The sequence below is a fragment of the Pinus tabuliformis genome, chromosome 8 (assembly GCF_031772625.1).
Source record: "Pinus tabuliformis cultivar Carrire ecotype Pingquan chromosome 8, CPIR1, whole genome shotgun sequence".
Taxonomy (NCBI): Eukaryota; Viridiplantae; Streptophyta; class Pinopsida; order Pinales; family Pinaceae; genus Pinus; species Pinus tabuliformis.
This window is the reverse complement of record NC_142294.1, coordinates 1792525846-1792814203: the sequence shown is the minus strand read 5'-3', so window position 1 is coordinate 1792814203 and position 288358 is coordinate 1792525846. Positions and strand designations below refer to the sequence as shown.

At 38.9% G+C, this 288358-nt stretch overlaps 1 protein-coding gene across 2 annotated transcripts; it reads left to right on the top strand.

Annotated features, from left to right (window-relative positions):
* Positions 1-46549: 46549 nt before the first annotated feature.
* On the top strand, positions 46550-178575 carry LOC149243390 (protein CNGC15b-like). Of its 2 annotated transcripts, none has more exons than XM_089374496.1 (8): positions 46550-47416; positions 47887-48764; positions 108856-109402; positions 123528-123740; positions 123948-124270; positions 127186-127297; positions 175229-175465; positions 177309-178575. In XM_089374496.1, exons 2-8 carry the CDS (start codon positions 48739-48741, stop codon positions 178095-178097), a joined length of 2247 nt encoding a protein of 748 aa, XP_089230622.1. In that variant the 5' UTR covers positions 46550-47416; positions 47887-48738; the 3' UTR covers positions 178098-178575. The 2 variants fall into 2 exon arrangements, with proteins under 2 accessions (XP_089230622.1, XP_089230623.1); XM_089374497.1 differs by having other exon boundaries at positions 47830-48764.
* Positions 178576-288358: the final 109783 nt, after the last annotated feature.

The window sequence follows — 288358 nt, the reverse complement described above, 5'->3', positions numbered from 1 at the left end:
AGCTCCTCTACGTTGATCAACAATATAGCAGCATCAATAACAATAAAACATCAAGAGCATTCACACATTAACACAGTATGTATCCCGGGGAAAGCATCTCGCTAAAAACCCCAACTATATGTATATTAATGATTGAGTCATGTAACATTACACAGCATAATACTTCTCACAAGTATCTCCACCTCTGTTACACACAATACAACTCAGATCTGATCTCCAAATCTCTTCCACTGTTTGCCTGCCTCCACTGCTCAATACCTGCTCAAGAACTAATGAGAATGACTTCCCAAACTCGTATTTCACCTGCAAAATAGTCACTCACACTTTGTTGGACGTGAGCACAAGCTATAATGTGGGCAAATACGTGAGCAAACTCATTGGCATACTCAATCCCTTGACTGTGCAAGATCTGGTGCACAACTATAGTCACAACTGATAGCAATCTGATTCTCTACCACCTGTCCCTGTTGAACTGAACATGCACTGACATGCAACTGAGTTAACTGATGTATTCATTAGTTGTATTATGAGTTAATAACTTGTGAATTAATTAATAACTAATTCACCCAACTCATCTCTAGTCTATTTGTCAGTTAGACTAAATACAACTAGTTTAACAAAGCTAAACTGAACACAACTCCATCAACTCCACAATCAACTCCACCAAACTCAACTGATTGAGTTCTAACTGATGTCATGCATGCAACAACTCAACTGACTCATAAGAAAAGCGTATTTCCTTCTGACAACTGCATGTGCCACCTCTGTAGCTCAAACTGAAGTGCTCCAAGAGAATAAGATTAAGTTTATAGTCCAAATATTATTGTGAGATAATAATATTTGACTTTTCTATTTTTGACAGCCAGTCTAAAAATAGACTTTGATCACTCACACTTTCATCAAAAATAGAAGTCCATCTATTTTTTCCCAACTTGATCAATCATCCATAAACAGCAACCTGCAATCCATAGACATGATCCATATGTCTAAAAATAGACATAGTCTAAAAATAGACTTGCGCCAAAAATAGCCTGCGGGCCCACTTAATGAAGGCGACTCTTTTCACTAAGCTCCATCATCTTGTTGCAATCTCAACATTTTTAGGGTATGTTTTGGTTAGGCTAGAGATTATTTTGATATGTAGTGAATTCTAACTATTGTTCTTGTAATAGAGCGATAAAAAAGACAACATGCTTTCATGAACAAGGGAAAAATGCTTATTGTCAGATATCAATCAATCTATACATGGTTATGTTTGGTGTGTTAAATCTTATATTGTCTCAGCTACCAAGCTTGGAGGAAATTTCATGGCTTTCAACCATTGTAGCCACCATGTATTTTGCATACTCTTCTACTGGGCTCGCTCTTAGCATAACAAAAATTGCAGGTTTGCCTTCTTTTCCATATCTCTCTTTGTATTTTCTCATCCAATTTAACTACAACTATAGACATGGTATTTTCTAATTCAACTATGAATGAGAAGTACATTGACTAACATAAACTCAATCTAAGGATCCCTACAGATAGAAAGCATATGTATGCAACCCTAACCGGAGTCCTTATTGCTAAATTTTCGTTAACAAAGAACATAGGGTATATCTTCCAATTATTTGGCAACATTCCATTTTCCTACTCATTTTCCACAATTATGATTGAAAAAGAGGCAAGTCTTAATAATGTTATTTCCTTTCATGTACTTGGTCAATTGATTTGAATGTGTAAACTTGAATATTTTTTAATAATTTGCAAGTGAAAAATTATATGTGTTTTGGGTAGAGGATCAGTTTACTAAACACATAAACAAGTAAATTTAAACCAGGTTTTACAGCCAAACAAAGACAAAACCAGCATATCTAAAACACATAACACAAGCATGATAAAGGAGTTCACACCTCTCTTGGCCTACATCTCCTAGTCCAGCTTCCACTGCAGGGCCTCTTTCATTAAAAATTATCAAAAGTGTGTTTACATGCTTTACACATCTCAAATAGCAGAACTTATGTCTCCAATGGATCCATCACTGTCAAAAACCCCTATTTTGGTTCTTTGTGCACCTCATTTGGCCAAAAACTAAGAAACTTATGCTTGTTTCTTCATTTTCCCAAATTCTACAGCGAACCATCCTATAATTCGGCCTCAACTTGGCTCGAACACCCCGAATGCAAAACCGAAACACTAGACCTGGCACAATTCCCACTCAACGTGTGAATTTGTAGGACCATTAAGGGTGCCATTAAACCCCCGGTCCCGAAAATCTTGGTCACATGGCATCATGCGACCGCATAAGGCGTCAAAGATTCTAGGCTTTATCTAGCCCCCATATTTGGCATGTTCCCTTAGTTCCATGCAATGCAGGTGACTGTGGGCTAGCCCCTCTTCTGCGTGCATTGTTGGTCACATGAGGCCCCATAGGGCTTGGGGATGGCCCCCGACTCCTTTTTGCACATAGTTTTTCGTTGTCGGTCTTCAGCTAGGCATACGGCTGTGTTAAGGCTATGAGGGCTGGGATAGGTCCTAGGCCTTGGGCCCCTTCCTGTGGTCTTGTGGCGCAGGGGTGGTTAGGGGCTATGGATTAGCCCAACCCCTCCCCATATTGCACGTTTAACCAACTTTTAAATACGTTTGTCAAACCATGTTTTAACAAGAAATATGGAAACGCATTAGTGTGGGCCTTGGTTGCTTGGTACGTGATCTTGGTTTCGAACCCTGCGGGTGTTGTTCGGCCTCCAAACAAATTTTGGTTGCCATGAGGAGGCCATGTGGCAGCCACTAGTTGGCCCACATGACACTCCCTCATTGGGCCACCACAACACAACCATTAACCAATAACAAATCACCATGCCATAACCATTCAAACGATGCCAAGTGTCAACCAACCAATGGTCGATGAAGAACCTAGTCACCTACCAAGTCATGGCCCAGTCAGTGTACGGACTGCTGACTAAGTGTACCTGCAACCCTTTTTCTAAGTTTTTTAGTTGTTTCCCAAATCGATCATAATGCAATTATGGGAGCATCCAATGTCGGATTTGAGTGAAATGAGTTGCGTTGGATTCATATCACAAAGATTTATCCAATCATACAAGTTTCGAGCTCTATCTCATACTTTCAATTTTGAGCATTTTTTTTATCCACCAAATCACTCCTCCCCATTGGAAGATTTTGGACCTCCAAAATCTCTTTATTAGTGAACAAATAGTTGAGGGTATAGTTCGCTCACCCTTCCTGTCTCAATCCACTAAAATTTGCTTGAATATTTCATTTTGAGATTTTCATGAAAATACATCATTTTCCCTTATTTTGGAGTCTTTGTCTTGCTTTCATAGATGACATCTTGTTGCAATTTCCCAGAATATGTAGAACAACAAACTTCCTTTGAAGGAATCAACACATTCCCTCCTCGGTCTCCAATCAAAGGAAATTTAAACAATCTCAAATTCTTCTCACCTTGAACATTGGCACCATGACGATGCTTACCATGTCTAGCCTTGTACTTGGCTTGACTCTTGACCAAATGTGATCGCCATTGCGATGCACAATCCCTTTTCAAAGCCAACACATTATGAAACCCACAAGAAGAATTTTTGGAACCAATGTCCTCTTTATCAATTTGCTTTTGCTTTTACATTTGCTCTTTGACCTTTTCACTCTCTAACATTGGGATCTTATTCACACCAATGTTCAACATTGATGCATGTTGTTGCAAATTTACTTCATTTTGTTTACCTCATTTAGAAGGAAACATGTTAGATTACTGAAAAATCTTATCACATGAATTAGAAACATTAATGAAATCAGATTTCAAACTTGTATCATATCCTTGAAAAGCTTTAGATTCCTCAACATCTTCATGTTTGATCATTAACAATGCAAGGCTTTGACTAGCATTAACAATCCTCTTCATTTGTCCCGCATTTACAAGAGATGCTCTCAACTTATTGATGTGTGCTCTAACAATGTACTCAATCCCATTCTTGAACAAATGATATTAGTTCTCATGGCGATGAAAAATATCTCTCCTATCATATAGATATGGGCTTCCCAAAACAATACCACATATATCAATTGAAATTACATCAAGCTCTACCTCATCTAGAAAGTTTGCAGTGATTGCAAATCTAAGTATGCGATTTTTTATCACCTGCAATTTTGCATTCTCACATACCCAACCTAAGGATATGGTTGAGGACAAGGAATGGTTTCTAAATTCAACTTCTTGACAATGTCTTCTGAGATAAGATTTTCTTGTGAACGACTATCAAACAATGTATCTAACTTGGTATGTTTTGAAATAATTTTAATATGGAAACGCTCTATTCTTGTTTTTTCATCGTGAGTTTCATTGACACAATTTGAAGAACTAGTACTTGCAATGTCCTTACCTTTCAAACCCATGGTTGTGATCTTTGTTTCATCTCCATAATCTAAACCTAAATCATGTTATGTAGTTGCAGATGTCTTCTCCTTCTCCTTGTTCTTAAACTTTTTGGGTCTCATTTCTGGATGAAGTTTCCAACAATGATCTTCATCATGGCCCTCTTTGGAACATTGTTTACATGTAAGTTTTTCTTTCTCCATCTTGATGGCAACATTCTTCTTCCCTTTTCCTTTGAACTTACCTTTTCCTTTTTCTCCAAACTCAAAGGAACTCTCACTAGTTTCTTGAGAAGAAGAAAACTTCCCTTACCTCTAAATGAGTTTCCTGAACACAAACTTCATCTAGTTTTGTAGGGTTAAACATGAGAATGGTATGTCTCAAAAAAATATGCAATCTTCCAATATATTTGAGCAGTGTATCTTGTGATGACAAATCTATACCCAAATCAAATCTCTTTTCCTAAATTCTTGAGTATGAGATTACACATTTTTCCCTTTAGCTTGCCTAAAGTTCTGCCGATCCATAATAGCTTTATGCATGTATGCTAATGGATAAAATTGCCTCTTATTGGAACAACAAAATCATTCCAAGAGGATAAAACCTTACCATGTTTCTTCATGTCCTCTTTAGTTTTAGCTTCCCACCAAATTAGTGTTGCACCTTCCAATCTAAGAGAAGCAAGTTGAATCTTGGTTTCGCCATATTTGATTCTTTGTATCCTGCAATACACTCAATCTGACGAATCCAATTGTCCAATCTTTCTGCATTTACCTCTCCATTGTACATGGGCAATTCAAACTTAATGTCAAGCTTAAGCAAAGGAGTTTTATCATGACCCTTTGGGGAATTTGGATGTGTTTGTGAAAGGGTAGAAGAAGTTGAAGATGAGGATGAAGATGAAGATGAGGATGATGATGGAGGTGAAGGTGGTGGTTTGTCACCATTCCCTTCATTCCTTTTTGGAAGTTTGTCTCCTTTTCCTCCATAAGGTTTTGAGCTTTCTCCATACAATATGGAATTTCTCTCCTCATACAAAACCTTAACCATCTCTGACATTTCAAAGAATGTTTTTTTTTTTCAAGTATTATCATCTTCAAACATCTCTTCAAGACCTTCTTCATGTGCCATGACTATTGAAGCTTGAGGTGTGTTTGTTCTCCTTGAAACAATTTGCGATCTTAGCTCCACAAGTTATCCTTCCCCTATTTTGAGCTTCAACCTTGTAAGAATCAGAAAAACACTTGAAAACAAATCAAATATTCACAATAAACTAGTTTCTCTGATACCAAAAATGATCTGGATGTGTAAACTTGAACATTTTTTTAACAATTTGCAAGTGAAAATTTATATGTGTTTTGGGTAGAGGATCAGTTTACTAAACACATAAAAAAGTAAATTTAAAACAAATTTTACAGCCAAACAGAGACAAAACTAACATATCTGAAACACATAACACAAGCATGATAAAGGAGTTCGCCCCTCTTGGGCTACATCTCCTAGTCCAGCTTCCAATGCAGGGCCTCTTTCATTAAAAATGCTCAAAATTATTTTTGCATGCTTTACAATGCTCAAATAGTAGAATTGGATGTCTCCAATGGATCCATCATTGTCAAAAACCCATATTTTGTTCTTTTTGCACCTCATTTGGCCAAAAACTAAGAAATTTATACTTGTTTCTTCATTTTCCCTAATTCTGGAGTTAACCATCCTATAATTTGGCCTCAACTTGGCTTGAGCACCCCAAATGCAGAACTAGCGCACTAAACTTGACACAATTCCCGCTCGGCGAGTGAATTTGTAGGACCATTAAGGGCGCCATTAGGCCCCCAAACCCGAAGATCCTGTTCATGTGGCGTCATGCGACAACATAGGGGGGCGAAGATTTTGTGGCTCTGTCAGACCCCCATCTCTGGCATGCGCCCTTGGTTCCTTGTAGCACAGGTGATCGTGGGCTAGATCCTCTTCCGCACATGCTATTGGTCACATGAGGCCCCATAGGCCTTAGGGTTGGCCCCCGACTCCTTTTTACGCTACGGTTTTCCGCTCTCAGTCTTCGACTGGGCATATGGCTATGTTAATTCCATGAGGGTTGGGCTCGGCCCTAACCCTTGGGCCCCTACCCATGGTCCTGTGGCGGAGGGTTAGCCAGGGGCTAGGGCTTATCCCCTCCCATATGGCGCGTTTAACCAACTTTTAAACACGTTTTTCAAACCTTGTTTTAACAAGAAATATGGAAGCGCATTGGTGTGAGCCTTGGTTGCTTGGTAGGTGGTCTTGGTTTCAAATCCCGGGCGTGTTTTTCAGCCTCCAAACAAATTTCGGCCACCATGAGGAGGCCACATTGCAATCATTAGTTGGCCCACGTGGCACTTCCTCATTGGGCCACCACAACACAACCATTATCCAATAACAAATCACCATGCCAATACTAATCAAATGATGCCAAGTGTCAACCAACCATTGGCCGATGAAGAACCCAGTCACCTGCCAAGTCATGGCCCAGTCAACATACAAACTATTGATTGGGTGCACCTGCAACCCTTTTTCCAAAAAAATTAGTTGTTTCCCAAATCGATTAGAATGTGATTCTGGGAGCATCCAATGTCGGATTTGAGTGAAATGAGTTGTGTTGGATTCAGATCATCGAGACCTATTCAATCATACAGGTTTCGAGCTCTATTGCACAATTTCAATTTTGAGCATTTTTTTTATCCACCGAATCATCAATGTTCATAAATTTCCTCTTGCTGACTTTGCAATTATGTATTATGCATGATACCCTCAAATCTCTGCCACCGGAGAGCAAAACAATGGAAAACGTGATAACTATGATATTTGTGGCAATCTTAGTTATACTATTCCTTATTCAAAGATCCAAAATCCAAAAATTTGGTTACTCATTTGCCCTTGTTGTTTTGATATGGTTCTTGTTTATTAGAATCTAGAATATCACCAAGCATGATACAAGTGTCTTCAAATATTTATATCCCAAAAAAATATTTGATTACTTCAAAAGACAATCAAAACAACATTGGATTTTACCTGGACTAATAGTTCTACACATAGCGAGTATGTAGTATGCTTCCAACTCCCTAAAGAATTTGTTTAGATATTATCAAAGGCAATCTTCATTGGTAACATTAACTATGTTACATGTAAACAATTATTTAGAAATTACCAAACCTAGTCTTCATTGCTAGCTTCAAGTAACTAGAATGCAAAAAAATATTTAGACATTAACAAATCTAGTCTTTATTGCTAATGTTAAGTAGGTAGCACGCAAGAACTGAAGCTATGATTGCATATCTGAGCCATTTTTCATTCTCATATGTACTTGAGACATTAGCATAAATTGATTGAGCCCAACTAGGATAGAATGAATCTGTGTTATTGCTAGTGTTGTTTCTGCTTCGAAATCAAAATCTAATGCTCGTTCATTCCATGACCCATGTTGTGGAATTTTTTGATATGAAACATTTAATTTAAAAATTCATGGAATAATTTGCATTCCTATTGTCAGGTTTACAAGAACCCTTTTTCCTTTTGTGCATCGCAAAGTCAATAAAAACAAAAGACCCTAAATATTTTTTTCTTTTTGAAGACTTAAGTTAGAGGTCAGATCCATAAAGATTTTGTAAATAAAATTATAACCTCCTGACTACCCAACCTTTTGAGCACCCGACTAGCAAGTCAGATTGACTACGAATATTTTATAAATAATTTGTCTGATTGCCTGACCGCACGATTGACTAACTATCCAACTACCCGAACTAATGACAACACCCGACTATGGTATAGTCAGGGTCGAGATAGAATAAGTCAATCATAAAATAAAAAAATGCTTGATTGCCCTGACCTCCTGATTTGTATGATCATCCCAATAAAATATTATTTTTCTTGATTTGCGTGCAGTGCGCTTTTTTATATAGATTTTCAAATTTTCCCATTTCACGTTCAATTGATTCTTTGTTAAATCAATAATATATTTCCTTGTGCTTTCTCGATTCACGAAAATAAAAACAGTTGGCCTGCTTACAAGAAATTAATGAACATGTTTAATTATGATTTTCTCATATTTTTAAACAAAATTTTAAGATTTTAGAGTGTTCTCCCTGCATGTTGTTTTCTTAAGTCTGGTTTGAAGAAACATTGAATTAAGGAAATATAGTACTAGTTTAAAAATGTAACTAGAATATCATTTTACAAATTCCTGAATTCAATTTCAAATTTTAAATAAGGAAAACACATATATACTTTGTTATTGTTCACAGACCATTAAATGCCAAAAAACAAAAAATCTCCAGCAACAAGGCAACAAATGGAGCAAATTAGGTAAAATATTAACGAGATGGGTGATTCGTTACTAGGGCAAGTCAACTTCAACTCATAAAGAATTTGTTGTTGGTAACTTAGTTCTCAAATGGGATAAAATTCATAAAGAGAAAGCTAAGCATTCTAAGTCTCAAAATCTTTAAGTTGGTCCTTTTCAAATGTTATCAAAGCTTGGTGCATCAACTTATATTCTTCAAACATTAGAAGGCCAAGTAGAAAATTTCGCAATAAATGGGCAAATCTTGAAAAGATAATTTTAATAAATGAAAATCTCCCAATAACACATGTAAATATTCCATTTTAACAAGGATGTTGGTATCCTTTAAAAACATTTTATTTTTTTTTTATTTTATTTTGTTTTTGTTTTCAGATTTTTATACATATTATTTCTTTAAATTTATTTGTTTAGTTGTAGAATTACAACTATAATTACATACTTGAAGAAGAATATTTTTACCATATATTATCTTATATTATAAAATAAGTTGAAGTTAAAGGACAAAGGATTCTTAAAATATCATAATTCCAAAAATACTTAATGTTATTTTAACTCTTGCTTAAATTTCCGATAGTATGGAAAATGATAGATTGGCTATTTTATGTTATAAAAGTTCCATCATCTTCAAATTATTTGAAGAAATAAACCAAATTGTCTCAAAAAAGATGAATAATATGATACATAATTTGAGTTTATTTTAATCCATCAAAGTATTTGTTATCAAAGCAAGTGTCTTAAAAAACCCTGCTTCTGTGACTTCGTTATATATGATAAATGTCAAAATCAATCATAAGCTAAAAAGTGAGAACATGAAGTTTTACCTTAAGAGAAAAATGAACAAACCCATTAGAGATATGAATGCTTGTTAGCAGTGGGTTGATGATTCTAATCCAACTAAAAGGGATATTTGCATTCACCAAAAGTGATACAATTTAAAGTCTCAGAGAGAGATTATTATAACGCAAAGTACATAAAACTTTGACCAGTATTAAAATTATAAACTTAGTGTTTATAATTTCATATGACCATTGAATTAGAAGATAATAAGAAATCCAAATAAATTCATTATTTGACTCTTACTGCATACAAGTTTCATTCTCTTCATTAGTACTTCTAGTCCAATTGTTGGTACCATTGGCACTTTATCAAGTATCTCGGTGATAGATCATAATTTAGAAGAAATTTCTAAAAACTTCATTTAATCTTAAATTATTAATTTAAACTTGACATACATAACTGCTTATTCGAGTGTGTCACCATTTATTTTCATATTACAACAACCCTCTTTTGTTCTGAACATAAGAAAATGAATAAAAACAAAAGGCCTTAAAAACAATTTTCTTTTTTTAAAGCTTAACTCGGAGGTCAAATTCATAAAGCTTTTGTAAATAAAATTATAACCTCTCGATTACCTGATGTTCTGACCACCCAACTAGCAAGTCCGACCGACTACCAAAAATTTTATAAATAGTCCACCTGACAATCCGACTGCCCGACCACTCGACCCCCCAACTGTATGATCATCCGAATAAGATACTATTTTTTCTTGATTTACGTGCAATCCGCTTTTTGATAAAGATTTTCATTTTTTCGTTTCACGTTCAATTGATTATTTGTTAAATCAATAATAAATTTTCTAATGCTTTCTCGATTCACGAAAAGAAAAATAGTTGGCCTACTTACATGGAAATTAATGAACACGTTCAATTGTGATTTTCTCATAATTCTAAACAAAATTTTAAGCTTTTAGGGTCTTATACCTGCATGCTCTTCTCTTAAGTCTTGTTCGAAGAAAAATTGAATTAAGAAAACACAGTACCAGTTTCAAAAAAATATGTGTAAGCATAATGTTATTTTAGAAATTCTTGAATTCAATTTCAAATTTTAAATAAGGAAAACTTATATATGCTCTGTTACTATTTACAAATCATAAAATGGGAAAAAAGGGAAAATCTCCAGAAGCAAAGCAACAAATGGAGAAAATTAGGGAAAAGATTAAGGAGATGGATGATCCACTACCAGAGCAAGTCAACTTCAATGCATTCCTCATCTCAGATTCAACTTACAAAACACAAAAAACAAGTACGATGAGCTGGGAGGAGATATTTGAATTCTTTGAGCAAAGAGAATGGTTAAAAAACACAAGAACTACTAAAACAAACAATAGTCGGTTTAAAGCAATTAGAGCAACAGAGTTACATAAATTAACAACTACAACCATAATTTTTCCCTATTATGACATGATTTCATGGATTTTCTCTCACGTTGATATTAAAACCCGAACAATATCAGACCATCAAGAAATTTTCATATCCTCCTGGAAAGTTGAAGTATTATCGGCCATATACAAGCTCAATCCCCCAGAAATCCACCTTAATGTTGACTTCCTTAATACGTTTCGAAGTACTATCTTGAAGAAATGTCAAGAGAATTATGATATAGTAATTGAAGATTGATTGAGAGAAGAAAAGCAATGTTTCAAGCTCAAAGCAAAAAAGGAATATCCCATAACTATTTTCAAGAAGCTTGTTAGATTTCTTATTAAAATGTTAACCAAATTATATGGGGAACAAGATCCTGAGCATTGCAAAATTAAACAGATCCCAATAATCCATAACATTTTGAATGAGGGGAAATGCATAAATTGGGTTGACATCTTCTCGCAGAATATCACAGATTCATTAAAACTGTCATTATCATCTCCCCCTAGGTTCAAACATATTTTTTGTATGTTTTTCTATTTGACAGATGTTGTTATTTCCTCATTTACATCCCCACTCATGAAATGGAAATACCCATGTGACCAGTAGTTGCCCATTCAAAATTATGCTCCTATTATATGGGAATCTAATTTTAAGTACCATTTTTATGATATTTTCCATTATGTTTTGATTCCTTTCCATGAAATCTTGTTTGGAAAAATACCTCCCAGAATAAGTCAAAGTTTGAAACAAGGCCTAGAATCAATAGGTCACTGGTTTGTTGAGGAATTATTTTCCTACGTCAGAGTTTTTGGAAGTGAAGTTGGTCCCCACCTTCTGCCCCAATATATCCTGGAAAGACTTGCTTTGAGAGAAGTGGCTAATCAAGTTGTTTTCTATGGGCAAGCCAAGAAGTTGAGTAGGCTACAAAAGAAAATCTGGCCTACTTTTCCAATCAAGTTTGGTGACATCAATATCCAAGACAAAGGGCATGGATTCAAAGAAGTCGAAGAGCTTCAGGAAGTTTGGTTATTTCCTTTGCCTCATTATGACTATGATCCTAGTGGAATCATTGGCATTCATTATATAACAGAAAATTATATAATAAATAAAAATATTCATCAGAAACCCCCTTTCGATGAGATTTTTATAAACATTGATGATTTTCAGCAGGCTGTTGAAAGAGGCAAACTCTTAAATAGTGAAACAAGACAACAATTGCAAGAGTTTAGGGAAAATTTGTTCGAAAATTTCCTAAAGGAAAAGGCTCTCCATCTCAACATTTCATTCAAACAATTAAAGTCTACTGAATTTTTCTAGTTTAATTTCTTTTCTTTTTTTTACAAGAACGGTTATAGGATTTCATTAACTGCTTGGCTAATGGCCACACAATCGGTTACAAAGAGAGGAGAAATTTTCAGCCTGCCTTTCTACCAAATGGGAATTGGCTCTTGCTCTTATCAGCTTCCTCTTTTTACAATTGATAAAGTGCATTTTGGCTGCTAATTGTCCAAGCAGAAAGATACAAACGAACTGCTGTAAAAGAAGGCAGTAAAACATGACTCTTTACGGGATGGGCGCCCACAGGATTTCCTTGTTTTTTAGAATAGTTCCAGCCTCTAAGTGAACTGCCTTGTTTGCCTGAATGTCTGCTGCTTTATTATTTGTTCTCAGAATGTGAAAATAATTCAAATGTAGAGACTTTGACATGCTTTTAATCCTTGTAATTAACCTTGCTAGCTACAGATCTGCTGGGTTGGAGTTGGCCACCACTGCTCTTATGATTACTTGGGAGTCTCCAAAGACATTTGCTTCCCGAATTCCCAGCTCTTTGAGGAAGTTTACACCTTGTAAGAGGGCCAACGCCTCGGCTTTTATGCTAGATGTATGGCCTAGACCCCAGGCGAAATTGTGAGGAGAAGTGTTGTCTGGCATATTAATGTGTCCTCCAGCACCGGCCTTCCCTGGATTCCCTTTTGCTGCCCCATCAAAGAATAGGGAAGGAATTGGTTGATTGGATGCGAATGTATTACCAAAGCAGACTTGGGAACGCATGGGCAGGCCCGCATTACAATGGTCTCCTATTCAATTACGGATGGCAAACCAAAAAAAGATCTTGGCCATGGGAAGATTGACAGGAGTAACAGTGGATATCGACGGTGCGAGCATGCAGATAGATTTCGAGGTAATAGAGATTGTAGATGACAGGAACCCTTACCCCGCATTACTAGGAATAGACTGGGCAATGGATATGAATGGAGTCATCAACCTAAAGAAGCGGAAAATGATTTTTGAGAAAAAGTCTCTACGTATAGTAGTTCCGCTGGATCCAACTGAAGGAGTGCGCTACACTGAACCTGTGCACGAAGATGACAGCGACGATGAGCTGGACTGCATTTACCAGATAACAGCGGAAGACCAGGATAGGGTAAACCCGACTGAAGATGGAAGAATATCATGGGAACATGACAGTTCCTGTACATCGAATTTCGATGAAGAAATAGAACGCTGGCAGAACTGGTTGCATGAAGTAACCACACTGATTGCAACCTGATGATTCGCTCACTACGGCACATGATGACCGAAGCAAGGGAAATGCTAACAGATGAGGGGGTAACAACACTGGATGAAGCCTTAGACAAAATCAAAAGTACCATACCAGAACGGACTGTTCAGGTGCGCGACAGTATTACAAGCGCAGGATCTCACAGGATGCAACGGTAGATCGTTGTACCAAGTGCGAAGGGAGGAGCGTTTGCCGAGGTACTCGAAGTCACGAATAAGGGTAGGTGGCCACAACATAAAAAGGGGGATCTGCGTGTCCCACGGGTCAGATGGGCACGTCCGGTGCTCTGCAAATACATGGCCTCAAAGTCGAGGCTATTGAATGGTACAAGAACTGAGGTCTCTGAAGCACCTCCGCAAAAGGCCGTGGATGTAGTAATATTGGAGAGAAGAATAGTGCGTGAAGTCTCAGTTGAAGGGCTCATACAACCAGGGGAAGAGGAGTATGAAGGGATTCAGGAAGCCATTCAGCAAGGAAATGTGCAATTTCGCGAATTGGAAAAAAATAGTGTACTACTCAGAAGGCAGAATATGATGCTGGACGTAGAGATTAAATAGTTGGCAAAAGAACTAAAGGAGGACTTTTTGAACGACAAACCTGGAAAATTGCAGTTGGATACACACAAACCTAAGGATGGACTGAAGGAATGTGACTGCAAGGTAATTAGTCGAATATTGTGGTTAAGGTCGCGCCTCACTCTTAAAAGAAATCAGAAGAGCGCGCCACATCCAACAACACACATAGCGATGACATCAGAAACCGTGTCGAGAGATGTTCGCCAGGATGCGCTAACAGTGCACCAAGAGGGTGTGACCACCTGACTAGTCGAAGAGGAGACAGTCTTAGTGCTCCAACAGTTGGAAGAGAGTGCGGGACTATAAAACAGTCTGTTAGGAAGTTGCACGACAACGAGGGTACGCGCAAGGTCGGTATGTCCCAAGGATCGCTGTCGCGCAAAATGGGCTATGCTACTACGCGGATAAACAAGGAAGTGACCATTGGTGCCACTGTCCATGACAAGACATATGAGTTAAGGCAAAAAGAAGTGGGTTGTGGACGCAAAAAGAAGTGGGTTGTGGACATGAAGTCAAAAATCGATTTGAAATGCTCTGCTACCAATATAGCATTAATGAGCCAAAAAATGAGGGGAGGATTGAGTTGGACTTACAACGGGCCTATAAATCACAGATGACCCCCTATCAAGAAACCCTTGGCATATAGTTATTGTGTTCTTAAGCAGGCATGCACCTGATGAATGAGGAGGTTGTAAGAGCGAGTCCGTGGTTTGAAGCCTTGCCGAAGGATACACAGGAGTACCTGATCAAACTCATGTCAACAACCAAGGGAGCCCCGCAGAGTCCTATGCCACTGGGAGGGGATGCACCAGAAATCCCTAAATCACCATGGATGTCGAGGCCCAAGAAGGACCCACAGGTAGCAGGATCGGTCTGTATGTCTCCACGAAACCCGCATTTCGGTGAATTATCGATGGAAGAAAAGGGAAAAATAGTTAATATTGAGAGTGACGATGAGGAGAATCCCCCAACCCTTGTCGAAGAGATGGAACCAGAAGAAGAGACAGACGAACAAATCCAGCCAATACAGGCCACAACAAAACTGCCCAAGTATGTCCCTCCCCGGAAAGGGAGGGTAAAGGTACCTAAATATTTGGATGCCATTAACAACATATTTAACACTCCATCCCTCCCTGAAGGGGTTCTGTTTGAAGGAACGGCTATGGGCCGCATTCCCTCTATGAAATTTGAAGACTGGGACCTCGCGGATAGCGAGAAGTTTCCCCATTTAGAAACTAGCGAGCTGATGGAACTAAGCACGGAAGGGGTCGTTACAACACTGCAGCCATGGACATGGCTGCGCGGGGTGGAGGAGGCCGGGCTACTCCACCTCCTATCGATTCCACACTTTCATCAGGCATCGATCACCATATTTTTCATCAGGCAACTACTTTGCTTGGTGCATGATGGGTACTTATGGCTGGAAGAGCCCATTCCTATCACGACAAAGCTCATTCATAGGATTTCTTGACTTCCTTGTGCAGGAAGGGACCCCGCGGAAATAGCTGGCACAAGTGGAGACTTGACGCTTGTAGAGGCCATGAAAAAGAAATATAAGTTGGAGAAAAAGCAGAGGGGGTACGTTATTACTATTATTCAGAAGAAAGGGGTCTGCATCGCCACCCAGTTGTTGGCAGGAAAGGTGATGAGAAAATGCAGGGGCAACAAGGTACCAGCAACGGTCATTACGCTAGCTGAGCAATGTGCAGATGGGGAACAGTTCAACTGGGCACAATTCCTTTGCGATGAGTTCCAGACAAACTGCAGGGAGGCCCAAGACAGGGTAAGACCTTCCACTACGCATGGTTGCTCTTATCCATACTATTGGTTACAGGTGAATTGTCGGAGGATAGTCAGTTTCCTCCCCTTGACCAGAACTGGCCAAAGGCAGCAAAATACGCATCACTATGGGCGACGAAGGATGCCATGCAAATCCGCGAAACCAAGATCTTCTGGATACTGATGGAGGCAAGTATACGGCTATGGATCACTACACGGCCACGCCTGTCCGCCGCGGTCTACGACAGTGTGAAGAGTTTCGCAAAATTTAAAGCATATATGCACCATGTGTATATCAGGGCATGGAAGGACCCAGAGCAGAAGTGGACCACACTCCCCTTCATCGTAATAGACGACGCTATGTTTTTAGTGCTCGATATGTGACCACCGGAATGGCGCGCACCAGATTTGGTGGCGTGCGATGAGACGGAGATCCAAAGACAGAAGGCTGCTATCAAGAGTCTGACACAACAAAAGCAGAACGAACAGCTAGCCGAGGAAGTACGGGCGTCTTGGGAGGCAACAAAGGCCATCGTGGAAAAGACAGCAGCAGTAGGGGGCGCTCTGACACGGGACAAAAGAGGCCCGAACTTGACTGCAGGGCAGAGGGCAGATAATACGACAGAAGGCGCGGACCTGAGAACCAACTCTACACCCTTAAAACGGCCGCGCGCGACAGAACAAATAGGGCCTCGAAAGAAGACCAAGGCGTCCAAGCTAGATAGGGAGCCTATCACACTAACCGAGGGTGAACTATGTGACATTGGTGATATAGTTCTCAAAGTCACCTGGGAGGTGCTCTAGGAGGCAATGAAGGAGCAACAGATTGTGTTGGGGGCACTCAAAACGCAACTGTAGGAACTTCAGGTATGACCTCCACAACAGGGAAGGGTTGTCGCTTATGGGGCTACAGGTACAGCAGCAACCGAGCAGTTGTTGCGGGCCAAAATGGCTAACACTGTTGCACTACCAGAAGGAGCACTGACGGCAGACAATGCAGAGGACAGAGCCGCAATAGGCCAGCTCAAGGTACTTGGATTAAACTTGGCTGCCCTCCCATGAGAAATACTATATCAGTTACAGGATGGAGCAATGACGGATCTTCGCGCTAGGGAAGGACATGTAGTATAGATGCTCAGCAAAAAACGAATCAACATCGAGCAACTGAGCTCCAATGCGACGAAGCAGTAGCATAGATTCAACAGTTGGAACAAACCATCGAGGAAGCATGTCGCCGCGCCCTTGAGCTCGAGATTACACCGGACTTACCAGTAGGCATACGGATCCACAAATTGGCCAGTGGATTCCGTGAGGCAAGGGAGGAAGCCACAAGGATCCAGTTGGACCTCGACTTACGGATCGCAGAACTAAGGTTGAAGGCACAGCCCTCTACACCGCCGAAGGTCTGCGAGCAACGGCACCAAGCCATTCATGCAGGGTTGGAAACAATAAAGCATGCCATACAAGAATGCACTGGCTTGCTAGACCAGTCACTTGTCACTCTTAGTTCACTACAGGAAGACCCGACACTCCAACAGATAGAGATAGAAGTGCGGGAGTTACAACAGGCTTATGACAACATCAGGGGGACAGCGCAGACGGTCACCCTTACTCAGCGGTTGGCTAAGATGAAGGAGGCCCAGGCTCTAAAAGCCCAGGTGGACGCCGTGTGCCAGAAGGAAGCAGTGCTTAAAGAACGCATCCAGCCTTGGCTCGAGGAAGCATTCACGGTCACCACCAAGATCGAGGGAAAGCTGGCACACATGCAGGTTGTATATGCACTTAGGCAAGGACTTTCCCTGCTGACGAAACGTCAGAGATACGCGTACAACGGATACAGCAGACAGCGAAGGAATGTGTTGCAGACGTAAGTGAAGCGCAGGGATTTCTAGATGAACTTCGCGGGAAAATTACTGCACCATCCAGGTGACTCAGGACGAGTCACGATGATTGTGTTGGGGGCCTGTTGGGCAATGGATCCCCCGCGTAACAGTTTTGGGGCTTAAAGCTCACATTTTTGGGTATTGTATTGTAAAAGCTTCGCGAAGTGTGCAAAGTGCGAATTGTAATGGGTCAAGTCTAAGGGTAGTCTGCCCTAAAATATTATAAATTAATCTAGAATGTGTCGGCCTACCCATGGTCCGCGGACCATGGGAATGTATAAATAAGAGCAAGGCTCTAAGTGTAAAAGACAGTTTTTTTGTAAGGAAGGAAGTATTAGGAGCTTCTGAAGGTGATAATAGATCTAAGTCTGTAAGTCGGAGTCAAGGGTTGTAATAGGAGATAGAGGCTCTGCAGCTATGTGCGTGGAGGCCTGGTAGAGTTCGCAGTTGTGTGCGCGGACCCTTGCAGCTGTGTGCGCGGACCCTTGCAGCTATGTGCGTAGGGCAAGAAGTGGATTGTAATCGGATAAAGTTGTTAATAAAGATAAGTTGATTTTGAATTATCGTGTATATGTTCTAGATTCTGGTTTATGCATCTGTTCATGATTTATGATTACGCACATGTCTGTTTATGTTAAACGATAACTGAAAGAACCATGCCTTCGCAAACAACAAAGGATCTATAATAATATTAAGCACAGAAAAGGGTAAATTGCATTCGCACTCGACTAAGGTAGTTTCTTTGAGAAGACAGTTGCGTGGAAGCAACGCAGTGCGTAGGATTGTTCCATGCAAACCCAGACCATATCAAGACATCCCTAGGGTGTGGAAACCTGGTTCCAGCACCCTCCCATACTACCTCGGGTGAGACTTCAGTCCGCACTCCGCGAACTGTTGCCGAAAGGGCCGGTAGTGTCGAGATTTGTTTGGATAAACATTTATGAACCTGGTTCAGGCCCCATTAAGCCAACAAAATGTTCAACCAAAACTTATTTGTTCAGTTTTCTGAATTCAATTGTAATTAGGATTTTAAATCTCATGATAGATCACGTGTTATTATGCTCATTTAAATGATTTAATTGTTTCTCTTTAGATTGGTTAAATCATTGTAGTGGATTGTGTCCATATTCTGTGAATTATTAGAATATATTACATATTTTTTCTTAAATTAATTATAATTTTCCTTAGTTTAACTTTAGTTTTAGATAGGAACCTGAGCCTTTGTTATAGGGGTATATGACCATACAAAAAAAAAGAAAAAAATCTAAATGGAACTTTGATTGGCCAAATACTCACTTGCTGTAGGAGGATTTTTTTCCACCTATCAAGAATTCCTTATGTAAATTGGATGCAAGCATAGTGGTTGTTGGAGTCATAATTGTCACTTGATCCTTGTTGACATTGATAATTCTTATAATATAGCAGACTCATCTATTTCTTGTTATAATGTTTGTCATTGTATATGGCCCAATGAAGTTACTATTCTTTTCAATAGTGTTCTACAAGTTTCCCCAAGAAGGTACATTCCATTAGTTTTTGCTGCAACATTGTTACTTGTAATGTATGTGTGTCATTATGTCCATGAAAAAAAGTATTCCTATCAAATGAAGTAGAACATGACACCTGATTTCATGTTCAACTTGGGTTCGACACTGGGTGTGCCCAAAGTTCCAGGAAAAGAGTTCTTATACACAAAACTAGCACAAGGAGTTGGGGCAATATTTGCACATTTCGTCAAAAACTTCCCTGTCATTCATTATGTTCTTATATTCATTTGTGTCAAGTATTTAGGTGTGAATACAACTACAACTAGAGAACTCTTCTAATTTAGCGACATTGATACCAAAGGGAAAAAATGTAGAAATGTATTGTTAAGTATGGCTATAGAGACAAACAAACAAGAAATGTGGGCTTTGAGAACCAGTTCCTGAAATTATAGAAAGACTTATAGTGTTAGATAGCATATACACTCATGATATCAATAATTAACCTGAGACTCAAGAAAATAATTGCCACTTAACACACAGTATCATATTTTGATAGCCTCTTGGACAAAGCCAAATCTAGTCTTCGTTATTTGTTCTTTATATTCAATCAGTTTATTATCAAGCTTCTTAATCTTCTCATTACTTGTGTCAAAACTCTTGTTAATATGCATGCATAGGAAACACAAATAAAACAATCGAACTCATATGCATTGTCTGCAAATTATCATCTAAAAGAGACTTGTCAACACATATTTATGTAATAACTTGTTTAATAGGATATCATTCAATTCTGATCTTAAACTACACATATATTGGTTTGAAATAAGTTAAATATGTAACAATAATATTTTCCATCTGCTACTGTGCATTTCGGTCCTTACCTTTCTCGCTCACAGAGGATGGCGATCACCAATTGCATGTTGCCACGTGGTGGTCCACCATGAGCATGACAATTCAACAGATGGGCGAATGGTCGGGGCATACGCGTCTCTTGCCTCACAACCTCATCTTGCTCTCGACTGCCAACTTCTTGATCTAGTCACGGTCGGTTCATCTTGAAGCTTGTAACTTGGGCTCCCTCTGACCACCCAACGCTCGACCTTCAACCGAGTCAGTTCAGCATATCACACACATGTCCTTCCACTATGCATACAACCCGACCCCCCGACCCCTAACTAAATCGCAGTCAACACCACTTTTCTTATGCTATTATCCAAGTATTACTTTGTCCTCCGATCTCTGGATTATCCGCCTGGCTATGTGGTCCCCACAGATAATCCACGTCCGATGTCCAATCATGCAAGAGGAGAATCCCGCTACTCCAATCGGAATCTTTCCCGCCTACGGTACTAACTGTAAGAGGTTAAGCCTTATCCAATCCTTTCTTTAAGTTCGGGGTTTTTCCCCTTTGCTCCACAATAAACACCCTTCCTTGTTATTCAAGAATGGTTGGGTCATGGGTCTTTGGCTCTGCACCACACAAAGCCTTTAATGGAGATTTTTGCGCTCTCCCCAGAGACCGGGTCTACTACTGCATGAACTGCCTTAAGTTAATCATCTTGACTGCGACCTGTTCTCAGGGATCCATCTAGCTTCTAGATCTACAACAGTACTTTTCCACTCCATCGAAGTCATACTAAGATGTTCCAAGGTGTTACCCGTTATGAGCTTGGGTGGTAGCTACATTGAGGGGTTACTATCCCGCGAGCCTTCCCTTCCTTCGTGTAGGGAATTCCTCACATGGCGGCGTAGGCACTCCTACATCTCTTATCTATCAGAATCCTGGCACCACCTTACAATGGGCTTCCACCTCACCTGCCACACACCAATTGTTCCAAAATCCTCACGAACTCTCTTAGCAACTTCTCAAGATTGCTCATGGGTAGCCAGAGCATTTGGCTATTAGCAGGGGCTCGTGGCCCTCATTGAAAAATTCCCTATGGTGGGAATGGAGGCTTGTGCACACGCAAGGCTAAAGCCTATGAAAGTACAACAACAGGTCATGATTAGCCCTGGGACACTCCCTTGGTCTTTCACATACTGTTCACCTGTTGACACAACACTTTGTAAACAAATACCCCGATGTAAACATTAACCGACTCTGGTCAACAAAGGGTAGCTCTTATAAATTTATACATTAATACAAATGGTATCAGAACCCACTTCTTCTAACTAATCATGGTTTGCAACTGCAATAGGTCATTGTGCTCCTAACTTCAGTTATTGAATTATTTATAATATCGTTAAGCATTTAGGCAACACTATTATGGGACTCTTCTCCACTTTGAACTTGAGACACTCTGTGATTACTATTGTTTAGGATATTAACTTATTTACTTTTTAATGTAAGCATAACACACATGTACCCATCCATAATCCTAGCCACAATCAATATACAAATAAGGGAAATATCCATTCACAATTGCGTCATAGATATATACACAACAACTCATTTTGCAGTCCCTATTTATCCATATCTATTACAATGATATTGCAACATACCCATTAATTGTAAAGAGTAATCATACAATATTTATGTTTTCGTTTGCAGTGAAACTGAGTCTGAACCTCTATCCATATCCTCTTTTCTGAATGCTTCCCTCTCTTTTGGGGCAAGATTTTTACCCCTCCATTACTGTTGCATCCTTACTCTTATGGTCCCTCAATAAATTATGTCCTCTTTTGCTTCTTGTATTATCTCAAGCAAGCATAAGCGTGAGTACTTTCCTTGGCCCGTTTAATTTCAAGACCCAATCCCTTTACTTCATGCACCAACCAACCTTTAATGCATGTCCTCAAGTTCAGGTTTCTTCTTTGCACAATAAACCACATCATCCCTAACAGTAATTCTCCATCCATAACTCTCGAATCCATGTCCCAAAACTCAGTGCCCTTTTTTTTGTTATTTCAAATATTGCAACATATTTACATCATTTTTACAATGTGGCTCATACCAAAACCTTGGGTGGGAATGTCCTACAGATAATAAAATTTTATTCAAATTCTAAAAACTAGCAGTCACCACAAACCCTTTTCTGTTGTTTATCCTTGCTCCCTGAATTAATGTAAAGTGCAGCAAATGTCAAAGTGCTCCAACTGTTTTCTTATTTGTTATAAGAAATAAGATTTCTATTAAAATCATAATGAGAGATAGATATCAGTGAACAACCAAGGAAAATAGTGCAATGTTTTTGCCTATTTAAATAAAAAAAAACAAAGAGACAAATGTCATTTTGGAAAAGGCTAGGTAAAAGTCAATTTTGCAAAAAAACTTGTTTTTCCATCCCATTTAAATAAATACCAACAAAAATAGGTTTAGCTAGGAGTAAAATATGATATTATTGAAAGCCCATGTTTTTCTTGAATTGAGAATAATCTATAAAATTACACTTAGAAATTAAAATTGAATATTTTGAAATTAAAAATTAAAATTGAATATTTTAGAATTAGTTTCAAAATACTTAGGTTTCTTTTATCTTTATTTTTAGGAATTGATTAGTGCTAAATTTTTCATATATTGTAACATATATTTTTCTGCAAATTTGGCATGAAAGCATAGGTGAAACATGTCTTTTCATTGAACACAACTTTTTATAATAATAATTTTTTTACTATTCCCAACAAAGTGATTACTTAAAAAAAATGAAAGATAAAAACACACTAACATATTTGAATATACAACACATAACGTGCAAGGATTTCATATATTGACCAATTACAATAACCGAGATTATTAGTGTAAACCGACATACAAAGAGGTCACTAACTATTTGAACCATAGATGATAAGAGGTTACTAATTTAGTGAACATACCAAAAAGACAATAAGCATTTCTGTCAACATCTCATAAATATCATATATTTTATATGAGAATATACGTATACTTCAGTACAGTCAACATTATCATATCATTTATGGAAATTGAATCCGGAAGAAAAGGATTTTTTTCCTTTCTCTTAATTATTTATGGAAATTGAATCGAGATGAAAAGGATTTTTTCCTTTTCTTTTAATAGCTTCACATAATTCGAATTGATAATTTATTTATTATTTATTATTATTAAAATTTAATTAAAAAATTTTGATAAAATTAAAAAATTTGTTATTTTTAATATAAAAATAAATTTCACATATTTAAATGAGTTATTTGTTTTTATTTTCTATTTTTAAGTTGGATTTTATGTTTTTTTTTTCCATTTAAAATATATTTTGAATAATGAAATGAAATGATATTTTAAGATTCACGAGACTAAAAATAGTTTATAAGATCATTAGTTTCTTATTTTTAGCTTTTTGCAATTTAATCTTTTTTCGATTCAAATCGATGATAAGTTGGCCCAACCTCCAACAATCTCCTCGCTAAAAAGACAATGTCAAGAAACTGAGACTAACATGTTCTCATAACTTTCTCTGATGTCTTTGAATGCATCACATTCCAAAATGAAATGTTTTTCGGTTTCCACAGCCCCAGACGTGCAAAATGTACACACTCGTTCTTCCCAAGCTTCTTTAGGCCTTTTGCACTGTCCTTCACATCGAAGATGATGTGAGTTGGTCCTTAATTGAGCAATAAGAACCTTTGCCCTCCACCAAATGCTAGCTCCAATGAACTCTTTTTGTTGTAGATCACACCTAGGGTTGAATTCCTCAATGTAATATCTCTTCTTTCTACCCAACGCTTTTCCCCATACCTTTTTACGAAACTTCTCCATAACAAAATCCTTTAGCTCCTTGTTATTTGTGGGACAAGCATTGAGGTAGATATTCCATTTTTGCATCCATGTATAGTTTGGTTTCATCCATGTTTTCTTCTTTCACTCATCCCTTCATTGAAGATAACATTAGGTCATCTACCTACTCGCATTTGCTCAAATTTTTTTAGATGTCTTATGAACCACACCATAGCAATTGCTTCAATGGGAGTTTCTCTTGTTTCACTCAACATTATCTCATAAGGTACTGAACTTTTTATTTTGAACTAGCTCATGATCAAGCGTTTTTTTTTATTTTCTCAATTTGTTTCCATTTTGAGACGGGAGTGCCACAATTCACACCCATATAGCATCATTGAACAAACTAGGAGTCCAAAAAGCACATAAATCGTTTTCCAATCCCACAACTCTGCCTCTCTACATCTGTTTTGAAGAGCATATAATGCTTTCCACCCTCCTAAAATTCTCTTCTTTTTGCAGTCCTCCCAATTGAGTTTGTTGTTGAAATCAATCTCGAGGTACTTGTACTCATTTACTTCTTCAAGAATGTTGTCTTCAAAGAAGAAAGTATGCTAGCTCTGCTTCCTTTTATTAGAGAAAATCAATATTTTGGTCTTGCTAGTATTGACTTGCATCCCTACTGCTCTACAAAAATGCTCAAGGGCATATAAGTGCATTTGCAATCCATGGGCCAATTTAGAATTCAATACAATATCATCAGCATATAAAAGAAGCTTTATCACAAACACCCCCAACCGAACACCATCCCCACCTTGCAGATTTAGCCACTCTTCCAATTTATCAATTTATAGACCAAAAAGAGTTGGGGATAGAGGGCAACCTTACTTGACTCCATTGTCACTTCTAAAGCTTTCTGAAATATTTACTGAGGTTCTAATTTTGACTTTCACTTCTTCATAAATTCTATGGACATCGGCTCTATAATGCACAGGAATTTCAAGTTCTTCCATTCTACGCCACAACTTATCCCTAGGGGCTGTGTCAAATGCTTTTTTGAAGTCAACAAATTAACAAAATACTTCTTCTTTGTCCTCCCAAACCTTTTCAACAATGTGTCTCAATGTGATACCATGATCCACTATAGAATGTTTCATCCTAAAACTTGCTTGTCCTCTTGCCCTCTTTTCTTTTACTTTTGCCCACTTACTAATTATGTCTCCTACCATGTTGCCGAAAAGCTTTGCAAACAAAGGATTGATCATAATTGTTCTATAGTTGGATGGATTATTAATGTCTCCACTTTTAAAAAGGGGTATTGCTAGGCTAGTTGTCCAGTCTCTTGGAAATCTTTGCCGAATGATGTTGTTGAGTATTTCCATGATGTGCGGTGCAAGAGCGTTCATTCTCCATTTTAGATACTCTGCTTGAAGTTCAACCAAGTCCTTTGCCTTTCCTGTTTTCAACTTCTTAATTCCATTCTCCACCTCCTGTACCGCGAAGAGCTTTGAATTTGTGTTGATCCTAGGGAGGGCTCCGCCTCAGATTCTTTCTTATAGAGTTGCCTTGCATATTCAAACCATTGATTGGCTGTAATATTATTTTCAATTTGCTTCTTCCTTGGTTGCAGTTCCTACCAGAAAAACTTTGGATTATTCTTGCTTAAATATATTAACTCTTCTCTCCTTGTTTGCATTAACTCATCTTTTTTCCTTTTTAGCATCTGCTTATATAACTTTACATTCAGCGTCTCTGTTCCTGCTTTTTTCAAGGTTCTCCTTGCCATTTTGCATTCCTCATCAAACGAAGCATTTACAGGAAAACAATTTGATTCTGATTTCCTATTTTTTTCTCTTTTGCACTTCTTAAGTGCACTTTGAATTATATTTGTTAACTCATGATTGTTGAAGCTTTTGAAACCAGTTTTCTCCTTCCAAATTAATCTCTCTAACATTGTCTTGAAGATAGTACAATTTTATTATGTTAGAAGAATTTTGCCTCTTGATAGTGATTGTCGAGAGCATTGGGTTTTCCTCCTATGTTGCCTTTCTTATAACAATGATAACCTTATGTAAATTGGGTTATGGTATGATTTTAAGTCCCAAATATGCTCTCCAATACTAACTTCGTCTATCTTTTCTATCAAGCTTTGTGAACACATCAGATAGTCAACGACATTTGCCACATTGTATGTGTTGCAAATGAAGTTCCCATACCCTTTCCATCTATCTAGACCATTGCAAATAATTAAGTTGAAAGCCCCACACAGTGTAAGCAACTCCTCTCCAAAATGATTGCTAACTTTGTCATCTTATGAACACCTCACCCTTTGGGGATTCTCCTCTTTAGTGAGCCAAATAGGATTGTTATCCCCTTTGCAACAAAGAATGCTAGCTTGATTATTTGTTGTTCTAGCATTCAAATCTCCCACTAAAACAACTTCTCCCTGCTGAGAGTACATGGCAATATCTTGTTTTAAAGTTGCATACGGATCCTTGATGTTCGATGTCCAATCATGCAAGAGGAGAATCCCACTACTCCAATCAGAAGCTTTCCCACCTAGGGTACTAACTGCAAGAGGATAAGCCTGATCCAATCCTTTATTTAAGTTCAGGGTTTTTCCCTTTTGCTTCACAATAAACACCCTTCCTTGTTATTTAAGAATGGTTGGGTCATGGGTCTTTGGCTCTGCACCACACAAAGCCTTTAATGGAGATTTTTGCGCTCTCCCCAAAGACTGGGTCTACTACTACATGAACTGCCTTAAGCTAATCCTCTTGACTGCGACCTGCTCTCAGGGATCCATTCAGCTTCTAGATCTACATCAGGACTTTGCCACTCCATCGAAGTCATACTAAGATGTTCCACGATGTTACCCCTTATGAGCTTGGGTGGTAGTTACATTGAGGGGTTACTATCCCGCAAGCCTTCCCTACCTTCGGGTAGGGAATTCCTCGCATGGCAGCGTAGGCACTCCTACATCTCTTATCTATCGGAATCCTAGCACCACCTTACGATGGGCTTCCACCTCACCTGCCACACACCAACTGTTCCAACATCCTCACGAACTCTCTTAGCAACTTCTCAAGATTTCTCATGGGTAGGCAGAGCATTTGGCTATTAGCAGGGGCTCGTGGCCCTCATTGCGAAATTCCCTGTGGCGGGAACGGAGGCTTATGCACTAGCGAGGCTAAAGCCTATGAAAGAACAACAACATGTCATGATCAGCCCATGGACAATCCCTTGATCTTTCACATACTATTCACCTGTCCACACAACACTTTCTAAACAAATACCCCGATGTAAACATTAACCCACTCTGGTCAACAAAGGGTCTCTCTTATAAATTTGTACATTAATACAAAGGGTCTCAGAACCCACTTCTTCTCACTGATAATGGTTTGCAACTGCAATAGGTTATTACGCTCCTAACTTCAGTTATTGAATTATTTATAATATCGTTAAGCATTTAGGCAACACTGTTATGGGACTCTTCTCCACTTTGAACTTGAGACACTATGTGATTACTATTGTTTAGGATATTAACTTATTTACTATTTTTAATGTAAGCATAACACACATGTACCCATCCATAATCATAGCCACAATAAATATACAAATAAGGGAAATATCTCTTCACAATTGTGTCACATATATATACACAACAACACATTTTGCAGTCCCTGTTTATCCATATCTATTACAATGACAATGCAACATAACCCATTAATTGCAAAGAGTAATCATACAATATTTATGTTTTCGTTTGTAGTGAAACTGAGTCTGACCCTCTATCCATATCCTCTTTTCTGAATGCCTCCCTTTCTTTTGGGGCAAGCTTCTTGCCCCTCCATTACTGTTGCATCCTTACTCTTATAGTCCCTCCATAAATTATGTCCTCTTTTGCTTCTTGTATTATCTCAAGCAAGCATGGGCCTGAGTACTTTCCTCGCCCCGTTTAATTTCAAGACCCAGTCCCTTTACTTCATGCACCAACCAACCTTTAATGTATGTCCTCAAGTTTAGGTTTCTTCTTTGCACAATAAACAACATCATCCCTAACAGTAATTCTCCATCCATAACTCTCGAATCCATGTCCAAAACTCAGTCCCCTTTTTTTTGTTATTTCAAATATTGCAACATATTTACATCATTTTTACAATGTGGCTCATACCAAAACCTTGGGTGAGACTGTCACATAGATAATAAAATTTTATTCAAATTCTAAAAACTAGCAATCACCACAACCCCTTTTCTGTTGTTTATCCTTGTTCCCTGATTTGATGTAAACTGGAGCAAATGTCAAAGTGCTCCAAGTGTTTTCTTATTTGTTATAAGAAATCAGATTTCTATTAAAATCATAAGGAGAGATAGATATCAATAAACAACCAAGGAAAATAGTGCAATGTTTTTGCCTATTTAAATAAAAAATCAAAGAGACAAATGTCATTTTGGAAAAGGCTAGGTAAAAGTCAATTTTGCAAAAAAACTTGTTTTTCCATCCCATGTAAATAAATACCAACAAAAATAGGTTTAGCTAGGAAAAAAATATGATTTCTTGAATTAAGAATAATATATAAAATTACACTTAGAAATTAAAATTGAATATTTTGAAATTAGAAATTAAAATTGAATATTTTGGAATGAGTTTCAAAATACTTGGGTTTCTTTTATCTTTGTTCCTAGGAATTAGTTAGGCCTAAATTTTCCATATATTGTAATTGGTTTCTTATTAAATTTAGTTATATGTGTTTTTCTGTAAATTTGGCATCAAAGCATAGGTGAAACAAAGTTGTGTAGCTTGTGCATGTGAGTTTGAGCTATATTTGATGTGTTAAATACTTTTGTTCTAATGATTTCATCTTCATACATATTATTTTAACTAAATAAACTAAAAACTATATGCACACAATTCATGTATACAAATAAGCAGTGACATGCCCCCAGGAGGCTCTTGTTTTTAAAAGTTGTAACAAAGCCAAGTTAGTTATTAACTTTGTTTATTCATGTGTTGCTTGTAAATTTCATTGAGACAAAGGGTTGCATAGTTAAATATGAAACTATTATTCAAATATCTGTGTAAGTCAATTTTTATGACATAGGATAAGAGGCCTATCACCTTCCTTGTCTATCACCAAATGCTTCTAAATCTAATAAAAACTTAAAAAAGAAGAAGTTAAAGTTCCACTCCATTGTTGAAAACTTTGCTCCATGAATTTTAATCCTTTTTAATATGATCTAGATTATGAAATTTCTCAAATATAAATAACATGAATAGCACGTTACCTTACCAAAAATCTATCCCTATTTAAAACAAGTGTTGCAGGGAAGATTAGTTCTTGCTATTCAAGTTAGAAGTTATGCTATAAAAAAAATTTACATAAAAAATTATCACTGACTTATCACTGACATTTGTCAATGCTAAATCATTAGTGATCTTATATCTTGCTTTGGCAGAAAGTAATAAATTGAGATGTGAAATGTGATAAGTCACCACTAAGATTTGCATAAATTTTGGTGAGCACTAGGAAGTAACTTCTAGTAAGTATATTTATTTACATCTCATTCTTATCCATTTTTCATGCAAAACAATGCTTAAATTTATGGTGGATAGTAACGAATGTGTAAAGATTTTATTTACCTATTATGGCTTATTTTCAAGGATTTTATTTTTAAATAATTTTAATGCAAAGCTTAAGAATAAAAAATCATTACACAAATATCTAAAAAATCATACATGAATATTGCAACCATATCAATAATAACATGAAATATGTGAATTTTTAAATTATTTACCAATCAAATATTTAAATTTTTTAATAAATTAAAATATATATATTTCAAACATATTTACCCTAATCAACCTGCAAATCCATTACTAAAATCTTACGTTCACAAAGACTAATAAAATAATTTAAATATTCTTTATGAAACACATCTTTATCTTTTTATTGAACATAACTTTTTAAGATAATAATTTTTTTCGAGAAAAAAACACATGCACGTGTAAGTCTCGTCACACTAACATATTTGAATATACAACACATACACGTGCAAGTTTCATCACACTAACATATTTGAATATACAACACATATATTGAATGGTTTTACCAATTACAATACAAAGAGGTGACTAGCTATTTAAACCATAGATGATAAGAGGTTACTAATTTAGTGAACCTACCAAAAAGACAATAAGCATTTCTGTCAACGTCATCTCATAAATATCATATATTTTATATGAGAATATACGTATATTTTATCATATCATTTATGGAAATTGAATCTGGATGAAAAAGATTTCTTTCCTTTTTCTTAATCATAAATTGAATCGGGATGAAAAGGATTTGTTTTTTCTTTATAATTTATGATAATTTGAATTAATAATTTATTTATTATTATTAAAATTAATTTAAATATTTTTGATAAAATTAAAAAAATTGTTATTTTTAATATAAAATTAAATTTCACACATTTTTTTTTTTCACCTAGGTGGAAAAACCTATCAACTCAGGTGTCAAAACCAACAGTGAGGACAGCCATCTCTGGCTGCTATCCGCGAATGTCGGTTTGACTCATCATAGTTAGATAGGAAAACCACGCCACCTGAAATAACCCGCTGGTGGTCCGTAAGGGAGCAAGCTCATCACTCCTGCCAGATGTCTCTGGGTCTTGGGTCGTTAACCTGTTTCCTTACGTCCGAGGAAGACGAACTCTTAGCCAAGCAGAAGCAGTTTAGTTTGATTTTTTTTTTTTTTTTTGAATTTTATGTTTTTTCTTATTTAAAATATATTTTGAATAATGAAATGAAATGATATTTTAAGGTTTACGAGATTAAAAATAGATTATAAAACTATTAGTTTCCTGTTTTTTGTTTTTTGCAATTTAATCTTTTTCTGATTCAAATTGATGATGAGCTGGCCCAACCTCCAACAATCTCCTCAATAAAAAGACAATGCCAAAAAACTGATGCTAACATGTTCTCATAACTTTCGCTAATGTCTTTGAATACATCACATTCCAAAATGAAATGTAGGAATTTACAAGGTAAGTTCCTCAGACAGAACACCAAAGGATATCGCTCACAAACAAATCATAGATCAATACACTAGTATTCTTGACGTGGTTAAAAACCTCAAAGAGGGAAACAGTCCATGGCTTGAGCCAACGCGGCCACTTCAAGAAATTTATTAATAAAAAAATGAAAATTTACATAAGCTTCTCTCATGAATGGTTACCCTCCAAATGACCCTCCATGCTCTTTAAAAGAGATCATGGACCAATAGGGTGTTAAACCACGGATCAAGTGTCGGTAATACCAAGGAGAGACTGAACCGTCGAATCACTACATATCGTGACCGTCGGATTGTAAGTTACAAAAGTACATAGTAAAGAAACACACTTTACTTTACTCTACACTAGACCAAGTTATACTTAACTATTTCCTATGTGTTGAAATATCCTAACATCCCCCCTTAAGAACAACTTGGGATAGGATTGAAGGATGTACAAATATGACATAATAGGAGAAGGAAGGAGGCACTAGAGCCTACCCCCCTAGTGACAACTTCCTGAACTCCAACCATAAATCGAAGTTTAGTAAACTTCACCTCTGTGGGAGCCTTTGTAAAGATGTCTGCAACTTGATCATCTGTTGAACAATATTTCACTTCAAGAACACGGTTGTGAATGAGCTTTCTGATGATGTGCATGTGTAGTTCAATGTGTTTGTTGCGCTGATATTGGACTGGACCTTTGCATAGTTGAATGGCACTTTGATTATCACACCAAAGTGTAGTCGGATGCTGCTGTTGAAAGCCAAACTCTGACAAGATCTGGCGAAGCCACAGGGCTTCCTTACAAGCTTTTACGGCACCACGATACGCTGCTTCTGCTGAAGAAAGAGAAATGGCACTTTGTTTCTTGCAAGCCCATGTAATAGGTCCTGAACCAAGAGTGAACACATAACCTGCAGTAGACTTTCGATCATCAGGGTCACTAGCCCAATCAGAATCAATGAAAACAACCAATAGAGGAGATGCTTCTGCACTGTAATGAATCCTAAACTGAATTGTACCTTGAACATAATGAAGTATTCTTTTAGCTGCTTTCCAATGACTTTCATGTGGGTTTTGCATAAACCGAGCAATAAGGCCAACAACAAAGGAAAGGTCAGGACGAGTATGGGTCAGATATAAAAGTTTTCCTACAAGTTGACGGTATAAGGTAGCATCAACTTCAGGGGAAGTACAAGTGACTGAAAGTTTGGCTCCAAACTGAAGAGAGAAGGGGTTGGCTTACAATCTTCCATGTAAAAATGGCGTAGAAGATCACATGCATACTTGGACTGGGAAAGGGAAATACCTTCCTTGGATTGCGAGACTTGAAGACCAAGAAAATAATGCAAGTGTCCTAAGTCTGTCATTTCAAACTTCTTTTTAAGGCTGGACTTCACATGGTTTATAAGGTTGGGATCACTACCAGTAAGGATAAGATCGTCAACATAAAGAACAAGAATGATAAGAGACTCACCCACTTTCTTGGTGTAGACAGTATTGTCAGAATGACACCTAGAAAATCCAGTTTCTAAAAGAAAGCTATCCATTTTGGCATACCAAGCCTGAGGGGCTTGCTTGAGACCATAAAGGGATTTCTGAAGCCGGCATACAAGGTTAGAGTCTGTTTGTATAAAGCCAATAGGTTGTTCCATATAGATTTCTTCATGCAAGTCCCCATGCAAGAAGGCAGATTTAACATCCATCTGATGGACTTCCCATTTGAAAAAGGCAGCTAGGGAAAGAACAAGGCGAATAGAGTTCATTTTGGCAATAGGGGAGAAGGTTTCAATATAGTCAATGCCTTCAACTTGTGAAAAACCCTTAGCAACAATACGAGCTTTATGTTTATCAACTTTTCCATCTCGTCCATACTTGGTTCTGTAAACCCATTTGCATCTAACAAGTTTTCATCCCTTTGGAAGGGGAATAAGATCCCATGTATCATTTGCCAATAATGAATGATATTCTTCATTCATAGCTGCGTCCCAATCTGGATGGCCTGAAGCTTCTGCAAAGGTGTCAGAATCATAATTAGCTAAAGCTTGAGCTAGTAAAGAAGAGGCTCTATCGAACTGAGAACGTGTACGTTGCTGATCTGTAGGATCACCGGCAAGAGCACCTACTGCATCCCGAGTAGCACAGACCCATTTTGGAAGCTGAGGAGCTGAAGGAGGATCCTAAGAAGGTGGGGGAGGATTGTCATCCTCGCTTTCATCATCTGAAGAAGAAATATTTTCAGAAGGAGAAGGGATAGAGAGAGGTGGCACATCCGTCGAACTAGGCTCGTAGGTCAATGTATTTTTAGCAAACTCTTTACATCTTTTCTAATGATAACATGTTTGGACTTAAGTGGATTAAGTCTGTATCCTTTGACATCTTCAGAATATCCAACAAAAATACATTTTTCACTGTTAGGTTCTAAAGCTTTATGTTTCTCATCTCGAATATGGGCCCATGCTTCACTTCCAAAAACACAAAAGTGACTTACATCTGGTTTAATTGAGCTCCATGCTTCTTCTGGAGTGATATTATTTAAAACCTTAGTAGGAGTGCGATTTATTATGTAATTTGCACAGTTAATTGCTTCTGCCCAAAAATTAAGACTAAGTCCTTTAGATTGAAGCATACAATTAGCCATTTCCTTTAAGGTGCAATTCTTCCTTTCAGCTACACCATTTTGTTGTGAAGTATATGGAATAGTATGTTGCATTTGAATTCCATTCTCAATGCAAAAGTTGATGAATTTGTTGTTAACATATTCTTCGCCATTATTAGAACTTAGCTTAAGAATTTGATGTCCAGATTGTTTTTCAACAAAGGCCTTAAAGGCCAAGAACATGTTAAATACTTCACTCTTGAGTTTTAAGAAGTATACCCAAGTGCGTATGGAGAAATCATTAATGAAAGTTAAGAAATGAAGTGGATCACATAAATCACTATGCACAAGCTGTAAAGGGGCTGAGGCGTGCCAAGAGGCACGTTTTTCAAAACTATCCCAATGATGTTTGCCGAGTACACATCCGGAACAAACACCATCTCTGCAAGATACCATTGGAAGACCTGTCACCATATTTTCTTTACATAGATTCTGAAGGGAGCGATAGTGTAAGTGACCAAATCGCTCATGCCAAAGTTTGCTCACTTCATCATTATGAGCAACAAATATCGAGAGAAGATTTGATGACCCAAAGTTGTTAAACTTATACAACCTTATAGAGTCATCAACAATGTTAGGAGCTAAAATCTATCTAGGATCTCTTAGGTCCTTAATTACAACATCGTGAGGTGAAAATTCAACGATTTTACCTTCACCTGAATGAGTTATCTGATATACAGATAGAAGGTTGCAGGATAAGGTTGAAACACATAATACATCATTGAATTGACCATTGTCTATATGAACAATTCCAGTCCCTACAACACTAAGAGATCTATCATCACCAACATACATATTTTTGGTGCTACAATCCATTAAATAAGAAAACATGGCTTTTTTTTGGGCATGTGATAAGAAGCTCTAGAATCAATGAGCCACTCATGAGAATGAGAAGAAGAAGATACATTTAGTGCATATCCAGACCGAGATGCTTGACAACCACATGCAGAAAGTGTTATTCCTGAAGATGAAGTTGAAGTTGTTGAGTGATCCAAATGGATGTTATGCTTCTTCATTGCTGCTTCCAAGGCTTCCATCTTCTTAAAGCATTTGGATTTTAAGTGGCCATCTCAATTACAATAGTGGCAATGTCTATCAGTCTTCTTCCCTTTGTTTTTATTTGCCTTATCATTTTGTTGAAACGATTTTTCATTTTGAGACTGAAATGGCTTAGGACCCTTGTTTAGTTTAGGACCATTCTTTTTAGGATATGGCTTCTTAGGATTCTTTGAATTTGGTTGTTGTTGGGCAGTTAAGGCTTTCTTAAAAGAGTTTCCAAGATTAAGAAGACCAAGATGTAAGAGTTTTTCTTGTTCTCCTATTAAATAATCACAAAAGGCATCAAAGGAAGGGGAATTGTAGTCTTGTCCTTGAGAAATGAAGGCTTCTCTTGTAGAATGGAAGGTGGAAACAAACATAGAGCAGGTTGGTCCCAACTTAGTAAGAATGGAATAGATAAGGTTACCATCTTCTTTCTTAACCTTAACACCTTCCAAGAGAAGTCTAAGGGTCTTGAACTTGGACAAAAAATCTTCAATGGAAGAAAAATTATTGGGGTCCAATGTAAGCAACTCATTTTCGAGCTGATGGGCTCTAAGTTCATTTTTAATTCCAAAAACTTTAGTGATCTGTTTCATTGCTTCATTAGGAGTTTCAAGTTCTGTGATATGGAATCTAAGGTCTAGAGAAATAGACATCCATATCAACCCACGTGCTTGATCTTGCCTATTTTCCCATTGGTTGACTTATCTTCATCTTTCGGTTTGGTTTCATGGCCTAAGGCTATTCTGTAAAGACCTTTACTTCGAAGTAAATCCACAATGTAGGACCACCATTGGAAGTAGTTGGTGCTGTCAAGAATAACTTAGCATGGACTTTCCATTTTAACAGAAACTGAAGCTATAGATGTTGAAACTAAGTGTTCCAATGGAAAGATCTCGAAAAATTAGGCTGATTAAAAAAAAACGGCTCTGAAAACGACTTTCGGATGAAGAAGTTATGGCTTTTTGAAGAAAAGTTGTTGAAGATGCCGACGAAGTGCGAGAATGTGCGGAAATGAATGATAATATTATATTTAAAAAAAATCCACCCCATTTCCAAACTTAATCTAATTAGCTAAAAAAAAAAGAGACTTGAACTCAAGACCTTTATTCTCATAAAGTAGCTTTGGACCAAGTGAGCTAGATTAAAAGGTTAGTAATTTTTGGAAAAGAGGGACTTTTTTTTTTTGGTTCACTGAAGCTTTGGGGTGTGTGCTTACTTGAGAAAGCTCTTTTTTGCCTACAAAACAAAAAACAAAAAACCCAACATGGACATACAAAAAAATAAATAAACCTTACGGCTTGAAATTGGCTTTAGCCGGAAACTAAATATTTTCCTCAATGTTTCTGATTTTCCAAGATCACATTAAGGCGCGGCGGAAAAGAGCATACGCATGAGAAAAATCCTTCCTTTCTATTTCTGATTTGCCCAGATCACACAGAGTCGCGGGGCAAAGAGCATACGTAGAAATTAAAGGCATAGATCCAGTAATAAAAAAACAAAGAGCTAAATAAACTGAAATAAACAGGGAGAAAATAATTAAAAAACTGCAAATAAACATTGTATACCTCCAGATCTAAAAAATGACGTAGCTAGGGCTACTGGAAACCTTTTCGTGTTAAACGAAAGGGGTTCCTCACTGGAACAGATGCTCCTAACACAATAGAGCAATCCTCTAGGCCCGAAAGCAGTCAGTAACTGTAGATCTAGGAAACGACAGTTGGATGCAGTTCTACCGACTTTAGATTTGGATCACCAACGGATGCGGCCTTCAAATAGCTCTGATACCATGTAGGAATTTACAGGGTAAGTTCCTCAGTCTGGACACCAAAGGATACCACTCACAAATAGATCACAGATCAATACACTAGTATTCTTGACATGGTTAAAACCCTCAAAGAGGGAAACAATCCACAGCCTAAGCCAACGCGGCCACTTCAGGCAATTTATTAATAAAAGAATGAAAATTTACATAAGCTTCTCTCATGAACGGTTACCCTCCAAATGACCCTCCATGCTCTTTAAATAGAGATCATGGACCAATCGGGTGTTAAGCCATGAATCAAGTGTCGGTAATACCGAGGAGAGAATGAACCATCAGATAACTACATATCGTGACCGTCGGATTGTAAGCTACAAAAGTACATAGTAAAGAAACACACTTTACCTAACTCTACACTGGACCAAGTTATACTTAACTATTTCCTATGTGTCAGAATATCCTAACATGAAATGTTTTTCCAATTCCACAGCCTCAGACGTGCAAAATGTACACACTCATTCTTCCCAAGCTTCTTTAGGCCTTTTCCACCGTCCTTCACACCGAAGATGATGTGAGTTGGTCCTTAATTGAGCAATAAGAACCTTTGCCCTCCACGAAATGCTAGCTCCAATGAACTCTTTTTGTTGCCTTTGCCCTCCACGAAATGCTAGCTCCAATGAACTCTTTTTGCTGCCTTTGCCCTCCACGAAATGCTAGCTCCAATGAACTCTTTTTGTTGAATTCCTCAATGTAATATTTCTTCTTTCTACCCAACTCTTTTCTCCATACCTTTTTACGAAACTTCTCCATAACAAAATCCTTTAGCTCCTTGCTATTTGTGGGACAAACATTGAGGTAGATATTCCATTTTTGCATCCATGTGTAGTTTGGTTTCATCCATGTTTTCTTCTTTCACTCATGCCTTCATTGAAGATAACATTAGGCCATCTACCTACTCTCATTTGCTCAATTTGTTTTAGATATCTTATGAATTGCACCATAGCAATTGCTTCAATGGGAGTTGCTCCTATTTCACTCAACATTATCTCATAAGGTACTAAACTTTTTATTTTGAACTTGCTCATGATCAAGCGTTTTTGGATTTTATCAATTTGTTTCCATTTTGAGACAGGAGTGTTGCTAGCCCACAATTCACACCCATATAGCATCACCGGACAAACTAGGAGTCCAAAAAGCACTTTAATCGTTTTCCAATCCCATAACTCTACCTCTCTACATTTGTTTCGAAGAGAATATAATGCTTTCCACCCTCCTAAAATTCTCTTCTTTCTGCAGTCCTCCCAATTGAGTTTGTTGTTGAAATCAATCTCGAGGTACTTGTACTCATTTACTTCTTCAAGAATGTTGTCTTCAAAGAAGAAATTATGCTAGCTTTGCTTCCTTTTATTAGAGAAAACCATTATTTTGGTCTTGCTAGTATTGACTTGCATCCCCACTGCTCTACAAAAATGCTCAAGGGCATATAAGTGCATTTGCAATCCATGGGCTAATTTAGAAATCAATACAATATCATCGGCATATAAAAGAAGCTTTATCACAAACTCCCCCAACCAAACACCATCCCCACCTTGCAGATTTAGCCACTCTTCCAATTTATCAATATATATACCAAAAAGAGTAGGGGATAGAGGACAACCTTGCTTGACTCCATTGTCACTTCTAAAGCTTTCTGAAATATCTGTTGAGGTTCTAATTTTGACTTTCACTTCTTCATAAAGTCTATGGACATCGACTCTATAATGTACAAGAATTTCAAGTTCTTCCATTCTATGCCACAACTTATCCCTAGGGGTTGTGTCAAATGCTTTTTTGAAGTCAACAAATTAGAAAAATACTTCTTCTTTGTTCTCCCAAACCTTTTCAACAATATGTCTCAACGTGAAACCATGATCCACTATAGAATGTTTCATCCTAAAACCTGCTTGTCCTCTTGCCCTCTTTTCTTTTACTTCTGCCCACTTACTAATTCTGTCTTCTACCATGCTGCCGAAAATCTTTGCAAATAAAGGATTGATCATAATTGTTCTATAGTTGGATGGATTATTAATGTCTCCACTTTTAAAAGAAGGGTATTGCTAGGCTAGTTGTCCAGTGTCTTGGAAATCTTTGTCGAATGATGTCGTTGAATATTTCCATGATCTGCAGTGCAAGAACGTTCATTCCCCATTTTAGATACTCTGCTTGAAGTTCAACCAAGTCCTTTGTCTTTCCTGTTTTCAGCTTCTTAATTCCATTCTCCACCTCTTGTAATGTGAAGAGCTTTGAATTTGTGTTGATCCTAGGTGGGGCTCCGCCTCAGATTCTTTCTCATAGAGTTGCCTTGCATATTCAAACCATTGATTGGCTGTAATATTATTTTCAATTTGCTTCTTCCTCAGTTGCAGTTCCTACCAGAAAAGCTTTGGATTATTCTTGCTTAAATATATTAACTCTTCTCTCCTTGTTTGCATTAACTCATCTTTTTTCCTTTTTAGTATCTACATATATAACTTTACATTCATCTTCTCTGTTCCTGCCTTTTTCAAGGTTCTCCTTGCCATTTTGCATTCCTCATCAAACCAAGCATTTATAGGAAAACAATTTGATTATGATTTCCTAATTTTTTTTCTCTTTTGCACTTCTCAAGTGCACTTTGAATTATATTTGTTAACTCATGATTGTTGAAGCTTTTGAAACCAGTTTTCTCCTTCCAAATTAATCTCTCTAACATTGTCTTGAAGATAGTACAATTTTCTTGTGTTAGAAGAATTTTGCCCCTTGATAGTGATTGTCGAGAGCATTGGGTTTTCCTCCTATGTTGCCTTTCTTCTAACCATGATAACCTTATATAAATTGGGTTATGACCTGATTTTAAGTCCCAAATATGCTCTCCAATACTAACTTTGTCTATCTTTTCTATCAAGCTTTGTGAACACATCACATAGTCAACGACACTTGCCCCATTGTATGTGTTGCGCGTGAAGTTCCCAGATCCTTTCCATCTATCTAGACCATTGCAAATAATTAAGTTGAAATCCCCACACAGTGTAAGCAACTCCTCTCCAAAATGATCGCTAACTTTGTCATTTTCTGAACACCTCACCCATTGGGGTTCTCCTCTTTAGTTAGCCAAATAGGATTGTTATCCTCTTTGTAACAACAAATGCTAGCTTGATTATTTATTGTTCTAGCATTGAAATCTCCCTGTAAAAGAATTTCTCCCTGCTGGGAGTACATGGCAATATCTTGTTTTAAAGTTGCATACGGATCCTTGGTGTCAAGCCCCTTATTTTTGTAAGTTTTTTAGACTTGAGAGGCAAAATAGCATGCTGCAATTCTTATGTGATTCTCATTCTCTGATATTTTCAACCATGAGTATTGTTTATTTGAATCTCCTTTAATTAACTGAATGCGATGACCTTCTTTTTCTTTCATTAAAACTAGTATTCCCCCATACCCTTTTCCATTTTCTGCTACCTTGTTCCAAACTGCCAACTTCAAATAATCGTCAAACACAAGAGTTTTGCAACCATCATGCTCATGAATTTCCGTGAGAAAAATTATGTCTCTACCTTCCGCAATAGGCCCTAACCCAGGTCCCCTCCTCCAAGGATAACCTCTACAATTCCAACAAACTAAACTTAGGTAGACCTGGGTAGGATTTGACTGCTACGTAGTTTGGCACATAAGACTCAAATTTGAGTCTTCACCCCTTTTCGTCCATGTTGCTCTTGTTGTTTTCGTCCCTATTATTGAATTCTCTGTTTTTTCTTTACTGCCAGCTTGCTGCCCTATTTTGCCCAGAGGCCCAAACACTGCAATAACAGCTTTACCATTGTACAACCATGCCCTTTTCCCTTCATTTCTTGTTGTTCTAATTTTCTCCACTTCATCCCTTCTCTCCTCTTGTTGTTTTTTGGTTAAATCTTCATTGAGGAAGAAGTGTGAGCCTTTCAAGAGTTTCTTTTAGCCCAAAGTTTGTCTTGTACGTTTGCCACGGTGACTTTTATGGGTCGAGGCCTCTCTTCACATATCCTCCCAACCCTCTTTGCTTGGCAAATTTTCCATTTACAATGTAGTTTCTCTTTCAGAAAGTCTCTTTTCAAATTGAGAGTACTTTCATTCTTCCCATAATCTCTTATTCCCCTGATAATAAAGTTTTTTTTCCTGTCCTGTATTTCTTTATGGTTTATTTCTTATGCTTTACGAGCACTTGCATCTTCTTCTTCCTTCGTCCTTATGTAACCATTAGCGTCCTCAGCTCTAAATTTGATTTCTTTTGGACAATCTTTCCCATTGTTCCTTTTTTCCTTCTCTTTGAAATGTCGGTTTGTTGAGATACTTGTGTATCTACGTGAGTTTCTTTAGAAATTATCACATCCTTGTTTGTTGTTATTAATTCTTTCATGCTTTGCCACACTATCTTCATGCTTTGTCATTCTTGTTTTCCTGTCTCTAGAGCCTCTTGTAACATTGTTACCTGTTCTTTTAAAATTCTATTACCTTCCATTAGACATTGGTTTGCAACTGTGATCTCTAAAATTTTGCGGTCCCTTTCCTATTCTTTGGCTTCCAAAATCTCTAGCCTTGTCCTGGCCTTCATCAGTTCTTGGACATATAGATCTGATGACCAAGTAAGAGGTGTAGATGTGGGACTGTAAATGATTGATTCTTCTTTATTTTTGTTTCTCTTATTTATTTTCTTTCTCTGGATTAGTTTTCTTCTCATTTGTCCCCATTTAAGGCGAGCAAGCCTACGCCTTAAAATGCCCTCATATTGCTTTGCATTTACCCAAATCCACTTTCCTGTTTTGTCTGTTGAAGCAATTTTGACTTGACCCAAATGATTTGTTTCCACAAAATCTGAGATTTCCTTGCCAGTTTTAACATTTTTAGCATTTTTAGTATTGACAACAGCTTCTTTCCCTTTCCCTTGCATCAATTTTCTGCAGAATTTTCTTCGGAAGTGTAGTTTATCTTAAGCTGTCCATTAAATTCGGATTCAACATAATTTAAATGTCTGCCAATCGTTTCCAAGCGGCACTGCGTAATTTCAAGGCTGTTGCTGCGGTCCATTTTCTCTACAGAAACCACGAAATACCAAACAATAACCAGTAATAAACATATTCAACATTTTAAAAAATCCTTAAAGTATTTGGATTATAAAAGTTTCATAATTTATAATTTATAATTCCAACAAATGTCTATAAAATTTCAAAAAAAATTGACCAAAAAACATAAGCGCAGTGAAATGAGATTTTTTTCATTAGAATTTAATCACAGAGTTTCAAGCAAGATCGTGATTTTTGCTGTTTAAAATGCATTTTTTAATGCACAAATATATTCAACCCCCTGAAAAACCCTTGGGACACTCAAATTATAAAGATTAAACAACTTAAACTCAAGTTTTTAACATTAACTAGGAAAGATGCCCTAACAAAGGACTGTTTCATATATTAGTTAGACTACATGAAAAATATATAAAAGAATCATAAAACATTAGGATTTAGACTGCATTTATTTTTTTGGAATTAGAAGAGTCTTTCATTAATTAGAGAAAAAAATACATGTAGCCTAACTTTTCAAAGTTCATAAACTATTGTTTACCATAAAAGGACTTGGTCTGTCAACCAAAGATACTAATAAATCCAATAATCAACAACAAACTATGAGAGAATAACAATAACAATATTTGCAACTAAGATCATAGTTATACTATGAAGATTTAGGATAAAAGCTTCATGGTTTTTTGAGTTGAGAAGGAGGAAATGCCTTCAATATTGGCATGACTCTCCCTGAGTTAACTAACTTTTCTCCATCTTCTTCGACTAAAGCCTTAATGCCCCTGGGCCTCTTTTTTTCTGTCCTCCTTGACCATTACGGGGGGGTCTTTGAAAGATTGTGTATAAAGTCCTAAATGGGGATTTGAAGAACTCGAACTAGAATGAGTATTATTTGTTTGATGTTATGGCATGGATTGTTGATCTTTATTGAGGTAGGCCTTTTCTAAGAGCAATCATGCGTGGAACATCCAGATATGTGTCTTCAGTCTCATTCTCTTCCATTACCAAGCTAATTGGCTCCTTTAACAAAGAATTTTGAAGATTACCTTTTGGATCTTTTTCCTTGACTTTTCTTAAGGGTGGCAAAGAACTGGGAATACTTCTAGTAGCTGACTAAGGGACAGTTTGATTAAACTATTGTGCTAGGGTCTTGTTCAAAGAGGAGAGAGACAAGCCTGTTTTCGGATCTAGGGTTCTGATTGAAATTTATGGTTCCCTGAGGTCTCAAATTCCTTGTCCTTTGGGGGAATTTTCAAAACTCTCTTACTCTTTATAAGTTGATTGATATGCTAATAAATCCTCTACAATCAAAAGACAACCTCTAAAAATATGTAACAACCCTGGGTTGATTTTCCATGTAAATGGAAGGACATTATAAAGGCAAAAATAATATCAAGGTCATGGGACAAGTATTCCAAGCTGAATGAGGGTGGTGGGTGGGGGGGGCATTAAAGTAGGTATCACTTGCAGTTAATTAATGACTATGGAAATTGGCATTGGCATTGCAAAGGCAGGAGATAATAAATGACAATTAATTCAAGAAATAAAGGAAAACAAGAGAAGAGGAAGGTGAAGAGACAAGAATATGCATGTCAGGGAATTTTGAGAGAAAATAAAGGAAAATGAAAAAAAGAAATAGGAAAAGGAAAGGAAGAGACAACAAATATCAATGATAAAAAGACTTCTCAGGGATAGTTCACAATTTTTGATTAGTTTCATAAATTGAACTCCAAGAGGAGATGAGAGCACTTGGACACAAGCAAGTAAGCAAGAAAAGGACAAGCAAAGGAAAGCAAGGGAGCGCAAGGAAAAGATTGGAAGAGCAGCTACAATAGGAAGATTTTGCAGGTAACAGGTTGCATGTGTGATTTTGTTATTGGGATTTCAATGCATGGTGCATGCATTTGGTTTACATGATTGCTTGTTGTCAATGGCATAAGATTTGCCTAGATTGGCAGTGGCTACAACCTTAACTTGCCATTTCCTGGATAGCCATGGTGTGATGGGATTCATTCTTGGTTGAGCTTTGGATTGCCTAAAGATTTTGGATCCGGGTGAGGTGGTCTTAGGAAAATCCCAAGGGTTGGGGGTGGAGATGGTTTTCTCTGGAAAACCCTTGACAAGAGGGTGGAGGTAGGAAAATTCCTCTGGGTGTGGTGAAGAAATTTAGAGGTATCCAAGATCGTGTTAGTTTGGTGATTTCTGGACCGGTTTAGGTGAAATTATTGTGGTTAAGGGTTGAGGTGGTTTAGCCTCTCGATGCCCTGGTTGGTTTGTTTTGTTTTACCCCATGAGATTCCACATTCATGCTTGGAATATGGCATAAGGGTGATTGGCAGAAAGAGAAATTTGGTTCAACCCAATCTATGGTCGGGTGGTACGTGAAAGTCCCTGACTTGGTTGGCTTTATGTATATGTTATTAAGTGTTATTTCTTATTGAGATCAATGAGCACATGTATTGGTTATTGTGTTGATTTTATGACTAGTTTATCATGACATGATTCTAGTTAAATGTTGGTTATAGGCATGGTTAAATGATGTGCTCTTGTTATGGACCTTGTTCATGATTCGATAAGTCATTGAATGGTTATATGAATGTATGAGCTAACAAGTGTTGATGTAGCTAACTTAAGAGGGTAGTGAGCTTTCTTGATGATTCTCTGGTGAAACGAGTGAGACAATGATCATATATGCATTCATGACCTGTAGCTACTATGTTTACCATATGTTTGTCGAAATGTTAATCATGTGTTTGGCATGTTTGGGCAAGATTTGAGCCTAAGTATAGGTTATGCATGTTTGTGATCATCTTAGATTTGATTAAGGAAAGTTATGGGGAGTGGCTTGTAAGCTAGCCCTGAAAATGTGGCACTGATTTCACAACCATAGTCCCTTAACTGATAAATCTCAGTTGTAGCCACATGGAGGAAGGCCTGTGCATGCAACTAGAGCCTTCTGGCCGCATGGAAGGCTTGGCATGCATTCAACTGAACTGTGAAGTGATACAAAAAGGTAGTTCCAGTCCAAGAAAAGATGATTGGTGGATGTTGTCTGACATCTGGTTGATCAAGTGTTCCTAGAAGTTGCAATAAAGTTTAAAGGTAGTAGTCCCCACTTCCATAACTGGAACTTGGTTGTTGGGTCATGTCATAGTAACTTTCAAGTCATGTTTACCCTGTGGAGCTTATAAAAGGGGGTAAATGTGAGGTGGGGTGTTACAAAAGATGCTCATATTCATGACAATGTTTATGTCTAAATGGGACATTTTCATAATCCAGTGTCTGTTTTCAAAGATTATCCTAATAATAAATGTCTATTGAAGCTGGAAGAGGCTGTGAAGTACTCATAAGACAAAAATCCTTGCATAGGATGTATATCTCTCTTTCTTAGTTGCCTTAGAAACCTTAACAAAGCTATTATGGCAATGACAAGGCCTTCAAGGATTTCTTCTTCCCAATATTCCTTCGGAAGCGAAAAAAACCGAACCCATAATGGGGTAAATAGGAAGTCTTCCTTCTCAAGGTTGTACCACTCTTTCCAAAATCGCATGAAAAGCTCATCATTATTAAAAAGGTAAGGTCTTCTTTGAAAAACCCTCATTTTATCTTTCAAATTGAAAAAAATTACTATGAAAGACCCTTTTGCTCCTAGCTTCAATTTTATTTGTCCCTTGAGGTTCCAATTATTTTGGATCCAACCGATTAGGGACTTTTCATAGGGACATATTTTGATGAACTTGTAGATCAGAACATGATCTTGCATATATTGGACATATTCTGCAATCTCGTTAAAGATTATTATGCTTTAAATCTTGCATTGCTTTTAGCAAATAACACCCATAAATTTTGCTAAAATGCTCAATACAATGATTCTTCTGAGTGATGAAAATCTCCATTACCATCTAAACTTTGAAAATAACATTAATAATTAAAAATTTGAAAAAGATTCTCCACCAATCCATATTTCTATACACTCCCGGGACAATTTAACTCAAAAAAAGTGAAACCAACTCCGAGAAACAAACCATAAACAACTATACCAAAGAAACCCATTTAGACTACAACCATGAATAACATACTGCAATTACATTACATAATTTAACATTATTCTAAAATTTAAATTATTTTATACCCTATCACAAAGTTTCAACAACTTGAGGACAAATACTTCTTCTCTTCCAAGAAAATACAATCCATATCATAGAAAAATTACACTCATATAACTTTGGTCAAAAGTGTAACGAATTGCGTTCTTCCACCTTATAACAAAACACACCCATCTAAAAGTTTGTCAAATTATTAAAATTTTTATTATTATACCACGTGGGACAACATCAGACCAGCCGGCGAAATCACGTGACCGAAACCTAACTCTACTCGAGTTAAGAAATGATTAAAACATTCCTACGACAACGTAAACCTTTTATGTGGGCCTCTTTTAATGAGGTGGAGGAATTGCCCGGATGGTCAAAAGTGGTCGGAATCTGGTTAAAAAAATTCAAATTTTTTTGTAGAAGTAGTGTTTAATCGTATTTTTTATGGTGGAAACGGATTCAGCACCATCTAAAATGTCTAAGACACCTAAATTTTTTGAAGTTTAACAACTATAACTTGGTTTTACAAAAATCCTTGCCAGATTTTCTCTAAATATCACTGGAATATCCATAACTTTCCGAGCAACTCCTTTGCCTCATTAGACTATGAGTTTTATGTATATTGTTATTCGGAGTTGTCTTTAGTGCGACTTTTTGGAGATTCCGGTGACGGAATCGGGCGGAAAAAATTGAGGTTAAATCTTGATTTGTATTATTTAAAATGGTTTTTTAACTTCATATTTGGATTCAGCACCCTGAAAAACCCTTAAGACGTTTTGATTGTGCAGAAATTAACTATCAAACTTGCAATTCCAATAAATTGCTGCCAGATTTTGACCAGAAAAACCCACCTGAAAAGCTTCCAAAATATCTCTTTAAAGACAACTGCGTTACTATCTATATATTTATATATTTTTTCCAATTATTCATTTCTCTCACCTCTGCCGGGTGTCATTCCACAGCTGTGTTGTGGACAACAAAAGCCTCAAGTCTAAAGCAAAAAAGCTGGCGTCCACAAAAGCAGATCGAAAAGCGGAAAAAGCGGTGCAGTAATCGAATGGGTCACTCCGACCGTTGGATTCGTTAAAGCCCATCTGCGATACCTGCGGTGCCGCAGTCCGAGGGAACAGAATAGTGACCTCGATGACCAGCGGCATGATTGAACGCAATGCTTAACACTGAACTTTTTCTCCCAAACAATATGCTAGCAGCAGATTTCAACCTTTGACGTTTATGTTGTTGGGGGGCCTCCCATCGGTTGTCATTTTCTCCACAGAAATTGTGAATATCCAAAGTTCGTGCTTCGGTGCCATAAATTTTCTGGATGAGCCATTTGCGCGATCGGATCCCATCGCGCATTTATTTCCGCCCGTGACCTGCTAAAAGTGACGTCCGTGGCTTAGATCGCCGCGCTGTGGACTTTTAAGGTTTTTAATCTTATTTTTACGGTTTCGAGGACTTGTTCATTGGAGGTCCCGTACGGATTTTCAAGGCCTCTCCGCGCTTCGCATTTTAGCAATTCAGGTTCTTTTGTCCTCATTTGGAAGGCATGAGGCTCGCCTTACTATTTCGAGGGTTCGGGAGTTGTCAGTCTCGGAGCTAAGAGGCGAAGGTTTTTTATGCAGGTCTGAGGCTCGGATATTTAAGCAAATTCAGGTTCTGGAAGATTGGATTTTGAACATTTTCGGAGACATTTGCGACTCGGAGCACAGGGCTAGAGCAATTTAAAGGTTTTAAGCGGTTATCTGGAGGCTCGGATTTGGACGTTTTTGGTTCCACAGGTTCGGCATTTTACTGTTTTCAGTTTCTTTCACGGGCTCGTGAATGTAAGCGCTAGATTTGGGAACCTCCAGCTCCTTTGGCATGTCTGGAGGGTAAGTTTTGCGTGTTTAGCTCTCGCGAGCTTCAAGTTAGAAAAAATTATGGTTTTATGAGTGATTATAGCCTTATTCGTTTCCGGAGATATCGAATGTAGTATTTAAGCCGATAGTTTGGTTTTTCGGAGGCTAGGATTCTGAGATTCTATTGCATTTGAGGTTTGGTGGTCTGGATTTGAGCTTTTATTTAAAGTCTATTTCACCATAGGATGAAGTTGCAGTGTTGAATCTTGGCATTCTGTAAGCAGGGCCCTATTTGTGTCTCTCCTAGCTTTGTTTTGAGCTAACGGCGTCCTTTTTGCTACTTTAGGGGGTCAGAATTCATAAATTATGTGAAATCTTTCAATTTTTGGTGGGAGTTCCTTGATTTGACAATTTAATCACTATTTTTAGGCTCACAACTTTTTCAGATTCACTTGGCCGCTTTTGCTATGTATTCTCAATTTATGCTTGGATATGTTCGGCAGTCTGGAATTCGGCAATTTTCAAAAATCTTGGGTTCAAATCATCAGGACTGCAATGTTGCGTGGGAGCTTGGATTTGTGTTACCAGTATAGGTTTTGCCATTTTAAGTCTCGGCTTTGAGCGATTGACTGTGCCACATCAGAGGTCTGGCGTCAAGGACTTTTGTTCCTGGGGAATCAGCTTGAAGCGATATTTGCTTATTTCAGGTTTTCTTCGCGGTTTCGCCATATGTTTATTGTGCTCCGTCTGTCAGATTTCGAGGCAGAGATTCGGGAGGCTTGATTTCTCCAGCTTTTTTGCACTTCAAATTTAATCTGTGCAGCCTCGAAGGCGATTACTTGACATACATAGTGGTACCAGATATTTTTGATGAAAAGTCGACGAAACCAGAAATTTAATGACAAAGAATTCTTGGCCAGAAAATTTATTACAAATCAATTAAGTTTTTTTATAATCCAGCAGACGTATAAGCTCCAAGTGGGCGGAGAAATCACAAAAATAGATCAGTTGAAATTGAAAGCGCACATTACAGTGCTGCGGCTGCTGCCTAATAGCAGTATGATGGTGCATTGTAAAGTACTTCCAAGTTCTTCTAAATATTTGGTTCGGAGTGCCTCTTATTGACATTTGAAAGAAGCAAACTGGTGAATTGATTCTATAAGAGACATTCAGAATGTCACGTTGGTGCTCTGCAGTGTTTTCTACGGTGTCGAGTATAATTGGCTAAAGGATCAACCCTTGAATATATATTGGGGTTTCTTATTCCAGCTCGGAGGATTATCCTCTTATGTTTTCTTGTGCCTTTTTGGAACGATTGATTGTTAGATTGCATCAGGACAGCAGCATTTCAAGTGATGGAGTTCAAGAACAGATCTCTGAGGTACACTTTTCTTTACTCTCTTCTACAGATACTGCTGTTTTAATTTTCAAGATGTAACCTCTCTGCCCCATTGACCATTTGGCCTCGTGGACGTTTAATAAAATCTCTTCTATTCTATTCTTCCCAGGTAGTATTTATTATTTGTAGAATTGATTGTGCATAATGATCACAGACTTTTACAATGCTAGAGGAGATGTTCAGTTTGTCTTCTGCATTCCTGACCGCTGACTGTGGTAGCTTTGTTATAGAAAATGTCTTAAAATTACTATTTTCTAACTTACCAAAAATTACTTAGTTGGAAAACAATGCATATAATAATGCATATTTACAGGACACATATAGAAAGAGATAGAGAGAGAAGGCTCCCCTTACAGCTCTAAAAGCCATCACCCATGTGGACCCATATAATGTAAACCAAGTATCATCCATTTGGATCGACATAACATAAGCCTGGTGGGTCTGCATGTCTCATGCCCTTCTAACCTCACAATACTTAGAGAGGTTGGATGGGCCTTACGGATATGGAAAGGAGGAGCCCTACAGGCTACATATTTGAAAGACGTGTAGGTTAGCAGAGCACAAAGGGTTGAACTTTTTTCAGAATTAACGTCTCTGTGGTTTTTCCCTTTAAATTTATCGATAAAACTCTTGTTAGGAGAGCACCAGGTGCATCCATCATTACAAAACATATTCAAAACAGATCAGCAGCTGCCAGATGGAGCTGCCAACACACATTTATTCAGTTGCTGATTCCTTTCTTCACCCAGCTGCCCACACCGTCTCAAACTCAGCTACAGAAAGTAATAACCAGAATTTAATTTCTGGGAGGTATGAACTGCTCTGGGTTTATAAAAACTGGTTATTAATATTACAGGATTAAATGCCAAGCTAGAAAAATTAATGATGGAATCCAATGAGAATTGGAATGAAATATTTAAAATGAGAGATGAAGATAGAGCAAAAATGGAAGAAGTCACTAATTCACTGAAGAAAGTGATTTATGCCTTAAATATTCTGGCCACACAACCAATCTCATCTAATAATTCACTATATTGGTTATTAAATAACCCCCACCCACGCCTTTATGGCCTAATTTTACTCCAACGCCCAATTATACTTTTACTCTGCTGACTAATATTCCACATCCTACCTTCTCTCTGTTGCATAATAATCCACAACCTAGTTATAATCCCACTTGAACGCCAATGTTTGGTCTTGATAATCACAAAGTAAAAATTGATATGTCAAAATTTGGAGGCAAGACACGAGTAGAAGCATGTGATGGATAGATAAGGCGGATGTGTATGTCAAATTGCACCATGCTCAATGATATTGGAAAAATTAAATTGCATCAGAACTTTGAGGGGTTGGCACATGTATTGTACACATCGTGGAAAACCTAAATGACCCTTGCATTCATTTTCAAAACGGTGTTTTTAAGAAGATTCCAAGACAAAGAAGAAAAAGGATGTTTTTGGGAAAACTCATTCGACTTTATTGGAAGGGTGGTATCAAAAGATACACGTGAGTAGGAGACAACATGTATGCTAGGGCTAACCCCATCATTGTCATCCAAGATGCATTATACTAATGGACGTCAAAATGTCATGACTGGATAGATGAATTCCAAAGTAATAGGTTCACACTACAAAGAAACCTTGGTAGCATTTAAAACCAAATTAACAAACTAGTGAATACTCCACAACCCAATATAGAAGTATTGAGGAAGATATTCCAGTGAGAAGAAATCATTTGCAAATGTTTCAAGGAGAAAGCAACTTTGAAGTGGGAGAACATGTAACATAAGTATATTCAGTATAGCATTAGAGCATGATTGAGATCAACATTATCACAAGAGGCAGAAAAGGAACACCATCGCAAGATAAACCCCCGAAGACTTTGATATTATTACTGCAAAATAAAATTACATCCAACAGCTTGACTCACAGCTTGCTTCAGATTTTTTGTTACCAGACCCAGACATTTCATCTTCAAATGAGGAGCCTTAGGCTTCTTTATATAGAAAAATGAGAGCTCTAGATCCTCTCCAAGTGGAAAAACAATTAGTTTGACTTGATCCAAGGCTTGATCCTTGTCAAATTATTTTCATCCCTTGATAACTGCTGCAAAAATCTCCAAGAAATTCGATCCCCTTGAAAGATGAGCTGGATGGTTCAAAATCAAACTTCCTAGTGCTTTTGGTCCCTTGGAGAATCTTCAAAAAATAGAATTGTTGTAACTTGTGCAATTTAATCAACCGCCTGGTCCAAGAAATTCGATTTGCTGGAAAAATAGTCATTCTGGTACAACCAATTTCTGAACTAGGACATTCTGCCTTGGAAATGAGGCCTTTTAATTTTGACTTGAATTTTTTCCTTTCTGAAAGTGCCTCTGTAATTTTTTGATGATTTTTTTCACTTGGAGAGAAATTAACTTTTTCTCTCATTTTTTATTTGACAATTTCTGGCTAATTTATTTTTTATTTTTTGCCAAAAAATAAAAAAACTTGAGGGGATTACACATATTTTCCACCCTCTAAGTGGGTCTAATAAAATATTTTGGCAATGGTGTCTAACTATGAGTAACCATTTACCAAAAATATTCCTAGACAACACTTTTATTAGACCCATAGAAGGGGAAATTTACAATAGACATGACCTCTTAGACTCAACCAAATTTTGCGACACAAGACACATGATCTAGTATGATAAAAATACATGGATTCGATAACACTTGGACTCACCTAAGACCTTACCATCGAGCCCCACTCTAGCTTTGGGGGATGGTTGGGAGAAAAACTCTGTGAATTATATGGGTTTGGAAACACGAACAATTGGCAAAGGGTAAAAAAATCCCTTGAGTGAAACTCTTTAGCAAGAAATCTTAAGCTACCTAGATGTTTTACATGACTTCATAGTCATACTAGAATCATTTTTACAATAAACTGCCGAATTTGGGATTACAATGATGACAATGACTTAAATTTTTTTATCCGCTGTTATATACTTTGCTTTTTGGAACTGTTGACATATGCATGGTCAACAAGCGCCTTTGTGGAGGGAGTGCTTGCATGACTTGAGTTAGCCTTTCTTCGACATAGCTTTTCCACCTTTTACTTTGCCTTTTTCTTTGCTTTGATTTGGCTTTCTTAGCAACCTTTCATTGATTTCATGTAAAACCCCCTTTCAAGATTGGCAGTTTATTACTCATGGGGGTTGGGATGTTTCTTTAAGTCCCTTTTACTTTGATAGGCGGCGTGATAAACATGGGACTATGGTGATGGCCTTATATGAGGGGGTAGAGCTCAAGTTAACTTAGCTTTTAAATTATATTTGTCCCTACCACCCTTTTTTTTTGAATTTTGACAATTGGCATTTGCTTTTCATTTCTATCTTGTTGTGTTTGCATCAACCTTTGGGCAATTTTCGAGCCCTTCTTCTCATAGGACGAGGCAAACAAGGAACCAATATGAGCGACTGACTAGACCCAAATGGAATACAGGACAATGTACATGGGATAGATGACAAGTGTCAAGTATGGGAGGTTGTAGACACAGCAACTCTATCAAGGCTTCCTATTCATGGAAACTCAAACAATTGGCAGAGGGTAAAAAAATCCCTAGAGTGAAACTCTTCAGCAAGAAATCTTAAGCTACCTAGATGTTTTTACATGGCTTCATAGTCATACTAGAATCATTTTTACAATAAATTGCAGAATTTGGGATTACAATGACAAAATTTTTCTATCTGCTGCTATATACTCTGCTTTTTGGAACTGTTGACATATGCATGGTCAACAAGTGCCTTTGTGGAGGGAATGCTTGCATGACTTGAGTTGGCCTTTCTTCGACATTGCTTTTCCACCCTTTATCTTGCCTTTTTCTTTGCTTTGATTTGGCTTGCTTAGCAACCTTTCATAGATTTCATGTAAAACCCCTTTCAAGATTGGCAGTTTATTACTCATGGGGGTTGGGATGTTTCTTTAAGTCCCTTTTACTTTGATAGGCATGATAAACATGGGACTAGGTTGATGGCCTTATATTAGGGGGTAGAGCTCAAGTTAACTTGGCTTTTAAATTATATTTGTCCCTACCACCTTTTTTTTTGCATTTTGACAATTGGTAATTGCTTTTCATTTCTATCTTGTCGTATTTGAATCAACCTTTGGGCAATTTTCGAGCCCTTCTTCTCATAGGACAAGGCAAACGAGGAACCAATACGAGCGACTGACTACAACCAAATGGAAGAAAGGACACCGTACATGACAAGTGTTAAGTATGGGAGGTTGTGGACTCAGTAACTCTATCAAGGCTTCCTATTCATGCCCCTCTTAAAAGGTGAACGAAAAGCCCCAAAGAGTTTGCACTTTACTAGAAGGAAGAGATGACCACCAAGGTAAAATGAGGCAACAAGTATAACATCTAAGCATCATGATTCATTACTAGATTTCAACCCCATGATCCTTACTGAAATGCCCTAAAACATTAAATTTAAGCACTTTTTATGAAACGATGGCTAATGTAATTCGTGGTCATTAACCTACTATCATTAATTGAGCATGTTGATCAAATGGATGAGTTGATCAAAGAGTGGGAGAGATACATTCGAGGTTGCTATTTGTGGATCATTTGAGGTTGCTAGCTATAAAACTGCATCTTGGTAGGAAATTTTTTCTCCTAGGGTTACCCACGTATATGGATGGTTAACAAGGTTGAGCTTGCCCCTTAATTGCAAAAGGTGCTCCAAGTAGAAGGCCATCTTAGGGCTAAGAGCCTAGGGGGATCAACTATCATGGAAGTATTGTTGGTAGATGCTATACTTGCAAACCCTTTTTAACCTCTTGTTTGAGGGGGGAAATGTGGCAAGGGGTGTCTAAAGAGTTAGTTGAAAGTAGAGAGGCACTTGATAGAGATGATAATTGTTAAGTTTAGGTATGTTCTATGCGTAGAGCAATTTATTTCAATTTTCACAGTTAGCTCAATATCTTTTTTCCAGATTAGCAATCACATCAACATAATAGTAAATTGCAGATAGAACATAAACATAAATCGCAGAAGATAAGCGAAGACAAGAGGACACAAGATGTGGCGCTAGCCAGGGACAAACCCCAATGTGGGGAAACCCTTGATCAATTTTTCTTATATGTTCTTCAATAGTTCAACAGAGAGAGAGAGAGAGATAATACATATACAACAAAAGTCAACACTTTGACTAATCTAAATAAGAGCAGAGATCATCTGTAAGAAGATGAAACATGAGGTAGTTGAACTCAGTTGAAGACATTCTGCTTCAACTGATTCTCCAAGGTGACTCCATCACCATGTTGCACCTATCATTGTGCTGCACCTCATCATCATGCTGCACCTCACTGTGCTGCACCATGCTGCACCCATCATCACTATGCTGCATCTCATCATGCTTCACTAATCATGATTGTACCCATCACTGTGCTTAATGTACACTGCAATGTATCATCATTTCAACACGCTGCTTCAATACCTTTTGCTGTTGCACTATTCACATCATGCTCATCATCACCAAGCTGTACCAATGTGCTGCACTGTACTGCATCCATGCTGCTTACAATAGTCACAACATTTATCATGCTTCTTTATGCACCTTACTGCATCATGTTGCCCATGCATCTTATTGCAGTTTCAGGTTTGCAATATAGCTCACTAGTTAGGGCATATTGGCAACCCCTAAACAGTCATCCAAACAACCCTCCTTGGCTGCGGCCTATACTAGGAGAGATGCTCACCTGACTTGATGTTGTTTTGGGCATGAACAACCCTCAATATATCCTACGCTTCCCTTCAACAGTGAGGTAGGGCCTAACCACAACAATCTACGTTGCCTCTCCCAAGGCTTCTCCACCCAAGAACCACCACAAACAGCCTTGAAACTTATTCTCCCTGTCTTGGCCTTCAAGAACAGACCCTCGGCTCTCCAACCAGCACTTCGGACTTTGTTCAACCCATGAAACAGTCCTCTAACCCATGCTGCCCTAGCCTCCCATGCTGTGGCCTCAAATGAGACCTGCGGCTAGGGCTAGGGCTTGAACGCACAACAATTTAGGGCATATAGTAAACCCTTATAGGATAGCGAGGGAGCCTACTTCATTCTCCTTCATGACAACGGTGAGGATCTCCCTTTGGACAACGTATTAGACAAGGGTTGTCTTCTATGACAGTGAAGAGGATTGGGGCATGTCTGCTTCTTAATATGACAGTGTCCTGGATCTATGTGCAGGGCTTTCATGAGCTAGGGCATCATCCTCTAGGACTGCGTTTTTCCCTTAGAGATTCTTCTTTCTGCTAAAATCCAAAACAAGTGGAGAAGAAGAAATCTCAAGAGAGTTGTGTGTACAAATGACTTGCAAGGCACTTGTATTTATACTAAAACGTGGAGCACAAGTGGGGGCAGTTTGGTTGCTGGCCGACCTTGACGAATTGTCCCATAACACAAATAAATTCATATCTCCATGAATACTTATCGAAATCGGATGATCTTTAGATCAATCCTACACCTCTCGATGAGAGGAATCCAAGAAAAATATCAGCTGCCATAAATAAGATGACCCACATGGAGTTTGGCCCTAGTTGCCAATTTTAACACTCCCTCTCAACTAGGGAGAACTCCATCCGCTGATCCATCTGCCAGACTGTACTATCTCTGCCATCAGTGCCCTACACTGCTCTGCTTTGCTCTGCTCTGCTGAACCATGAAGAAGAAGAATTGATCGAGAATGTCTCATACCATTCTCTACTGACCCGAAGTCAGTCCCATATGAAGAGAGTGTGTCATACCACTCTTACTGATCCCAGATCAATTCCAAAAGAGAGTGAGTTATATCACTCTTACTGACTCGAAGTCAGTTTCATTGATCCCAGATCAATATCAAAAGAGAGCGTCTTAAATCAGTCATACTGATCCGAAGTTAGTTTTATTGATCCCATATCAATGTCAAGAGAGTGTCTCAACCACTCATACTGACCCGAAGTCAGTTTAATTGATCCCAGATCAATATCAATAGAGTGTCTCAAACCACTCATACTGACCCGAAGTCAGTTTTTTTGATCCCATATCAATATCAAGAGAGTGTCTCAAACCACTCATACTGACCCGAAGTTAGTTTCATTGATCTCAGATTAATATCATCCTAGCATAGGGAGTACGGTAGTAACACGATGCGTCCATCGGTACTACTATGGTCCCTATCCTCATTTCCCTGCTCATTGGCCAAATGAGAGGTACTTCCCATGAGTCCCAGACTGCATGGGTAGGATGTCTCAGCAGGATAAGGATGAACCACTCATCCTGTCTACATGTCGCAAGGAGTATCCCAGGGGAAGGCTGAACCACTCACCTTGTACACAACAAATCACTAGGGGAAGGCTGAACCACTCACCCTGTACGCAACAAATCACTAGGGGAAGGCTAAACCACTCACCCTATGATTGTGTCTCGGTAGGAGAAGGATGAACCACTCATCCTGCCTACATAGCAAACCATTAGGGGAACGCTGGACCACTCACCCTATGGTTGCTCATTGCTCCAAGATGTACCCCCAAGCCCCTAGGAGCTCCCAGAGCTCAATTTCCATATCATACAGGATCCTTAGGTGAGAGTTTCAACACGACTCCTAGTCGTTTCTCGGAAAGTCAAGAATTTGACCTTTCCCAGGGGCTTCGACAGAATATCAGCGACCTGCACATCAGTCCCAATGCGATGGAACCTTCTTGCTCCTCGATGTACCATATCCCAGATAAAGTGGTACCTGATGTCTATATGCTTGGAGCGATCATAGGACACGGGATTCCTTAACAATCGAATCCCCCTCAGGTTGTCACAGAAGATCACGGTGGTATCCATCATGTGTCAAACAGCTCACTGAAGAGCTTCCTCAACCAGGTAGCTTCACACGAGGTCATACTCGTAGCTATGTATTCGGTCTTAGCGGTGCTTAAAGCAATCGACTTCTGCTTCCTGCTTATCCAGGTTATTGAAGCAGAACCCAAAGAGAACCAGCACTCAGAAGTGCTCTTGCGATCCTCCACACTGCCTGCCTAGTCAGCATTCGAATAATCATGCAGCTTCACATTTCCGGCAGTGTATCTCAATCCATGAGAGATTGTGCCCCGAAGATATCTCAGAAGATTCTTGGCACCAATCCAGTGAGGCTCAACCATATATGAGCTCAACATGCTAACTGCAAAACATATATCCAGACGAGAGTTCACCAAGAACATCAATGCTAGAATGAGTTTATGAAACTCAGAGGCATTTCCCAAATCAGGTCCGACATCCTTACCACATAACTTCTGAAAGTTAAGCTCCATCGAGGTAGTCACGGGCTTGCAGTTCACCATTCCAAATCCGGAATCCAACTCCCTCTTACTTTTGCAAATGAGAGGGTCTGCACTTGTCAGAAAGAGGTCGTCCTCAGAAGGTGCCAGTATGAGAGGTCTATCATCCACAACCTTCAAGCAAAGGTTTGGATCGGCTTCACTCCTAGTGAATCTTAGCTTCATCAGACAACTATCAATCCTCTCATATCAAGCCCGGGGTGTTTTGCGTCAAGCCATAGAGGGCTTTCTTCACCTGCATACATGAGATTCTCGATCATGAATCTCAAACCCCTTGGGTTGTTTCAAACCTGTGGACCTGCTACATGAGGGGAATGTTCCCCTTGTAAGATTTTCCTTCGGTGCATGTCGGACATGTACCTTCATGCTCTTCTTGAATTTAGGCATCCCTGTCATCATATAACTGACATCGGGTAGGGCCCCATAATAAGCAGACCTTCGGTGCTATAGAAGAGATGTGTCAACTGACATGGTCCCCAATGGACATCCTGCAACTTAATACAAATTGCCAACCCTGAATAAAAGCATCTTTGAAAATTCCAAAACACGTACCGTTCCATTGATGAATGTCACCTTGAAACTTTTGACTTCCATTGCCGAAATGGACACCAGGTTCTTCTTGTGATCAGGTACATAAAGAGATTCTTGTAAATGAATCGAGTTACCCTCATTTAATTGAGGGGTAACATTCCCTACACTCTTTTTGGGTAGGTGGCATTGACTCCAAGTATAATCCCACGATTGTTTCCATCTCTACCAAATTAGAGAGAGCACCTTTCTATCCGATGAAGTGCCTTGAAGCACTACAATCAATAAGCCAGATTCCCAAAGAGTCTGGAGGAGAGGGCCAATATAAGATAATTCTTCTTTATCTTATCAAAAACAACATTTGATTCTTCATACCTGGGGTTCCTTGCTTTCTTTGAAGAGTAGGCCATTCCCTTGATAACCTGCATTACGTGTCATTCCTTCGATCATTGAAGATGTCCCCGGAATGATTGTTATCTTTATCAAGTGATGTGTCCCCACCGTTCAGACACTCCTTCGCATAATGGCCGTCTTATTGTAAGCAAGGCATCTGCCTTTCCTTCCACCCTTAGATCCAGACTTCTCATTGAAGTGATCTTTAGGTAGGCCATCAGAAGCTTCTGCTGTGCCATTCTGATAATATTCTTTGCTTCGACTTCACCCTTGGTGAATTTGAAGAGGGATGAGGAATCCATTGAGCCTTTTGTCCTTTCCCAACTGTCTTCAGTGATTGCTCTTTCACTCTTGCTTGGGTTTTGTCTTCACCTCAGCTCTGATACCATGTTAAGTTTAGGTATGTTCTATGCTTAGAGAAATTTATTTCAATTTTCACAGTTAGCTCAATATCTTTTTCCAGATTAGAAATCACATCAATATAATAGTAAATTGCAGACAGAACATAAACATAAATCGCAGAAGACTAGCCAAGACAAGAGGACACAAGATGTGGCGCTAGCCAGGGACAAACCCCAATGTGGGGAAACCCTTGATCAATTCTTCTCATATGTTCTTCAATAGTTCAGCAGAGAGAGAGAGATAGTACATATACAACAGAAGTCAACACTTTGACTTATCTAAATAATAGCAGAGATCTCTAAGAAGATGATACATGAGGTCGCTGAACTCAGTGGAAAACATGCTGCTTCAACTGATTCTCCAAGGTGACTCCATAACCATGCTGCACCTCATCATCATGCTGCACCTCACTGTGCTGCACCATGCTGTACCCATCTTCACTATGCTGCATCTCATCATGCTTCACTAATCATGACTGTACCCATCACTGTGCTCAATGTATCATCACTTCAACATCCTGCTTCAATACCTTTTGCTGTTGCACTATTCACATCATGCTCATCATCACCAAGCTGTACCAATGTGCTGCACTGTACTGCATCCATGCTGCCTACAACAGTCACTGCATTTATCATGCTTCTTTATGCACCTTACTGCATCATGCTGCCCATGCATCTTACTGCACTATCACTATGTCTTACTGCAATTTCAGGTCTGCAATATAGCTGTTGTGACTGTGACTGGTTAGGGCATATTGGCAGCCCCTAAACAGTCATCCAAACAACCCTCCTTGGCTGCGGCCTATACTAGGAGAGATGCTCACCTGACTTGATGTTGTTCTGGGCATGAACAGCCCTCAATATATCCTACGCTGCCCTTCAACAGTGAGGTAGGGCCTGCGACCTAACCACAGCAATCTACGCTGCCTCTCCCAAGGCTTCTCCACCCAAGAACCACCACAAACAGCCCTGAAACTTATCCTCCCTGTCTTGGCCTTCAAGAACAGACCCTCGGCCCTCCAACCAGCACTTCGGACTTTGTTCAACCCATGAAACAGTCCTCCAACCCATGCTGCCCTAGCCTCCCATGCTGTGGCCTCAAATTAGACCTGCGGCTAGGGCTAGGGCTTGAACGCACAACAGTTTAGGGCATATAGTAAACCCTTATAGGACAGCGAGGGAGCCTACTTCAATCTCCTTCATGACAGCGGTGAGGGTCTCCCTTTGGACAGCGTATTAGACAAGGGCTGTCTTCTATGACAACGAAGAGGATTAGGGCATGTCTGCTTCTTAATATGACAGCGTCCTGGATCTATGCGTAGGGCTTTCATGAGCTAGGGCATCATCCTCTAGGACTGCGTTTTTCCCTTAGAGATTCTTCTTTCCACTAAAACCCAAAACAAGTGGAGAAGAAGAAATCTCAAGAGAGTTGTGTGTACAAATGACTTGCAAGGCACTTGTATTTATACTAAAACGTGGAGCACAAGTGGGGGCAGTTTGGTTGCTGGCTGACCTTGACGAATTGTCCCATAACACAAATAAATTCATATCTCCATGAATACTTATCGGAATCGGATGATCTTTAGATCAATCCAACACTTCTCGATGAGAGGAATCCAAGAAAAATATCAGCTGCCATAAATAAGATGACCCACATGGAGTTTGGCCCTAGTTGCCAATTTTAATAATAATGGACTAAAGAAGCAAGGAGGGTTGTGAGAACCAATTTTGTCTTTGTCTTGAAGGGCATTGAGTAAAGGCAATCTTTATGGAGGAGCAAAGGTGAAAGTAAGGGTATCACTCTTGCCTAGTAGTTGAATTTTCCGTGTTACATATTTTATAAGAAAAGATACAAGTTTGAAGATGCTCTCCAAGAGAAAGGGATGGTCACAGGACTTGGCTTGCCCAATGGTCTGCGGGTTGTGTTTGTAGTGGATTGTACATTGTAACACGAGGAATTGTATTTTCTTGATACAACCCCATTCCATTGATAATTGGCGGAGATCCTAGTTCTCAACTCCATAGAGAACAATAGGTTTGATGAGTGTGTCGAAGAGGTGCTTCTTGGTAGAACCGTCTTGAATTTGTGTAAGAAAACATTATAGATTGAGCATGAATAAGTATCTATACCAAGTTAGGGTTGCGTAGCATGTCTTGTTGAGCTTGTGATCATGAATTGAACCCCCAAGTAAGTATAGATTTTAGTGATCTCTATCTCACTCCCCTTGAAGAACAATAGAAATTGATAAAACATCTTGGAAGTGTAATCATGACATTATTTTTGTTAGGGTTTATTGCCGCTTGCCTAAGGTAACAAATGTTAGCGAGGACATTAAGCTATCTCTATAGTCCTTTGAGAGGGGAGGCCAAGAGTACTACATCATATGTGGACATGAGAATAACAATCAGAACATTGTGTAAAAAACAACATTGTTAGGATATGTGTGCTTCTTGAAGTGTATATCTAACTTACTGATGTAGGTCCCAAATAAGATTGTTGAGAGGTGGGACCTTTGTTTTACCCCTGTATTTTTTCCCTATGAAGCAACAAAGGCTAGGTGATGCAAAGAGCCGACTGACATCACTCATATAGTTGCATGCTGCTGGTGAGAAGAGACATGAAGATGTTAATGTCTTGAAGGCTGTGAAATAAGGAATGCCTCAAAAAGGAACAAGGTTTCTTAAAAAATTTTACAAAGCAACGAAATACTTTGGTTGAGCATTTTTTCACCTCCTCAATTATAGCATAGAGTGTAAAAGTGTGGTTGGTGTTTGATAATCTATCTTTAAGTTTGCTTGCCTCTTACCATAAGTTTATTCCTATCCAAGTGTTCTGAAACCACATGTTTAGGGCCATAACAACAGTTTGGTAAAAGTATGCCTAATCATAATAGTCTTGTAATTATTTGGATCCAATATATTCCTTGATTTAAAGATGGGGTGAATGATATGTTTTTTTTTTGTTGGTTTTGAAAGAACAACTTTTTTGTTATTCCTGTAGGAATAAAAAAAATTACATACTGTTTCCGTCATATACTCAGCACAGCAGCTGAAGAGTAAGCAGGTTGCTGTCAGAAAACAAATGAGACAACATCAAGCCAACAAAGGACATATACACAGCATTGTCACTGAAATGTAAACAGTTTGCTATTAAGACAAGAATAGACAGCAGAGAATAAGAGAAAGTCCTATACACAGCAGCACAATTGAAGAGTAAAATCAGATGCTGTCAAAAGACAAAAAGGTAGCAGTTAAATAGTAAATATGATATACTGATCTGTGCCCGGAAGAAAAGGATTCCTGAACAAAAAGTTTGAGACGAGAGGATTGTAGGGCACCTGCATCTCCAGACTGTGATAAACAGAAGAAAGAGCAAGAAGGAATACAATTATATGATGTACTGTAGAGAAGAGACATCTGATCTGTCTAATAGATGGTCATAGTGTGAGCACATTGAGCTGAGTTGCTGACCCATTATTCATAATAGATAAAACCATTTTCCATGGCAAGGGCTTTTTTTGAAAAGAGATTTGCAGTGGAATTTAGCTCTCTGTGGATGTTCTGGAAGCTGATTTCCTGGAAACATTTCTTTAACTCGTCAATTTTATCTTTCCAAGGAGCAAGATTCAGTACTTCCAGCTGAGCTTTACCTGCCAACCAATCTATCAGACATTTTGAATCAACTAAAATTTGAATGCATTTTATATTTTTCATAGCAGCTAGAAACAATAGAGTCCAACAAGCAATTAGTTCAGCCTTTGTGTTGTCTCCCCTTCCTATATCAGTTTTGAATCAAATTGATATAGTTCCTGGCAATTTAATTATTCCCCCTCCACCACATCTGTTCCCTTGAGCAGCTCCATCGAAGAAATGAACTGGACAGCTTTGAGATAAATTTGGGAAAGAGATCCTTCGTTGGTTTTTTCTGATTTGCTTCAAGCTGAAATCTTTGAACAAAGAGATAATCTTGGAGGATTGCGGAGAAATGCATAAATTTGAATTTGTGAAAATAATCCTGTTTCTGAGAAGCCAGATTCCCCAAGCAACAAATATAGGGAGGGAATACAGAAAATTTGACTTTTATGTCCAGTGAAGAAGAGAGTCCTCCAAGGAGGTCTGGTCACATGTTGCATTTAAATTAAGAACCTGTAATATCGATTGCGAAATTTCCTTAGCAATCCTACAACAAACAATAAGATGGTTCACACTGCACAGTTTTTTTCTGATTTCTACGGAGACAGCAAAGGTTTGGACTAGAGAATCCTCTTTTTTGGAGGTTTTCCCAGGTTAGTAATTTGTTTTGCATGGCTAACCAAAAGAAACATTTCAACTTGTTGGGGATGTTCCAACTCCAGATAGAGTTATTCCACCAGCAAGAACCCACCCTGATCAACTAAAGAAAGGGCTATGTATTCATATGCCAGTTTTGCACTTACCCTTCCTGAAGAAGTATTCCAACTCCAAACAAGCTGATCCTCCTAGGAATCATTTAAGAAAGGCTCCACCCTTTTGACGTTGTTTAGGGAGAAAATACCTTTTGAATTTAAGATGTGTATCGGATTCTGGGATAGTTTATAACCAGTGTTCCACAAGGATGCGTCCCCCAGGGTCGGGTGCACGCGCCCCTTGCACCCCATGCACCTGGGACAGGGGGACGTCTGGGAGTGTGTTTCCCTACTCATCCCTTTTGGGGAGTCTTGAGGAGATGCAGGGGGGTGCGTTTCCCCACTGTGGGGAACACGACTGCCCAAAAGGGGTGCTTCTGGGCGTCCCTTTTTGAGGGAGGATATGCCCCACCTCAAATTTGTCTAATAACCCTTAATGTAGAGGACCAATCATTGAGATTGACTCCTTGATGTTGATTTTATTTCAGTCCTCATTGTCCATTTTTACTTTTCAGTCTTAACTTTGTGTGACACTAGATATTGATGAACTCAGACCAATTATTGACTCCTCACTCTTAACTATTTTGATTTTGAGAGTTTGGGTTATTTCAATTTTGAATTCAGTAATTTACTATTTCAGTGTTCAAACTTCAGTATCTAGTATCTAGTATATATTAATATACTAGTCTGTTTTGCTTTTAAATTTTAATTCAGTGTATGTCATTATTTAATTCAATTATGAATATAAATTTTAATTTGTGGATCAATGTATTTACTATTACTATTAATCTATTTATGCTTTCATTATTGACTATGAACTTGAATTATATATATATATATATATATTAAAAATTATTACGCCGACGTATCCCCGCACCCCTGAAATTTCCGTCAAATTTGAGGGTACTCATACACGTTCCCCCTGTGCGTCTCCTCACACCCGTGTCTGCCTGCACCGGAGTCTTGGTGGAACATAGTTTATAACAACGAGCACCACCAATAAGAGGATCTTTGCCAAGAATTACCTGCGAACCATCCCCAACTTTCCATTCAAGCCTAGAAAAGGAAAGGAGTCCATGAGAGCTTTCCAGACAATGGAACCCCTGATGGTAGGCTTGTTTGCTGCTGATCTAAGCCAATCCACCATGGTCTTCATTCTAAGGTATTTCTTCTTCATAACTTGGCTCCAAAGCCCTTCACCAAACAGTCTCCTCCACAGGTACTTTAGTGCTAGCGCCTTACTGAACCAGACCAGCTTCTTAAATCCTGACCCACCAAATTTCTTTGACTTGGACAAGGATTCCCAGCTGGCCAGGTGGGGGCTGCCTTTGTTTTTTTTGACTGTCCATAGAAAACTGAACATCCTTTGCCTTATGATATTCAAAACAGACTTAGGAATATTGGATAAGGACAACCAATAGAAAGGGATATTTTCCAGGACAGATTTTACCAAAATCATTCTCAACTTTCCTAATCAGCCATAACCAGTCTGTTTTTGGTACCCATTTGGCTTGAGGAAGAAGCTCAAATATTTCAGGCCATTATCCAAGGCATCCACCTGGAAAGGCATGAAAGACTTTATGGAGGAGAGAGATTCTAAACTTACACCATTCTGAAGGAATGAGGATTTGTAACATTGATCTCCATCCCAGAGGCCTGACAGAATAGGCTAATTAACCTATGAAAAGCCTGCCATTCAGAAATCGATCCTGACCTCATCAGCAACACATCATCCACAAAAAGGAGATGGGTGATATCAATATGCTGTTTGAGAGCAACTTTAATCCTTTTGATGTTTCCTTTCTGCTTTTCCTCCAGTAGAAGGAGGCTCAGACCTTCCATTACCAGCAGGAACAAGAGTGGAGAGAGAGGACATCCCTGTCTAAGGCCTCTAGAGCTGGAAAAATTATGAGAGGGGGTCCATTGATCAAAACATAGAAATTTGTAGAGGTCACACATCCCATGATCCAATTTGTGATCTCTAGGTCAAAACCAATCTGCAACAGGACTAGTCTAAGGAAGGTCCAATTCACTTTATCAAAAGCCTTGTTTAGATCCATCTTAAGGACTAAAGCCTTTTGTTTGTTTGTTTTCTTATCTTGATAGAGTGGAGAACCTCTTGAGCAATGCCAACTGCATCATGGATTTGTCTATCTGCTAGAAAACCAAATTGATTAAGGCTTATTTTCTCATCTAATTTGTGCTTAATTTTGTTGGCGATCACCTTTGAGATGATTTGTACACCAAGTTACATAGAGAAATGGGCTTGTAGTTAAGAAAAGTCTTTGCAATTGAGCTTTTTGGAATTAGGGCTATAAAAGTGGCATTCATAGCTTATGTGACTTTTCCTCTTCTTTTTGATTCCTCTTACCACTTTACAGAGGTCAAGACTCATGAGATCGAAGAAAGAGAGAAAGAGTTCAACAGTCCAGACATCCGGGCTTGGAATTTTATCTTTTGAGAAGTGCTTTAAAACCCTCTTGATTTCATCAGAAGTGACGGGGCTCCTAAATTCTAATCCTATTGGAATCCTACGAAGTGAGAAATCTCTGATATCTCTGGATGAGCTGAAGCTGAGGGACTATATTGTTATGACCTGGGTCTCTAAATAGGGAAGAAAAATGGTTTACTGCTGCAGCTTTTAGATCAGATTGGTTTGATACGGATTTGATGTCCTCCACCTGTAGAGCTCAAATTGAATTTATATTTCTTCTATGGGGGGCATAATTATGAAAAAAAATTGTATTCCCGTCCCCCATCTTTATGCATGACACTGTGCTCTTAAGCCTCTAGGGGTGAATGATATGTTGTGACCAAGGTAGAAGCCCCAAATAAACCACATGATTAAAGAGATCAACAATATGAGAAGTAAGAGGATCAATACCATGCTTGAAAATGAATCCCAAAAACTTTCCTCATATGCCATTTTATTGGTGCTTGAAATTGAACAACTCTTCTAGCTTCTCTCGATGAAAAGAGGCGACAAGAGTTGGCTGGGGAGGGAATATGAATAGGGGGTTGGCTTGTTATTTCATAAAAGGTAGTGGTACAAGAGAATCAAGAGTGATAATTGATGTTTGGTGGAAGAATGGATTTCCTAGGGATGAGAGTATGCTAAAAGGTTTTGGGGTAAATGTGATTGGCATGAAGCTTTATGCATATCTTGGTGGAAAGAAATTACCACTTCTTACCTCATGGGAGAACATAAGTCTCTTCATGGCGTCTAGACTAAGTGTGAAAATTTCACCACTGAAATCCTATTGCAGCAACTGGAATTAATTCTTCTAATTGTTAATAAATTTAACAATTTATTTGCTACGACAAATATCGAATAAATCACACTGCAACCTTCACAAATAAAACTGCGGAAAATAATAGCACTGGAAACTGAGAAATTCTAGCACACACACATAAATATTGAAACACTTATTTTTGGACAAATATCCCCTGAAAAACCCAACATGGGAAAACCGGTGCAACCACTGAGGGTTTTTATTATTATGCAGTAGTGAGAGAAAATCTGAGTACAACTGGATGTCGAAATCTGGCAATCTTACAAAGAAAAATACTGGCAAAAATCTAGTGAGGAATTTTCCTCACCCCATAGGCAAATCCAGACTCTGACTGCAGCTCCTTGTGAGCCGTCCAAACTGCTTCTGCGTAGGCTTGCATCACCCTAGCGTAGTCCCTTCCATGCTTAGCCTGAATCAACTGCTCCTCAAGCTGTCTAGTCTGCTACTGACTGGGAAAACGTCTCTTCTGGCCTCTGGAACTGAAACTTTGCTTCTCCCCAGCAAAATCGAATTGCCTCTTAGAGGCTTTTGCGCAGCCCTTGCATCAGCCTCATTGTGGCTATTTCTGCCTATCTGCAATGCACTCTCCAAATCTGGAAAAACTTTCCTCTGGACTCACTGACCCTGCCCCTCTTTGTCTCTACTTCCTTTTGAAGCTTGAACTCTTCCAGCTACTGCCTCTGAAAAATCAAAGTCTCTAAGGAAATCGAACTCTATGTGCTTCTCACAAGTGTCTCCAGTGTGTTCTCCATCTACCCATCGACTCCTTATAATCCTTTGTTGGACCTCCAATGACCAAGATTAAAACTTAATCAAGGGCCCAGATTAATTCCCTGTCGATTCGTGTGAGTTTCTAGATGATTCACACCTTATATCAATTAATACTGATTAATTAACCAGATTTCCTAAATTTAGATTTAGGAAATATTAAAAAATAGGCTAATAGTCTAATTGAGACACTTCTAGGTGGAATTTCCAGAAACAATTTCTAGGTTATGGAGAACTTCTGTGTTTTAGCCTCTCCACAAAGTTTCGACACTAGAGCACCTCTGATGCTACGAAAACTAACACTCCCTCTTAGCGAGGAAGGTGTTCTCTCTAGTGTTGCACACTCTGTCACAACACCTTGTCTTTGTACCACCCCTCTGTCACGCTATTGACGTCTGGCTACTGCCCACCAACCACTGCGCAACTTTGATGCTACATCCGTGTTGCTGCTAACACTGCAACTCCACATCTGCACTGCAACTCCCTCTCATCTGTTGCTGCTGCGACTGCAACAACTGCAACTAAGAAGCATCCAAAATACTGAATCAACTGTGTTTGCTGCATCTATCTCCTGAGTCCTTACTGCCACTAGCACCTGCACATGCACTGTCCACTGAAGAAACTGCGCTGCTGCTGACTCTACATTGTGCTATTCTGCGCCGCTGCCAACACTGCTCTGCGCTCCTCAACACCTCACTGCCACTAGTCTGCAACTGTTACTCCGAAATCTGACTGCATCACTGACATTGATCTATCATGCTATTGAATATTGTGGGCCACTGTAGCAGGGTAATGATCCATCAGGTGGACACCTCAATGGACCCTACCCATGTCTACAACTCTCTGGGACTACAACTCCATATCGCCCCACCTCTCTCCTGGAGGTATTGCTACAAACATCGCAAACTCTTCCTCCAACCTTCCGGATTGTCTATCTCGGCAGACGTTGTAGCCTGGTCCTGCTTCTCCTGCTTTTGCTTCTTCCTGAGAAGACATTGAGTACTGTAGTGACCGAGCTCACCACATCTGAAGCACCTGACCTTTGGCAGGTCCTTCTTCTTCTTCTTCTCCCCCTACCCCTGACTGGGACCCTTGGAAGCTAGCGCTGCATTCTCCTCTTCCTTCTCACTCATCATGCCCTTGCTGCTGCCTCCACTGATGGTGCTCTTTACTAGAGCTCCCCTCAACTCCTCCTGCTACAGATCAACCCACATCCCTTCCCAACCAGGGAAAGTGTCTCCGCCCAAAATACTTTGGACAAACACCTGCCAATCCTCCAAGACATTGTTCAGTGCCAATCGTACAAGCTCTGTGGGTTGGGGCGCCTCCCCAATGTCTGCTAGCTGATCTCGGACCTCTTGAATCCTAGTGAGGAAGGGATTTATGTCTTCACCTTTCTGCATCCTTATGCTTCTTAGCTTCTCAAGGAGAAACATCTTCCACTGCTCGGAAGAACTTTGATATAGCATGGAGAGAGCATCCCACATCTCCTTGGTCGTACCTTTGCCAACTACATGTGAGACTATATTATCTTGAATTCCATCCAAGATCATCCGCTTCGCCTTCACCATTACTTTTCTGTACTCCTTTAGTTGATTCGCATCCTGGGTTACTGTTACCATTCTCTGCACAGGTCTTTAGACCATGCTCATCAAGGAGAAAGGACATTTTGGCCTTCCAAATGACAGTTGGAAGCACCGTCCAATCTATATTGATCTCTGAGCCCACTTGTGGCCATCTCAAATATGGTCGACAACTCCCTCTTTCCCTCTGCTTGAAAACTGGATCTGCTACTCGCACTCCCTTTTGGAGTGAGAATTTGCTTACAGCTACTGCCAATTTGCAATTGGAAAACCGGATCTTTAGAACTCGAAATCCCTTGAGAGAGTTTTTCCCTTTGTTGTGTGTGCTTTTCTCTTTCACCCGACATGGATTATGCTCTAACAAATTGCTGCAAAATCCTCTGTGCCCAACCAAGGAATATGCTCAGCAAAAATCTGAGCTGGTGCTGCTCCTCCCTTTGTTTGCTGGAATCACTATCTTGGGCAAATCGAATTTTTTGCCACCTTGCAAGTGAAAATCGAATCCTTGCCCATTAATTCAAACTGCTTGGCTAGGCAATGCGCAACACAAATTTTTTTGACCTGATGCTCCCTTTGAACAATGAAATTTTCTTCTTCCGCTTCTGAGCTTCTCGATTGATCAATCACGCTTTGATACCATGTGAAAATTTCACCACTGAAATCCTATTGCAACAACTGGAATTAATTCTTCTTATTGTTAATAAATTTTGACAATTTATTTTCTACGACAAATATCGAATAAATCACACTGCGACCTTCACAAATAAAACTGTGGAAAATAATAGTGCTGGAAACTGAGAAATTCTAGCACACACACATAAAAATTGACACACTTATTTTTGGACAAATGTCCCCGGAAAAACCCAGCTTGGGAAAACCAGTGCAACAACTGAGGATTTTTATTATTATGCAACAATGAGAGAAAATCTGAGTACAAGTGGATGTTGAAATCTGGCAATCCTACAGAGAAAAATACTCACAAAAATCTAGTGAGGAATTTTCCTCATCCCACAGGAAAATCCGGGCCATCCAAACTACTTCTGCGTAGGCTTGCGTCACCCTAGCGTAGTCCCTTCCATGCTTAGTCTGTATCAGCTCTTCGTCAAGTTGTCTAGTCTGTTGCTGATTGGGAAAACATCTCTTCTGACCTTTGGAATGGCTTTCCGGCCTTTGGAACTGAAACTATGCTTCTCCCTAACAGAATCGAATTGCCTCTTAGAGGCTTTTGCGCAGCGCTTGCGTCAGCCTCACTGTGGCTATTTCTGCCTCTCTGTAATGCACTCTCCAGATCTAGAAAAACTTTCCTCCGGACTCACTGTCCCTGCCCCTCTCTGTCTTTGCTTCCTTCTAAAGCCTGAACTCTTTCAGCTATTGCCTCTGGAAAATTGAACTCTCCAAGGAAATTGAACTCTCTGTGGTTCTCACAAGTGTCTGTAGCGTGTTCTCTATCTACCCATCGACTTCTTCTTATAATCCTCTGTTGGACCTCCAACTGCCAAGATTAAAACTTAATCAAGGGCCCAGATTAATTCCCCGAGTGTGAGTTTCTAGATGACTTAAACCTTTTCTCGATTAATATTGATTAATTAACTAAATTTATTAAAAAATAGGCTAATAGTCTAATTGAGACACTTCTAGGTGGAATTTCTAGAAGCGATTTCTGGGTTATCGAGAACCCCTGTGTTTTAGCCTCTCCACAAAGTTTCGAGACTAGAACACCTCTGATGCTACAAAAACTAACAGTAAGGTGGGCCATTGTGCTGAGAGGCACTCTACAACCCAGTGTAGGGGAGATGTGGAGGTGTAAAGTAAGTATGCCAACATTTTTTAAATGTTGAAGAAGATGAGAAGAAGAAGAAGAAGTTAGCTTCATATCTTTCAATTAATGTTCAAATTAAAACATATATAAATGTAGAATGTAAAATGCAAAATGTAATGTAATGTAAAATGTGAAAAATACAAAATGTAAAATGTGAGGCACTTAACTACTAATTTGATGAGAAGAAATTGATCTGTCTATAATGTAAAGTTAACATACTATTGTTTTGAGATTTGAGACTTTTGTGATTTGAATTATGTTGAATTATTTCCGGATCTGTTGCATAGGGTTTTGTTTTTTGTTGACGTTTCGAACCAACATATGTGGCTCATCATCATGATGAATGTAAGAATGAAGGGAAAGTTTGGTCCATCGGGAAATAATATATAAAAAAAGGTGAGATTAAACTTCCTTTTCGCTATCTGTAATCATAATTGTTCAAAGGTACGAATTTCATCAGCTTTCTCTCTTCTGTATAGGGCAAAGATTTGAGATTTAAGACTTCTGCAATTTGAATTATTTCTGGATCCATTGCATAGGGTTTTTGTTTTTCATTGACATTTCAACCAACAAATGTGGCTCATCATTAGGATGAATGTAAGAATGACGGGAAATTTTGATCCACCAGGAAATAATATATATATATATATAAAGGCGAGATTAGACTTCCTTTTTGTTATCTATAATCAAAATCGTTCAAAGGCACAGACTTCATCAACTTTCTCCTTTCCATATAGGGCAAAGATTTGAGATTTGAGGCTTCTGCAATCTTCCCTTTCTATTAATTTTAGATAACAATGGTATGTTCTATGTTTAAGACTATTTACTTCAATGTTCCTTTAGCAGCCCAATGACAAATCTAATTATATCCAGTAGCAATCACATTAACTTGTAAACATTGACAGTAAATGCAGATAGAACATAAAATTATATGCATAAGACAAGCCAAGACAAGAGGACACAAGATGTGGCGGATGCCAAGGAAAAACTCCAATGTGGGAAATCCTTTGATCAAATCTTCTAATTATTCTTCAATAGTTCAGCAGATAGAGAGAGGACAAATATAAGCCCAAAACATATCTGCCAAATCAGCCCTAACCAGAAAGTCAATGATGATCGAAGCTGCCCAAAACATCCTCCAAACCGCTGTCTAATTTGGCCTTCAAATCAGCTCAAATTCTTCAATCAACCCAATCATAGGAGAGAGAAAGTCTGCTGTAATTTTTGCAATGAAACCTGAAGTCAACGCTGGTCAAACCACTCCAAATGGCTTGATTTCTGTGCCAATAAATGCGGCTTGGAAAAATCGAAATTCTGGCCCAAAAACCGAAGTCAACGCTGGTCAAACTCCCTTGGTCAATGCCTTGAAATCTGTGATCTATTCTGCCCAGAAAAACTTGGCCTCCTGCCACACGTGCGAAGTAGAGAGAGAACTGCGTAGTGACACATGCGAAGAAGAAGGGAGAAGCCTCCAATGTTGTACGACCCAATCAAGAGAGAGAAGAAGTTGTGATGAGATGATGTCCAAATGAGGGAAAGGTCTCTCCTATTTATACACTTCGTTGAGGATGAAAAGACACATCTGTTGGGCTTCACGAGCCTACATTTGACTAGAGCCGACCTTGACATTTTTTCCATATGAGAAATAAATTCACAATTCCATTTGTGCTTGTCAGAATGAGATGATCTTTATATCAAAATTGTACCTCTCCGAAAGAGGAATCCAATGCAATAATCATCTCCATTATATGAGCTGTCCTAAGGTGGAGTTTGGCTCTAGTTGCCAATTTTAACACTCCCTCTCAACTAGGGAGAATTCCACCTGCCAATCCATCCTCATGCCAATCTGTCATCCTGTACCCTCATGCCACCACTGCTCTGCTGAACCATGAAGTAATAATGAAGAAGAAGTGATCGAGAGTTTATCATACCACTCTCCACTGACTAAAGTCATTCCTTGATCCTAGATTAAGTTGTTGAACACCATGCATCCTAGTCATAGGGAGTACGACAGTACACGATGCGTCCATTGGTAGTGCTATGGTCCCTAACCAACTTTTCCCAACTCATTGGCCACATGAGAGGTACTTCCCATTAGACTCGGACTCTGTGGGTAGGATGTGTGTCGGGGCATCAATAGGAGAAGGTGAACCACTAATCTTGCTCATATGCCATAGGAGAAGGTGAACCACTCATCCTATGCATATGTCAACTGTAGGGGAAGGAATCACCCTACATGCATGTGTCTGGGTAGGGGAAAGTGAACCACTTACCCTACACACGTCAACCATAATGGGGTATCACAGGGGAAGGTGAACCACTCACTTTGTATCCAGCGCACCACTAGGGGAAGGTGAACCACTCACCCTATGGTCGCTCATAAAAGTACCCCACGCCCCCAGGAGCTCCCAGAGCTCTGTGTCCAACTCATACGGGACCCTCATAAGAGGGTTGTTCCACGACTCCATGTCTCTCTCGGAAGGTTAAGAATTTGACCTTCCCAAGAGGCTTCGTGAGAATGTTAGCAACTTGCTCATCTGTCCTGGTGTGTTGGAGCCTAATTACTCCCCATTGTACCATATCCTGGACAAAGTGGTGTACCTAATATCAATATACTTGGAGCGGTTGTGGAACACGAGATTCTCTGATAAACGAATCCCACTTTGGTTGTCGCAGAAGATCACGGTCGTATCTAGCACGTACTCAAATAGCTCACTGAAGAGCTTCCTCAACCAGATTACTTCACAACAGGCTATACTTGCAACAATGTATTCGACCTCGACGATGCTTAGTGCAACTGATTTCTGCTTCATGCTCATCCAAGATATAGAAGCAGACCCCAAAGAGAAGCAACATCTAGTCGTGCTCTTACAATCTACCACACTGCCAACTAAGTCAACATCTGAATATCCATGTAGCCTCAAATCCCCGACAGTGTATCTCAGTCCATAGTGGATAGTGCCCAAAGATATCTCAAGAAATTCTTGGTAGCAATCCAATGAATGTGATGAGGCTCCACCATATATTGACTCAACGTGTTCACGACGAAGCATATGTGAGGACGGGAGTTGACCAAGAACATCAGTGCTCCCACAAGTTGACGATACTCGGTAGGGTTCGCCAATTCAGGCCCAACAACACTTCCACATAGCTTCTTAAAGTTGAGTTCCATTGGAGTAGTCATGAACTTGTAGTCCACCATTCCACATATCTCAAGTAGCTTCACAATATATTTTCCTTGAGAAATGAAAACCTCACGTGGGTTTTGCCAGACCTCCAAACCTAGGAAATAAAGCATTAGTCCTAGGTCCATCTTGAACTCGGAAGCCAACTCCCTCTTGCATTGATGAATGAGAGGGTCATCACTTGTCAGAAAGAGATCATCCACATAAAGGACCAGAATGAGAGGTCTGTCCTTTTCAACCTTGAAGTAAAGGTTCAGGTCAACATCACTTCTCGTAAATCCTAGCTTCATAAGATAGCTATCGATCCTCTCATACCAAGCCCTAGGGGCTTGCTTCAAGCCATAAAGGGCTTTCTTCAACCTGCATACATGTGTCCTACGATCTTGAACCTCGAACCCCTTGGGTTGTTCCACATATACTTCCTCTTTAAGTGAACCATGCAAGAAGGTAGTTTTGACATCCATCTGATGAAGGTTCCATCCTTGCGAAGCAGCAAAGGCTATGATTGAACGGATGGTGGTATATCGGGCAACTGGTACAAATATCTCATCATAGTCTACTCCTTTTTGAGAGAAGCCTCAAGCTACAAATCTTGTAGAAATTTCTCATTTCCCACCCCGGTTTTCAGTTTCTCCTTATTTCTCCCATATAGTTAAATGCCCTTTCCCATAACCATACATTTAACAAGTTGAAAAAAATAAATTTGCTGAAAACACAAATTCTGGAAATTTTACAGAATGCTGGAAATTGCAGAAATAAAAATCAGCAGTAATAAACAGCCATTAAAACACATTTAAACACAGAGATTTTTGGTCAATGTGACCCTGGAAAAACCCCCTACAACTCTTGGGGAAAACCAGTTTGAGAGCTCTTCTTTATTTCTGAAAATTGCCTTTTACAGTGAGAAATTTTCAGCAAAAATCAGCAAGAAAATTTACAACTTATCTCTTTTCCCATGCTTCACAGCAAACTGGAAATTACAGCAAACAGGACAGCAATAAATGCTGTACGGTCTCCTCGATTTTCGTGCCCACTTTTAGCATTAAATGCTGCTGTATGGCCCTCGTTTTGTGTGCAGAAAAACCAGTAAACTTCTCCTCGATTTTTGTGCAAACCTCTCGAAAATCGTGCCAAAATCTGCCTTTCACTGTGTGCTGAATCAGCTGTACAAATCTGCTCAACTGCTGCCTTGGAATGTGTGCCAAGCTGTTGTCTCCTTCTCCTCCCTGCTCAGAAATCTCTCTTGCTCTCTTGTTCTCCTTCTCCCAATCTGCTCATGAAAGAATTGAATCGAATGTAATCTTTTCCTCCTTTTCCTCCCTTAATATAACTCCAAATGACTTTTGGGTGACCCAAGTGACTTTTGGGTGATCTCTAAATCCAATGGTTGAAATAGATTTAGATCAATGGCTGAGATTAAATGCTCATTTAAATCTCACTTTTTATTTTTTAATTCACCCCACTTTAATAAAGACCCACTTAGTCCTTTATTTCCAAAGTCACTTTTCCTTTCTAATTTTTCATTGACTTTATAAAAGTCACTTTAAAATTAGACTTAGTAACTTTATCACTTAAAGTCACTTTTAAATTAGATTTAACTTTATAAAATTATAAAGTCACTTTAGGAGAAAAATTAAATTCTTTTGGACACTTTTCCCTAGGCCAAAGATCAAAGCCTAAGGGAACCACCTGTCATTCAGTACCAAATTTCAACACTCCCTCTTACCGAGGAAGGTGTTCCTCACCACACCCATCTTGTCTCTGAAGTAGACATGCTTGCCCCGTGGTAAGGCTTTGGTAAGGATATCTGCAACCTGCTCATCAGTGGAAATATACTCAAGCTTCATAACTCCTTTCTGAACATAGTCTCTGATGAAATGATATCTGATCCCGATATGCTTTGACCTGTCATGAAATACTAGATTCTCCGTGAGTTTAATGCAACTCTGATTATCACAGTAAATCACTGAAGGTCTCAACGGCTGACCAAATAAGCCAAACAACATCTTGCGAAGCCAGATAGCCTCACAACTAGCTAGACGGGCTGCCATATACTCTGCTTCCGCTGAACTCAGTGCTACTGACTGCTGCTTCCGGCTGAACCATGACACTACTGCTGAACCCAATCCAAAACAACACCCTGAAGTGCTCTCCCTATCAGAAGCACAACCTGCCCAATCAGAAGCAGTGTATCCTGCCAATCTCACTCCATCTCCCTGCCTGTAGTCCAGACCATAATCCACTGTCCCCTGCAAGTATCGCAAAATGTGTTTTGCAGCCACCCAGTGAACCTTCCTAGGCTCACACATAAACTGACTCATCGTGTTGACTGCAAAACAGATATTTGGTCTAGTGTTGACCAAATACATCAAGGAACCAATCAGCTGCCTGTACAATGTGGGATCCACCAACTCGGAATCCGAAGCATGAAGCTTCTTCCAGTTAGTGATTATCGGTGTCGACATGGGTCTACAATCCTCCATGTGGAATCTGCTAAGGATGTCCACAATATACTTCCCCTGCCCCAGGAAGAAATGCCCCTCCTCCTGCCACACCTCCAAACCCAAAAAGTAATGCATCAAGCCGATGTCCTTCATCTCAAACTTCGTCGCAAGATCTCTCTTGCAGTGCTCTATGAGTCTCTCTGCACCTGTAATGATCAAGTCATCCACATACAGCACCAGAATGAGAGGCTCCTCACCAATCACAATAAAGTAAAGGTTTGGATCTGCCTCACTCTTTGTGAAACCCATCCCCTGCAAATATGTATCTATCTTGGAGTACCAAGCTCTGGGAGCTTGCTTCAGGCCATAAAGGGCCTTCTTCAGTCTGCACACATGGGACTCCTTCCCATGCACCTCAAAGCCCTGTGGCTGCTCAATGTACACCTCCTCCTGTATGAAGCCATTGAGAAATGCGGTCTTCACATCCATCTGGTGGATCTTCCAACCCATCTCTGCTGCTATCGATATAATGGAGCGGATCGAAGTATATCGAGTCACAGGAGCGAAGGTCTCCTCATAATCAACTCCCTCTACCTGGGAGAACCCTCTAGCCACAAACCTCGCTTTGAATTTTTCAATGCTGCCATCTGCAGCATGCTTTACCTTGTAAAGCCATCTAGAAGTAACCACGGATTTGCCCTCAGGCCTCGGCACCACCTCCCAAACATCATTCTTCATGATAGAAGAATACTCCTCCTGCATGGCCTCTCTCCAGACCTGCTGGCTAGCTGCCTCCTCATAGCTAGAAGGCTCAGAGTCAAGGATGCTGGTAACCATCGCCATATAGCTACAAAACCTCTCAGGTGGTCTACTCTCTCTGACCGGCCTCTTCGGCTCAGCAACAGATGTGGCATCTCTCAATGTGTCCTGAAGCCACTTGGGCTTTCTCTTCCCTGAGCATGCTTCTCCCATAGGAGAATGAAACTCCTCCTCCTCATCACCATCAGTAGCCTGAACTCCTGACTGTCTGTCTGTTGTCCTCCTGCCTGCACCTGAACCTGTAGAAGTTGAGGCACCATGTGAACTGTCCATCAATGGACTCCCTAGTGAACTGCTCTGTGAACTGCTCTGCATGCTGCGCGGAGCACCACCCCTCTGGCTCGGCGAGCCACTGCTCACTGACGGACCTGACATCCTCATAGATGTACCTCCGGATCCTCCTGATCCCTGCCCACTGGATCCCTGCGACTGACTCAACTGCTGCTGAGGGTCTGGTTGATCCAGATACTCTAACTCCCGTGACCTCCTAAAGGCCCTGTCCTCCTCGAACTTCACATCCCATCTGACAACAACTCTCCTCTGTGCAGGAATGTAAATCCGAAAGGCCTTTGAGGTCTCACTGTAGCCCACAAAGATACCCTTCTCTGCGGTGGGCTCTAGTTTGGTCCTCTTCTCCTTGGGTATATAGGAGTATGTAATGCATCCAAAGATATGAAGATGACCAATATCAGGCTTCTTCCCAGAGAAAGCCTCCTCCGGAGTCATGTGCCCCAAGGCACGATGCGGACTCCTATTCTGCAAGTAAACAGCTGTGTTGCAGGCCTCTGCCCACAAGAACAATGGCAACCCCTGATCATGTAACATGGCTTTGGCAGCCCCTATGATGGATCTGTTCTTCCTTTCCGCAACCCCGTTCTGCTGGGGGTTGTAAGGAACAGTGAACTCCCTCCTAATGCCTGCCTCCGCACAATAGTCAACAAACTCTCCAAGGGTGTACTCTCCTCCATTGTCCGACCTCAAGGACTTGATCTTTCGACCTGTCTGAGTCTCCACAAAAGCTCTGAACTCCTGAAACCGCTTGAAGACCTCACTCTTGGTCTTCAAAAAATAAATCCAGGTCCTCCTGGAGTGATCATCGATGAATAAAACATAGTACTCATATCCACTCAAGGAAACATGAGACATCCGACCGCTCACATCGGAATGAATCAAATCAAGTATCCCCGTCGCTCTGCTGTCACTGCTGGGAAAAGGGGATTTGGCAAATTTGCCCATCGCACAACCTCTGCAAGTATCAAAGTGATCAGTATTGAAATCTGGCACACCTGTAGTGATCTCCCGCAATGTCCTCAAGGCTCCATGATACATATGTCCCATCCTGCGGTGCCAAATATTACACAGCTCAGAACTGCTAGCTCTGCTGTTGGTACTACTGCTCAATGCCAAAAGGGGCTGGAATGCAAACTTGTATACCTTTGCATGGCGTACACCTATCACTCTAGCTGAATCAGCTGGAGTGCCCCTGAGATACATCAACACCTGTCCTCCCCTGAACAGTACCTCATATCCTCTGTCCTCCAAAGCTGAGACGGATATGAGGTTCTTCCTCATCCCTGGCACATAAAGAACCTCTGACACCTTCAAGGGAGGTTTGGGCTCCCTCTGAAATGTCACTGTCCCCACCCCGACTGCTCTAACAACTCTGTCATCACCGAGTACTACCTCAATATCAGTGCCACTCTCTGAAAGCTCTGAGAAGTACTCACGGACTCCTGTCATATGACGTGAAGCCCCACTGTCCACATACCAGATACCTGAAGATGCTCCGCTAATTGAGGGAAAAGCATGCTCCCTTTGAACCTGTGTGGCAGGTGATCCTGCACTAGAGGACTCACATGTAGTGAACACAAACTCTCGGTCAAAACGACCAGCAAAGTCGTCAATCTCTGCTGAAGCTGCCACGTCCTGGTTCTTCCCCTTCTTCTTCTTCTTCTCCGGACACACAACTGCATAGTGTCCCATCTTTTGACAATTCCAACACTTCACCTTGGAATAGTCCTTCTGTGTGTTCCCCTGTTTACCTTTACCTTTGCCTTTGCCCCCACCACTGCTTGTGGAAGCCTGCTTCTTCCCTTTGCCTTTCTTGCCTCCTGCCACCAGTGCTACATCCTCATCCTGCTCAACTGGCTTGGCTGCCCCAAGCTGACCTTTCCTGATCTCTGTCTGAATGCAATCATCCCAAAACCTCTCCCATGTGGGAAGGGTCTCACGTGCACAAACCCCATCAGCAAAGTTCAACCATGAACGGGGGAGGCCATTCACTGCAATCCGCACCAACTCAGTGGGTGGAATGGCCTTTCCAATCGCTGCCAACTCATCTCTCACATTAGTAATCTTTGTGAGATATTCAGCTGCACTATCATTACCCATCTTAATGTTCTTCAGCTTCTCCTTCAGGACCATCTTCCGGTTCTCATTGGTACTCTGGTAGAGATTGAACAACGCTGTCCACATCTCATGGGCATTGCTCTTTCTTCTCACATGAGGAATGCAATGGTCTTTGATTCCGTCTAGAATCAGCCTCTTACCCTTGTTGTTCTTTTTATTATAAGTAGCCAACTGAGTAGCATCAGTAGGCACAACAACAGGGTTCTGTGTGGTATGCACCATGATATCCCAGACTTCTGCCTCCTCAAAGATACTCTGCATTCTCTCCTTCCAAACACTGTAATTTGTATGCCCATCCAGCCTATCCTCCACCCTCAATCCCAATGACATCCTGCTGTCCTAAAACTGAAAAATAGCACTGCTGTAGTAAAGATAAAACTGCTGTTTATGAAAAAATCAGCTTGCTGGAATTTTCTGAGTGAAAAATCAGCAACTATAATTTTTCCTTTTGCTGTCCCAAACTGCCTTTCAGCACTCAAGCTCTGATACCATGTAGAAATTTCTCATTTCCCACCCCGGTTTTCAGTTTCTCCTTATTTCTCCCATATAGTTAAATGCCCTTTCCCATAACCGTATTTAACAAGCTGAAAAAAATAAATTTACTGAAAACACAAATTCTGGAAATTTTACAGAATGCTGGAAATTGCAGAAATAAAAATCAGCAGTAATAAACAACCATTAAAACACATTTAAACACAGAGATTTTTGGTCAATGTGACCCTGGAAAAACCCCCTACAACTCTTGGGGAAAACCAGTTTGAGAGCTCTTCTTTATTTCTGAAAATTGCCTTTTACAGTGAGAAATTTTCAGCAAAAATGATCAAGCAAATTTACAACTTATCTCTTTTCCCATGCTTCACAGCAAACTGGAAATTACAGCAAACAGGACAGCAATAAATGCTGTACGGTCTTCTCGATTTTCGTGCCCACTTTTAGCATTAAATGCTGCTGTATGGCCCTCGTTTTGTGTACAGAAAAACCAGTAAACTGCTCCTCGATTTTTGTGCAAACCTCTCCTCGAAAATCGTGCCAAAATCTGCCTTTCACTGTGTGCTGAATCAGCTGTACAAATCTGCTCAACTGCTGCCTTGGAATGCGTGCCAAGCTGCTGTCTCCTTCTCCTCCCTGCTCAGAAATCTCTCTTGCTCTCTTGTTCTCCTTCTCCCAATCTGCTCATGAAAGAATTGAATCGAATGTAATCTTTTCCTCCTTTTCCTCCCTTAATATAACTCCAAATGACTTTTGGGTGATCTCTAAATCCAATGGTTGAAATAGATTTAGATCAATGGCTGAGATTAAATGCTCATTTAAATCTCACTTTTTATTTTTTAATTCACCCCATTTTAATAAAGACCGACTTAGTCATTTATTTCCAAAGTCACTTTTCCTTTCTAATTTTTCATTGACTTTATAAAAGTCACTTTAAAATTAGACTTAGTAACTTTATCACTTAAAGTCACTTTTAAATTAGATTTAACTTTATAAAATTATAAAGTCACTTTAGGAGAAAAATTAAATTCTTTTGGACACTTTTCCCTAGGCCAAAGATCAAAGCCTAAGGGAACCACCTGTCCTTCGGTACCAAATTTCAACAAATCTGGCCTTGAATTTCTCAGCACTCCCATCAGCCCCGTGTTTGATCTTGTAGAGTCATTTTGAAGTGACCACAAACTTATCTTTGGGTCTAGGAACCACATCCCAGACATCATTCTTCATGATCGATTCATACTCTTTGTTTATTGCATCCTTCCAAACCTGTTGCTTCACAACTTCTGTGAATGTACAAGGCTCAGATTGTACAATAGTACTCATGGCAGCTAAGTACCTTTGGTACTTATTCTACTTCTTGCTTTTCACAAAATGTCCCTCTCGATGCAATGTGTTTCTTGGCATCTTCAAGAGTATCTTTAAGCCACAAAGGCCTCTTTCTTGTAGTAGAGGGCTCACAAGGAGGTGGATCAATGGGATCCATCGGACCTTCAACATTGGGCATCGGTTCATCGGACAAAGATTCATCCTACTTTTCTGCATCAGCATCATCATTGGCCTTCCTAGGAATAGGAAGATCTCGAATCTTTCTAAGTGCAGAATCTTCATCGAAAGTGACATCATGACTTAACTCCACTTCCCTTTGACCAGGCACATAGATTTTATATGCCTTTGAAGTTTCATTGTAGCCCACAAATGTTCCTTTCTTCCTAGATGCATCTAGTTTGTTTCTTTTCTCTTTCAGCACATGAAAGTATACGGGACATCCAAAAATTCTAAAATGAGAAACATTAGGTTTCTTACCGGTGAATACTTCTTCGGGTGTCTTGAAGTCCAAAGCTTGATGTGGGCATTGGTTTTGGACATACACAATGGTGTTGGCAGCTTCTCCCCATAAGAACTTCGAAAGATCTTGATCATGAAGCATAGCCCGAGTGGTTTCAATGATAGTATGATTCTTCCTTTTGGCAACACCATTTTGTTCAGGAGTATGTGTGGTGGTAGTCTCCCTCTTAATGCCAACTTATCTACAATAGTCTTTGAATTCATTAGACTCATATTCGGTCCCATTATGGGTCCTCAGAATTTTGATCTTCTTCCTTGTTTGATTCTTGACCAAGGCTTTGAAGGAGAGGAACCATTTGAATACTTTGTTCTTCTTCTTTAAGAAATAGATCCATGTCTTATGAGAGAAGTCATCCACAAAAATAACATAATATAAATATCCACCCAAAGATGTCACGGAAAGCATACCTGATAGATCAAAATGGATCAATTGAAGAATATCAGTGGTTTGAATCCCACTTGAGGGGAATGGTCCCCTTGTATGTTTTCAAGCTTTATATCCCTGATAAACACCTTCATGATTTAAGTTGAATTCGAGCATCCCTATGGCCATATTCCTTACTTCAGGTAAGGCTTTGAAATGAAGGTGAACAAATATTCGGTGCCATAATTCGGATTGAAGACATGTGTCACAAATCATTTCTCCCAACGGACTTCCTCCAACTTGATAGAGACCTTCAACCCTGAATCCTAGAGTGAATGCATCTCTTGGATTCCTTTGCCAAAGACAAACCTTCCCATCAATGAATGACACCTTAAAACCTTTGTCTTCCATCGCAGAAATAGAAACCAAGTTCTTTTTCAAGTCAGGTACATATAGCACTTCTTGTAGGTGAAGGGTTTGACCTTGATTTAAGTGAAGAGTAACGGTCCCAATTCCTTTCACGGGATAAGTGGCATTATCCCCAAGTATAATCTCCATATTTGTCTCCTTCTCAACCAAGTTTGAGAGAGCTTCTTTGTACCCAGTGAAGTGCCTTGAGGCACCACTATCAATCAACCAATGGTCCAATGTATCCAGAGGAGAGGCAATGGAGAGGGCAAAAATAAGATAAAATTCATTTTGATTTGCAACATTAACTTCATCATACCTGGAGTTTCTCGACTTCTTGGGAGGACGACCACCCCCATTTCAAGCAGTAGGAGCATTCCTCTTCCCTTTGTTATTGAACTTGTTGTTCCTTCGATTGCCATTGCCCTTGAAGTTGTTGTTGTTATTGTTGTCATCATCTCTTGGAGTATCCTTCTTGTGAGGACACTCTCTAGCGAAGTGGCCAAACTTGTTACAATTGAAGCACTTTCCTTTTCTTCCTTCTTTGAATCCCGACTTGAACCCTTGGACCAACATTGTTCTTTCTTCTAGAATGAGCGGAGAAGGTAGTAGGATTGTGTCTATTTGAGTGCTTGTCTCGTTCCATCATCCTTATTTCTTCTTGAGTGCGTCTGGCCAATAGTACCTCATATCCCGAAATCCTGTCATTGTTAAGAATGGTAGTGTTGAACACATCCCAGTCTCTTGTAAGGCCCCCAAGCGCAATAAGAGAGAGTTCTCGGTCACTAGTGACTTCTCCTATAGATATTCTTGATCTCGGTGATCCTTATGAAGTAGGATTGGATGGATTCTCCTCTATCCATCTTGATGTCTTTCAACTTGTTCTTGAGAAAGAGAATTTGATTTGCATTGTTCACTTTGAACATCCCAACCAGCCTTTCATACATCTCCTTAGATGTTTCCAAATCAGAAATATATGCAACCAAAGGCTTATGAATAGAATCAACAATAATCTTCTTAGCTTTTGTCTCACCTTTCTTGTACTTGGTTTGAACAACAACGGATGCACTTGAAGGAGGCTCGATTATTCTTCCTTTGACATAGTCCATGGCATCATTTTCTTCCAAAGTCAAATCCAAAATCATCTTCCATGCATGATAGTCAGATTTGTCCTTGAGCTTGTCCTCGGTTTTGAAGAAAGATGTAGTCGTCATTGGGACTAGTTCCAAGTCCTTGTCCAACAACTTCCTTTAGTGATTGCTTTGCTTCACTCTTGCTTGGGATTTGTCTTCACCTAAGCTCTGATACCATGTTAATTTTAGATAACAATGGTATGTTCTATGCTTAAGACAATTTACTTCAATGTTCCTTTAGCAACCCAATGACAAATCCAATTATATCCAGTAGCAATCACATTAACTTATAAACATTGATAGTAAATGTAGATAGAACATAAAATCATATGCATAAGACAAGCCAAGACAAGAGGACACAAGATGTGGTGGATGCCAGGGACAAACCCTAATGTGGGGAAACCCTTTGATCAAATCTTCTTATTATTCTTCAATAGTTCAACAGAGAGAGAGAGTACAAATATAAGCCCAAAAAAGATCTGCCAAATCATCAGTCAAATCAACCCTAACCAAAAAGTCAATGATGGTCAAAGCTGTCCCAAAACATCCTCGAAACAACTGTCCAATTCGGCCTTCAAATCAGCTCAAATTCTTCGGTCAAACCCAGTCAAAGGAGAGAGAAAGTCTGCTGTAATTTCTGCAGTCAAGCCTGAAGTCAATGTTGGCCAAACCACTCCAAATGCCTCGATTTTTGTGCCAATAAATGCGGCCTAGAAAAATTGAAATTCTAGCCCAAAAACCGAAGTCAATGTTGGTCAAACTCCCTTGGTCAATGCCTTGAAATTTGCGATCTGTTCTGCCTAGAAAAACTCGGCCTCCTGTCACATGTGCGAAGTAGAGAGAGAACTGCCCAGCCACACGTGTGAAGAAGAAGAGATAAGTCTCCAATGTTGTATGACCCAATCGAGAGAGAAAAGTTGTGATGAGATGATGTCCAAATGAGGGAAAGGTCTCTCCTATTTATACACTTCGTTTAGGATGAAAAGACACATCTATTGGGCTTCATGAGCCTACATTTGACTGGAGCCAACCTTGACAATTTGTCCATAGGAGAAATAAATTCATAATTCCATTTCTGCTTGTTAAAATGAGATGATCTTTATATCAAAAGTGTACCTCTCTGAAAAAGGAATCCAATGCAATAATGATCTCCATCATATGAGCTGTCCTAAGGTAGAATTTGGCCCTAGTTGCCAATTTTAACACTTTCGCTATCTATAATTAGGATCCTTCAAAGGTATGAATTTCATCAACTTTCTCCCTTCCATACAGGGCAAATATTTGAGATTTGAGACTTCTGCAATCTTTCTTTTCACTATCTATAATCAAAATGGTTCAAAGGTACGAATTTCATTAACTTTCTCCCTTTTGTACAAGGCAGAGATTTGAGATTTGAGACTTTTGTGATCTTCCTTTTCTCTATTTGTAATCAAATCCATACTTTCCCATCATTCTTACATTCATCCTGATGATGGGCCACTTGTGTTGGTTTGAAATGTTGACAAAAAACAAAAACCCTATGCGATGGATCCATAAATAATTCAACATAATTGAGATCGCAGAAGTCTCAAATCTCAAATCTTTGCCTTGTATGGAAGGCAAAGAGTTGATGAAATTTGTATCTTTTGAACGATTCTGATTATAGACAACGAAAATGAACTCTGATCTCACCTTTTTATGTATATTATTTCCTGGTGGATCAAATATCTTATCATTTTGTTGTAGCGGTTGCAACACCCTCCAAAATTTTGGCTTGCATCCAATTTCAGAGCCTCCTTTGGGTTTTTACTTGATGTTTGCAAGCACTCGAACTCCCCCGTGAGCTCGTGTTGAGTCTTTGCTCCCTCCTTGCTTGGCCGTTCAACGGACAACTTTTTGCATGTTGGTCACAATGTCATGCTTGCAACCATTTTCTAGTCACGCATAAGGTCTTCGCTTTATGTGTACATGTTGTATTCGCTATGTAAGCATCCATCGCACTCACACACGAAGTTGTATGCATTGTCGCGTAAGCAGCATTGTGGTTGTTCAACGATCTATCACAAGCGTCGCGCTTGTCGCTCACACCGTTAATCAGTCATGTTGAGTATATGTTGTCTTGATGGTTTGAGGCGTCTTATTGTCAAGTCATGTTGAGTGTGTGTTTGCAAGGTCACGTATGCACAAATTCACTTGCTCACACACTTAGTCATTTTGCTGAAGTTCTGATGACTGGATCACCCTCTAACAGCCGAACCTCCACCCTGCAATCGACTCGATTGACTTTCACCCAGAACAATGCAGAAGTGTCCAACAAACCATTTCAATCTGCGTTGCTCGCAAGTTGATCAACCAACCCTTCAGCTGGTCAATTAGAGAGTTTGACCGGGTAGTGGCCCTGGGACTCTCTGCCCTCAAAATTGCGTGAAAGTTGCAGTCCTTGCCCGCTCCGTTCACTGTCTCCCTCAAAAAATTGTGCAGATAGGTTGGACAGACACCGAGTGCCCGTTAACTGCGCAAATTTCATGAGGAAGCCAAGCCCCTCAGCGGCGCAACATCCCGCTCAGCTCAAAAATTGCGCAGAGGTGTTCAGCAGGCCAGCCTCCCAGCAATTTTTGTCTCGAGTAATCCCCTAGCCCGTTACCAGCTCCCTCTAGGAATTGCGCAGTTTTTGCTGCCAAGCCATCCCACAGCCCGCTGCCAGCTCCCTCTAGGAATTGCGCAGTTTTTTCTGCCAAGCCATCATGCAGCCCGCTGCCAGCTCCCTCCAGGAATTGCGCAGTTTTTGCTGTCAAGCCCTCCTGCAGCCCGCTGCCAGCTCCCTCCAGGAATTGCACAGTTTTTATTGCCAAGCCCTCCTGCAGCCCGCTGCTAGCTCCCTCCAGGAATTGCGCAGTTTTCGCTGCCAAGCCTCTCTGCAGCCTACATTGCTTCCCTCCAGAAATTGCGTAGATTTGCCCTTCAGGCGAGCCAGATCCTGCGGACAGTCATTGTTGATCCAGATTGTCCATCTCAGTCTCCCGGTGACTTCTTCGCAATTTTCACCAGCAGTGCCCGAAGCTCGCATCCTAGCATGAAACTTGCCTTGCGCAGTTTCATACCCTTGTCCTCTCTCCTGGTCACCTGCATCGGAAAGTGAATGACCATGCATCATGGTAGACTAGGATGTTTATGGATTTGATGTCGTCTCGTCATGAGTTACTGTAGATACAAGTACATGAATAAGACATGATGCGACGACAAATGAGATGAACGAGGAGGACACATGTGAGAAGATGTGTTCGCAAACGAACAAACGAAGGAACAGACAATGAGAATCTTTTGCGAACAGACGAACATTTCAAGCATGCCAAAGAACAAGCAAAGGAGCAATGTGCACATGCAACATCAAGCGAACATGTTAAAATTGGCAACTAGGGCCAAACTCCATGTGGGTCATCTTATTCATGGCTGATAATATTTTTATTAGACTCCTCTCGTTGAGAGGTGTAGGATTGATTTAAAGATCATCCGATTCCGATAAGTATTTATGGAGATATGAATTTATTTTGATTATGGAGTAACTATCAAGCCTACCAACAACTCATGTAGGCTCAGAAGCCCAACAGTCGCATCTATTCAATTATCATCAGATGTGTATAAATACAGGAGGACTTTTCCTCATTTGGACTCACTCAACTTATCACATCTCTCTCTCTCTCCAGCGCAGTAAAGAGTCTCTTCCTAGGAAACCGGATTCGTCCTAAACCCCCCGCGAATCCCGAATCCGGCGAATCCGACACGATTCGGTCCGGATTCGTGTCCAAATCACAGGACACGTCGTGTCCGAGGGCGTGTTGCGATTTTCAGGGGCGTGTCGCGATTTTAGGACACGTGTCCGGTTTCCAGGACTCGCTAAGCTCAGCGCGGGTATGAAAAGGGCGTGTTTGCTCATTAATATTTTCATTTGGTAAGTGATATGTGCTGTTGCAGCAAGGAGTAGAGCATTTTGGCAGCTTCATAATCAAGTCTAGGCCCTAGTATTGATATGTTATTCATGGTAATGTTAAATTCTTAAAGTAAAAGTGACATTCTCCTTAATCTTCATTTTCATCCTTTTACTTAAATTTTTAACATTACCATGAAATGACTCAGGATGTTTGAGAGTGGTTCCGGCCTCATTGGATTTCATATGGAGAAAGTAGAATTTTAGATTTCATTCAAAATCCAGCAGACTTATCAGTTTTTCAGGATTTTAGGATTGGGGGATTGCAATGTTTCCATTGAATTTTGTCATGTATTAGGGTATGGAACTCGTATTTAATCAAGAGCACCAAACCAAGAGCTTCTGAATATGTCGCTCCCGCTCCCGTTTTCGCTCCCACTCTCGCTCCCAAGTAACACTGTTCCTGATGATATGGGTCTGGACACCATTGTTGAGTTGGCATTGGCCAACATGGATCTCAATGATCCAGTGCTAGAGCCTGTTAGATTTGATGACTTAGAGGGGTCAGCCTCCATACCAGCAGATGCAAAGGCGACTATGGATACAGGGGAGGAGGAGGATGTAGAGGAGAGCAGTGGGGACCATGATGATGGGGACAGTGATGCTGATTCTGATGCTGATTGATGCCTTGAGGCTTGTATACCTGTAGTTGTTTTATATTTTCTATTTCTATTTGCCATTGGCATTGCACCAACACTACCTATGTAACACATTTTGATTTGATGACTTAATGAGAAAACTACAGTTGTCAGTGTGTTTATCTTACTATCTTGTAGTTGTATGTACTATGCATGCTAATAGCTATAGATGAAGATCTATGTTTGAAATCAATAAATTTGTATCATTAATTAAAATTTGTGTAAGAAATATGATAATATCTAATTGTTAATATATATATATATATATATATATATATATTTTTAAATATATATTATATATATATATATATTTTTTAATAAAATAATATATAACGTGTCCTAACGTGTCCTGTTCTGGGGGGTCAGCATGTCCCGAATCCGACACCACGAATCCCGAATCCTACGTGTCCCGAATCCCCGTGTCAGGTGACTTAGGTCTCTTCTCTCCTGCGTAGTAGGTGACTCTCTCTCACACAGGTGGAAGGAAGGACGCAGAATTTAGTGCTGCAACTGCAGAACCAAAGTTTGACCAGCGTTGACCAAAAGATCCCCTCCTCAGAATTGCGCTGTAGGTCCATCTGGACCTCCTCTGAAGGCCGCATTTTTTGGTGGTGGAATCAAGCCGATCCGATGGTCGGTTTGCGAGATATCGACTGCCCTAGTTTTGATGATGAAGCCGCTAATGCTGATGCTGCTGATCTAGGGTTTGCTACTACTGATATAAATCAGATTTTTGTACTATTTCTCTCTACTGAATTATTGAAGATAAAAGAAGATTTGATCAAAGGGTTTCCCCATATTGGGGTTTGTCCCTGGCTAGCCGCCACATCTTGTGTCTCTTGTCTTGGCTTGTTTTCTGTTGATCGTTTAATGTTCTATCTGCACTTTACTTATGCACATGTGATTGCTAATCTGTGAATAATAATAAGAAAGAGAAGTAAATTGCTCTAAGCATAGAACATACCATAAATTAACATGGTATCAGAGCCAAGGTGAAGACAAAGCCCGAGCAAGAGCAAGAGCAATCACTGGAGAAAAGATTGGCAAGGCTATCCTAAAAGAACTATGGGGTCCTCAACACTCTTCCCTGCCAAAGAAAAGCTTCATGAGAAAGCTGACTATCACGGATGGAAGATGTCTATCGATCTAACCTTAGAAGATCAAAGAGTGTTGGACCATGTGAGAGGCAATATTGTTGAGCCTCCATCAAATGCACCCGCTGCTGCGAGGAGCAAATGGGAAACCGACGAAGTCAAAACAAAGAAGATCATCCGGGACTCTATCGACAAGCGCTTGGTGGCCTACATCTCTGATTTGAACACCTCCAAGGAAATCTACAATATACTGGTGAGTTCATTTAAAGTTAATGATGCAAATCAAGCTCTGTTTCTTAGAAATAAGCTGAAGGAAATTAAGAAGGGCAAAAATGAGAGTATGCAAGCATACTTCTTAAGAATCACCGAGATTAGGAACGATCTCCTATCTATTGGGGAGACTATTACTAATAGGGAAATGGCACTCACGACTCTTGGAGGATTACCATCCGAATGGTACGTGTTCAAGACTACTCTTCTGAACAATAATGTAATTCCTGGTTTCGAGGAATTAATGGCTAGATGCATTCAAGAAGAATCAAGGGTAGAAGAGCAAGAAATTCCCATGCCTAAAGGTCCTCCTGTTGCCTTTTCTTCTCATGCTAAGAAGAGAAATAATTTCAGGACTAAATAAAAAAGAAAGGTTGGACCTAAGGGTGGAAGAAAAGGACGATGTTACATTTGCGATAAAGCAGGTCACTATGCAAGGGAGTGCCCTGATAGAAAGGACTCACATCGGGACGATGATCAACATCCCTCTCATGGTAATCAAAGGAATGGCAAATCTAATAGCAGAGGTAAAAGTTGTGTTGGAAGTTAAGGAAGAGGACAATCATTCAAGAAGGCTAGAAATTCCAGGTATGAATCTAACATTCTTGAAAATAAGTAGGATGAATATTATCTACCAGTTGCTCTATCTACCTCTGCTCCTTAGGACTCAATGGGAATTTGGCTCATTGATAGTGGTGCCTCAAGGCACTTTATTGGTTACAAAGAAGTTCTCCATAATCTGATAGAGAAAGAAACTAAGTTGGAAATTGTCCTTGGAGATAATATGAAATACCCTGTGAAAGGTGTAGGCAATGTCTCTCTTAAATTGAATCAAGGTAATACGATCCACTTACAGGATGTATTATATGTACCTAACCTCAAAAAGAACCTGGTGTCCATCTCGACAATGGAAGACAAATGCTACAAGGTGACCTTCAGCGATGGCAAGGTACGTATATGGAAAAATAATGTTAAAGATGCCTTCACTCTTGGGTTTCGAGTTGATTCATTATATCAGGTTGGAGGAAGTCCGCTAGGTGTCATGTCTTGTGACACATCTCAAGCCTTGATCGAGAATCAAACCGAAAAGAAGATCAAGATCTTAAGGACTGATAATGGAACTGAATATGAATCTAATGAGTTTCATGACTTTTGTAAAAAGGCTGGCATTAAGAGGGAGACTACTACACCATATACTCCTGAACAGAATGGTGTGGCGGAAAGGAAGAACCGTACGATTGTGGAAGCTGTCCATGATCAAAGACTTCTGAAGTTTCTATGGGTCGAAGCTGCAAACACCACCGTATATGTACAAAACCGATGCCCTCATCAAGCATTGGGTTCCAAGACTCCTGAAGAAATGTTCACCGGTTAGAAACCTAATGTATCTCATTTTGGAATTTTTGGAAGCCTTGTATATTTTCATGTGCCGAAAGAGAAAAGGAATAAATTGGGTGCATCTGGAAAGAAAGGAATCTTCGTGGGCTATGGTGAAAATACTAAGGGCTATAGAATCTGTGTAGCCGGTCAAAGGGAAGTTGTGATTAGTCATGATGTCACCTTTGACGAAGATATGGCCCTCAGCAAGGTGAACAATCTTCCTACAGTAAGGAGCTCTCAAGAAGCTGACACTAGGGAACCACAAGAAAAAGAGTATGACGAGACATTTGTACCTGTTGCCAGATATACCACCATCCGCTCGATCATAGCCCTTGCGGCTTCACAAGGATGGAACCTACATCAGATGGATGTCAAGACCGCGTTCTTGCATGGTTCGAACAAAGAAGAGGTCTACATGGAGCAACCCGAAGGATTTGATGTTTATGATCGAAAATCTCATGTATGCAGGTTGAAGAGAGCTCTCTATGGGTTGAAGCAAGCACCCCGAGCATGGTATGAGAGGATCAATAGCTACTTGATGAAGCTGGGATTCACTAGGAGTGAAGCCGATCCTAACCCTTACTTTAAGGTTGAAGATGACAAACCTCTCATATTGGTGCTGTATGTGGATGACCTCTTTCTAACAGATGCAGACCCTCTCATTCACAAATGTAAGAGGGAGTTGGCTTTTGAATTTGAAATGAAGGACCTAGGACTGATGCACTATTTCCTAGGACTTGAAGTCTGGCAGAAGCCAGGGGGAATTTTCCTATCTCAAGGAAAATATGTGGTGAAGATATTGGAAAGATTCGGTATGGTGGACTGCAAGCTTGTGACTATCTTGAGGATCTTAACTTTCAGAAGTTATATGGTAGTGATGTCAGACCAGATTTGAGAAATGCCTCTGAGTTTCATAAACTCATTCGCGTTGATGTTCTTGGTGAACCTCCATTTGGACATATGTCTTGCAGTGAGCATGGTGAGCTCATATTTGGTTGAGCCTCACTGGATTGATGCCAAGAATCTTCTGAGATGTCTTCGGGGTACAATCTCTAATGGATTGAGATACATTGCTGAAAATATGAAACTGCATGATTATTCGAATGCTGAGCGAGCAGGCAGTGTGGAGAGCACTTCTCAGTGCTGGTTCTCTTTGGAATTTGCCTCGATATCCTGGATGAGCAGGAAGCAGAAGTCGGTGGCTTTGAGCACCGCTAAGGCAGCATACATTGCTTCTAGCATGGTCTCCTGTGAGGCACTTTGGTTGTGGAAGCTCTTCAGTGAGCTGTTTGTACACATGATGAATACACCTGTGATTCTCTGTAACAACCAGAGGTGGGATTCGATTATAGAGGAATCCCGTATTCGATGATTGCTCCAAGCAGATAAACATTAAGTGTTGCCTTACCTGGGATGTGGTAAATCGATGAGCAAGGAGGCTCCATCGCATTGAGACTGATGTACAAGTCGCTGACATTTTAACAAAGCCCCGGGGAAAGATCAAATCTGTGATTTTCCCGAACGACTTGGAGTCGTCGAGAGACCCTTGTAAAAGGGTCCTGCATGTTGCATACATTGAGCTCTGGGAGCTTTGGAGGGCTTGTGGTTCTTACTGGAGCAACATATGACCACTGGGTGACTCACCCTCCCCTGGCGGTGCGCACTGGGATATGATGATTTGCTCTCCTATGGGATAGGTATTCGCTCTCCTGTGGGACCGGATGATTTGCTCTCCTGTGGGATAGGATGATTCACTCTCTCGTGGATAGGATGATTCGCTCTCCTGTGGGACAAGATGATTCGCTCTCCTGTGGACAGGATGATTTGCTCTCCTGTGGACAAGATGATTCGCTCTCTTCTGTAGCAAGATGATTAGTTCTCCTGTGAGGTATGGATGATGTGTTCTCCATGACGAAATTGTAGCAGGATGATTAGTTCTCCTGTGAGGACAGGATTGATGAAGTTCTCCTGTCGAGGCATCCTACACTGCATAGGGAAATGAAATTAGGGACCATAGTAGTACCGATGGACGCATCACTGTATCTACCATACTCCCTACGTTAGGATGACCTTCATTGATTTGGGATCAATGATACTGGTCTGGGACCAGTGGTAGGAGTGGTACATACTATGACGCTGACTTCGGACCGGTTGAGACCGGTCTGGGACCAGTGGTAGGAGTGGTACATACTATGACGCTGACCTCGGGTCGGTTGAGACCAGTCTGGGACCAGTGGTACGCACTCTGAGACTGACTTTGAGTCAGTGGAGGATGATACTGGTCTGGGACCAGTGGTAGGAGTTGTACTTACTTTGACGCTGACTTCGGGTTGGTTGAGACTGGTCTGGGACTAGTGGTACATACTCTAAGATTGACTTTGAGTCAGTATGATACATCCTCGATCATTTCTTCTTCTTCATAATTCGAACAAAAGCAGAGCAGAGTAGAACAAAGTAGAGCAGAAAAGATCAGTACAGGGCAGAACAGAACAGAGCAGAGCAGAACAGAACATAGTAAAGTAGAACAGAGCAGAGCAGTGCAGATCAGTGCAGGGCAGAACAAGACAAAGAAAAACTAAGCAGGGCAAGGGTCAAGCTGTACAGGGCAGTGCATTTGATGGATGAATAGTAGCGATCGACAAACAAATTGCAGATGGAGTTCTCCCTAGTTGAGAGGGAGTGTTAAAATTGGCAACTAGGGCCAAACTCCATGTGGGTCATCTTATTCATGGCTGATAATATTTTTATTAGACTCCTCTCGTCGAGAGGTGTAGGATTGATCTAAAGATCATCCGATTCCGATAAGTATTTATGGAGATATGAATTTATTTTGATTATGGAATAATTATCAAGCCTACCAACAACTCATGTAGGCTCAGAAGCCCAACAATCGCATCTATTCAATTATCATCAGATGTGTATAAATACAGGAGGACTTTTCCTCATTTGGACTCACTCAACTCATCACATCTCTCTCTCTCTCTCCAGTGCAGTAAAGAGTCTCTTCTCTCCTGCGCAGTAGGTGACTCTCTCTCACACAGGTGGAAGGAAGGACGCAGAATTTAGTGCTGCAACTGCAGAACCAAAGTTTGACCAACGTTGACCAGAAGATCCCCTCCTCAGAACTGCGCTGTAGGTCCATTTGGACCTCCTCTGAAGGCTGCATTTTTTGGTGGTGGAATCAAGCCGATCCGACAGTCGGTTTGCGAGATATCGACTGCCCTAGTTTTGATGATGAAGCTGCTAATGCTGATGCTGCTGATCTAGGGTTTGCTACTACTAATATAAATCAGATTTTTGTACTATTTCTCTCTGCTGAATTATTGAAGATAAAAGAAGATTTGATCAAAGGGTTCCCCATATTGGGGTTTGTCCCTGGCTAGCCGCCATATCTTGTGTCTCTTGTCTTGGCTTGTTTTCTGTTGATTGTTTAATGTTCTATCTGCACTTTACTTATGCACATGTGATTGCTAATCTGTGAATAATAATAAGAAAGAGAAGTAAATTGCTCTAAGCATAGAACATACCATAAATTAATAGAACACCAATGACCATCGAAGACTCTGCACACTTTGCCATGAGGAGGTGAAGCTGTGATACACCAAGAGGACATCCATCACTCAGCAACACTGCAGCTCGACATGCACACCGCCAGCAACATGAACATACTAGCACTGTCATGTCGAGTCGTGTCATGAGTCATGTCGGCCACATCACTATTGTGGGCCATGCTGTTGTAAATCAATGTAATGTAACATGGAAGTACAATAGACCCACTTGTAATCTGGAGAGTCATGTAAAGTTGAAAAGTCATGAAAGTCAAAAAGTCATGAGGGAAGTTGAACAGTCACAAGGGCTAGTTTTACCCTTGGCTATAAATAGCCTTCATTTGTACATGCAAAGGACTTTTCACCTTGGCTCCTCCCACATAACCTTGAGATTCTGTAATCTTTTCTTTGAGGAGCGAGTAGTGGCTCCAATGCCCCGCCTACGGGGTTACTGATGTATGGTGTATCGATGTGTCTTGAAACTTTCGCTTAATTCAGAAACCTGATAACAGGCCAACACGTTTTCACGCTTGTGTTGTCACTGTTTGTAAGATTAATCTTGAGCACTTGTAATACATGTTGCTTTAACCTGTGTTAAACAATTGAACTCATTCAGCTGTTCTAATACATATATTTATGAAAATGTGTTGTATAAGTTGTTAACGCTGTCATGCCTGTGTTGGTTACCTCCCCGGACATCAGACAAAACCTTTCACATAAACTTGTTATAACGACCGTCGCACTCGCGCGGATTGTCCCGCTGGGTGTTGTACGTGCTATCTCCCCTTGTGTGTTGCGATTGCTGCACCTGTGTGGATTGCTCTTCCAGAAGCTGTGCATGTCCTGTTGTGTTGTGTGTCTTTGACAGAGTTAGGACTTCCTCCCTTTTGACTGGAGACTCACTTCCACCCTCTCTCTCTGCGGTGAAAGAACATTGACACAATTAACACTAGCACTCATCGGACACGCGAACCTTGTTGTTCTTAGACAAAGCAGACCACTCTTATGTGTTGACAGGCAAGAGCTAAGACAAACATTTAAGATAATGGCAACTAGGCCATCGTACTGGATGGGACTCCTACACCAAACGGTGTGAGGTCTAGTTGGGACTTCATACTAGGGAGATCCCATAATGTTGGCCGGTCCAACACCGTCAACACATTTTTACATTCATCTTGATGATGAGCCACATATGTTGGTTCAAAACGTCGATGAAAAACAAAACCCTCTGCGATGGATTAGGAAACAATTCAACATAATTCAGATTCCAGAAATCTCAAATCTCAAATCTTTGCCCTGTATGGAAGGGAGAAAGTTGATGAAATTTGTACCTTTGAATGATTATTGATTACAGACAATGAAAAGGAATTATGATCTCACCCTTCTATATAAATTATTTTCCAATGGATCAAACTTTCCCATCATTCTTACATTCATCCTGATGATGAGCCACATATGTTGGTTCAAAACGTCGATGAAAAACAAAAACCCTATGCGATGGATTCAGAAACAATTCAATATACTATTGTTTATTTAGAAGGTTATTTCTTTACACATTATTATTGGTATAATAATCAATAATATTGATTATTATTATTCCAATATAATATAATAATAATCATCTCCATTATAAGTATTATTATTTTTGACCTTAAATATATTATTGATTACATAGTGTGACAATTCTTGATCATATGGGGAGAGAGAGAGAGAGAGAGATGGGGGGGAGTGAGGAGGTGAGAGAGGGGGGGAGAGAGAAGGAGGGGAGAACAAAGACATAGAGAGATAAAGGTGGAGAGGGAGAGAGGGAGTGACAAGGGGGAGAGAGAGAGAGATAATGACAAAGTTGGAGGGTGGAGAGAGAGAAAGTGATGGGGGGAGAGACAGAGGGAGGTGGGAGAGAAAGGGAGAGAGAGGAAGGAAGAGAGAGAGGATTAGAGAGAGAAAAGGAGAGAGGGAGGGAGGGAAGAAGAAAGACATAGAGAGAGAAAGGTGGAGAGAGAGAGGGGGAAGAGAGAGAGAGAAGGGGAAGAGAGAGTGAGGGAGAGAGGAGAGTGAGAGGGAAAAGAGAGAGAAGGGGAAGAAAGAGAGAGGGAGAGGAAGAGGGAGGGAGAGAGGAGAGACAAAGGTAGATAAAGATATAGATGGAGGGGGGAGAGAGGGAAGAAGAGAGAGATAGAGGGAGGGAGGGAGAGACAGATAGATATGGAGAGAGTGTTTATGCTTGGGGGTTGAGATAAAGAGACAAAGGAGAGACAAAGGTAGATAAAGATATAGATAGAGGGGGGAGAGAGGGAGGGAGAGGAGAGAGAGATAGAGGGAGGGAGGGAGGGAGGGAGAGAGAGATAGAGGGAGGGAGGGAGGGAGAGCACGTGTGTGTTTGGGGGTGTGAGATAGAGAGACAAAGGCAAAGTGATGGCAGGAGATATAGATATAGATGGCGGGGGGAGAAAGAGGGAAGGAGAGGCAGAGAGAGAGATAAATGGGGGAGAGAGAAGTAGAGAGGGAGGGGACAAATACATAGACACACAGAGACAAATACATATATTATATAGTATTATATAATATTGAACATTATTAACCATAGAGGAAGAGGAAGTAAGACTTTTACAAAAGTTAAAAGAATTTGGATTTAGGAAGCCATGGATATTTTGGTTTTTCATTGAAATAGATGCATTGATATCAATGTAGATGTTGATTCGTAATCCTATTTTATTGATTGCATTGGATGCATTGATTTTAATGTAGTTGTTGATTTCTAATCTTATTTGATTGACTGCACTAGATGCATTGATTTCTTTGTAGATGTTAATTTCAAATCCTATTTGATTGGTTGCAGTACATGCATTGATTTTAGTGTAGATGTTGATTTCTGATTTGATGGAACTAGATGTACGATGTACATTAATTTCAAAGTAATTAGATTAATAGTGTGCATTGATTTTAGTGTAAGCACAAAAAAATATTAACACCGTGCATTGTTTTTTGTGTTACAATAATTCAACCATAAATAAAATACTTGAATTTTCATCTCAAATAAATTATTCATTGACCTAAAATGTTTGCTTCTTGAAACTGCAAACTATTTGTAATTGACTACATTCTTTGTTAGAAAATCGGAAAGGCAGAAAGATTTTCTTATGTTGATAATTACTTGTGATATTATTATGTTCTTATTAGCTTCTTTATGTTCTTCCTTTATCTTCTTCTAATCAAGCAATCATTAAAGCAAAAACATGAAGATCATGGACAGTAGATGTAGGCACTTAGCCAGTGCTAAAACCCATAGATAGGGGAAAACCCAGTGAAAAACTCTTCCTTCAGTAGATTTAAAATGAGATAGACCAAGACCCTAGACTCAAAGACCACCTTCCTCCACCAAGTCAACCTTTAAACTGTTCCTCCACCCTTCAAAGATCGATTGCATCAATACTGCATCAACACTGCTCCAGTACTGCATCAAGGACAAATTTCGACCCCACTGCATCAAAATTTCGTCCCCAACTTAATGTAGAATTTCAGCCTCCTGCAACACTCCAAATGCGTTTTGGACTGTTTTGGGTTGACCTTCATTGTTATTGAAGGCCGAGTTGACCAAGGTTGACTCAAGGTCATTTGTGGACTGTTTGACCAACTTTGAAAGCGCTGGTTAGGGTTTTATTACTGCTGTCATAAAATTACAGAACTGTACATTTGTACTATTTCTCTCTCCTGAACTATTGAAGATTATAGAAGAATTGATCAAAGGGTTTCCCCACATTGGGGTTTGTCCCTGGCTAGCTGCCACATCTGGTGTCTCTTGTCTTGGCTTGTTTTCTGTCGATCTATTTATGTTCTATCAACATTTTACTTTATGTTAATGTGATTGCTAAACAGTGAATGACATTGGGCTAATAAGAAGAAATTGAAGTAAATTGCACTAAGCATAGAACATACCATAAATTAACATGGTATCAGAGCTGAGGTGAAGACAAAGCCCAAGCAAGAGCAAGAGCAAGAGCAATCACCGAAGACTGTTGGAAAAGTCTATAGACTTCATGGGTTCCTCATCACACTTCCCCGCCGAAGACAAGCTCCGTGAGAAGTCTGACTATCACAGATGGAAGATGTCTCTCGATCTAACATTGGAAGAGCAAGAAGTGTTGGACCATGTGAGAGGCAGAATCATTGAGCCTCCATCAAATGCATCGGTTGCTGCAAGGAACAAGTGGACCAGGGGTGAAGTCAAAGCAAAGAAGATCATCTAGGACTCTATCGACAAGCGCTTGGTGGCCTACGTTTCTGAGCTGACCACCTCCAAGGAAATCTACAATAGACTGGTAAGCTTGTTTAAAGTTAGTGATGCAAATCAAGTTTTGTTCCTTAAGAATAAGCTGAAGGAAATTAAGAAGGGCAAAGACGAGAATATGCAGTCCTACTTCTTAAGGATCACTGAGATCAAGAATGATCTCCTATCGATTGGGGAAGTCATTCCTGACAGGGAACTGACTATCACAACTCTTGGAGGACTCCCATTTGAATGGTATGTATTTAGAACCACTCTTCTCAACAATAATGTAATTCCAGGATTTGAGGAATTGATGGCGAGATGCATTCAAGAAGAGACAAGGATGGAAGAGTAGGAAATGCCTGCCTTTAGAGGCAATCCCACTGCTTTCTCGTCTCATGCTAAAAGGAGAAATAATCTCGGGTCAAAATCTAAAGCAAAGGCTGGATCGAAAGGTGGAAGGAAAGGAAGATGTTTCGTTTGCAACAAAATTGGCCACTATGCGAGTGAGTGTCCTGATAGAAAGAACATATCTCATGACGATGATCAAAATCACTCCCGAGGCAATTCCAACAACAATCAAAGGGCAGGTTCAATGGCAAAGGAAAGAGGAATTCCGGAAATCAAGGAAGTGGTCAACCCTCCAAGAAGGCAAGAAACTCCAGGTATGAATTCAACGTTGTTAACAATAAGCAAGATGAATATTATCTGATAACGGCCCTCTCTACTACTCCTCCGGATTTGTTGGGCAATTGGCTTATTGATAGTGGTGCCTCAAGGCACTTCATTGGTTACAAAGAAGCTCTCTCTATATAGAAGGAGACCAACCTGGAAATTATTCTTGGAGACAACTCCACCTATTCCGTGAAGGGCGTAGGGAATGTTTCTCTTCAATTGAATCAGGGTAACACAATTCATTTGCAAGAATTTCTATATGTGCCTGATCTAAAAAAGAACCTAGTATTCATCGATGGCAAGGTACGTGTATGGAAAAAGGATTTTAAAGATGCTTTCACTCTTGGGTTTCGGGTTGACTCTCAATATCAAGTTGGAGGAAGTCTGTTGGGAGTCATGTCTTGCAACACAACTCTTCAGTCTAAACTATGGCACCGGAGGTTTGCCCACCTTCACTATAAGGCTCTACCTGATGTGAGACAAATGGTGACCAATATGCCTGAGTTTAAAGTAGAGCAAGGTGTATGTCCGGGGTGTGCTAAAGGAAAACTCAAAAGGGGATCATTCCCCTCAAGCCATAGCAAGACCTCCGATATATTGCAGTTGGTTCACTCCGACATATCTGGTATGATGCCTATGAACTCTTTGGGAGGATATTTATATTACCTCACTTTTACAGATGATTATTCTCGCAAGACTTGGATATACTTCTTGAAAAAGAAGGATGAAGTGTTCTCTTGGTTCCGTCACTTCAAAGCCTTGATCGAGAATCAAACTGAGAAGAAGATCAAGATCTTAAGGACTGATAATGGGACCGAGTATGAATCCAATGAGTTCCATGACTTTTGCAAAGAAGCTGGCATTAAGAGGGAGACCACAACACCATACACTCCTGAGCAGAATGGTGTGGCAGAAAGGAAGAATCGTACGATTTTGGAAGCTGTTCGTTCCATGCTCCATGATCAAAGGCTTCCAAAGTTTCTATGGGCCAAAGCTGCAAATACCGCCGTATATGTTCAAAACCGATGCCCTCATCAAGCATTGGATTCCAAGACTCTCGAAGAGATGTTCACTGGTAAGAAACCTGATGTATCTCATTTTAGAATTTTTGGAAGTCCTGTATATTTTCATGTGCCGAAAGAGAAAAGGAATAAATTGGGTGCATCTGGAAAGAAGGGAATCTTCATGGGCTATAATGAAAATACTAAGGGCTATAGAATCTATGTGGCTGGTCAAAGGGAAGTCGAGATTAGCCATGATGTCACCTTTGACGAAGATATGGCTCTTAGCAAAGTTGACAATCTTCCTATACTAAGGAAAACTGGAGAAGCTGACACCAGCAAACCGGAGGAAAAGAAAGATGAGACGATGCCCGAAGTGGAAGAACCTATGGACCCTATTGATCCCCCTCCGCAAGAGCCTTCCTCTTCTAGGAAGAGGCCCTCATGGCTTAGGGGGACTCTTGATGATGCTGAAGGACACATTGCACCCAGAGGACCTCTCTGTGAAAGTAAGAAGCCGACTAGGTATCAGGGATACTTGACCATTATGAGCACTATCATTCAAAATGAGCCCTCATCATTAGCAGAAGCCATGAAGCATCAAGTATGGAAGGATGCTATGACTGAGGAATACGAGTCCATCATGAAGAATGATGTATGGGATGTGGTCCCCAGACCCCAGGACCAAATAGTTGTCACTTTGAAATGGCTTTACAAGATAAAGCATGGAGCTGATGGAAGTGCTGAAAAGTACAAGGTTTGTTTTGTCGCTTGTGGCTTCTCTCAAAAGGAAGGTATAGATTATGACAAGATATTTGCACTTGTTGCTCGATACACCACCATCCGCTCAATCATAGCCCTTGTTGCTTCGCAATGATGGAACCTACATCAGATGGATGTCAAGACCACGTTCTTGCATGGTTCGATCAAAGAGGAAGTCTATGTGGAACAACCAGAGGGATTTGAGATTCATGATCGGGAATCTCACGTGTGTAGGTTGAAGAAAGCCCTTTATGGGCTGAAGCAAGCACCTCGAGCTTGGTATGAAAGGATCGATAAATACTTGATGAAGCTGGGATTCACTAGGAGTGAAGCCGATCCAAACCTTTACATTAAGGTTGAAGATGATAAGCCTCTCATACTGGTGCTGTATGTTGACGACCTCTTTCTGACAGGTGCAGACCCTCTCATTCACAAATGTAAGAGAGAGTTGGCTTCCGAGTTTGAGATGAAGGACCTAACACTGATGCATTATTTCTTAGGACTGGAAGTCTGGCAGAAGCCAGGGGAGATTTTCCTATCTCAAGGAAAATATGTGGTGAAGATATTGGAGAGATTCGATATGGTGTACTGCAAGCCCGTGACTACCTCGATGGAGCTTGACTTCAAGAAGTTAAGCGGTAGTGCTGCCGGACCTGTTTTACAAAATGCTATAGAGTACTGTCAACTCATAGGAGCATTGATGTTCTTGGTGAACTCTAGTCTGGATATATGTTTTGCAGTCAACACATTGAGTCAACATATGGTTGAGCCTCACCACTCACATTGGATTGGTGCCAAGAATTTGTTGAGATATCTTCATGGCACAATCACTCGTGGGTTGAGATACACTACAGGAGATGTGAGACTACATGGATATACCGATGCTGATTGGGCAGGCAGTGTGGTGGACCGAAAGAGCACTTCTGAGTGCTGTTTCTCTTTCAGATCTGCCTTGATATCCTCGATGAGCAGGAAGCAGAAGTCGGTGGCTTTGAGCACCGCTGAGGTAGAGTACATTGCTGCGAGTATGGCCTCTTGTGACACTGTCTGGTTGCGAAAGCTCTTCAGTGAGCTGTTTGGATATACATTGGATACTACCGTGATCTTGTGTGACAACCAGAGTGGGATTCGTTTATCAGAGAATCTCGTATTTCATGATCGCTCCAAACATATCGATATCAGGTACCACTTTATCCGGGATATGGTACAACGAGGAGCAATAAGGCTCCATCATATCAGTACAGAAGAGTAGGTCGTTGACATTCTGATGAAGCCCCTGGGAAAGGTCAAATTCCTGACTTTTCGAGAACGACTTGGAGTCGTTGAGAGACCCTCTTATGAGGGTCCTGCATGATGCATGCATTGATCTCTGGGAGCTCCAAGGGGCTTGGGGTACTTCTTGGAGCGTCAAGTGACCATAGGGTGACTTACCCTCCCCTAGTGGTGCACTGTGTACAGGGCGAAAGGTTCAGCGTTCCCTTGTGATACCTCGTGGCGACTTATGGATAGGATGAGTGGTTCTCCTGTAGAGGCATCCTAACCCATGCAGTCTGGGACTCATGGGAAGTACCTCTCATCTGGCCAATGAGTAGGGAAATGGGGTTAGGGACCATAGTAGTACTATCGATGGACGCATCATTGTATCTACCGTACTCCCTATGCTAGGATGACCTCCATTGATCTGGGATCAGTATGAGTGGTTTGAGACACTCTCTTCTGGTATTGATCTGGGATTAGTAAGAGTGGTATGACACACTCTCTGGGACTGACTTCGGGTTAGTAGAGGATGGTATGATACATCCTCGATCATTTTTTCTTCTTCATAGTTCAGCAGAGTAGAGCCGAGTAGTGTAGGGCAGTGCATTTGATGGCAGAGATAGTATTGACGGTCAGATGGATTAGTAGATGGAGTTCTCCCTAGTTGAGAGGGAGTGTTAAAATTGGCAACTAGGGCCAAACTCCATGTGGGTCATCTTATTTATGGCAGCTGATATTTTTCTTGGATTCCTCTCGTCGAGAGGTGTAGGATTGATCTAACAATCATTCGATTTCAACAAGTATTTATGGAGATATGAATTTATTTGTATTTACTTGACAAATTGTCAATTAAAATTTTAAAATATTTTGCATTTTTTAAAAGCGAGCTAATATTTATTGATAATTTGTCTATATTTTATTGATTTTTTCCAATAACAGGAGTTCATTAACCCTGTTAATAAATTGTTGATAATGACATTTGCAACATTGTGAGATGTTAAGAGGAATAAGAAATATATTGTATAAAGGTGGTCATAAAATTATTTATTGGTGCCTTTATTTATTGATATATTCTATGGAAAAATCGGCTAATCCACCTATTGCAAGTAATTCTTTCTTTGTGCTTCACTTTTTTTTGGGCATGTCCTTAATCTTTTGCAGTGTGAACTTTCCAGTCTGGAACCACTAATGTTTTGGGATATTTTTTTTTTAATCTTTTTTTGTGGCTTGTCTACACAAAAAAGGTAAGTTAACCACATTTTATCATTACTAGTGCAATTTGTGGCCTTCACATGCACTCTTTCCTTCATTTTCGTAGTAAATTTTTTTTGTGATCAAAACAATCCTCTTTTTCTCGGGAGAGTTTAATGTAATTTGTTTGTTATATAGTTGAAGTATGTTAGCTTTTGAGGTTACTTTGAAAGTGTTTTTATCTTGCTAAGAGAGTGCTATGTCTCCTGGCTCCTTGGTGATGCTTCTTGGACATATGGATGGCCTATTTGGGTGAATGCTTGGTATTGGTTGGAATGCTAGCATGGCTCCCTTTCCTAGGAGGGTTGTTATCCTAATTGGAATGATGACTAAACTGTCGGGTGCACATAATGGGGGAGTTAGTTGCTAAATTAGGGAAGGTACCTACCTGTTGAAGTGAGTTGTAGCTTCAGAAGGTCTTCTAGATAGGCTTGGTGTCTTAGCATGTGGAATACATTATTTGACTCTTTTAGGTGCTTGCTTGGTGGAGTAAGTGATTTATGTCTTCTTTCCCAAGTCTAACTTAGGAAAAGTACAACAATTAAAGTAAATTAATTATTGTGGACTATTGAGTCATTTTCTAAGGATAAATAATTTAATTATTTAAGTGATTTAGAAATAATTTCAATCGTTGATCTCCAAGATGGTTCTAGAAGGAGATTGGGGTTAGGGATTGAGACTCAATGAAGATTATAAATGGAGCCTAGTGAGGAGGTGTAGGCACAAGTGAAGTGAGCGAGTCATCACGAAGAGAGAGGGATTTATACTAAGTACGAGTGGCTCTGTGGACCAAGAGCGCATAGAAGAAGTGCGAGTGGATAGGGGCGAATCTAGGAGGTCGAGTAAGAGGAGATTGCAAGGTTGAGTTGCCGGAGGGAGTTTGATTTTATTTGGAGGAGGCCATTGCTAAAGGGCCAAGTTTTCGCTAGTGTGCATTAGTGGTACGCAAGGAGGGTGTAGGTCAAGTTGTTGGCTAATATTTGGTTCAAGTTCTCCAGGCTGATTTCATTTGGAGGCTAATTTCCTAGAGGCCATGTTCGTTGGGCTGAATTCACTCTATGGGAGTTGAGTTATAGGTTCCAGGATTTTGTATTTTTCGTTGTATCCCTGTGGGTCGAAAAACCTAGATTTTCCAGATAATTAAATGATAGAGAATTGTTGTGGGTGATTTATTTTGTAATGTGTGATTGATCCATTTGGTTTATTTCCACTGCATATATTTAATTCTAGAAGCCAAAAATACTAGTGATTTTATTTTCCGGTGATTCTGTAATTATTTGGGTAAATAAATAAATTGTTGGGGATAAATTACATTGCCATGGGAAAATAAATTTGGCTGATATTATAAGTCTAACACTACCTAAGAGGAATGATGGGAACTTAGCCTTTGGAGCTTGGAATCATGTGATATATACCTTGGAGGTTGGACACTTGACTCAAGGACACTTGGATTGAAGAGCATACTTCATGGAGGTTGGTGATGGACTTGGACACATGTTGAGGAGCATTGGGGATTTGTTACCATAGTGGCATACATGAGAGTAGCATTGGGCATATGAGAGGACATGTGACACACATTTAGAGTGCCTTAAATGAGGACACTTGGATAACAAATCATTGTGGAAGAAGGAATATTGGATTAACAGTGTGTTGGAGAGTGCCCCATCTTGGAGGGGCATTGAGCCCAAGGAGGATCGTGGTTGGAGGGAATTTCACTTTGTGATTGGATAAACCCTAGTTAGACATATTTATATCCTTGTATTCTAGAAAGCTCCATGTGGGGTTTCCTAGTTGGTTACTTGTATGGAGTTATGTCCTTATTTTATGTTCGCCTCCCTGACCTATTGTATACATAAGAGAGGAGAGAGCTCTTGTATTCATTATTGTCATTGTACTATTTTTTGTGCTTCTTTTGGAAATGTTAGGATTCATGAGAACTTTGGGAGAGAGAGTCTTGAATGCAGTAAGACACTAGGGTTCACAGGCAAACCCTAGGAGAAGATAAGGAGAGAGAGTTGTATTGGTTGTTCATGGAGGGATTGCTCTTGTCACTTGTGTGAGGCGTGCTCTTGTGATGTTAAGGTTAGTGCTATGCATGCAAGCCCTAGAGAAGAAACGATGTTGAACATGATGATGGTTATTATGGTTTTTTTTTTGTTGCACAAGGGTTTCTACCCTTGTAGAAGACACAAAGAGTGGAGCTCGTGCATGATTTTGGAACCTTGTTCTTATGGGATGCAAGGTTAGGGCAAGATCTTAGAGAGATAAACTTGGTGAGTCTTGAGCTTGGTGTGAGGCTTTGCTTGGAAGAAAACTTGGTTATTGTATTCTTGATGTTCCATGGAAGTTCTGGTGCTTGTGATGATGCAATGGTGGAAGACCTAGGGTTTGAGTATTCAAACACTAAGATGGACATGTAGACTTGGAGCCTAGCGGCTAGCAGTAGAATTGTCTTGACATGTACTTCTGTGATGCAATATTGCTAGGGTTTCTAAACTTTAAAGAAGACAACAGTGCTAGTGTGGAGAGTTTGTGATACAAGCTCGATGTTGTATCTAAGGACTTGCTGGTGTCAATGCTTGCTTGTTGTGGTTCTTTGCTGTTGGTTGGGATTTTCATGGTTTCCCTAGCTAGGTTTTGGAAAGCTAAAAAATTGTATGAGTTTGTGATAAGTTACGAGTATGTACAAGTACTTCATTTCTTCTTTCTCTCTCCCAGTTTTTTTTTCTATGTGGTTCACAGTCCAGAGAGATCAGTGACTGCTATGTCCACGGAATATTTGTACCAGGCAGATCTACTCAAAAGGATACGGAGCCTGACCTTGAAAGTGTTGAGAGAAGTGAATCCATGACCTCTCAATAGCAGAGGTGCTTTAACGATGGGGACTTGTCACTTGACCAACTGAGCTAACCCTCGGGGCTCAACTCTCCTGGCTATTAAAAATTGTGCAATTCCTTTTTTTATTTTCATCTTGCGATGTCATCTTGAACCCAGTGTTTTTAAAACCGGAACCGGTGACCGGACCGGTCCACCTAATGAACCGGTTTACCGACCGGAACCGGTCTAACCGGGACTGGTTTGGTCTAAACGAACCGGTTTTAAAAAAATACATTAAATAATTAATTTTTAATGAAACAAAACTATTTTTAAGATGTAAAACCATGATTCCAAGCCAATAGAGACAAAATATGCAAAGTTTGCTCATTTATATACCATGCAAAGGTGATTATATCAAAATGGCACCGAGTGCAATACATATCATCGACAAAATAGCAAAATACATAAGAAATGAGGCTCTAAATGGCCTATAAAGTCCAAAAACAATGCTGCAAGCTATGAGGCCATTGGCCTACTACAAGTCTACAGTGTACACATGATCAATTATCAAGTCCATCACCACTACTAGACACAGGATCATCATCAGGAGCTACATAGACATCATCTGGTTCAGAGTCTAAGGATGCCTCAGCCTGATCTGCAACCTCAGTATCAATGCCACCAATGACATCAAGGAGAGTACACAAGAATTTGCTCAACAATAAGCTCAGTTATGTATGATGTACATCCAACATTTAGCAGGTAAACCTGGAAGGTAGTACAAGACTCCCCAAGTCTAAAGATATGCAGACTAAGTCTGCAGGGGTCTTCAGTTTCCTTTACAATCAATCAATTCACACATTCATTGCTGCTCTATGACTGCTGCCTACTGCTATTCTCACTGCATCTTCCTTTTGCACTTCCTGCTCCCTCTATGCAACTTTTCACTGCTCCCACTGATCCAACTGTCCACTAACACTGCTGTCACTTGCTTACTCGTAATACCAGGTTACTGCCATCAAGAGGATTACTGTGTCATTGCCACTTTCACTGTCCATAGATCATAGCCATACCTCTCTGTCATGCTGCAGTCATCACTGTTGCACTGTTTGTGAAGTCACTGTCATGAGTCAAGCCATACAATCCTGTCATGACTCACTTGTGCTCATCACATTTTGTAATATTATAATATTTCTTTGTGACTTTGTCTTGTTGTGACATTGTAAGTTGTAACTTCTAGTACAATTTGTCGTCTAGTATAGTGTTTATCATTTAGATTCTCCAGCTGTATGCATGACTCCTATTTATATATTAAATTGGTATGTTGGGGAGTTACATAAGGTGTCAAATTTATGATAGGGTTCCTTTTCTATCTAAGGACCCTCGCTTCACTTTTAATGGATAAGCTATGTTCTCCAAGTTAATAAAATTGAAGTGCTTTTGCTTCCCATCTTGCTCCCACCTTTAGCTTATACCTATTTTGGCATCAGAGCCTAAAGATTAGGTCTCTTTCACTCCAGTTGGTCTATGTTTAGAATCTAGATAAGTGCTACAGTTTACTATATCCACATTTCTCATCCTGTCACTTGTTTTGTAGAACTTGGGTATTTGTTGGTGCCACATATCTGTGTATTTATCTACCATATTTGTAAATTTTCATCATGGGCATGAGCACACTGAATGTAGTACCGACTCTGATCACAGGTCACAAGTTGTGCCTAAAACCGGCCGGTTTAGGACAAAACCGGCCGGTTTGTTACAAACCGGCCGGTTTTGTCCTAAACCGGCCGGTTTTTACCGGTTAGGTCAAAAAATCGGGCAAGTGATGGGTTAAACCGGGTTTTTAGGCCGGTTCCGACCGGCCAGCTAGCTAACCGGCCGGTTTGACCGGTTACCGGTTTTTCAAAACGGTTTTTAAAACTATGCTTGAACCATGATTGAGTGATTTTCAGCATTTGTTGTTCATACTGATTTGACAGAACATAGGCTGAAATTGTTAAGTGATAGCCTAATTGGCATATGCTTGGAAAAGTGTGCTGTGATGCCTGAAACTTGTTGGCATATGTTTGGTATGGTTTGTCTTGCGCGGCCTACTTTGTTGGGTGAATTGAAGTGAAATATTGTGTGCTGTTTGCTGTTGTAAATTAATATTTCAGATCAGCCCTAAGGCTGAAGTTCACAGGGACTAGATCCAGGGAATCTCGTGAGGTGAAATTTCTGAATTTGTAATATAAGTAACAGTGCAGAAATTTCTACAATGCTATTTGCTTTTTTATGCAGTTTCTCCCAGTTTATAGATCATTTGTTCCTTGTTCTTTTTGTAAGAACATGACGAATGCAATGCATAGTGCAAATTAAGGAAAGTACTGTTGTGATAAAAGTACTGTTATAAAAAAATTACATTATGAAGGACATTTTCCATATCCACATAGCACACTGCATTTGAGAATGAACGATTTAAGATTACTATCTGTTCATGGATGCCTTTGGAAACTATGTAAGTATTTACTATTTCGTTACTGTTTGCTTTCAGGTTTCAAGATGATTTGGGTGGTAAAGTGTCCACCTGGGGAAAGAAGGATGAGGGTAATAAGGCAAACTTTGAATCATTTCAGATAGTATCTGCCAAACCTTTGAAAAAGTCTAATGGCTTGGTGGATATTGGCAATCCATTGCATTCTGGGAAAACCAAAGTATTTGCTGAGGATTATCAGTCTCTGGCAAAGAGGATATTTGACCCGGGAAGTGAACTGGTTCAGAGGTGGAATAAGATATTTCTCATCGCTTGCCTAGTTGCTCTGTTTCTTGATCCTCTCTACTTCTACCTGCCTTTATTTAACAGTACTGCTTCATGTATGAAAATGGATATGAATCTGGAAATTACTGTCACTGTTTTTCGTTCAATCACGGACTTATTCTATGTCTTGCATATGATTCTAAAGTTTCGTACTGCATTTATTGCTCCAAGTTCAAGGGTTTTTGGAAGGGGTGAACTGGTTGTGGATCCTAAACAGATTGCATGGAGATATTTTAAGGGGGGTTTCCTTCTAGATCTTCTAGCAACTTTGCCCCTTCCCCAGGTATTTTGCTTTATCTGTTCTCAATTGATTCTTCAAGTATTTCTAGGCAATTTTTTGTTGTCAAAGTCAATGTTTCGACTAGTTAGGACTGGGTGTATGACTGGTTTGAATTTTAGATTATTATTATTTTTGGTTTTTGATGTTAAAATGCAGTACTGACCTTTGAAGTAATGTCTTGTAAATGAACTTGAAATAGATTAAAAGTTGCAGTTATTCTTTCTAGCAGTATTCATTGTCCGCAGAATGATAAGGCGATGATAGGATTGAGCTCAACAAACTGTCCAGCACCTTGAAGCTTTCATCTTAGTAATTACACACACACTAAAGAAATAAGAAAAAGTAGCACAGCATATGGCAAATAAGTAGCGCTATAACTGTTCTGTTTGTTTATTGATATATTACCATAGTTCAGTGGAAATCAATTTACACATAATATAATATTTGTTTAATTGAATTTTACTGCTGCATATGTGTAATTTAGTTTTTTTTTAAAATGAATATGAGTGTCTGACTCTACTTTCTAGATCTTCTTTTCTGAAATGCTGCACATTCTAGTTCAAAGATCAAATCAGTACATCACGGAACAGAAAAATTACATCACACAAACAACAAGGGCTTTGTGAAGATCATGTCCTTAAAATGCCAAAAAGCAAGCATATGAACTTGCACACCAACAAACAGGGAATCAACATCATGGTGAAAAGCTCTGGTCCTCTTGAAAGTAACTTTACAACAACGCTTCCACGGAAAGCCAAGAGCAATCAACCATACAAAATGTTGAAGAATGTAGCTATGGTCGGTCTTCATAATCCTTGATGTATTTATAATTGTTAATTTTAGGTATGTTCTATGCTTAGAGCAATTTATTTCAAGTTTCACAGTTAGCTCAATATCTTTTCCAGATTAGCAATCACATCAGCGCTAAAGTAAATTGCAGATAGAACATAAACATAGATTGCAGAAGACAAGCCAAGACAAAAGGACACAAGATGTGGCGCTAGCCAGGGACAAACCCCAATGTGGGGAAACCCTTGATCAATTCTTCTTATATGTTCTTCAATAGTTCAGCAGAGAGAGAGAGAGAGAGAGTACATATACAACAGAAGTCAACACTTTGACTTATCTAAGTAAGAGCATAGATCATCTCTAAGTAGATGATACATGAGGTAGCTGAACTCAGTTGAAGACATGCTGCTTCAACTGATTCTCCAAGGTGACTCCATCACCTATCATTGTGCTGCACCTCGTCATCATGCTGCACCTCACTGTGCTGCATTGTGCTGCACCCATCATCACTATGCTGGACCTCATTACCATGCTGCACACATCATACTGCTGCACCTTCTAGTACTGCAACATCTTGCTGTACCTTATCATCTTGCTGCACTTACCAGTGCTACCTCATCTTGTACCTTACTGTGCCCATCATGCTGCATCTCATTGTAGCATTTAATATCACTGTACTATACTAGCAAGTGCTGCACACAACATGCTGCACTTCACTTTGTCATGATGCCCATCATTGTGCTGTAGCATTTCACATCATGCTGCCCCTTATCACAATGCTGTCACTGCTCATACTGCTGCACCATGATTGCTTGCTGTCCCATGCAAGCACCATGTCTTTGCTGTCCCATGCAAACACCATGTCCTTGTTGTCCCATCTAACATGCTCCACCATGATTGCATTTTCTGCTGTCCCAATTGGCTATTGCTGCTGGTAAGGACTTCTAGTGACAGTATATAGAATCTCCTTATAAATGAAGAGACCTTTCCAATCAAACATGACCCAACACATCTCCAAATATGTTTGTACACTGATGTTTGTGACTGTTCTGGTTAGGGCACTAGGGCACACTGCTGCAGCCCTACACCCTCTGGAAAGCTGCGGCACATCCTTAAGAGACACCTCTTTTGTTACGCTGCTGCCTAGGGTCAATATCAACACTTAATCTGCCCCTACGCAAGCCTTGCTGTAGTGCTAAGTCCTGCGGCCTAGCACATAGCAGTCCTGTAGCCTTAGGTCCCTTAAAACAGTGCCTAAACAAGCAGCGTTTAGCCCTTAAGGGCTTGGTCTAGTACACATCATACTTGGCCTCCATTACAGCAACTTGGACCTTGTAATAAACCCAAAACAATCCTCCTTTGTCACGCTGTTCTTGCTTCCTCATGCTGCGGCTAGGGCATGTTATAACCCTCCTTGACTGCTTGTTAAGGCCTCCTCTATAACTGTGTCTAGGGCTTGTTATAACCCCCCTTCTTGACTGCGTCTTTTAGGTTATGCGTAGAAGCTAGGGCTGTGCTAGGACTGCGTCTAGGGCTTGTAGAGGGCAGTGTGTAGGCCTCCTTCCCTCCTGCGTCTTAGGGCTACTTCCTCCTAGATTTTTCTCACACTAAAACCCAAAACAAGTGGAGAGAAATCAAGAGAGAAGTGTGTGTGAAATGACTCTCAAGTCATCTCCTTTTATACTAAAGCGTTGAGCACATGTGGGGGTTATTTGGTCGCTGGTCGACCTTGACGAATTGTCTTATAACACAAATAAATTCATAACTCCATGAATACTTATCGGAATCAGATGATCTTTAGATCAATTCTATACCTCTCGATGAGAGGAGTCCAAGTAAAATATCAGCGGCCATAAATAAGATGACCCACATTGAGTTTGACCCTAGTTGCCAATTTTAACAATAATACTATGTAAAAACATGAAAGAAAATTAAATTTTAAATTAGAAGAAAGAAAAGAAAGAAAATCAACAAAACCACCTAAAATTAAAATTTAAAATCCTTGAAAATAGCTCATGATCACGTAAATAACATATTTACCATTAGTTACTACCCACCATAATTTAAGCAAGTATTTGCGTAAAAGATGGGATAAGGAACAATATGAAAATAAATATACCTACTAGGAGTTATTGCTCACGATTATTTATGGTTTCTTCAACACTTTAACAGATTTGAGTAAAAATGTAAATGTACAAACTTACTAGTGTTTACTACCTACCAAAATTTAATTTGCAAAGAGGTGTGCCTCTTGGCCACCCTCAAATCACTATAAAAATACACTTGAACTTTTTATTTTTTCACTCGCTTATCACTCACATATCTCTCTCTCTCACACGTGGGAAGCAATCTAAGAAAGAGGTCAAACCTTCTAAGGAGCTAAATTTTTCTTTGAGACAGCCTAAGTTTTCAACATTGTGATCTATACTTTCCTTTCATGGCTATTGGTTGAATTTCTGAAATGTGATTGCTTGATGAAGATCAAAGAACTATAATATATATTCACAAGTAATTACCATAGTTCAGACATAGTGTTTGTATCCATTTCACTCTTATGTTTCAACACAAAATGCCACAAAGCTTTCCAGCTGTTCCGAATCATCCAAATGTCACCTACAGCAGGACCTTTCTGTGAAAGTGGGGAAGTAAAGAAATGAAATTCAGCCTGAAATCATAAATAGAGCTCTCATGCAGCCCAACATTTAGAAAAAACATGCCTAATAGTTCCATCCTTGCAGCACAAAACACAAACAACATTTTCTGTACCTACTTTATGCAGCCTACTTTGACAACCAACTCATGTTGGAGCAGAAGCCACCTTTCTGTGAAAGTGGGGCAGTAAAGAAATGAAATTCAGCCTGAAATCATAAATAGAGCTATCATGCAGCCCAACATTTAGAAAAAAACATGGATAATAGTTCCATCCTTGCAGCACAAAACACAAACAACATTTTCTGCACCTACTTTCTGCAGCCTACTCTTGATAACCAACTCATGTTGGAGCAGAAGCCAGGTCCAGACCTTGTGCTTAAAAGATGAATGTGATTTCCAGATGCATTGGCGCATCAACCAGTGAGACACATGATCCTTCATTCCCCCTTTTTGGTTCAAACGAGGGGCAATATTAGGAGTGTGCTTTACCATTTCCTCCATCTCCAATATTTCCAAAACTGAATGGACAAATGTAACTAGGGTTTAAAAGGACAATCTTCAAGAATGATGCGATAGAGGATATTATCCACCATTTTATGGGTAATATCCCTAGGAGATTTTTTTTTTTTCCAAAATGGTCCTTGGCCTGCAGCCAAAAGCCCTTTGTAGCCACCAGCTAGCTCATTGTGCCATTTCTCCGCCACCTGAGCCAACCATGTGGTCCCTCGCCCATCTGCCATGATCGTATGTTTGAAGGTGGGCCTCTCGAACTTGAAGGTATGCCTTGTCATTTGGAAATTGAGTATTGTAGTTTGCTTATCATGGACACTTTTGGGCATGGATTAATGGGGGGATTTGGTGGAAAGAATGGGCTAGGTCTGTGCTCTTGTCCCCTAGACCCCTTTTAGGTATTAACCTTGGATTCTAGTCCCGTGGGATCTCTTTTACTGACCATTTGGCTCTAGGGATGGTATTTCATGGGAAACCCTGATTTTGGTTGTGTGGTCCCACTCCCTTATCTGCTTATATTACCTTCTTTCCATTCATTATTACCCCATTCATCATTTCTCCCCCCCTGGGTCCACATTCCTCTACTGGGTCCACATAGGGTTAACATGCCCCTTCCCCTTGCCCACACCTTCGGTCATGCTGTGGAATGAAGCCCGGAGGTTGATGCAGCGAAAAAGAAAGATAAAAGCATATATGGCCACATTCAACTAGAAAATGTACCACAAAAATGCAAAAGATGGCCGAGACAAACACATTTTGCACATGGGCAAAAGCTAATACATGATCTCTACCCTAGTATCATGGTCATCACCTTGGTTCCTACAGGTTCTATGAACCTCCTTCATCATATAGGAACCCATTGTTGTCCCAACCCGTGCTGGGGAATGAACCGCCCCACCTTAAAAGGGGGTATTCACTGCTATATCTTATACATCATGCTCTCAGCCCTTTTGCCTCAAGCAATTAATCAAAGAAAATCATAAAAAGGCAAAAGGCATATAGAGAAGGGTGGAAAAATCAAGGCTGGGGCACCTTATGTACCACAATTGCTCCCTTCTATACATTATAAACCCAAGTGTGGGCTTCCCTCTTATTAGCTATCCTTGTACCCCCAGCATGTGACGTAGGGCTGCCCCTTCTTCATTCACCTATATGTCACATGCCACCACCTTTCGAAGGATGTAACCTGACTATATTATCCCCTTTAGAAGTAGAAACCACCTAATAGGATTATTGGTTAACCCCATTTGGAGTTTAGGAGACATTGGCACATCTTGAAGCCCATTATGGAAGGGCAGGCCACTATGAAGTCCCCGCCTGTGGTCTGTAATTAGGTAAGCTCATTTACTGGAAGGCTAGGGGACGCATTCGATCTTATCTAGGATTGCAAATGGTTTCCATCTTGGGTTTGGTCTTCCTATATGGGGTCCTAATCCTCCAGAGGGCTATATTGGCACATGTAGGGTAAGCGTTGAGAACCATGGGCCTCCACAGCAACACATTGCACTCCATGGATCTCGACAACCATTCAGAGATTGCTCGTGGTCACTTATTGGACGAGGAGGACGCACTTGATCCATCATGCCAATCTAGCCCCAGATCTACACCATACACTTGGCAGATGATCTAGGACTTGCACGATGATGTGGCATCACCTACACCATCATCCTTGTTGGCAGGAGACTTTAGCTTCTTGCCACTTTTGGAAGAGTTCTAGGAATTGCATTAAGCATTCTAGAGTTGGTGGTCATCCTTAAACCACCGTAGGTTTAGACCTCCCTTTTCAGGTTAAGGTTCTCCCTTTTTTCTCTGGTTGCAAACCTCCATTTCCCAGGTTGAAGGTCTCCCTCTCCAAATCATTAAGGACACTTCATCTAGCAGAAGACTTCATCTTCTTGCCAGTTTTGTAAGAGTTTCGGGAACTGCACTAAGCGTTCTGGTGTTGGTGGTCATCCTTAAACCACCCCACTCATACCAACATTTCAGAGAGCACATTCAGCCTAGTGTTGTCATCCATATTTTTGCACTTTTTGTGTTACAACTCTCTTCTTGGACTCATACATACCCCCTTCGGATTAGGGGGGGGCGATGTTGGACACCTAATCCTCTATGGGTTGGTGTGGAATGTGAACAGCCACCGGCGTCCAAGAGACCACTTGGAATATGAATCCGAGGGTCACACCAATGTACTATACATGTATATCATGCCAACAATATATTCATTCAATGTTTATCTTTCATATTTACTGTTCACATTCCATGTATGTTTAACATGGTATTAGAGCAAGGGCGAAATCTGGTCATTCTTTGCATGTTAGTTGTGACCTCTGCCATTCTGAGCTTTTCAGACTTGGAGTAACTCCCTTCTACAAATTCACAACTCTGCAATCTACCATTTATGCCATTTTTCTGCGTACTATTTTTAATTTGTAGCTGCTTATAATTCTGAAAGGACGTTTGCATTTCTATTCCTATTCCTCGTCACATACACAGTTGGTTTGATTTGCTTATTGGATCTCCCTTTCCATTTCTATATCGGCCACTAGCACAACTGCTTCCAGAGCTTCTTACTACCTGATGAAATCTAGTCGAGACCTTTGATGTAGAGGCATGGTTGTCGCTGCTTCTGTTGGGGCCGGTACAAATAAACCACATGAATTACAACAATGGAGTAATCAGTAATGTCCGAAAGTTCTTGACATGAGGCAGTGACGTTTTCTTTCGTGACCTCGATAGACATTCTCTCTAGATAGTGGAGAGTCCCTTGTGCAGAGAATATGTAAGTCTGTCTTGCGGTTTGTATGCAGTTTTGACAGCTCCGTCGGCCATCCTTTCCTTGTTTTTTCTCTTTGCTCTCTCCTATTCTACAACTTCTTGAATCAAGAATATTCATACACAGAATTTGGGGCCTCACCTTCCCAGTGTCGTCCATCAATCCTACCATCTGTGTGTTGAATGTGTTGCACCTACGTTGGCTCATACTCATTGAGTTCCATATGTTGAGCTTGGAATTCGTGGAATACAAAATGTTGAATTACATCTACAGTGAAGCTGATATATTGGAACATGAATAAAGCATTGGTCTATGTGAGCACTGTCATAAAACCACTCCGATGGCTGATTGATGATATGGGGCTTACGTCAGAAAGATGTAAGGTCCGTGCAATGAAAAGGAGGCTTCAAAGAAATAACCTTGCTTGAGGTTTACTCGAACTTGTGATCTCCTGCATTTTAACAACAACCGAGCTGTTTACAGGAATTAAAGAATCTGATGCAAATGTTTGAGCTTTCGTATAACACTTGTCATTTAATTCCCGAGTGCGAGCATTGATAAGTCTCAGAAATTCCTCTTCATTCAACGCTCGGTGATTAAAACTGTCCATGACACCATTTGCTGGAGGTGTCATGTTGCGGGAAGACGGTGCAGGCGTAGGCTAAGCAATATCTGTCCCTGTTTTCGATTGACAAGTGGAGTGATGGGAATCTTTTCTGTTGACAACAAATCCTCTGAGCTTACTACTGCTTGGGATTGATCTTTTGGCTTCGACTTTGATTTGCTCCTACAATTGCCTTCGATGTTCTTCAGGAATTTTTTAATTATTGGTGATTGGGCATTCAAAACTTGAAACCAATCGTCACCTACTACGGAGATTCGCTGACCTCTGGGCAAATGAGAAAATTTTGGATCGAATGGTGCAGTTCCTCGAGGATTTGGCGGTTGGATTTGTTGGGGAATTCATGGAGTAATTGGTTTTTAAGATTGGCTAAAGCTAGAAATGAACTCACCCGACTTAAATATATTGAGTGATGGATAGCTACAACAGAACACCGAATATTTGCCGGCCACGATGAAAATGAATGCCTCCGAGGTTTGAAAACTGCAACCACTAGCCTTTGGATTGCCAGTTTGGGCCTTCAATATTTGTGATACTAATAGATTGTCTCTCTGCCTTTGTATTGTCAATTTGGACTATACATTTAAATGCATTATATTCCTCTCAGCTTTGCGTTGAGTTGAAACTCTTTTCGGGTGTCATTTTCTCTTGTTGACACCAAGGTTTTTTACTCTCACTTGCATCTGGAAGATTGTTCATAGTCTTGGAGTCTACTCCTCTTCTTAATGTGCTGAGAGTACAAGTGGGTATATTTTCCTCATTGTCATATCATTTGTTGAAATAATGGTCAGAATTGATAATTTATTAGAGTTATTAAGAACTCTAATCGTTTCAATTGTTGAAAGCACAATTAAAGTCAGCAAAGACACTCTCACAGATATTCAAACCTCTCTGCAAAATGCACAAGAACAGATTGATTTTTTGCAGCTTGAATCTCAGGTACAACAAGAGGAGTTACAAAAGCGTAGTCATCAATATGAATTTGTCTTTGTTCAGGACAATCCTTTGTTTGAGGTCAAAAAAGACAACCATCAGCAATTAGCAAGTGATCAAGTCAGTAAAATTGAGGTTGATCCCCATCATATGCCCATTTCAGGAACATATTTGCATGCAGGTGTGGAAATTCAGTCTGCACTTCCCAGGCCAATTATCAAACCTTGGGAAGTGCTTGTCAGCAATAAGCACAGAACATGTGTTGGATATGATAAGGAGGCGTCCCTTCATATTCTGGATTACTCAAAGCCCATCCAGTTTAAGAGTGTTGGATTTCTTCATGATAGTTCACCTTCAGTTGTTCCAGATTCTGCGCCTCTTCCACAACAACCGCAACAGATTATTAAATGCCAACATTGTGACCGAGTTGGCCATATTAAAGATCATTTTTTTGATCTTCATTCGTGCAAGCATTGTGGTCAACGTACTCATTCATCACAAAGATGCTTCAAAAACAAGCCTTCGACAAGAACAAAAATTCATCTTGGATGGATCGGTTCTTGGCAATGGGCTTCAACAACTAAGAAGATTTTTCGCTCATACAACAGGATTTGTTCTCGAATATTGAAAAGTCTTGCAGTTGAGATCTCTTCATCTTCTCACCTAGTATATGATAGGGGAAAATGATGGTCATCTACAAGATTCAAATCCACATCAAGCGAACCTGAGCCACAACCTACCATACCAGATTCAGTGTTGTAGCCAGAGACAAAGATGCCCCTGAGCATGCCATTAGTTGGTGGTCAACCTTAATCCATCTATGCGGGGATGAGACCTCCCTTCAAAGAATTGGGGACACTTCCTCTAGCAGAAGGCTTCATCTTCTTGTCAGTTTTGGAAGAGTTCCAGGAATTGCATTAAGAATTCCAGAGTTGGTGGTCATCCTTAAACCACCGCAGGTTGAGACCTCCCTTTTTAGGTTAAGGTTCTCCCTTTTTATGCAGGTTGCAAACCTCCCTTTTCCTAGTTGGTCTCCCCCTCCAAATCATTAGGGACACTTTCTCTAGTAGAAGACTTCATCTTCTTGTCAGTTTTGGAAGAGTTTTGGGAACTACACTAAGCGTTCCAATGTTTGTGGTCATCCTTAAACCACCCCTCTCATACCAACATTTCGGAGAGCACATTCATCCTAGTGCTGTCATCCATATTTTTGCACATTTTGTGTAACAACTCTCTTCTTGGACTCATACATAACCCCCTTCGGATTGGGGGGGGGGGGATGTTGGACACCTAATCCTCTATGGGTTGGTGTGGAATGTGAACAACCACCAGAGTCCAAGAGACCACTTGGAATATGAATCCAAGGGTCACACCAATGTAACGTAAATGTATATCATGTCAACAATATATTCATTCAATGTTTATCTTTCATATTTACTGTTCACATTCCATGTATGTTTAACATGGTACCAGAGCAGGGGCAAAATCTGGTCTTTCTTTGCATGTTAGTTGTGACCTCTGCCATTCTGAACTTTTCAGACTTGGAGTAACTCCCTTCTACAAATTCACAACTTTGCAATCTACCATTTCTGCCAACTATTTTTAATTTGTTGCTGCTTATAATTCTGAAAGGACGTTTGCATTTCCATCCCTCTTACTCGTCCCATACACAACTGGTTTGATTTGCTTATTGGCTCTCCCTTTCCATTTCTATATCGACCACTAGCACCACTGCTTCCAGAGCTTCTTGCTACCTGATGAAATCTGGTCGAGACCTTTGATGTGCCTCTGCATGGTTGTCACTGCTTCTGTTGGGGCCAGACCTATCCTTTAGACTTCTGCTCCTTTTTATACCCTTGTCTGGATCAGATTTTCTTCATATATTTATCCTGATGATGAACCGCATTGGATGGTTTGAAATGCGTCGGCAATCAATATTTTTATGTGATGGATCCGGAAATCAGATATCTTAATAATTCTACTCACAGAAGCTTACATTCAGAAATCATAAAACACAATATAGATGAGATATCGATTTACATAATAAAATAAAATTATTTTCAATGTCTTCCATTCATTTTTTGTAGATACTGATAATCAAACATTGATGTAAGGTATTTTAATGTACTACTGTGCTGTTATATATTATTAGTTTTGTATTCAGTGCGACAATTATTTAAATGCAATTTTTGTTTAGGACAAAATTATCTCGTCTTGATTATGACAATTATGCATTCTAACTGTATTTACTTTGTGTTTAATGTACTTGAACTTTATATACAATAACATTGTCAACTTTTAAATAAATTTCTAGTTAAAAGGAAGGAAGTAATTATTATAAAGTTGTTAATACTAAAATATAATCTTAAAGGTTTTCTAGATTGGGAGGATAGAGATAGAAACATTAATTATGTAGATGGCAATAATTTTTAAACTTGTGAATCTATCTTTTCATGGATGGTAAACCTGGAAATAAGCTTGACCCACCTTCATGCACTTCAGTGAAGAATAGGGTTTGCTGGTACCTTGCTAGTGCTATACAGTAATCTGCTTGAAGGATACAACAGCAATATATTCAATATACTCAATAGCCACATTTGGCAAACACAATGCAAGGGAGGAGCGTCCTCCTTAGAATTTGAACCCGAGTCATTGTCATAACAACTGCTCTAATTTGCCACTAGGCCACAAACTGATTGACATATATGTGATATTAGTTTCAAGATAAAATGTAAACATTCAGATTTTTATTTTTACTAAAATTCACAAATCATGGTTCTTTGTCATATATTATTGATCTTGTTATGTAGGTTTGTGTCCTGACTTTTTTATTTTATTTTGTAGATATGGTCGGTCTTCATAATGTACAATATTATGCTTGTAAAGATAAAATATAAATTAGAATTGTGATGAAGGAAAAAATATATTTAGCATGTTCTTCATGCTTATGAGAAAAGAAAATTATTTATTGATTTGTCAAAAGAATATTTTTATAAAGCATGTTCTTCATGGCCTTTTTCAAAAGCGGAAAATTGAATTTTTAAATTTGAGTTTTAGACACCACAAGATGTCAAGTCACCCTCACAGTAATGAAGTCAACTCAGCCCCAAGAGACACCCATTCGGACCCCTTCCAGTGCATATAAATAAGCCATTCGTTCTCCATCCAAACCACCATTCTTATACACACAACAAGATAAGAAGACTTCTGATCTAGAGTGAAGGAGAACAAGATAAGAATGTTGAGTAGAAGAGAAAAAGACAGCCGAGAAAGAGAAGCAAAAGGTTCGAGTCTATCTGTGGAACATGTCCGAGTTCTTCTGTGATTCTTTTGTGGTACAGGTCCAGAATTCTTCTGTGGTACAGGTCCGGAATTATTCTGTGAATCAGCTCCAAGTATTTCTGTGGTATCGTTCGAGTTTCTGTGGTATGATCCGAGATTTTGTGGTATGATCTAAGCTTCTCTGTCTCTACAGTCCGAGACTTCCTGTGGTATAAGTCCGAGTTAGAGTGAGTTAAAACCTGTCATCAAGTCTGAGTTCCTGTAGTGATCAAGGCTGACTGTTGTATGACATTGATATAGTCTGTTCTGAGGAAAAGAAAGCCGAAACTCAGCCTCCATTGGAGACCTTGACCGAGCTGATCAAGGTGGATCTGTTGTGGACAAGTGTAAGAGGTTGGACTTGACATCTTGTTGGTTGTCTTGTGAGTTTGACCATAAGCATTGACTTTGATGTATTTACTGTTGAACTGAATATTTCTCTAAGAAGGTTGCTGGGTTCCCCCCCCCCCCACAGTGGTTTTCCCAGGGTAAACATTGTGTCTTTCTTGTGCATTGTGATCTCTACTGCTTCATTGTTCTTATGGTTGAATTTCTGAATGTGTAATTGCTTAATGATACATTGAAGTGCTAATTAAACATCTACATCATTGGAAATAACTATCAAGTTTCAGAAATAAAGTGCTTGTATAACTTGCACTCGAAAAGTCAACAGTTCTCCTTAGGATTTGAACCCCGGTCATTGTCATAACAACCACTTTAATTTGCCACTAGGCAACAAACTCATGGACATATATGTGATATTAGTTTCAAGATAAAATGGAAACATTCAGATTTTTATTTTCACTAAAATTCACAAATCATGGTTCTTTGTCATATATTATTGATCTTGTTATGTGCGTTTGTGTCATGACTTTTATTTTATTTTATTTTTTGACAAAATGCAATTTGTATTAATGTTAAGAAAATGTATGGTACGTAGAAAATATCAATAGTTCTAATGACAACTTTTTCGTGTTGTCGAGATGTTTGAAGTCCACTTTCTTTGTGCATATTTGTGTTGTTGTTTCTTACATAAGTTAGTGCAAAGTTCAATTATTGTTAGTATGGTCATTTTTTTAAACTAAAGAAATATCTTCACAGAGAACCTCTCCTGTCTTCCTTGGAAATTTTGGATGGATGGTAGAGTAACTTCTAGCTATAGAGGCAATTGATAACCCTAAAGGGCCTGGTGGGAACAGATTCTGAGATTTTTGTGGACTTCACACGAGCATCTAACCAATTGATCTAACCCTTGGGGCTTTAATATTGGCCTTACTATATAACATGATACATTGCATATAATCCTACTGTTGATTAACATGGCCATTGCAAAAATTATCCCCTAGTTGGCCACTAAGGCATGTCAAACATGATTTATATAGTGAGCGATAAAATGAAGCGAACACAGAGAAGACATCACACTTATGTCAATTTTGAGTCACTCCGCTAGCTTGTTGGATTGCTTAAACTCTACTTGTGTCCCCAATATTAAAATTAAGGTAACTTTGATAATCCCCACTCCTAGGAGCCATGAGATTTTTCGTCATTTCTTCCATGCCCTATCCATGATTTTATTACTAAGGCATCTATTTAGTAATAAGATAGTGGTGATCAACTATCCTACTTGACCCCTTTGGTGATTGTATTTTATGCTCATTGATAAGGCTGTCATATAATATAAACTGGAATATGCTCAGTTCTGCTTAACAATGGTCATTTCCCCCCCATTCCCAGGCTCAATAATCTGTGGCTGCTCCAACTTTGCCATATATTCGCATTCATCAATCAAATAATATGAGGTCCATTAATGGAGCACCTCATGCAAATACTGCTAAGAAGTTCTGAGTACCTTAACAAATCAATAATACAAAATGATCCATGACAGGGAATACAATAATAACAACATCCATGTTACATCACACGTGTAATAAACAGGACTGTGACTTAAAATATATAGGAGGACAGAATGAAAGCCTGAGGGATGAAATCCCAACAAAGAAAGTACTGGCACAGCGTTTGACTACCACTTCTATGGCCAAGAACAAAGGTTTGATGCATACTGCATATATGAAACTTAGAGTACACTAAATAAATGAAAGGAATGCTTTGTCATGCAAATTTAGAAAAGTAGTGTGGTGCCTTTTTAATCCACTGAGGAAGGACTTCGATTTACCAGCAGTACTTCTCAGTATGAACAGAATGCAGTCTGAAAGCTAGTAATTCCTAGCCTTATTAGTTGTAGTTGATAGAACTTGCGAGCTGATAGTTAACTGGCAAGTAGTTAATGGTTGCCAGATAGTGCAGGAGACGATAAAGTAGGGCTTATTCTTGATCTGAAAGCAAGTAATGCATTTCATATATAATATATATGGGTTACTTTATTCCTGTACACAATCATTTGTTCTCAAGTAATGAATCTTATTTCTTAACTTGTTTTGTGAAAATTAAGAATATTATAAGAACAGATAGCTCTTATGCTTTGGATGATTACAAGCCAATCTTCAGTCTTCAAAACTTTGTTTTTGCAGTTTGTCATCTGGATCCTCATACCAGTTGCACGGAACTCAAGTGCTGATCACACAAAGAATGCCCTATCTTTGATCGTTCTCCTTCAATATCTTCCTAGGTTATATCTGATTTTTCCTTTGACTTCCCAAATCGTTAGAACAACTGGGGTTGTGACCAAGACTGCATGGGCTGGAGCTGCATACAACCTACTACTCTATATGATAGCCAGCCATGTAAGTGTCTTTCTTATTTTCTAATATTAATAATACCACTTCTTTCATGTTTTCCCTTTTTCAACAATTAAAACAAGAACATTTTATATCTTTCTCTGACTCTCCTAGGCATATTCTTAAAACTATTATGTCAATTACTAGAAGGGCAGACTCACATCGTACTTAACAGTTGTGTTGAGTCTTATTTTGTGCTCTACTGTTATGCAGGTTTTAGGTGCTTCATGGTATTTACTATCCATTGAACGTCAAAATACATGTTGGCGGACAGAATGTAGAAAGGAACGTGGAACCTTAAACCTACAGAATTGCAATCTTGACTATTTAGATTGTCGCAGTTTGAATGATAATCTCAGGCCTCTTCGTGAACAGTGGAATGAAAATACTACTGTATGGGCAAAATGTAATGCAAGTGATAACAGCATCAGTTTTCAATTTGGAATTTTTGGAGATGCTATGACAAGTGGGATTGTCTCTTCAAAATTTATGGAAAAATATTTCTACTGCTTATGGTGGGGCTTAAGGAATCTAAGGTAAAATGCTCTGTCTTGTTAGGATGCCAAACTGCTTTGTGTGCTATGCATGAGAGGCTGGCCAGTAGATATATGATATTTGGGATAAATTAAAGAAGTCAGTCATTTGGCAATTACGAACTGCCTGCCATTCTGTATTGTTAATGAAGTTGAAGGAAAGTCATGTGATTGGGAAACATATGACTATTTACTATATCATGCTGTATGGAAAAGACTATATGCAAAAAAAATTCCAATTTTGTGCATGCTTATACACTGTTTTATAAGTGCTTTCCATGTGCACTTCAATGCTTACATGTTCTGAAAATGACAAGAATTGTGGCTTTTACAGATTTATATGTTTTCTGATGTGGTCAATCCAATTTTTAATTAATGCCTGGATTTTAGGAGTTAGTTTATGATATATGTTCTGATCATGGCCTGGAGGGTACACCACATCTTTCTAAATTTCTGACTTTAAATTGAAAGAGAAGCAAATTTTTTAGGAAAGGAATCTTCGGGTATAACTTCTTCATGCCAGAGGTTATTCTGAAGTTCAGTGGCTTTTCCTTGGGCTATATAACCCAATGGATATGGTTGTATAATATATTGTTCCTGAAGTTCAGTGTCTTTTCCTTGGGTTGAATGACACTGTATATGGTTGTATAATGTATTTATCCTGAAGTTCAGTGGCTCTTCCTTGGACTGAATGACCCAATAGATATGGTTCTCTAGTGTATTTTAATTAAGAAACTTAGTAACTTGGAAAACTGAACCCTAAATCTTCCTTCTGTTTGCTAGAATTAGTCTTTCAGTAAATTGTCCGGGGTATTTGATATGCAGTTCCTTTGGTGCAATGTTATCAGAACTGAACCGGTGACCGAACCTAAAAACCTTGTGGACTAGGAACCGGTCAAAACCGGTTTACCAAAAACACACAAACTATTCATATTTTAAAGAAAAACATATATATTCATATGCATCCATATGAATCGAAACCATTTATACACAAATAGGCAAAAGTTCTCATTTACATAGCATGTAAGGGTGCACATAACCAAAATAGCATCGAGTGCAATCCATCCCTGAACCTAAAATACATCAACAAGTAGGCTCTAGATGGCCTCTAGCATCCAAAAAAAATCATGCTACAATAAATGCCTATATATCATCAAAATCACTGCCTATATTGGGCTTTCGTCATCTATATAACCATTTAGGCATTAGAATAAAATAGAAAAACCGTAGCATGTCATGTCAAGATTTTGTTTGAGTGATGAGCACATTTTTAGTAGAGTCATGATAGAGGAGTTCGGCAAACAATGCCACTAACATCAAAGTACATAGAGGGCTTGGGACTCTTTATTAAATACTAGTTCGATACCCTCGTAATTGACAAAATCCAATGGAAACGTTGCAATCTCCCAATCCTGAAATCCTGAAAAACTGTTAAGTCTGCTGGATTTTGAGTGAAATCTAAAATTCTACTTTCTTCATATGAAATCCAATGAAGTTGGAACCACTTTCAAACATCCTGAGTCATTTCATGGTAATGTTAAAAAATTAAGTAAAATGATGAAAATGAAAGATAAAGGAGGATGTCACTTAACATTACCATTAATTGCATAGCAATACTAGGGCCATAGACTGGATTATTAGGCTAGCCTAGGGGAGAATTAGAAGTGGGCCAACCAACTGAATAAAACAATTTTTTTTTACGTTGGCCTGCATAGGTACAAACTGTACGGAACCGGTCTTGAACCGGCCAGTTTGGAGGCCCGGTTCGAACCGGTTTTGGGCCAAAAACAGCAGGACCGGCAGGTTGCACTGGTTCCGGTCTGGTTCTGATAACACTGCTTTGGTGGAGTATTTGATATACTGTTCCTATTTGGAATACTGTGTAGTAGCTTTCTAAATTTTTTCACTTTAATTTGAAAGAGAAGCAAATTTTCATGAAGGGGATCTTCCGGTATAAATGCTTGTGCTAGGGGAGGCTATCCTGAAGTTCAGTGGCTTTTCCTTGGATTGAATGACCCAGTGGATCTGTATAACGTATTTTAATTAGAAAACTTGGCAAGCCTGTCTTGTATATTTTCTAGAATTAGCCATTCAACAATCTTTTGGGCAGTATTTGATATACTGTTCTTTTGGGGGAGTTTGATATAATGTTCATTGACTTTCTAAATTTTTCTCTTGAAATTCAAAGACCAGCAACTTTTTAGGAATGGAATCTTCTGGTATAACTGCTTCATGCCAGAGGAATCTGTCCTGAAGTTCAGTGGCTTTTCTTTGGATTGAATGACCTGATGGTTATGGTTGTAAACTGTATTTGAATTAGGAAGGCTTGTATTTTGGCAAAGTAAACTGTAAATATTTCTTGTCTTTTTGATAGAATTAGCTGTTCAACAAAACTTTGGGGAGCATTTGATGTATTGTTCCTATTGCAATCTGTGCAAGAATGTAACAGACACAGATAATTCCATCTCAGTGTTGTGGTACAAAATTGAATAAAATTTTTATCTTTCAGAATCAAATTTATGGTTCCCACCTTGATATGTATCAGTGATTAATGGATTCAGGATAGCTTGCTTATCAATATTGGTTCTTTTGTCAATAGGACATGAGGACCTCTGACACACATTGAATGGCAAATGCATATATAACTTGCATGCAAAATCTCATTTCAATTTGTGATATTCATAATAAGTTAATAATATTTGAGCATTTAAACTTAAGTTCATTTGAACATCTTTGACCGATGGGTAAAGCTGGACTCAGGTAATGAAGAACGTGGGTTTCAATATTTAATGTAAATGATTTTCCCTTCTCTTGACCAATGTATATTGCAGTGCTATTTTAAGTTTACAGCAAAAGATTAATTAGCTATTTGGTCCTTTTCAACTTATAATGAAAGATCTTGTGCGGTGGATTTGCAGTTCCCTGGGACAAAATTTAGCGACAAGCACTTACATTGGAGAGACTTTGTTTGCTATCCTCATTGCAAATCTTGGTTTGGTATTATTTGCACACCTGATTGGGAACATGCAGGTAAACTTTTCACTGTCTTTGATATTTGCATTTGTTCATCCAGGGTTATGAGCATGTCTAGACAAACTTGCATATGTGGACAAGCAGAAAGGTTCTTACAGAAAGAACATTTATATATTCTATAAACCCAGTGAAGATGACTTTCAAGTTTATATTCGTTCTTTTTCAATGGCTGTAGGAGCATTGCTATTTTTTATGTATCATTTTCTACCCCACAAAAAAATAATCTTTGGTTTGATTTGCTACCAATTGGAACCAAATCAAAAGTGTGGGAAAATGCAATACTTCCAAATTACCATACGTTTTGAACATGCTTTTACTTTTCTAAGGTGATTTTACTATAGGACAGGTCAAGTTGCAATTGATCCTTGGACAATCAACGTCCAGGTTTCTTTTCTTAATTTTCAAACTGCAGATGCTTCAAAGCTGATTCCCTCCTGTTCTTTATGGCAGAAGTATGGCTAATCTCATTATAAAATTGAAGTTATAAGGGTATGTGCACATTTTTCAGGCCCCCTTTCTCATCTTTTTGAAGCCTTTTCCACATGAACCCTTACGCATATTTCCAGGCTATGCTTGAAACTCAATACAACACAAGTACTTTATCATTCGAGTACACAACAATGGAACATATGAAAGTTCTTGTTTATCAAAAATGCCACAACTACATGATTTAGGAATGGATTTAAGATTGATTGCTTTAAGTCAAGTACATAAGTGCACCCAAGGATGCTGTGCTCTCAACCACTAAATATACCTTCATGATCTATTGCTTGAGTTAGAAAGCTTTCAAGAAAACAATTCCACTTCTTATTAATGACTCAAACTATGCATCCACTACAGTCATTGTCTTAGGATGTGTTCATTTCTTAGGTGCTAATCTTGGATTGCTTAATTATTGTCTGTTCACTCTGCATTTGGACTCCTAAATCCTAGATCATTAGATATCTTATTTTTGATTAAGATCCATGAAAGTCTTGCCAAGAACATTCGGGATTATCTAGGTTCCCATTGTTTATGAATATATAGAAAGGAGACTCGAGGCTAAGGTGGTGTTATAGGGTTTAGGAGGTGTTTCTTGTTTGATCTAGGGCTCAAAAATTAACAGCCATTTTGGTTGGATTGAATGATTTGTTGAAGTGAGTGGCTTCAGAAGGTCTTCCGCATAGGCATGGTGTCTTAGCATGTGGAAGACATTATTTGCCTCTTCTAGGTGCTTGCTTGGTGGAGTAAGTGATTTATGTATTCTTTCCTAACTTAAGAAAAGTACAATAATTAAAGTAAATTAATTATTGTGGACTATTGAGTCATTTTCTAAGGATAAATAATTTAATTATTTAAGTGACTTAGAAATAATCTCAACCGTTGATCTCCAAGATGGTTCTAGAAGGGAGATTGGGGTTAGGGATTTGGACTCAATGAAGATTATAAAGGGAGCCTAGTGAGGAGGTGAAGACACAAGTTGTGTGAGCGAGTCATCATTCAGAGAAAGCGATTTTCTCTAAGTGCGAGTGGCCTTGTTGACTAGGAGTGCAGAGAAGAAGAAGTGCGAGTGGAATGGGGTCAATCTATGAGGGCCGAATAAGAGGATATTGCAAGGCGAGTTGCCAGAAGGAGATTGATTTGATTTGGAGGAGGCCGAGTTGCTAGAGGGTCTTGTTTTCCGTACTGTGCATCAGTGGTATGCAAGGAGGGCGCATGTCAAATTTTTGGTTGAGTATTTGGGCCAAGTTCTTTAAGCCGATTTCATATGGAGGCTAATTTCCTATAGCTCAAGTTTCTTGGGCCAGATTTGTTGAAAATAGTAGCAAGAGAAGGTCTTCTTGACTAGTGCCTTAGTCAAGAAAGACCACAAGGTGTCTTCCATTTGTCAAAGACAAGTTCGTGGAGATGAACGAGTTAGTAGATTCATGCATGGAGTTGGAGGTTTAGTTAACTGGGTTTCCAGTGGTAGTTCAAATCGGAGACAAGATGAGTTGTTTAGAGGAGATCAAAAGAAAGGTGGACCTCCCAATACCACATTTAGACAGAGCAAGCAACCACAAAGGTACATCGAGTATCTGGCATTGATGGCTAAGTTGATAGACTCAGAGCTAGAGGGAAAATCAATTGTAGGCTCAGATGGGGTGTAAAAGGTGCATCATAGGAGCATGATTGGAAGGAATAGGTCTTTAGATTAGATTTCGCAACAGGAAGCAGGGAAGTCTTCAAGTTCATAAGGAGCAATTGCAACAACGAATAATGTGGTGGTGTTGAAGACAGATTTAGGTGGACGAGGTTCTTCCAGAAGTACCTTCCTCACTAAGAGGGAGTGCTGAAAATGTAGCGAGGAAAGGTCTTCTGTATTATGCCGTAGCCAATGAAGACCTCAAATTGCCCGTATATCTATACGAGTGCGAGCTCATGAGTTAGACTTCAGTTAGGATGAGTTGGCCTCCTTTCCATTTTTTGCACGACGGTCAATTGGTGTTGGGCCTTGCTCGAGTTGAAGGTCGGGCTGGTCATGTACCAACGTTTACTTTGTGTAGTCGCTCGAACATATGGTGGGTCCTGACTATGTTTTGTTCTGACTGCCTCTTTGTCATTTGCGCAGGGATCTCTCGTGAAGGCCTAACCTTTCCTTCTTTTGTGGTCCCAGATTGCCCATGCAATGAAACTCATAAGCCAATTGTATGTTGTCAACTTGGCTATGCAAACATTACTATTCTCATGGCTCGCAATTACAATGGTAAGGACAAAACTATACACACAAAAAAAAAAGGTATGCTAAAGAAAACACACAATTCTGCATTTGAAACTAAAAGAAATTACATGGCGCGACCTCTCAGAGCCCGACCACCATCTTACATCATATTGGGCCCTTTTCTCGATCTGGTTATTACATTACATTGGTCATCGTCCTGACAATTTGCAGGCAATCCTTTTAAAGAAACAAAACTTAACAGAATGAGGAATCTCGTCCTCTGCCACGAAAGCCTTTGAGAGGCTTCTATACATTTAAAATTACATAAAAATCAAAGGAATTCGTGGCCTTTGTTCAGGATTGCTATGTCGCTTCTTTTGGAAGCTCACAGGAATCAAATTCAGTTGGGGGAGGGGTGATGCTCCTGCATCATACTCTCGCGCTTGAAAAATTTCATGATATCCCGTTCACGTGTCTCCATCGCGGCATCTCATCCATCTCCGCAAATTCGGTCTTCTTTTCCTCATGTATCTCTGAGTGAGCCACAATCACAACCCATTGACACCTTATCGACTCTCCTCCTCTGACTCAAGACTTTTGGCATCTCGGTTCACCTCCAATGGAACCTTTTGAGCTTCCTCTACTCGCTTGGTTGTTTTGTTGAAATTCTGATGTTCTATGTTGTTCACTTATTACAAAACTTCTTTATGCTATAATATTAGATAAGCAATTGTAGATAGAACATAAATCGAATGCATAATAGAAGACAACCAAGAACAAAATGAGATAGAGAATTTAGGTCCAATGACTAGGGAAAAACCCACAAGGGGAAAACCCAACCAAATTCTTCTTCTATTAGAAATCAATTGTTCAACAGAGATACAAAGTACAATGAGAGATCAAGAGAATGAGTAAGTTCACCCAAATTTGAACAAGCTATAGCATGAAGATCACTGGTAGCAGCAACAAATGCACACACTGAATCAACCTTCCCTTCAACTGAATCAACACTGAGACATTGAAGCACTGAATCATCCTTGGCTCACTAAGTTTTTCTCTTACTCTCCAAGTCTCTCTCTCACAATCTTCTTCAACTCTCTCCAACTCTCTCTCAAGTTTGAATTCTTCTTTCACAATGCACAAGTAGTGAGGGGAGAAAGAATGAGGCACATATATATAGGAGGAGCAACGAATCCATGCCATAAAGGAGTAACTCGCATGCCAAGAGGAGTGTAACTCATGCCCATTTAGGAAGAGTAACTCATGCCCATTTAAGAAATGTAACTCATGCCATTAAGGAGGTACACATGCCTTTGTAACTTATGCTTTTAAGAGAGAGTGTAGCATATGCATTAAAGAGTGCATAAGAGGAATCTTTTATGACATGCTTTAATGAGAGCATAAGGGAGTGTAAGAGGAATCTTTTATGACGAACTTCTATTGAGTGTAAGAGCATTAATGAGAGTGTAAGAGAACATTATTGAGAGCCATGATTGAGTGACTTGAATTTCTTTTTAATAACAATAGTAATATCATAAAAAGGATAATAATATTGATGATAAGATATTAAGTCGAGATTGGACCATTAGGATTGGTTGATGATAAGTTAAGTGATTTTCCATCAACAGTACTTGATTACCAATTGATGCAAGGTGATTTACTATTTTTGGAAAGTCATGCTTGAGATGCTAGACATGACTTTCTATTTTAGAAAGTCACTCGAAAATTGTTAGATATGAGAATTTAGACATTCTATTTTAAGACTTTCTATTATTAGAAATTCATCCCCGAGCTGCCAATTTTCAACATGTTGCACACTTGCCCACTTCTCCTTTGGAAATTCTACTTGTAACTACAACTATGGAATTGTCCTCCACCAGGAATCTTTCCTCTTTCCTGAACTTTGATACCACTTGATGAATACTGATTTTGCGGTACTTCATTTCGAACCCTCATGGCTCAAATATTTTGAGCCTGTGGGTTATGGGCCCACGAATTTGCATTTCTCGCCATTGGTATGCAGTGAATGAACTCCCCTTTATTTAACCTCAACGTTAGAACTCCATTTATATCCCGGGTAGCATACAAGCCAATCCTTTGGCCGTACTCTTTCATGCAAAAATTCCTCGGCACACTTCTCCGTTGACAACACTAACGATCTTCAACTAGGTTGGGGGTCAACCCTCTATCCATTTTCTCCATGGTGGCCGACTGGTGTTGAGCCCAACCAGTTGACTGTGCCTCGCCCAAGTCGGATGCCAGGTTGGTCGTTGCATACCGACATTTACTCTGTGTAGTGGCCCGACCATGTAGGAGGTCCCGACTCTTTTTTGTTCCTTCTGTGTCTCCGTCATTTATGCAGGGATCTCCCATGAAGGCCCAATCTTTCCTTCTTTGGTGGTCCCATATTGCCCAGACAACGAAACTCATAAGCTGAATGCACACTGCCTACTTGGGTCTGCAAACAATACTATTCTCGTGGCCCGTAATTACAATGGCCAGGACAAAACTATAAGCAAATAAAAAATATAAGCAGATGCCAAAGAAAACACACATGCTTTTGCATTTGAAACTAAACAAAATTACATGGCGTGACCTCTTAGAGCCCGACTGCCATCTTACATCATATTGGGCCCTTTTCTCGGCCTAGTTATTACATTACATTAACCGTTGTCTTGTTAATTTGGAGGCAGTTCTTTTAAAGAAACAAAAATTAACAGAATGAGGAATCTCATCCTCTGCCATGGCAACCTTTGAGAGGCTTCTAAACATTTAAAATTACATAAAAATCAAAGGAATTTATGTCATCTGTTTAGGATTGCCATGTCGCTTCTTCTTGAAGCTCCAAGGAATCAAATCTAGTTGGGGGAGGGGTGATGCTCTTGTGTCAGTTCTTGAAGCAGGCAATTTAGTTAGAGGAGGATACCATTGTTCTGCAGTCAAGGATGCGGCCTAGGAGAGGCCTCTAACACCTTAGATCCGAGATAGAAAGGGTTGAGAATGCCTGTTGTAGGGAGAGGGTTGAGGGTCCTAGTCAGCTGGTACAGGAAGTGTTGAAAGGCCTGTATGTGAAAATTCTATCACTACAACAATTGATTTATCTTACCTACTTATTTGCCAATAAGTTATTTACGAAAAACCCTTTAGTAAACATTAAAATAAATTCTGTTGCAGATATCACACCATAATACAAAAACAAACACATGCACAAGAATCAACGCATCAATACAGATATTTTGGACAAATGTCCCCGGAAAAACTTAATGTAGGAAAATTGGCGCAGCATAGGAGGATTTTATTATTCAACAATTCTTCAGTACAACTGGGTGCCAAACTGGCTTACCCAACAGACAACTAATTCTCCAGCACTTATCCCAACCTCAACGTTAGGCTTACTGGCCTCTATGCAATTCCCAGACCTATTGCGTTAATTCCTGCCTCTCTTCGTCAACACTGGGCCTCTCTGCATCACCCACACAGACCTTCCAGTGACTGCGCAGTCTGTTGCCTCTTTGTCTACTTGAGAGGCTCTGCGTCTGTCTCTCCAACCTTTGTGCTGGTCTTCTGGTGCTGATCTCGACTCTCTGTTCTGTACTCGCTGCCTCCTGCTGCTCCCCAAACCACTAGTTCGAATTTCCCTACTAACCCTGCTCCAGAAATCGAACTGACTGGTCTCACTCAGTGTGTTCTCCAACTGACCCTCAAGCCTCTTCTTATACTTTTCCCGTTGGTCCTTCAATGGTCGAGATTAAATCTCTAATCAACAGCTAAGATTAGATTTGGCTTGATCCATGACTTTTGGAACCTTCTAACCCAATTTTATATTAATACCCATTAATATTTTATTTTTCCTAAGTTTAGACTTAGGAACTCCATTAAAAATATTAATTATTTTAATATCTCCCAAACATTAATATTTTAATATTTGCCAAACCGGTTAGAATCTGCCCAAACCATTTCTGGGTCTTGGAGATCTCATGTGCTTTAGCCTCTCCACCAATTTTCATGGCTAGAGCACATCCGATGCTACCCAAAATCAATACTCCCTCTTAGCGAGAACTGTGCTCTAGTAATACTCCACATTGAGCATTACTCTGATCATACGACATCGGTACCTATGCTGATGCTAAGCCTCCCTGCCCAACATCCTCTGCACTATAGCATCCTGTACTGCTGCCCATGGCTCTATCACCGCCACTGCTACATCTGTACTGCAACTCCCTGTGCATTCGTGCTGCTGTTGGTCCATCTTCCCAACACTGCAACTCCCTCTGCATTCGTGCTGCTGATGGTCCTTCTTCCCAACACTGCGTCTACACTACGAACTCCTTCTCATCATGTTGCATCGTGCTACTGCACTGCAACATCATACCCATTTCTGCTACTGAAATGGATTCTTTATCATCCCCATCTTCTCCCTGAAATAATCAAATTTGGTTCTTCCAAGGGCCTTGGTAAGGATGTTTGCCACCTATTCTCCTGTAGGAGTGTAGCTAAACTGTACAACTCCTCGTTGGACATAGTCTCTGACAAAGTGACACCGGATATCAATATGCTTTGACTGATTGTGAAACATTGGATCCTCAAAGAGCTTGATGCAACTTTGATTATTAGACATGGTCCTGGTCGCCTCCATCTTTCTTCTGAATATGTTCACAAGAAATTTTCTAAGCCATATGGCCTCACATGAAGCTGTGCTTGTGGCCATATATTCTGCCTCTGCTGAGCTCAGTGCCACGGATTTCTGTTTCCTACTGCACCAGGAGATCATTCTTGATCCAATGTTGAAACAGTACCTAGAGGTACTTTTCTGATCCACTGAACTTCCTGCCCAATCTGCATCAGTAAATCCACTGAATCTGATAGCCTTACTCCTGGTGTACAAGAGTCCATAATCGACTGTTCCCTGTATATATCTGAGAACATGTTTGGCTGCTGCCCAATGCGCCCTCTTTGGTTCCACCATGAACTGACTGAGGGTGTTGACAACGTAACAAATGTTAGGCTTGGTATTGACCAGATACATCAGGGACCCTATGAGCTGTCTGTATAAGGTGGGATCAACATCCTTGTCTTCTGATGCATCAATCTTCTTCTAGTTGGTGATCATTGGAGTAGCCATGGGTCTACAGTCCTCCATCCTGAATCTCTTCAGGATTTCTGTAGCATATCTCCCTTGCCCAAGGAAGATCTCCCCCTTTTGCTGCCAAACTTCCAACCCTAGGAATAATGCATTCGTCCCAAATCTTTCATATCGAATTCCGTGGCTAGATTCTTCTTGCAATCCCCGATGAGCCTGGATGATCCTGTCAGAAAGAGATCATCCACATACAATACTAAGATTAGAGGCTCATTCTCTACAACTAGAGGGTAGAGATTTGGATCTGCGTCACTCTTGACAGATCCCATCTTCTGCAAGTAGCCATCGATTCGACCATACCATGCTCTAGGTGCATGGTTCAGCCCATACAAGGCTTTCTTCAATCTGCATACATGAGACTTCTTCTCATGTGCCTCAAAGCCCTCTGGTTGTGCAACGTATACCTCTTTTTCTATCACCTTGTTCAGAAATGCCGTTTTGACATCCATCTGATGAATCTCCCATCCCATCTATGCTGCAAGAGATGTCATGGTTCTAATAGATGTATACCTGGCTGCTGGGGCGAAGGTCTCTTCATAGTCAATTCCTTCCTTCTAAGCATACTACCCCTTAGCCACAAACCTGGCTTTGTATTTCTCAACACTATCGACTGCAGCGTATTTAATCTTGTAGATCCATCTCAAACCTACCATTGATCTGTCTTGAGGCCTTGGCACTACCTCCTAGACATCGTTCACCATTATGGAGTTGTACTCCTCTACCATCGCATCCAGCCAAACCTGACGTTGAGCTGCCTCTTGAAAACTGGTAGGCTCCCCATCCTGAGCTACTAATGCCTGATATCTATTTCGCTGTTTTCGCTCCCTCTTATTGTTCCTTGGCGCACCGATGAAGTCCTCTGCATCTCACAGAATCTGAGGAAGTTACCTGCTCGTTCTTCCTTTGCCAGCAGTTGCTTCTGTTATCTCCTCCTCACCCTGAGATTCTTCCTGATCTGAGGAAGAATTCTTTACTTCCGTTGGTTGAAGAGGTTTGGCCAACGACTCCTCTTTTGATTGGTCCTCGGAAGGCATTTCTCGAGATTTTCTGAAAGCCCTGTTCTCCATGAACTTCACATCTCGTCAAACTACTACCTTCCTGCTCCCTGGAAGATAGATTTTGTATGCCTTAGTGTTCTCCCTACATCCCACTAGATATCCTTTCTCTGCAGTTTGATCCAACTTCTTCGTCTTTTCCTCGGGTATGCGGCAATATGCTAAGCTCCCAAATGTGCTGAAATAAATGACTTCAGGTGTCTTCCCTGTGAAAACTTTCTTTGGAGTAATCTTGCCCAATGCCCGATGAGGAGTCCTGTTCTAAACATAGACTGTTGTGTTGCATGCTTCTGCCCACAGGAATTTTGGCATATCTTGATCATACATCATGGCCCTAGCTGCTTCTACAATAGTCATGTTCTTCCTTTCTGCTACTCCATTTTGCTCCGGATTGTAAGGAGCTGTGACGCTGTCCACTCTCTTCTGATGCCCTCTTTAGTGCAAAAATCAGTGAAGACATACTCTCCACCATTATCTGAGTGCAAAACATTATTTTCTTCCCAGTCAGATTCTCCACCAGAGCCTTGAACTCTTTGACTCGACAGAAAATCGCGTCCTTGGTTTCAGAAAATAAATCCGAGTTTTCCTTGAGTGGTCATCAATGAAGGTAAGGAAGTACTTGGCACCACTAAGAGCTTTAGTGGACATAGGTCCACAGATATCTGAGTGTATCAATCCTAGTACACTCTTAGCCCTGTTCTTACTTCTAGGAAATGCTGCTTTAGCATACTTTCCCAGAGCACATCCTCTGCATACATCATCTCGTTCTGTACTAAGATCCAGAACTCCTATTATAGTGTTTCTGAGAATTCTCAGAGCCCCATGGTGCAAATGTCCCATTCTTCTGTGCCATATTTCATTCAAATCCTTGTCTCCATGACTGTCTATTAGTGCCATTGGTGATTCTAGTTGTAGTCTGTACAACCTGTTACTTTTGATCTCGATCTGCACTTTCTTTTTCCAGCTTGGGTGTTTGACGTATACTTTCTCCTTGATGAAGAAAACGTCATAGCCTTTGCCTTGAAGTTGCGACACAGAAAGTAAATTCATCCCCAATCCTGGTACATGCAACACATTGGTAGCACGAAACCACTCTCCTGTTTCTGTTTGAAAAACTATGGTACCCCTCCCTACTGGAGTACACTTTGCCTTGTTCCCCATGGTGATCTGAAAGTTCATCCTCTCTTCCCGATAATCTGAGAAACATTCCCGGATTCCCGTCATATGCCAAGAGGCTCCATTGTCTATATACCATACTTCTGATGATGCAAAGCTAGTCACACAAGCCACTTCTTCTTCCAGCTTGGAAGCCAACATAGAGAAATCGAAGTCACTGTCTCTTGTGCAATTTTCTGAAAATTTGTGCGAGTCTCCTGATGTAGATGCCTCTGCATCATGGTCTCGACCCATAATTGATTTTCCCTTCCTGTCTCTGATTACTTGCTCTGATACCATGTGAAAATTCTATCACTGCAACAATTGATTTATTTTACCTACTTATTTGCCAATAAGTTATTTACGAAAAACCCTTCAGTAAACATTAAAATAAATTTTGCTGTAGATATCACACCATAATACAGAAACAAACACATGCACAAGAATCAACACATCAACACAGATATTTTGGACAAATGTCCTCGGAAAAACCCAATGCAGGAAAACCGGTGCAGCGTAGGAGGATTTTATTATTCAACAATTCTTCAGTACAACTGGGTGCCAAATTGGCTTACCCAATAGAGAACAAATTCTCCAGCACTTCTTCCAACCTCAGCGTCAGGCTTATTGGCCTCTACGCAGTTCCCATACCTACTGCGTCAGCGCCTGCCTCTCTGCGTCAGCACTAGGCCTCTCTGCATCACCCATGCAGGCCTTCCAGTGACTGCGCAGTCTATTGCCTCTGCGTCTGCCTGAGAGGCTTTGCATCTGCCTCTCCAACCTCTGCGCTGGTCTTCTGGTGCTAATCCCGACTCTCTGTTCCGTACCCGCTGCCTCTTGCTGCTCCCCAGACCACTAGTTCAAATTTCTCTACTAACCCTGCTCTAGAAATTGAACTGACTGGTCTCCCTCAGTGTGTTCTCCAATTGACCCTCAAGCCTCTTCTTATACTTTTCTTGTTGGTCCTTCAACGACCGAGATTAAATCTCTAATCAATGGCTAAGATTAGATTTGGCTTGATCCATGACTTTTGGAACCTTCTAACCCAGTTTTATATTAATACCCATTAATATTTTATTTTTCCTAAGTTTTGACTTAGGAACTCCATTAAAAATATTAATTTTTAATATCTCTCAAACCGGTCAGAATCTGCCCAAACCATTTCTGGGTCTTGGAGATCTCATGTGCTTTAGCCTCTCCACCAGTTTTCATGGCTAGGGCACATCTGATGCTACCCTAAATCAACACTGTTTATGTGTAGAAAGGAGGCCCAAGTAATCTTATGAGACAACGAGCAGGAGAAGGGTTTCTTAAGGTGTAATAAAGGGCTGCTTCAAGTGAATAGACATAGTCCGTCGGCTTGAAGATGATGACTGAAAGTATGGAAGGTGTCTAGATAGGTGGTTGAGTCAAGAAGATCTGTGGAAGTTGATGTTTTTGTGTGCCCTAGATTAGTCTTCCTTTAGTGGTGTTAAGGAGCTGAGTGGGCTAATTGGAAAGCCCTAAGTAAGGTGGCAAAGGAGCACACTTGTCACTGTGTTAGGGCAGCTTAATTTATCCCTAAGTCAGGTTATCACTGTGCATCATTTTGTTTTAGCCCTAAGTAGTTCTTTGGATAGCAGTATGTCATTCCTAGAACTGAGGTCAGGTCACAATGTAGAGGGAGCATCGAATTTTTGTGCATGGAAGGAAAGGATCACAATAATGTTGGAAGATAACGGGGTAAGAATGATATCAAGACAAAGAGGATCATTCTAGAGGGGGTTAGTTGTTGAGAAATCAACATGCTTAGGTATTAGAGTTGATTTCTCTGTCATGGTAATTACTTGTGAATTCGTTGGCTTCTTTATTAATATTATTATGTTCTCTTCTTTCATCAAGTAATTACCAAAATATAAAAACATGAAGATCACAAGAAACAAAGAACACAAGATGTAGGCTCTCCAAGCCAGGGCCAAAATCCCACAAGGGGGAAATCCCAAAAAAATTCCTCTTCTTATAGAATCAGATCAAAGTGAGATATCCAAGACCCAAGACCAAGACCAATGCCTCTACAACTTCCCCAAGTCAACCCTCCATTCTTTGTCATATTTTATCCTTAATATGATGTCCTTTAGGTGCCATGTCCCATAGAGATACACATCCTTCTTGTAGCTCATATTCCACAGATCTTATATTCCTCTTGATGCTCGCATATCCTCTCAAAAATAGTCCCAGTAACTCGCGTTATTTTCATAGAAATCCAGCCTCAGGAACTCGCATTCTTTCCAGTTCATATATCACAGAAATATTTTTAGATTCTTATACCACAAAGGACTCACATATCTTGCCAAAGAAGATTCTCATGTATTGCCATAGAAAACTCACATGTTTTGTCACAGAAAACTCGCATGTCTACTGCAGAGATACTCACATATCCTTGCGACAGAGGATCGCTTATCTTGCCACAGAACATCAACTAACTTGCTTGCTGAAATGAAGGATAACAAGTTCCAATATATAGTTGTTTGTCTATTTGAAGGGTCACGTCCCTTGGGTAGGCGTACTTGTCCATTTGGAGGGCTGAATTGGTTTTGTCCTCGGAAAAACCCAAGATAAAAATATTTTTCCTTTTTCTTACAAGGAGTCCAAATAGGAATTTGACTCAATAGACCGTATGAGCATGAGAACATGCTTTGACTAGTGAAAATAATAATGATAATAATTCTTTTTCTTCTTTTTGTTTTTACAAAATACATTTTGATACAAGTATAATGACAATTAGGAAGGCCAAACCTAGTTACATTTCCAACACTCCCTGGAAAAATTACGTCAATCGATCGAGATATGGTATGCTACTAGTGAATATTTGAGAAAAGAAATGAATCTGAATTTTAGCATCACTGATCCCTTAAATCCAGTGCATGTGATGCCCTTTTGAGGAGCTAGGGGAAGTACATCTCAAGTTCACCAATTAGTAGGTACAAGAGGATTAATGTCAGATCCTCGAGGACAAATCTCCGATCTGCCCATTCGAAGGTATTTACGCGAAGGGCTCTCTTTAACGAAATATATTATTTCCTATTATGGGGCTCGTAAAGGAGTTGTTGATACCGCTGTACGAACAACAAATGTTGGATACCTCACACGTAGACTCGTTGAAGTAGTTCAACACATTGTAGTACGTAGAACAAATTGTGGCACTATCCAAGGTATTTTCGTAAGTCCCATTCGAGGTCAAGAGGGGACAAAAATGAAATTGTTGTATAAACACAAATATTGGTTGGCTGTGTGCTAGCAGATGATGTATATATAAATAGGAGATGCATTGCCACGCACAATCAGGATATTGGAGTTGGACTTGCCAATCAATTAATAAACCTTCAAACACAACCAATATATATACGAACTCCCTTTACTTGCAAGAGTATATCTCAGATTTGTCAACTATGTTATGGTCGGAGTACTACTCACAGTGACTTGATTGAATTAGGAGAAGCAATAGGTATTATTGCGGGCCAATCCATTGGGGAACCAGGGACTCAACTAACACTAAGGATTTTTCATACCAGGGGGGTATTTACTAGTGATATTGTAGAACATATACGAGCCCCTTTCAATGGAAAGATTGAATTCAATGAGAATTTGGTTTATCCCACACGTACACGAATTGGACATCTTGCTTAACCATGTCATAATAACTTATCCATTACTATTGATGGTCAAGATCAAGTACAAAACTTAACCATTCCACCAAAAAGTTTTCTTTTGGTTCAGAATGATCAATATGTGGAATCAGGACAAATTGTTGTTGAGGTTCGTGCTAGAACATCTTCCTTCAAGGAAAAAGTTCACAAAAATATATATTCTAACTTAGAAGGAGAAATGCGTTGGAGTACCAATGTGTGTCATGCCCTTGAATATGCACACGATAATCTTGATCCTATACTTAGGACGGGTTATCTATGGATATTATCAGGAGGTATATACAAATCCAGTGTAGTACCCTTTCCATTTCATAAGTATCATGATTGAGTAGATGTTCAACCTTTTGGAGGTATATACAAATCCAGTGTAGTTCCCTTTCCATTTCATAAGTATCATGATCGAGTAGATGTTCAACCTTTTGTTGCCGAACATCAATCACTTTTCGATTCTTACGTGGATCAGGTGGAACATAGATCAGGTGATTCAAACTGCTATGGGAAGGAAGAACAAATCTTCAGTTATTCAGAAACTGAAACTGATCGGACCATATCCAACAAACATCGAGACTTTATTTATGTTACCTTTTCCCCTAAAAATTACAATATGAAGGGGAAAAAGCAAATGAATCGATTCGTTGTCTTGTTGTAGTGTGATAAAGAATGGGGAAAAAGAATAATACCTTGTCCCGATGCGATTCTTAGAATACCCAAAAGTGGTATTCTATAGAGAAATTCCATTTTTGGATATTCTAACATAGAACATGGAATCCTTGATGGGCTGAATATGACAACACCCTTTTCCCTAGATTTATCGAGGGAAGGGGACAACTTCCAGATTCAAATTAGCAATTCTATTTTGTATGAAGATGGTGAACGAATCCAAGTAATGAGTGATACAAGTATTCCATTAGTTCAAGCTTGTCTAGGATTTGATTGTGAACAAATAGATTCTATAGAATTTGAGGCTTATGTTTCTCTTATTTTAGTAAGAACAAATAAGATCGTTAACAATATGGTTCAAATTAGCTTGATGAAATACCCACCTTTTTTCATAGGGAGAAGGGACAATAAAGCAAGTTCAAATTTGATGTTCCATAACAATTTGCTCCACACTAATCTTTTCTCTTCCAATGGGGCAAGTCAATTAATTAGTAAGCATCAAGGAACTATTTGTTCATTATCTAATGGGAAAGAAGACAATGGATGTTTTATGGTTCTATCACCATCCGACTGTTTTCGAGTTGTTCTATTAAATGATTCTAAATGTTTGATATGGGAAATAAATCAAATAGAAAGGATCCTATGAGAAAAATCATTGAATTTTCAGGTCTCTTGGGTCATTTACACAGTATAACCAATTGTTTTCCATCATCCCATTTTCTAACTTATAAAAAAGTATTATCAAAGAAACATTCTATTTTCCACAATTCTTTCAATACTTTCCAAGTACCTAAATATTATTTCATGGATGAGAATATGAGAATTTATAGTTTCGATCCGCGCAAGAACGTCATTTCCAATCTCCTGGGTCCAAATTGGTGCTCTTCCTCATCCGAATTCTACAAAAAAACATTTCCAGTAGTTAGTCTTGGACAAGTGATTCCTGAAAGTGTATGGATATTCGAGGATGAACCACTCCTCAAATCTGGTCAAATTATAGCAGTTGATGAGGAATCTTTAGTCATTAGATTAGCTAAACCCTATTTGGCTACTTGAAAAGCGATTGGTCATGGTTATTATGGAGAAATTCTTGTCAAAGGAGATACATTGGTAACATTGATATATGAAAGGTTCAAATCCAGTGATATAATTCAATGTCTTCCTAAAGTTGAACAATTGTCAGAAGCCCGTTTGAATAATTCAATATCGATGAATCTGAAAGAAAGTTTTGAAAATTGGACCGGAGATATGACAAGATTTTTTGGAAGTATTTGGGGTTATTCATTAGCGCTAGGATAACTATGGAACAAAATTAGATTCATTTGGTCAATGAGATTCAAAAAGTTTATTGGTTCAAAGGGGTACGAATTGGTGATAAGCATATAGGGATTATTGTACGCCAAATGACATTGAAAGTATTAATTTCAGAAGATGGAATGGATAATGTTTTTTCATCGGGGGAACTCATTAGATTATCACGAGCACAGAGAATGGATCGTGCTCTCAAAGAGGCAATCTACTATCAAACCATGTTATTAGGAATAAAAAGGGCATCTCTAAATACTCAAAGTTTTATATTTGAAGCGAGTTTCCAAGAAACTGCTCGAGTCTTTGCTAAAGCTTCTCTACAAGGTCATATCGATTGGTTGAAAGGCTTGAAGGAAAATATTATTCTCAGGGGGATGATACTTGCCTGTACTAGGCAACTTATTCACTGTTCAAGGAAATGAAACATAATAGATCCAAGAGTAGGGAATAGGAATCTATTTAGCAACAAAGTGAAGGATATTTTATTTCATCATGACAAAGTATATATTTTTTTCCATTCAAGAAAATTCTCACAATATATTAAAACAACCCTTAAAACATTCTTTAGAAATAGTCTTGAGAAAGAGATTTCTTGTTATGTTCATGAATATCTCTCCTATAATAGGAAGAATATCAAATATTCTATGAGTGAGAACGTTTCTACCACGTACTAGACATGCATGCAATATTTGAGATGTAATCAATTCCGTTGGAATAATTAGGGAGGTATTCATAATTACACAACCGGATATAAGGATACTCTCAAATTGAAATATTCTCATAAGAAGAGTTCAGATTGATAAGCCATCATCAAGTATCAACTTAGTTACATTTCCAACACTCCCTCTTAACTAGGGAGGTATTCATAATTACACAATCGGATACAAGGATACTCTCAAATTGAAATATTCTTATAAGAAGAGTTCGGATTGATAAGCCATCATCAATCCTCAGCATCATAACCAACATTGTCATTTTCAAAAATAACAAGGCCTTGAATGACAAGCTCTAACTCTCCATTAGATTAGAGCACAATGCTGGGAGGCATACATTTGGCCACCATCAACACAACCTCTCAAGGCACATACCCCATCTGGATGTTCACCAGGTATGTCCTTACGGGATTATTCTTATCTTGGATTCCCAATCCTCAAAGAATATCGATACTCTTCGACCTTGGATACCCTGCCCTGTTCTCAAAGAGTTTCGATCCTCGGGACTACTCCTATTGTGGATTCCCAATCCTCAAGGAGTATCGGCCCCAAATGCTTATCCAGTCCTCCATTCTCCCTATCAGTGCCTTCACTAGACTAATGGCTGTTAGTCCTGACCTAGTGCATGACACATGGAGAATACACTATCCTCCATCGCTCCCTCTCAACCAGGGAGACATAACCACAGGCTTAATATTCCTTCATCAACTACTTGTTCTTCCATGGAGATCTTAGTAATAGCTTGTAGAACTTCTAGATCTTTGCAGGGCTTCTCGACTCCTAATAACATCACATCATATCGAACTTCGAACTTCCTGGATTTTGGTAATCACCATGCAAATTTGTCATCAAATGGTTCATCTATCATCTTCAAGGAGCTAGACTTCCTCATAGCTTCTTGCACATGTCTTCTTCTTCTTCTTGCAGTGTAAGTAGGTTCGGTCTTCATGACATTGTAATTATGGTTTTTGTAAAATGAATTCATTATTACTCGCTGCATGGGTTTCATGAGCAAGAGGTTTATTTATTTAGTGGCTTTCATTAAGAGCCTTAGGATGTTAAAGAGTCAATGTCATGTATAGAAAAGTCTAAACAACCCTCCAAGACAAGCACAATCCTCCAAGATAAGCACAATCCTCCAAGATAAGCACAAGAAGATGTATGCAATCAAAACAATGCAAAACACAGTCATGTCGGCCTGCAAATGAATTAAATAAGCTAAAGAAGTCACGTCGGCTTGCAAATAGAGACACAACGTTTGACACTGTCGTGTCAGTGAATTATGGAGAGGAAACAACTATAAATACCCTGTTGAGGTCATCACAGGAAACAAGAATCTCAGACAAGTTTGAAATCTCGGATGGGTACAGGAAGGTACAAATCTCAGTGATGAAGTACAGGATCTCGGTGATGAAGGATAGTATCTCGGCAATGAAGAACAATGTCTTGGTGCAAGTGATAAGTGTGTCTCGGCCTCCTTACAATCATAGTCTCAATACTGAAACACAGTGATAAAAGAAAACACAATGATAGTCCTGGTGAAGGAGATGATTTCAAGATCCCACAGTGGCATACACAGTCTCGACATAATCATGATGAGAATACACTCTGTCTCAAAGGTGCAGTCATGATAGTCATAATCTCAGCTAAAGGTGCAGCTACGAGACAATCATGATCTCGATGGAGTTAGGGACAAACCTCAATCATATATATGTAAACCTCGTTGGTATGGTGAAGATCTCGGTGAAGAAGCAGTCATGGTGCAGCTATGATGATGATCTCAGCAGTGAAAAAGGAAGAGGATTGGTGTCTTGGTCATGGAGTGGCTGAATAGGTCAAGGGTCATGGTCTTGGTATTCGTCAATTGGAATCTCTATAAGAAGAATTTTGTGCGAGTTTTCCTCTCCAAGAAGGAGAGGTTTTGGCCCTGGAAGAATGCCAACATCTTGTGTTCTTGTCTCTTTGTTTTGATAGCTATTTGATGAACTAAAGAAGACACACTCTAATAATAATAAGTGAAGATTGGAATAAGAAGAAAATTGGAAAACACCTCACAAATAGTTATCATGACTAGAAGAATCTTATTAATGTTAACTGCCCTAGATTCTTCAACATGGTATCGAAGCTAAGGTGTTGAAGTCAAAGGAAGGGCATCAAAAAGAGACATACAAGGATCAGTTTTCAAGAAGGGCATCAAAGCAAGTTGAAGGGCCTTAACAAAATTAAAAGGTCAGTGTACAACAGTAGTATAAAATGTCACAATTTCGGATTACAGTCTCCCATAGCTTGATGGCCTATACTCAGATTCTTCCCACATTCTCAGCCTCAGAAAACTCAGACAAAACATACAAATGATCAGAAGTAGAAGACTCGGTTACGAGAGCTCATACAACAGTTCAGTTTGGATATACACAACCAGATGACATTTATTTCACAAGTCTTATACTACCCACAGTCTCGGTACCACAATATGAGGATTTCAACCTCAGATTGAATCCTTTCTATAAAAGGAGCAGTCTTGACATCTTGGATTCTCAAAGCTTGATGATACATATTCGAGGGCATATATAGAAGTTTGTATGGACAATACTCAATATAGAATGAAGGTGTCCTATGATACAACAATACTAACTGATGGGTTTCTATACATCATGGCAAGCGACCTCAATACTCTATGGTTCTATACGATGTTGCATACTACAAGGTTCCATAGTCCACTTATGTGATAGCAATACAGTGCCATCCCAAGTATATCAACAGTTTGTCATATGTATAAGTCGAAGTAACTCGAAGGCAAGAAGGCAATCTTCCTATCGTTACAACAAGGATCTTATCCGGAGGAAGCATCAATGCATCTGCTTCAACAAATTTCAACATGATCAAGGTGAAGTTTTTATCTTCACATGTCAAGTAAGTATTTTTCATTAATCAAATTGGTAAAATGACTTCATAATTGCAAGGAGATACGTAGGTTGGATGGGTCATCAAAGGTCCTTGCATGGAATAAGGAGGATTGTCACAACCCTCATAGATGAGAGAAGACAGTGAACAAGTCTTCTTTGAATTCATGGGAGGGAACTCTTAAAGTCCTCTCATCCCTATGTAGCAAGAAAGGAGACATAAAAGAGATATATGAAATGCTAGAAGATATACTCTCTGAAATGAAGTTAAGAAGGTCATATCACTTAGACCTGATTGAAGGTATCAAAGAATGAAGGAATATCTTCATGAGATCTCAATTAGGAGATCTGGGAAAGATGATAAGAAGATGATCATCATTGATATACTAATTGATAAGCAAGATAACAAATGTCCATAGACAAGGAAGTTACCTCATTCAACTTGTGGTCTCTATGCTAGATAGGAAAAGACAAGTTGAAGGTAAAAATGTTGAAGGTCAAAGAACTCAAACATTTGCAGAAAGGAAAAGGAAGTTTGGTCCTCAAACAAAGACAAACAATGCTATGGAAAGATTATGAAAAGAAAGCTCATATCACCTGAAAGATGGAGGAAGCTGAAAAGGGCCAAGAAAAAGAGGAATAATAGATCTCTACTATGAGTAAGATGGTATCCCTCACAAAAGGGTCCTATCATAAGCTTCTACTATAAGATATGACAATGATGATAAGATGCATCGTGGCATGATGGAAGCATTAGAAACAAGAGCTCATGACATCACCATGGGAATCATGAAGGAAAAAATCCATGACAAACAAAACATGAAGGATATAGCTCTTGGGAACCTCAGTGGACATTGAAGGAAAGGAAGAAGTCATCTAGGACAAGGCTCATCATACATCAAGTCAAAAAAGGAAACATCTGCCAATTGGGGATATACAAGATCCTCAAAATTCTCTGACAGAATCCTCATCGTAGGGTTCACTAATCTAGAGCATAGTTTTAAAAACCGTTTTGAAAAACCGGTAACCGGTCAAACCGGCCGGTCGGAACTGGCCTAAAAACCCGGTTTAACCCATCACTTGCCCGATTTTTTGACCTAACCGGTAAAAACCGGCCGGTTTAGGACAAAACCGGTCGGTTTGTAACAAACCGGCCGGTTTTGTCCTAAACCGGCCGGTTTTAGGCACAACTTGTGACCTGTGATCAGAGTCGGTACTACATTCAGTGTGCTCATGCCCATGATGAAAATTTACAAATATGGTAGATAAATACACAGATATGTGGCACCAACAAATACCCAAGTTCTACAAAACAAGTGACAGGATGAGAAATGTGGATATAGTAAACTGTAGCACTTATCTAGATTCTAAACATAGACCAACTGGAGTGAAAGAGACCTAATCTTTAGGCTCTGATGCCAAAATAGGTATAAGCTAAAGGTGGGAGCAAGATGGGAAGCAAAAGCACTTCAATTTTATTAACTTGGAGAGCATAGCTTATCCATTAAAAGTGAAGCGAGGGTCCTTAGATAGAAAAGGAACCCTATCATAAATTTGACACCTTATGTAACTCCCCAACATACCAATTTAATATATAAATAGGAGTCATGCATACAGCTGGAGAATCTAAATGATAAACACTATACTAGACGACAAATTGTACTAGAAGTTACAACTTACAATGTCACAACAAGACAAAGTCACAAAGAAATATTATAATATTACAAAATGTGATGAGCACAAGTGAGTCATGACAGGATTGTATGGCTTGACTCATGACAGTGACTTCACAAACAGTGCAACAGTGATGACTGCAGCATGACAGAGAGGTATGGCTATGATCTATGGACAGTGAAAGTGGCAATGACACAGTAATCCTCTTGATGGCAGTAACCTGGTATTACGAGTAAGCAAGTGACAGCAGTGTTAGTGGACAGTGGGATCAGTGGGAGCAGTGAAAAGTTGCATAGAGGGAGCAGGAAGTGCAAAAGGAAGATGCAGTGAGAATAGCAGTAGGCAGCAGTCATAGAGCAGCAATGAATGTGTGAATTGATTGATTGTAAAGGAAACTGAAGACCCCTGCAGACTTAGTCTGCATATCTTTAGACTTGGGGAGTCTTGTACTACCTTCCAGGTTTACCTGCTAAATGTTGGATGTACATCATACATAACTGAGCTTATTGTTGAGCAAATTCTTGTGTACTCTCCTTGATGTCATTGGTGGCATTGATACTGAGGTTGCAGATCAGGCTGAGGCATCCTCAGACTCTGAACCAGATGATGTCTATGTAGCTCCTGATGATGATCCTGTGTCTAGTAGTGGTGATGGACTTGATGATTGATCATGTGTACACTGTAGACTTGTAGTAGGCCAATGGCCTCATAGCTTGCAGCATTGTTTTTGGACTTTATAGGCCATTTAGAGCCTCATTTCTTATGTATTTTGCTATTTTGTCGATGATATGTATTGCACTCAGTGCCATTTTGATATAATCACCTTTGCATGGTATATAAATGAGCAAACTTTGCATATTTTGTCTCTATTGGCTTGGAATCATGGTTTTACATCTTAAAAATAGTTTTGTTTCATTAAAAATTAATTATTTAATGTATTTTTTTAAAACCGGTTCGTTTAGACCAAACCAGTCCCGGTTAGACCGGTTCCGGTCGGTAAACCGGTTCATTAGGTGGACCGGTCCGGTCACCGGTTCCGGTTTTAAAAACACTGATCTAGAGAGGAAGCAAGTGTTTCAACAGGAACTCCAACTTATGGAATCCATGAGATGATGATGTGATGACATGAAGCAGATCAAGGGATTGAAGATCTTTTCAATCAAGGAAGCTGCTGGAAGAAGCCTCGATGACCTGAAGGTAAAATAAGGTATGTATGCTTATGTTTAATATTATAATGTCATGTCATATGGTTGCAGGTAGCATGGATCATTGCTTCTATCTTGAGAAGCACGATCAAGAGAAAAAGATCTCCTCCTCTGAAAGGATGCAGGAAGGCATAAGTCACACTAGATGAAATCAACACAATATGTCCTCATATGAAGTATGAGGTGGTTGACTACAATTAAGAAACTCTGATTGAAAGCTCATGGGAATGGAATGTGTGAGGAAGGAAGAGATCGTGAGATATGCAACCATGATGAAGGCAATCAACATCCAAAAGACCAAGAAGATTTGACTAGGAAATCTCCCGAAAATATATGAAGACTCTGATGAAAGTCTAAAAAAGATGAAGACCCTTGACAATGGATATCTTTGGGAGATGTGTCAATATGTGTGCAGGATGCTAATACCTACAAGAAGATGTCATGATGAAGAGCCATCTCGTAAGGTATGATTTGATTTAATATGATGTTTTGATTTCTTGAATAATATCTGGATAATGTAGGGCTACTCGAACAAGAGTTGTAAATACAAGTACAACTAGCATTCATGCGATGGATGGAAGAAGTGTGATGAGAAAGAAGTATTCATATAACGAAGGTTCCAGATTTGAAGAAGGCCACTTTCCATTAAGAAAGGAATGACATGATGAACTAAGGAGGAAAGTGATCGATGGCTGTCGCTGTACAAGGAAGAAGCTCAACTAATTTTCATGACATCAAGGAGAAAAGTTGATCAAGCAGTTGAAGGACCCATGAAGAAGAATTTGCTGATGTATAGAAGAGTCCCTAGCTAAGAGGGAGCTCTGACAGGTCCCTGATCAAGAGGGAGCTTGGATTGGATCACCCCTGATTAAAAAGGAGTGACAATTGTGTTTTTCTATTTCATGTGTCATGCACTAGACTAGGACTAACAACCGTAAGTCTAGGTGAAGGCCATGAAGAGAAATGTAAACACATGATATCCTCCCTAGTTGAGAGGGAGAGATAGACACAACATTCTTGTCTTCACTTTGGAAGAAAGAATGGAGGATTGGGTAATCATCTGGCATCTGATGCTCTTTGAGGATGTGTAGGGCATCCAATACAAGAGTAGGCAAGAGGACTGATATTCTTTGAGGGCTGGGAACCCAAGATAAGAATAGTCCTAGAAGGGCATACTCAGTGAACAGTCGGGTGGGTATGTACCTTGAGAGACAATGATGAAGGTGTTTATAGTCATTGGTCTCACATTGTACTCTGATCTAATGAGAGATAGAGCTGTCAGTCAAGGCCTTGCTGTGGAAACAATGCTAGTTACTATGATGCTATACAGATGGGTTACCAATCCGATTCTTCTTATGAGAGTTCTTCAGGTTGAGAATGACCAAGTACCATCATGAATACCTCCCTAGTTAAGAGGGAGTGTTGAAGAAAGTGTAACTAGGTTCGGTCTTCATGACATTATAATTATGATTTTTGTAAAATGAATTCATTATTCCTTGTTGCATGGGTTTCATGAGGAAGAGTTTTATTTATTAAGTGGCTCCTATTGAGAGCCTTAGGATGTCAAAGAGTCAATGTCATGTATAGAAAAGTCTAAACAATCCTCCAAGACAAACACAATCCTCTAAGACAATCACAAGAAGTCGTCTGCAATCAAAACGATGCAAAACACAGTCATGTTGGCTTGCAAATGAATTAAATAAGCTAAAGAAGTCATGTCAGTTTGCAAATAGAGACACAATGTTTCACACTGTCATGTTGGCTAATTATGGAGAGGAAACAACTATAAATACCCTGTTGAGGTCACCACAAGAAACAAGAATCTCGGACAAGTCTGAAATCTCGGATGGGTACAGGAAGGTACAAATCTCGATGATGAAGTACAGGATCTCGGTGATGAAGAACAATATCTCGACAATGAAGAACAGTGTCTCGGTGCAAGTGATAAGTGTGTCTCGACCTCCTTATAATCACAGTCTCAATACTGAAACACAGTCATAAAAGAAAACACAATCACAGTCTCGGTGAAGGAGATGATTTTAGGATCCCACAGTGGCATACACAGTCTCAGCATAGTCATGATGAGAAGACAATCTGTCTCAAAGGTGTAGTCATGATAGTCATAATCTCAGTTAAAGGTGCAACGATGAGACAATCACGATCTCGGTAGAGTTAGGGACAAACCTCAATCATATATATGGAAACCTCGTTGGTATGGTGAAGATCTCGGTGAAGAAGCAGTCATGGTGCAACTATGATGATGATCTCAATAGTGATAGAGGAAGAGAATTGGTGTCTTGGTCTTGGAGTTGCCGAATAGGGCAAGGGTCATGGTTTTGGTATTCGTCAATTGGAATCTCTATAAGAAGAATTCTGTGCGGGATTTCCTCTCCAAGAGGGAGATGTTTTGGCCCTGGCAGAATGCCAACATCTTGTGTTATTGTCTCTTTGTTTTGTAGCTATTTGATGAACTAAAGAAGACACACTCTAATAATAATAAGTGAATATTGGAATAAGAAGAAAATTGAAAAACACCTCAGAAATAGTTATCATGACTAGAAGAATCTTATTAATGCTAATTGCCCTAGATTCTTTAACATTCTATTCTTTATAACAGAGTTTTGCCTCACATTCTTCAATAAGTCATATAATCTTTCCAAATATCAATTTTGCCTTCATGCTTTTCCAATCCATCATTAGTGCTTTCCACTCAATACATGTGCTTCCAAATTGAATTAAACCAAACAACTGTAGCTACATCATATTATCTCAACTGCTATCTTGCCAGCCTATACACATACTCTTGCAATATGTCCTTCCAGGGAACCAAAAACAAATCATCAATATCAGAGTTACCAAATCATAATGGCTTCTAGTCAAGGTCTGGCATCCTTTATGTCAAATTCTGCTACTTGATTTTTTTGAGATCAACATTCCTTCGCATGGTCTATCCTCATATTGCAACAAAGTTCTGATTCATGCTCTTCAACTTTCAATCATCAATCAATGTGTTCCTGGAACGAACCAATCAACAAGCTTTAATATCGCATCCATCATGGTCTTTACAACTCCCTCTTTCCATCCGAGGTAAGTTAACTTCTTTCCCTTTAATTGACTTTCTTGATGCAAACTTCAAACTGCTCTCTTCTTCTTCATCTTCATACTTTACCACGTTCTTCTTCTTCTTTCTTTTGCTAGTCATGCTTTCAAAGAAATTTTATCTTGACTTGCAACCTTTATTATAAGACCATGAAAGAACAAAACTGACAAGGCACACAGATAATAAACAAGGAAATATAGAGTACTTATCTTTTGAAAAGGATTAACTCCCTCTTAATTTTGAACTTGCTCACCAACCTTGTTCTCACATTAAACATGAAAGGTTAGATCTATCTTTAACGGTGAACATGATTAGATATGATTTTTGTTCCTAGGGTTTCTTTTTAGTCCAAACTATGCTAGGGTTTATAGATCCTAGATGCCGAAGTCTTTAAGACTTGCTACTCAAGAATTGCAAACCCTAGATCCTTCATAGTTATCAAGACTTGTAATCCATGCATTGCAAAATTCTACTAGCATGTTACAAAACCCTAATAATACTGTTTGACATGCCTCTTCTCCATTTCATTTCTTGTTCTAATCTTCATATGCAGATAGCTACTTGGTGTGCTACCATATCAACAATATGACATTGCAGATCCTTAACTACTCATCATTTAGTGAACAACATAGATTATAAATGTACGCAAAAACTATACATACCTCTGCAACCTTACCTTTCTCCACATGTACTCGAGTATTGTAACTCCTTAGGATTGCTTACTAAAATCAAACTTACTTTTGCGACCAAATCTCAATATGGTCTTCACATTGATTTCAATCCTTCGTTCATCAAGCTTGATACAATTCTTGTTGCTACGTGTAATGATATTTTAGAGGCAAGCTTCACATATCCATGCTTCATGAGACTTCAAATATCTTGTTATAATCCTTGCTGCTACATGTGCTGGTGCCATAGAGATAAGCCTCATGATATGATTTGATCATCTACTATGTATAATTGCTTCTCTTCATAACGCCTTACATGACTTGTCAAAGTTCTCAACTTGTATGGTCCTTTCATTCATAGAGTTATGTTCTCTTTATCCATATGTTTTGATTTCTTTCACTTTATAGTATGCTCTGTCCTTTGTTCCTAAGGTGTAGAAGCTTAGAATGTAATAGTGCCACAAAAATTTTCAGATGTCATCTTAATGAAATGTCATAGACTAGTCATAGGTTCGGATGCTTGATTCTTAACTCATATTAACACATCATGGTTATATGTCACAATATGTTTTACATTCCTGCTAGATTCTTATCATCGAAATATTGCCATTAGTTCACATCACACATAAATACTGTTAGGTTTTCTCTCTATTTCTCAATGCCTTAAAGTTTGTATTCTTCACCATTATAGATTCCAAGCAAGGTATTATAGTGCTGTAGAAGGCTCAGGTATCATCAATCTTTGGTTTTGTAGTTTTCTTTGTTGAGAAATCTAGGGGCAGCTAGATGAGATGATTTCTCGTACCTTGATAACTGCTTGTGATATATTTTATTTAACTTGATTAGTTTCTTCTTCCACTTTATTATTAGTGTTCTCTTCATCAAACAACTACCAAACCATAAAGAACAATAAGACAAGAAGACACAAAATATAGGCGATCAACCAGAGCCAAAACCTGTCCACAATTGAGAGGAGAACTGTTAAAATTGGCAACTAAGGTAAATTCCACCTTAGGACAACTCATATGATGGAGATGATTATTGCATTGGATTCCTATGTTCGAGAGGTCCAATTTTTATATAAAAATCATCTCATTCTGACAAGCAGAAATGAATTTTGAATTTATTCTCTCTCATGAACAAATTGTCAAGGTCGGCCTCAGTCAAATTATGCTCAAAAACCCAATAGATGTGTCTCCTCACCCTCAACGAAGTGTATAAATAGGAGTGACCTATCTCCTCATTTGGACATCAATCATCTCATCACATATCTCTCTCTCCTCTCTTGATTGGTTCATACAACTTGGAGGAAGCCTTCTCTACTTTGCACGTGTGAAAGGAGGACGAATTTTTGGGTTTGTTCGCTGGCCGAATTTTAGGAAAACGGACCAGCGTTGACTGCGTTTGCTTGCGCAGAAACCCGATTTTTGAAGGCCGCATTTATTGGCACAAATTTCTAGGAGTTTGGGATAGTTTGACCAGGGTTGACTTCAGATTTGACTGCAGAATTTACAGCTTTGTTTTCTCTCTCCTTTGACTGGTTTGACCGAACTGTTTTGGGCTGAATTTGACTCTCTTGGAAGGCCAAATTGATCTACTGTTGACCTAGCTGCTTGGAGGACATTTTGTGGCTTCTTTGACCAATGTTGACTTTCTGGTTAGGGTTGCAATTGCTTTCTGATTTTGACAAGACTGTTTTGGGCAAGTTAATTTGATATTTGTACTCTTTCTCTGCTGAACTATTGAAGAATAATAAGAAGATTTGATCAAAGGGTTTCCCCACATTGGGGGTTTTTACTGGCATTTGCCACATCTTGTGTCCTCTTGTCTTGGCTTGTCTTTTGCACATGTTTTTATGTTCTATTTGCATTTACTCAATGTGTTAAAGTTAATCTGATTGCTACTAAATATAATTGGAAATTGTCATTGGGCTAATAAAGAACATTGAAGTAAATTGTGCTAAAGCATAGAACATACCATTGTTATCCAAAATTAACAAAAACGCACAAGAATTCTTCTTCTTATAGAATCTTCAATTGATGAATTCCAAGACCTAGACCCTTGACCAAGACTCCTCCAAGACCAAGTCAAACCTTTCCCTTTTCTTGTCAAGTCAAACAAAGTCAACCTTGACTTAGAACTGCTGCAACTTCTACTTCGTCCTTGACTTCGGCCTTGCAACACTAGACTACTTCTCTTCCTGCAATTCTCGACCTCCTGTAGCTTCCTGCAACTTTCGCACATGTGATGTGATTAGGGCAATTTTAGCCCTTCTTCTCCTTCGCTTGACTAGGCTCTTTCTCCTCAAGACTTCGACCTTCAAATTAGATTACTTTGGCACCAAATTTAGGCTCTTAGGTATGACTGTAATTCAATCTATATTCTGCAGTGGATGCCCTAGCTTCAACCCGCACGTGTGAGAGTTTTTACCCAAAAGCAATCCTCAAACTATACCTCTTCTTCGATTTGTTTCCTTCTTTCTTCGCTGTCTTCCATGCTTTAGGTCGAGTTTCTTGTATGTGTTGGATACTCCCAAAAATGGTCAATTAGTCTTGTATATATAGGCTTTTAGTCACTTCAAAATAGGCCAACTTGTCATTGTCTCTGGGCTGACTGACACTCTTTGGAAGGTTGACTAGACACTCTTTGGAAGGATGACTTGTTGCTTGCATCTTGACATGGTCTTCGAGGGTCCTTTGACTCTATTTTGACTCAAATAATTTTCTTTACAATATGTAACATGCTCAAGAAGGGTCTTTCATACATGACAATGACTTTCTTGACTTGTAGATTCAATGACAAGCCCTAAAAGCTCTCAATGGGAGCTTGACATATAAAATAAATTTCTCTTGAGCATGAAACCCATGCCTCAAGGATAACAATAATTTATTTTTCTCTTTACATTAAATACATAGAATCATGATTATTAGGAAGACTGAACCTAGTTACATATTTCAACACTCTCTTTTAACTAGGGAGGTGTTCATAATCCATAGAAGGTACTTGGACATTCTCAATCTAAAGAATTCTCATAAGAAGAGTCAAATTGGCGAGCCATCTGTTCAATATCATATCAACCAACATTGTCACATAGCAAGGCAGACTAACAACTCTATCTCTCCACAAGATTAGAGCACAGTGCTCGCGAGACCAATCACTGGTAGACACCATCATCATTGTCTCTCAAGGCAGATACCCCACCCGGGTGTTCAGGTGTTCACAGGGTATGTCTTGCCAAGACTATTCCTATGTTCCCAATCCTCAAAGAATATCGGTCCTCTACGACTACTCTTATCTTGGATGCCCTACCTCATCCTCAAAGAGTATCAAATGCCAGATGCTTACCCAATCCTCCATTCTTTCTTCATAATTTGAAGACAAGAATGATGTGTCTTTCTCTTCCTCTTAACTAGGGAAGATATAGCCACTCCTATAAAAGGAATGTACCCAAGCTCCCTCTTAACCAGGGACTTACTTCCAACAATAACTTTTTGCCTTTGGTGGAGATCATGGGACTTTTAGCTGCTTGTAGAGCTTCTCTTTTTGATTTCATGAATTTATTCTTCATCATTATGGAGCCTTCATCTTTTTTTCTTTGTAGGGCATCGACCATCCATCGCTTTCCTTCTCGAACCATGTCAGTGATGTCACCCTTTTCTTCATTGGAAAGTGATCTTCTCATCCGCATCTGGCTTTTCTTCATACAACTACTTCTTCCAAGTCATGTTTCCTTTAGGATCTTTCATCCAACCACATGAGTGCTAGTTGTAGGTGACATCTACAACTCTCTTTCGGTAATCCTATATCAATCCATCCAAATGTGGTTCAAAGAATAAAAAATGAGCATCAAATCAAAGTTACCTTTTGTGATGGCCTTTCGTCATGACATATTGCTTGCAACATCAACATCTTGCACATTCATAAGCACATCTCCAAGACTTTCAATGTCAAAGGTCTTCTTTCTTTACAGACCTTATTAGGGCCTTCATGCCTTATTTATGGAGATGCCATGGCTAATTCTTGTAGTCATGGGATGTTGATTACCTTTTCTATGTGACCATAGTTGCACTTTCGCTATCTCTTATTTCTTTCTTCGCATATTGAACCCCAGGAACTTCTATTCGTAGTTCCTTCATCTTTGTCAACCACCTCATATTCCATATGAGGACTTATTATGTTGATTTCATCTACTCAATATGTGAACCATGCCTTCATGCATCTTCCCAAAGGAGGAGATCCCTTGTCTTCGATCATGCTCATGAGATAGAGCATTTACCCATGCAACCATATGATGACATGACTTAATCAAATACATGCATACATACCTCTTTCCTTCTTTTGTTCATCTAAGCTTCCTTCAACAGTTTCCTCTCCTTGCTTGAAAGTTCTTCAATTATGCTGCATTCTTCTGTCACCATGCCATCATCCTTATATTTAGCGAGACACTTTCTTCTCCCAAGAGAGGTGAACCTTCTAATGAAGATTCCAATGAAGGATTTTGATTATCCTCATCTTGCAAATGCTCCTTTCTAATGATGATGGCGTATGATGAACTCTATGCTAGATGACTTTCTTCTACCCATAAGTACTACTTATGCTTTCAATGAGGTTACTAAGAGCTACTTCCTTCTTATGATGACTGCTATCGACTTCTACTTGAACTATCTTTCAAGCTTCTTATAATGATGTCGTGAGCTCTTGCTTCAATTGTATGCTATTATGTTGCCATCCTAAAATGATTCATCCTATCACGCTTATAATGTTTCCTTCCATGATAGCTATATTTTACAAAATTTGAAAAGAACTTGGTGGAGGAGATTATCTCAATCATAGTAGATATCTTCTACTTCCTCCTTTGATTTCTTCTTTTTAGTGTCTTCCACTTCTTCGGTGACATGGGCTTCTTCCCTTCCTCTTTTGTTGTTGTCCTTCTTGAGTTTAGGACAATTTCTCTTGTAGTGCCCATATTCATGATAGCTATAACATTGGATTTTCGACATATCCTTCTTGTTCTTTTTTTGAGGACCAAACCTTCCAAATTTTCCTTTCTTCCTAGCCATGGTAGCAAACACTTGTACTTGCTCGTTTGATCCTACATCGCTTTTTGCCTTCAGCTTGGTTTCTTCAATCTTACACAATGACCAAAGTTCATTGAATGGGGTAGCTTCCTTCTTTCCATAGAGACTTGATGTAAAGTTGGCCCATTCCTTTGTTAGTGCATTGTGCACTATGGTGGTCATTTCTTTGTCAGACATTATTTCTCCCAACTCTTGTAGTTGATCTCTTATTTCTGACACACTCATAAAGTATGAGGCTATTCCATCTTCCTTTGAGATCTTCATTTTGTATAGCTCGTTTCTCAAGGATATTACTTCTCCGGTGGTACTTACAGAGAACAACTCTACTAGTTTCTCATATATTTCTTTTGATGTCTCCAATTTTGATACATATGGTATGAGGGGATCTTTGATAGATTTTATAAGAATCCTTTGAGCCCTTACTTCCCCTTTCATATATTTTCCCAAGGCTTGAGCTTCTTCCTTTGTAGGTTTAGTGATTGAACCCTTAACATGATCAACAATTTCATTTTCTATGAAGATCAAATCAGTGCTTTTCTTCCATGCAAGAAAGTTTGATGACCCAACCAATTTGTTGCTTTCCTTGCAATATGAAGTCATTTTGATAGCAGATTCAGTCATAAATATAAGAGTACTTACTTGACAAGTGAAGATGCTTCTTGATGACAATATCTTCAACTTGATGCCTTCTTTATTTTTGATTTTGACGTCAATAGAAGATGTCTTCTTTGATGAAGATTTCTTCCTTCAAAAGTGAACCTTCAAATAGAGGGAGATCACCTTGATTCCTTGATGATGATTGAAGCGAACAAAGTTTGTTCTTCATTTTAAATACTCTAGAAGACTTGGAATATGTAGATCTCCATTGAGATACAAGAATATATATTAAATGTATGAATAAGAATGATGATACAATTGAGAGTGAGGGTCTTGCATATATAGTCAGGTAAGTACCCTTTCCCAATCGGTCATGTCTCTTTAGACGTGCCTCTTTGTTTAACTAATTATTATTTAATTACATATTATTATGATTATTATTATTATCTATATTTATTACTTTTACATAAATTATTTTCATAACTTTGCCTTCCTCTTCAAAAAGCTTTGTCCTCAAAGCTTACTAATGAAAGGCTTTATCTCTTTTCCTGCTATGAATGTCTTCTCGTCTCGGTACAATCATCTTCTTCGATACAAGTTGATATGATCCTTGGAGTGATATATAAAATTGTCGCATAGAGGAAGAATTTGACCATCCTAAATTAATCTTTTGTGGAATCTTTCGATTACTGGAAACTTGTGATGAACTGTTATTATTGGAACGAGTTGTGCGCACTTCAGTATTCTTCGGAACATAAGTTTGTTGTTTATGTTCCGAGTGACACAGATTAGTAGATTGATTAAGATGTCTGTGCTTGTGATTCAGATGTAGATAAAGAGTTCTTTGGTTTCCCTTATCATGTGTGTGGCTAGATTTTGAGTTACTTAAGGTTCTGATGTCGTCGAGTTGGTTACAAAATCTTCACATGGAATTTCCTTTGTTTCAACATCTGAGTGTGTTTTTTCTTAAACTGAGGTTTCTACTTCTTGAATTGTGTTATTCGCTGGATTGGTATTCATTCCATTTTCTTCAACTTGGACTGAAACAACTGGAGACTTCTATACTACTTGAAGTTGTTGCAACTTGTCATTTAGTGACTTCTTGTCACGTTTAAGCTTCTTATTTGTGTAAGGAGGTTTCGGTTATGATTCCTTAGGCGTAAAACCTTTTCGTATTTTGGATTTTTGATTTTATTCTTAGTAGCCTTATCATCTTTTAAACTTTTGATTTGTTCTAATAATGTTTGATTAAGGTTCCTTAAATGTAAATTTTCTTCTTCTTGTTCCAACAAGTGCTTCTTGAGTTCCTTCTTTATGGCCTTAGCTTTCTTGACTTGTTCGAGTAGTTTTTCATTGTGTTCTCTGAGGCGCGAAATTTCTGTCTTTACTGGAGATGACTTCTTCAAGCTCTTTCTACTTCTTTGGTATAGTTTTTTTATTATCTTGAAACATTAATTCCAAAATATCCTTAAAGTCTTTTGATGAAGGCTTTATCGGTTTTGACTTCATTGTCACATCCTGGAAGGTGGTCATCTTCCTCTTGTAAGGAAACATCAAAATCTTTTTTTCTAAGTTTAACATGAATGTACCCAATTCTTTTAACCAAGGTTGACCCAAAATGATGTCAATTTTTGGGTTAAACATAGTTACGACACAGAATTGAGAGGTGCATTCATAGTGGTCAATTATTACTTGTAAGTCATTAATTTCATATTCTTTTTTGCCAAAAATATCTGTTCTTTCTCCTATGTTTGACTCTGGAATTGATGCTTGTTTTGCGAGATTAACACTAATGTAATTTTCCTTGTGACTTGTGCTGATAGTGATATTAATCTCCTTCCCTTGGGTATTCCCTTTTAATGTAATTAATCTACAATCTGCAATTGGAATACTTTTATAGGAAAATTTTCCTTCCTTTCTTTTTGAATTAGACTCCATTTGCCGTTTTCAAGATGAAATTAGGGTTTTTGAAGATAACCCCTTTTTAATCTCTATAATAAAATATTATTATAATCTTGTTCCACAATACTATTTTTTTAGGAGGAACCAATTTTTTTTTTTTTAATTAATTTTATCGGTAATAAACCTTCAAACTTATTATTCCTTAAAACCTTAGTATTGAATCCTTAACAATTTCCCCTTTATCTTCCTTTAGTCAAATGTATAAACTTTATAACCCCTTATATATTATTTTCCTTGTAAAACCTTTTATATCTCTTATAAAAATATCCTTCTTGATATATATATATATATATACTTTTTTAAAACTCCTTTTTTTTTCTACATATATTTATATTCTCTTTTTTTTTTTGTAAAGTTACAACCCTAATGAAACATGCCTATTCACCTCTTTGGGGTATAATATAAAATATATGTCCACTTTATGTACCATTCACATAAAGAGATTTTTTATTCCTCTTGATTTCCTTTTACCTTGAAAATACGATGGCAAATTACCATGGGTTGCTAAAATCACGAGCTTGTAAACCACTTAATGAAGAATCAAGATAATATTATCTACTCTTCCTTCTCTTACATATCGTTTTAGAGATATTTGGAAAGATTCCCTCTTAATTTTATCATGCACTTATTATCAATAATGTAGAACCTTTTTATATATATGAATATTCTCCTTAAAAATCTACATCAGACTATATATATATATATATTTTAAATTTAAATTTAAATTTAAATTTTTATATGATTTAAATTTTTAATTAATTTTTAATCTTTACATGTACTTTTTTTTTCTTTGAATATCTTATTTTTTTTCTTTCTTTTTTTGTCCATTTAATGGCCAAAGCCCTGAATGACAAAATTGGCGAAACAGAGAAACTCCAACTTTGTGTAGCGAAACGCTTCAATTGTGACGACAACAAGGTTGACGAAGGATTAATGGCCAAAGGTAGGATCAGACTGGTTCTCTTCAGCGGTTGAGCGTCCAGAGGATCGAACAACTCTGGTACCAATTTAAGCGAACAAAGTTCGTTCTTCACGTTAAATACTCCAGAAGACTTGGAATATGTAGATCTCCATTGAGATACAAGAATATATATTAAATGTATGAATAAGAATGATGATACAATTGAGAGTGAGGGTCTTCTATATATAGTCAGGTAAGTACCCTTTCACGACGGTCATGTCTCCTTAGACATGCCTCTTTGTTTAACTAATTAATATTTAATTACATATTATTATGATTATTATTTATTATCTATATTTATTACTTTTACATAAATTATATTTCATGACGGTCATGTCTCCTTAGACATGCCTCTTTGTTTAACTAATTATTATTTAATTACATATTATTATGATTATTATTTATTATCTATATTTATTACTTTTACATAAATTATATTTATAACAATGATGACAAGACCCCTTCTTGCTTTCCTTAGACTTCAAGATGCTTCAACGAGTAGTCCCTCTTTGAGTAGTCCTGCAATATCCTGTTGCCCCAGAAATTTCTCTCTGCAATAGTTGCCCAATTACCCAGAAAATTTCATCCCCCCTGCAACAAAATGCCCAGAAAAATGCAAACCACAGAGGGAGATATCAATCCACATGTGCGAGTTGCAAGAAAGAGGAAAGAAATAGATTTCATCCTTCTTCTTTGTCCTATTTCGTCCTTCTTGTCCTTTGCTAGCTTCCTAGAAACTGTCCTATGTCAGAGAAATCAAATGCCCAAGTGGAGGAGGACACACTGCCTATTTGTCTATGACTAATGGATCTCTTTTGAGCCAGGGCCAACTTGACTTGGAGGGAGGCTGACTTGGCAACTTTTGGAGCCAAAAAATACATTTAAAAAATTCAAATTTTCATGTTTAAAAAATCGCAATGGGACTTTGATTGAAATCAATTTTCTTTTGACTTTAGCATTTATAAATATGCTTTACAATGGTAAATACAAATACATCAAGTGACCAAATATAAATTATGAGGACTGACCATAGTTACAAATTCAACAGGTAGCACTTTGTGGGAGGATCAAAAGCTCTATGAAAGGCAACAAGACTAAGACACAGTATGAGGATGGAGTTCTACCCTAGCAGAGCAGACCAAATTGAACTTATTGTGTAGACAGTTGACTTGACTAGGAGGCTAATGGACCAAGTTTGACGAAGCTTATTTTATTGGTCACTTTGACCTTGTAAATGACTAGAATGTCTAGGTGCGTCTCTTGTTGAAGTGAAAAATTTATCTAAGAAAAAGGTTGCTGGGCTTTCCCAGGGTAAATACTTGTTGTTGTGTGGTTGTCTCTTTATGATCTATATGACATTTTTGTTTTTTTCTTTTCTTTTCTGTTGAGCTCCTCTATCTAATTGCTTTATGATGGAAAAGATCACAAGATAAAGATTAACCTAATGGAAATCATAAGCAGTAATTATTAGTTTAGAGGATGCCCTAAAATTTCAACAGTGGACACATGGCATAATGATGGGCTTCCAAATGGCATATCATGCATGGGAAATGGATGCATAAAACAAAAAATAAAATAAAAAGGAGAATGCCCACTTTAACTCAACTAAACTCCCACATCCATGGCATGCACTCCACCTCACTCCACATGCATGCCACTTCCATTCCACTTCACTCACTTCTTTGTTGCATCTCACTCGCCTCTTATTTCTCTCTCCACGCCACATCTCACTCATACACTCCACCTCACTGCACATGCATGCCACTTCCACTCCACTTTATTCATCTCTATCGTGCACCTCACTCGCCTCCTAACTCTATATCCGCACCGCATCTCACTCATTCACTCCACATCTCTGTCACTCTACCCTCTATTAGGTCTACTTAACTCAACCATCATGCATGAAGAAGTGGGCGCCCCCTTTGGCTCCAAAAAACTATAAATAAGAGCTCTCTCTTCCCCATTCATCATCAGAAATTCTTTGGCATTCTCCTATCATTCTATATTCTTCTTGTCTCCGCTATTGTACAAAAGGAAGATCTCCATTACCAGTTTGTAATTGGCTATCATGGCTGACTCCAACCTTTTGGGAAGTTATGAATAAAGATTGGTTCTTCGCCCAACCACCATGCTCTCTTATCTTGTTGATAACATTGCGTTGAATTTCGTGCATTGTAGAGATTAAATGTTTGTCTTGAATTTCTCTTTCATTCGAACATATCACATTTAATATTTGAATGTCTTTTGAATTTTTGCTCACAAAATCAAAATTTCAATCAAACTAGGATCTTAGTTTTAGTGTTAGTTTTTTTGGGTTAAATAAAAAAATGGGAAATACTGACTATTGTAGCTAGTTTTCTTTTGATTTTCGGGAATAAAATACTTTGTTGTGGCATTGTTTTGAACTAGGTTAAAGGTGAGAGAAGCAAAGTATGATTTTTTTTGAGATCATCCAAGCCGATATGTTTGCTGATCCTACTTCTGAACAGGGAATCCTCCCTTGACTTCTAAGAGTGTAAATAAAAAAGGGGCTTATCAGGGTACCATATGATTTTTTTTGAGATCATCCAAGCCGATATGTTTGCTGATCCTACTTCTGAACAGGGAATCCTCCCTTGACTTCTAAGAGTGTAAATAAAAAAGGGGCTTATCAGGGTACCATAGGTTGAGCCTCTTATTTTTTTTATGCTTATCACACTTCATTTTCCAAACTCATTGTTGCAGGGTGCATGAAAGCATGATAATAGGAGCTTGATATAAGCGATGGTGGAACATTGCTTGTCAAGAGTGGTGGAACATGTATGGTGGTGCTACCCCACAACTACGACATTTGGAAACATGGGTGCTTTCACAATTGTTGAACACTTATCTGTAGAGAGGTGTTTAACAACTAGCTTGGTTTAGTGTTTGGAGTGACAGGACCTTTCAGTTTTCATCCTCCGGTGTACAAATAGCCTATTTTATAATCATAACTATTTGGTCATGCTATTGTTGATAGTTGTTAGATAACCTATTTCATTCCATAAGTTAATGGTCTACTTTTTTTCATTTGGCTTAAAAATTTGTATGGTTGTTTGTAGTTGCTAGAATCTAGATTTTAGAGGGCCTATGCCTGAATGGTTAATCATTAATGTACAATGGATGCCATTTCTAACTTCATTAATGAATATATATGCTTGTTTTCGTATATTCTACAACTAATTTAGCATTCTACATGTTTTCTCTAGTATAAATGCAATATAATATAAGCATATATAGTAGATGCTCCTCCCTTGAGGTATTTTTTGAAAATGAATTTTCGACACTTTGGCTCCCTAAAACGTTCTCACTCCTCTCTACGCTCTAGCAACCTTGGTATGGGGCCCTATTTTTCTCCACAATGCTTACGTTTTCGCTTCTTGATTCTTTGAACTGCCAAACTGTATTTGTTTTCTTCTCGTAAATGCGATGGTAGATACATTGGATTTTCGATAATTGTGTTTTGAGGGAGCTTCCATCTTGAATAAACCTTGTTGAATATTTGTATTGATGACCTTACAAACTCTTTTCTATATCTTTTGTCTTATGTGTGGTTGTTTCCATGGTTGTAATATGTAGTTTTAATTTGTTTTGAATGTTTGGCTTTAGTCTAGTTACATGTGATCAGATTAAATGTGTTGGAAAATGAAAGTTGACAACTTTTAATCCATATTTTCCTTAACCTTAATATTTGCTTGTGAACTTACTTAGTCTTCTTTCTCTTCTTTAGTTAAATCTTTTCATCAAACAAATATCAAGAACAAAATAGTAACAAAAAAGAACATAGAAATTAGGCTCTCAACCAGGGTAAAACCCCTCCAAGGGGAAAACCTGGAAAACTCCTCTTCTTATAGAATCTGCTTTAAATGAGATACAAAGACCCAATTCCTAAACCAAGTCCTCCTCCAAGTACTGTGAAAATTCCTAGACTCGAAGAAAGCCCTACTATAGCAAATCTGAATCTACATATACTTGATTTTTTAAATTACATTCATCAAGTTATTCTTCTGAATACTAAAGCAAATTACCTCTGCAACCTACACTAATTAAATATTTGATCTCATGAAACAAAAAATAGAGCAAAGAACAAGATACGTAGGACACACTTATTTTTGAACACAATAGCCCCCAGAAAAACCCAATGCGGGAAAATCGGTGCAGCAACTCTGAGGGTTTATTATTATGCAGGAGAAATATTTGAATACAAATCTAGGATGCTCATCTAGAAATTATTTACAAAGAAAAATACTGGCGGAAAATCTGAGTGAGTTTTATCTCACTTCACTTGGTAGAATTCCGGCTGATCCGGCACAAGATTGGCTAACCCCGTCTATTTCTGCGTTGGCCCTGTGTCATCCCTTCAGGCTCTGCGCCACCTCTTTTGCACTTTGCGTTAGCTATCCCGACCGTTCTCGACAGTTCTGGCAGTTCCGGTTGTTTTGACTTCTGCGTGACAGACAAATTTTTTGCTCTGCGCTGCCCATTCTGGCTCTGCGTAGGGATTGCGTGGGCCCAAACTGGACCAACATCAGCTTTTCTCGGCTACTGCGCTGCCTCTTTGCAAGCTCTCTCTGCCTCTTTGTTAGTATTCTCCGGAAAGTCCTTCTCTCGGATTCTCACTGCTCCTCTGCTGCTGAATGATCGCTTAGTTCGAATTTCTCAGCTTCCTACCCCTAGAAATCGAACTCCAGATCAATTCTGTGTGTGTGTGTGTGTTTTCAAATGAACCCTAAGCCTCCATCTTATGCTTTTCCTGTTTAGTCTTCAACGACTGAGGTTAAGTCTCTAATCAACGGCTAAGGTTAAAACATGACTTGATCCGCCTTCTAAATCATTCTCACACATATTCTGATTAATACCCATTAATATTTTAATATCCCTAAGTTTAGACTTAGGAACTCCATTAAAAATATTAATTATTTTAATAAAATACAATCCGGGTGGAATTTCACCAAACGGTTTTCGGGTTCTTTAGAACTCATGTGCCTTAGCCTCTCCACCAATTTTCAAGGCTAGAGCACTTCCAATGCCACCAAAAACTAACACTCCCTCTTAGTGAGAAAAGTTCTCTAGCAACAATGTCCACCTGCATGATGCTCTGTTTCTGAAGCACCTCCTTTCCGCACTGCTGCTGCTATTGTACTGCTGCCCATGGCATTGCCACTGCCATTGCCACTGTTGCTTCCGTACTACAACTCCCTCTCAAACGCTGCATCTGCTATGTTGCTAGCATTGCCACTGCTAACACTGCATCCATACTGCAACTCAGTTGCTGAGAGAAGCAACTGAAAATCATCCAAAATTTGTTGAACTTAACTGTGTTCAACATAATACAATGAATGTTGGAATCTGACTTTTGCTGATTCTGACCCTCTAAGTCTTCTGCACTGCTGCTGACTCTTGCACCGTGCCAATTGCACTGCTGTCAACCTTGCTTTGCGCTGATCAGTCTTTGGTCCCCAACTATTGCAATTGTCCTCCAAACACTCCATTGCATCATCCGACACTAAGTCCATCTCGCTATTGCAGAATCATGGGCTCCTGTAGCAAGGAATTGATCCAAGAGGTGGACTCCTCAAGGATCCTGCCCACATGTAGTCCTCTCGACTACAACTCAATATTGCCCCATCTCCCTCCTCGAGATGCGTGGGCACTCAGGGCAAACTCATCCTTGTCAATCTTTGCTGAAGCAACGTTAGGATCATGTTTCTCATCTTTGTCTTTTTTCTTCAAAGGACACTGGGATGCATAGTGGCCCATCTCACCACAACTGAAACATTTCTCCTTCGAAATGTCGTTCTTTCGCTTCGGCTTCTGCTGTCCCTTCGATGCCAGAGCTGCGTTTTCCTCCTCCTCCTTCGTCTTTATGCTAGTCCCACTGCTGCCACTGAGGTTGACCTTCACTAGGTCCGTCCTTAACTCCTCCCGTTGAAGAGCCGCCCACATCTCCTCCCATGAAGGTAGTTTTTCTCTGCCCAATATGCTTTGGACGAAAACTTGCCATTCATTCGAGACTCCATTCAGGGCTATCCTCACCATCACGGTTGGCTGAGGAGTGGACCCCACTGCAGCAAGCTGGTCTCTAGTGTCCCGAAGACGCTGAAGATAGAGGTTCACCCCTTCTCCTTTCTGCATCAAAGTTCGCTGCAACTTCTACTCTAAATACATCTTCCGTTGTTCGGAAGAGCCTTCATACAGAGAAGACAAGGCTTCCCACATCTCTCGGGCTGTATCCTTGCCTTGCAAGTGTGAGACCACATGATCTCGAACTCCATCGAGAATGAGCCTCTTTGCCTTCCCTTGCTCAACCTTGTATTTTTTGTTTTGATCATTGTCAGCAGGAACAACTACAACACTATTGATGTAGGCCTCGAGATCATATTCCTCCAGAACAACTAAGATTTTGGTATTCCATATGACATAGTTGGAAGCACCTTCCAACCTGTCCTGATCTTTGAGCCCATGTGATGCCATCTTACCCAACTGTCGAACTGACTCCTCTAGTCAATGCTTAGCATTGTTCAGCAAGTGAGAAATTCAAACTTTTTGGCGGAAAGTTATCTGTGGAGAAAATTCCCCTTCTTCGTGTCTTCCTTCTTTTCCAGCGGATTTCTGCCTCGGCAGAAACTGCGCCCTTCAAGCACTGAGCTAAGGCTCCGTGTCACTCCCTCTGCCTTTGTAAACTCACAAACTGGAAATCGTACTTACTCTTTACAGACTTTCACCGATGGGAGGAGTCCCGATAGTGTAGGGATCACGTGTAAAGTATATGTCAATGGATAGGTGGAAAGTGACATTGGAAACCCTTTCCCAAGGATGGAGTGAAGAATGGTACTTGCTTGCTCTTTAAGCAAGGGACTTAGTCCTCCAGGGGTAAGGGGTGAGGATTGGAGGGTTGAGGGAGAAGGAATAGGCTTATAGATAAGGTTCTCAATCCCTATAATCCTTGGGAAACTTGGATTCCCAAATGGTTCTTAACAAATAATATTTATTGAGAAGTGGGACCACATGGAGCCAAGTGTAACCAGTCCAGGTTCGGGGATGGAATGTAGCTACCAATGATGTTCCTATCCTGGACAAGGTGAAAGGAAAGGACCAAACACGAATATCTGCTTCAAAAGGTTGAATTGATCCCATTGAGGTCTAGCCTTGGGGATGCCTTCAAAGGCCTAATAATGTCCTGAAGTGCCATACTGAGGAATAAATTCCTTAGAATATGATGGACAAGGGGGTGGACCCTTGTTCTCCAAGTAGTAGACCTGTGGTGCTCCCAGTGGGTATGAGGGCACATAACTGACCCCATGGGTCTCCATATGAATTGGAGATCCCTGTAGATCCTCTGCAAGGGTCCGAGAGGTGGAATGAATGCTTCCATGACATCGTACAAGTCCTGGGACACCTGCCAAGAGTGTGGGGCTCCTATGGGAGACTGCTGGGCATAATGTACCAAGCATATCACCATCATCCGAAAAGTGGATCACTAGTAGTCTTTGAGCATCGATGAAGATCCGTGGAGTGCTTTCTGCTGCTGTGGAGGCCAATGGTTCTTTATGCACACCTTATATGTGCTAAAGTAGACCTTTGGGGGTTAGGATTCTGTATAGGGAGGCCAAACCCAAATGGAAACCACCTGTAATCCTGCATAAGATCTAATGCATCTCCTAGGATTCCAATAGAACCAGTCATTAAATTCATCGTGTAAAAGAGTTTGCAAATCATGGATAACAAAGTGGGCACTTCATAATGGCATGCCCTTCCATAGTGGGCTTTGGCATGTGCTAGTGTCTCCAAGCTCCAAAGGGGGTTAATCAAGTACCTTTTTAGGTGGTTTCAACCCTTAAAGGGGATAATATGTCCAAGGTACATCCCTCTACTGGGGGTAGCAAGTGATAAATAGGTAGAATGTTGTAGGGAATGAGAGGGGCAATCCTGGACCACATATTGGGGTATAGGTGTAGCTAGATAAGGGGAAGCCCACACCTGGGTATGTGATGTGTAGGAGGGAGTAATCGTGGTACATGAGGTGCCCCAACCTTGATTTTTCCACCCTTTTTTATATGCCTTTTGCCTTTTATGAATTTTATTTAATTAACTGCTCGGGGCTTAAAGGACAAGACCATGATGTGTAAGATATAGAGGTGATAACCCATTTTAGGTAGGGCGGTTCGTTGCCCTCTAGGGGTTGGGACAATATGGGTTCTTGAATGATAAAGGAGGCTCATCTAGGCCCTATGGAATTAGGGTGATGACCATGGATTGGGGCAAAGCTAATGTATTGGCTTTTGCTCACGTGCTAATTATTTTGTCCCAGCCATCTTTTGCATTTTGTGGTACAATTTCCTGTTAAATGTGGCCAATTATACTTTTTCTTTTTTCTTTTAGCTGCTTCAACCTCCGGGGTATCATTCCAGGCTTGATCCAAAGTGGGGGCAAGGGGATAAGGAGGTTGCCCCTATGTGGACCCAGGTGGAAGAATGATGAATGGGGTATAGTGAGTGGAAAGGAAGTAATATATGCAGATAAAGAAGTGGGATCACGCACCCAAAGCCAGGGTTTCCCAAGTAGTACCACCCTAGAACCAAATGGTCAATAAAGGAGATCCTATGGGACTAAGATCCAAGGGTAACACCCAAAAGAGATCAAGGGGACAAGAGCACGAACTAAGCCCACTCTTTCCACTAAATCTCCCCATCAATTCATACCTAGAAGTATCCATGATAAGTAAATCCAATATTCAATTACTAAATGACAAGACATACCTTTAGATTCAGGAGGCCCACCTTCAAACATACGATCAATACAAGTGGGTGAGGGACCACATGGCTGGCTCAGGTGGTAGAGAAATGGCACAACGAGCTAGTAGGAGGCTGCAAGGGGCTGCTGGCTGCCGACTGAGGTTCATCATGGAGAAAATTTCTCCTGGGGATATCACCCACGAAGTGGTGGGTAACATCTGGCTCCAACTGGGACGTGATCTCTCGAAGAAGTGGACGAGGCTGCTCGAACGGGAGGTCACGAGAACTCCAACAATCTCTTGGTCATCGTAGACCTGTTATCTGCACATGTCAAAGATCAAAGCCACGGGGCAACATGTTTTTCACGGTGTCTTATGATCACCCATGCTTAATGTTAGCCCATAAACCAACAAGAAATAAAATATGCAATTTTTTTAAACCTAAATGCAATCTAATCTGTCAGCAAGCTATAAGTTTTGTTGCTTCAAAGGTACATCCCTCTAATGGGGTAGCAAGTGATAAATAAGTGGAATGGAGTAGGGAATGAGGGGCAATCCTGGGTCACACATTGGGACATAGGGGTGGTGTTTTTAGGCCTTTGAAGGCCTGGTCATGGGCTTTAGGCCACTCGCCCACCCCCCCTCTCCTCTCGGTCTCCCTTTCTAGAGGGCCTTAAAGCCTTAGGCTGCAGCCCTTAAGGGCCTCTCAGCCCTCCCTCAAGCCTAGAAGCAGTGCTTTGGGGCCTGCCGGGAGCCCCTTAGGGCTCCTTACCTTGTGCTGCAGGCCTCTAAGGCCTCTTGACCCTAGCCGCTATCTTCCCTTGGCCAAATTTTGGTCTTTGTTCCTCTCTTTGGCCTCTCTTCTTCCTTCTTTGCCCTCTTTCCATCTCTGTGGGTGCATTTGATTTCTGGACTGAATATTGGTAGGTTTTGCAGGGATATTTTGGCTCAAGTTTTGTGTTTTTAGGTACCAATTCATTGGAAGTTTTTTTGGCAACTTAGGCAAGTGATCTTCAAGGCCTTGGGCCTTTGTTTTGACCTCCAAACACTTGCTCTTCTCACTATTTTGCTACAACAGTTTTATCTCTTTCATAACAGTGATAAAACACTCTCTAAGTTGGCATAAAATCAACTCATAACTTGCTTAACATCTTGAGGGATCAACTGCATGAGTTGGGCTAGCCTTGTTTAAATTTCACATTTTTTTTTATTGACTGTCATAAGTGTGACCAGATCTGATATAACATTGCAAAGTGCAGCTTCAGAAGTGTAATTCACTCATAATTTTATTGGCAAGTTTGGTTTGGCATTTTAGCACATTGGTAGCTCACTGTTTTCATAATTATATAACCAAAATTGGACATCATAAGTTGCATAAAAATTAGTCTTGTTTATGTTCTAAATTGCTCATTGTGGAAAAACTTTACTTGTATTGTTTTATGAACTTGGGTCTAACGTTTGTTGTTTGGTGAAAGTTCCATAAGCTTCAGTTTGCACATAAGAACCACTCTTTTTCATAATTGTGCTGAATGATTTAAGTCTCTCTGAGCATATTGATCTAGTGTTAAAACTTAAAACATGGTATCTTGTCAATTGATTGCTTCTCTTTTGATATCTAATTGTGTTGGCATTTGAAACTTGGCAAATAAAACTGGTAAATGATAAATCTACATAGGCATTCGAGTTTCTAAATGCTTTAATCTAATTGGAACATCTCTTGAAAATTGGCATTAAAGTACATTGTCTAAAGAGCATAATCTTGATGTGAAATCATCATTGGAATATCTTGGAAAACTTTCTGATTGTCTCAAGTGATTGTTATTGGCATCTTGTATCAGAAATTATTGGCTAATTGTTAAGTGGATAATTGCTATAAGCTTCCTTAATTACTATCATAGTTATGTCTTGTTGGTCAATATCTTTGTGGAATTATTTTGAGAAGATCTCTTTCCTATTGTTGGCACTTGTATCATTAAGCACTTGGTCTTGTTTAATATTGTCTTTCAATATATTATTAAGTACTCTTGTTATAAGATAATCAACATCAGGTACTTGAATCACATAAACAATCTTAACTCAAGACTCACTCATACCCCTTGCACAAGCATTCTAAGCCTTGTTGCACTAATAACTTACCTCCAAGCATAAGCTTGTTTGATAGACATTTAGGGCGACCTTTTCTCAATTTGGCTTGAGGAATTTAGACCCTCTTCCAGTGGTTAACACGATGACCTTGCAGTCGTCAGAGCCACAGTCTCTGCAACGTCGGAGACATTGGGTGGTTGGAATATCTTTAACCAAGCCTTTGCTTGCTTCCCGTTGGCTTCCATCCCACAACCTACTCTAGAGACTAATTCCAAAACAGTTAAGAGGAGGGTTATATTTAGAATGGACATTTAACTTAAAACCATCACAGATTTTGCATTTAACCTAGCTTGTAGGATTTGCACTTCATATAGGATAGCAACGATTGTCTGTCCAGTTACTTGGCATTTAATTGATAATAAGCAAGAAGTTGACACCATAAGGCATTGTTCGCACAATTCAATCTAATCTAATCTTTTAATCTTGCTAAAATTAATCAATTAGCTAGGCCACTCAATCGTGTCTCCCGGACTTGTTGGTTGCCAACTTGCCTTTCACCTTCATATTTCCATAGGGACTACCCCCCATAGCCTGTTGTTGAGAGACAGCGAGAACAGAGAGTTCGGGGATTAGAGTGACAACCCTGACCCAAGTTGTTGTCGCAATGCGTATACAATATGAGCAACAACACACCCAAAGCCTGCCTCACCCTCAATATTCACTTGAAGGTGAGAAAATAGCTACCAAATCTATCTTTGCGATCTTAAGAAGGTGCAACCTAGAGTGAGTGCCATGAAAGTAATGGACCATTATATGCCTGTTGACAAATTTGATGAGTTTCTTTCCTCTCTTGTGGAAGTCATAAATCCATCTACAGTTCTTATGCTAGACAATATCATCCATTGCAAGGTTCAATGTGGGCTCTAAAACCCCAGACCAAAAGATATGAGGATGAACGCACTCAATGATTTTTTTTGCTCCCCTACAATTTTTCACATTATTAGTGATTATTTGAATAAGATTAGAAGGACCAACATCATTAATGGTAATAGTATTGTCTTTCGGATTGATCACATTGTTGAGATTTGGTCGACGTTTCGAACCAACTAATGTGGTTCATCCTCGGGACAAAGTGATAGATGAGGAGTCATGCACTGCAAGAAATGTTGCACTATTAGCCAAAACACAAAGAACATTTAACAGTTGTTGGTTTCTAACATTTGTCTAATTGTTAGGTACAATGGATACTCCACTATTTGCTCACTTATTAAGTTATTTGTAAACAATGTCAGAGCTCTTTGGAGTTTTTCTCTTACCCTTTCTAGTAACATAGTTCTAGCTTTGTCATAGTTGGGGCCATTATATCTTTTGGGGCTTTGTTGATGGCCTAAACCATATCATGCCAATAGGGGGAGTAAAGAACATTGAAAGGTATACCACAAGCATAGAGAAACCACACCATAAGAAAAACAATAAAGAGATATACATAAACCTACAAAGAATATGCTTTGGGCTTTATCTCTTTAGCTCTATAATTATTTGCAATAGTAGATGGCAACCTCTGTTCTCTTGTCCAAGCTATTGCGAATTTTCTGTCCTCAAAATTCAACAAGAAGACCAAGCTACCCACTCTAGGCTCAAGCACACAAAGATGAATGTCATGAAGAAAACAGTGGGGGAGAAGCGCTAATTTCTCCCTTGAGTTTTCCCTAAACTCTAAGCCTCTGCCACTTCCCATGTTTAAGAGAAAAATTAAAATACAATTCATTCTTTTCTCTTTCCACGGGAGCATGAAGTATCTGGGTGAACCAGGGAGCAGAAAGGGAGCACACTGCCTGCGATGGGAATGTCTTAGGGAGAACCACATTTTCTAGAGTGGCAAGGCAGGCACCAGAGAGCCCCAGAGTGTGCCCCAGATTTTAGGGAGTGTGCTCCCTTGACATTACAGTTCAGAGCATAGTTCTGGGCTGGGAGCAGCTCTTGAAAGAATGCTCCCAGTAACATTGTTTCTAGGAAACACTTTAGCAATCAGCAATCAAATTCCCCAGTAGAGCTTGACACAAGGTGACTCTTTTCTAAGTGATTGAACATGTATGTTTCGCATTAGAGAGAATTTAGCCATTGTTGTTACCTCGATTTTGTTATGTGTCCCTACATCTTGAGTGTAGAATCATAGCCCCAACTAATATAAATTCAAAAACATTCAACTATAGACATGTTTATTAACTTTAGAAGGAACTAAAAACTATCTACTTAGATGGAATTGATCGTTTAATTGTTTCATCTACCTCTTTTCTTCCTTACACACTGTTTGGAATGTTTAAAAATGAGAATGATAATGCACATATGAGTGTTGCATGCATTCATTGCTGATATTTTTTATGTTTTCTGGATTGATTAAACAGTATAATGCCTTCTTCTTTTGTTGTGATTTAAAGTTTTTTATTCTGATATCAGATTGTGTACTTTATGAGATCACAATATAGCATATAAATGATTTGTTTACTTCTGTTACTAAAATATATGGTCAACTATACTCTGTTCTGCAGACCTATTTGCAATCTCTAACAATTAGGCTTGAAGAGTGGAGAGTTAAGAGAAGGGATACAGAAGAATGGATGAAACACCGCCAACTTCCATATGATCTACGCGAACGTGTTCGTCGCTATGTTCAGTACAAATGGATTGCCACACGTGGAGTTGATGAAGAGGCACTTTTGCGGAGCTTACCTACAGACCTCCGTCGTGATATACAACGACACTTATGTTTGAACCTTGTACGGCGGGTGAGTATGAAGACTATTGCTTCTATACAATGTATTTCTTTTTTTGGGAGGAAGTCAAATTGTGCACACATCATGAAAGTTACTATGTATTTTTTTTAAATGAAAAGAAATCTCTAATTTTATTTATATCAACAAAATTACAAATATCAGATGCTTGAAGCATTCAAAAAGGCTTTTACAGCCTGTTATATTTCTCTATATCTCATATTCCTTTTTACAATGGTTTGTATACTGTTTTTCTCTTTTTCTGTGGCATAAATATCAACAGGGGATTTGAACTGGTGACCTTTTCGCATGTATTGCCTTAACAGAGCACCCATTCACCGTCAGTCCAAGGCTCCGTGGGCTCATTGTTTGTATACCATATCCAAACAATAACTAAGGTTTTCTTTAATCAGCTCAAGAAAAGTTTTCTTTCATCACCTGTAAGAAAATGAGAATTGAAGTACTCGTTTTTTTTTCCTATTTTTTGTCAGCATATGTACCAACAATTATACATGACACTGGAAAGAAACCAGAACAGATTAAAAGCCAAGGTTCATGGGCATATTCAGAGAAGTCCCTCTTGATTTTTTGAGACTAACCAGATTCCTTGCTCTAGTGTTCTTCCAGCTTTTGAAAGACCATTTGCTATTCTGTTCCTGACCTTATAGATGTGTGAAAATCATATTTATGATAAAACTAATATAATTGACTAACTGTACATCATGATATAGTGGCTGTAAATTAAAATTCCTCAATACATTTTCTGTGTGCATCCATTAAATGTTAAAATTCTGATGTTTTATTCTGTAATAATCACTTATTACGTAACTTTTTTATGCTACAATATCAATTAAGCAATTGTAGATAGAGCATAAACCAAATGCACAATGGAAGACAACCAAGAACAGAATGAGACACAAAGAATTTAGGTCCTTTGTATAGGCTTCCCAAGGTGGACGTGGCTCCTCACATTAGGCCGACTTGCTAGCTGCCAGGCCGACTTGGTCTTGAAGGGTATTTTGACACTTTTAATGACAAAAGTAATTTTCTTTACAAGTTACAATGTGCCCGATGGGTATTCAACTAATGACAATGACTTGTTTGACTTCTTTTCTTAGGACAAAACCTAGAAGCACTGAATGGGTGCTTGACCGATAAAATAAAAGACCTTGAGCATGAAACCCATGCTCCAAAATAATAATAATTCTTTCTTTCATTTTACAATATACAAGCATCAAAAGTACATTTCATATTTATGAACACCGAACCTAGTTACATATTTCTCAACTGGGCCGACTTGGTGAGGAGGTGAAATATGACTGTTTTGACTCAAAATATTTCTTCTTTACATGATATAAAAGCCCAAGAAGGGTCTAATAAATGTGATAATGACTTTTATGTCCCAAGAAAACCCTAGAAGCCTACAATGGAGTCTTTGACCTATTAAATAAGTAAAAGGAGCATGAAACCCATGCTTCAAAATCATTTTCTTGTTCTTCTTATATAATTTTACAATAATTACATAATGGCAAAGTACAATAGCAATTATGAAGACCAACCATAGTTACATTTTCAACAAAGGGTGCCCATTTTGTTCCAACAAACGGAAAACAACATTAAGATTGATGTAAACGACATATGTATAGTCATGTCATAGTTCATCTACAATAGTTTAAATAACCTTTTTTGCATTATATTGATCAACTTGCAAGTTCTGAATCTCTTAGCAGAAGAGTTGCAAAGATGGAGCATAGGTGATTTCAATATTTTAGTGACATTTTTCATAAATAAATGGATTATTAGCTTTATTTGTATGTTAAAAGGATAAAAGGGGTTATAATCAGATTCTTTTATGCAGGTCCCTTTTTTCTCACAAATGGATGATTTGCTTCTTGATGCTATATGTGAGCGCTTGCAGTCTGCACTTAGCACTGAAGGAACATATATTGTTCGGGAAGGAGATCCAGTGACTGAAATGCTCTTCATCATTCGTGGGTATTTAGAGAGTACAACCACCAATGGGGGTAGAAGTGGCTTTTTCAATTCAATTACACTGGGTCCTGGTGAGTTCTGTGGTGAAGAACTGCTCACTTGGGCTTTGGATCCAAAATCTAGTTTAAACTTGCCAGCTTCTACAAGGACAGTTAAAACTTTGGTGGAAGTGGATGCATTTGCACTGAGGGCAGAAGATTTGAAGTTTGTTGCAAATCAGTTCAGGCGTTTGCACAGCAAGAAGCTTCAACATACATTTCGTTTCTATTCTCACCAATGGAGGACATGGTCAGCCTGTTTTATACAAGCAGCTTGGCGGCGGTACAAAAGAAGAAAGATGGCAGCAGATCTTCAAAGGAAGGAGAGTTTCTACTATGATGAAAGGCCAGAATTCAGTCCTACAAGTTACACCACCATTCCGTCAAAAGATGACACTAGTACAGACAATGATGGTACCTCGGTTGCAGACATGGCCAAAGTTCCTCACCATAATCCAAGTCTAGGGGCCACAATATTGGCCTCTCGATTTGCTGCAAATACAAGGAGAGGGGCTCAAAGGCTCAAGGCTGTCAATTCTGATTGTTCAACTAATAAACTGCCCAAGTTACAGAAGCCTGATGAGCCAGATTTCTTTGCTGAACCTGATGATGAATAATATGCAGCAGTAGTTACATGCCTAGTGGGGCAGTTTTTCTCATCCTCAAGTGAAGCACCCATCCGCAGTGAAAAGCTTTGAAAATTCAAAAAGCGCAGCTTGTCATATCATGAGGTTCTGTGCCTATCTGCAATGATTCTTTCTAAAATATCAAAAAGCTTATATGGATGTAAAGTACCTCAGAAGAAATTTGTACCATTCAGCTATGCCTTAAATTTCATATCTTCTTTCTTTTCTTTAAATTATTGTGGTCTCCTAGAATGTGAGATTTGGATTGCGTTTCATCTTGGAAAGAATGAGTTGCAATCCATGTATCATATGACATTTTCCTTCTGGTTTCTAACCCTTTCCTAATTTGGCAGCTTTTCGGTGGATCTTCACTTGATTTTCAATAGGTTTTTTTTTAACATTGTAAGTCATTGACAAGACATTTCAGGTTTGCTGAAAGGTTCAACGAAATGTTATTTTCAAATTTGAAGCAGTGTAGCTTTAGATGCTCCAATTTTATTTTTGAAGGTTACAGTGGCAGTACTTTGTGGATTCACTGTAATCACTTATATAAGTCTTTTATCTGTTTTAAAGATCAGACATCCTCCTTAAATTCAACCCCTCCTTGCTTAATGATGATTCTGAATGGACTTTGGACAAACATGTTAGTTCACCTATCAAAAGGTGGGACATCGAGAAACATGTTACTTGGGAAATTGAGCCCCAATGGGGGCAATAACAACACTGCGTTTCCACCAATCCAAAAAATCTCCTTTGACATATTCAACTATCTATCACTTCTTGAATAAACCAATAATTTAAGGGAGCCTCAACTAATTCATTTGACAAGGAAATCAATACTCTATTAGTTCGACTATTGGATGGAGACCATAGATATATCATGAATGCTGTGAGAACAATTACAAAATGATTGATTAGATAAAAGTCATGTTACTTTTCTTTTTCTTTTGTTTTCATTGTAAAAAGCTTATAAACCAGAGTACACAAGTTAGGACAAGTGGAATAAGGAATATTAATGTGGAATGAAATCCTAGCATAGTGAAATACTACTGCAGTTGCTGATAAGATGGTACTGTAAATTCACATAGATAACAACCACAAGCCAAAGTGGGCTCACAAGGCAGGACACCGAAAATTCTATCATGAAAGAAAATGCCCTGGATTTGTTGAAAATGGTGCAAGCTTACTCTCTGCCATGGCTGATCTTATTCCTATATTTAGTTTTGGTTGAGGTTAACCTAGTCAATGTGGCCTCAAAATCTCAATTGTGGAATGCACCTGACCCATTGGGTTGCATATTTACACAACTCACATTTGTAATATTTCATATAATGTCATTATTCTTTCATTAATTATACAAGTGATTTAGCTTATGAGCACCATAAATTATAGTTCACTTGTTCTTAGGTTCTATCTCTTTAGCACTCTTGTATTTGGCTGTTTTTTCTCTCTTAGGGCTGTGTGTGCTATACGTGGTTGCTCTAGTGCTGCCCTATCTTTGTTATTTATTTTCTCTTGTTGTAGAATCTGAGTTCACTGGTTGGTTCCATTTGATTTTGAACTTTGGTTAATAGAGCTTCTGGTTAGAGTCTTCCTTTTGGGATGATTACGTTGGTGCTTTTATGACCAGCATTTGCATGCAAAAGGGAGCCTAACTTGAGTATTGCCCTGTCTTTGTGGTGTTGTTATTTTATTGACTAGAGAAGGGTGCTTTATTTGAAATTATTTGATCCTGGTCTATGCATTATTTGGAGATGATTTGCATGCCTTCTGTAGTATTAGAGACTTCAGCTTGAGGATTTCCCTGCTGGTTTATTCCAGGTGTCTATTCTCAAGACTTTTAATTTTGTTGTAGAGATTATTTTGCGTTGAAGGAAGATCACTTTCTTTGGAGACTTGCCTTTTCAAGATTTGCTGATCTTCAGTTGGTTCCATTTACTTTAGGCTACCTGGTTGGTGGCATTGCCAGGGTTTGTCATTGCAGAATTGGGATTGTAGATCACTTCTCAGTGTGTTGATCCAAGACTATTCTGCCAGTTGCATCACTTTTGTAACTATGGAACCAGTGTTTCTGATCATCCTTTTCACCCAATTTAGCAATGGATCCAAAAAATTTTTGCTAGTTGAATTCCACATGCAAGGGCTGGCTTAAGTTATTGATCCAGACATTTTGGTTAGTGGCATTGCACATGGCTTCTTAGCAGTGATGAAACTAAGATTTCTGGATTATCACTTTTCCTAGTGTTACCTAGGGCTTAAACACTCTTTCCAGGCCATTGCACTACATATTTTTTTTCTTTGAAGCTGGTATTATCTTCGATATGTTATCACTTAGGTTCTCTCTAGAGGAAACATCCTAACCTTACCAAAGGGGAAAGCCTAAGGATATATCAGGCAATCTACCCAATATCACCACGGTAGCTTTGCTTCACACTTTAGGATAACGGAAAGAACTACTTTAACCTAGGGGGGAATCCCTGAAGTAATCTTAAGAGTATAGGAGAAAGTGGCCTAGGATTAGTGTGCTTGATTCAACTAACTCAGGTGGTGTTGGTCTTAAGTTTCACTGACAAGGAAACTTCTCAAACCGAGTGATGACTTTATTGCAGATTTCAAACGTGATTCTGTTACACAAGAAGATGCTTGAATTGAAAAATAATCCCAAAATTCTTATGACAACCAAGAAATTATATTGCAGCGAGAGAAAATCAAATCTTCAACATATTGTCTTACATGATCATTCAGAAGAACACCATGAAACCATCATACACCAAATAATTTGGCAAGTGAAAACTATTCCACAATCATAACTATGCTGCTAATACTTGATAAACAATATGCCATGGACAGCATCAAAATCAATGCATTCGAAGGAAATTATGTTCATTCAATGAACCCAATTGTGATATATATATATATATATATAGACACACACACACCAGCATTGATTATTACACTGTTTTCAGGCCTTGCATTATGATTGGTGCAGAAAATTTGGCACATGTCCATGTTGATTTTTGTGTAGCGTCGCGAGCTATTCCTGCATGCCAAAAAGGCCCTCCTAAGTCGGCCAAGGAAGATTATGAAAATTAAAATTAACTATTTTTTGGCTTCATGCAGGCCCCAAAGTGTCAAGCCATCCCCACTAAAGAATGGGTGTGACACTTGGTCAAAGTCCACCCCATTTTACTAGTATAAATACACGTGACTCCTCCACCTTGAGCAATTCGGATCACACACATCCTCTCTCTTCTATTCTTCTCCACATGTGCGAAGTCAAGAAGTAAATATGAAGCTTGACTGAGTTATATAAGCTGCGATTGTTGGAAATTCAGTTACAGGGATGAATTTCTGATTCATGATAATTACTTGTCATTGATATATATGTCTCCTTATAACATTTACTTCATTAGGTTATGTCATCAAACAATTATACATTAAAAAACATAAAGAAAAGTAGAGATCATAATGCACAAGAACCAAGAGACACTAGAAGTTAGGCCAAAGGCTAGGGCAAAACTTGTTGAAATATGTAACTAGGTTCGGTCTTCATAATGACATATGTAATCATGATTTTATGTATTTGATGTAATAAGAAAAATAAATTTATTGTTTTTCTTAAGCCATGGGTTTCATGCTCAAGGAAATTTATTTTTAGGTTTAGCTACCATTGTGAGTTCCTAGGGCTTGTCATTGAGTCTACAAGTCAAGAAAGTCATTGTCATGTATGAATGACCCATTTGGGCATGTTACATATTGTAAGAAGAATTTATTTGAGTCAAAGAACTCTCCAAGGCCAAGTCATAATGCATTGTGTTATCACAAAATCTAGCCTTGATAGGCTGCTGACCAGGAAGACCTTGTGTAACTCTTTCAGACCTACTTTTGGCTGAGGCTTAGCCTCCTCAACCTGAGAGGACTCTCTCAAATGCTTAATGATATTGATAATGGATTAGATGGCTAACTCTATTTAACAAATGAAGAAATGTAAGTGGTTGAAACACAATCAACAAACATCCATTGGGCTTATGGAGTCAGAAAAACTTAGTATGATAGCAGTATCAACTAAACATGGAAGTCAGCGCATCAAAGTTCAATATATCAGTTAACACATAGAGACATGTAGGAAAACACAGTCCATGAATGTATGAAGGAAGTTAGAGCATGTCAATGAGTTCTAAGTATCATACATTCATACTACTGCACATAAGGAAATAAGGACAAACATAAACAAGCCACCATTGAACTCCTTCTGAATCTTGAGAAGTAAAGCCAAACCCTGCATTCATAAAAACATAATCTTCTACAATGGCACAATACGAGTCTTTCTCTGAAAATTTTCCAACTCTTTGTACATTAGCTCTTCTGCTATATATAGAGCTTTTTACATAACTTAGATTCCTCCTCTAGGATGAGGAAAATTCGAATTCTACTTGACCTGACACCTATTGACACTTAAAATCAACTATTAAATGCAAATGACAACTAACTAGCAGTCCTAGAGACCTAAAACAATTAGGAGTGTAACTCCTCATTATGATTAAAACAACCTTATCTAGGAATTAAACACTCCTTTTGACACCTATTACTCCATGAATTCAAATTTGATGGTGCTCATAACTCTCCAGTTGGTCCTTGATGACTCATCCTTTTACTGTTCCTAGAAACTAGGAGACTGTTCCTTGCTCTGTTGTGGGTGAAAAATAGGTTTTGGGACATAGCGCATATCTTCTCATAAAAAATGTATTTGGAAAAACTGAAGGAGGTTTTTGTGAACCAATCCGTGCTGAACAAAAACCTCTCTTGGTTTTTTGAAACACCTTTTCTACTGCCCAAAATGTGTCTTTGAAAAACAAGTGTAAAACAGAGAAATATGCTTGTGAAAAATTGCACCTACAGCAGTTTCGTAGCGCAAGTTTGGTCCATTTCTCTCAGATCATAATGGATTTGAAGAAAGTGGAAGAGGTTTTTGTACTTCAGTATCTTAGGAATGAAAACCTCTTTCAATTTTCAGAGATGAGTTTTTAACTGCTCAAAAACTCTTTTAGAAGTTGATTGGTAAAAACAAAGAGACAAAGTTCTTCCTTTTTTGCTTTTGGTCTCCATAAAGATCTTCGAAATCAATTATCCCTGTTGTTCTTCATGAAATTGCATTGGATTATCTTGTTTTACATACACTTCAGACCTTGTCCATATATACGTGTGAAGACAAAACCCCTTTAATGCTAACTCAAGTATTATGAGCAATACTTAGCTATGAAATAATGATCTTTTTATAACAAATAGCTTAGAGTTCAAATATGTCTTCCTTCTGCTTGTTTTGCCCTTGCTGTATACTCACACTTTGTAGATGATCCTTTTCATAAACTCCCTTTCAAAAATATTTCCCCTTTGTCTCTCAAAAACCGGCCCATCAAGTCATAATATGCAGCTACAGCAGTTTTGTAGCGCGCTACGAAACTGCTGTGTAATTCTAAAAACACAGCTTGAGGCCAAAAATTCAACTCTCTTGATCTTTCCTTTGCTTGAAATGGCCTTTCCATCTGCCATGAAGTTGTTCAAAATTGCTGTGTGATTTCTTTTAGCTAACTTGCTCCTGGTTATTCTTCTTTGTACCGTTTCACCTGTGAATTGTTCTTGTATCTTTTCTTTGATCTGACCTTTCCCTTTTTTAAGCTGTTGGGGTGTGTCTTGAATTACTAATGGTCTTGTGGGCTCCTTTCTTTCTGTATACTCCATGGAATTCTTGCAACGTGAATATTAAAGAACCCTGCACCGTCTCAATTTCGATCATTGCCTCGCTTGCAATGGATAAGGAACGCTGCCTCGCTTGCAATGGATAAGGAAAGCTGCGTCGCTTGATCTTCAAAGATTTCAAATTGAACACCTGTAAATGTGCTCCTCATGCATGAACCCAAACCTAAATCATAATTGTGAATACTTGGCTCTTTTTGAAACTTGCAACCTAAGGATACCAAGACACCTAACGACTCTAATAATGAGAATGAATGGCTGCATGTGATAGGCATGGTTCAAGCACTGACACATGGTGATGAAAAATTAACAAATTTTGATGGAAAAGATAGTTAGACCAGATCTGGCACAAATCCCTGATTTCGTAGCGCAACCAGTGTAAATTCTGTGTTTTGCGCTACGAAATCTCCTAGTTACGAAACTGTCTAGGTGTTTTCGTAGCGCACATAGTGTATTTTTGTGAGTTTGCGCTACGAAAACTCCTAGTTGATTTCGTAGTGCATGTAATTTTTGAAACAGCCTTAACACATGACACTTTGAATAAATGTGGGACCAATGGTGGGTAAAACAAGATTGTTGACCATATTTAACAAAGGGAACAAGACTCTATCCTATGTTTTAGACTCCTTAAATAAAACAATAGAAATGACTTGACCAAGACTGACTTACAACTTTGAAACCATACAAGTTGTCCAAATTGTTTTTGAAATTTTTTCAGTGATAACACATTGAACAAGTCGGTCTACACAAGCAACAAGTTGGCCTTAAGGCAACAAAGTCTGCCTAAAGACAGTTACAAGTCAGCGTACAGTGATGGAGAAAGAAGCCTATATAAACGACTCAGCGTCATTCAAGCTCACACCTATCACTCACACACGTTCGACTAAGCAAGAGGAAAAGTGTGAAGAAGAAGAGGATAAGAAGATAAGGAAATTGAAGGTTGGAAGGATTGTTTTTTCTAGGCTATATACTTCACACGTGCAAGATTTTAGGGCCACTCTTTGTGCCAACAAAGTTAAAAGTTATGGTCATCCTAAGAAGGCCAAAACAAGGTGTCAAGAGTTAGTTTTGTTATGTCAAAGTGACATGGAAGAAGAGTAATCCCAAGCGAAGAAGAGAAGACTTGCTGATTTGTCCTCATTGTTCACATGTGTAGAACTACAAAAGATTACAGGTAGGCCGATAATTACAGATCTGTAATAGAGGCCGAAGATTTGAGGAGAAGCTGAAAACAAGAGTATTGCAGTAAGTTTAACTATTATTGACTTTGTGGAAGAAGAGCTGATCAAAGGATTGTTTTGACTTGGTCTTAGAGAAGTTTTTGGTCAAGGGTCTAGGTCTTGGAATTCGTCAATTGAAGATTCTAGAAGAAGAAGAATTCTCGTGGGTTTTCCTCTTAGATTGGAGAGGTTTTGGCCTTGGATGATCACCTATATCTTGTGTCCTTTGTCTCATTGTTTTTTATTGTTTGGTAGTTGTTTGATGAAGAGACAATAATAATATTAACAGAAAGAAGAAGCTAAGTAAGTGAAGTAAAAATACATCACAAATAGTTATCAAAGAAAGAGAAATCACCTAATGTTGTTGCCCCTAGATTTCTCAACATGGTATCAGAGCTAAGATGTCAAAGAAGGGTAGCTCAAAGGACACTTAGGGTTGAAGTTCAAGAAGCACAAGAAGATCATCTGGGAAACCTCAAGAACAAAGTCATAAGAGGGTTTGATCAAATTCTGGATTCTCATGTTTTAACCTCAAAATAGTGAAGAAATTACAGTGAACTACATCTCTGTCCTAAGAATATTTCTCAAGATATTGAAATGAACCGAACTCTCTCCAAGGATAAGCGAAGATTTGGGCTACAATATTAACTCTTCATAAGGTGAGGAGACCTCCGAACTATGTGCATAAAAGAATAATTTTTGAAGAACACTATATCACTGTCTCAAGAAGCCGAAGGCCTAATTTAAATATTCAAAGCAATTCGAGTCCTTTGGCAAGAAAAGCGAACCTCTGGGCCTTGAAGAAAATGATTGTTTACATCACCTCAAGAAGCAACAACCACAAAACCAAATTTCTGGGCATCCTCAGAGAAGGATCGAACTCCTCAAGAAGATCAAGAATCTCATTAAGATAAGTCATATTTCTATCACTGATTGCATAACCCGAATTTATGGAGAAACAAATCTCTGTGGCACTAAGAAGTGCAGGCACCAATCATACATTCATATTTGTTCTCTATAGCACGATCAATCATTAAAAAAGGCTGATAATTATCCATACATTTTAGTAAGCGGTTGAACCAAGGAACTACATGCAGAAAATAAGTGCAACAAGAAGAATCCCTATTATGAAGTTCTATTGCACAAAAGTCCTGTAGCCATCAAGGTAGCAGAAAAGAGCTACAATCATTTTATGTCTTAAAGGAACTCGTGGAGAAACATGTCCCATCAGAAGAGTAGTGAAAGAAAGTATGAAAGATAACAAAGATTACAATACTTTTGTGAAGAAACCATGGCATCACAGGCAAGTATCCATGAGGCATGTATGATATTTCTGTTTTCAAGGGTCAATCATAAGATGTTGTATGGTTGAAGTTATGGCTCTACGGTCCGTATTTTGAACTATATATTATTGATAAAAAATCCTAGTATTTAGAAACCCTAATCTTAATGTACTTGTTCCCTATAATTTGACTTCTAGGGTTTGTTAGGATTCTAGTGCATGGGATAAACCCTAGTATGACATGAAGAATATAATTTGGCATCCCTTGATTGCATAAAAACCTTGGAAAGATAACTTGGCATCATGTTTTGGTATCACATACTTTGATTTGGTTGCTTGTCAATAAATATTGCAGGTACAAAAAGTAAAGATGGATGAACTAATCCTTTGTTTTGAAAAGCATGATGGAAGGAAAGAACTATACTAACCCTTAGATCTTTAGGCATTATTCATGATGTGATTAAAGAACTATGGATGCTTGGTTCATAGCATGGAGTAGTAGAAGGTGAAAGACCTCTATCGTGGTTAAAGAATTATAGTAAGATAGAAAGCATTGTAAAGCATGATAGTATGCCTCATTTTAGGGGATGGCATCATAATAGCATTCAATTAATGTAAGCACTGATGAAATCATTATAAGAATCTTGAAAGATAGCTGAACCAAAAGTCTATAATAATCATCATATAAAGGAAGTAGCACTTGGTAATCTCATTAAAAGCATATGGTTGAAAGAAAGTCTTCTAACATGATAGAAGGAATTCATCATACATCATCATCATGAGAAAGGAGCTTCTGTTGGATCAGGAATCTAGATCCTCTGTTGGAATCTTCATTAGAAGGTTCACCTCTATTGGAGGAAGGAAGTGTCTCGCTGAGAATCCCACTTTGTATGGGATTCATTGTTTAAGGATGATGGTATGATGACCAAGGAATGCAACGTGTCAAGATGGTTGAAGTACTCTCAATCAAGGAAAGGAAGTTGTTGAAGGAAGCCTAGATGGTCAAAAGAAGAAAAGAACTATATATGCATATGTTTGATAAACTAAGTCATGTCATCATATAGTTGCAGATAGCATGGGTAAGTCCTCTATCTCATGAGAATGGTTGAAGAAAAGGGCATCTCCTTCTTTGAAAAGATGCATGAGGGCATGGTTCACATACTGACTAAGATAAAGTCAACACAATATGTCCTCATATTTAATATGAGGCGGTTGATAAAAATGAAGGAACTATGGATGAAAGTTCCTCGGGAGCAATATGTGAAGAAAGAAAGAAGAGATTGTGAAAAAATGCAACTATGAACACGTAGAAAAGGAAATCAACATCCGATGACTAGGAGAATTAATCATAACATCTCCATAGGCATGAAGACACTGATGAAGCCTGAATAAAAGAAGAAGACTCTTGACATTGAATATCTTGGAGATGTGTCAATATGTGCAAGATGTTGATGTTGCCACAAACAAATGCCATGATGAAGGGCCATCACAAAAGGTAACTTTGATTTGGTGTTTATTTTTTATTTTTGAACAACATCTGGATGGGTTGGTACAGGGCTACCGAAAGAAAGTTGCAAATGTCCTTTACAACTAGCACCCATGTGGTTTGATGAAAGATCCTAAAGGAAACATGACTTGGAAGAAGTAGTTGTATGAAGAAAAGCCATATGTGGATTAGAAGATCACTTTCTGATGAGGAATAAGATGGCATTCCTGACAATGTTCATGATGGAAAGTAATGGATGGCCGATGCCCTACGAATAAATCGCAAAAAGAAGAAGGCTCCACAATGATAAAGATGAAATTCACGACATGGAAAGGAGGATCTCTTCAAGCAAGTGAAGGTACCATAATCTCCACCGAATAACAAATGAGCTGCTGAAGACAAGTCCCTAACTAAGAACGAGCTTGGACAAGTCCTTGGTTAAGAGGGAGTTTGGTACATTCCTTTTATAGGAATGGGTTGACCATCCCTAGTTAAGAGGGAGTGACAGATTTGGTTCTCTACTTCATGTGTCATGCACTTGACCATGACTAATAGCCGTAAGTCTTAGTGAAGGCCACGAGGAGAGATATATGCATCATTCTTGTCTTCACTTTGGAAGAAAGAATGGAGGATTGGGCAAACATATGGCATTCGATACGCTTTGAGGATGAGGTAAGACATGGAAGATAAGAGTAGTTGTAAATGACTGATATTCTTTGAACACTGGGAATCCAAGATAAGAATAGTCCTGGGAGGACATACCCTGTGAACACTCGGGTGGGGTATGTGCCTTGAGAGACGATGATGATGGTGTCTATTAGTCATTGGTCTCACCAGCATTGTGCTTTGATATGTTGTGGAAAGATAGAATTGTTAGTCAAGGCCTTGTTATGTGACAATGCTAGTTGATATGATGCTAGACATATATGTTACCGATCCGATTCTTCTTATGAGAATTCTTTAGATTGAGAATGTCCAAGTTCCTTACATGGATTATGAATACCTACCTAGTCAAGAGGGAGTGTTGAAATATGTAACTAGGTTTGGTCTTCATAATGACATATGTAATCATAATTTTATGTATTTGATTTAATAAGAAAAAATTATTATTGTTGTTTTTGAGCCATGGGTTTCATGTTCAAGGAAATTTATTTTAAGGTTTAGCTCCCTTTGTGAGCTTCTAGGTCTTTTCATCGACTCTACAAGTTAAGAAAATCACTGTCATGTATGAATGACCCATTTTGGCATGTTACATATTGTAAGAATAAATTTTTTGAGTCAAAGTTGAGTCAAAGAACTCTCCAAGACCAAGTCATAATGCAATGAACAAGTTGGCATACTATTAGGTGGACTAATCCCTCGTGCGGACAAGACAGATCTCCTTAGACTTCAAAGAAATCTAGTAACAAACAAGAAAAGCATTGCTACCTTTGCTTAGCTTATAATTGATTAAAACAAATAATATGAGAGAGATCACTTACCATTTCATCGAAATGCCTATTGAAGTCCCTTTTAGTGTTTTCGACAATTAGCTTCCTCTTGACGCTTTAGAGACTGTTCCTGCGCTTCCCATAAAACATAGTTACCGATCAAAGGAGAAAGTGAACTGGTACCCGTTTTTTTGAGGTAGCAAAAAATCACCTGATTTTGAAAAGTGGTGATGCCAACATATATATATATATATATATATATATATATATATATATATTATGAGCATATTTTTGTCCCTTTAAATTTTCTCATGTATCAAGTTTGAACATTTTTTTTACGATGTTAGTGACTTTCATCTTGATTTTGAAAAGTGTTGATGCAACATCAACCCCTTTTTTTAGAGGGTAGATTTTTGACACTTCAATTTAATTTTTTTATTTAATTTATTTATTTTTATGTAGGAAGTATGAATACCTTTTTTAAATGTCAGTGATTTTCATCTTGATTTTGAAAAATGTTGATGCAGAATCTACCCTTTTTGTTTAGAGGGCTTATTTTTTACACTTTAAATTTTGTAATGTGTTAAGTGTGAATATTTTTCTAAATGTTTGTGATTTTCATGTTCATAATAAAACATAAAAAAAGAATTAAAAAACATGACAAAAAAAACTCAAATAATAAGAAAATATAAAAAAAATGCATAAAAATGTAAAAATAAAACAAATTTCAATTGTCAAAATAAAAACAATTAAACAAAAACACAAAAAACAAAATAAATAAATAAATAAAAGATTAAAAAAAAAAAAAAAATGAAAATATTTCAAAAAAGCGTAAAATTTAAAGAAAAAATTTAAATATTAATAAAAAATACATCCATAACTATTTTTGTAAGTTAAAAAAAAAATTTACAACTACATAATAATAATTAAAAAAAATTAAACAAAATTATATAATTTTTTTTTTTGAAAAAAAATTAAATATTTAAATTAGAAAACAAAACAAAGCAAATCAAAACCATAAAAAAAAGGTTTAAAAAAATTTTGAAACACTATATATATATATATATATATATATAAATTCAAAAAAATAAAATAAAAAAAACAATAAAAGACCAAAATAAAAAAATTAAATTTTGCCATCCTTGGGTGGGTTTGGTCGCGGGCGTGGGAGCGGAGGCGCCCGCCCACGTCTGTGGCCAACCTCGCCGGGGAGTGGCGGGAATTTTTATTTTTATTTTTATTAATTGTTTTTTTTTTTAGTTTTTTAGTTTTTTTTTTATTTTATTTTATTTTAATTTTTTTAATTGTTTTGCTTTTGATTTTTATTTTTTTCAATGGTTTGGTTTTTTTGGGTTTTGTTTTGTTTTTATTTTCAACTGTGTTTAAAAAAAAATATTTAAAAAATGATTTTTATTTAAAAAAATGTTTTTCGTTTAAAAAAAATGTTTTTATTTTTTATTTTTTGGTTAAATTGCATTTATTTTTGTTTTTGTTTTACTTATTTTATGATATTTTTAATTTTAATTTTTAATTGTTTATATTTATAAGTTTTTTTTGGTCATGTTTTTATTTTTATTTATTTTTTATGCTTTATTTCTTGTTATTATTTTAAAAAAAAGATGTTATTTATTTATTTATCTTTTATATTTGAATTTTTATCTTGCGTTAGTCTTTCAACCGCTTATAGCGGGGTGCGACACTACCAACCATTTTCTTTTCACCAATACTTATGATGGTAGACTACGCCTAACATTCCATACTTAGTTTATTTTTTATTACCGAGTATTATTTTTATCTTTTATACAAGTGAAAGACCATAACATTCACATAAACAACATTATACAAGAGAAATGCACAACAATATAAAGGGAGGGGCAACTCCCTGCAATATGAGTCTGCCCGAATCAATATATATAATATTCTTTTACAAGTACAAGTTAAATCTTGGGAAACCCCAAATTTACACTTAGCAAATTTTCAAACTTCGGCAAACTCAGTTGCCCAGCTTGTCGGCGCCTCCGCACGGTCGCCGCACGACTCACCAACCCTTCGTTCACCTCATCACACGATCGTGTTGTTTGCCCAACTTGGGCGTGTCTCGTCGTAACCAAGTCACCACACACGGGCGCCTCCGCACGAGTCACACCTTCGTTCACAATCTCAACACTTCACCATTTCCTCCGTTTCGTCGTGCACGGCGCGCCCTACCCGGGTCGCCTGTCCGCACGATTCTTTGTTCCGGCGTGCACGGCGCGCCCTCGCCCAGCCGCCCGTCCGCACGTCTACCCGTTCACCCAACTTCGTTCACCCAAGTCGCCACACGCCTTCACCCGAGTCGCCACACGACTTCACCTGGTTCGCCCGAACGACCTCACCCGGGTCGCCACATGACTTTGCCCAGGTCGCCCGAACGACCTCACCCGGGTCGCCACACGACCTCGCCCGGGTCGCCCGAACGACCTCGCCCGAGTTCTGCCTGAACGACCTTCCTGAACGACTTTTCTGAACGACCTTCCCGAACGACTTCTCGAACGACTGTCTGAACGAATTTGCGAACGATTTCTCGAACGACTATCCGAACGACTGTCCGAATGACTTTCCCGAACGACTGTCCGAACGATTTTCCCGAACGACTGTCCGAACGACTTTTCTGAACGAGTTTACACCCGAGTTCCGCCCATCGTGTGGGCTCATCCACGCACTGCAGAACTCCTTATTCGAACTCGTGTTGATCGAATGATGGTCGTTTGCCTCCAAACGACCTCCAATATATACGTGCGGGTGGCGGGTTGTGTCACCCGGCCGACCCACACCAAACGCCCAAGCCGACTCGTTCAACATGTGTTGTTTCGCCCAAGAGGATGGTCGGCCCGCCCAACTCATGGGACCGCCCCCTCAACTCGCCCAACACCTTATAAACTCGTTTCTTGGCTCGTTTCGTTTCATATTTTGCACGCACTTCGCACGGTGGAGTTGCCCTGCCCGTCGCACGGACCGCAGGTCCTAACATCCTCCCCCACTGGAAGTCATTGTCGTCCTCGACAATATCTCATCCCGACAACCATCTGTCACCAAGATCACCATACCAATGTGCGGAGGCGCCGACGAGCTGGGCAACCGAGTTTGCCGAAGTTTGAAAATTGGCTAAGTGTAAATTTGGGGTTTCCTAAGATTTAACTTGTACTTGTAAAAGAAGATTAAATATATTGATTCGGGCAGACTCATATTGCAGGGAGTTGCCCCTCCCTTTATACTGTTGTGCATTTCTCTTGTATAATGCTGTTATGTGAATGTTATGGGCTTTCACTTGTATAAAGGAACACATTAATAATACTTGGTAATGAAAATAAAACTAAGTATGGAATGTTAGGCGTAGTCTACAATCGTAAGTATTGGTGAAAAGAAAACGATTGGTAGTGCCGCACCTCGCTATAAGCGGTTGAAAGACTATCGTAGGTGTAGGGGCGTGACATTTTTCGTGTTTTTGTATTATTTTTTGTGTTTTTTTACTGTTTTTAATTTTTAATTATTATTATTATTATTATTATTATTATTATTTTTCCAATATTTAAAATTTGCTTTCTTTTTATTATTATTATTATTTTTTTGTGTTTTTTTCATTGTTTTTTCTTTTTATCATTATTATTATTATTATTTTGTTTGTTTTTGTTTTTTTTTTTTTTTTTTTTTAATATCTGAATTTTTGTTTTTAGTTTTATTTTTTATTTTATTTCTTTATACATTTATACATTTATTTTGGCTTTTATTTTCATTTTTTTTTTACAGGGTCTATGTCGATGCTCGTCTAACAGCGCGATCCCATTATGGGCAATTTGATAGTTGATTTTAAAGTTTTCGTTATAATGAATAGAGTATATATCCACAATGTATCAATTTCATGGTTGGTTTTTAGGTTTTCATTACAACGGGTCGAGTTCACCTACACTGCGTGTCAATTTGATGGTTGATTTATAATTTTTTTTTTGCAATGTATCAAGTTGTCTTAGGCTCAGATTTTAAAATCGCTATATATTATGCATTTAAAAAATAAATTGGTCTTGAGTATTCATTTTAAAAGTTTTTTGTCATAATTTTTTTCATAATGTCATGCTTGAAATATTTTGAAAATTTGAGATTTTTTTTTAGTCATAATCTTTGGTTTTAATTGCATGGTTGAAAAATTTTCTAGATTTTATTGTTTTTCTAAGTCATGATATTTTATTTTTAATGTTATCGTAAAAACAATTACAATTTCAAGGTTTTTTAGAGTCAAGATATTTTATCTTTAACAACATGGATGGAAATAGTCAAAATTTGAGACATGATATTTTATTTTCAACATCATGTCCGAGAATTGTTGGACTTTTACAGTTTTTCAAAGTTTGGATATTTTCTCTTTAATTCCATCGCTAAAAAATGTCAAAATTGTAACCCGATTTTTTTTTTTTTTGTTATTCCAGAATAAACATTTTTTTTTTGTAAGGGTGTTTTTTTCATCCATTTAAAAAAAAAATGGTTTTTACTTCCATTTAAAAAAAATGTTGAAAATTTACCCTTAAAAAAAACATCGTTATGGAATAAACAATTTTCATTTTTGGGTTGTTTTTTCATGTTTTTTTGGGGGTTTTGGGCTCAAGTACTCGTTTTGAGGTAATGGTTCCCATTTCATCCGTAACTATGTTATAACTTCTCCATGATGTTTCGAAGGATATTTTCATAGACAGAAACACACAAAGGATCAAAACATCTAATATATAGAATAAAAGATAAATGAACTAAACATCTATATCATAAATTGAATCAATAACCAATCATAACCTATGTGAGTGATCAAGGAATCCCACAAATGATATCAGCAAAGACATAATTAGGAAAGAACAATTGTTTTTTATTAAATAAAATAGAGAACAAACTTACAACCTCAAAGCCTTGATGTTACAAGTCTCTTATCACAATCTCCAATCCTCTCCTTGGATGAAAAGCCTCCTAGCCTTATTTTCGTAGCATAAGACTACCTTCAATAGTCCTCCTCAATCCTCTGGCCTGTGTTTAATTTATAGACCAAGAGGAGGAGGTTTTGGATCCATTTCCTAAAAGATGAGATCCAAAAATGGTGGGATAGTGGTTCCACAAAGAAAGGGAAGTAACTTCATGATGGGAGGGATAAGGCTTGAGTAGGCATCCATTCGAAGCTGTTAGCCGGGAAAGATTCGACTAACAAAGCTTCTAAACTTTACTTTTTACTTGTGTTAAGTCATGTGCACATGCCATAGTGTCAGACAGAGCATACTTTTGTGCAGTTTCTAATGGTCTCTTATGCGTATGCAGTTTCTAATGGACTAAGGAACTGCGCAGGAAGCCAAAAATAGGTTTTTTAGCCTTGATATCCAGGAATTTCATTCTCTTTGGGATTGTTTGGGTTCTATCCTCACAAGGGGATGCTTTGGAATCCTTTGATGGATATTGAAAGATCCAAACCGATAGTCATTTCCTTAATGTGACAAAATGATGTGTAACAGATTGCCCCATAAAGTGCAAAGTCAAAAAAGATGTTTGATGACCACAACACTTTATCATGCCAAGGTTCACGTTAGAGACTGTAGTTGGATACCTGAAACAATCAATCAAATGTTTCAATGCAAAATAAAGTCATCGCTGAGGTATGCATTTCCATACTCAGAGTATAAATGTCTCAAAGGACTAGTACAAAAATACATCTGAAGATCCATGTCAATAAAAGACAGTATGGACGCAACCATCAGTGGATCTAGGTTTCCAATCATGAATATTTAATAACTCCACTCACCCTAGATGGATGAAACTAGATCCAGGGTCGCGATCTCCATCTCTCGATACATAGTACGAATCTAACCATGCGAGTGAAGTTCTCATAGTCGAACATGGTAGAAACCACTTGATTACTGGTCAATGATGTGAATCATTAATAAATGCGAGAAAAACCACCAATAATGACAATGGTTCTCAAGGTACTTCAGTACAATCTATGAAGTGTGAATAGATGTGTTGATGTCGAACACTCATAGAATCATTAGATCGAAGGTCAATAATGAGAACTTGTTGTCAAAAGCGAGAAACTTGCATGCAGACTCCAAGGTATTGAAGGCTGCTAGATCAACTTCTTAGATAATGAGTTGAAGTTGATAGGAAACAACCTGTTGCAAGAGGGCCTACGACACAAAACTCATATCAAGTTTTTGAAGAACAACAATTTCGAGTAATCCAACACTGACTTAGGGATGGTCGACATGATTGAAGGTTATGAATAACAAAGTAGTTTTGACTGAGCTTGGAGTTCTCTTGAACATATTGGTGACATGACACTCTGACTTGCCATCATTTGACTAAAAAAACAATACCCAAAACCATCTGGAGACTTTCAATGAGGTATTGTCAATTAAGAGACAAATGGATTTCCCAATCCGAACACAAAAGTGATAGAGTGTCATGTTCAAGAGCAACATACTGCCTTTTACAATACAAAAAAAAGGTTCTTTCCAATTTCCCCCCACTATTACTGACAAGTACCTCTTTACTTTTGGCAAGCTTGAGGAAGATAACATGTGCTTTGTCCTGTAGGCTCATCCTATGGATGATTCCTTTGGAGTATTTTTAACGAACTTTAGGAAGGAGTGGTTCAATCCCGTCATGATGCACGAGTCCTGCACTGTGTAAGTTTTACGAGTCTAGTGAAGGGGTAAATCGATGATGTTTTCATGTTTAAATAGTTTGAAAAGACACAAAAAGAAAACTCGTTCAATTCTTTCAACGTAAAATTTTAATGAGCCCGGAGAAAGTAAAGCTCAATGTTTTTCAGTTTTAGGGAGTCAGGAGAAAAACTTAAGTAAACTCCACAATGTCCTTTTTTGTAAGTTTAGTCTCTGAAGCCCAAAAAAGGGTAAAATAATGAAGGAGAAAACTCTATTGACCATGATTAGTCAACATATACCTTTTTCGTAACTAATCTAGTTCAATTTGTAAAAGGGTTAAACTTATACTGAATAAACGACTGTTCATTTACTTTTACGAGTTCGAATAGTCAAATACTCAACGATTTTTTCATGTTTAGGAAGTCTGAAAATGGCGTAAAGAGAACTCTTGGTCTCACTTTTTTGTATGTTTGTACGAGTTCGAAAAAGTGATAAAAATATACTCATTGCCAAAATGATTTGTTTTCGTAAATAGCTTGCGTTGTACACATTTAAACTCAAAAAGTATCGTCATTGCTAAAAAATATAGTTAAAACATTAAAAATTGGATTTTAGAGTTTAATAGGCAAAAAATAATATTTTAATGGGCCTAAAAACATATAAAAATCCCAAAAAGTAAAAACTTTTTACCATTTGAGAGTGATAGAGTGTATTTTTTCCCCAAGAACTTTAGAGACAGATTCTGGGCAAACCATTGGACCAAACCATGAGCAGTCTTCTCCAAGTAAACCATCTCTCCAATATCTTTGTTTTGATTTTGCATTTGACTCTGTGTGTGTGTGTGTGTGTGTTTTGGGGGGGCAGAGGGTGGGGTTTATCAAATCAAAAAATCGCCCTCGGTGTGCACAATTCATCTTCATTGGGCTTACACACATCGACTTATTTTTTAACACAGAAAAATGAGATGTGCATAGTTTCTAGGGCTAGAACCACACAAATCTGCGCTAGTTTCCAAAAGTGACTGCATACAACGCAGAGGGATTTGAAAAATTAATGAAAAACACCCATTTTTTTGCAAAAAATTACCACAATGTCTTCAAATGATTCTCCATGTTTATTTGTAGGGTTTTGAGCTACAAAAATGGAGTGGATAGAGTGTGAACATGAAGAAGAAGATATAACTTCTTTAAACCACGTAGAGACATTATAGGCCAAAGAATGAAGGCCCATTTAGATTTATTGGAATGGATGCTGAGAAAGTGGAATGTACAGGAAGAAAGCTTCGTGATTGGAGACCATAGACTCACTATTGATGCCAATGACATTTATTTATTGTCTGGGTTCCCACACTGTGGAGTGGACATCTCTCTGTATGGACATAGACAAGGTGGTGGAACAATTGCCACTTATCTAGTGCAACATTGCTTTCAAGGAGATGCTCTCAAAAATGGGAGAATTGATATGAAAACCATAGAGAGACTTCCTTTGATAGCTATCAGTTTTACTATTGCACGATTATGTGAGATGTTGGAAATACTAAGAGGGGGGGTGAATCAATATTCCTTAGCTATTAACACTTTTAAATCTTTTCAGAGCATTAGTTAATCTTCAATTATTATTAATGTTTATGCAGTAATAACAATAAATAAAAGAACACAGTAGGAACAAGACTTTTAGGTGGAAAACCCCCTCCCGGTCAAAAACCATCGAACGCTTTTCTAATAAATTCTTTAATCTTTAGCCCCAACTGAAATGAAAGCAACAACTTCCTAGAATTCTAGAAATTCATTCTTCTCCATCTCCCACTGGAAGGACGCCCCAATGCCTTGGTTTCTTCAATAATCAAATGAATGGATGCCCCAACACCCTAGCAAGCCACAACTCGCCCTAGCACCACCCTACCACCCTGAAGTGCTCACAGGCCTCAACCTGTACGTGACTTCATACACCTGCCTAACACCTCCCTGCCACCCTATAATGACTGAAATGAGACAAGAGTGTGGATTCCCGTACCAGGGACAATGATCCATGATACAATATTATTTACATTGATTTTGACCGAACACCCAATCACACTATGACCTGCAACCCAACCATGACATCATCCCAACAGAGACTCCTATACCTCCCAATAATACCTTTTCGACTTTAGGCAGATTGACTCTTTTACAATAATGACTCTTCCAATGATGACACTTTTACAAATGACTCTTTTACAACTTTACAATGATGACTCTTGGCCTTGACACTTCTTCACAATATACGGATGAATGTCATGTATTCAAAGGATGTCTCACTGCAATGCTTTCTTTGATTTGATACTTCTGCTCTTTAATTCTTGCTTGAAGTTGTATTTGAGTCTTCTTCTACATGCATGAAAAATTTTCCCTGCGAAACCAATCCCAAAACAAAACAAAATACCATTCAACTTACCTCTCCCCGCAAAACACATGTAAGTGCATAATAATGAATAAATAAAAATTAAAATTACAATGCGTACCTGAAGTGTGCTTGTCAATTTTGTTGTTGACTTGTTGCATCAGTAGACAAAGACTCCCACTCTTGATATAGGTATGGAATCTATGCAAGACTATATCCAAAACTTACCTAAAGATATATACAATAAAAACCGATCATAGACCCTAGACTTGTGATGGACCAAGTTCTAAGTACAACAAAAGAGACCATTCTATCAAATATGAAAAGACAAGTAACATCAACTTACAACATCATATACATTTATTAGACTTGGTGTAGCATCAAGAATATGTAGCATCAAATGTGTAGTATCAAGAATAGGACATCCGAAAATCTAACTGTGACATATAAAGACATAGAGATATAATCGAGACCCTGTATATACTTACGTTGTCCTGCAAAAACATATGTCAGAGATGATACTCAAAATTCAAATGTAAACACTAATCATACATACCTTGCTATAGGAGACTTACCCTTGACTGTTGATGTGTGGTCCTTATTGCAGTGATCCTTGAATGCATGCTTTTTCTTGCCTTCTAGGAGCTTGATATTGAATCTGTTGTATCTATGTGATTTCGGATCTCCAGGGTTTGAAATTTTGTCCTGTGGTAGCCCTCTGAGTCCTATTTCCAAACCCATAGGTCTGATCAAGATTGGATTCTTCAAGAAAGAATTATTCTCAATCTCCCACGATGACCTGATTATAGACTGGTTCAGTAGAGATAAATTTTACAAAGTGCCATGTTTCATTGTTGCAACATTCGGCCCTAAAAATGATACTCAACAACTACAGTCCGTCGTCGTTATGTGACTATTTACGAAATTTGAATCCAATCCTCAGAGAGAAAGTTATGTCGATTTTCCCAACGTAACTTATTTGACATGGAATTCGGGAGCTTGCAAAAACCCTAATTTCCTCAGAACATATCTCCGAAAATATAGAGAACCAAGATCTGAAATTCTGTCACAAGGTTCATCAAGATTTCAGCTCAAATGGGTTTTAATTTCAGCTTCTAAAGCTTCACAGAAAAAAGTTATAGCGAAAATGCCACGATGACCTGTTTGAAGCCACAAAATCCCTATTAGGGGAGGATATGAGGGTCATTATTTATATGAATGTCTTGAGTTGAGAGGGTCCTAAAAAAGTGAACGTTGGAGGGATTTTAGGAGAAAAAAACATTATTAATTATTGACTATTCAATGACCAAAACCAATTTTGAGTGCCATGACACAATCCCATAGGGTTTTAGCCCACTAACTGGGGTTACTAACTTCAAACAAAAATAAATCTCAAACCGTGAAGAACTCGGAGGCATACCATATATCAATGGAAAAATATCGACGAGTAGAATCAATCGAGAAGATATTTGACGAAAAATAAGATGAGTGTTCAAGTCAAAATTCCCTTGCAAGATCAGAGTAGCCCCTGGTGCTTCTTGGGCTGACATCAATGACAACCACTGATCAACAATCTCCCCCTTTGGCATTGATGGCAACACAACTACTCCCCTTGCAATAATGACACCTCTTCCTACTGCCTTCTCTCCCCCTTTGTCATCAATGCCAAAGGGTAACTCCCCTTGACAAACAACGATCCTGCGGACCTGTATACACCTTCACCACCCCTTTCTACTTGAGTAGATAAGAGAAAGAGTCTAATGAAAGCTTGCGAGAATCTGAAGATTTTGGTGAAGATGCTCAAATTATTCACGAGGTAATGGTTTGTTCCTTTGTGCCAACATATTCAAGCTTGATATTCTTTTCGGCACCCTGCTCCCTAATGAAATGATATTTAATCAGAATGTGCTTCATTTTGGAATGCATCACATGATTCTTGGAGATACTGTGGTACTGGTGTTATCGCAAAAGATGGGAATAGGCTCATCAAACTTGACTTGAAGATCTTGCAAAGTGTGCTTCATCCAGAGAACTTGTGTACAACAAGCTGCTGCCGCGATATATTCTGTTTCTGCTGTGGATAACAAGATTGAAGACTACTTTTTACTTAACCATGAGACAAGACAGCCACCTAGATAGAATTTTGCTCCACTGGTACTCTTACGATCATCAACACTTCCTGCCCAATCTGCATCTGTATAAGCTTGGATAACCAGATCATTTCCTTTGGGATACCATAGACCATATTCCACTGTGCCCTTAAGATATTGAAGAATTCTTTTGACGGCAATAATATGAGATTCTTTTGGTGCTGCTTGGAATCTTGCTACTTGTCCAACTGCCCGCATCACATCAGGTCGAGAGACTATCACATATAGGAGACTACCAATGATGGATCTATAAAACCTTTGGTCCACATCCTTTGAAGAATCTTCTAAGCTTAACTTGCAACATGTTATCATAGGGGTAAGGACTAGATTGCAATCTTCCATCTGAAATTTTTTGAGCATTTTCTTGATGTACTTGGTTTGATACATGAATATTCCTTTATCCCACTGAGAAATCTGAAGCCCCAAAAAGTATTTATTCTCACCAAGCATAGACATTTCAAAATAACTTTGCATTTTTATGGCAAAGTCTTTACTTAATCTGTCATCATTGCTTCCAAATATTATATCATCCACATATACCTCGATAACCGTTAGGTTATCTTGATCCACTTTCACATAGATATTGTTGTCAGTGCTTCCTTTGTTGAATCCTTGTCGATGTAAGTACCTATGAAGATGAGCATACTAAGCCCTAGGAGCTTGCTTGAGACCATATAGTGCCTTCTTTAATCTGCAAACGTAGTTTTCTTTGCCAGTGAGCAAAAAACCTTCGGGTTGTTCAATGTAAACTTCTTCTTCCAATTCACCATTTAGAAAGGTTGACTTATCATCCATTTGGTAGACCTTGATTTTTCTCGAGTATGCATATGCGAGAAACACCCTGATATCTTCCATTCTGGCAACATGAGCAAATGTTTCTTCAAAATCGATTCCTTCAACTTGTGCATATCCTTTGCAGACTAATCTTGCTTTATTCTTGGTAACCTGTCCATCCTCATTCAATTTGTTTTTGAAGACCCATTTAGTTCCAATAATACTTTTATTCTTTGGCCGTGGAACCAATTCCCAAGTGTTGTTCTTCTTAATTTTATCCAGTTCTTTATTCACAATTGCTACCCAGTGTTCATTTTGACTAGCTTTCTCAAAATTGCTAGGCTCAAAAGTCGCTACAAAGGAAAGATGGGCTTGCTGTGATGAACGAAGTTGTCTACTTCTTCTAGTTCCAATTCCTTCATTTATGTTGCCAATGATATGATTTGACGGATGATTATTTTGATACCATTCTTTTGAAACTTTTGGAGAAACTTCTTGTACATCTTGCTTATCATTTCTAATTTCTTCTTGGTTGACTGGTGTTTCCTTATTTGATTGGTCTTGTTTTGGAGCTTCTTCTTCATCCTTCATAGATTCTACCTCAAGCCCCTTAGATTTGCTTGAAGACACGATCTCACAGTCTTCATCAAAATAACATTTATACTTTCAACTATTTGTTTTTGTCTCAGATTGCAGCATCTATAAGCTTTTCTTTTGTGCGAATAACCAACGAAAATACCTTCGTCAACACGGGAATCGAACTTGCCCAATTTTTGGTCTTCTCTTTTGACGTAGCATTTACTTCCAAATATTTTGAAGTATTTGATGTTAGTTGGTCTTCCTTTCGATAATTCGTATAGAGTCATGTTACAATTGTTCCTGAGCAGGCCTCTGTTTATAATGAATACAACAGTATCAATTGCTTGAGCCCAGAATTTATCATCTAGGTTTAAGTCTTTGAACATGGTTCTAGCCATTTCCTGTACGGTTCTGTTTTTCCTTTCAGCTACCCCATTCTGCTATGGTGTTCTGGCTATTGAAAATTTCCTTTTTATTCCATGTTCGTCACAGTATTTCTGAAATGATTTGGAAGTGAATTCTTCGCCATTATCTGATCTTAGACATTTGATCTTCAAATTGGTTTCATTTTCAACCAATTCCTTGTATATTTTGAGACATTCGAATTCTTCAAACTTTTTCTTCAAAAAACTGATGGCTATCATTCTGGTGTAATCATCTATCATTAACATAAAGTACAATTCATCATCTAAAACTTTTGTTCTCATAGGACCACATAGATTAGTATGTATTAATTCCAATGGACGTGACGCAAAATGTTCCTCTGTCTTGAACTCGACGTTTTTTTGTTCGCCGTGCCGACAAGGTTCACATATCATATTGGTAGGTTTTGAGATTTTTGGCATTTCTCTAACTGCTTCCTTTTTGTTGATATTGATCAAATTGTCGAAATTTATATGTCCCATTCGTTTGCACCATAACGAGCTCTTGTCTTCTTTTTCCAAGAAACACCCTTTAGGTGTCTCATCCAAAATATATATGTTGTTTGGAGCTCTGCTTGCTGTAGCCACAATTTTACCAAACTTTCCTTTCCTGATTTCACATTTCTTTGAGTTGAATAACATCGTGTGTCCTTGATCGCACATCTGTCCAACACTGAGCAAATTGTGATTCATATTTTCAACTAGCAACATGATCTGATAATCACCCTATGAGTAATCTCAATTAAGAATTATTTAATGAAGGTATTACAGACTCATGTACTGGTGTGTGTCTATGTTATTTAGGCAACGGATCGATCATATTGCAAATACATAGACACTTGAAACAGAAAACAGTAGAGAAATACAATAAGAAAATACAAGAACACAACAATTAATAAGGAGTTCACCCTATCCTCCAGGGCTACATCTCTGGTCCAGCTTTCAGTGGTGGCCTTCTTTTATTGTGTCTTAAAAGATAGAATTACAATGAAGGAGCTCAATATGAGTCTCCTGAAACAGAATTTGCTTGGCAGGGTGGTCCTTGGATTCCCCAAGCCACTAGAGTGCACAGATTCTTTTCCTTACCAGCTCTTGACCTCTCTGGTCTATAATGGAAGGAGCCCAATGTGGTGCTCAACTTCCGACAGATCCTCTCAAGGATGGCTTGAACCTATGAAGCTCTCTGGTGCTCGATGCTGCCTTTGGTCAGCTCGGCCCTTTGTCTTCTTCCTGCTTTTTGCTTCACTGTCTCTTCTTCGTTTTCTCTGTCTTCTTCCTTTTATTCTCTTCTCTGTCTTCAATGTTCGGTGTCCTCTACTTTGTCTGTTCATGGCTTTAAAGCCAGTCGTTCTCATGGTTGTTCGATTCCCCTTCCACCTCCGTCGGATCACTTGCTGCAACTTCGCTTGGATTTCCTTGTCTCAGCGTGATCATCAGGCTCACAAGGAGTGGTCACTTGTCCTCCTACGAACTGCGCCAGCTTTTTCCTCGTCGGTTCAATTCTTCGGTTACATCGCGAAATGAGGCATCGGCCACCTTGGCGGTCAAATCAGACCTCAAATTCTTATAGATCGCGGCTTAGTCCCCTGTCAATTCCGGCTTTCCCATCGAGCGCGATCTCAGCCGTTAGATCTAGAGCCCCTAGATCCGACGCCATTAGCTCATTTCATGCGGTTGAATTGCTCTACTATTAGCACACGATGAGCGGTGGTTTTCTCTCTCCTCCGCTTGCCACGCATCAGGCGCTGAGTGGAATCGCTCCTTTTTCGCCAAATCTGCTTACTGCCCAAGGGTGCCCCCGATGAATACCACCGATTTTGGAGCGCGGGTCTCGCCTTTAGCCTTTAGCCTTTTTCCCCATGGTTCTCCCGGCTCCCATGCGACCGAGCACTTGGGGCCTCTCCTTCTCGAGGAGTTTTGCCCAGCGATATGCGATTAGCGCTAATCGCGCATCAAAAACTGCCTCCTTTTCCTGATCCGGGCTTCCCAGGGGCTAGTTTTGCCTCCTGCGCAGTCTCCATGGGTCTTGGTTAGTGCACTTTGACCGAGGTCCTTGTCATTCCACGCTAGCTACCAACTGCCACTGTTCAGAGGTGTTTCTGATCGCTTCATGCTCTTTTAATTTGAAGTTTGTCCTGATCTGATACAGTCATGATACTTTGATTTTTCTTCATGGATCCAATTCGGATCACAACACATCCTTTGCTAATGAATCCTTGCTTCCACAAGTGACCGTACCTACTCCTATGACATTTGAGGACCCGCCATTTCCAAAAGACATTGTTCCATCCTTCTTTTCTTTCAAGGATATGAACTTATTTCTATCTCTATTCATATGTGTTGAGCAACCACTGTCAACATACCATACATTTCTGTTGCTTTGAGCATTGAGAGCGAGAACACACCTTTCAGTCTTCCTTTTCCATACTTGTTCATTTTGATTTTGTGAGAATTCCTTTGACGAGCTTCCAAGTATGCAATCTTTGGCTAGGTATCCAAAATTGTTACATTTGTAACATTTGATGTTGAACTATGGCAACAAGAATATTCCAATTTAATTTGTCCTTGAATTAAATTGTGAATTAAAATTGAATTTAGTCTTAACATATGCTTGGAAATAATTAATTAATTTATTTTAAATTAATTAGTTGGAGAAATTCAAGTTAGAAGTCTTTCTAAAGTCATGCAAGAGTTATCCCTTAAATTAAGGAGATAAGATTGAGTTATATTTGAATTGTAATTAGTTAACTCAGTTTACTCAGTTAAGTCCAGTTAAATTAGTTCCAAACTATTTGAGGAACTAATAGTGAGTTAACGGTCAGTTGATGCATTAATGCACTCAACTAGTGCTACTCCAATGAACTGAAGATTCCCTCATCAGAAACTCATGCATGTCTATTCTGAGAAAGACCCAGTTGAGATTAATGTTCAAGACAATGTACTATTAGTTGCATGTGTTCTCTCATGGAGAAAACTCATGCATGTAGTCAAGGATTCATCCTTGAGGATTGCACAATTTTGAAGGCTGGTTTTTCCACTTGGTAATGGGCTAATCATCCACAAGGAACAACACAAGGAAATACGAGCTTGGAGGGTAGAGAGGAAGGCTGGAGAGAAGCCAAGATTGCCTGTGAGCATCTGTGAGGATTGTACTGAGAGTTGGCTAGCTGTGAGAGCTAAGGCTTTGTATAATTCCTATGTATTTCCACCATGTATGATAACACAATAGTGTGGGGTTTTTATATGAGGATTTCCCCAAAGTATTTTCATGTGTATTGTGCCATTGATTCTTCTTCTTCTAGTTATATTGTTCAGCTCAATATTTAATCTTTCACAAATTTATAGTAGAAGTAGGTTATAGTACTCTACTTTGATCTATATTGCATTATCGGGTTAACCTATCACATATTTTCTTCATGGTATCGGAGCTGTTAATAGTATACTGAGAAGAGAATTTGAAGTTTGAAGTTTGGGGTTGCAGGTGCAAATCGAATTCATTTCATACTTCAAGGTTGGCCAATGGCGTTCTATGGCTTGAGACTTGAGTATGCCTTGGAAGGTAGCTCGAATTACATAGCATGGAAAGATAGAATGGAGGATGTATTAGCAGATAATGGCTTGAAGGAATTCATTGATCAAGAAATCCCAAAGCTGGCTTCAACTAATGCACACGAGTTGGCTGAGTGGAAGAAGTGTGTGGTGAAGGTGAGACGGATCATCCTTGAGGGAGTTCGAGACCATATTGTCTCGAGTCTCCATGGGAAGGATACTCCATTTTCAATGTGGAAGACATTGAAGGACCTCTACTAGAATAGTAGCGACTAGAGGAAATTGGTGCTCAAGGATAAGCTTCGAAGAATCAAGATGGAGAAGGGCGATACTATTTCCACATATCTGAACAAGCTCACCACCTGCAGAGATGAGCTTGGAAGTGTGGGAATAACTACTGCCGATGATGATATGGTGAGCCTCGCTCTCCTTGGCCTTCCAAAGAGTTGGAATAGCTACCAGGACTCTATGAATGGAAGGGAGAAACTTCCAGATTGGGAATGACTGTGGTCGGATCTTAAGCAGGAGGAGATCAGGAGGAGCACATGAGATGGTTCTTCATCCAGGAATGATGATGAAGAAAATCTTGCCTTAGCAAGTAAGGAAAGGAAAGAGAAGGGGAAGGCTACCCATTTCAAATCGAATTCTTCTCATGGAGGGAAGAAGGGTGACATGTCTAAAGTAAGATGCTTTAATTGTCACAAGATGGGACATTATGCGACTAATTGCCGATCGAAGAAGTCCAAGAAGGGATCCTCGGAAGGATCGGAAGGTGAGGCATTAGCCTATCAGTTCGAAATGGACTTTACCCTCATCGCATGCATGGTGTCATCGATGATGGGTTGTGTCTGGTATCTTGATAGTGGAGCCTCATTCCACATGACCAGTGATAAAAATTTATTCAGTGCCTTGGAGGAGAAAGACCTCAAGATGCGCATACATATGGGTGACGACGGAAGGTACAGCGTTTTAGGAGTGGGCACAGTTGCTTTTCAGAGGGAGCATGGAGCTCCTCTCACCTTGACAGATGTGATGTATGTGCCTGGACTGAAGAATAACTTGGTATCGGTCACGATGTTGGAGGAAAAAGGCTATGATGTTGTCTTTAGTAAAGAAAAGGCATTCCTAAGACACATAGCCACGGGTTAGACCAAGAGGATAGTGATTCGGGTGAAAAATCTCTATAAACTAGAGGTAGATGATTGTGCAGCATTGAGTACGAAAGTAGAATTGGTGCAAAGCCAAGACATTGGCGAGTTTTAGCACAGGCAGTTGGGCCATTTGCATCATGGGGTTTTGAATATAATGCAACAGATATATACAGGACTTCCTAAAGGTAAACTTGAGCAAGTTGACACATGCAAAGGTTGTACCTTGGGAAAGTACACCAAGTCTTCCTTTCATGATCGAGACAGTCGAGCAGAGGCTATCTTAGAGCGAGTTCATACTGATTTGTGTGGACCATTCTCGATGGCATCCACATCGAAGCAAAGGTATTATGTGATTTTCATTGATGACTATTATCGTAAATGCTGGATTTATTTCATGTAGAAGAAGGACCAAAATTTCACAAAGTTTTGTGAGTTCAAAGCTTTGGTTGAGAAAGAGTCAAGGAAGAAGATCAAGGCCTTGAGAAGTGACAATGGTGGAGAATATGTCTCTCAAGAGTTTAAGGACTTCTGTGCAGTGGAAGGAATTAAACGAGAGTTGATGGCACTTCATAACCCACAACAGAATGGGGTGGCCGAGAGGAAGAACAGAACTATGACCAAGGCCTACCACTTCACTTGTGGGCTGAGGCATGCAACACAGTGGTCTATTTGTAGAATAGAAGCCCACATCACATACTTGGGATGAAGACACTAGAGGAAGCTTTCTCTAGTAAGAGACCAGATGCGGGTCATTTCAGGATCTTTGGCTCATCGGCATGTTGCCATGTGACAAAGGATGCACGGAAGAAGCTTGAGACAACAACAGAGTTGGGGATATTTGTGGGGTACACTGATACACCTTGCATCTATCGGGTGTACTTGCCTACCGGTGAGAGGACATTGGTTCGTAGAGATCTCAAGTTTGATGAGTAGAAGGCCATGCGAGTTTCGATTGAGAGGGAGCTCCAACTACACGCTGTGGAGGAACTGTTGGTTCCTAAGGAGGAGGAGCCTTAGATTGATGCGGAGCAACCACATGCAGAGGTTCTAGGAGTGGAGACATCCACTCAAGCAGAGTCTTCCAGAGATGGACGAAAGTGCACAAGAGAAGCTGATAGATTGTTGGAGGATGCGAGAGAGAATGTGGGAGCACCATCTTCTTAGCGCAGATAGAGGAGGTCACTTGAGAGGTACACTGGATACATGGCCCTTACTGGGGAATGTGTTGAGACTGAGCCATCTTCCTTTGAGGAAGCAGTGCAACAGCTGATTTGGGTTGATGCTATGGTGGAGGAGTATGACTCCATAGTTCATAACAATGTTTGGGACGTGGTTCTGAGACCAGAGAACAAGTCAGTTGTGAGTTCCCGTTGGCTTTACAAGGTAAAGCAAGCTGCTGATGGTAGTGTGGAGAAGCATAAGGCAAGATTTTTTTCTCGTGGCTTTTCACAGGTCGAGAGGATCATGTTGTTGCAGTATATTTCGACAGAGGAGCAAGATGCTGACATTTTGACAAAGGCATTGTTAAAGTGTAAATTTGAGTGCCTTAGAGACAGGATCAAGGTGGTAGATAATCCCTTTCTTGTTGAGAGGGAGTGTTGAAATATGGAAACAAGAATATTCCAATTTAATTTGTCCTTGAATTAAATTGTGAATTAAAATCGAATTTAGTCTTAACAACTACTTGGAAATAATTAATTAATTTATTTTAAATTAATTAGTTGGAGAAATTCAAGTTAGAAGTATTTCTGAAGTCATGCAAGAGTTATCCCTTAAATTAAGGAGATAAGATTGAGTTATATTTGAGTTGTAATTAGTTAAGTCAGTTTATTGAGTTAAGTCCAGTTAAATTAGTTCCAAACTGTTTGAGGAACTAATAGTGAGTTAACGATCAGTTGATGCATTAATGCACTCAACTAGTGCTACTCCAGTTAACTGAAGATTCCCTCATCAGAAACTCATGCATGTCTATTCTGAGAAAGACCCAGTTGAGATTAATGTTCAAGGACAATGTTCTATTAATTTCATGTGTTTTCTCATGGATAAAACTCATGCGTGTAGTCAAGGATTCATCCTTGAGGATTGCACATTTTTGAAGGCTGGTTTTTCCACTTGGTAATGGGCTAATCATACACAAGGAACAACACAAGGAAATAGGATATTGGAGGGAAGAGAGGAAGGCTGGAGAGAAGCCAAGATTTCCTATGAGCATCTGTGAGGATTGTACTGAGAGCTGGCTAGTTGTGAGAGCTAAGGCTTTGTATAATTCCTATGTATTTCCACCATGTATGATAATACAATATTGTGGGGTTTTTATCTGAGGATTTCCCCAAAGTATTTTCATGTTTATTGTGCCATTGATTCTTCTTCTTCTGGTTATATTGTTCAGCTTGATCTTTAAGCTTCCACAAATTGATAGTAGAAGTAGGTTATAGTATTCTACTTTGATTTATATTGCATTATCGGGTTAACCTATCACATATTTTCTACATTTGACATCATCTCTCAAATGATCAAATATGTTGATATTCTGTTGAGTTCTAGAATATCCATTTCTGAGAGATCTCCTGAAATTATATCCATTCCAAACATACATGCGACATTCTGCAGCTCTATGTCCAAACTTTCCACACGAATAACAATGACCATAAATGATCTGAAAATGGGGCACTAAAGGCTTCTTGTCAAGCTTACAAGAACCTCTCCCACTTTCAAAGCTTAAATATTCCCAAGATATTATGATTAAACAATTTCGGAATTAATAATGCTTGAAAATAGGTGTATGCTGGTGTTTGTTTTTAGCTGTTCAAATGCCTTGAGTTCTGTTGTTTATGCTGATATGTAAATACATGTAACAATAAAACAGTGCAACAAATAGCAAACACATAAGACAACAACTTAATTAGGAGTTCACCCAAAACTCTTGGGCTACGTCTCCGTGAGCTCTAGTCAACTCGACTAGGCTCTATGGGATTATGGCATAAGTCCTTTTACAAGCTCCACGCAACTCCACTAGTTTACATAGAACACAATGGGCTTAGAACACCATCTTATCCCTAGCTCTGAAGCTCTCCAGATTTCTGGATCTGTCTCTCAGCTCTGGCTCTGGCTCATGTCTCTGGCTCTAGCTCTGGTTCTGGCTCTGGCTCTTTGGCTCTAGCTTCTCTAAGCTCTCTCTCAGCCTCTGCATGCCTCTGTAATTCGCTTGACCTCCAAGTGACTCTTCGGCAACCTTCCAGCGACCCTTTTCAACAACTTTCAGCTCTCTGGTTTTTTGCTCGACCTCCAAGCGACTCCCAAAAACTCCCTTAGCTGCTCTGCGCTAGTTGCTTTGCCCCTTAATTATGCTCTCTAGCTTCTTTGAGGCATTCTTCCGGCTCTGCGGCTTCCCCAACAATTTTTTTCCGTGTAATCATTCCTCCGTGGCTCTGCGGCTTCTTCTGCTCCTTGTCTCTTCAACTGGCCATCTGGCTCTGTGGCTCTGTGGCTCTCTCTGCGTTACAAACGCATCATTGTCTATAAAACACCCGCTTGCAGCGTGGCACAATGATCAGGGGCAGTTACAAAGGAATCGGGGCCTTCCTTCAAGCAAAACCCGAAAATGGAACAAAATTCCAATACACAGAGATTTACCGGAAATACACTATCGGGCGCAAAATCCCAGACTTCAAATTCTATGAAATCACACTCATATCCCTATTGGGTCTGCCCTTTTATGGCTGTCGCAAGCCCACCGTTGATCTGCGTGATCTCCGATCCAACGACTAACAACCATTTCGGGTGGCTTATGTGCACGGAGATTACCTGCCCAAAAAGCTGATTTTCTCTCTCCTGCGCCATGCCACGTGTCGGCCAGTGTATGGGATTGGGCGGAGCCCATCCAATAACACTTACCGCCTGAAATCCTGCTTACCACGGAACTCAAATAACACAAAGCCACATCTATAAACCTTTCAGGTCTGGCTTTCTATCGCAAATTGCAAGTCGCATGGCGAAATGGCCAAAACCCCATTTACACGGGAAATACATTGAAAATCTGAATTTCCAGATTTCAAATATTATGAAATCGGGCTTATAATTCCCATTGGGTACGACCCTTATCAGCTTATCGCAAGTCGCATGCCCAACAACCCTTTGTATCGGGGATCAACGATCACCCGATCACCGATCGCCGATATCGGTGTATCGCTATCGACATATCGCAAGTGCAACGGTTCCGGGGGTTCCTTCCTTTGGCCGTGCCGACCGCCAATTGCCGATATCGCACCTCACGTATCGCATCGGTGAGGGTCTATGTCCCTGCTCCTCTGATCGCCGATATCGCAATCGCTTTAATCGCATATCACTCATCGCGAATCCTTCATGCCTTTGGCTTAAGTCTGCTCTTTGAGCCTTTTCGATGCGATTTCCTTTAAGAAGGCCTTAAGTCCATTTTTAGAAGAAATGCCTCCTTTTTCAAAGGACAAAGGCAACCTTCTTCCTGTGATAACTTCTGCATCCGAAGTCCATTTTAGCCCATTCAAGTTGTAGTAGATTTAGAATGAAAGGATCTATGCAATTAGACTATTTCCAGGAGCAGCCTAGACTTTCATTTTCCTCTGTCCATTTTGGATCACACCTTCCCACTAAAAGAACTTTTGGTCTCCAAAAGATTGACATAATGATCTGAACAGTAAATGGGAGTAACAACACCCTCTTCTTTCAGCCTCCATACACTTGCCTTGCATAGTGCCTTTGAACCAAAGCCTTTGACCACTCTCCTTCTTGGATGTGCTGGTCCTCTTGGGAAGAACTATTTTCCTCCTTGACTTCATGTAGAACTCCTGCTGAGATGGTCATAGAAGGTAGTTTGAACTTCTCTGCCTTGATCATTGATCCAAGGTGGCTCAAACAAATGTGAAGTTACATTTGCTTCACAAAATTCTCATTTGTACCTGTTTGACAAGCTGTCAACAACAATTGTTAACAACAACAGAAATACAGACAACAACTGGATGGCCTAAACTCCTGCTTCAACAAAAGAAATAGATTTCACATCTTGTGAACACCTCCATGTCTTACATCTGCATACAAATGATGGAATAGATAACAATCCCACAAAACACGCCTTTAAAACAAATGACTCTTCAAGTCAAGCGTTTAGAAAAGATCTCAAGGATTCTTTTCAAAAGATGAAACACTTCATCATTATCTCCATCTTGGAGACCAAATCAACTTTTCTCAAGTCAATATTGCATCACATGCATGTCAAAGCAATCAACCCTGCAAGTTAATTACACATACATGTTCAAATACAAGGAAGTCATCAACATCCATGTGTTCATGCATCTCATTCTCATGCGTGCATTTCATCCTTCAACTTTCTCTTAAGCACACTGTACTTTCGAAACTGAAATGAAATATAATGTCGCACCAATAAAGTGAGTCTCCTACTCAACTTGTCCATTCACCTTCTTGGTAAAATCCTGCAACTTGCATTCCATTAACAAAGAAATGCAAATAGATGCATCAATAGACATGCAATATTAATTGGATAAGAACTCTAACCATTTCTTACCAATCCATTTCAAAGGTCTTTCCTTTGTCTGCACATCAGCATCAACATGTGAATCATCCTGAAACACATCATTCATGGAATCTTTCTTTCCATTTCTGCCATTCTCTCTTTCCACCTTCTTCAAGTTTCGTGGAAGCATGGTTGGATTCAGAGTCCAACATTTTGCAGCAAGATGCCCTTGCTTATGGCAGTAAGTGCAACACATGTGCATCCTCTTGACAACATGATTTTCCTTGTCCAATGGACCTTTGGCTTCTTGCTTCCTTTCCTTCAAAAGTTTCATGTATGTGGCCATTCTCTTCCAACATCTAGAAACATTATGGTTATCCAAACCACAAAAGGAACATGCAATTCTTTTCCCATACTTATATGGAAATTTATCATGCTGAACATAATCAAAAGGAAAATGTTTAGAACCAGATTTATACCTTTCTCTTTCACCTTTATTGCCTTCATGAGGAGGTGAATCAAATGAAGAAGTGGCTCCCTTTGGAACACCATCAATATCTTCAAGGCTGTTAGAGTTTCCACAACTCTCTAGTTCAAGTGTGTGCTTCTGAACACCTGCATCCTACAAATGATGTTTCAAGCTATTGCATTCCTCCTGAATACAATCTTCACACTCTTGAGGTAGAAGACCTGCAATGAAACTCCTTCTTGGAACTATTTCAATGGCCTTCATGGCAGCTTTGGAACTTCCTCCATAAGACTATCCATAGCCAAGACCCAAATACTTAGGCCTTTCCTCAACCATTATTGGCTCAATAATACCTTGTGCATATTTACCCAAGCCTTTTGCTTCATAACACATCTTGGACATTAACTTGGAACCTATGCCTCTGGTATGTTTTTCAAAAGAACCAATATAAGCATTCGTAGAAGAATTTGAAGACAAACAGGAATTGTTTACATCTTTTTCAAGCTGATACTTGACTAAGTCTTCTTTGGCAACAAAGAGTTGTGACTCCAACTCATGTATCCTTTTTAGGTTCATATTTGCAATATGAAGTTGCCTCTCCATTTCATGCAATTTTTCAGAAAGCAACTTCTTCTCTTCCTCCACGAAATTCAATTGCTCTCTAAGTATGCTACTCTTCCTTCCATCCTCATACATTTCTGTCACCATATCCATCGTGGTGAACTAGTCTTGCTTCTTGTCTTCATCAAAGAATCTTGTGAAGACAGACGAATTTGAGGACTCAATTGTAGAAGTTGTCATTATGCCAACGAACAAAAGAACTTCAAACAAGATTAATAAAGAGCTTATTCAAGCAAACTTTTGTAACAAACCTCTTGTGCTTCAAGGATTGCCTTGAGGTCCTTTGGGATAAGAAGAATGCCTTCATGCCTTCTTCCTTTTTGTCCTCTCCTGGACTGAGCTATCAATAGCTTTCCCTTCACCTCTACAAACTCAAACAATAGTTAGTCTGCAAACAAGCATACAATCAACCTCTGACTGTTTAAACACGTTTCAGACAAGCAATCTTTGCTCTGTCAATCAAGAATTTTGATATAACCTTCTTTGAAGGTGGGGTTAATCGATCTCAGGCTCCAATACCACCTGATCTGAAAATGGGGCACTAAAGGCTTCTTGTCAAGCTTACAAGAACCTCTCTCACTTCCAAAGCTTAAATATTCCCATGATATTATGATTAACCAATTGCAGAATTAATAATGCTTGAAAATAGGTGTCTGCTGGTGTTTTTTTTAGCTGTTCAAATGCCTTAAGTTCTATTGTTTATGCTGATATGTAAATACATGTAACAGTAAAATAGTGCAGCAAATAACAAACACATAAGACAACAATTTAATTAGGAGTTCACCCAAAACTCTTGGGCTACGTCTCCGTGAGCTCTAGTCAACTTGACTAGGCTCTATGGGATTATGGCATAAGTCCTTTTACAAGCTCCACACTCAACTCCACTGGTTTACACAGAACACAATGGGATTAGAACACCATCTTATCCCTGGCTCTGAATCTCTCCGACTTTCTGGCTTTGGCTCTGGCTTTAGCTCTCGGCTCTGGCTCTTGGCTCTGGCTTGTGGCTCTGGCTCTGGCTTTGGATCTGGCTCTTTGGCTTTGGCTTCTCTGAGCTCTCTCTCAGCCTCTGCGTGCCTCTGTAATTCACTTGACCTCCAAGCGACTCTTCGGCAACCTTCCAGTGACCCTTTTCAGCAACTTTCAGCTCTCTGGTTTTTCGCTCAACCTCCAAGCGACTCTCAAAAACTCCCTTAGCTGATTTTCACTAGCCGTTCTTTCCCTCAATTGTGCTCTTTGGCTTCTTTGAGGCATTCTTCCAGCTTTGCGGCTTCCCCAGCTGTTTCTCTACGTGTAATCATTCCTCTGCGGCTCTACGACTTCTTCTGCTCCTTGTCTCTTCGACTGGCCATCTGGCTCTGTGGCTCTGTGGCTCTCTCTGCGTTACAAACACATCATTATCTATAAAATGCCTGCTTGTAGCGTGGCACAATGATCAGGGGTAGTTACAAAGGAATCGGGGCCTTCCTTTAGGCAAAACCCGAAAATGGAACAAAATTCCAATACACAGAGATTTACAAGAAATACACTATCGGGCGCAAAATCCCGGACTTCAAATTCTATGAAATCATGCTCATATCCCTATTGGGTCCGCCCTTTTATGGCTATTGCAAGCCCATCGTTGATCTGCGTGATCTCCGATCCAATGGCTGACAACCATTTCGGGTGGCTTATGTGCACGGAGATTACCCACCTGAAAAGGCGGTTTTCTCTCTCCTGCACCATGCCATGTGTCGACCAGTGTATGGGATTGGGTGAAGCTCATCCAATACCACTTACCACCTGAGGCCCGCTCGAAATCCCGCTTACCACGAAACTCAAATAACATAAAGCTGCATCTATAAACCTTTCGGGTTTGGCTTTCTATCGCAAATCGCAAGTCACATGGCGAAATGGAAAAAACCCCATTTACACGGGAAATACATTGAAAATCCAAATTTCCAGGTTTCAAATATTATGAAATTGGGCTTATAATTCCCATCGGGTCCGACCCTTATCGGCTTATCGCAAGTCGCGTGCCCAACGACCCTTTGTATCGGGGATCACCGATCACCTGATTATTGATATCGGCGTATTGCTATCGGCATATCGCAAGTGCAACGGCCTTGGGGGTTCCTTCCTTTGGCCGTGCAGACCGCTGATCTACCGATCCGCCGATCACCGATATCGCACCTCGCGTATCGCATCGGTGGGGGTCTATGTCCCTGCTCCTCCGATCGCCGATATCGCAATCGCTTTAATCGCATATCGCTCATCGCGAATCCTTCATGCCTTTGGCTTAAGTCCGTCCTTTGAGCCTTTCCGATGCGATTTCCTTTAAGAAGGCCTTAAGTCCATTTTTAGAAGAAATGCCTCCTTTTTCAAAGGACAAAGGCAACCTTGTTTCTGTGACAACTTTTGCATCCGAAGTCCATTTCAGCCCATTCAAGTTGCAGTAGATTCAGAATGAAAGGATCTACGCAATGGGACTATTTACAGGAGCAGCCCTAGACTTTAATTTTCCTCTGTGAGGAACAATTTAGACTTAGAAGTCTATCCAGGATGCATTTTGGATCACTAAAATATAGGTTGATACCTGGGAGGAAATATTCTTCGAGGAATTGTCTTCTAAGGTTCTTCGTGCGATTCTTGATTTCTTGATCTAGCTGGGATATTTACCTGCTTGGTAGATTTTGCATATCCATCTTCTTTAGTTTTCATATAAGGACTTGACTCCTTTTCAAATTTTTCTTTGTAACCAAGACCAGTCTTGTCACTGCATGATCATTGGTTGTTGATGAGTTCATCCAAAGTCTTTGAGATGTTGGCATAGTTTTGAAGAGTTTTTCCATTTTTTACTTCCTTTCGTAAAGAAATGATTTCAACTTCCAGTGCTTCTCTTTCCTTGTTTCTTTCCTTTAATTCTTTCCTGAGTGATTCTTCAATTCGTTTGTATTCTTAAACCTTGATTTTAAGATTTAGGACATGTTCCCTTTCTATCTTTAATTCGTCTTTAAGAGTGTTGACGTGCTTCTTCTCGGCGTTGAGCTCTTTGATAACCCTGTTTACTTCGTTTTGAAATTCAACCTCAATCATTTATTCTTCTTCATCTCCTTCTTCGTTAGGTGCCTCTTGCTTATTGTTTTTGGCCATAAAGAATACTCTTCCATTGAATTCTTCTTTGTTATCACTCTCTTCTTCGGATGAGGAGCTATCTTCTTTGGAAAAGAAACTTTTGTTAAACCACTTCTTCTTGCCTTTCTTGTTGAACTTCCTAGGACTTTTCTTTCCTTTCATCACAACCTCATTTTTGTGAGGACATTTGGCTGCAAAATGCCCAACCTCACCACAATCAAAACATATTAATAGAAGTTTACCTTTGAATTTTCCCGTACCTATTCTCATTTTCTGCGTGAATTAGGGAAACTCTTTATCGTAGAATTCTTCTTCATCTTCTTCCTTTTCCTCATCCTTACAATTGCAAGTTTTTTCTTTCAGAGTCTTCTTGTCCTTACTATTCTTCTTGGATGTGGAAAATGTTGTTTCTAAGTGAGATGTGGCATCCTCTTCTTCAGTCCTCATTTCATATGCCATAAGAATTCCATGCAATTCATCTATGCTGAGATTGGTCAGATTCGATCTATCTTCTAAGACAAATACATTAGGGTTAAATCTTGTTGGCAAGGTTCTAAGGATCTTTCGGACAACAATTTTTGTTTCAACAGGTTCTCCCAAACCTTCCAATGTGTTTGTTGTTTCATCAACACATTGAAAGTATGCAACAATATCTTCATCTTCCCTCATTTTGAGCTGCTCAAATTTTTCCCTGAAAATTTGAAGCTTTGCTTATTTCACCTCTGAGTCCCCTACATATATATTTTCAAGCTTGCTCCATACCTCTTTAGAAGTTTTTCAACTCAATACCTTAAGATAAAAAGATTCGATAAGCCCACTGATAATAAGATCTTTAGCCTTTGCATCATATACCATATTTTTCTTACCTTGTTCATCCTGGGTCTGTGTGAAGCCTTTGTCAATGATTTCCCATACTTTGTATGATTGCGCTAGCAAATGAACCTGTGTTCTTCCACTCCAAATTGCATAGTTATTTCCATTGAACAAAGGAATTCTATTCTTAGTATACTCCATGATCTCCTTCCAGTTGTTACACTGCTATTGAAGGAACCAAACTCTGATACCAATTGTTGGAAATACTGGAGGGGGGGGGGGTGAATCAATATTCCTTAGCAATTAGCGCTTTTAAATTTTTTTAGAGCATTAATTAATCTTCAATTATTATTAATGTTTATGCAGTAATAACAGTAAATAAAAGAACATAGTAGGCACAAGAATTTTAGGTGGAAAACCCCCTCCAAGTCAAAAACCACCGGACACTTTTCTAATAAATTCTTTAATCTTCAGCCCCAACTGAAATGAAAGCAACAACTTCCTAGAATTATAGAAAAACATTCTTCTCCAACTCCCACTGGAAGGACGCCCCAATGCCCTAGTTTCTTCAGTAATCAACTGAATGGATGCCCCAAAACCCTAGCAAGCCACAAATTGCCCTAGAACCGCCCTACCACCCTGAAGTGTTCATAGGCCCCAACCTGTAGGTGACTTAATACACCTGCCTAGCACCTCCCTGCCACCCTATAATGATTGAAATGAGACAAGAGTGTGGATTCCCGTACCAGGGACAATGATCCACGATACAATATGATTTACAATGATTTTGACCGAACACCCAATCACACTATGAACTTCAGCCCAACCATGACATCATCCCAACAGAGACTCCTATACCTCCCAATAATGTCTTTTTGACTCTAGGCAGATTGACTCTTTTACAATAATGACTCTTCCAATGATGACGCTTTTACAAATGAATCTTTTACAACTTTACAATGATGACTCTTGGCCTTGACACTTCTTCACAATATACAGATGGATGTCATGTCTTCAAAGTATGTCTCACTGCAATGCTTCCTTTGATTTGATACTTATGATCTTGAGTTCTTGCTTGAAGTTGTACTTGGATCTTCTTCTACCTGCATGCAAAATTTGCTCGGCGAAACCAATCCCAAAACAAAAAAAAATACCCTTCAGCTTACCTCTGCTTGCAAAACACATGTAAGTGCATAATAATGAATAAATACAAATTAAAATTACAATGAATACCTGAAGTGTTCTTGTCACTTTTGTTGTTGACTTGTTGCAGTAGTAGACAAAGACTCCCTCTCTTGATATAGGCCTGGAATCTATGCAAGACTCTATCCAAAACTGGCCTAAAGATATATATGATAAAAATTGATGATAGACCCTAGGCTTGTGATGGACCAAGTTCTAAGTACAACAAAAGAGACCAAGATATAAAATATGACAAGACAAGTAACATGAACTTACAACATCATATACATTTAGCAGAATTGGTGTAGCATCTAGAATATGTAGCAACAAATGTGTAGTATCAAGAATAGGACATCCGAAAAACTAACTGTGACATATAAAGACATAGAGATATAACTGAGACCCTGTATATACTTACGTTGTCCTGCAAAAATGTATGTTAGAGATGATACTCAAAATTAAAATGTAAACACTAATCATACATACCTTGTTGTAGGAGACTTACCCTTGACTGTTGATGTGTGGTCCTTACTACAATGATCCTTGAATGCATGCTTTTTCTTTCCTTCTAGGAGCTTGATATTGAATCTATTGTATCTATGTGATTGTGGATCTCCAGGGTCTAAATTTTTCTCTTGTGGTAGCCCTCTGAGTCCTCTTTCCAACCCCATAGGTCTGTTCAAGATTGGATTCTTCAAGAAAGAGTTATTCCCAATCTCCCACAATGACCTGATTATAGACTGGTTCAGTAGAGTGAACTTGTACGAAGTGCCACATGTCACTATTGCAACCTTCGGCCCTGAAAACAATACCCAACAAACTACATTCCGTCATAGTTCTGTGACTATTTACGAAATTTGAATCCAATGCTCAGAGAGAAAGTTATGATTATTTTCCCAACATCACCTATTTGACATGGAATTCGGGAGCCTGAAAAAAACCTTAACATCCTCAAATCATAGCTCCGAAAGTATAGCAAACCAATATCTAAAATTCAGTCGTGAGGTTCATCAAGATCTCTTCTCAAATGGGTGTTAATTTCAGCTTCTGTAGCTTCACAGAAAACAAGTTATAGCGAAAATTCCACGATGACCTGTTTGAATCCACAAAATCCCTACTAGAGGAGGATATGAGGGTCATTATTTATATGAATATCCTGAATTGAGAGGGACCTCAACAAGTGAACGTTGGAGGAATTTTAGGAGAAAAAAAAAACATTATTAATTATTGACTATTCAATGACCACAACCAATTATGAGTGCCATGCCACAACCCCATAGGGTTTTAGCCCACTAACTGGGGTTACTAACTTCAAACACAAATAACTCTCAAACCGTGAAGAAATGGGAGGCGTACCATATATCAACGAAGACATCTCAATGAGTAGAATCCATCGAGAAGATATTTGATGAAAAATAATATGATTTGTCAAGTCAAAATGACCTTGCAAGATTGGGGTAGCCCCTGGTGCTGCTTGGGTTGACATCAATGAGAACCACTGATCAACATGGGAGTGTAGCTCCACTTGCTTACTAAGGCCCAGATGCAGATATCCATAGAGTGGATGCAACCTACAATACTCAAATGATGTGAAGGGGTAGTTGCTAACTTGAAAGGGCAACTAACTAGAATCAAAACCGACAAACTCAAGAATTTTGGGTATGGTGCCTTTGTTATCTCATTCGCTCTAAAGAGTATCCCGCTTCTCACCCCACATGTAGCCATATATAGAGGAGGACCACGAGATCCTTACATGATGAAGTGGGTCATATTGATGGCATGCCAAAGAGGTGATGAAGGTCTAACGATTCGATATACTCCTGATTTCTTTGGATGGCCGACACGTCAAATCGTTATGATAGAAGAATTTCCATATGCAATCATGGATTACAGAGGTGATCCAAATATTCCACTACCAGCTGGAATGCAGTGGAGTGATCTAGTTAAAAACTTCACATTTTGGTTGTTTTTGATTTTTTTTGTTTTCTGGCATCCAAAAAGAATTGTCCAAATACGCAGATTTCATAGGTGCGGTGAGAAGGCAGTAGCTCCCGCAGTATAGAACCCTTACGCAACAGAGGCATTGGCTGAGCTAGAGAAAAACCTAGAGAGGTTGACCATGGACATCCTAGATGTTTGGATTTATGACCTGCCTCTCCGCTATCAAAGGCACACCGTGGGAGGTTCCTGGACTGACTAGTCGCTTGCGACTACGAATATCTCATGCTATTGTATCCTAATATGATCATCATGCGTAGCTGCTAGTCTTAGGGCTAGATTTTGTTTTTTGATGATGCATCGGCATGTTCAGATAATAAAGGCCACAAGGCCTCATGTCTTGGATGATAGTTTTGTAAAAACCATACTTTTTACAAACATTTTAACTAATGAAAACTACTACTTCTATTTCAGTCTATCTTGTACAATATATGAATGAATATTCTTTTTGATTTCTTACAGATGCTTTACAAATGCCAATTTAACACATAATTAGCCAATGCATCAGTTAATGTGTTTAACGTCTTGGAATGTGTTGATATTCTATATAATCAAACTCTCTCTCCAAGAGATGAATCCACAAAAACATTCTTAACATTCCATCACTTCTTACTGAATATACACCGTTTGAATGCAATACTGCGATTTGAGAATCTAACCTAATGATCAATCGATGAATACCAAATGAAATGGTGCTGGATAATAGTTCAATCGCTGCACTATACTATGCGTTATTACTCATTGTTCGACCAAGGCATATCCCATGAATACAAACTAACTCATCTGTGGGCGAATAAATGACCCAAGTTGCGGAAGACAAATTTCGAGTACTACGACTAGTGCCATCAGCAAGGCCAATGTAAGTTTGAGGGATCATTGACATATGCAAATCAACACCACAACGATAAAGTGTATCGCCAACAATAGTGTATTGTTGAGATTGGCACTGAATACGATGACCATCAGTTCGAGTCAATTTTGGCTGAAAAGTTTGGTTTTGAAGATAGATGATGATATCCATACCATGGGTCTAAAGTATTGATAAGAAAGAGGGATTCGTCTAGCATATAATCCTTTGCAACGGTTTCTATCTCAGTATAGGGAAAGTCACATAAAAATTCAACAAACACCAGTGATTTCCTATATTTGGATTTTATGAATTGTAAATCAAATTATTGCAGGATAACTATCCATTTAGAATATTTTCCCCCTAGCAACTGTCTTGTAAGAATGTAAACCATAGGGTTGCAATAAGAAATCATTGTTTTTTTGCGCAAAATAATGTAGTGACGAAATCTTTGGACAACTTGAATGGTTGCCAAGGCCAATTTCTCCACATGTGCATATTTAGTTTCAGTTTTGGTAAGATTTCTGCTCAAATAATATATCACATGCTCATCGTTCAACTCATCTTCTTGAACTAAAACCATGCCAATGGTGACATCGGATGCAACTAAATACAAAAAATAGTCTCAATGATAATCGGGAGGATGCAACAATGGTGTATGGGTCAACGCATGTTTAAGTGCATCAAATGCTTCTTGAGAAACTTCATCCCATATAAATGAGATGCCCTTTTTCAATAGTCGAGTAAAACCTTTAGTTAGCTTACGTAGTTCTAGATGAATCGATGTAGAAAGTTTTCTTTCCCTTGCAAACTTTGGAGTTGGTGGAGATTGGAAGGAGGCAAATTCAAAATAGCCTCTACCTTGAGCGGATCAACACGAATGCCTTCCTTAGATATGACAAATCCCAGTAATTGACCAGATTGCACACAAAAAACACATTTGTGAGGGTTCAAGCGTATATTTTAGTGTTGGAACTTGATAAAGATAGCTCTCAAATGCGTTGGATGATCTTCCCGTTTCAGTGAATGAGCTGGTAAGTCATCCAAATAAGGTTGTACAATATGCTTGATATCGTGAAATGCATAAGACATAGCCCGTTGGAAGGTTGCACTGACATTCTTTAATCTGAATGGAATTTTTCAATAAGAAAAAGTCCCCCATGGATAGATGAACACAGTTTTATGCTGATCAACTAGGAGTATGTTAATTTGGTTTTACCTAGAAAATCCATCCATAAATGAAAATATTTTTTTCCCGACACAATCATCGATAATTTGATCGATATAGGGGGTAGGATAGTTGTCCTTGGGACAAGCCTTATTAATATCCCTATAATATACACATACTATGATGGTTCCTTGCTTTTTGTTCACAGGAACAATATTGGAAACCCAATCAGTCAAGGGAATCGGTAGATAAAACCTACTTTGAGCAGTTTTTCAACCTCAACTTTAATAGTAGAGCCTTTTGTTGATGCACTCGACGTAATTGTTGTCTAATATGTTTTGCATCCGAGTAAGTCTTAATTTTGTGAACAAAAATACTGGGGTCAATTCTTGGCATTTCCTCATAGGACCAAGCAAAGATGTTACAAAATTCTTGAAATAGGGCTTTCTACATTTGAATCTCTTCTAGTGAGCACAAAGCACATATGTGAATGTTCTTGATAATTCCTGTTTTGACTGAGATATCAATTGCAATTGTTGTAGATATGTTTCCCAAATTCTTTTCAGATTAAACTTGAAGAACAAACATGATCCATTTAGGACTATTTACAATCTCAGTCGAAAACATAGTTGAAAAATCATTGTTGATTTTATCAAGGTTAGGGAAAAAATATGAACGATGCTGATAATCGTCCCATGGCATTTTATCTAAAGTCATGATCTCCATAATATTTTCATCTGTTGGAAACGTATTGTTGAAAGTATCTAAAAGTGAAATTGGTTCTAACCAAGGTAAAGGAGAATAATCATCATTGATCGCATTCACTCGATCAATTTTAGAAGATGGTGGGTCGGAAAATGATTGAACTGCCTGATAAGCCAATTCATGAGGACTTAAAGACATTTCATTTCCATAAGAGGTCAATTCAGATTCTAAAGGAATTATCACAGATAAAATGGTTCCATAGTGCTTGATGTGATCATGTTAGCCTCGACAACATTAGAAGGAAAATTCTGTGGAGGAAGTGCAAAAGTTCCCATCAGTGATGAATATTTGAGCAAACCAACACTAATATCCTCATAAGGAGTACTCATTTTTCCGACGAAAGGTATGGTACCTGTAGAGTTAGGGTCAGAAGTGTAGTAAGACAACTGCTCTACGTTGACTATTTTCCCTCGATGATGAAATTGTATCAGATGGAAAAGTGATGAGACCACTGCAGACATAGCATAGGTCCAACTTCGACCAAGCAAAAGGTTATAATCGAGATGAGCATCAACAAATTCAACTTTGATCACAATCGTCTTACCTTCTATTTCTATGGGTAGATCATTTAGTAGTCCATAAGGATGAAAACCTCTTCCATTAAAGGCTTTCAGAGTAGTAGGTGACTAATTGATAGTTGGAGAGTCCAACTTCGACCAAGAAAAATGTTATAATCGAGTTGAACATCAACAACTTCAACTTCGATCGCAACTGTCTTACCTTCTATTTCTATGGGTAGATCATTTAGGAGTCCATAAGGAAGCAAACCTCTTCCATTAGAGGCTTTCAGAGTGGTAGGTAATTGATTGATAGTTGGAGAATATAAATCTTTCCAACGAGCAATAGACATGATACACATAGAAGCTCCTTCGTTAATAACTGTGCGAAACACTCGTCTGGTTTTGACAAAACTGGAATTTGGAATGCCAGTTGATGTGGGAGTCTAGGTATTTGACTTTCAATATCAAAGATAATAAGATTAGAATCCCATGGATCAATCACTCCAATAGCTAACAATAGTAACTTTCTTTGTGCTGGACATGTTTGCAGCACTTTAAGAGGTGACATTGCTAAAGGAGACATAGCCAGATCTTCAACAATGTTATAGTTCTGAGCAGCTCTAGCATGTGGGTTGAAAGTTTATTTTCAAAGAATACCTTTGGGGTACGATCGAATGATATGTCAGGGTTTAGTTTCTCAATCTGTAATGGTTTAGAAAGAGGAGGAGGAATTGAACAAGAAGGTTGACGAGATGAACTAACATCGTTTCCATTGGATATAAGACCCTTAGATTCGTAATCTTTTGATCTTGTTGCTACCATAACTTGTTGTGAAGACATCATCATGATATCTACCGATGTGGAAGAAGAAGATAGGTTATGTGAAATCATTTTTCTATCTTTAGAAGGAAAATGATCATTCAAAACAAGACGAGTTGGAGAACCTTTTATGAATTTGGTAATCTCTTCCCGATGTGGGCATCCCTTCATATAATGATCTTCATTACAAATAAGGAAAGGATAACAAGGTTTCCTTTTCTCATCAATAGGTTCATTTTGAGTGGGTTTCTCTTTCGGAGAAGCATTTTGTTTTGTTTTACCTTTCCCCTTCTTTCTACCACCAGATGATTGATTCTTGCCAAAAGATGACTCTATGACATTAATTTCAGAAGTAGTTTCTGGAGAAAGAATTTCAACGGGTGAATCTTGTATGGCCAAAGTCTAAGTGATTTTAGAATTCTTCTTTTTACCCTTAGACTGTTGGATGATAGAACCAATTACACCATAGGCGATGTCAGATCCTGTAGGAGTTGAATTTGATTGATCATTTAAAATTGTTGGGTGAGGTAAATGTAGGATTTTCTTATACAAGGTGCCCGATTAGGTATAGACTAAGTCTAAGTACTGGGCACGAGTAGTTAGCCACTCTTTCGTTACAATACCTCCCTTAGCAACATCCTCGGTAATATCGGGAAGCAATGATTTTGTAAACCATGTAGCTAAAATTTGATCTGGAATATTTTTTTTTTACTAATCGACGTCTATGTCTCCATTCATGTATATGATCTAAAATATAAGTAGATTTCGATTGTTTTAAGGAAGTAAACAGTTCGTTACCAATGTCATATCGAATTGGTTGCTGAAAATGTGTCAAAAACATTGTTGCTAAAGAGTTGAAATTATGGAAAGAAGTGCGAGGTAACTCAATGTACCATTTAGCTGCTAAACTGGTTAAAGTTTGCTGGAAAAGATGAATTCTGATAGAATCATCGATAAGTGAATTTGATGCACACTAAAGATGATATGTCATGACATGATTTGATGGGTCCTCTCGTGATTTTCCCTCAAATTTCAATATATCACTCGGTAATTGGGTAGGAATCGCCGACCAAAAAGGATAATAATAAATAGGACCATTTGTTAACCAGGATAAATATGGTAAATCTAAGGTTGCGATAAACGATAACTTCCGGTTAGGATCTTGTTGTAGAGTTTGATAACCTTGTGGGCTAAGTCCAATTGCTGGAGGAGGATACCCAGGATATCTTGGAATAACCTGTGCAGTTGGAATTTTCATTCCTCCGGGGTAACCAGGGTGAATCATACGAGGTTGTGGTTGAAAATGAACTTGATAAGTATGACAAGGTATGGTTGACTTTGGAAAGGTGGAGTTTGACCCATTTGAGTCAAGTAATATTGCCCCTATACACGCTGAGGTTGCAAAGTTTGACCTTGAACAAATTGACTTTGAACAGGTTAAGTTTGAAAATATTGACCTTGAAAAGGTTGGCTTTGGAAATCTTGACCTTGGAAAGGTGGCCTTTGAAAAGCTTGACCTTGAAAAGTTGGAACCTAAAAAGCTTGACCTTGGAAAGGTGTTTGCATTGTTCCCATACCAGATTGTCCGATAGGAATTTGTGTTGTAGACTGGATAGTACTAGGACCAATTTGATAAGTAGATACCTGAGGGATCGTCTATGTAGTTTGTGGAACATGTATTTGGGGGGTAACTTGGCCAGTTGTTTGTGATACTCTTGGGATAGGTGTCTGAGGTGAAATCAGAACCGGTTGCTGAAAAAATGAATGGATAGGTGTTAGCGGTCCACTTTGAATAGGTTGTTGAACCGGTTGCTGAACAAGTGTTTCAGGAATTCCTTGGAAAACCTGTTCGACAGGTGTTTGCGGAATTCCCTGGACAATTTGTTGGACAGGTACTGCAATACTTTGCATAGGTATTTGTAGAATAGATTGTCCAATAGGCTGAACAGGTTGATAAATTGACACTTGTGGAGCAATTGGAACAAACTGTTGAGCAAAAGAAGGGTTCCAAATAGTATTCATCCTAGGGTAAGGATTACCAACCAAGGGTTGAGCCACAAAAGGTTGACCCAGACCGGGTTGAGGTATCTGATCATAAGTTCTAGTAAAAGGTTATCCTCTAGGTGTAGGATAAGAGTCGACAACAGGTTGTCCTCCAGGTGGAAGATAAGGTGGTTGCCCCCCAAACGGGTAATAGACACCAGCTGAGTTTACTTGAGGATTACCTAAGTTACCAGATATCATGTGAACATATTGGCTTGATGCCAAAGGTGCTTCAGGCATGGATGTCACGCTCTGAACAATAGATGTTGATAGACCAGATGACCAAGTAGAAACTTGAAGGGAAGGAGTAGCTCTTGAAAAAGTTTCAGTAAGTGACTAGTACCCAGGAGGAATTGAAGGACCGCCATACAATAATGACATAGGAGAGATGGTAAACATAGATGAATCAGTAGGTTGACTCACAAGAGGAATTTATGACATGGTTCATCTCAGTGAATAAAAAGGAATGCGATGAGGTGGAAAACTCGGACCTAAAATGTTCAAAGGTGTAGAATACCAAGGATCAGGTTGGAAAAGATCAAAAGGAACTCGTGGAAAAACTCTTGGTTCACCAGAGGTAACTAGAGTTTGAGGTGATTACTCCTCCTCGTTCCTAGTAATATCTTCAATACTAATTAAACCAAGTGGTAATTCAGCCGTAATTATAAGCTTCCTTCGAGGTGAAGGTGGAGCAGAAGTAGGAGCTATAACAATTGAAGGTGATTCAGGTTGAGAAATATCAGACTCAAGTTTGATTACTTCTGGTTCAGTTAATTCTGTGTATGAAACTTTACTAGTATTAGATTCATTATGAATAACTTCGGTAACTTCTGGGCTAGAATGAACTAAGCCCGATCCACTTCTTGCGATGGATTTGTTGGAAAATAAAAGTAATTATATTAGGGTTTGATTATCATTTCTTGATAGTTACTTGTGAGTGTGTTGACTTCTTTTAATTCTTTATTATCTTATCTTTCATCAAGAAATTACCATATTATGTGTGTATGAAGATCACAAAACAAAAGACACAAGATATAGGCACATGCCAGGGCGAAACCCCCCTCGAGGGGAAAACCGAGTCAAGATAATTATTCCTTTCATAGTATTCTTTGAGAATATTTACCCAAGACCAAGACTAGAATTTCCATCCACACTAAGTCAGCCTCCCAGATCTTCAACCCCTTCCAACAACTTCGACTTGGTAGTAACTTCTGACAACAGGAAGCTTCTGGAAACAATGAAGCTTAGGAGACTTCGATCTCTCAATCCAGACCACGAAATAGAGAGAGAGAGGCACCAAAATTTTGATTTTTTCTTTCGCCTTAGACTTCCCCAAACTCACATTCATTTTGGCTTCTCAACAACACACTTCGCACTCTTTCCTAGCTACAAGAGGACTTAGCATTTTTTTTCCTAACTACAAGAGATTTCGAACTTGTGTGTGATAATGATGTTCCAAATGAATTCGATGAACTTGATTTTATAGGCTCCATGTGAGGTCCAATAGGGTCCTTAGGCTGAATTGATCTTCTTCTAGGCTGACATGGTGTGGAGGTTACATATATCATATTTGACTCAATACTTAACCTTTTACACGCTTTAAAAGCCCAAGAAGGGTATCTTTAAAAGTACAATGAATCTATTGACTCAGAATAAATCCTAGAAGTCTTCAATGGGGACTTTGACCTAAAGCATGGTGACCCAAACATGAGACCCATGCTTTAATAAGTCACAATAATAATAATAAAAATTCTTTTCTTTATTCTTTTGACAAGTACATGACATGATGACTCAAGTACATTAATGAAGACTAGACATAGTTACATTTTCCAACACTCCCTCTTAACTAGGGAGGTATTTGTAATGTACAAATACAATGGAAGATCTCGAACTATATGAACCATGAAGAAATTTAGGCACCGCAATGCCATGGACTAGATTCTTGACCACAAAAATCTATCCAAATGATCTCTCAACAATTTAGGCACCACAATGCCATGGACTAGATTCATGACCAGGGAAATATATCTAAGTGGGAATAAGATGGACTCAAGATTTCAACTCCTCTAGGTACCATCAGGCTTACTTGCTAACCATCAACCCAAAAATTCAGGTGTGTATCCAAAACAGAGCTCAATAACCAACACCACCTTTCCAACTTCGGGACCTACACATCAACACAAAGTGTCGACTAGGTGTCTTCCCAGGTGATGCTTCACTCACAAAGCCTCAACACCCCTTGATCCAGTTGATCAAGGATAACCAATCTCTCTCAATCAAACTGATTGGTAACCATCATGCTATCAACACCTTCGAGAGATTCACCTGTAGAAACACAACTACAATCAATAATATTTTCACATGTATATATTCAAATACAAACCTCTGGGGTTTTCTAGACAACAAATGTTGCTTCTCAACTTTCCATAGTAGGACTATCAACCAAATATTTGATAGAATATTCCTCAATCATACATTATTCTTCCTACTTCATATGCAACAACATATTCTTCAATCAGATCCTACTTTCCTTCTTTCAGCAACACCTCAAAATGCATTCTCCAATTTCCTTCTCCTACTCATGGCCTTCACTAAAACTTACGACTGTTACTCCCGGTCTAGTGCATGAGACATGAAGCAGAGAAACTTATTTGTCACTCCCTCTTAAATAGAGAGGATCTAATCATTCCTATAAAAGGAATATTCTCAATCATCCTCTTATCCTAGGGAGATTCCTTCCATTCAAGCTCCCTCTTAACTGTGGGAGATTTCATCAAGACTCCTTAACTTAGGGAGTTCTGCTTCTTCTTTTTGTCATCGGAGAATATTTCGTGGGTTGCAACCATTTCATCAGAGTTATTATCATCCTCATCATGCTTATCAATGAGCATCTTCACCAAATTGAAGATTGTGTACCTGCACAAATTAGATAGCAAGTACAACCAAATCTATAGAAGCATGATGTTAGCCATATTAAAATCACAGAAGCATTTCAACTTTATACATATAAAATACCTAGACTTAATTTACAAACAAGAGAGATATACTCTTCATAATCTTGCTAGGGACTTAGTCACAAACCCTAGACTTCTTCATAACAAATTTCATTCCATCTAGGGTTTCAATGAACTTCCAAAGGTATTTCATACCTTACTACAACATATAGAAAACTCTAGAAACAATTCAAACAAATATAAATCATCCAACAACCTTTCAAAATTCATAAGTTAGACTTCTCACTAGGGTTTCATACAAATCCTAGATTTCATAAAAGGGAATCAATCAAATCCAATCACAACTTAGTCACTAACATGACCAGCTTCCACTAGGGTTATTTGCAATCCCTAGATTTCCTATCAACCATCAATCTCAACCAAAAACTCAGATTTCAACAATCTTACACAAATCTCAAATTATCATATATTCATCATACATAAGAGATTTCTACTTCTACTAAGGTTTAACTCCAAAACCCTAATATTCCATTTTCACAATCTCAACAACCATTAAATATATTTTAGATTGTTACATACTAGACAATGTTACTACTAGGAATTACCTGCAAAATCCTAGATTGCAAAATATCATTATCCTAGAATCTCAGACAAGGACTTCCATTAAATCCTAAGACTTATGACCATCAATAACTAGGTCAACACAAATATCTAGGAATTCATAACCATACATAAGCATATCATATGTTCGACAACATTAATAAATATGACATAGACCGAGCTTGGGTTTCAATCAAAAGGACATATATGTATATGCCTAGATTTCATCATCATGCAAATACATTCCATATCATGTGTTAGTCAAACCCAACTTCATAGAAAATATCAAATAAGAGTTCAAACTTGATTTGGCTAGGGTTTGATCTAAAAAACACACACATACAAAGGAAACCATTTCTAAGACAATATAAGGGTCTTGCTCACACATTCCATCAAACCCTAATGAGCTAGGGTTTCAATGTAGAAACATAACAAACCCAACATTACCAAAAATTCAAAGGTTTGTGATTTTAAACCTTATCATTCAACCCTAACAAGTTAGGTTTTCCTGATCATACCAAAATCCCAAACATGATATCACTAGGGTTTCATACATTCACATTAGCATACCCTTCGGTTAGGGTTTTCCAGAACCTGTCTAGGGTTCTACAAAATCAGTTCAAAATATGAGAGGGGGTGGGTAGATTTATCAAGAGATGAATCACCCAAAAACAAGAATCATTATGATTCAATATAGCTAGACATAACAATGTTAGTAATAGACTGTCAAATGAATAATCCTTTCAATATAAAGAAATCAATGTATTTAAAGCATACCTTTGTTCCTTGACCTACCTTGTCCTAAGAGGTTCTCCTTCATACTTCTTGAGAATATAGTAGATGTCTTATAGAACATGAATATATGTTGGACGTCCAAAGATTTGGAGGTGATCTACACTCAGATTCTTTCCTGTGAATACTTCTTCAGGTGTTGTATTATCAAGACTCTTGTGAGGACTCCTATTTTGAATGTATATAGCTGTCATCATTTCTTCTTCCCATAAGAACTTTGGTAGATCTTGATTAAGGAGCATAGTTCGAATGCCTTCTTCAATTGACCTATTATTCCTTTTGGCCAATCCATTTTGTTCAGGATAATAGGGAACAATGAGCTCCCTCTTAATATCAACTTCCTTACAATATGCAATCAATTCCTTAGAAGTGTATTTTACACCAGTGTTAGACCTCATAGTTTTTATCTTTCTTTTGGTTAGGGCTTCCACTTCAGCCCTAAACTCCTTGAACTTATCAATACTTCATCTTTGTCTTGAGGAGGTAGAGCCATGTCTTTCTAGAATTGTCATCAATGAATGCTACATAGTAGAGATGACCTCCAAGTGATTTGTCAAACATGGGCCCACACACATCAGAATGCATGAGGTCTAATATATCTTTAGATCTAGTTTCACTAGTTTCATGAACTCCAATAACCCTAGCATTATCAATAATAGAGTCTTTTTCCCAAACCAATACTTTTCCATCAACAAAAACAATTATCTCCCTTTTATCTTCTAAAAGATAAAAATCAAATTCTTTTTCAAACCTGGAACATATAGTATGAAACTTTGATCCATTATCCAACTTCAACGATGTTGATCCTAGGCCTCCAACAACATAGTCATCAATAAGAGAATTTGTAAGAGTATCCAAAAATACTTGAATCTTGACCTTGTTGAACAAGCAGTAGATGACCTTCTTGATCCTGCTTCCAACAATGTTGAAACCCATTCTTATGTAGTTCATCATAGAGGGAGAATCCATGCCAACAAAGTGATCTTCGACTCTTCCTGACCTTAACTTTGATACCATGTTGGAAAATCAAAGTAATTATATTAGGGTTTGATTCTCCTTTTTTGATAATTACTTGTGAGTGTGTTGGCTTCTTTTACTTATTTATTATCTTATCTTTCATCAAGCAATTACCATATTATGTGTGTATGAAGATCACAAAACAAGAGACACAAGATATAGGCACATGCTAGGGAAAAACACCCCTCGAGGGGAAAACCTAGTCAAGATAATTCTTCCTTTCAATAGTATTATTTGAGACTCTTCACCCTAGACCAAGGCCAGACTTTCCCTCCACACCAACTCAGCCTCCTAGAGCTTTGACCCGTTCCAACAACTTCGACTAGGTAGCAGTTTTCGGCAACAACGAAACTGAGGAGACTTCGATCTCCCAATCCAAACCATGAAACAGAGAGAGAGGCACCAAAATTTTGATTTTTCCTTTCTCCTTAGACTTCCCTAAACTTGCATTCATTTCAGCTTCCCAACAACAAACTTCACACTCTTTCCTAGCTACAAGAGGATTTCACACTTTTTCCCATCTATAAGAGATTTTGAACTTGTGTGTGAGAATGATGCTCCAAATGAATTTGGTGAGCTTGATTTTATAGGCTCCATGTGAGGTCGAATAGGGTCCTTAGGTCGACTTGATCTTCTTCTAGACCAACATGGTGTGGAGGTTACATAAATCATATTTGACTTAATACTTAACCTTTTTACATAATTCAAAAGCCCAAGAAGGGTCTCATTAAAATTACATTGACTTTATTGACGTAGAATAAATCCTAGAAGTCCTCAATGGGGAATTTGAATTAAAACATGGTGACCCAAGCATGAAACCCATGCTTTAATAACTCACAATAATAATAATAAAAATTCTTTTAATTATTCTTTTGGCAAGTACATTACATGATGACTCAAGTACATTAATGAATACTGAACATAGTTACATTTTCCAATAGGATTCACTTCAGTTTCTACTGTCTCAGATTCTAAAACTGTAGATGTTTCAGGTTTTTCTGAGGTTCCAGATCTTGTTGATGTTGACTTCTTAGTTTTAATATTTTCCAATTGACGAGGTGTACATTTAGGGGGAAATCTTGCATTCTACGCAAACGTCTTAGTGAATTAGCCACGGTGAAATTTTATCAAAAAACCAAATAATATTCACAATCCAAACCTAAGGTCTCTAAAAAGTAAAAACAAACAATTAACATGCGCTAGTAAATCTAAGGAATCAAACCATGCAAACAAGCTTTTCACAACGAAATCACTAGTTGGTGATGAAACCCAACGTCACAGATATCAATGTGAAAAGTGGCTAAAGATAGAGTGGGTGGAACCAATTACGCTGACAACCTGCTTAATGTACACGATCTAGTGCAAGTAAACTTCATTTATGCCATCTCGAATGAAGATTACTCTCCAAAAATGTCCAAGTGAGTCTAGCTAATGTCTATTCCCGGTACAACAAATACTTCCCCTCTACCATCACCTTGGGTAATAGCCCTAAGATTATGGTCTCTAAAGTTACCATGTAAAAAAATTTAACCTGGGGGGATAGTGACAGATCAGACGTACACGCAAGGGTAGAGTAACAAAGATCAATCCCCTTGAAAGTTCCTCAACATGGTTAATATGAGGTTTACTTCCAAGTGACTCCCAAGTATCTTTCGACACCATTTTTAATACATGTAAATCACTCTACCATAACCAATGAAGTGGGGTTGATCACTCCACTTGGTCCGACATGATATCATGCTTAAATCCTTTGTAACAAAAGCTTCCCATAGCTAAATTGCAGTAAATGGATTTACTCCCTATCCCAAGATACTAATGCCTATTTGCAGCTTTAGAAAGTTAACTCACTTCCCTATTGTAAAACCCTACAACCTGATCTAATGTAGGTGGAAAAGAGCCCTAAAATAATAAAAATTTCTATATTGATTTTATTAGCGCTATTTTTAAGAGTTGTTATTTACTCAAAGGTAATGGCTGTGAAAATGATGGTATTATGACTTGACCCAAATTCTAATGCAATCGAATATGAAATGTAATATTTTCTTCTTAATGAATTTCTAATTGAAGGAAGGACAAAGTCTTTTCAATGTTTCAATGGAAATGCATAAAGCTCTTAAATCCCCACTAAATCCCTTTTCCTAAATGCAAACTTTAATTTCAAATTACCCAACTACGAAAATTAACTTTAAAATTTCTTTTTTTCGCAACAAATCAAAAAATCAAGAAAGTTTCCATTTTGACATACAATCACTTGAAAATTTCCAAAATGCACGAAGAAACTAATCAACACTAAAATGAAAATTTCCCTATTGAATGCTATGAATTTGCTGTAATCAAGAGTATAATTCTAAAACACTTCGGTAATGGAAGAAAAATGACTTTTCGTTTCACATTCAGCATAAGAATCACTCTTCATAAACAATACTCATTCTTGTAAATCATTGATTTTCTTTCACAAAAGAGAAAAATAAACACAAGATTTGATCTATTCGAAAGAAAAAAGACAAGTAGATAACAAATCAAAACCAACTGATATTTCTTTTGATAGATTGATTAAACAACAGATGAAGCTTTTACCCTAATTTCTGGAAACAAGAAAATTGCAAGAAATTATTTCATAACACTCAAGCAACCTAACTGAGACTCAATGGGGTGTAAACAAGTGTAATTAAACAAAAAAAAACCAAAATTTTTAGAGTTGATGAAGAGAAAATTGAAAATTTAAAAAATTCTAGCTATGTGCGCAGGTAATAGAACAATCCAGTGCGCATACGCACTGTTGCAAAGGGAAAAGTGTGCAAAAATACACTTTGTGCCCAAATATATAGTGCGCACAGGGGGGAATTTTTAGAAAAAATAAAAACAAGTCAAATAAATCATAAAATCCAGATTTTCAATATTTCCAAACACTTAGAGAGGGCTATGACAAAAGGATCAAAGGTCAAAACAAAGAGAATGATGGAGAGTGAGACGTTACCTAGTATAGTCACCAATTTGTTAGACATACTAATCCCTCTTGCAGACAAGACACATCTGCCTAGACGTCAAAGAAATCTAGTAATAAACAAGAAAAAAACTGCTACCTTTCCTTAGCTTACGTTTGATAGAAACAAACAATATGAGATAGATCACTTACTGTTTAATCGAAATGGCTGTTGAAGTTCCTTTTAGTGCCTTCGATAGTTAGCTTCCTCTTGATGCTCTAGAGATCATTCTAGTGCTTCCCACAACTTCTCCATGATGTTTCGAAGGAGATGTGCAAAGACAAAAACACACAAAGGATCAAAGCATCTAGTGTATAGAATGAAACATAAATGAACTACTTAAATCAACATATATCATAAATTGAATCAATAACTAATCATAACCTATGTGATTGATCAAGGAATCCCACAAATGATATTAGCAAAGACATAATTAGGAAAGAACAACTGTTTTTTATTAAATAAAATGGAGAACAAACTTACAACGTCAAAGCCTTGATGTTACAAGCCTCTTCGCACAATCTCCAGCCCTCTCCTTGGATGAAAATCCTTATAGCCTTATTTATGCAGCTTTAGCCTATCTTCAATAGTCCTCCTCAATCCTCTGGCCCGTTTTTGAATTATAGGATGAGAGGAGGAGGTTTGAGATCCATTTCCTAAGTGATGAGATCCACAAATGGTGAGATAGGGGTTCGAAAAAGAGAAGGAAGTAGCTCCATGATGGGAGGGATCAGGCTTGAGTAGGCATCCATTTGAAGCTATTAGTTGGGAAATATTAGACTAACAAAGCTTCTAGACTTCACTTTTTATTTTTACTTGCGTTAAGTCATGTGTGTAGGTCATAGTGTTATATAGAGTGTACTTTTGTGTAGTTTCTAATGGTCTCTTCTGCGTATGCACATAAATGGACCAGGGAACTGTGTAGGAAGCGACAAATAGGTTTTTGAGCATTGATATCTAGGAATTTCATTCTCTTTGGGATTGTTTGGGTTTTAACCTAGCAAGGGTATTCTTTGGAACACTTTGATGGATGTCGAAAGATCCAAGCTGATAATCATTTTACGAATGCGACAAAATGATGTGTAACACCTACACAAGCAAGAAGTCAGCCTAAAGACAGTTACAAGTTGATCTAAAAACACACAGGATGTCTGTTTGCGCAATTTCACTAAACATTAATGAAGGTTGCTTTTATGTGCATGAACGAGAAAAAAGTGAGTTTTTAAGTGCCTTAAACATAAACTTGAGAACTGAAAATAAACATGAGCAATAGAAAGAAAAGAAGCAAACACAACAAACATTGATGACAGAGATTGCCCCTTGTGGACTACGTCTCCTGGTTTGCTTCCAATGGGCACTCATTGTATTAGGAATGCTAAAATAGGCTCTTTACATACATTTTCACCATTTTGTTTTGGGCACATAGGCACCAATGGCTATTGCCAACATGTAGGCCTCGACCTTTGCTCTCCAACGCAACTCTCTGTTCTCAGAAAGGCACAAGGATGGCCAAGTTATGCCGAAGAAGGTATTTGCAGGCATAATTAAAACACAACCTTCAGCTTCACTATACAACTCCCTCCTTGATGGCACAATGGTAAATCATTTTATAAGGCCACGGGTAGGTTCCGGGGTAAAAACTGCTGTCCTCCCAGGCTTTGAATGGAAAAGATGTCATTTATTTGTAACCAATAAAATGTGGCGCATTTTCATATGGTTTAAAACCATATGTTATAGATGTATTTTATTTTGGCGCATTATATTTAATACATAAGATATCGTATTAATGTATCAGGTTGGAAAAATGTGTAAATGTGGTATATATTGTAACCAAACCCCGACGGAGGAACCAGGCTTCAACTCATGTCATGGCATGTGATCGGATCTTCTTTCCCTATGGTTACATATCTTCGATGGTGTATTGACGTGCCATATAATTCATGTTTCTGTTGCCACATAACCCTTGTCATATAATAACACTCTGCACCATGGTATTAATGTTATCTCCATTATATATGAGCGCCGATAACCATTGTCTTTGGGTTGGCGGGGCCGCTGGATGAGGCGGGCTCCACCACCCTACCCCGATTTGCCACATGCCATAATACTTTAATATTACTTATTCGCCAATGTATTACAAAGTGAAGCCGTAGGCCAACAATTATGATTTTGGAATGTACTAGCAGAGGTCACAGGTTCAACCCCGATCCTATCCATCCAACTTAGTTTGAGATTGAAGGTACTGAAGTGGATGATGATCTGGATGAATCATTGTTTCTTTGCCCATTAAATAATGTTTCCATTGTTTAACACTTTCCACTAATGCATACAATTCTTTATCATATGTTGGATAGATAACAACTGCTTTAGAAATTGTTTCTGAATGAAAACAAATAGGCTTTCCCTTTTGCAATAACACTGCACCCATTGCATACCCACTAGCATCAATTTCAATTTCAAATGGTCGTTGAAGGTCTGGTAATGCTAAGATTGGAGCTGTTACAATTTTCTGCTTTAAAGTATCAAATTCTTTTTGTTGTGTTCCTCCCCACTTTAAGGAGACTTTAGAAGTTGTTAAAGCATGAAGTGGCGATGCAATAAAAGAGAAATGAGAAATAAATTTCCTCCAATACTGAATTGCACCCAAAAAACTTCTAACTTCTGTCACATTTTGAGGTCTTGGCCACTTAATGATTAAATCAATTTTAGCTGGATTGGTTTTAACATGACATCGTCCAACTATGTAAGCAAGATAAACTAAGGAATTTTTCCCAAATTCACACTTAGAAAGTTTGAGATATAGTTTCTCCCTTTCCAACACTTCAAAAGCATGTTTAACATGCTTTACATGTTCTTCTAAACTTGAACTGAAAATAAGAATATCATCTACATAGATTATGACAAAATTATCAAGAAAAGGATGAAACACATCATTCATCACTCTCATAAAAGTTGTTGGAGCATTACATAAACCAAACAACATAACCAACCATTCATAAAGCCCCTGTCTAGTCTTAAGTGCAGTTTTCCATATATCATTCTCTGCAATACAAATATGATGATAACCACTTCTTAAATCTAGTTTTGTAAAGTAAACAACATTCTTTAACTGAACAAGCAAATCATCTATTCTCGGAAGAGGACACTTATTCTTAATGGTGATTTTATTGAAGGCTCTAAAATCAACACACATTCTCCAACTTCCGTCTTTCTTAGTGTTGGAAATAATATTGAGAGGGGGGGGGGTGAATCAATATTATCAAATCAATTATTTTTCATTTCATAATCAGATTTGTATACGCTACTTCAGTTATGGGAAACTGCGTATATATGCTACTGTGCCTAAGGAAACTAGCGTATATCAGTGAACTTATGATTCATTAAATGTTAATCCTTAATCAGTGCATCAGAACTTCATTAACCATAAGAACAATAAATAGGTGCAGAAAATAGAACAGATCATCACACACATGGACACAAGATATAAGGTGGAAACCCAATGTGGGTGAAAACCACCTGCTGCAATTCATCTCTATCTTCCTTTAATAAGAAACTTCTTTTTACAATATTTCTATACTGGTGCAGTCTTATACCAGTACGCAGGCTTTTACCTGTAGAAAGCTACAACCTTCTCTTGTTCTCTAGCTTCTCCTGGAAGGGAGCTACAACCCCCTTAGGTCTTGTACTAGCTGATGTACTAGTACGTAGGTGCTAACCTACAGAAGGCTACAACCTTCTCTTTTCTTCCAGGGACCACGTTTCATAAATTTTCCAACTGGATCCATCAATAAAATCAAGTGTATCTACATCAACCAATTTCCTTTGCACCAAACAAGACTGAATCAAATAGTCACTTCTTTGAATGTTGTACCCAGAAAACAGTAATAGTAACCAGACACCAATTCTGAACCCAGAGCACTGCAGCAATAAACATAAGTAGCTAAAACATATTTTGTGAGATGTACGCTACTTCAATATGTGAAACCTGCGTGCATACACATCTGTAATAAGGCAAACCAGCGTATACGATGTTTCGTGTATATGCGCCTCTATTGTGTCTAACCTGCGTACAGATCTATAAAAGATAATTTACCCTTTTTAATTATTCAAACATCAGTTATATCAAGATTATCAGATTTATAGATCTAGTTATGCGCCAAACATATCAAAATCACACAAAGATACTTCTCTTCAAGCTTTGAGATCTTAACCCGTCAATAGAACTTATCCATCTTCTAGCGCTCAGGTTCCTCCTTGATTCAGATCTAGCTATGCACCACAACCCAATCACCAGTATTCTAGATCTTGCTCTTCATTAGATATTCAATACTTGAGTGAATGCTTTTGCCTAATGATCTCCTTTCCCTTTTATAGTCTTAGGCCTTACTCAATACCATGGTCCAAGACCACTGAGAACCAATACTTGGGGTGAAATACCTGGGATTAATACTTTGGACGAGATACCAAGGTCCAAATACCATGGACTAAAAATAAGATTTCCCACATGTACGCGCTTTTCCGTGCATGAAAGTGCGTGCATACGCATACACGTTTTTTTCTCGGAAATCCCGCGTGTATACGCGACCTGGTTAAGAGGAACCTACATATATATCTTTTTCTTTCATTCTAAGAGACTGAACTGTGATCTACCATCTGAGTGAGTTGCCATCAAGGACAACACCCGTCTCATAGTGCCAAACCTATGTCATAATGCCAACAATCTCCCCCTTTGGACTTGACGACAACCCCAAGTTACTCAAAGTCATTCTCCCCCTTTGTCATCAAGGGCAGAGGATTATGCTCCCCTTGAGTACATGCTGAATTCTCTGCTCTGCTGGGCTGTCCATGCTCCCCCTGACTGTAGGCAAGGTCTTCAACAAAAGATGTTCTACAAGAAAGAACATGACTCTATACATTATAAATGACCTTCCTATCACCAAAGACTCATACATACAACCATCTCCCAACCAAGTGGGGATATAAAAATATTGACTCATCCACCCAACCAAGTGGGGATACACCAAAAGTTTATACATGATAAAACAAGAACATTACATCATCCATCCTAGGCATAGTGGGGAAACCAAGATAGGCTATTACATGAGCTTGATAATAAAGCAAATACATGACATAGAGACGAAATATCTACAACAATACTATGATAGTCATCAACAACTATCATCAGCAACATCTATCAATCATCATGCAGACCAGCAACCATGTTCTCCCTTTGCACCAATTCCACCTGAAACCATAAACAACTATGAACTTGAACCAAGATCTTCTAAGATAATGCCAACAATGCATTATTAGAAGTATATATGCTCCCCCTGAACGTGCACTAGATGGTCTCTGACAGAACCATATCAGACTCTTTTCATCTTGAGCCTGGCCCACTGTTGTCTTTAAAACAACATGTACACGACTGTATCCATAGAAACTGGCGTATGTATGCGGATGCTCCACATGAAACTCGCGTACAACCACTTTTCTCTGAAACAAACAAGTTTCAATAGCAAGATGATGCATCAACTACTCCCAGCTTCTATCTGAGGTATTCAAATGTCTCCCTGGGCAGTGGTTTGGTGAGTATTTCAGCAACCTGTTCCTTGGAGGGAACATACTCCAATTTGACCTTTTGTTCAAGCACTTGTTCACGGAGAAAATGATATTTGATAGGTATGTGCTTGGTCTTTGAATGCATGACAGGATTATTTGAAATACTGATTGCACTTGTATTATCGCATAAAATGGAGATAGGTAGAGTACAAGTTATTTGAAAATCTTGCAAAGTTTGCATCGTCCAAAGGAGTTGTGTGTAGCAAGATGCAACAACCACATATTCCGCTTCAGCTGTAGATAAAGCAATTGAACTTTGTTTCTTGCTGAAACAAGATACTAATGTGGAACCCATAAAGAATGCACCACCACTAGTGCTTTTTCTGTCATCCATGCTTCCTGCCTAATCTGCATCTGTATATGCATGAAGTGTGAGATCTACATCTCTAGGATACCTTAAGCCATAGTTTTGTGTTCCTTGAAGATATTTGAAGATCCTCTTAACTGCCTGAAGGTGTGATTCATTTGGATTTGCCTGGAATCTTCCAACTATTCCCACTGCATGCATAATGTCTGGTCGGGTACCTGTCAGATAGAGCAGACTACCAATCATGGATCTATAGGTTGGTTGATGTATTGCTACTGATTCATCATTTGCGCTGAGGCTGCATCTTGTTACCATAGGGGTACATACTGGTTTCGAATCTTCCATGCCATATTTCTTCAAGATCTACTTGAGGTACTTGGTTTGTGATAAAAAGATATCGTCTTTATTTTGTTGGACTTGTAAACCAAGAAAATATGTCAGCTCACCAAGCAAGGACATTTCAAATTCTTTCTGCATCACCAAAGAAAAGTTTTGACTCATGGCTTCTTCATTTCTACTAAAGATGATATCATCAACATACACAACAAGTATTAGCAATTTATCATTATCAATTTTTATATATAGATTGCTATTTGCTGATCCTTTTGAAAAACTTTGTTGATGGAGGTATTTGTCCAGATGATAATACCAAGCCCTTGGGGCCTATTTAAGACCATAGAATGCCTTCTTAAGTCTGCATACAAGTTTTGGATAATTTCCAAGGATGAATCCATCTGGTTGCTCAATATACACTTCTTCTTCTAAGTCTCCATTTAAAAAGGCAGATTTCACATCCATTTGAAATACTATGAACTTCTAAAAGCTAGAAAGAGCAAGGAACATTCTTATGGCCTCAAGTCTAGCAACTGGTGCAAAAGTTTCTTCAAAATCTATACCTTCTTGTTGAGCATACCCTTTACAAACAAGTCTAGCCTTGTTTCTAATAACATCTCCATTTTCATTCAGATTGTTTTTGAATATCCATTTTGTCCCTATGACATTCTTATCATTTGGTCTAGGAACCAACTCCCAAGTATTATTCTTTTCAATCTGCTCAAGTTCTTCATTCATGGCCTTGACCCAGCATTCATCTTTGCATGCTTCACTTACATTTTGTGGTTCAGTGGAGGAAAGCAATGCTAGATAGCTTGAAGCTTCTGAGATAATTCTTCTTGTTTGTACACCTGCTTCTTTCTGCCCCAAAATTTGAGTTTCTGGATGATTCTTCTGAACGTATCTGGATGGAGTCTTTTCTTCTACTCTTATCTGTTCTTCTGGTGCCTCATGGGTTTCTTCTTCATCATAAGCCTGATTTGATGTTGAATGATAGTCCTCATCATCTTCGAAAACTTCGGATTTTACCTGCCTAGGAATGTTTCCTTCTTCATCAACCACTACATCAATACTTTCAACAATTTTTCCAAGTCTTCTATTGTAACACTTATATCCTTTGTTGTGGGGAGAGTAAATAAGAAGAATGCCTTCATCTGCTCTAGGTTCAAACTTGCCAAGGTTTTCATCAGTCCTTTTGATGTAACATTTGCTTCCAAAAATTTTGAAGTATTTTACCGTAGGAGTCTTACCATACCAAAGTTCATGAGGAGTTTGAGTGTTGTTCACCCAGACGTTTGTCTTGTTGAGAATAGTAATTGCAGCAAATGCAGCTTCACCCCAGAATGTTGCGGGAGTTCGAGACTCATCAAGCATATCACAAGCCATTTTTTGAACCGTTCTGTTCATCCTTTCCACTACTCCATTTTGCTGAGGAGTACTTGCAGTAGAGAATTCCCTTCTTATTCCATGTTCTTCACAAAAATCGAAAAATTCATCCGAGGTAAATTCCCCTCCTCGATCAGACCTGAGGCATTTGATTCTGCGATCTGATTCGTTTTCAACCAAGGCTTTGAATGATTTTAACTTTTCGAAAGCTTCGTCTTTATGCTTTAGAAGTCCTATCCAACACCTCCTGGAAAAGTCGTCAATGAACAATATGAAGTATTCCTCTCCTCGAGGTGACCTTTTCCTGGATGGACCACATACATCAGTATGGACAAGTTCAAGTGGCTTACTAGCTGATCCTTCCTTCTCAGGGAAATTAGTTCTGGTTTGCTTGCCAAACTGACATGATTTGCATATGGTATTGTCTGGAATTCTGATGTTAGGAAGATCACGAACCGCCTAATATTTGCATGCTTTCCTTATCTGAGAGAAGCTTAGATGTCCCAATCTTCTGTGCCATAGCCAATGTTCATCATTCTTGCTTAGATAGCATTGTTTTTGCCCTCCCTTGAGTATGTATAAATTATTTGGAGTTCTTATGCCTTTGATCACTATTTCTCCTATATCAAGCTCACGAACAATACATCCATTTGATCAAAATATTACCTCATTTCCTTGATCACACATTTGATTGACACTTAATAGATTATGCTTTAGGCCATCAACATACATAACATTTCTAGCTTTGACCTTCTCTTTCAAAAGAACATAACCTTTACCTTTTATGAGTGTAGGGGTGTCATTTCCAAATGAGACCTTCCTTTCCTTTTCTAAGGTACTATATGACTGAAGTTTTTCTTTATCACCTGTCATATGTTTCGAGCATCCACTATCGATGTACCACTGATTTTCCTATCCTTCCGCATATAAGGCTATACCACATCTTTCTGGATGTGGTTCTTTCTTTCTCCATGTTTTGGGACTCAATGAAGCTTGTTCTTTTTGAGTTGTTAGCTGAAACCTACTCCTGCATCGGAATATTCATGACCGAAGTTGTTACAAATAGAACATTCTATTTCATTTTCAAGAGCAGAAAAGTTATTGTAGGTTCTTTTCATGATCCCAGTCACACTCCTTTGATTTCGTGCTTCTCTAGTCATGATGGTCTTGTAGGCAACACATTGAGCAGCTTTGTGTCCAAAGTTATGACAAGAGAAACATTGGCCATTGAAGAAATTCCTGCGATTATCAAACCTACTGTCCAGGTGATTGTAGTTTCCATAGGCAAATTGAGAATGATTTACCTGCGGTTGGTTGTAACTTCTGTTCATCCTTGAAGTAGATTGCCCCCGATTTACTTGGTGATCTCTGTTCATCCTTGAAGTAGATTGACCCTGATTTACCTGGTGATTTGCTTTATGCCTTTGCTGTCGATTTTCAACCTGTTCACTTCTCCTTGCTGCATCAAGATAACTTTTGGAGGTGGATGGATTATGTGTTTGAGATGCTTCTTCAGAATATCCAAGACCTGCCTTGATTAGAGGAGAACGCTGCACTTTGATAATCTCATCTAAAGTTCAGATCCTTAAGCAAATCTAAGATTAAGAGCTTTTGTTTTCTCAATATCTTTTCTAAGTCCCACAATTTCACATTCTAACTTTTCATTGTGTTTTTCCCTTTTAGCAAGTTGGAATGTAAGAGTATCTATGATCATACTCTTTTATTCTAAACAATTTTTAAGTTTAGAAATTTCTTCATAGAGATCATCTTCATCTATAGCATCCAAGAAATCATCATCTTCAAAGGCCATCAAAAGTCTATAATCATTACATTGTTCATCTTCATCACTAATTGAAAATCCATCACTGTCTTCATGTGTATAATAGCTCTTCTTACTTACATTTTGTTTTCCGTTCCATCTAACTGGTTCCTTACCTTTGTCAAGCTTATCTTTATGAGGACACTTGGCTGCATAGTGACCGACTCTTCCACACGCAAAACATTTGAAAGGTAGCTTACCTCTGAATCTTCCAAAACCCCATTTAAGGTTCTTGACAAAGTTTGATTCTTCCTCTCCTTCTGACATATGTCCTGACTCATTGTGATCTCCTCTTCCTGAAGCTTTGAATGCGGCTTCTCTCCTATCTGATGGTACCCCTTTTCTCATTTCGAAAGCAGTTAGGATTCCGTGCAGCTGTGACATGGTAATGCTCTGTAGATTCTGCTTTTCTTCTATGGCAGAAACTTTTGATTCAAACTTAGAAGACAAAGATCTTAGAACCTTTTCAACAAAAGTAACTTCTTTTATCTCTTCACCCAAGTTTTTTCATACAATTAACAATCTCATCTATACATAAGAAATAATTAGCCACACTTTCATCATTGTGCATTCTAATATCTTCATATTGAATTCTGAGAGATTGTAGTTTTGCACATTTTACCTGATCGTCTCCTTCATAGCTTAGAACGATCTTGTACCATATTTCTTTTGCGGTTTTGAGCTGCATAACCTTGACGAATTTTGACTAAGATAAACTCCCTAATAGAGTATTGATAGCCTTTGCATTTGTTTCATACTGCTTCTTACCAGCTGTATCTATAGGAGTTGCTGATGGAAATGTGTATCCTGCTTCCATGATATCCCAAACTTTTGTACCAAGAGATTGAAGATACGCTGTGATTCTTACCTTCCAATAGAAAAAATTGCTCCCATCAAAGATTGGTGGCCTGATAGATGCCTCTTTTTCGTAGTTGCTCATGATGATAGATCTTCCTTCAAGCGATCAAGCTTCTTCTGAAGGACCTGCTCTGATACCAATTGTTGGAAATAATACTGAGAGGGGGGGTGAATCAGTATTATCAAATCAATTATTTTTCATTTCATAATCAGATTTGTATACGCTACTTCAGTTATGGGAAACTGTGTATATATGCTATTGTGTCTAAGGAAACCATCGTATATCAGTAAACTTATGATTCATTAAATGTTAATCCTTAATCAATGCATCAAAAATTCATTAACCATAAGAACAGTAAATAGGTACAGAAAACAGAACAGATCATCACACACATGGACACAAAATATAAGGTGGAAACCCAATGTGGGTGAAAACCACCTACTGCAATTCGTCTCTATCTTACTTTAATAAGAAACTTTTTTTACAATATTTCTGTACTGGTGCAGTCTTACACCAGTATGCAAGCTTCTACCTGCAGAAGGCTACAACCTTCTCTCGTTCTCCATCTTCTCCTGGAAGGGAGCTACAACCCCCTTAGATCTTGTACTAGCTGATGTACTAGTATGTAGGTGTTGACCTATAGAAGGCTACAACCTTCTCTTTTCTTCTAGGGATCACGTTTCATAAATTTTTAGACTGGATCCATCAATAAAATCAAGTGTATCTGCATCAACCAATTTCCTTTGCACCAAACAAGACTGAATCAAATAGTCACTTCTTTGAATTATGTACACAGAAAAAAGTAACAGTAACCAGACACCAATTTTGAACCTAGAGCACTGCAGCAATAAACAGAAGTAGCTAAAACATATTTTGTGAGATGTACGCTACTTCAATATGTGAAACCTACGTGCATACGCATCTGCAATAAGGAAAACCAGCGTATACAATGTTTCGTGTATATGCGCCTCTGCTGTGCTGAACATGCGTACAGATTTATAAAAGATAATTTACCCTTTTTAATTATTCAGACATTAGTTATAGCCAGATTATCAAATTTATAGATCTAGTTATGCGCCAAACAGATCAAAATCACACAAAGATACTTCTCTTCAAGCTTTGAGATCTTAACTTGTCAATAAAACTTATCCATCTTCTAGCGCTCAGGTTCCTCCTTGATTCAGATCCAGCTATGCACCACAACCCAATCACCAATATTCTAGATCTTGCTCTTCATTATATATTCAATACTTTAGTGAATGCTTTTGCCTAATGATCTCTTTTCCCTTTTTATAGTCTTAGGCCTTACTCAATACCATGGTCCAAGACCACTTAGAACCAATACTTGGGGTGAAATACCTGGGATTAATACTTTGGACGAGATACCAAGGTCCAAAACCATAGGTCCAAATACCAAGGACCAAATACCATGGACTAAAAATAAGCTTTCCCACATGTACGTGCTTTTCCGTGCATGAAAGTGCGTGCATACGCATACGCGATTTTTGATCGGCAATCCCGCGTGTATACGCGACCTGGTTAAGAGGAACCTGCGTATATATCTTTTTCTTTCATTCTAAGAGCTTGAACTGTGATCTGCCATCTGAGTGAGTTGCCATCAAGGACAACACCTGTGTCATAGTGCCAAACCTATGTCATAATGCCAACACTTAGGGACTAATATGATCGGTGATCCACATGGAGAAGAACTAGGTCGAATGAAGCCTTTATCAACCAATTCTTGAATTTGTTTCTTAATTTCTTCATTTTGTAACCAACATATGATACATTGCAATATTCAGAAGAGGGGCATCAGATTGTAATTGAATCCCATGTTGTATTTCTCATTTTGGAGGTAGACTTTTTGGTTCTTTAAACAATTCTTTATAAGAATATACTATTTCAACCAATTTGTCCTTAAACTAAGAATCACACCCTTAGAAAGCATCATACTTATCTTTAGGTTGTTCTTTAATAAACATGAGAACATACTTTTTACTTGAACTTATGAGTCTTTTCATTTGATTTAAATTGATTAAATCCAAGCTTGTCTTCATTCTGTGTGCCCTGACAATGTATTCAATTCCTTCCTTAACAAGATGATACTTATTCTCCTTTCTATGAAATATGGCATCTCGATCATAAAGATAAGGACTACCCAACACAACTCCACATATATCCAAAGGAATCACATCTAAATCAACTTCATCAACAAAATTAGTTGTAATTGCAAACCTTAAATGACACTGTTTTGTGACTTGATTTTGAGTGTAGTGTACCTAGGGGGGATAATATGGGGTACAAAGGGAGGTACCCAAGGGAATAATGTAATAATGGGATGGGCCATAGTAATAAATAAGGTGGTTAACCCATATCATGTAAGGGACCACAAGTAGTTAGTAATAATGTAATGGGTCCATGGTATTAGATAGATGGTATTGAGAGAACCATGGTATTGACCCATGGTATTGTATGTATGAGGCCTATATAGAGACTAGAGACTCTACATTGAGAGATGTCAAGGAATATTGTACGAACAGACATATGGCTTGTGGAGTGTTCTCCTTCCTTAAGGAGTGAATGTATGGTGTTGCCCTACTTTAAGGGTTTTGATATTAGTAAAGTGAAGCATTTTCTATATTTTAGATCTTATTATTTCTGGGTATCTTTGTATTTTCATATATTTCTGGTTTAAATCTTAAACAAGTGGTATCAAAGCACTTTCTTGGGCAAAAGTGGAGAATTTTTTTATTTTTTGCAGGAACTTTCTAGGGTGACGAGTTTGCAGATCAGATATGTACATTTTGGGGCAAAATCTACAAAATATACAAAATCTAATTGTAGATCTGGATTCTTTTTGAAAAAATACCCAATTTCAAAAAAAAAATCGGCTGAATTGGAGTCCGGATGAAGGAGATATTGCTGATCTAAAAATCAGTGGTGTTGCAGACATTTTTCGGGGCAGAAAGTTTGCGGTGCAGATATGGACGTCTTGGTGCAAAATCTACAGAATCTAATTGCAGATCTAGATTTTTTCTGAAAAATACCCAAGTTAAAAAAAAAAAATCAGTCGAATCGGAGTCCGGATGAGGGAGATATCGCTGATTTAAAATCAGTGCTTTTTTCAGACATTTTTTGTGGTGGTGGGACAGTTGCAACGCGATTGAGAAATTCTAGTGCCTAGGTCAAGATTTATATCACATGGAAAGATGCAGAATGGTTGTTCCATTTCCGAAAACAGGTCATAATAAGGATTCTGAGCAATATTGACTGAATTGCGGCCATTTCAAATCTTCGCCAAGTAAGTGAATTTTTCCCAAACCCTCTTCATGGCGGATCTTAATTTTACAGGGAAAGATGATAGCCTTACTATTGAAGAATTCATACAGAGGGTAAAGTTCAAATATGGGGAATTTTGGAGGGCTATAGTACCGATTAGTTTCAAAGATGAGGCTACCAAATGGTGGAACTCACTTGGCATCAAACAGTTGTCCAAATTTTTGAATGAAGAATTTGAAAAACTCCTTATGGACAAATGGTCTCGTGCTAGAAAAAAGAATGAGACACCTAAGGGGTTATTTTCTACTGGTGTTTCCTTATTGCAGATTCATGGATTGATTCAAAAGGAGAAGATCGTTGTGTCTATAAATCCTAGTTGCAAGCATAATTTTATCAATGTTAATTTGGCAAAAAAATTGCAAGTTCCAGCAAAACACATTGAAAACACACAAGTGGATGATGAGGATGTTCAAGTGTATAAGGATTTGAAGATTTCTATGGATAAGTATGTGTTGCATGGTGATTTTTATACTTCAGAGATGGATAATATGGATGTTTTTTTGGGATATCCTTGGATGGAATCTGTGGGTACTATCAATATTAATGTGCAGAAGAAATTCCTGAAGCTCTGGTATAAAAAGAAGAAAATTACATTACAGGATATTTCCATCAATAAACAGGTAGAGTCCACGGAGGTTGAAGCAGAAGATGTTCCAGGGACTGACATATCAGATGATGAGCCTTTGATGATCGACAATCAAACACAAATAGAGGATGAAGCAGAAAAAGTTATAGGTGTTGATATATTGGATGAGGGCTCAGTGGTTGAAGTAATATTGGAAGATAAGACACTAAAGCAGGCACCACAATAGGGTGATTTAAAGAAAAAGACACCGTGGGTTAAAACTTCAACATATCATCACCCACATCACCCCGCAAGAAAACAACCAACAAGATGGCAACCAAATAGCCACAAGGATAACAACCCCCGCATGACAGATAGAGAGGAGCGAAGATCCACCTACTACACCTCAACACAGAAGAGCTGCCACGGTCAACTTCCATCTCAAGCGAGCGAGGCACTAGCGAGATCGAGGGTTCACCTTTCTCTTGGATGGCTAGATGCACGTGCATGGTACCAGTGGACTACCCTTTTGAGTAGATCTTATTATTTGTGTTCTTCCCATGTTTCGGGGACGAAATTTGTTAAGGGGGGTGGAATGTAGTGTACCTAGGGGAGATAATATGGGGTACAAAGGGAGGTACCCAAGGGAATAATGTAATAATGGCATGGGCCATAGTAATAAACAAGGTGGTTAACTCGTATCATGTAAGGGACCACAAGTAGTTAGTAATAATGTAATGGGCTCATGGTATTAGATAGATGGTATTGAGGGAACCATGGTATTGACCCATGGTATTGTATGTATGAGGCCTATATAGAGGCTAGAGACTCCACATTGAGAGATGTCAAGGAATATTGTACGAACATGAATATGGCTTGTGGAGTGTTCTCTTTCCTTAAGGAGTGAATGTATGGTGTTTCCCTACCTTACGAGTTTTGATATTAATAAAGTGAAGCATTTTTTATATTTCAGATCTTATTATTTCTGGGTATCTTTGTATTTTCATATATTTCTGGGTTAGATCTTTAACATTGAGTGTTTTCTTTCAACCATCATAAAGGGTATGGTTTTGGATGATTTTTAGTTTCCAATCCAAATTTCCTTACTAGTTCTTCATATATTAGATTTTCCTGTGACCCACTATCAAATAATGTATCTATCTTAGTGTGCTTGAAAATAATCCTTATGTGAAACAATTCAACTATCTTTTTTCCTTCAATCACATCATTAGATTTTGAAGAATTTGATGCAGAACCAGTAGAACTAGAGCTAGATATAGAAGGATTACCTATCAGACCCATAGCGGTTATCTTATTTTCATCACAGGAGTCGGATCCCAAATCTTGTTGGACTATAGCATTAGCTTTTATCTCACCCTTCTTCTTAAGTAACTTCTTTGGCTTAAGTTTCAGATGAAGCTTCCAACACTTTGTCTCACATGTCCAACCCTCTGAAAAGGGGTACAAGTAGGCCTTTCTCCTTCTTTCTTATTTGTTGCCGATTTCTTCCCCTTTAATTTTCTCTTCCCTTTGCTGCTTTTTTTGTTTTATTTTTGTTTGTTTGTTTGATTGTTTTTTTGTTTTTGTTTGTTTGTTTGTTTGTTTGTTTTGTTTGTTTGTTTTTGTTTTGTTTTGTTTTGTTTGTTTGTTTTTTGTTCTGAATGCTTGAATCGTTTCTTTGAAAATTTTAACTAAAAAGGTTTGCCACTTGATTCAATATGAATGGCTTGTACACACACTTCATCAAAGTCAATTGGATTAAACATAAGCAATGTATGTCGCAAATAAGAATGCAAACTTCCAATATACTTTAACAAAGTATCCCATGTGTTTAATGGAACATTAAGTGCTAATGCCTTTTTCCTGAATTCCTGTGTAAACTCTTGCACACTCTATCCTTTACCTTGCCTTATATGCTACCAATATATTACATCCTATTGCATATATCCTAAAGGATAGAACTGCGTTCTAAGAGCTTTAACAAAATTAGATCATGAAGAGATAATTTTACCTTTATGCTTCAAATCTGATTGAGTTTTACTTTCCCACCAATTCAAAGTTGTTACCCCCATTCTAAGTGTAGCTAACTGATTTTTTGTAGATTCATCAACAATATTATGAATTCTAAAATACACCTCAAGTTGCTTTCTCCAATTATCTAACTTTTCAGGATTCATTTCACCATCATATATTGGCAATTCAAACTTAACATCAAGCTTCAAAAAAGGAGATTTCTTTGGTTTTTATGAGTCTGAATCTGAACTTGAATGATAAGAGGATGAGGAAGAAGAAGAAGACGAAGATGGAGGAAAAGGAGGTTCATTACCATCATCTTTTTCGACGCCCTTTTTCACTTTGGTGCCTTTAGAAGACGAAGTTGCATCTCTAGTCTTCTTGTTTTCATAAAGTTTTGTAATCATCCTTTACATATTAAGGAACATCTGCTAAAATTTCTCCTCGCACTTTGTCTCGGGAGCTTCTCCTTCATTTGAACTTGCCATCTTTTGTGAGCCTTTCCTCTTTCCAATATTTGGACTTATCTCTTCAAGTTTCCCTTCTCCACATTGTGACCTGGATCTAGTCAACATTCACATTGGAAAATATCTTGCTTAAACATGATCAACATGCTCTGATACCAAAATATGATCTAAAAACACACAAGATGACTATTTGTGCAATTTCACTGAACATTAACTAAGGTTTCTTTTATGTGCATGAATGAGAGAAAATTGAAATTTTAAGTGCCTTAAACATAAACTTGAAAACTAAAAATAAACATGAGCATCAAAAAGAAAAGTAGCAAACATAACAAACATTGATGACGAAGTTCGTCCCTCTTGACTACGTCTCCAGGTCCACTTCTAATGGGCGTCCGTTGTATTAAGAATGTTCAAAAAGGCTCTTTACATAATTTCCACCATTCTGGACTAGGCACGCAGGCACCAATGGATACTGACAACATGTAGGCCTCGACCTCTTCTCTCCAACACAACTCTCTGTTCTAAAAAAGGCCTAAGGATGGCCAAGTTATGCTTAAGAAGGCATTTGCTGGCACAAATAAAATGTAGTCTTCAACTTCACTCTACAACTCCCACTTGATGGCGCAATGGTAAATCATTTTATAGGGCCACGGGCAGGTCCCGGGGGCAAACCCGCGAACCTCCTAGGCTTTGAATGGAAACAATGGAATTTAGTTGTAACAAATAAAATGTGGTGCATTTTCGTATGGTTTAAAACCATATGTTTTAACTGTATTTTATTTTGGCACATTGTATTTAATACATAGGATATCGTATTAATGTATTAGGTTGGCGGAATGTGTATATGTGGTATATATTGTAACCAAACTCCGACGATGGAACCAGACTTCAACCCGTGTCATGGCATGTGACTGGATCTACTTTCCTGGTGGTTACATATCTTCGATGGTGTATTGACGTGCCATATAATTCATGTTTCCGTTGTCACATAACCGTTGCCATATAATAAGACTCTGCGCCGTGGTATTAATGTTATCTCCGTTATATATGAGTGCCGATAACCATTTTCTTTGGGTTGGCGGAGCCACCAGATGTGGCGGGATCTGCCACCCTACCCTCATTTTCCACATGCCATAATACTTTAATATTACTTATGCGCCAATGTATTACAAAGTGAAGTCGTAGGCCAATGGTTAGGATTTTGGAATGTGTTGGCAAAGGTCGCAGGTTCGACCCTGACCTTGCCCATCCAACCTTTGTAATGTACTTGCGTTGACTTTGAACACTTGCATTGACTTTGACGTGGAGATGCCACTTGCCCTGTAAGGCCCATTTTTTTTACCTGTTTGCCATAAAATTCAGAGTGCGTTTTCTCCCTGCGTTGACTTTGAACAATTGCATTGACTTTGACGTGGAGGTGCCACTTGCCCTGTAAGGCCCATTTTTTTTACCTGTTTGCCATAAAATTCAGAGTGCGTTTTCTCACTCATATGGAGGCCATTTTCAAAATTGAATATACTGCTGGAATCAACGTGATGAGCTTTTCAACTTGGCGCTGGTTTTGCGAGCATCTGAGACTTTCGAACTTTGAGCATTTTGAGGATCCTCCTAGATCACAAGTCGGCTTATTATCATGGAAAAAGAAGCCTATATAAAGGAAGATTCAACCTCATTCAAGCACACACTTATCACTCACACAAGTTCAATTAAGAAAGAGGAAAAGTACGAAGAAGAAGAGGATAAGAAGATAAGGAAATCAAGGGTAGAAGGATTGTTTTTCTGGGCTACATACTTCACATGTGAAAGATTTTAGGGCCACTCTCTTTTGCAACAAAGATAAAAGTTACAACCATCCTAAGAAGGCCGAAACAAGGTGTCAATAGTTAGTTTTTCTATGTCGAAGTGACAAGGAAGAAAAGTAATCCCAAGCGAAGAAGAGAACACTTGCTGATTTGTCCTCATCTATTCACAAGTGCAGGACTACAAAAGATTATAGGTAGGCTGATAATTACAAACCTGTAATGGAGGTCGATGATTTGAGGAGAAGTTGAAAACATGAGTATTGTAGTAAGTTTGACCAACGTTGACTGACTTTGTGGAAGAAGAGATGATTAAAGGATTGTTTTGACTTGGTCTTGGAGATGTTTTTGGTTAAGGATATGGGTCTTGGAATTCGTTAATTGAAGATTCTATAAGAAGAAGAATTATCATGGGTTTTCCTTTAAGAGAAACACTAATAATATTTTCTGTATTCATGCTTCTGTGATCCATAATGAATTAAGCAAAGTCTTTCATTAGAAATCACATAAGAGAATTTTTCGCCGACGTGTTTCAAACCAACAAGTGTTTGTTCGTTCGAAACGCCTCGGCCAAAAATTTCTCTTATGTGATTTTTACAGAAAGACTTTGCTTAAGGACTTTTAATTAATAATTTTTATTTTAAGTTTAAACTTTATAATTATTTTATATTTTATTATCTAATTTATAATTATTAATTTTGAAAATTGTATTCTCTCTTTTTTTTTAATAAACGTAAAAAATAAATTGTTTTTTTAAAAGAATATATATATATATATCTCCTAGAGGAACCTAGAAACTTGCTTGACACTCAACAACTAGTAAATCTTTGATGGTTTACGACTTGTCCTTTACCGTAAACAAGGTTAATTCAGGTGGGATTTGAACTTTGGTCTGCCTTTTTCAACGATTTCACAAATTTCGAACTAACTGAGTTGCCCCTGGACTAAAAAATAAAAAATAAAAAAATGAATTTTTATTTTTATTTTTATTATTATTATATATATATATATATATATATATATATATATATATATATTTTATTTTTATTTTTTATTTTATTTTTTATTTTTATTTTTTATTTTTATTTTTATTTTTATTTTTATTTTTTTATTTTTTATTTTTGTTTTATTTTATTATTTATTTATTTTTTTTCAGAAAAAAAGATTGAAAACTAAATTTTCAGTTTCTAAACCCTAAAGAATATGAATTTTCTTATTTTTTCTCCTAAAAATCCTATAAATATGAGTTTTTTTGGTATTTTTAAATATAAAAATTTTAAAAATGTGATATTTTTATGTGATTTTCCCCCTAAAATACAATATAAAAAAAATCTTTGAGAAAAAAGAAAAACTATATATATATATATGTATATATAATTTTAAATATGAGTTTTTTTGGTATTTTTAAATATAAAAATCTTAAAATGTGATATTTTTATGTGGTTTTCCCCCTAAAATACAATATCAAAAAAAATCTTTGAAAAAAAAGAATATATATATATATATATATATATAATAATAATTATTATTATTATTTTTTTCAGCATAAAAACAATAAAACATCATATTTTCCCAAAATTCCTCTTGAAATGGTCAAAATAGAAGGAAAACTACCTTTTTAAATGCGAAAATGTCCCATTGAATGTCTTTTCGATGATAATATAGCTCCTATGTAAATCACTCCAAGCGTTTCAAGGAATGTTCCAAAAGATTTGATGTGATGTGAAGAATAAAAACAATGAAAGCTATTATATAGCGAAAATAGTAGAATTACTTTAACATTACTTGAATGTGAAATTAAAATTAAAATTAAGAAAAAATAATATATAGTTAATATTATAAGTTTAAATTAATTTTGGTTAAATGTTGGACAAAAAATAAAATATAATTTATAAAAATTAACTTAATTACCTAGTTAATGTTAAATAGTTTAAGTAAAAGATACATGGATTTCAGAGATCTGTGGTTTGAGCTTTTTGAATTTTTGACCGGAGAACCCACAGTAATGGAATTTATACACCAACGTTTCGAATCCCAAATGGGATCCATCATCAGGGCAAGAGAAAGATGATCGAATATGATAAAAAGAAGAGCCAGATGGAAGAAATAAATACTAATGAGGGAAAAATAATAATAAAGGAACAGCACAGGTCGGCAAGAGAGATTCTAAAAGAAACCTAAAATTGATTTTAATAATTATGAATTGATATTCACTATTTTTATTTATATCATTATGAATTAATATTATTATATTTATTTATATAAATTAATATAAATTAATTAATCTTTAAAATTTTTTTACTATCAATTAATTAATCTTTATAAATTAATATCAATTAATTAATCTTTATAAATTACTATCACATATTAAAAATCTATAAGACAAAGACATAAAACTAAAACCAATATTAAAAATTTTAATATCTAAAAGACTAACATATAAATTAATATTAATATCATAAACCTATAAAAACCTAAACTCTATATTAAATTAATATAAATTAATTAATCTTTATAAATTACTATCAATTAATTAATCTTAATAAATTTATATCAATTAATTAATCTTTATAAATTACTATCACATATTAAAAATCTATAAAACAAAGACATAAAACTAAAACCAATATTAAAAATTTTTATATCTAAAAGACTAACATATAAATTAATATTAATATCATAAACCTATAAAAACCTAAACTCTATATTAAATTAATATAAATTAATTAATCTTTATAAATTACTATCAATTAATTAGTCTTTATAAATTAATATCAATTAATTAATCTTTATAAATTACTATCACATATTAAAAATCTATAAAACAAAGACATAAAACTAAAACCAATATTAATTTTTTTTTTTTTTTTTATATCTAAAAGACTAACATAAAAATTAATATTAATATCATAAACCTATAAAAACCTAAGCTCTATATTAAAATTCAAATAAAAAAACTAAAAAAAAAAAAAAAAAAAAAAAAAAAAAACTAAAAACCTATGTAACATTAATACTAATTTAACCTAATAATAAGGAACCTATCCCACTATAAAACTTTAATATTTTAATATTAATAAACCTAGATTCTATATAACCTAATATATAATAGAATTAATAACAATAATCAAAAACTCAAGAAACTAAAATATATAAATACTATTAATATCATTAACTTTTATATAACTGAAAACTCTATTAATATTGCTTACTTAAACACTAAAATATATAATAATAACATAAAACCTAATGTTTATATCACATTAAATTTTTTTATAATCTAATGATTATGAAACTAAATGATTTATAAAACAAGATCACTAAAACCTTAATAATAATCTAACCTAGAATCTATCTAACTTAGAATATATAAAAAGAATGTATATCAGTAAAGCCTATTCTATAAGTAATTTGTTTCAATAAGGCCTATTCTATAATTTTCATATGTAGACATTTATTTTTATTTAGATATATATATTAATCATCTTACCTGTTTGACAACTTACCTGAGGCCTGGCATACGCTTCCTGATATCACTGATCAGTGGAAGCCAACTTCCGCTAATTTCCAAACCGCTGTCTCTGTTCAGGTTACAAGGATGCTTCAGGATTTCGAGGGCTTCTCTGATTTTCCGTCTCTGATGCTGCTCTTCTCTTGCGATAATTGATGCGTCTTCTAAGCAGATGTGGTGTTTAGTCTTCGAGGAGTGCTCTGCCAGGGCTGAGGTACGAGATCTTTCATTTCTGATGTCAGCGCCGTGTTCTTTCAGTCTTGTCTGGAGGGAGCGACCAGTTTCGCCTATGTAGCTTTTTCCACATGAACAGTCTATTTTATAAACTCCTTTAAGTTGCTTCTTGTCAATATCATCCTTAACAGATTTTAAACTTTGTCTGATGGTACCGGGAGCTGAGAATTGAGTTATAATGTTTTTCTTTCTTAGGATCTTTGCCATTTTATCTGTGACCCCATGGATATAAGGTAGAAAAACCTTCCCATCCTGAGGTTTATTCTCTTCTTTAGATTTGGGAGATGACAACCTCATTTCAGCTTTCTTTATGGCTTTCTTAATCTCATGATCCTTGTAGCCTATATTTTTGAAAGTTGAAACCAGATGCCTCTTTTCTTCATTTATATGATCTGAGTCAGATATTCGGAGGGCTCTAATGGCAAGAGTGTTCAGAACGCCAAGCTTTTGGGCTGGGTGATGGTGGGAATCTGCATGAAGGTAGCTCTCCGTGTGAGTTGACTTCCTGAACACCTTGTGGCCCAGAGAGCCATCCTCTCTTCTGATGATAAGAATGTCCAAGAAAGGAATACTCATATTTTCTTCAAGCTCCATAGTGAATTTAATATCAGGGGAGATGGAGACCAGATGCCTCTTTTCTTCATTTATATGATCTGAGTCAGATATTCGGAGGGCTCTAATGGCAAGAGTGTTCAGAACGCCAAGCTTTTGGGCTGGGTGATGGTGGGAATCTGCATGAAGGTAGCTCTCCGTGTGAGTTGACTTCCTGAACACCTTGTGGCCCAGAGAGCCATCCTCTCTTCTGATGATAAGAATGTCCAAGAAAGGAATACTCATATTTTCTTCAAGCTCCATAGTGAATTTAATATCAGGGGAGATGGAGACCAGATGCCTCTTTTCTTCATTTATATGATCTGAGTCAGATATTCGGAGGGCTCTAATGGCAAGAGTGTTCAGAACGCCAAGCTTTTGGGCTGGGTGATGGTGGGAATCTGCATGAAGGTAGCTCTCCGTGTGAGTTGACTTCCTGAACACCTTGTGGCCCAGAGAGCCATCCTCTCTTCTGATGATAAGAATGTCCAAGAAAGGAATACTCATATTTTCTTCAAGCTCCATAGTGAATTTAATAGAATAGAATAGGCCTTATTGAAACAAATTAATTATAGAATAGGCTTTACTGATATACATTCTTTTTATATATTCTAAGTTAGATAGATTCTAGGTTAGATTATTATTAAGGTTTTAGTGATCTTGTTTTATAAATCATTTAGTTTCATAATCATTAGATTATAAATTTTTTTAATGTGATATAAACATTAGGTTTTATGTTATTATTATATATTTTAGTGTTTAAGTAAGCAATATTAATAGAGTTTTCAGTTATATAAAAGTTAATGATATTAATAGTATTTATATATTTTAGTTTCTTGAGTTTTTGATTATTGTTATTAATTCTATTATATATTAGGTTATATAGAATCTAGGTTTATTAATATTAAAATATTAAAGTTTTATAGTGGGATCAGGTTCCTTATTATTAGGTTAAATTAGTATTAATGTTACATAGGTTTTTAGTTTTTTTTTTTAGTTTTTTGATTTGAATTTTAATATAGAGCTTAGGTTTTTATAGGTTTATGATATTAATATTAATTTTTATGTTAGTCTTTTAGATATAAAAAAAAAAAAATTTAATATTGGTTTTAGTTTTATGTCTTTGTTTTATAGATTTTTAATATGTGATAGTAATTTATAAAGATTAATTAATTGATATTAATTTATAAAGACTAATTAATTGATAGTAATTTATAAAGATTAATTAATTTATATTAATTTAATATAGAGTTTAGGTTTTTATAGGTTTATGATATTAATATTAATTTATATGTTAGTCTTTTAGATATAAAAATTTTTAATATTGGTTTTAGTTTTATGTCTTTGTTTTATAGATTTTTAATATGTGATAGTAATTTATAAAGATTAATTAATTGATATAAATTTATTAAGATTAATTAATTGATAGTAATTTATAAAGATTAATTAATTTATATTAATTTAATATAGAGTTTAGGTTTTTATAGGTTTATGATATTAATATTAATTTATATGTTAGTCTTTTAGATATTAAAATTTTTAATATTGGTTTTAGTTTTATGTCTTTGTCTTATAGATTTTTAATATGTGATAGTAATTTATAAAGATTAATTAATTGATATTAATTTATAAAGATTAATTAATTGATAGTAAATTTTTTTTAAAGATTAATTAATTTATATTAATTTATATAAATAAATATAATAATATTAATTCATAATGATATAAATAAAAATAGTGAATATCAATTCATAATTATTAAAATCAATTTTAGGTTTCTTTTAGAATCTCTCTTGCCGACCTGTGCTGTTCCTTTATTATTATTTTTCCCTCATTAGTATTTATTTCTTCCATCTGGCTCTTCTTTTTATCATATTCGATCATCTTTCTCTTGCCCTGATGATGGATCCCATTTGGGATTCGAAACGTTGGTGTATAAATTCCATTACTGTGGGTTCTCCGGTCAAAAATTCTAAAAGATACATTTTATTTTTGAAGGAAAGTATTAAAGAAAATTTTGAATAGAAAGTAGGGCCAAAATTTTCAAGATTTTTTTTTAGTAAAATGTTTGAAGTAAATTTTGGAGGGAATTTTTTTGGTCAAAATTTTTGTGGGGAAATTTGGAGTGACTTTTTTGAGTGAAATTTTTGGGGGGGAAATTTTGAGTGAAATTTTCATTCTTCAAGTTATAAGTTGTCATTGGGAGATAATTCATTTGTATCATTCAACATCTTTTGTAAGGTCACAAATTCTTATTATAGTGAAGTTTCTCTCTTTGCAGCATCAACATCTTCCTCATCTAACAACTCTATTCATATTGATGAATATAACATGAATTATTTCACTATGAATAGAGACTCAAATTCCATTTATTCCTAATCCTAAGGATTATGAGAGCACGACTGACAAAGGGGAGGATAAAAAATTTCCTCCAAATGATAATTTTAGAGGCACATATTAGTATAATGCATTTTCTCCGGTTAAGGATTTCAAAGGCACTCATGATGATGAAGAATTTCCTCAGAGCGAGGATTTCAGAAGCAAAGATGAGGATGATGAAGGATTTCATCCAAGCAATGATTTGAAAGGCACAAACGATGATGATTAATTTCCTCCAAGCGAGGATTTCAAAAGTACAAAGGAGGATGGTGAAGGGTGTTGAAAAGTGTAACTAGGTCGGTCTTCATAATGACATGTGTAATTGTGATTTTATGTAATTGATTAAAAGAATAAATTATTTTTGTAATACTTGAATCATGGGTTTTATGATCAAGGAATTTTAATTTAGTTAAGGTTCCCATTGTGAACATTTAGGTTTTGTCATCTAGTCATAAAAGTCAATTTGAGTCAATGTCATGTATGAAGGACCCTTCTTGGGCATGCTAAACTTTTGTATGAGTCATTAAATGTATAGGAAGGCCCTCCAAGGCCAAGACAAAGACACCTCCTACAAGTCGACTTCAATAAGAATAATACTATCTCTCAAAAGACATGTCGGCTCACACTCAACTCATGTCAGCTTATATGCATGGGAAAACAACTATAAATAGGCAGCTCAACATTAGTTCAGAAGGATGAATTTTGGTCAAGGTCAAGTCTGAAATAAGAAGAGCGAAGGTCACTTGGGAAGAAGCCTAATCATCAGTGAAGAGAGAAGGAAGAAGAGCAAAGTCTTTAGGAGTGTTTTGGGACTATTTTAGGGTTGATCTACTCTCACACGTGAGAAGGAGAGGACTGTTATTACTCCAAAGAGGCAAAAGTGTGTCTTGCTGTGATAGAAAATGAATCAAGAAGGATATAAGTCAATTCATCAAGCCGAGTTGGAGGAGAAAGCCATTAAGTCCAAGCGAAGAAGATTGAGGGGTTAAATCACCATATATCTCTCATGTAAGCTTATATGCATGGGAAAACAACTATAAATAGGCAGCTCAACATTAGTTCAGAAGGATGAATTTTGGTCAAGGTCAAGTCTAAAATAAGAAGAGCGAAGGTCACTTGGGAAGAAGCCTAATCATCAGTGAAGAGAGAAGGAAGAAGAGCAAAGTCTTTAGGAGTGTTTTGCAACTATTTTAGGGTTGATCTCCTCTCGCACATGAGAAGGAGAGGACTGTTATTACTCCAAAGAGGCCAAAGTGTGTCTTCCTGTGATAGAAAATGAATCAAGAAGGATATAAGTCAATTCATCAAGCCAAGTTGGAGGAGAAGGCCATTAAGTCCAAGTGAAGAAGATTGAGGGGTTAAATCACCATATATCTCTCATGTCAGCTTATATGCATGGGAAAACAACTATAAATAGGTAGCTCAACATTAGTTCAGAAGGATGAATTTTGGTCAAGGTCAAGTCTGAAATAAGAAGAGCGAAGGTCACTTGGGAAGAATCCTAATCATCAGTGAAGAGAGAAGGAAGAAGAGCAAAGTCTTTAGGAATGTGTTGGGACTATTTTAGCGTTGATCTCCTCTCACACGTGAGAAGGAGAGGACTGTTATTACTCCAAAGAGGCCAAAGTGTGTCTTGCTATGATAGAAAATGAATCAAGAAGGATATAAGTCAATTCATTAAGCCGAGTTAAAGGAGAAGGCCATTAAGTCCAAGTGAAGAAGATTGAGGGGTTAAATCACCATATATGTGCTGCAATTAGGGTTTCTAAGGAGCCTAAAAAAGTTGCAGGTCTAAAGTAGAGAAAAGGAAGATGGATTTTGAAGGGTAGTCGAGAAGAAGTGTTGGCTTATTGGGGCCTGACCCAGGTTCAGAGTTGATTTAGCCAAACAAATCCTGGTACTACTGGCCCTTTCGTCAACAGTTCGTGGAGCGCCGATTGAGGTCTCACCTGAAGTAGTATGGGAGAGTGCTAGAACTAGGTCCCCGGACCCTAGAGATGTCTTATGGGATAAAGTGGTCTATGGTTTGACCTTGCGCACAAGTCGCTACGCACACTTTCCCTTACCTTACAGCCTGATATACTGCCTTCGTGCAGCCCTACCGAGGGGCTGAATGTCACGCTCTATGTTATTACCTAAGAGCTCAATGGTATTCCAACTTTAGTTAATTAAATTTGCCTACTTGAGTGCTTTAAGTATACTTAACAATATAAACCATTCATACAGGTGCGCGCAGTAAATGAGCAATATATTTGCAAATCATATCAAACATGCATTAACCCAAGAAAAGATACACAGAATTATGATAAAACTTCTCTTTATTAATTTCTTCCTTAGTTACAGACTCGACTCTGCCCTGCACACTCAGCTACAAGGGTCCACACACTTAGCTGCGGACTACTAGGCCTCTGCGCACTCAGCTGCAGAGCCTTCTCCTACTCTACGACCTAAAGACACACTTTACACTTATGACTCAATCACTTAGACTTGTTATTCTTTTTTCCCTTTTACACTTAGAGCCTCGCTCTATTTATACAACCCCATTGTCCGTGGAACATGGGTAGGTCTATCCAGTCAACATTACATTAAAAAACTAGGGCAGACAACCATGTGACTCTATTATACTTTCACGCCCTACACTCGCAATTCGCGGAGTTTTACAACAAAATTTAGTCAAAACTTGGGCTTTGAGCCCCAAAACATGCCTTGGGGGGATTCCATGTGGAACAGGCTCCCAGCACAAACATCATGAATTGCCCTCGAGTCACTTTGTCGGCGTGACGATCTTTTCGTGGAGTCCCTCCAACTGTTCTCGAATTGCGTGGAGGTCAATAGCTCACTAAGCTGGTGCTTGCTGGATCTGCTGCATATGTTGTTCCAAGACCTCTGTGTATGGGGTGCTTCTTTGCATCAATGTGTGCATCCCCTGTATGTTTTTGAGCTTGCCTTCGATGTTTCCTGTGATGGTGAAGGCCTCGTCGATCCAAGACTGGATGCTCTCTTTTAGGACTGCCTCCTTTTGTCTTGCCATGTCCACCTGCTCCTTCAGTGCTTTAGCTTGCTGCGTCCTCGCAAACCGCTGGGTTAGGACCACTGTCTACGCAGTTCCTAGGAAATTGTCATACTGTTGTTGGAGTTCTCACGCCTTTGTCTCTAAGCGCTAGATGTTGGGGTCCTCCTGTAGAGTTGTGAGGACCTCAAGTAATTCTTCCAACATGCTGGTGCAGTCTCGCACTGCACCTTCGATTTCCTCCAATCCCGCTAAGATAGCGCTAACGTGTTGTTCTCTGACTTCCAGGGGAGTGGATGGCTGTGCCTTTAACTGTAGCTCAACGATTTGAAGATTTAGCTCCAGTTGAACCTTTTTCATTTCCTTCTTGGCCTCGCAGACTCCTGTTGCTAACCTGTGGATCCGCACCTCTGCTGGTAGATTTGCTGGGATGACCAGCTCTAGGACGCTTCAGCAAGCATCGCCTATCACCTACACCAGCTATTCATTTTGCGACACCAATTCGTCACACTGCAAGCTGAGCTGTTCCATATTTATTTTCTACTCACTAAGGACTTGGAGCGCGCGACTGTCGCTAGCACGCAGCTCTAATGTTATCCCATCCTGCAATAGATATAATGTCTCGCACGTAAGGTTAGCTAGATTAACACCGAGACCTTTCATTGTGCTAACTGAAAACCTGTCGGCCTCATTTGATGTCACTACAGCCCCTTCTGGCAACACTATTGTGTTCATCATCTGCACGCGCAACATCTGCTTTGCTGCCATGGATTCGACTGAGAGGTTGGTCAAAAGGGTACCAACCTGAGGGAGGCGTGCCTGTAATTCCTGCAACTGCGCTCTGAGGGCCCTCCACACAGTCTAGTGCTCCTGCATGAAATCCTGAAGAGCCTCATTTGTGACATCGCACACCATCTCGCTGATGTCATTCACATCACCCTCAGTTAGGGTGATCAGGTCAATGGAAAATTTCGAAGCCTTGACCTTCTTCCGTGATCCAGCCCGTTTTGCTGGGTGTTGGCGCTTTAGCTATGTGGATGCGGTTCGTGGTTCTGTGCCTCCTTCTTCTATTTCTACTTCCTCTGCTGCTTGCCCTTGTAAAGGAGTTGTTTGGCCCTCGACCATCTTCGCCGATGCTTCCTTTGCTACTGCTACCTTTTCCTGCTCGGTTGCTTTCTGTGCCACTTCCCGCATTACCCGCACTTCGGCTGCTGCTGTTTCCTTCCATCGTTTTTCGGCCAACTGTGCGATGCACAACTTGGCATCATCTTTCTTCTTTTGCGCTGCCGACCTCTCGAGTTCTGCAATGTCTGGGGCGCGCCATTCTAGAGGCCATGCCTCTAAGACATTGAAAATGGCATCGTCAGTGGCTACAAAAGGTAGCTTTGTCCACTGCTTCATCGGATCCTTGCGTGCCATGATATATATGTTGTGCATATCTGCCTTAAATTCTGCAAAACTTTGCAGACTGTTGTAAACTGTGGGTGACAACCACGGCTTACGGTTGATCCACATTTGAATGTTCATCTCCATGAGCACCCAAAAGATCTTGCTATCGCATATCCTTGTAGCATCCTTCATGGCACAGAGCAAAGCGTACTTCACGGCCTCTAGTAAATCTCTGTCAATTATGGGGAATTGATTGTCCTTTGGCAATTCCCCTGCTAAGAGCACTATGGATAGCAACAACCATGCATAGTGGAAGGTTTTACCCTGCTCCTGGGCTTCGCGGCAGTTTTCTAAAAATTATGTGTAGAGGAATTCAGACCAGTTAAAATGGACCCCCTCCATGCACTGCTCGGCCAATGTGACCACCAGTGCAGGTACCTCGTCGGCATGACATTTACGCATAACTTTTCCTGCGATGATTTGGGTTGCTACGTGCACTGCTTTGTCCTTGATGCTGGATATGGCATAGCCCCTCTTCTTCTTTTCCAGCTTGTACTTCTTCTTCATGGCCTTCGCGATGGCTAGATCACTGCCTTTTCCTTCTGATATGGCCACGGGGTCCTCTCCTTTGTATGGAAGCTGAGAGATGTGATGAATCAAGTTGGTCATGATGGGGATGGGCTCCTCCAGCCATAAGCACTCATCATGCACTAGGTAGAGCAGCTGTCTGATGAAGAAAATGGTTATGGAGGCACGGTGGAAATGCGACACCCAAAGTAGGTGCAGCAGCCTAGCCTTCTCCACTCCATGCAACCACTTTCGCGGCTCTAATGCTATCACCACTCCCACGGTGTTCTACTTCATGAGGTTTCTGGTCTCTAGCTGAGGGAACTTCTCGTGGTCAGCGAGGTCCCAATCTTTGAATTTCATGCTTGGCACTCAGCCCAGGTGCGTGCTTTCAAACATAATGCCATCTGGGAGGAGCGGGGTCTAGAGTGAGCTCTTGGTCTCGTCCAGGTCCTTGGGTACTTTGGCATTCCCTTTTCACGGGGGGACATAGGCAGGTAGTTTTTTCGCAGAGTGCCTAGGCTGAGTATCCACCTCCAAGCCTTCATCTTCTTCTTCTACGATGGTAAGATCTTGCAAGTCATCTTCTTCTTTGTCTGTTTCTATAGTGATAGCTTTATCTTTCTCCTCCATCGACAGTTTGCTATGTAGCGGGTTCTACGGGGACACGCATATGGGAGCCATTGCTTGTTTATCCTTCTTGGGTCTTGGCATGCGCAGTGATTTCGGATTTCTGCCACAATCCTAGCGCCTTCTAGGACATCCCCCACAGTTAGGGCCTGCGCGGCCTCGCCGGCGATCACCTCTGCTATCCCCATGCCATCCTTACTTGCCGTCATTATAGCTGTGAAACAATCTATCACTCGCGAATTCAGGGGTTTAATCAACGCTCGGCTCACAATACTCAGGGCTCTGCTAAATCACTCAATTCGCAAATGACCAAGTGTTGTTTGCTGGGCAACCCTTTGTGTTTTAAAGTGCTTTTTGAATTTGAATCCGATCGTTCCCCCCAATTCCAGTTCATTAATGCTTTCTTGGTGGCGGATTTTTGCAAATCTTGCCCACAACTCGTGTCTTAAATGCATGTCGCCTGCTCCATTTGGCCTCAAGTCGAGCATCCCATCATGAATAGTGACTTCAATGGTCACTTTCTGGCCAACCCTCATGGTAACGCAACCCCTTGTGTGCAGTCATGGACGTTGTGACTCTCTACTTTTGCACGTATCTCCAATACCGTGCAGTTCCCGGGCATAATAGTTTATAGTGCTGCACTCCCTTCCAACTTTCTGGAGCGCTAAGACTGTCCTTCCCTTGTCTAGTTAGGTGGTCGCACCACCCATGTAGAGTTCCATCTTGTCCTCCGTCATGGTTCTTGGAGAATCCCCACCTTGTATTGTTATGGTCGGCATCGCACACTTCACCATTTGCAACGCGCTACCCTAGTCACTATGCTTAGTAATATGTGGTCCAAGCCAAGGCATCAGATTGATCAATTCGCGGTAATAGGTCTTAACCCTGTCATAAGGATTGCACGCACCCTGTCTTACCAGCCTGGTATTTTTGCCGATAAAATCTTTTGTTATTTCGTCCTCCATCTTTTTGACCTCTGCGTCCATAAAAATGCCTTTCTTCCTTAACCGTACCCTTTCTTCTTCAAGTTTGTGGAGTCTAAGGTTCCCCTGTTGGATTTCTTCCTCAAGTCCCATGTGTTCTATTTTTTGCGGCTATTTGATTCCTTCTTTCCGGGCTTCACGAACCATCGTATCTCTGGGTGCTGCTATGTGCAGACCAGGCTTTGCATGTTCCATAGGGATTATAGCTTCTGCTTCATACTTTAGCTTCGAAAGTGTCCGCATGGTCAGGTTTTTGCACATGGTCTGATAAGCCCATAGAACTATTGGTACTCGCGGGTCCCAATTAGTTCGCTTCACATGGTGGACCGCGTTCAATGCTTCACATACTTTGTCAAAAGCTTCTTTGTGAATATGTTTCTGCATGCTTGGTCTTACCATACTTCTTGCTCGTCGGTCGCGCCATTGCCTTGCCCGTTCTTGCTCACCGATCGTGTTTCCTACCATGCGGACGATGTGCCTTCATGCAGGTTGCGCACCATACACCTGTACCCATCTGGATAGGTGGGCGCACAGGCTGTTTCATCCATCATACTTGGCTTTCATTCGCATCTGAGGGTTCCCAAATCGTAGTCACATCATTCTTATGCATTCATGCCACTCCTCATAATTTTGGTGGTGCGTACCCCATTGTTGTTCCAACACTTCTCTTTCAAATTTGTTTAGGAAATCATCCACCTTTGTCAACCCATCATACATAGGCAGATCTCTTACCTCTATTGCCACACAACACAGTGACTTTATCATCATGTTGTAGTTGAGTGTGGTTACCTCGTGTAACTGGTTTTTCCATCATTCTATTTCCTCATCTGAATCTGAGGTGTAGGAGCTTTTGCGCTCCCACGAGAGTCTACCATCCACTTTTGGATTCACCCAGTCCTGATCCTGCGTGGTTATCTTGTAAATACAGTCCAGATCGTCATCGTTGTCATTGTCGTGCACTGGTTTTGTGTAGCGCGATCCTTCTGCAGGGTCTAACAGTACCACTACGCATAATGGCTTTTTCTCAAAAATCATCTTGCGCTTCTTTAGATTTATCACTCCATTCATGTTAGTGGCCTAATCTATTCCTAGTAGTGCGGGGTAGCGATTGTTGTCATCAACAATCTCTATCACTTCGAAATTGGAAAGCGTGCTCTCACCTTTGATATCTACCGTTATTCCCTGTAATCTTCCCATAGGTAGGATCTTTCGCTGGTTCGACATTCACAATTGAATAGGAGACCATTGCAGCGCATGCCTACCCATGCGCTCCCATGTCTTCTTTGGCAGGACATTCGCGTCCGATCCTAGATTGAAAATCACTTGATCCATTTCATATCCCCCGATCTACGTGATCAATCTCATCTCTTTTCCTGTTCACGTTGTGTGCTTCCCCAGCTTCCAGACTGCACACAGTTCTCCTGGCGTGGTCCCAACACATCTAGTGATGAGTTCTTGTAGTCCCTTCACAGCTTTGCTATCATGCAACAGCTTCATGCATGTCTCCAAAAAGGTAGTGAGATTTGATGGGTCCATTTCCGGTTCCAGTTTGTCTTTACTACCTGAAGTGGAGGCCTCTGTGAAGCTCTTCTTAGCTTCCATGTATGTCTCCTTAGCGCACTCCAAATCAAATTCTGGTTCCTTTGTTGGAGCCTTGCAAACCCAAGCACTCTCTTCGGGCTGCTTGCCTTTGTCATCCCTTATCGTAATCCTGCTTCAGAGCATGATATTTACATTCGAGTCTTCCTCGCGTGGCTCAGACCTCATCATTTGCAGTTTCTGAGCCAGGGGATGTTAGAGTGTTCCTTTATCACATAGCCTTGCTATCAGCGTGGGGTAGTCCTCTGTCTCATGATCAAACTGGGTACAATATAAGCATGATGGTCTCGTCAGATTTGTACAATTGTGGGTATAATGCCCTGGTCCTCCACAATTGTAACATATTGGTTGTCCATGACCTTTTCCTGGTCCCATTCCACCTCGACCTCATCCGCGCCCTTGAAATTCAGTGTGCGCCATCCATGCATTTTGATCGAGGGCTCATGTTTCAGTCTGAACTCTGTAGGTAGGAGTCTGATCCATCATCAATTCATAACTTCTACAGGTACGCTCATTGTGGCCTACTGACCTGCAAAAATTGTAGAACAACTGCTAGAAATGTAGGAATTTCACCTGTAGAACAAACCGATATATGCAATGTCCTAAAGCATAATACTTGTTCTACTTCTACAAAACATTAAGCGGAAGCATAATCGAAATTCATGAGCAACATCAAGTAGAAACATGCATAACTGATCAAGAGAAATCAATCACACATAACATAGAAGGGGAAAGTACCAGCATAAAACCCCAACACTATATTATCAATCAAGTGGAAATCCTCTTCAACATACAAAAAGAATCAGCTCAATAGCTATCCTGCTCTCTTTGTACTCTGATGATCTTCAATCAGAAGGAAAATCATGGACTACCTAGGCCTCAATATATAGGCCACAAGTCCTCCAATCTTCTATAAGAGATCCTTCTCCATACAAGGAATACTTACTAGAAATATCCAAGCATCTAATAGTACATTGTCCCTCATCTGATCTCAAATGGGTCTCTGTCTGAACTGACATGCATCAGTTATCCATGAGGGAATGCTTAGTTATCTGAAATAATAGTTGTCACATGCATGCAAGCATTAACAAACTATATTTCATTAATTTAACAACTTGTTAAATTAATCTAACTGGACTTGACTAAGTAAAACTAAGTCAACTGATCCTCTCATTATAGAATTGAACCTTATCTCCTTTAATCAAGGGATAAATTCCTAAATCAAGGGAGAAAATAATTGCATGATCTCACAAAGGCTTCAAGTTTAATTTTCCATAATTAATTAACTCATGGAGATTAATTAATTAATATTTCCAACTGCTGTTAAGACCAAAATTATTTTTACTTCCTATAGATAGACTAGGGACTGCTATAAATAGGAAGGGACCTAGAAATGCTATTTTTAGAACTTTCTATTTTTGGCAGTTTCACCTCTCACCCAATGTGGCTAATGACCTCACTGGCCAAAATGCTATTTTTAGACATGCTATTTTTAGCAGGTCTATATTTAGCACATTCTAAATTTATATTTCTTGTTGCACATTTTTCAACACTCCCTCTCAACAAGAAAGGCTTTCTCTCAAACCCAATCCTGTAACTCTGGAATGTTCTACATGCAACACATCTACCCGGTCCACTTGCTCCAACAACACTTGGAACAAAAACACTCCCAACTGACCACTCTGTTGGGCTAGGAACATACTCTGATGCTGAAGCTCTACTTGCTGTTGACAAGTGCTCCCTCTCTGACATCTACTCTACTCCAACATCTCCATGCATCTCACACCATTGCACACCTCTCTGTGCCACCTAGCACTGTGCAAAACACTTGTGCCTCTCGCATTGCTGCAGCCTACTAGCTATGTGTTGTCCTGGGATTCCCTGCACTATCGATCTCTCTGACACTCCATCCGCATATTTCTCTACCCAATCAGTCAGTTCCTGCTACTCCACATCAGGGCTCCTGTAGCAAGGTCTCATCCAAGAGGTTGGGTACCTCAAGGATCTTGCCCCTCCTCCTTGGGACGCTCAATCTATATCACCTCACCTCCTACCTAGAGGTATGGTTGCATGTGATCCCTCAGCCAACCTGGCTTGAAGTTTCCCCCTACTGGAGGTCTCTGCATGAGTAGATGTTCCTACTCGATCTCCACTCAGCTTCCCCTATTGTGGCTGCTCCACAACCTCCTGAAGCTGCTGCACCAATCGTGGCTCCTCCACAATCGTCTGAGACTTCTTCTGGCTCTACATGTTGAGAGGTAATATACCCTCCCTCTCAACCACCAAATATCTAACCTTTGCCTTGCTCATCAAAGCTTTGCATGCATCTTGTACCTCAAGTGCATATAGGTTCTTGGCTAGCACACCAATCTATTTCCACTTTCCCACCGTCACAAAATTTTCTAGAAAAAGAGCTGATTTTAAATCAACGATATCTCCCTCATTCGAACTCCGATTCAGCCAATTTTTTTATTTTTTATTTTTATTTTTATTTTATTATTATTTTATTTATTATTTTTTTATTTTGGGTATTTTTCCACAAGGAATCCAAATCTGCTATTTATTTCTGAAAATTTTGTACAGAAATTTTCAGATCTTCTCTGCAAACTCTTGGCCCAAAACTCAAAACTTTGAAATCTCCTCTCAGTATACTGTTCTTCCTTGATCACCTGTGCTCTGATACCATGTAGAAATTTCACCTGTAGAACAAACCAATATATGCAATGTCCTAAAGCATAATACTTGTTCTACTTCTACAAAACATTAAGCAGAAGCATAATCGAATTCATGAGCAACATCAAGTAGAAACATGCATAACTGATCAAGAGAAATCAATCACACATAACATAGAATATATCACTGGGGAAAGCACCAGCATAAAACCCCAACACTGTATTATCAATCAAGTGGAAATCCTCTTCAACATACAAAAAGAATTAGCTCAATAGCTATCCTGCTCTCTCTGTACTCTGATGATCTTCAATCAGAAGATGAAAATCATGGACTACCTAGGCCTCAATATATAGGCCACAAGTCCTCCAATCTTCTATAATAGATCCTTCTCCATGCAAGGAATATTTACTAGAAATATCCAAGCATCTGATAGTACATTGTCCCTCATCTGATCTCAACTGGGTCTCTGTCTGAATTGACTTGCATCAGTTATCCATGAGGGAATGCTCAGTTATCTGAAATAATAGTTGTCACATGCATGCAAGAATTAGCAAACTATATTTCATTAATTTAACAACTTGTTAAATTAATCTAACTGGACTTGACTAAGTAAAACTAAGTCAACTGATCCTCTCATTATAGAACTGAACCTTATCTCCTTTAATCGAGGGATAAATTCCTATATCAAGGGAGAAAATAATTGCATGATCTCACAAAGACTTCAAGTTTAATTTTCCATAATTAATTAACTCATGGAGATTAATTAATTAATATTTCCAACTGCTGTTAAGACCAAAATTAATTTCACTTCCTATAGATAGACTAGGGACTGCTCTAAATAGGAAGGGACCCAGAAATGCTATTTTTAGAGCTTTTTATTTTTGGCAGTTTCACCTCTCACCCAATGTGGCCAATGACCTCACTGGCCATACTGCTATTTTTAGAGATGCTATTTTTAGTAGGTCTATTTTTAGCACATTCTAAATTCAACATTTCTTGTTGCACATTTTTCAATAGGAAAGTCTGCGTATACTTCTGTAATAGATGGCAGTTATCTGTAGCATGCTTTCCTCCTATCTGACAAATCACGCACCATAATGCAGGCACCGCGCTCGGCCCTGCTTGTGCCTCTGGTCTCAATGGCATTGGTCCTCCTACCATCAGGTAGTTCACGGATATTGGACAATGGTCCTTGTCATGTCCCTAGCCTTTGCATTTTATGCACCATACCTCTTCACGCACTTCTGGGCAAGCTGTCCTGTCTTGTTTCAAACTATGCATCTCAAGGCACAAGTTTTTCAACTACGCGTGGATCTATTGGACTCCCAGGTTAGGATCTTGTATCGAGGTCTCATGTAGTCTCATTGCGATTTCCAAGGCCTTGGCCTGAGTGGATAGCTTCTGCTGTGACAACACATTCCTTAGATGCGGCATTAGCGATGCTACAAACCATGCGCGGTGTTTCCCATTCGTCAAGGTCATGTTGGCTTCACGAATCATACACTTCAGTCTCTGATCTAGCTCCCAAGGGGTCTCACCTAGAAGCATCACGATTTCCTTAAATCCAATAATCAACTGTGTCTCTGATTTTGGCCTGCTAAATTCCCTGTTTAGCGCAGCTTGGATATCTGCGATCCCTGTGTTTGGATTGTCATTGGAATGCTTAATGTACCACGTTAGTGCGCATCTACAAAGCCTTGACTAGCGTTGTTTTCTTTATATTGTCCTATGTGACTCCCTGTGCTTCCCATACAACCTTTACCATGATCCAAAACTGGTCTGGATCTTCATTCCCTACTCCTTTGAAAACCGATAATTTTATCGTGCTCACCATATTGAACTATGGTGGTGACGGAGGTGGAGTGGGCGTAGACAGGGGTGAAGATGGTGAAACTGGCGGTGGTGTAGGTGGAAGTGGTATGCGTGGAATTCGCTGCTTTATCAAACTGATCACACTTCTTGGTGAGACCTTCGCGAGCTCTTCCTTGCTTTCTCGTGGAGGTGAAATCAAAGGGCTAGTTTCTAGTTCTACGCTACCTTCGTTTCTGTAGATCCTCCCACTTCGCGTAGCCCCAAACATCAATTTATTCGCATAACCCACTTTTCACACAGTAGCATTTTAATCCAAGTGTTCAAATATTTAACATACTTACCTCGCGGTCCTTTGAGGAAGCGTCGTTCCGCCTCGCTGTAGCTGACTGAAGTATCTACCGTGAACTCGGTGATAAACCCTCCTATAATTCGATCGAGCCAATGGTTCACAATGCACACAATCTTATCTTTCGATGCTTCCAGTCTACGCACCAATTTTGGAGTCCACACAATAGGTTTGTCAAACCTACACCTTCCTTGACTGTCTGTTAGCTTCGCGATCCACTGGTACAACTGAGAGGGGAAGGATGCAAAGAAAATTTCATGGATTTCCATATTTAAGTAGCAATCTAATCACTCTTCCTTCGATAATCATGGATTCCTGTTTTCCCACGTTGCGAACTCATGAATCTCCCTGTCCAACCACTCTTCAATTCCTTTCTTTGTCGGATTCCAGTGATACGACATCAGACATCTCTTATGCAGATCCCAGTCCCGGAAATAGAACCATTTGTTGGCTTATTGGGGCCTAACCCAGGATTAGAGTTGATTTAGCCAAACAAATCCCGTACCACTGGCCCTTTTGGCAACAGTCCGTGGAGCGTGGATTGAGGTCTCACACGAAGTAGTATGGGAGGGTGCTAGAACCAGGTTTTTGCACCATGGAGATGTCTGATGAGTTCAAGTGGTCCGCGGTTTTACCCTACACAAAAGTCACTACGTGCACTTTCCCTTACCTTGCAGCCTGATATACTGCCTTCGTGCAACCCTACCAAGGGGCTGAACGTCACGCTCTGCGTTATTACCCAAGACCTCAATGGTATTCCAACATTAGTTAATTAACTTTTCCTACTTGAGTGCTTTAAGTATACTTAACAATATAAACCATTCATACAGATGCGCGCAGTAAATGAACAATATATTTGCAAATCATATGAAACATGCATTATCCCAAGAACAGATACACAAAATTATGATAAAAATTCTCTTTATTAATTTCTTCCTCAGTTACAGACTCGACTCCGCCCTGCGCACTCAGCTGCAGGGGTCTGCGCACTTAGCTACGGACTACTAGGCCTCTGCGCACTCAGTTGCAGAGCCTTCTCCTACTCTACGACCCAAAGACACACTTTACACTTGTGACTCAATCACTTAGACTTGTTATTATTTTTTCCCTTTTACACTTAGAGCCTCACTCTATTTATACAACCCCATGGTCCGCGGACCATGGTTAGGTCTATCCAACCGACATTACATTACAAAACTAGGGCGGACAACCCTGTGACTCTATTATACTTTTGTGCCTGTGCCCGTAATTCGAGGAGCTTTACAACAAAATTCGGTCAAAACTTGGGCTTTGAGCCCCAAAACATGCCTTGGGGGGATTCCATGCCCAACAAGAAGGAAGAAAGCAGAGGTTTGAATATTGTTGACTCAAGCAAGAAGGATCCCATTAAGGAAGCTTTATGTCTTGGTATTGGAGGGATCTTAGTCAAGGGTCTAGGTCTTGGTACTTGTAAATTGAAGTCTTTATAAGAATAAGAATTCGTTTGGGTTTTCCTCTCAAGTGGGAGAGGTTTTGGCCTTGGATGATAACCTATATTTTTCTTCTCTTGTCTCTTTATGGTTTATGCATTGGTAGGTGTTTGATGAAAAATAACACTATAATAACTTAAGTAAGAGAAGATCCTAATATAAGATTCACAAGCAATTATCTAAAGAAGAGAAATCACTTAATCTCGATGCCATAGATTTCTTAACATGGTATCATAGCTAAGGCGACTATGTCAAGGAAGGGCATCTTATCAAGGAACACTCAAGGATCAAATCTCGAGGAAGGCATCAAAGTGAAGATCATCTTGAAGTCAAGATATATAAAGGAAGCATCATAACCCTGGATCAAAGAAGAAGTCTAAAAAGAAGTTTTGGAACCCTCAAGTCATCTCAAGAAACCTCAAAGACCCTAATCAACTTAAAGAATTTATACTTCAAGAAAGACCAAGAACATTGTCGTTAAGAAGTCATCATTTATCTTCATCAACAAAGACTCCACCATCAAAGGATCCAAAGGGATCTCCCTCTTTGTGGGATCAAGGATCTTTCTTGAAGAAATCTATCTTCATCAAAGAGAAATTTTTCTATTCTCTATATCATCATCAACATCAAGGAAGCAACAAGGAGAACGAACATCCTATCAAGTAAGTATATTTATGTCCACATATGAATTTATCAAAATGTTGTTTTGCAAGGAAAGCAACAAATTGGTTGGGGCTTCAAACTATCTTGCATGGAAGAAAATGACAGATTTGAATCTCATTGAAAATGAGGTTATGGAACATGTCAAAGGATAAATAAATAAACCAGGAAAATAATATGCTCAAGCCCTTGAAAACTATATGAAAGGGGAAGTTAGGGCTCAAAGAATTATCATAGAATCAATCAAGGATCCCCTCATCCTATATACATCAAAACTCGAAACTTAAAAATAAATCTATGCCAATTTGGTAGAGCTGTATTTAGTAAGCACTGCTGGAGAATTCATCTCATTAAGGCAAGAAATATACAAACTAAATATGTCAAGGGTAGATGGAATAGCTTCATACTTTATGAGGATATCTAAAATCAGGGATCAACTTCAAGATCTGGGAGAAGTCATGTCTGGTAGAGAAATGACTACAGTTGTACTAAATGCACTACCATAGGAGTTGGGTAACTTTACTTCAAGTATTTATGGGAATAAAGAAGCTACTCCATTCAAGAATTCATGGTCACTGTGCAAGATTGAAGAATATAGGCTAAAGGCCAAATCTGATGTGGGAGTGAGTGAGAAAAATCAATCTTATGCTATAATGACAAGAAGAAAGGGAAAATTTGGAAAGTTTGGTTTGCGGAAAAATAAAAGGGACATGGCTAAGATTCAATGCTATGGGTGTCAATAATATGGGCACTACAAAAGAGATTGTCCTAATATCAAGAAGGACAATAACAAAAGAGGAAGAGAAGAAGCCCATATCATTGAAGAAGTGGAGGAAGATGAAAAGAAGAAGTCCGAGAAAGAGGAAGTAAGAGATCTCTATTATGACTGCGATAGTCTTCCTCACCTAAGTTATTTTCAAGTTCCTAAGTCTTCTGTTGTAAGATATGGATATCATGATTTACTAAGAAATATGATGGGATGCATCATGGCATTATAAAAGGATCGAAATCAAGAGCTCGTGACATCATCATAGAGAAGAATGAAAGATGGTTGAAATTGAAATGTATGGCAGTCAACTATGAAGGATATAACTCTTGGGAACCTCATTGGAAACATAAGTGGTACTTATGGAAAGGAAAAGGTCATCCAGGTCAAAGCTCATTATACATCAGTTAAAAAGGAAACATCTGCTATATTGGGATACTCTAGATCCTCACGATTCTCTAATGGAATCTTCATTGAAATTTTCATCAAATAAATCCAACTTGTGGAATTCATGGGATGATGGTATGATGACATAAGAGGTGAAGTAGATCAAAGGATTGAAGCTCTTTTCAATCAAGGAAGCTGATAAAGGAAGTCTAGATGACATAAAGGAAAATTATCTATGTATGCTTACATTCAATATTGTATAAGTTATGTCATATTGTTGTAGATAACATGGATCAATACTCTATCCTGAGAGCACAATCAAAATAAAGGATCTCCTCCTTCAAAGGGATGCAGGAATGCAAGAGTCATACGTTCACTAGATGAAATCAACATAAGATCTCCTCATATGTAATATGAGGTGGTTGAAAATAATTGGACAAAATCTGATTGGAAGTTCCCGGGAATGAAATGTGTAAAAGAAAGGAAGGAAGAGATCGTGGAATATGTAACCATGGTAAAGGAAATCAACATTTGAGAAACCAAGAGATCTGACTAGGATATTTCCAAGAAAGAAAAGTAGACTCTGATGAAAAATAAGGAGACCCTTGACAATATATATTTGGGAAATGTGTTGATATATATGCAGGATGTTGATGCAAACTAGAAGATGTCACGATGAAAGACCACCATAAAGGTAATTTTAATTTATGTATTCATTTCTTATTTTTGAACAAATATCTGAATGGGCTTATGCATGAATGTCAAGGGAAAATCTATGGATGTCTTCCACCATTGTGTTGTAGTGGCTACAACCACCCTCCAAAATTTTGGCCTGTACCCAACTTCGGAGCCTCCCTTGAGAGTTTCACTTGATGGCTGTGCACACTCGGATTCACTCCGTGAGCTCATGTGAGTCTTCGCGCCAACCTTTCTTGATCATTTCACCCAAGTTTTGCATGTTGACGTCAAAGTCATGCTTGTGACCATGTTCTGGCTATACTCAAAGTCTTCGCTTTGTGTGTACTTGTTGTGTTCGCTATGAAAGAATCTGTCGCACTCACACACGGAGTCAAATTCGCTATCATGCAAGCATCGTCATGGTCGATCAATGATCAATCACAAGTGTCACGCTTGTTGCTTACACCATCGATCAGTCATGTTGAGTATGTGTGTCTGGATGGTTTGAGTCGTCTCATCGTCAAGTCATGCAAGTGTGTGTTTGCAAGATCATGTATGCATATTTCACTCATTCACACACTTAGTTACTTTGTTGAAGTTTTGACAACCGGATTCCCCTCTGATAGTCGGACCATCACCCCGATATCGACTCGATCGAATGTCACCCTGAACAACGTAGAAGAACCAAGCAAGTCATTTCAAGCTGCGCTACTCGCAAGCATATCAATCAGCCTTCAAGTTGGTCGATCAGAGGATTTGACCCGGAAGCCACCTCGGGACTCATTCCCCTCAAAATTTGTGCATAGGCTGCAGACCTTGCCAATTTCGTTTGCTAGGAAAATTGTGTAGCTATGCCGGATAGATACCTTGTGCCTGTCCCTACCTCCCTCAGAAAATTGCGCAGTTTTTCCAACCAGTGCTCCCGATAGTCGACCAACTGCTCATTTAGAAAATTGTGCAGTTTTCATGAGCAGGCCCTCTGCTGCCCAGTAGTCCGCTCAGCTCAGAAATTGCGCAGAGATGATCAGCAGGCCATCCTCCCAACCTTAGTGCAGTTTCTCTTGCCAACAGATCCCAGCAGCAGACTACCAGTTCCCTCTAGGAATTGCGCAGTTTCTGTTGCCAAGCTCCCAGTAGCTGACTGCCTATTCCCCTTGGGAATAGTGTAGTTTCTACTGCCAATGACCAAGTAGCCAACTGCTAGTTCCCTCTAGGAATTGTGCAGTTTTGGCTGCCAGGCTCCCGGCCAGTTCCTCCAAAAACTGCGAAATTTCTTCCTATTGATCCTCCATGCAACCCCACCTGTTCCTCTAGAAAATTGCGCAAATTTTGTTGTCAAGCACTTGCTGCTCGCACGTTCCAGAAAATGTGCAGATTTTGTCTGCCTTTCCTTCCAGCAGCCTGGATTGTCTCTCCCAAAATTTTCACAGTTTTTCCTTCTAGCCGAGCTGGACCTCGCAGACAGTCACTGTCAACTTGGATTGCCCATCTTCATCACCTAGTGAATCTTGCGTAGTTTTCATCAGTAGTTCCCAGAGCCATCATCCTGCCTCACAACCTTGCTACCTCTTCCGGTCACCTGCATTTGAAATGATCGTGTGTCATGGTAGACTAGGAGGTTATTGGATTTGATGTTGTCTCGTCATGAGTGACTACAGGTACATGTACACCAGCAAACATGGCATGACGATGAATGGGATGAACGAAGGGAGCACATGCAGAAGAACAGGTTCACCAATGGATGAATGAATGATGCATGTGAAGAGGTGTGCTCACAAATGAATGATCATGCAAAGATGTGTTCATGGACGGAGGAATGAGAAAACATGCAATATGTGCTCATGAACAAACGAACAGACGAACATGCACTGTTTGCGAAGAGATGAGTCTATCAAGCCTTCCAACATATAAGAAAGTAGCAATGTGCCAAAGCAACACCAAGTGAATCAATGACCATCAAAGACTCTGCGCACTTTGCCATGCGGAGGTGAATGTGTGACACACCATGAAGACATCCATCACCCAACAACACTACAGCTTGACATGCACTCCAACAATAGCACTAATGTACCAGCACTGTCATGTTGATTCATGTCATGAGTCATGCTGTCCACATCTCCAATGTGGGCCATGTTGTCAAATCAATGTAATTTAATGTGGAAGTCCAAGAGACCCACTTGTTGTACAAAGAGTCATGTAAAGTCGAAGAGTCATGGAAGTCAAACAGCCATGAGGGTATTCGAACAACCACAAGGTTTAGTTTCACCCTTGGCTATAAATACCCCCTCATTTGTACATGAAAGGGACTTTTTGACCTTTGCTCCTCCCACATAGCCAAGATAGTCTGTTATCTTTTCTTTGAGGAGTAAGTAGTGGCTCCAACGCCCCTCACATGGGGTTAGTGATGTATGGTGTAACGATGTGTCTTGGAACTTTCGCTTAATTCAGAAGCCTGCTAACAGGCCATCACATTTTCACACATGTATTGTATTTGTTTTAAGACTAGTCTTTAACACTTGTAATGAATGTTGCTTGAACCTGTGTTTAACACTTGAATTCACTTGTTGTAATACACATATTTTGATGAAAATGTGCTGTATACGCTATTAACGCTGTCTCACCCGTGTAGAATACTCTCCTAGACATCAGACAAACCTTTCACATGGAACTTGCTATAACAATCGTTGTACTCATGTAGACTAATCCGATGAGTGTTATATGTGTTATCTTCCCTTGTGTGTTGTGGCTGTCACATCCGTGTGGACTGTTCCATCGGAAGTTGCGTATGTCCTATTGTGTTGTGTGTTCCTAGCAGATTTTGTACTTCTCCCAACTGACTTGGGACTCACTCCCACACTCTCCCTCTACAGTGAAAGAACCATTGACACAAGTGACACTTACACTCACCAGGCATGCGAACCTCACTTCTCAGAAGATAAAGCAGACCACTCACCTGTGCTGACAAGTAAGAGTTGAGGCAAATATTTAAGATAATGGCAATCGAGCCATTATATCGGATGGGACTTCTACACAAAATAGTGTGAGGTCTATTTGGGACATACTGGGAAGATCCCCTGATGTTGGCGGGTCTAGTACCATCAACATTTTGGCACTAGAAGGAGGACTAGATGACAAGATGAGTTCATACATCTGTGTTGAATCTCTTACCTAATGAATGATAAATTATTCTTGCTCAGGGGGTGTTTCTCTCATTTCTCCCTTAATCAGTTATCAATCCCCGATGATATTCTCGATCACTTATCCTTGTTAAAGTTTGACGGTGAGGACAAAACGTTCATAACCGAGAACATTTCTGATTTTCTTCATTTTTGTGAATCTCATGAAATCGATAGTGATGAGCTTGTTTGCGTACTCTTCTTCCTCACCCTTGAAGGTCATGCTAATCGGTGGTGTCATACCCTGCCACCTGCTTCCATCCATTCCCTTCTCACTTTCCTCAAGGAGCTCCATCAAGCCTTCGATGAGTGTGACCACCAAGATGTCTATGAAAGAATATCTTATTTAAGAATGAAGCCCGGTGAATTAGTTGAGGACTTTACTGCTCGCTTCCTTCACCTATGTCATGAAATTCCTGAGCAGTTTGTGGACCTTGACTTCATGAGCCAAGAGCTGAAACGCTTGGTTCATGTCTCCTGAAATGATGAACTTCCTGATTTCCCTTCTTCCTCAACTCTTGCGGATCATGAGACACCTCATGTCTTGAAGAGGGTGCCCCCTTGAAACAACCACAAAACTAAGAAATTTGTGTAGCGGGTCCCCCCTCACAGCGGTTGCAAAGCTGAGAAATCTGCGCAGCATGTTCCTAATCCATCTGCTCAGTTGTCTCCCACCCCAATGAAGGAAATTCCATAATGGTTAGGAAAACCTATGGTGAAAACTCATCCCTCCATTCTGCAAGATGACATCACCATTCCTAACCCAAGTCTTGAGTCTAATTTGCATCTCTGTCATCCTCCATCATCTACAAGCCATGACTCCTTGCAACATGACTCACTTGAGAAATCTACTTCACAAGCTAGCTACGCGTACTCTCTTGATTCTTGAGCTGTTGGCTCAAGTTGCAGTCATGTGCAAGGTAGTCTCATCATACAAACAGAGGAGCAAGATGGTGAAGACACAATCAATTCCTCTCAAAACATTGAGCTTCCATTCTTGATTGATCCTCGATCCACGAATCTTGGTGAAACATCATGCACAATCAATTATTTTGATCAACCTCCAGTCTTGGGCTGTCATCACTCCCACGCTTCTGTATGTTGTGATGAATGCCCAAGCACATCATATGATCTATTTTCATCTCATTTAAACTCTAACTCAAATATGGAATGCACACCGGTCAAAGCAGACATCCATATCGAAGCTTCCTCTGCACCTCACTTGCTTGCGTATCCTATCATTCACAGCGCATCAACGTGCATCGAAAACACTCCACATTCTCTTGCTTCGTCATATTCTGAGTTATATCCTCGATCAACACAAGGCAATGAGGTTGTCCATGATGAAAATAGTCTCAATACACAAGACTCTTCCCACTCGTCATCATCTTGTGTGTTGCATGAAGACAACTCGTCAAGTCAGCTCGCTGAAAATTTTGATGAAGCCTATGACAGAGATGGCTGTCATCCTAAGAGAAGTTTTGAAATCAATAACAACAACCATCCTCAAGCCATGCATGATCTGGTTCACATCCCAAAATGCAAATTTTCAATTTTGGAAAGTTCCAGGACGTGCCAGGGAGTCAAGGCACTTCAATGTCCATTGATGGTTATGTCAGGACCTTGTGACTTTGGTAAGCTCATCAAACCAAATCAGATCTTGTTTCTCACGCACAATCCATCTATCTGCATGGTTGCACTTGACGTGGATCCCCGTGTAAAGAATATTGACTATTCAGGGTATGATATTTCAAAATTTCAGATTTTCAGTAATGATTGAATCCAGGAGTCCATTACAACATGTTCGTCTTCATGCACCTCTGTTACATCCAATTCGAGTTGGGAGTGTCCATCCCTCATCCAATCATGGGATAGTGAATTTTTCTCTCAAAGACTATCACTATCCGAGATCATACTTATCATATGTTATCTCTCGTAATCAGCTCCTTGGTATTTTTGCAAATTTCGCACGTCAAATATGCCCACTCATCACACTAGCAATCTCCCTGTGTGATGATGAGCACACAACCTATCGCGTGAATCAAGTTACTCTCATTTCACCACACCCCAACCAGTTTCACACATTCATAGTGATGGCATCAGTTCTACATTTATGTGATGACCATGATTCCTGCACACTTTTTCACCAGTTGCAGGTGGGTGTTCTATCATGCCTAGCGCACAACAAACTTGGTTCCCTCATTTAGAGCATTCACATGATTGTTCAAAAGGTTTCTTTGTTCATGTCAAATTGGGAATCTGGCATCTCGATTGACTGTTCTGATTTCTCTTCTATCTTGGGTGGTTGTCATGCAGTTTATCATTTTCCCAACAATACATCCAATGACAGTCACTTTGCGCACTATGATCTTCACCATCTAACATCTTTCTTCTTAGACTTCTATCAAGAAAGTGAAGCACTTCGGCCTGCACTGATGGCTATGGCAGGTCCTAATTGTCTTGAAATGACTGATGAGAATGACCAAATCTATCTATCCATATCAGATTCACATCGTAATCCCCTCTCTCGAATCAGGAATACATCTTCTCAAAGATCACAAATCTTTCAAAATAACCATCACAAATTTTATGATCCAATCGTTGAATGGTTGGAACAATCTTAATTGGCGAGTCGTGCTATAGGTAACAAGCTTCAGTCCTTCCTCGCACTCACTGAGAAAATTGGTGCAGAACAACACACACTTGCAACAGGCCTTCGAGGTTTGTTAAAAAACGGTAGTCACGGAAGAGGTAAGCATGTGTGTTGGGTGGTTGTGACACATTCTTCCACCCATAGGCGAGACCTTCTCTCTCGTGTGCAAGTTTTTCAAGTTTTTTCATTTTCTGTTGCACACTATTTTTTATCTGTTTTAATTGCTCGTATCTTTGTGACTACAGGTTGGGTATGCCTATAGTGGCTTCACTGGAAATTTCATTTCACGTAACCTTGATTGTTTAACGTAGGAGTAGGAGTAGTGTTTTCTTTTTTGTTTGCCTTTTATTTTTGGTTTGCATGTTTGTTTACTTGCCGACTTGGTGCTTTTCTTAATATTTTTGTTTTCGTTTGTTTTGTTTGCTTAATACCTTACTATTTTTGTTTCTAGAAATAAGTGCTACCCACTACTAGAATCTAGATTTTGAATAGAGTATGTGGCTAAGATTTGAAGAGACTTGTGACACTGCAACACTTGGCTAGTCTTGTATCCGTCTTCTCTGTGCTTAGTTATAACCTTCGGTCGATGAAGTCTTAACGGAAAATATGAGTCGTTTGTAAGGGAAGTTTTGGTCCAACCATGAACCTGTGTCCACACTAGGAAGCCTCATGCCTGTACACAACTTTCTGCTCTGTGTGTTCAAGCTCATCCAACTAGTAGAAATGGAGAAGGGGAAATCTAAACGAGCAAACCTATGTCAGAGGTCTTACATGCTTCTCTGAAGGAACAACCTCTTCTGCTCTCAATAAGTCGGGATCCCTCTTCCACCCCAAAAATAAATAAGTGCCTATGCACAATCCTCTTTAAAAAATACAAAGGTGAAAGAAGAGAAAGGCTTCTTGCGCAGAGAGGTGAAGCATGCAACTCCACCGGGGTACTGACCAGGCTCGCTGGCAGTGGAGAAATGTGTGTGTTCCTGCGTGACTCTGCCGAGGTATTGTCTAGGCCTACACGCAGTAGAGAAAAACTAGAGATAAAAACTTATACTCTGAAAATATTCAACTCGAGAAATAAACTACCCTTCCCGAATTCGAAACACTGTGATCAAGCTGAACTTTTGATTGTGTTTGACTGAGTTGGTAAAAGGTGAACCATGTATGTCCATGGGGTAAGTGGGGAAACTAGAGCAACCCACACAATGATTCAATAATCCCACAAAAATACCAAGGCCCTGTGCTATCAATGAACCAAAACATAGAAGCTGGAGTTATACCAGTGTGTCACCAAGTATTGTAGCGGCTACAACCACCCTCCAAAATTTTGGCCTACACCCAATTTTGGAGCCTCCCTTGAGAGTTTCACTTGATGGTTGTGCACACTCGAGTTCACTCTGTGAGCTCATGCGAGTCTTCACATCCACCTTGCTTGATCATTTCACCCAAGTTTTGCATGTTGATGTCAAAGTCATGCTTTCGACCATGTTCCAACTATACTCAAAGTCTTCGTTTTGTGTGTACTTGTTGCGTTTGCTATGAGAGCATCTGTTGCACTCACACACGGAGTCAAATTCACTGTTGTGCAAGCATCATCACGATCGATCAATGATCAACAAAAAGTTTCGCGGTTGTCGCTTACACATTCAATCAGTCATGTTGAGTATGTGTGTCTGGATGGTTTGAGTCATCTCATCGTCAAGTCATGTAAGTGTGCGTTTGCAAGATCACATATGCATCTTTCACTCGTTCACACACTTAGTTTATTTGTTGAAGTTATGACGACTAGATTCCCCTTTGAAAGTCAGACCATCACCCTGCTATTGACTCGATCGACTGTCGCCCAGAATAGTGCAGAAGCACCAAGCTAGTTGATCAAAGGATTTGACCTCGTAGACACCTCGGGACTCATTCCCCTCAAAATTTTCACAGAGGCTGCAGTCCTTTACCACTCCGCTGGCTAGGAAAATTGTGTAGACAGTCTGGATAGATACCCAGTGCCCATCCTTACCTCCCTCAAAAGATTGCGTAGTTTTTCTAGCCAGTCCTCCCGAAAGTCGACCGACTTCTCATCCAAAAAATTACATATTTTTCATGATTAGGCCCTCTGCTGCCCAGCAGTACGCTTAGCTTAGAAATTACATAGAGATGATCAATAAGACGACCTCCCAGCCTCAATGCAATTTCTATCCCCAACAGCTCCAAGCAACAGACTGCCAATTACCTCTAGGAATTGCGCAGTTTTTGCTGCCAAGCTCCCAACAGCTGACTTCCTGTTCCCCTTGGGAATTACGCAATTTATGCTGCCAGTGACCAAGCAGCCAAATGCCAGTTCCCTCTAGGAATTGCATAGTTTTGGCTACCAGGCTCCCAGCCAGTTTCTCCAAACAATTGCGCAATTTCTTCTTGTTGATCCTCCATGCAACCCGACCTATTCCTCTAGAACATTGCACAAATTTTGTTGGCAATCCCTTGCTACCTGCTCGTTCAGGAAAATACCAGATGTTGCGGATAGTCACTGTCAACTTGGATTGCCCATCTTCAACACCTAGTGACTCTTGTGCAGTTTTCAACAGCAGTTCCTAGAGCCATCATCCCGCCTCGCAACCTTGCTGCCTCTCCCGGTCACCTACATATGAAATGATCATGTGTCATGGTAGACTAGGAGGTTATTGGATTTGATGTTGTCTTGTCATGAGTGACTACAGGTACAGGTACACCAACAAACATGGCCAACAAACATGGCGTAAAGACGAATGGGATGAATGAAGGGAGCACATGCAAAAGGATAGGTTCACCAACAGACGAACGAACGATGCATGTGAAAAGGTGTGCTCGTGAATGGATGATCATGCAAAGATGTGTTCGTGGACGGACGGATGAGAAAACATGCAAGGTGTGCTCACGAATGGACAAACATGAACCTTTCGCGAAGAGATGAGCCTGTCAAGCCTTCTAACATACAATAAAGGAGCAATGTGCCAAAGAAACATCAAGCGAACCAACGACCATCGAAGAGTCTGCGCACTTTGCCATGCGGAGGTGAAGGTATGACACAACATGAAGACATCCATCACCAAACAACACTGCAGCTCGACATGCACTCCAACAATGGCACGAATGGACTAGCACTGTCATGTCGAGTCATGTCATCAGTCATGTTGTCCACATCTCCACTGTGGGCCATGTTGTCAAATCAATGTAATGTAACATGGAAGTCCAAGAGACCCACTTGTTGTACAAAGAGTCATGTAAAGTCAAAAGGTCATGGAAGTCAAATAGTCATGAGGGTATTCGAACAACCACAAGGGCCATTTCATCCTTGGCTATAAATAGCCCCTCATTTGTACATGAAAGGGACTTTTTGACCTCAACTCTTCCCACATAGCCAAGAGAGTCTATTATCTTTTCTTTGACGAGTAAGCAGTGGCTCCAACACCCCCCACATGGGGTTAGTGATGTATGGTGTAATGATGTGTCTTGGAACTTTTACTTAATTCAGAAGCCTGTTAACAGGCCAACACATTTTCACACATGTATTGTATATGTTGTAAGACTAATATTTAAAACTTGAACTAATTCACTTGTTGTAATACACATATGTTAATGAAAATGTGTTGTATATGCTATTAACACTGTCTCGCCCGTGTAGACTACTCTCTCGGACATCAGATAGACCTTTCACATGGAACTTGCTATAACAACCATTGTACTCGCGTGGACTAATCTACTGAGTGTTATACGTGTTATCTTCCCTTGTGTGTTGTGACTGTCGCATCCGTGTGGACTGTTCTGCCGGAAGTTATGCATGTCCTGTTGTGTTGTGTGTTCCTAACAGAGTTGGGACTTCTCCCAACCGACTTGGGACTCACTCCCACCCTCTCCCTCTACAGTGAAAGAACCATTGACACAAGTGACACTTACACTCACCAGACACACAAACCTCACTTCTCGGAAGACAAAGCAGACCACTCTCTTGTGCTGACAAGTAAGAGTTGAGGAAAATATTTAAGATAATGGCAACTAGGCCATCATACAGGATGGAAATCCTACACCAAACGACATGAGGTCTAGTTGGGACTTCATATCGGGGAGATTCCCTGATGTTGGCGGGTCCAACACTACCAACACACTGATGCCCATGTAGTAGGATGAAAGATCCCTAAGGAAACACAGAATGAAGAAGGAAACATGGCATGAAGGAAGGTCTGATATGGGATGAAAGATCACTTTTTGATGATGACATGAATGACTCATGGATGGTCTGTGCCCTATAAATAAGTCCCAATAATCAAGAATCCTAGAAAATGAAAAGTTCTTGAGATGACAAGAAGGAGTTCTTCAATAAGCTTATTGTCCCTCCACATGAGGAGTTGCTGTAGGTCTCTAATTAAGAGAGAGCCTGGAAATAAGTTTCTTACTTGGTAGAAACTTGGAAGCAAAATTCCTAAGCTAAGAGGGAACTTAGGTACATTCCTTTTGTAGGAATGAGTTACGAGGTTCTATTTATAAAAAAGCATAGGGTGACCCTTTGTTGGGCATGGAATCCCCCCACAACATGTTTTGGGGCTCAAAGCCCAAGTTTTGGTCAAATGTATTGTAAGACTCCACGAATTGTAGGTGCGGAGTGTGAAGTATAGGTTGAGTCATAGGGTTGTCCACCCTAAGTATTGTAAAGTAATGTAATGTCATGTCGGCCTACCCATGGTCTGCAGACCATGGGATTGTATAAATAGAGTGAGGCTCTAAGTTGTAAAGAGAGCATATTGGAGAGATAGATGAATATGCATGGTTCGAGCATAGAGTAAGAGTCTAAGTGTATTGGGTCGTAGTAGTAGGAAGAGGCTTTGTAGCTGAGTGCGCAGAGGCCTAGTAGAGTCCGCAGCTGAGTGCGCGGACCCCTGCAGCTGAGTGCGCAGGGTGGTGTCGAGTCTGTAATCTTGAACGAAGAATAATAAAGAGAAGTTGATTCCAATTTCTGTGCATCTTCTTGTGTATTGCCTTCTTTACATTTATACTGTTTTGTTTATCGTGCGCACTTATATGATTGTTGGATATGCTATTAATTATCACTAGTCTTACACAAATAAGTTGAGTAATCGGGTAATAACAAATTAAATAGCAGGGAACTTGGGTATAATATGGGTCATGCCCTGAGTAGGGCTGTGTGGAAGCAACATCATAGGTTGTGAGGGACTAACAGGTG

Coding starts and splice junctions, on each gene's coding strand:
- LOC149243390 (XM_089374496.1), top strand. CDS start 48,739: ATGGAGTTCAAGAACAGATCTCTGAG. Junction 123,741..123,947: donor TCTATATGATAGCCAGCCAT/GTAAGTGTCTTT, acceptor ACTGTTATGCAG/GTTTTAGGTGCTTCATGGTA. Junction 175,466..177,308: donor GTTTGAACCTTGTACGGCGG/GTGAGTATGAAG, acceptor TCTTTTATGCAG/GTCCCTTTTTTCTCACAAAT.